Below are 256849 nucleotides of genomic sequence, written 5' to 3' on the forward strand. Positions count from 1 at the left end.
ACGATAGCTGCTCCTCTGACAGACATGACCAAGGGTAGAGGGGCGAATATGGTGAGGTGGACTGAAAGTGCTGAGGCCTCTTTCACAACCTTATAAGGGATGCTGTGTAGAGACCCTGTTCTAGTGGTCCCAGATTTCAGTAAGGAATTTATAGTACAAACAGATGCTTCCGAGGTTGGGCTAGGGGCTGTTTTGTCACAACAAGTAGATGGTGTTGAACACCCAGTTTTGTTTTTGAGCAGGAAGCTGGAAGACGGAGAAAAGAATTATGCAATTGTTGAGAAAGAGTGCCTTGCGATGAAGTGGGCACTCTAATCTTTGAAATATTATTTGTTGGGTGGGACTTTCACCCTGGTGAGTGATCATGCCCCACTCACCTGGATGCATCGTGTAAAAGAGAAAAATCCCCGGGTGATGCGATGGTTTATCAGCTTCCAACCTTTTCACTGGTAAGGATATCGGGAACACAGATGGACTTTCTCGGGTTCATGCGTTCTTTGCTTCCATCGCTCCTTCCCTGAGTCAGACCTGGGGGGGAGGATGTGTGATAAAGCAAAGGGTGTGGTTATAGAGGGTAAATACTCCAGGGCTGAGGTTTTGACAGCACTTTCTACCATCACAAAATAGCAGCGGGGAAAGGACTACATGTCACAAAATGGCCACCCACAGCACACTACAAATCCCACAAAGCAAGGTGCCTAGGTGTGGTAGCCACACCTGCACCAAGTTAGACATAATCATCCACCTATAAAAGGGCTGGGTCACAGCATGGAAGGAAGAGGAGTACAAGGTGTTTAAGAGAGAGAGAGAGAGAGAGAGAGAGAGAGAGAGAGAGAGAGAGAGAGAAAGAAAATAAGTGCTGGTAAGAGTTTGATTTAAACCTAAAAGGGAAAATAAAGAAGACAAAATTTCTGTGTATGACTTGGACTGTTTTGACCACCCTTCTGGCTGAATAACATGGATTGTATGAGAACCTGAACTGTGCTTGAACCCTATGTTAAGTATCACCTAAAGCTTTGGATTGTCTAATAAAAATCCAGGCACCGCCCTGTTAAATCAAACTGACAGCCTTGTGGTTACTGTGGATCTAGAAGAGGAGTGGAAACAGAGTAAACATATACTACAGCTGAGTGTATATATATATATATATATATATATATATATATATATATATATATATATATATATATATAAAGAAATTAGTAGATTCACACAAGAAATGTGTAAGGGAGGCAGCTCCTGTGTTGAAAACTGGAAGAAAATGGACGGCAAAGAAAGCTACAGAAGATGCTAAGGCTGACCTTCGAATCGAAGATATTATCGCGCAAGTTCAACATGGAAAAGGAGGTTTTGGTCTCAGTTCAGCTCCTCCTACCTGGCAAAAGGCAACCCCAGCTCAATGGAGGAAGCTGGTAGTCAATGAGGTGCAAAAGCAGGAAAAGAGGATCAGGTGTGTAAAGGTCATTTCCCAGGCCAAGCAGGGCCCCCCTCCTCCTACCCAAATATATAATATATATATATATATATATATATATATATATATCAAGAGTTTCAAAAAAAACCATTAAAAAAAATCATTTTATACACAGAAAATAAAATGCCATTGTGACTCTCAAAGTGCAAGTCTCTTTCAAATCCTGAAAACCACACACCAATACAGTTATATCAAATATTTCAGGATAACCCACAGGTAGGATATTGCTTCAAAAATCCATTCAGGTTCTACATTTCTAAAGCAAAAATAATAAAAAGTACAACCAGAAAAGAAACAAGATGTCTGAATATAAGAAAGCAAGAACATAAATAATGTAATACCATCACAGATTAATAGAAGAAAACAAAACACCATTCGACACAAAGGAGATCATGAAACAAAACTCCCACTCAGGTACAACATAAATGTCTTCAAACAAAAGTTTGACACCAACAAAAAACAGATCATGAAACCTAAAACCTTCCAAAAATCTAAATTCAATCACATGCAACTAATGTGGAAAAAATGAACAGAAGATCAGATAACAGGGAAATGGGTAAAGCTGAGAAACGGAGCAAATAATCAAAACATCCTGACAGGGTCTGTGTGTGCTGCTTTATTATACACCAGTACTGTAACTGCTGTCCATTTTCTCATCTTTCTTGTTGTTTTGAATGTGTTCCAAGACTTGCAGGCTCATTTTCCGGATACTTTTCCAGCTGTAAGGGTGAAATGTGAAACTATCAAACATATGCAATCACCCCATTAGCATTATATTAATTTGTTAAAAACCAAATATTTCTTTCTCTAAAAGAGTAGATTCCGGTCAAAGTTTAAATCTGTTTAAAATGACGACAAATGCAGAATAAAAGCAACTTGGGGCTACACCAGATGTGGGAATACATGAAGGGGTGAAAGAATTAATCAGGTAGCAGAGAAGAAAGGAAGGCCCTAAAACTGGGACATATTGCACAAAACTATTTGTGATGCAAAATAGAAGAACCCGCCAAAAACAACAACAGAAAGAAATGCCACAGGAAAAAGGGGAATAACAGACCAAAAGAAACAACACGCAACAAAAGAGAGGCCTGGAAACTCTGCAGAGACAAATGGGGTGACAACATTCATATTAAAGTATTCTAATGTCACATGCAAATAGAGGTTTACAAGAACATGGTCATTCAATTAACAATGCTGCTTGACACAGGGTAAACTAAGAGAGCTGAATGACCATTAAATGAGAATGAATCAAATACAGTAAATTTCAGCCTAGCAGTTGAAGAAATTTTGAGATAATTATTTGGAATGTCCACTAAAGAAAAGTTGCTTATTTTCTCATTTATGTTTTAAAGATTCATTTGTGTTCCATTTCACTTTTTTAAAATGCCTTTTTTGGATTATCTGGAAAAGTCTTCTTACCACAAACTCATATTAACGTACCCCGTAGCATGCGGCATGCTGCCATCTTTTTCAACACAAAAGTAGAGGAGCCTTTCTGTGTTCAATGACTTGTAATTTCCTGTCCCTCCATGAGGATGCAGTTTGGTATAAAGTCATCCAGATCCAAATGTTTATGTACAAGCAAGGATTTTATATGCCTGGTGCCTGCAGCGTTGGTGGTTGTTATGCCCCTTTTATCTTTGGTTGGACCAGGAGTGTGCACTTGGATTCCCCTAAGCCACAGCACAGCTAGAACGGATGTTGTTTAAAGTGTTTTATTGCAGCTCAGTAAATTTTGGATAAATCGAGCTTGGCATATGAATAAAGCCCCAAGACTGCAGAGTAAATGAAACATTTCCATGTTATTCCTTTACTTTCTTGCAACCTTGTTATACATTTTATAGCTTAAAATAATATGTTGTTCTTTCTAATAGAGGAACCCATAACATCAGAACAAGATACAGACCACTCATTTCCTGTTAAGGATGTGACTCTCCAAAGGGACTGTCCATAAAAATAAATGTACCCTCCTCCGACGCCCTCAGCAATCCTTTTGGACACAGATATATACTTTTTATACAGCAACGCTCTAAATAAGGTACCGGTAATCCACATATAGTTATATTTAGATTACGAAGTGAAACAGTGGGCATTTAACACCCCCTTCTTCTTTCCAGAAATATCATCAAGATCCCAAGTCAGTGTGTAATCCTCTCAGTGTGTAGTAACTGGTGGAGCAAAAATGCCTTTTACTAATTTTCTTATTAATAAAGACAATGAAAGCTAGTGCTACATCATTCACACCATTCTGCTGAATTTTATTTTTTTCTGTTTCGATTTTTTCTTCAGAACTGAGGCCTGTTATTAACAATACAAGATGCAGTTGCTCAATTCAAATATCAGCAGTGAGTTATCCCTTACCCTATTTAACAACTCATGATCACATGGATTTGGGTTATAAGACAATCTTACAATTTTATAGGAGAACTATGGTATACACTGATATGCTCTATCTATCGTCACTACTGTACATATCATATGCTGTAGTATCATACGGTTGTGAGGGACTCTGCAATTCGAATTGCAGATGTGCCATCTGTTGGTTGAGAGCGGAACTATGTCACATTAGTCATGCTGTACAGCTGGCTGTTTCTTTCTAGTTTTGTTCGTTCCTTTAAGGGAGGTAAGCTATTTTTTACTGTTAAATGTATTGCTGATCACCACCACCAACACATTAGTACTCTTTAATAACTAATACCATGTAGCTAATGATGTAAAGGAAAACAGTGGTCCCAAGCATGTTTCATATACATATAGGGGGACATGTATCAAGCATTTGCGATGGCATTAAGGCCATAGTGCCGGCTTTACGGCATATTGCCCCCTATGTATCATGACACTTTTGGCAAGTTAAGGCATCGCTAAAATGCGCTCCATTGTACAATGCACTCCGCCGATCATTAGCCATGCATTTTAAGGCATGTCAAGCCTTAATTAAATGCATGGGTAAATTGTAGGTGGGGGTCATTTGTAAATTAAGTCTGTGATAGTAAAATAAGATTTATGAAGGGGCAGAACAGCAGCGCCGGCCTTAAAAGGGTCCACAAATAAGACAGATTTCAAATTGGTCTTATTTGGGGGCAAAGAAAGCAGCTTATAGGAAAAAGCGTTATGGTATACAATATATAAACACTGTCACAAGTCAAAAGTGAGTGCTGTAGTGCTTGTGGTGCAAATACAATTCATTGTGAAACAAGTGCAGTGTTGTCTGGGTTTGTGCTGGCCTGTAGCGACAGTTCCGGATCTTGTTAACCTTCTAATAACAACAAACGAGCATATATTTAGACACAACAAAACAAGCAAAACACTCAAGATTTATAACAAGGTTCTCCTTCCAGGTTAGTGTTAACCATAACAAAGGAACATATCACCTCGCTACGTCCCCTTAAGTACCGTCAATCACGTCCCCTTGGTAAATGATTGCAACCACTCCTCCAATCTGCGGCTGCCACATCGCTTCCCTTCTGGGTCTATGACTTGGTGTACAGTTGCTCCACCCCCTTTCTAGATGGGCGACATCCACCTAACCCTGGGAATTAATTCTCTGGCCATCTAGTTAAGGGCACTCTGTTCCCTTTACACAGCGTCCTCACAGGTCGGGAGGGAGATTTATCACCCAAGAATCCTTCTGTCTCTGTCACAACATTATATTCTATTGATGTTAGTTGCCTAAAATGTGTTTTTATTGATAGTTTATCAAGAACATCACCCAAAAACCAAGGCTGAAACATTTACTACTTAGTAGACTACTAAGTAGACTACTACTTAGTCAACTCTTTAAAAATGTACATTGTAACTGGATTTGCTATTGAAAGAATATTTACAAATGTAACAAACCACTGCTGGAAACAAGTAGTTAAAAATGGTCTTTGTTGGCTGTAAAAAAAAAGTAACAAGCAGACAAAATAGATTTTTTACAACCTTGAATGACAAATTCAGCAACATTTTGTAAACCTTTAAAACTGTTGACATCAATTAAAATGGCTGTGTAATTTCCAGTCTGTTTTATCGTGTCTAATCCCAAACTGCAAACCTAAAATGAAGAAACTGGTGCTTTTGTGTTTTTCTTTATACACAGTGCACATTAATAGTATGTAGAAATGTAACCAAATGCATGGCATTGACGCCAGTCTATGTACAGCTACTGTAGAGCTGCTTATACTTGATAAAAGTATGAAATGAACAGTTGAGGTGAAGAGTACAATAATGTAAAACACTGTGAGGAAAATAAAATGCATATTTTTCACGTTAGACAAATACACAATTTGGTTCATTAAGTTATCCTTTTCATTATGTATATTTGGCTTACCCGTCATATAATAATAACATAATATAAAGTCAAGACACTTAAAAAACATGGGTAATTTCTTTCTCTCCAGATAAGCTACCTGGACTTTAGTGGGTTAGCCCACTTTTTACTGTCATTTCTGCCTCCCCAAATGACCTTCCTATTGTTCAATTGAGGTAGTCCTTTTGGGGGGGAGGCGCTATTTTTCAGATCCATCTGTTAATCTGTGCTACCGGTAGCCCATGCTGAGCACCGGCGCAGTGCATTTACCATTATCAAGCTTGGCACAATGTCGACAAGGGCTGTGTTGGGGACCCCTTTGATGATGATGGGGATGTGGCAAGTCCCCCACAATCACCACACCCCCGGCTGTGCTGCTGGGCCCCTCCTGATTTTGGCGGCTGGATGTGGTCAAGATTGCTGGGGATCTGCAATCGGGCCCCTGGTCCCCCATCTATGTGGGCCTGGAGCTGTTTGGGCATTGCACCACAAGAGTTGGGATCTTCTGCAGGCATTTGGAGGCTGCTTGCTGCTTGAAGCCACTTCCAGAGGGTGTCCCCTTCAGCTGCCAACCACCAGAGCAGTGGTGGCGTGTCAGTTCCAGCTGCCGAAAATAGGACCCATAGTGTAGTTGGAGAGTAAATTACTCAATGACCCAAAAACTTATCTGGAGCACTGGCTACCAGTGTAGGGTTATTTTGTGGTTCTTGTTAAAATGTGGTACACAGTGTACTTTGCTTGCCTGGGCATGCACTAATGGTTTTAGCTCAGAAAACAAGGAAAGTCCATCTGAAGGGGCTACGCTGTACTCAGTTCTTTTTAATATAATTTTATTCACAATTCAGCAAATTTATGTGACTTTAACTGATGAGTAACACACTGGGTTATCTAAAATGGCTGAACTAGTTTGTCTTGTTTGTGCAGTATTCAATCACAGCATTTATTATTATTATTATTATTATTATTATTATTATTATTATTATTATTATTATTATTATTATTATTATGTCAGAAATCTGGGCGAGTAGGGTCACCTATTTCAGATTCACTTACAGTATTTTGAAAATGTAATTATTTAGATTTGATATGTTTTATATCATTAACCTACAGTGCTGGATTTTAGTATACTAACCACTACCATAGGGATCAGAATTGCTGAAGCTACCCTTTGGTAGGAAACATTTTATATATTATGTATGTATGTGTTAAATTTGTTTATACATACTGTATATGCAGTCAAATATTTTTTTGAAAATAATGCATGGATAGTACAAAGCGCTCTCTTATGGAATGTTAGCATTTTTTCTTTTGGTATTTATGTAAAGGAATGTCTATTTTTTTGTTTTATTTCACTTGTTTATTTATAAAATCTTTTGAGGCAGGCTACACTTGCAGTTCTTCAGCAAAAACTAAACACTTCTTTTAAACCAAGTTTAAGAAAGCTGCACAATATCAGTAATCAAGAAAGGCCAAATTGGAGCTGACAGAAATATTAAATATACCCTCAACTTGAATGTAATTAGGAGTCCCGTTGAAACTTGAAGGAGAATTTCTGCTCTTAAAAGGGGATTTTTCTTTTGAACTACATTTTGTTTAGAAATCTTCCAGAAAGGTACTCCTGAAATATTGCTACAAAAAGGGGTGACTTATTTTACTTTTGCATGAAACAAAGCCAACGTCTTACTATCGTTTACCAGGATGATTCAAATGGTTTTTTTTTTTACCATCATTCTTTGAGATTAAGTCATGCTAAACAGTACGAAAGAGCTTAAACTGATATGCTTGACTCGAGCTAAAATTTTACCATGATATATATGGTTACCTTTGGAAACTTTGAAACTTTGTTTGTACAAAGGACTTCCCAAGGTTCAGAGTCATTAGTCTCAGTAATTACCGTAAGTCATATGGCATTCAGTAAACCAGTCTCTTCCTCAGAACTGAAGGACTTCAAACTACAATTTTGGTTGATGTTTAAGTACTAAAATAATAATTGCACCTTACCTCATTATTCCATGATGAGCTTAATGGATTAGTCACATTGAAACGAAGTCAGCATAAGCCGTCGAGCTACTTTTTTTTCTATTATACTGTTTTGTTTGTAAGTTTTTGCTTTGATCTCTCGCAGCTCCGTTAATGAAAAAAAAGCTTTGTAAACAAACAACAAAGAAAAAGACGAACTATTCAAATGAAAAAAGGCAAACTAAAACATGAAACATTAGACATAATTTTACAGTATTGTGGATGGGGTTGTTATTTTTATTTTTTTAAATAAACTTTTAATCACTACTTGTACTGTTTGTTGATTTTTTAACATAATAATGATACATAATTGTGTGATGAACATGATGTGCAAACAGATATTTATCTGCATAGAGACACTTGAAAACAAAAGGGGGGGGGGGGGGGGGGGGGGGGTATTTTCAAAAGTTGGTAGATGGGTTTAAGTCGATACAGTTAGATTTAAATGCTGGTACCTGTTTGGTTACCTGGCTGATTTAATAAGGTTTCATAATTGTTCTGCAGTAGATTACTTTTATAGTATAGCATAGGTTAATGATATAGAAGGAACATCATGGTTTTGTGAATCCAAGCTTCTCACACTTTAATGATTTGCCTTAGAAGGAGTTGTTTAGTGAGCATGACAAACCACCAGAGATGTAAATGAGTACCATCTGTGTTTGTGGTTTGGTAATGTGGACACCTGTCACCACCAGAACTCATTTTACTGTACGCCTTCCCCTGAGCAGTCTGAAGTGACTTTGCCTGTATCAGCATTTTCTAATAACTGACCTGAAACTTAACTGCTGACCTATAAGGACAGGACTGTATATACTGCATCACTGCCAATGGCAATCTACAAAGACGCACATTTATATAAAATGCCTTCCACCTATCATACTTCATGAGATAAAGAATGTACAGTAAATGCAACGTTGTTTAAAATCCTATTGCTCTGTGGTGATTGTTTTTGTTTCTACAACAGTCCTGCAGTCACTGTAAATATATTGATGAATTCATTAACACAGAACATTTTTTCATGACAAAGCACACGTTCTAGTGGGTATCAGACAGTTAGATGGTCAGGTTGACCCAACATTGCATTAGTTATGGCCTCTTATTGGTTTGCTAAGAAAGCTGTATCTTAAGCATGTTTTAAACATGTGAACAGAGTGTACAGGTAGTGTGCATCACAGATGCAAATAGGCAACAAATCCCACAACCTAGGTGCATGAGAACTAAAGGCTCTACCACCACAAGACTCCTGCCAGTATCCTGGGGCACCAAGTAAACCAATATCCACAAATCTCAATAGGCCACCAGGAATGAAACTGTAACATTGTAACAGAGATAGACTGTGCCATTACCATTGCATTCACTAATATAGATTAAGACAAAGAGTTAATATTGCCTTGAACAGCATGTACTCATCTTAGCTAGGCTTAATTTAATGCAGCCTAGGATATAAAAAGCTGTAATAAAGAACAAACCTAATAATACAAAGTTAATTAAAATTTATGGGGTCAGAGCTATATATTATCTGGACCACTTACTATAAACTGAAGGTTTGGGCATGTGGCTTTTCTAAATTGCCACACCGTACAATGACAATGCCTTTGGTCAGAATGTCTGTCCTTGAAAATTGAGGAACAAATGTAGCAGAGTAACTATTTAAAGGAAATCCTTGTACTGATGGTCTGACTGTCATAAAAGCTAAACAATTAAGCTGGGACCAGCTGAAATGTTGGAGTGGAGTCATTTTTTTTCTTAAATATTAATGCAGCTTTTGTTTTATGTATATGAACCTGTTTTTCCACGGTTCAATATATTAGTAGGCTTTGTGCCACAGCAGTCTGCTTGTCAGTGTCTCTTTCATATTTATAGGATGTCATAGAGTAAGGTTCTATAAACTTTTCTTCTAAGGTTAACTGACAACTGACAACATATCAAGTGACTTGGTAAACTAGCGAATCGATATTGCAATGTATAACTGTTTAACTAGCATAGAATTATATTATTGTTATTAGAGAAAAGTGCAAACAGGCTGATAAATAGTTGTTATGTTTGTATAAAGATGTTTTGCTAAGTGCGAGGATTTTTGGTCAAGTCATTTTGTCCAAATGCACAAGGAGTCCAGCAGAGGTACTTTGCACAACCAGGACGTAAATCTGTGACTCACCCTGCGCACCCTGCATGTGGCTATGCTCTACCAGCTGTATTCTTGGTCCACTCAGACCACTTGCCCCTTCTTTAAATATTTGTAGTTGTTTATTTATTTATTGATTGAGAAAACAATTATTTTACCCCTGTTTTGTTCTTCAATTTAGACTGTTCAATTATCTTACTCACTGCAACTCCCCATAAACAGCTCAGGAGAGCAGGTCAGAGGCTGTCTTCTTATCCCACCACCATGTTGACGAGCTGCTGGTCCTTGGAAAACAAAGGCCAGCCTTGCACGGTAAGGAGAGTCCCTGCTGTTTTTAGCTCCCCAACCTGTGGAGTGTCTGGGTCAATGCAACACTCCCCTTAGGATTCTTGCACACCATGAGGCCATGCCTTTAACAGATTATGGTTATAATGAGAAAGATGTCCCTCTTGTGCTATGGAACTCCAAGTGTTCTTCTATGCATAATGACTGGGTGGGATATTATAACTTAATTCTACCCACCCAAAAATTGGGTTCTTCAGTATGGACTGTAATGTTCAACCAGTTGCCTAGCCCTTTAAGAAGTAGAATGCATTGGGCATTAATAGATGTCGCACAGGAAATGGCAGAGCTAGAGAAAAGGATATGGGAAGTGGAGAGTAGAGAAAGAAAAGGGGTTATCAGCATAGACATGTGAGCTACATAAAAACATAGAAAGTTGAAGTTTGAGCGCCATCGCTGCGATTGTATTATTTTGTGTAAAAGAGAATATTACAGGGACTGCCACAAAATGCATCAATGTGATATCAGCAATCTTGTAGAATCATTATTGAACACAGCATATTAAAATAACAGATAAGATTGTGCAAGAAGTCGGAACCTGAACCATACCACTTTTGAGGGATTCAAGTTTTCACCAAAACGCTAAAATTTTCAGATTTCAGATTTCTCCTTTGGCTATGATGTTACAATTTATATCTATTTAATTGTTCTATGGGTCTCATGGGCTACCAGTTAATAAGATGTTACTTGATCAAAGACAAATCCTGCCATAACCTTGGAAGACGTTATATATTTTTAAATAAAAGCAACTTTTCAAGAAAAAAAATATAAAGACAAATTACAAAATGAAAAGCACAGAAACTCAAGACCTGTGGTGATGACTGAATTGCTCTTCAGGTCTTACTAACACAATCAATGCGTGTTCTATGCCAGATCTGATCAATAACATTTTTCTTTCAACTGGCCTAATCAACATTTCTTGTTGTCTTAGTTACTGAGAAATAACAGAAAAAAATAAAACCATCTAAAATAATGTATTTGTCACACATTGTGGGGTAGTGTTGAGTTGCACAGTCACAACTCTCTGGAATGGCACACCCACCCACATATGCTAACACCATGATGTTAGACTGACATCCATACTAGTGCAAGCATGTTTCTTGGATAATGCAGCGAAGCAACGGCAGTAGGCAAGTGTCACCCTGGCATATATAGTTGTTTAAACATCTTGAGACAGAAAACAAATGTACACACTGTTTTTTACTAATCAATTCAGTCTCTGAGACAGTTCTACCATTGGGGCAGATTTGATGAAAGCACACACTAAGGACATCTAACAGGGGCGTTCTGCCTCCGAGGCAGATCTCCCACTCCAAGGTTAAGTTTTCTTTGAAATCTATTATTTTATAAGTGGTCGGATTCTGTGCTTCATGAAAAGACTGCAACCACGGTACAGTGATAATGTAACTGCTGTAAACCTATAGTTCTGGATGCAAATCCTACCTCTTTTTTAATATATTTTTTTAAATATAATTTTAATACATATAATGTATGCATTTTCTATGCAATGAAAGTGTATTCTGAACCTTTTTTTTTTACATTGAAAGGCAATGCTCCCCCCCCCCCCCAAACAGCTATATAATGAAAAATAAATGGGTTTAATTACAAATCTGTATTTTCTTCTTTTCAAAATGTAGAGCTCCCAATTATTTTAGCCCTCATGATAGCAATTCCCTACAACAGTTCAGGAACCCTGAATATTAACTGGGCACCTTCCGATCCCACGGCCAAGCCAATAGCCTCTTTACATGTAGGAATCTGAGAGTAGAGGTCAACGAACTAGCAGCCTCTGGTGGACAAAAGCCAGACTTGCCAATTCTAATGTTGAATAATTATAAAAGCTATGTTTAAATTCATACATTTTTAATCATCATAAATACATTTTAATGTACATTAGAAAACATGCAAGCAGGAAAAAAAGCCAAACAAAACAAGAAGGTTCCGCCAATGTGTGCACTTAGCTTTATTGACGACACTTGTAGGAATTTACTTTATATGTCTGATCTTGTTTTATTTGTTTCCAAAGCAGGGTTACATATTCCCACATTTCAATAAAACAAATGTATGTGAATGGTTACATTTAAACACAGTACAGTACAGGGCAGATGGTTTATCCCAATGAGTATTGCAATACATGTTGGTTTGTAATTTGCAGCTACTGTACAGTATGTACTATGCAAATAGCATATGAAATCAAAATGATTGATAACCAACTCATTACCTGACACATGGTTTTAGCCCAAGAGTGGTGATATTTTAATTCATATGTCAAATTAGGTCTTGTCGATAGGTTACTCAAGTGAGGGCATACAGAATAATTAGTACAACAGTACTGTAAAATGAAAAAAAAAAGGTTCTGTTTTGTTGAGATATTATACATCTGGAAGGCACAGACTAAAAGGAATTTGATGCAATTGTTATAGACTACCTCGAGAGGTTTCTGTACATTACTAGCATTTTCAAGATCACATCTATAATCTAAACCAGGTCGCTTCAGGTAATTAATAACTTGCAGTCTTCTTCTGCAGCCATGTGTTTGGATTGAGTGAATTACTGCTAATATATACACACTCAACATATTCTTAACCTTGGCACCTGGACATCACACTTAAAGCAGCTATTGAATAGAAAAGTGAGTTTTTGGCAACACTTTATAGTATGGTTAGTGTCTCTTATGAATTGTGGTTTGGATTATGGTTGTGATTGGATCTCATAGGAGTCTGTGACAGAGAGTGAATGAATCCTAGTCAACAATCTCCCCCCGACCTGGGAGGACACGGTATAACAGGAACAGTGTGCCCCAGACTGGATGGTTTGACAGCTCATTCCAGGGTCAGTTGGAAGTTGTCCATCCAGAAAGGGGGCGGAGCCACAATACCAGAAGTCATGGCCTTAATGCGGTAGTGTCAGTCACGGATTGGAGGTTACGTGATTGGACTCGCCACCGAAGGAAGCGTAACTAAAGGGATTTCAGGGGATGTGGCCGAGCAATCTGTTCCTTTGTTATGGTTACGGATGGACCTGTAAAAGGAGTACAGAAAAGTATTTTGTTTGTGTCTATAACTGTTTTTTTGTAATTATTAGATGGCTAAACACCCAGGAGCTGTCGCTGTCAAGCCAGCATTAACCCCAGATTACAACTACTGCAGCAGTCACTAACCACTGTGTATTCACCACTAGCACGGGAGCACCATGAAAGCACGTGGAGCCGTTTCTGGACATTGCTTTTGTTTAGTGTTATTTCGGGACTGAAACCCAGTTTTATTTCACTGTGCAAACTACACATTGGTGTGCATTTGCCAGTTCTATTATTGAACGGTGTAAAACCGTGAAAAAGAAAAAGAAAATAACAGTTTGCACCGTCTGTCTGTGTGTTGTTGTTGTTGGAGAACTGCATCACCTCTACACCTGCGCATTACAATCCACTTTACCACAGTCATACAGCACTCAGGTACTGTTTGCATTGGAACAGTACATGTGCATAATTCATGTAGCCTAAACATTTATTATTCAACGTTTTGATGAAGCACATTGTTTTAACTGTTTTCTTGGTTTCTATATCATTCTCCAGTTCAGAAGCTTTACCATACCACATGTTTACTATGTAATGCCCTACTTATGGAACATTTTGTAATCACTCTAGTAATCACTCTAGTAATGTATAGCTTAACCAACATGGGTTAGTCTATTTCCGGTGACATATCCAGAAGGTTTTTGTAGTTGTATTTTTTTTTTTGCTCTTTTTCGTGTGCTCCTTTTACTGCTTTGAATTGCAATTCTTTTCTAGATGTCACCATAATCATGCTAACTATTTTCCACAGCACAATTTTATGTTTGTCATTATTTTATTTTCAGCCCAAAGTTCGGTATTACAGAATGTCACCAGAAAGATTACTGTATCTCTAAGAAGTACTTTATTGTTTTAACACATCCTTAATATAATCCCAGCCAACATTTCCCAGTGATGCATGTATGTGCCGTCAGATTCACAATGAGGGCTGTCTCTGTGTGAATGGGGTCAGATAATGGTAACGTGGTCAGGTGGTTATTGTATTGACATTCCTTTTTGCTCCTAGGAGGGACCAACGAAGAGCTTCCACCATGGGTTCATTGCAGTCTTGATTTGTATGCAATTACGTTTGGTGGGGGTGCACAACAAAAAATCAATAGCAGGAGAGAAATGCACCCGGAATAACTAACTGCAGACCTCACCAGTAAGATCATCCAGAGCTATCCCATGAAACACCTTTATGGTGCCAACATCCATTCTTGGGAGCTGTGGTAATTAGGGAAAGGGGTTGGATGTTCAAGAGGTGTGTGTGTGTGCGCATGTGTGCCTGCGTGTGTTTGTGCATGCATGCAGGGGGTGGCCTATAGCACATTTTAGTGCCTGTTGCAAAAGGCTGTAATTAGTATGGATGTGTTGTTGCTCAGAATCCAGTGACTGTACAGTCAGTGTTGATTAATAAATAAATGGACTAACCACATGAACAGAGTAGTTGGTATTTGTCCAGCTGTAAATAAGCTTTCATGTTGCATTTATTTTACTTATATGCTGACAAGATCGACTTTTGCAGCATGCAATTAATTTCCTGTTTATATTAATTAAAATGTATTGATTTCCATACCCTTGCATTATCAGCTATTTACCCACAACTCTTGAATTTGACTTGTGAATATATGCAAGGTATTCACAAGCAAGCAGAGTTGCATAAAAGTTGCATTCATTTGAATATATAACCCTAAATCCCTAATTCATATGTAAATATACTGGGTGTTCTGATTAGTTATTAACTCTGTTACTCAGAAAGGAAGATCCATGGTCATGCCCAAAAGCTACAACCTCTGATACCAAACCAAATTCAGAATTTCAGACTGCCTCTATTCTAAATGAATACAATTGGCTGCCTACTTGTGACAGGGCAGAAGCTGTGCACATGGATATTATGTGTATTGTATTTGAGATAAATTGTTGTAAATATAGATTTGGGTAAATAGATTCATTGAATTATTTAATTGTGATGACACTCTGTTTGGGATCGCTACCTGTCTGTATGGATCAGCAGTTGAAAGCAATCAGGTGTTCCAGCAGGCAGGTGGGCTTGTCTCAGCGGATCGTCAGTATAAAAACATAGTGATCACTGTGATCGGGGCTGCTGCAAGGCCTGCTACTATTAACTCTGTTGACAGAACTCAAATAGCTCAGCAACTTTTGTTGCCAGTTTTTAATTCTGGAGATTTATCATTGTGCAATATGATCTACTTTTAAATAGGTGCCAACTTATTTAAGTGTTTATTGTCATGATAGAGTTCTGTGACCAGGCTGGCTTATGTGGTGACGTCAGGCCAGGAAATAAATGAAAAATAGAGAAATAATTGGAAACAGAAAGGTTAACTTTCAGTTCTTCCATTTTCAACTCTCAAATAATGGAAAACAATCTGGTTACAAATTAAATAACAAATGCTGCTGACCAAGAAACCAACAGAGAGTGGGAGCAAAAAAAGCAGCTGTGTATACTATACATATTGTAAAAACCCAGGCGAGGGCATCATTGTATGCCCTGTTTGTTTGTCTTGTCTCCATTGTTGCATGTATTGGAAGGGAACGGATCATGCCGTTAGACTGAGGGAAGGGAGAGAGTGGGTGTATGTGTGTGTTTATAGGTGTGGGGGTTGTCGTCTGCTGCTGAAGGATTCATCAGTCAGGAGCCGGAGGGTTGCAGGAGATTGATCTGACCGGTTGATCCACCATCCCCTCACATTCCCCTACTCCTGAGGATAAATTAATATATAATATATATATAGATATATATATATATCTAACATTAATATATAAAATATATATATATATATATATATTATTGGTTGTTGTGTCATACAACAAGTTATACAGTATAAAGTGACCCTCTCTAGGCTCATTAAGATGTTGGTTGGAGAAAGAGAGAGACTCATAGAGACAGAGTGCCAAACAGACGATTGCTACTAAGTTTGTGAAGTGATTACAAAGGTACTCGTTCCTTTTGTATTTAATTTTTGTGAATCTTTTGTTTTGGCCTGCGTGCCCTTTTGTTTATGTTTTGTAAAAGTGTTTATTTATTTATTATTTAAATAACTTACCGCTGTGGCCGTTTCAGCCCCATGACCTTGGTTGTTTGTGTGCTGCTTCCTGGATGCTGATCTTACTATCCACGCCATTCAAAAGCCATCTTGATCACAATTACAAATATATGTCTCTTTTTTTTGTTAACTAGATGCCTACCTACTCGAAATCAGTTCCTCCAGTAAACAGCATTATTGCAGAGTCCTAAACAAAGGTCTGTATTATGTCTTAGCACCTCTCACAGCCGCTGGCACAGAATTTTTTTTTCCTCCTTATTCTAGAGTTGAAAACAAACATGAGTAGAAAAGACAATGAGCAGTTTTTTGTCATTCAAAAGTCAAAAAATGAACAACGATAAACAAACTGGTTAGTTGTTCTTTTTTCAATTTTCAGAAGCAAAAAAAGAAAAATGATTTGTCACGTTCATGCCTTAAGGGTAAGCAAAGGAGGGTTACAGCTCCTGATTGGTTATACATTCGTGCTCTGTGCTATATAATACATCTATTTTTCAAGCAGAGAATAGTGCTTCCCCTTGTCCTGAAGAGTAACTGATTCAGTGAGGTCAGGTCAAGTAGGTAAGAAAGTTTGACTCTAGTATTTATTTCTGCTGACAGCTGCCAACTCATCTTAATTGACGTCACTGTATCCGCTCATCCTATGTGGTTACAATGTGTTGAAAGCTGATATACCTGCATTCCTGAAATCATCCTAAAAATACATATAATGTGTTAAATAAAAATGCATAAATACGTTAGCTTGGTGTATATGACTAATATGTTTTTCAACGCCTTCACAAGAGTAATTATTTTTGCAACATGACACTTCTAAATGTTTCTAATTACTTTTTAATCCTATTTTAGTTAACCATCACGACTTGATCATTGCACCAGGACAGTTAGCAAAAACTATGTTATGTGGTAATTCTCAGAAAAACATCACCAGACCGCAACAGTAAGGTTGTTATGTTGTAAGTCCATAAAACCATTGTTTTAGCTAACAGAAAGTTCATTATGTTGTCATTTTTTAACAAAACATCATATTGGTTAGCGGAAGGTTTGTTATGGTGTAATTGTTGAGCAAAACCTTACCCGATCAGTTCACAAAAAGTTAAATATGTGGTAATTCTAAGAAAAAGCTGTTATTTGGAGGAAACGTAGGCCTCTCTTCGAGTCAAGCTGGACTACATCTTTTTCTGTCTGCTCCCTACATTTCATTCATTCTGTGATTTTGACTCCTGCCCATTCTGCCCAATTTTTGCACTGAAGACAAAATACCCTCATTTCATTTCTTTAACAAATTTCTTCAATAACAAATTTAGTGAAAGCCTACTTTGGAGATTTGCAATTTAGTTTTCCAACTTCAGAATTCAGCACTACATGGCGATACCTAGAGGTTGGAATAATGGCAGGATGCACCATTTCTCCACTGGCTTTTACCATGGCAATGAAAGTAATCATTAGGGCATCAAAATGGGTAGTAGGAGGAGAGAGCTTGGCTTCTGGAATGCGACTACCACCAATTCGAGCATACATGGATGACATGACAACCATGACTACAATAGTAGCCTGCACTAATCGGTTATTGGGCAAATTAACCAATAACATTGAATGGGCAGGAATGCAGTTCAAGCCCACTAAATCAAGGAGCATCTCTATAATTAAAGGCAAAGTAGTAGATAAAACATTCTTCATTAATGGTGAGGCAATACCAACAGTCTCTGAGAAGCCAGTGAAGAGTCTTGGGAGATGGTACGACGGGGATCTAAAGGACACAGTTCGTGTGGGAGAAGTTAGACAACAAGCAGTGGAAGGGTTGAAGAGCATAGACAGCTGCGCTCTACCAGGCAAACTAAAACTCTGGTGCTTTCAGTGTGGTCTACTGACAAGGTTGCTGTGGCCACTGACTGTGTACGAGGTTTCTTTGACAGCAGTAGAGAAGCTAGAAGCTTTAATCAGTTCATACATCAGGAAATGGTTGGGAGTTCCACGCTGCCTCAGCAGAGTGGGACTTTATGGTAAAGGAATACTGCAACTACCAGTCTCCGCTCTAACCGAGGAATTTAAGTGCGCCAAGGACAGACTGTAAATGACATTAGTAGCGTCACGTGACAAATGCGTATTAGAGGCAGCACCTGTGTTTAAAACTGGAAGAAAGTGGGCGGCAAAGAAATGTGGAAGATGCAAAGGCTGCCCTTCGAATTGGTGATATCATGGGGCAAGTTCAGCATGGAAGAGGGGGTCTTGGTCTCAGTTCAGCTCCTCCTACATGGCACAAGGCAGCCCCAGCTCAAAAGAGGAAGCTGGTAGTCAACGAAGTGCAAAAGCAGGAGGAAAGGATGAGGTGTATAAAGGCCATTTCCCAGGCCAAGCAGGGAGAATGGATGAGACGGGAAAGTGTGGAACATCGCAAGATTGGCTGGCAAGACCTATGGTCAATGGAACAGAGCAGGATCAGTTTCCTCATCAGATCAGCATATGATGTTCTCCAATCACCACAGAACCTAAACCTCTGGGTAGGAGAGGATCCCTCATGTCCTTTGTGTTCATCACCTGCAACATTAAGGCACATTTTGACAAGATGTAAGGTGGGTTTACTTGGCGCCATGACCAGGTGCTGCGATGTTTGTCCTTAGCAATGGAAGACAAGTGTAACCTGACCAATAAGTTGCCACCTGTTCCATCAAAACATTATACATAAAAGACAACATTCCTCCGCCCAGGAGAGCAACCACCAAGAAAAGGTGTTAAAACCAATCCTCGCCCAGGACAACTGGAAGATGCTAGAGACTGGAAAATGCTGGCAGATGTTGGTCAATGGCTTATTTTTCCACCTGAGATTGCCACCACTAACCTTTGACCAGATATTGTCTTGTTTTCTGGATCAGCATGCCTTGTTCACCTGGTAGAGTTAACAGTGCAATGGGAGGATGCTGTGGATGAGGCGTACGAGAGGAAGAAACTGCGATATGCTCAACTAGCCACTGAAGCGGAACAGCGAGGATGGAGAGTCCGGGTTTACCCAGTGGAGGTGGGTTGTCAAGGATTTGTGGCACATTCTACAACCGTGTTTCTCAGAGACGTCGGATTCAGTGGCCAATAGTTGCGTCACACAGTGAAGAACTTATCTGAAGCAGCAGAGAGGAGCAGCAACTGGCTGTGGTTGAGACGGAAAGATTCTGGCTGGGGATCTCAAGCACAATAGAAAGAAAGAAACGCTGATGTACAGGAAGTAAGCTGGGCTGAGTTGAGTGGGGGACGGAGGGGGGTGATGCTGGGATGCCAGAATCACCATCGAGCCCTCTTGAAGAGGATGGACGGTGCCCACTTGAAGACCCCAGAGATGTACCCTACTTAGCTCAATCCAGACGGTTGTCATGCTGATGCGCTGGGGAGGCCGCACTGTGGTTGATCCCCGGAGCCAGCATTGCAGCTGTTGTGTGTGCTGATGCGCCAGGGAGGCAAATAAGCTGATCCCTGGAGCCAGCATTACACTTCAGCTATTAACACCAGACAGAAGGATATCTACATCATTATATGGAAAGAAATGCAAATGGATGGAGACACATATGGATCACATTAGTTTACTGTAAAGCTACGTCTTAGTTGGTGCTTATCTTGGCGAGAGCAGAGTTCAAATCAGCATGAAGTTTTAACATCTACTCTCGTGTAATGGAAATCATTAGGAATATGGATCAATTTTCCTGAGCTAATTCTACGCATTGTGGCAGGATGGCTTCGTGGGTGACATCACAGACCAGGAAATACAGGCAAACACAAGAATTCAGGGGTGACTCACCAATGAGCTCTTAAATGAAATAAAGTTTCAATAATAAACAAAACGACTCGATGGCCAAACACACAAACAGTTTAAACAAACCTCACACTAAACAAAACAAGTATCGACTTGGTCTTAACCCAGCATGCGTAGTAAATGTTTTTAAAGCCTTTATCTCCTTCGCTTTGTCCTTCGTTCTCTATTCAACCCTCTCTCCCTTTTGTGAGCGGCTATGTGCTTCTATAAACATGGCCATCTCCAAATTACGAATTAATTCATTTGGAGATGGCCACATTACGCACGTGTTTATTAGGATTGGGAGTTTTAACCCCATCCATGCTGCAAAAAAACAGTAAACCATTCCTTTAAATAACCACAAAACAATCCATTTAAGTCATAATAATATACACATAACACAGGGGTGGGCATACCCCATCACAGGCATGTTCCCATTTAGGAAAACAGGCTTTACAATCTCCCTTAGAGTTTCCCCTTATTTTCTGACATCTGTCACAGTTACAATCGATCCTGCCTGAACACCTGTGCCTATTTTATATATTTTCCATCCGACCAGACCTAAGGACCTAGCTTCGTGACAATTTGAACAGTTAGCCTAGGGGTAAAAGGGGAAATGCCTTTCCCATTCCAGTGGCATTTGTTATTTAATTTGTAACCAGTTTGTTTTCTATTATTTAAAATGGGAAAAGTGAAAATTAACCATTCTGCTTACCATTATTCAAAACTTGAAAAATGAAAAAGGATTTTCGTTATTTAAAGCATTGGAAAAAGAAAACAAAAATGTTCATTTTACTTGGATCCAACTTCGGCCTCCCTTCTATGATAGTGTAAATCTGCGTCAGTGATAATATAATTATTTTCTGTACTGTACTGTTAGTTTCATATCATCATGCACAATGAGCACTGCCAGTAAAGGGATATATTAGGGCCTGAATTATGTTCTTGGCATAGGCCAGGGGTGGGGAATCCCCGGCCCGTTGCTTAATTTCACCTGTCCCACAGCACACATTTGTAAAAATATGACAATGTCACTTAAAAAAAAAATAATGCAAAGATAGTGCATGCAGTCTGTATTTTCACTGTTTCAGGGTTAGCGGTGGGGTTGTAGATAGGTTAGACATGTGGCAACAGATTTTGAATTTTAGAACATCATGCACATGACGTGGTTGCTAGGTAGTGTAATTTCCTGACACCGGCCGTGCTGCACGTTCCATATGCACGATACTGTTTTCTGTGCTCTTCCTACTACAGTCTACTTCTTTCGTTATTTCATTTTTATTTTTTTTTGTGGAAGTGAAATGCAACCCAGTGTGCCTGATTTGCAGTGACGCTGTTTCTGTCATGAAAAAAAATCAAACCTAGAATGGCACTACAACACAAAGCACATCAATTATGAAGAATGTCTTGCCGGCAAAATTAAATCATTTAAAAAGATTTTGAATGCGCAGCAAGCTGTTTTTACAAGACCAAGAAAAGAGCTGGACAGCGTTGTGCAAGCAAGCAATGCGGTGAGTGAACTTACTGCAAAAAAACTTAAGCCTCATACAGAAGGTGAGTTTGTAAAGGAGTGCATAGTTGCAACCGCTACTTTATTGGTGCCTGAGAAACTTAAATTATTTATTAAGTGTCAGATCGAATTCAAGATATCGCTCAGAATACTGAAATGTCTCTGAAAGACTATGCAACTGAATTTGAGTTCTATTCCACTGGCTATTGATGAGACAACAGACTCAACAAATATAGCCCATCTGTCTATTTTATTGTGTGGAATCACACAAGGTTTTGAGACTCAAGAGGATTTGTTCTCTGTATTGCCAATTCATGGCACAACCATAGGGGAAGATCTTTTTGAGAAGGTTACGTTGGCAGTGCACCGGCTTCAATTACCATTTGAAAAATTGAGTGGGCTTGCTAGTGATGGTGCCTCAGCTATCGTTGGATCACAAAGTGGGCTTGTTTTCCTGATCAAGAAAGAAATGAATCGCCTCAGCATTGATACAAGTAAGTTGATTGCGTGTCACTGTATCATTCCAAGAGAATCTGTGAGCACAGTCCATGCGACTGAACAATGTTATGTCTGCAGTAGTATTAAGTATTAACTTTATTAAAAGTAGAGGATTAAGTAGCCACCAATTTAAAGAGCTATTGAAAGACCTTGAATCAGAATCTGGTGATTTAGTTTATTATTGTGAAGTGTGATGGCTGAGCTGAGGGAGTATGCTAAATCGGTCTCATGAACTGAGGGAAGAAGTGAAGCTTTTCATGGCGATGAAGGGTAAACCTGTGGTCGAGTTGAGTTACCCTGAGTGACTGTGTGACCTGGCATTCATGGTTGACGTAACTCAATACCTTCAAGGCCCTAACCAGCTTCTTACCATCCTGCTTTTAAACATAAAATAATTTGAAGCAAAGCTAAAGATGTGGGAAATGCAATTGAAAAAAGGCAACACGTGCATTTTCCAACATTTCAGGGACAAAACCAACATCAGCAGTGGAGTATGTCAAATTTACTTAATTTAGTGAGCGATTTCAAGAACTAATATCGAAGGAACATGAATGAAATATTTTTGCTACTCCTTTCAATGTTGAAGCTGTCAATGTGCCTGAAGAGCAGCGGTATAAACTCCATGGTTAAACACAACAACCTGCCTCTGCTAGAACTCTACAAACTGTACATTTGTGGTAGTTTTGTTGTGAAACATGTGTTAATTTTAAAAATGCAAAAGGAATACTGGAGACTATTACTTATTGTTTTATTTTGTGGTTCCTGGTAGAGTTTTTACTGTATTTTGTTGCTATAGAGCATCATGCACATTGCGATTCCAAGCTGTGTATTTATTCAATTTCAGCACTTTTTTGCCCACATACAATTATCGATATTTTCTAAAACTGTCCCAAATTGCATCATGAATGAGAAAAAAAACAGGCAGTAATTGGGCCAGTTTACAATGAGATAGCACTTTGTCAAAATGCGCAATGCAAGTATTTTTAAAGAAAGGCACTATAACAAACTCAAAAATGTTGCTCCACTAGTGTCTCATTTTATGGTAATAGTGTAAGGTTACGGTCGTAGTTTTTATTGACACTGTTGTGTTTTAAAAACGGTTAGACGCTTAACCCTAACCAAGGCCGAAGCCAGGTGTGAGGCACCAGAGGCATGACCTTGGTTAAAATCATACAAATAATCATTTATTTACACTGTCTTACACGTAACACGTAGCTTAGCGGCAGTGCATGGGCAAGTGCCTCTGTGATTTTTCTTGGTTGGCTACTGCCCTGCTAACTTAACTGTTCTACTGCCAGCTTCCAATATCCCAGTTAAGTTACATTTTGAAAAAAATAAATCAGTTAAATACTGCAACTATTGCTGGATTAAACAAATAGCCATACAACTTGTTTTTATTTATTTATTTATCGTTTTAGAGTAGTGCTAGGGACATTAGACAATTCTTATGTCAGATTAATGAAACAAAATAGAAACAAATGTCATGTATTGCATGGGACTTACAAAAACAGCCAGGAGTAAGAGTGTAGTTTAACACAGCGTCCATCCGAATACATCTCACCAGATTTAAACCTCAAGTTAAGTGTGATACACGTCACAAGAACCCTTGTTTTCCACAAAGAATGATTACTTGATCAAATTTAAACCAATGAACATAAATTGCTAAATAAGCAGCACATTCCTGTAAATGTCAAAATATGCAGCAAAACTTTAAATGACATGTTTACACAGATATTCACGAATAAACTAAAACAAAAGGGGGTGGTATCTCGGCTTGATCTTGGCAAATTTGTCGGGTTGGCTCGCATTAACCAAAATATCGCTCAATCTCTCACACCAAGAAGTTGTATGCAGGTATGTTTTGATCCATTCATTTCATGTATAACAGTGCCTTATAATTTATTTCCAAATAAATGACAATTTAAGCAATATAACATTTAAAAACAGTAATTCTAAGTACATGTCAACCAGAACGTATCTAATAGTGTAGTGTATATCACCTTCAATATAATTTTCTGCTGATTCACTGTTAAAAAGAAAGCTTTGTTTTGGTGTTTAAATTATGTTCTGCAATGTAATACTATTAATGATTTAAATTATGCCTTATACACCCCGATCAAGCAAAGGACGAGCTGTAAACTTGTGCATAACCTGAACAATTTTTTATTTATTTATTTATTTATTTTTAAAAGAAAACCGGAATTTAAAGAATTTACAAGTATCTAAAATTGTAAATTTAAAGAATTTACAAGAATCTGAACAATTCATAGCACAGCCTTACACAAGAGCCGAAATCTCGTTTTCAAATCTGTTACCTTTTATTTAGAGCATTGTGACAGGGAGACCCTGTTGCTTGTTTTGGAGTGCATGTGTGCCTTTATGGAAGCAGCTGTGACACGCAACAGTAGATGCGTTGCTAAAGAATTCATTGAGCAGGTAGTCTTGCCAGCGTTGAGCTGATCAGGAGGTCTGGATTGGCAGGGGAGGCTGTTATCAACAACCTTGAACAGTTATAATTAGGGTATTTATATTAAACATTTGAACTACATTATAATCTCATATGAAGATTTACCTAGTAGTATTCTATTACATGTTATTATAATAAAGTGTTACTTCTTGTTAAAAATTGCCAAAACCTTTAATAGATTTACAGACTTTTATAAATGGATCATTACATGTGTAACCTATATTTGTTTTGTTCTTTATAGAAAAGTATAACTATATCTTCAGGATGTCATCTAAGCATGATTCTGTTTGTGTTTGATAAGCATTCCTACTGATTGTAACATATATATATATATATATATATATATATATATATATATATATATATATATATATATATATATATATATACACACACACACACACACACACAGTGCCTTGCAAAAGTATTCAGATCCCTGACCAATTCTCTTATACTACCAGTGATCACAGTTGGATCAATAATCAGGAAGTGGAAGCTGCATCACACCACCCAGGCACTGCCAAGAAAAGGCCGTCCCTCAAAACTCAGCGTTCAAACAAGAAGGAGACTTGTGAGAGAAGCCACAGAGAGGCCATCAATCACTTTGAAGGAGATATAGAGTTCAGTGGCTGGGAGTGGAGTAATGGTGCACCAGTCAGCCATATCATGAGCTCTGCATAACACTGGCCTGTATAGGAGGGTGGCAAGAATGAAGCCGTTACTCAAAAAGTACCATCTGAAAGCATGTCTGGAGTTTGCCAGAAAGCATGAGAGTGACCCAGCTGCGATGTGGGAAAAGGTTTTGTGGTCAGATGAGACCAAGATAGAGCTTTTTGGCCAAAACTCAAAGCGCTATGTGTGGCGCAAACCTAACACTGCCCATGCCTCAAGACACATCATCCCTACAGTGAAGTATGGTGGTGGCAGCAGCATGCTGTGAGGATACTTCTCATCAGCAGGGATTGGGTATCTTGTTACAATTGAAGGAAGAATGGATGGAGCAAAATACAGGAAAATACTGCAAGAGAATCTGCTTCAGTCCGCTAAAAAACTGAAGCTTGGGAGGAAATTCACCTTTCAGCAGGACAATGATCCCAAGCACAAGGCCAAAGCAACATTGGAGTGGCTCAAGAACAAAAAAGGTGAATGTCCTACAGTGGCCCAGTCAAAGTCCTGATCTCAATCCCATTGAGAATCTGTGGAACTATTTGAAAATTGCAGTCCACAAGCGTCGTCCAACCAATCTGAACAACATGGAGCAAATCTGCCAAGAAGAATGGGCCAAAATCACTCGGACACTGTGTGCAAAGCTGGTACATACTTACCCCAAAAGAATTAAAGCTGGTATTGCAGCGAAAGGTGGCTCTACCAAATATTAATGTGTGGGGGTTGAACACTTATGCAAGCAAGATATTTCAGTTTTTTATTTTTCTTAAAAATATTTCCCAACATAAAACCAATGTCACCTTACAATAATTGATTCTGAGTTTCAGTGTTTAAAAAGAAAATATCAAACAGAACAAAATTTCAGTGTACCATTTGTAATTCAGTAATATGAGAGAATTGGTCAGGGGTCGGAGTACTTTTGCAAGGCACTGTATATATATATATAATTTTTTATATCCGGATGGATGATCACGGATTTGGTGTTCAATATTTTAATTGTATTTTCATTCTCAATGTTTAAACATGTGGGACACTCTTTGTGTTAATCTTTTCCACTGCTGCAGTCTACCTTTTAGCATAAACAAATCTATGAACTTGAACCAAGGTTTGCGTGAGAAAGTGTATATGTGTGATGGTGCCATGTACTCACAACACACCATTCACCAGTAATAACATAAGGGCTCCTTTGAACTATTAGGCAATCTACACCCTCTGTCTTTTATGATTGGCAAGCAATACAGAAACCTGTTTTTAAACTGGCTAACCTCTTTGTGAAAATTGGGTAACAACAGAACCAGTGGCATACTACCATGCATTTTAACTGGTTTCTATATTTTAGCAAGTTTTATAACTCAGGATCATATTATATATATATATATATTTTAAAGGGATACACAGATAACAGAATATTAAAAACGTAAGGTATTGTACATTAACCCTTTAATGTATTACATCTTAATTTAATGGTGCATTTCGCTTATTAAAGTGTCACACACACACACACATAAACACACAATCATTTAGTTACAAAACCTACATCAGTTTGCTGTTTAGGTTATTCAGTAAATTGGATACCTTAACTGCTCTGTTTATCCTTTATAGGAAGATTAGCTGAGCTGTTTTTTTGTTTTACCAAATCTCCTCCAGGATTCATAAACTTGATTCATGCAGTTCTTTAACAGGACTGTGTTTAATGAAAAGCATAAACACCTTGTAAAACTAATAAACAAGCTAAAACCAGACCTGTTTACTTCAACTTCAATAAGATTCCAGGTTCGGCTTTTAGGACAGAAAAGGAAATGCTCCTGATTTAAAAGCACAACGTAAGTCCTGAGAATGTGCATATGTGAACATATGCTTATTACAGAGTGCAATTACCAGATTATTATGGTATGCCATTTTAAACAAACCTCAACACTGAAAACTGAGATATCCAGCAACTGAGTGTGTTGACCTCAATAATGACAAGAAGTTTCCAGCTGAATATTGTATATATTTTGACTTGCCCAAGAAAAGTGAAACCAAATGTCCAAGTAATGTGTTTTTGTAAACCCTTTTTCTGCAGTGCTTTTAGTATACTTGTTCTTGCATTTTAGAGTGTATAAAGGATCATAAACCTACCAGTTAATTAGTGATATCACACACACATCACAAAAAAAAAAAAATAATACTTTTGATAATTTTTTACAACCAGACAGAAAGTATGGGGGATTTTTTTTCAAAGCATTTTTTCTATACTGTACTGTAATCTATTTTTTGAAAGGAGAAAAGTCCTCCACAGCAAAACCTTATCTAATTTGTCAGCAACCAGCCTAAGAGTCCAAAACTAAATTACAGACTGCAGTCAATTCTTTTTTAAAATATGACCCATTGTTTTTGTGAGCAAAAAACAACCTTTTCTAGTGTTTGCAGGTCAGAGGTTGAAGGAACCAAAAGGGTTGCTTTGCTGTCCGCATGCTTATACCATAGTGTTTAACATTAGGGTAGTAACTACCATAGGGTAGTAACATATTCATTATTTCCTAATATTATATTATATTAGACCTCAAAAAGCATGTAGCCCTGTTTCAACTAACATACAGCTACTGCATCATCTAGAATTTTAGGATTTAAAAAACTTTATCAACATAATTTGTATATTTTATTAAACATCATGTAATCAAAGAAACTACACAATTATATTGCATAAATCTAGTAGTCAGGGCTGGATTAAAAGACATGGGGCCCTACGCTAACCCATATTTTTGGGGCCCTATGCATATTATGGTGAATGGTGTTACTGGCATTGGGAACAGAGAGTGTAGTATGAGGAGAGCGGGGAACGGAACAAGCCAATTGCATATGGAACATGGGGTGCAGAGCACATTTCCAACCCGCTCTTTCATGGGACTGAGCAGAACTGAACAGTTCTATTTGTCTTAAATACATGCAAAAAAACAGTATTTACAGTATTTTCCATCATGCCTGTGCATGGTAACCATTCATTTTCCAGTTTCAAACCAAAATTAGGCACTTATTTTTGCAGACTTGAGAACTGCATAAAAAAAAGCTTTTATATTCAATGTGATTGCGTTGCATTTTATAATTCATTATGGAGGGAACATTTTTTATATATATTTTATATATATATTTTTGCCATATAAAAATGTTAGAAATATCATTAGTGTGTCCATCTGTCTGCGGTTGTTATATAGCCTATATTGTTCTTATACAGTTCTACAGTTATGCCCCAATACAGCGCAGACTCTAGGAGTATTTTTCTCTTTAATTTCTAAGAAGCTTTGGGCAGGTGTCTCCAGCATCCTGTTCCATTTGAAAACACAGAGCTGGATACTGCCAGCTAGGGTGGTTAACCCCTGCCAGATCCAATGGGACCTATTTCCTCCTGTCAGCTGACTCTTCAGGCTGTCAAGTTCTTTCCCTTGTCACTGGATACATCCAGATCTTCATCATTTCCATTACATGAGATTAGGAGTTAAAACTTCATGCTGATATTGGACTCAGCTCTTGCCAAGATAAGCACCAACTAAGACATACCCTCTTTTACTGTACACTAATGTGATCCATCTGCATTTCCTTTCATCTGATGATGTAGATTTTTACTGTGCTTGAGGTCCCCAACCAGAGCCAGTTGCTGCTCCTCTATACATCGCAACTCTTGACTACTGAATCCGATGTCTCTTAGAAAACGGGTTGCGAAGTGTGCCACAAGTCCTTGACAACCCATCTCCACTGGGTAAACCTGGATTCTCCATCCTCACTGTACCGCTTCAGCAGCTAGTTGAGCATCCTCCCATGGCACTGTTAATTACCAGGGGAACAAAGTGTGCTGATCCAGACCACAAGACAATATCAGTCGAAGGTTAGTGGTGGCAATTTCAGGTGGGAAAATAAGCCGTTGTCCAACATCTGTCTGCATTTTCCAGTCTCTAGCTGCTGATAATAATAATAAACTATCTTATATAGAGCCTTTAAAAGCAATCATCTCAAAGCACTTTACAAGACAAACACAAATCTTAGCAACAAAGAAATACAGAAGATAAAAAAATCACAAAAATGCTTTTCTAAAAAAGTCTTTAAGCTAGATTTAAAAGCACGCAAAAGTGTCTGAATCCTTGATTTCTTTAGGAATGTTGTTACAGAGTTTTGGGGCATAGCAACAAAAGGCCCTGTCACCCATGGAGTGTAGACAAGCAGGAGGAACACATAACAGTCCAGAATCAGTTGAAAGTTGCATGAGGGAGTGTAAACAGATAAAAGTACTGTGGTGCCAAACCATGCAGAGCCTTAAAAGGTAAGAAGAAGAATTTTAAAATCAACTTGAAACCTGACAAATGACACCACAGATCCTCTCCTACCCATAGATTAAGGTTCTGTAGTAATGGGAGATCATCATATATGTTGACCTGATGATGAAACTGATCCTTCTCTGTTCCACTGTCCATAGATCTCGGCAGCTGATTTTGTGTTGTTCCACACTCTCCCATCTCACCATTCTCCCTGCTTGGCTTAGGAAACTGCCTTTACGCACCTCATTGACTACTCTTCCAGGCTGTCCTTGCTTATGATATCACTGATATGAAGAGAAGCCATTGCATCTTTGTCACAAAGATGGCCGGAGTGGGTGGAGTCAGACCAGAGCCAGGAAATAAGCAACAGAGAGGTCTGGTTTGGTGGAGCTGAGCGAATGTTTTTGCTCAGCATTTAATACAGAACAGAAAATAAAAAGGTTGTACAAACAAACACAGGACATGGCACAGGTCGCCAAAACAAAAAGACAAACAAAACGGGCTAGACAGACAAACATGGTGAGCTTCTATTTAATGATTACTTTTGTTATTATTTCTACCTCCGTCTCCTATCCCGTTCTCCACTCACCGAACACCCAACCGCGAGTGGGTGAAAACATGTTACTTTTATGCAGCTGTACCAAGACTTGACTGCTAATCAATCATTCAATTGGAGTCTCGGTACAACTGCACATGAACTAATAAAGTGCAATTCCCCGTGCTCACATATTATTACTTTTTACTTGCACGTGAAGTGCTGTGCAATCCTCGTGCCTAAATACAAATATACATTTTAAACACTTGTGTTACACAGACCTGTTTATATCCCCTGTACCAATGACTATACACCAACATTAACACACAACACACAACATATAACAGAAAATATACACAGGGGCAGGCATTTTTTCACAATCTTCCACAGCTTCCTTTGCCACCCACTTTCCGCCAGTTTTCAACAGAGTTGCTGCTTCCATCGCACATTCGTCATGTGACTCTACATGTCAATTCCATTTGAACCTTGGCGCATATAAATTCCTTGGTTAGCGCCGAGACTGGCAGCTGCAGTATCCCTTTACCATACAGTCCCACTCTGCTGAGGCGGCATGGAACTCCTAACCATATCCTGATGTATGAACTGATTAACCCTTCCAGCTTCTCTACTGTTGTCAAGTAAACCTCATACACAGTGAGTGGCCACAGAAGTCTTAGCAGTACACCAAACTGAAAGAACCAGAGTTTAAGTTTGCCCGAAGCGCTGCTGTCTATGCTCTTCGACCCTTGCATTGCTTGTTAACTCACTTCTCCCACACAAACTGTGTCCTTTAGGTCCCCATCATACCATCTCCCAAGACTTTTCACAGGCTTCTCAGACACTGTTGGCATTACCTCACCGTTAATGTAGAACCTCTTATCCACTACTTTACCTTTGATTATAGAGATGCTACTTGACTAAGTGGGCTTGAATTGCACTTGTGCCCATTCAATGTTATTGATTAGGTTGCCCAATAACCGATCAGTGCAGGCTACTGTTGTAGTCATGATTGTCACATCATCCATGTATGCCCTAATTGGCGGCAGTCGCATTCCAGATGCCAAGCCCTCTCCTCCCACTACCCATTTTGACGCCCTAATAATTACTTCTATTGTCATGGTAAAAACCAGTGGATAAATGGTGCATCCTGCCATTATTCCAATTTCTAGACATTGCCATGTGGTGAATTCTGAAGTTGAAAAACAAAATTGCAAATCTCCGAAGTAGGCTTTCACTAAGTTTGTTATTGTCCTTGGTGCACTGAAAAAAATCAAATGCTGCCAAAAGCAGCTCATACACAGTGAGTAGCCATATGAATCATATGTAGTTTGAAATATGTGCGTGCACTGTACACATCGTAGGAACCTGTTAATTGCAAGATGATATTTCCTAGCTTTTACTTTATTTTCAATTTACGTTTTTTTTCAGTACCAATCAATAATAATGAGAAAGCGTCTTCGAATTGAATTAGATAACTTATCTGAGCACTTTATGCTGGCTTTTGTCTCTGCTGATCATAGCTTGGGCATGAGACTTGTTAAACTGCATTTATTGCCTTGTACCATACGACAGAAATCACATGCGAGTGATAATAATCAAATCTCACTGTTGTTAATGATCATTTTAATTAACATTCAAACATAGTGAGAAAATAACACAAAATGATGCAACACAGACATAAAAACAAACACTATGGACATAACTGTTCTTGTCAGCTGCACACATCCACATTTGAATTTCCTTCCCGCCTTTTTTTCTAAAATTCCAACCCCCAAATGAAAAAGGAAAGTTTCTAAAATTTAATAGAAGGCATACTGTGCACATTTTAGACAGGACAGGTTTTTAAATTTGCCCTAAAACTGAAATAAATGAATATATAAATTGAGCTTGACTCATAATTTTATCCTGCAGACTGATTCCTCTGATGTGGTAGGACTAGGGACAGATCTCTCGCAGGAGGTAGAGGGCCTGGGGCTTTGGTATTGTTTGTACATTACAGGAAGCTGCTTGCGTGAGAGACTCAGACACCAGGTATGCTGTAATCGAGAAAGAAAAGTCTGGCCATCTGTGGTAGTGCAGGTGAAGTGCAGGAGCAGTAATCCAATAACAAGCAGACAACAAAGTACGGGTGAAATGGTTTGTTTTATTTTGTAATCCAATGGTCTGTTGACCAAGCAGAAAATAACAAGGAGTTTGCAATACACAGCTATGTGTATTGCAATTGTAATGAAAAAAGGGTTACAGTCCTGTAAATAATAAGCACAGTACTAAACACACAAATAAACACAAACACACGATCACAAGTCCAAAGTGAGTGCTCTTAGTGCATGTGGTGAAGTACAAGACAGTACGTGCTATTTACTGGTGAACAAGTGTGAAACATTGCCTGGGTTTTAGTGCTGGCTGTGGGCAACAGCTCCGGATCGTGTTCGTCTACGTGAACAAATAACAATGAACAGCGACTCAGACAGACAGACAAAACAAACAAAACACTCATGGTTCTTTCTTATAAATACACAGGTCTTTTTCGGTTTCAGTGTAACCATAATAATGAACAGATTGCATAGCTACGTCCCCTCTTTATTCTGTCAACCTCTACCCCTTGATTAACTAGCACATCTGCTCCTCCAATCCGTGGATGCCATGCTGTTAATCTTCGGGGTCAATGGTTTAGTATACCGTAGCTTTGCCCCCTTTCTAGCTGGCCAACTTCGACCGAACCCTAGGAATAAATTGTCGGGCCAACTAGTCCAAGGAACTCTGTTCTCTTTACACAGCGCCCTCACAGGTTGGGGCGGATTTAAAAACTAAGAATCATTCGATCTCTGTCACACCGTCATAAAAGAACAAAATTTACTGAAAGCAAGCTTCTGTGTGCCTCTCTTCCTGTGTGTGTGCGGGCCCGTCCATTTGCATGAAGATGGTTCAATAACCCGGTCCTCATCCATTTGTCTAAGATGTTGAATCAGGGCCTTCTTTTGAGGTGATGCTCGATAAGCCCTACATCTCACTGGCATCTCATCTATTGTGTAAATGTTGTGGGTACACATTGTAGTCATCCCTAGTTGTGAGGTGCACACAGACGGCCACCCCTCCATGAGTTGCCGAAGATCCTGACGTAGCCCTATGACATTGGGATCCGCAACTGCTTCCTCATCCACCAGTGGCATAAAACCAGCAGTAGCCACCGTCTTCTTCTGGACAGCCATGTAGAACATAACAGATGGTGATTCAGACTTTTTCAATATTCCAGACTGCCCCCCACTCCACTTTAGGTAAAAATGGATAGAAACTATATCCCTTTGGTCCTTTAACTCCGTGTTTTCCTCTCATGTCAATTTTTGGGTATTTGTTTTACCTAAAAGGTCAAGGCCCAGTATCAAAGTGAAAGCCAGGTGTTCGTCAGCCATGATATAGGTGTCTATGACCCAAATCTCACCGTGAAAGTCATATGTGATCCAGGTCTTCCCCAGAGATGAGCGAGTCTGTCCATCAGCCAACACAAACGCTTGCTCGGCAAACAGCATCACAGAGTCACTGGGCTTTTGAATCTCTTTCCAGAGCTTGTTTCTAATCAGAGTAAAAGTGCAGCCAGTGTCTAGCAACGCAGGGATGTGCACATCTCTCACTTCAATCTTCACAACCAACAATGCAAGTACGGATTGACTAGGTGAGGTGGTTATAAACTGGCGGACATTTTGCACCACACTCACCTCTGCTGGTTTCCTTGAAGCCCCCTTCCTTTCTTTTCTGCGCTATCAGTGGAGGACTTGCTGTTTACCTTGGCCCAGTAATCCTTTTGCGTGTTCCAGTCTCTCTCTATCATGGTGCCAACCCGAACCAGTTCTGACACCGAAATCACTGTTCCCCGCAAACAGCTCGCTAGCTTTGGGTAGCAGCTATTCAGTATTCTTCGTACAATCGCTGTTTCAGAAATATCAGGCTTCCACCTGAGACACAGGGCGCGGCAAAATCTCTTATGCTCTCCCCTGGTGCTTGCACTCGGTCCAGTAATTTATCTTCCACCGTGGTTAGGAAATCCACTGGGAGAAAAGCCTTTAAGAAAGCACTTTTAAAATCCAGCCAAGTACAAATTCCTTGCCGCTCCGCCATCCACCAGCTTTTAGCAGAACCCTTTAAAACAGATGATAATGTGGCCATTATTTCATTATCAGCCAATGGTTGCAATGCTAAAAACTCACAGATCTACGTATCCCACAGCACCCATGTCTTCCTTCTCCCCTTCAAACTCTGGGAAGTTAATTTTTATAGGGAGTTTGGACTTAGAGTGAACACTTGATTTTTGAGGGACATCCACATTTTCCAGCACCAATCTAGAGGGCTCAGAGCTGTACCGTTGAGAACAAGGTGTTGTTAGAGTAACTTTGGAGGTGTTTATCATCTTCTCTAGTTTCTCCAGTGTATTGGCCCACTGTTTGTCTCGCCTATGAAGGCAGTCAACCACTTGCCTTGTCCAGCAGTGCCGCAGTGACTCCTCTCTATTAATGCTGCTATCTTGTGCTATTTTAAACTCTTCCCCCAAACTCCTAATCTGTTTTGTTATCTCCTCCACAGTGTTAGCCCATTCCTCAGACACTTGCCGATCAACAGCCAAAACTGGCTCTTCAATGTCAACGCCTTCAGGCTCCTCTGGCTCGCTAACATAAAGTTCACTCAATAAAGTAGTTAATTCCCCCACTGCTTCTCTTGGTTTTCGCCTAGTCACATGTTCAATAGATGATATGTCAAATAGTTCACCACCAGGCCCTAGCTCTCTAGCAGGAGTAGACAGGGTAACAGACATGTTTAAAACCTATGCCCATTAACAGCAGTGAATATGAATAAGACAAAAGTGACCTATACTTCAACAAACTCTTAGATAAACTCCTCTTTGAGGCTCCCAGTACGGGCCACCAATTCTGTAACAAAGTTGACTAATAATAGCAGTCAACTGCCACAGCGAAAATAATTATGGAAAGGGGGCCAAACAGAGGCTACCAGAAATACATTTATTGCTGCTGAGGAAATAGACGCAAGTTGTCTGAATAACATCTAATAGCACAGTTTTGGAAGGCAATAAATATCACCAGTAGTAAAAAATAAAGAAAGCACAGTTACAGTCCCAAACAAAAAAAAACAATAAAGGCAATATATAAAATCACCAAAAAAAAAAAAAAAACAATGTCCCAAAATCCTATGCAAACATCCCAAAAATAAATCACATGAATGGCCATTCAGAAAAAAAAACTGTAACCCAACAGAAAAGCAATTGCAAAAGATCTCACCCTGGCTGCTCTTGACCGGGACTGGTTCTGTGAATCTACAATGCAGTTGTTGTAAATCCTTTCAACAAAAAAAACTGGCAAAAACAAACAGAACCCCAAACAAAAAAAAGGTATGCAGGGAAAAACTGGTGGTCAAGAAAATGCAGCCTGCGCTGTTAGGACAGTTGACAAGAGAAAAACAAATACTATATTTTGCTAAATAATGGAAAAACAAAAAAAAAGTATAGTAACACAACAAAAAATCCTAACAAACAAAGGTGAGCAACAACCACACCCTAAAATCCTTCCTTCTCCTAACCCCCCTAAAAACAGGAAACAGGAACTCAAGGCCTTCCCTCCCATCAGGTGACTAGTGGAGGAAAAGAAGGAGCAAGAACAATTCATTACCGTAAAACCCCCAGTAAAAGGGTAATGAAAACAACACAGGTAAAACAAACCAATTGAATGGAAACATATAGATGCCCTGAGAAGCTCCAAAAATAAGAGACAGGAATAACTATGTAAGACAAACAAAAAAGGAGCTAATAATAAAAAAGAAAAGACATTGCCTGGCCAGGCTCTGCTATTCAGAATTATGAATAAACAAGTGATGCATTTCCTGCAACACTGTGAGTGGCTCCTGCCACAACTGGATATGTTCCTTTCAAACAGACCTGTATACTTGGTAGAAAATATTAAGTAGCTGTTATACACAGTATGTGTAAAAGCATGCAGAGAAAGGTCAGGCTGACTATCTCTTGGCAGACCCTTATAAGAGGTAGGCAACTCTTTGATTTAGGTGCCAGACCTTGGTAGCTAACTTTCTGGAAAAAGCTGCTGAGCTGAGTAAAAAAGGAAACACATACTGTGAAATATATGTATACATGTTCTGTTAGTGCAGAGGTTTAAAGTAGAAAAATAATAAAAATCTAGTAATGGAAAAACTAAAAAAACTTAGTGTAGAGGGTAACCGGTTAAAAGAGCAAACTTATAGTCAAGTCTTTTGTTTAAAGAAAGGAGTGATTTCAATTTAAAGACAGTCTCTGATTTAAAAGCAAGTATTCTAAAGTGATGAAAACAGAATAATTGAATCAACAATTTGAAGTCTTAGAACTGCTGCTATATTTCTGGGAGCTAAACACATGTATAGTTTAAATGACTAGGCAGTCATGTATCTTATTTGAAAGAAAAGTATGAAGACTTGATCTAAAAGGAGCCCTTGAGTTAAGTAAATCTTTTATTTAGATCACAGTAATGCAGCTATTAGAATGTCGCATTTAAAAGAAGCAAGACAATAAAATAAAAATAGTATAAAATGTAACTCTAACAGTAAACTTGCTAAAGGAACACAAACTAATATTGTAAGTTTGACCTGCTTATGGTACAGGCAGTGTTGAAAATGACTCATTGATTTTGGCTGATGAGTCTAGGTTTTTTGATGGTCACCGATTTAATAGCCAAGATCCTCTCTATAATGAGCGATCTCATTACTATTAACAAACGAAAATACCTTTTGGATAACAGAAGATAGGAGTTTATATTACAATAATCATTTTCTATATATAACAGAAATTAATTAGAACCTCGCATGAAGAGTTGGGAATGAAAAGCGTAGGCAGTGTTAATACGTTCAGTTAGATATTGGTTTGAAATAATGAGTACTGAAAAATGTTACGATAGTGTTTCATATTAATCAACCCTAAAATTAGCAAAAAGCAAAAGTTGTCTTAAAACCTGCTTTGACTGGATTTTTTTATGAACAGTGAAGAAGATCAGACATAGTTCAATCACTGTAGCACTATGGCATTCTGGTGTATTAATGCTACCCTGTATTTAGATATAAATAACTGGACCTTCCATTCAATGGAGTAAAATAATATTACCATTTCTAGGAGCAACTGTTATACTGAAGTAACTTAATTAGAATACATCTTATAATGCCTGTTGAAAGAATATAATAAACGTTTATTATAACAGAAGAATGGTGTTGACAATATTGTAAATATATTATTAAGACACGTTTGGAATAGTTTTAATTTAATTAAATCAATTTAAAAAATAGTTCAATTTCTCCAACTAAACAAAGTGTCTTTTAGACATTACAATATCAATTAAACCAAAGGATATACATGTTTAGTTTACATAAAGATTTTACTGCAGTAATAAAGAGGTACTTATTTGCAAAAAAAGCTGTAGAGTTTAAAAGTTAAATAAATCATTTTGGGGTCTCCAGTTTTTTGTAGATGATTGTCTCAGACACACAGTACAATTCTGGAAGGGCATTAGACCTTCAAAAGATAAAGCTTGGTCTTTGGCACCTCAAAGCAGGATTCGATGTTGGCTCATAAAAACGGGATTTGCCAGCCTTGAATGATAAGCAACGGAACTTTGAGAGTTTAGTTATAAAAATTATGATGTACGCTTTTTTGTATTATCTGAAAAGATACCAGTCCAGGTGTCTTTTGAATTGACCAAAAAGTTACTTCATGCGGTGAATTTAGAAAACTGCTTCCAGGGAGTTTCATGTTAATTAAAACACTAGCCTTGGCAAGTAAACAGGGTGTCTAAAACTTGCTTGTGCAGGTGAATTTTTAAAAACCGAGAGAGGTCAAGCTTTGTCCAAGTATGGTACAAGTTAATATAAGGCTATTATATTTAACATGTTTCATTATAGCTTAAATTTAAATGGAATAACTGAACTGACCACTGTATGCTTATTCAAAGGCTTGTGATAAACCCCTACAGTCTTTTCGTTCCATATTTTATTAACATATCTGTATATGAAGGTAAACTAAACTGAAAAGGTCATGAGCTATGTTACTCAGAAGGAATATAGTAGGCTCAGGTTACTATAATCAGACAGAAAGTTGATGTTAAATATATAAAACAACATATCTTTTTATACACATATAAACTTGTATCGTATTGCATTATATTGTAGCAGGGACCCTGTGAACTTTGTTTCACCTGACTTTTTGGAGAAAGGAGGGGTTAGGAAAAAGAGAGTGATGAAATCATATATCAGACAGGCTTGGCATGACCATGATCAATGACATTACATTGTGATTCATGAAGGGACACCTTCAGGAAGTTGCTGTATTTCACGTCAAGCAGTCTTTTCTCAAGAACAGACCTGTGCAAGAATAGGTGTTGGAACCTAAGCTAGTTTGTGCTTTTTGTTGGAGCAGGTTTGTGCTGTCAGTACAATTGACCCTTATTGTAAAGGCTGTCTGTTGAGATGCTGGTTAGCGTGACAACCGTACTAACATACTGCACTGTGCCTCTCTCTTTAAACTAACAACTGAACTCGGACCACCACTACACGACATTCGTTAGGTTTGTGTGGTAGCAGCATGGAGGCTGTGTTTTTGTTTGTGCTTTTAGAAGAAAGTCCAGTAAGTAATTGATTGAGAGCTTGTCAAGAGAAGTTATGCTCTTTTCTGCAAAGCCAGCGGAGATGCTGCTTTGCTTTTTCTGCACTGCTAAATACAGTGCTGATGATCTGCAGTACCATGACGGTAGAGCGAAACATTTGGGTGATCTTCCGACCATAAGGCTGGTGGGAATGACTTAAGTGGTCTCCAGATGACTGGATTAAAAATTGATGCATGTCTATATGCGTCTTTGTCAATGACTGAGACATTTCCTGGAGCGCCAAAACACACAGATGAGATGTTCGGTATTGGTGGAAAAATGAGTTGCGTCGCACTGTGGCGTTTGGGGACACAAATTGTTTCATGTTGTTTTATTTAAGTTGCAAAACTAAAACATTTTTTTTCGTATTTTTTTCTTTCAACAAAATGAATTACAACTGTACTTTGATTAAATAAAAAAGTATATTATATGTACGCACTATTTACTATTGTAATGAATTTACTAATCATCAATATTACAAAATCAACTTGGCTCACCAGGCAAATTATATATATATATATATATATATATATATATATATATATATATATATATATATATATATATATATATATATAGTGGTTTGCAAAAGTATTCAGACCCCTGACCAATTCTCTCATATTACTGAATTACAAATGGTACATTGAAATTTCGTTCTGTCTGATATTTTATTTTTAAACACTGAAACTCAGAATCAATTATTGTAAGGTGACATTGGTTTTATGTTGGGAAATATTTTTAAGAAAAATAAAAAAACTGAAATATCTTGCTTGCATAAGTATTCAACCCCTGTGCTGTGGAAGCTCCCAGTTTGCACCGATGAAAGAAATTGCCCTAACGAGGACACAATTACCTTACCATTTCACATTTTCTGGATAAAAACCCCACTGTTGAAGGACCATTGGTAAGGCTGTGAATCTGAAGGAAAATGAAGACCAAAGAGCATTCTACAGAAGTTAGAGGTAAAGTAATACAAATGCATAGATTAGGGAAAGGGTACAAAATAATATCCAAGTGTTTGGATATCCCAGTGAGCACAGTTGGATCAATAATCAGGAAGTGGAAGCTGCATCACACCACCCAGGCACTGCCAAGAAAAGGCTGTCCCTCAAAACTCAGCGCTCAAACAAGAAGGAGACTTGTGAGAGAAGCCACAGAGAGGCCAACAATCACTTTGAAGGAGCTACAGAGTTCAGTGGCTGGGAGTGGAGTAATGGTACACCAGTCAACCATATCAAGAGCTCTGCATAACACTGGCCTGTATGGGAGGGTGGCAAGAAAGAAGCCGTTACTCAAAAAGTACCATCTGAAAGCACGTCTGGAGTATGCCAGAAAGCATGAGAGTGACCCAGCTGCGATGTGGGAAAAGGTTTTGTGGTCAGATGAGACCAAGATAGAGCTTTTTGGTCAAAAGTCAAAGCGCTATGTGTGGCGCAAACCTAACACTGCCCATGCCTCAAGACACACCATCCCTACAGTGAAGTATGGTGGTGGCATCATCATGCTGTGGGGATGCTTCTCATCAGCAGGGACTGGGCATCTTGTTACAATTGAAGGAAGAATGGATGGAGCAAAATACAGGAAAATACTGCAAGGGAATCTGCTTCAGTCCGCTAAAAAACTGGATCTTGGGAGGAAATTTACCTTTCAGCAGGACAATGATCCCAAGCACAAGGCCAAAGCAACACTGGAGTGGCTCAAGAACAAAAAGGTGAATGTCCTACAGTGGCCCAGTCAAAGTCCTGATCTCAATCCCATTGAGAATCTGTGGCACTATTTAAAAATTGCGGCCCACAAGCGTCATCCAACCAACCTGAACAACCTGGAGCAAATCTGCCAAGAAGAATGGGCCAAAATCACTCGGACACTGTGTGCAAAGCTGGTACATACTTATCCCAAAAGACTTAAAGCTGTTATTGCAGCAAAAGGTGGCTCTTCCAAATATTAATGTGTGGGGGTTGAATACTTATGCAAGCAAGATATTTCAGTTTTTTATTTTTCTTAAAAATATTTCCCAACATAAAACCAATGTCACCTTACAATAATTGATTCTGAATTTCAGTGTTTAAAAATAAAATATCAAACAGAACGAAATTTCAGTGTACCATTTGTAATTCAGTATTATGAGAGAATTGATCAGGGGTCTGAATACTTTTGCAAGCCACTTTATATATAATGTTCTAGAATTTAGCAGTAGGCGTTTTTAGCTTTTTGCATTTTATAGCCTAAGAGCTAAATATTCATATTACTGTTTTGAAGTACTAATGCTGGTAAACCTGTAAAGCACTGGATCGCCAAGACTGCTTTTTACTTGGGATTTATGGTGGTCTACCCAACCAACCAATCCAAATAAAGCATTTAATAAACCAAAAAGAGCACTTGTACTGCTCTTGTTCGTTAAAACTTCAAATTAAATGAGTCTGTGTGTTTTTCTTGATTATTAAAAAAAGTCATCTGGATACCTTGGAAGCCCAGTGCACGAACACTACAGGAGTACGAAACATATTTATGTCCTCCTTGAACGTCTTCCATGAGTTTAAGAGTGTGCTATATATCAATAAAAAGAGTATGTGCGAAGTCTGACCCTACAAAGCATATGTAATTCAATATGTTAACGAAACATTATTCAACAGGTTTCATTCTGTTAGCAAAATGTTTTAATTCTATAGGGTGATGCAAAACCTTTGGCCATAGCTGAAGTTACAGCACACAGCACAGGGGTTAAAGGAGAAACACTGCAAAATATCACAAGCATGAGGATAATAAACACAATGATGTCACAGTGATGCACTCAATTCAGAGACTCCATATGTTTGGCTTTCTGGGGCTTGTGTGTGGGCCTGTGTGGATCATAAATAAGCATTACCTAAGGGGTTTCCTTTGGGTCAAAGTTGAATATCTGGGCATTGTAGAACATCTTATCTTGCTGTTATCTTGCTCTCCATACTTATTCAACATGACAGTTATTTGTACCGTTTCTGACAAACTGACAATAAGTTTGTTTTATACTAGTCCTGATGGAAATAAACAGGACTAATTTCACATTAGTATTAATTGAGATGATAAAAGACAACAGTGTACATAGTTCATTGTTACATTTACCATTTCTGCAATTATTACAAATTATATTATCTGTCTTTCTTTATACATGTGTGTGAGTGTGCGTGCGTGTGTGTGCGTCGGGTGAAATTCTTCCAATACCGGGACTTCTCTACTTTTCATCCAAAGCATGTGCATTCCATCCGCTCTTATACAGTCCACTAGCGTTCACTTAGACCGCAGTCTCATCACAGAAACTAAACAGTCATTACAACATTCTCGAAATGCATCAATGGATTAATATTGATCATAGTTCTTGTCAGCAAGATCACAAAGGAGAAGTTATTTGGCAGCTTTGGTGCCAATCATTATTAAACCAATCGGTCAGTTTCATCCGCCTATGGATTTATATGATTGGTCAATAACGTTATCAAAATCATGCATTTAATGGTTTTGATGTGCTCTGATGGGTAACATACCCTGATATCGACGACTCATTTTCTATTGAAGGCATGGAAATCAAAAGACAGTTGTTCATATAATAACAGCTGAAGTAAGTTTACTATTATGAAAAAACAATGACTATGATGGAATTTGTAAAATATAGCCATTTTCTGGTGCATGTGAAATAAAATCCATTTAAAAGTAAAGTATGTATGCCAATGTATTCTGAGAAAGGCTCTACAGAGAAAAATAATATATAATTATTTTCTTAATGTACACGATGAATTTAAAAACTAAGTTACTAATAAAAATTCTAGCATCCTTTGTCTATGCTAGCTACATAAAGTTTCCTTGTGTTAAACTAAATCCAATTGGTTAATTATTCACAGGAGTGCAAATTGTTTTGAAAATTGGTGCTAAACTGTTTTTTAAAGTTTAGCACCAAAGTGCTCTATTGTCAAACCCTGTCCTAATCAAGCCCCCCTCATAACTTTCCACACAACATAAACCTTGTCTCCTGTGTATGTGGATGAGTGTGGTTGGATCATGTGAATAGTCCAGACCCAATGAGAAACTATCTATGGTTGCTATGGAATACAAAAAAAATATTAAACCTGTCTTTTTAATGTTGCTGGCGCTGTATAAGAATCCATAGTGCCAAATGTGCATCCCTCATTCAGAAGTTAATTAATCCAGTCAGCGAGAGAAAAAATGTCAGTCATAGTCATTAATTATACAATAAATGTCTAGCTGGAATGTTTTCTTTGCAAGTGTGAAATATATTTACAATTACGAGAAGCTGAGCTGCTGTTACTACCGGTAATCACTACTGGTGCTCTCAATGTAAATTTTCTGAAAGCATTCGATTACGGTAAACCGTAATATTTTACTTCTCTAACTGAAAGCTGATGAATAAACATGTTGCATTTTTAAACAGTTTTATGCATTTCATAATGTAGTGGTAGAGTGGTACCATTTCTGCATTCATGCACTAGGGAAGGGAGACATGCTTACTTGTCTTTCAAAAGAAATGCTTTTGAAATACTCTTAGTCATAATTTGATGTAATACTACACTATCTATACATTTTCTATAGCTATATTAAAATAATGTTGTATTAGATTGGGAACATCTGCAAATAGCATTATATAAACCAGAGCTTTCAGTTTTATAACTATTTTAAATATTTTCTGTCCTGACTAGCAAACCTCCTGAAAAGACTATTCAAAACTGATTGCCAGAAAGTGTGTGCCATGATGAAAAATCAATTCAAGAAGGTGTACTGCATGGTTAACACTGACCTTAACAATGAAATGAAAAATGAAAGGTAGTTATTTAAACAGTTGTAGCAACACGTGGGAACATGTAACACTATATTTTTTGGAACCCTGCTACTTATTCTTTAAGTGTTATACATTGAAGTACATGACTGAGTGAGACATGCAAAGGGTTCAAAGTTTTCAGTATTTCAGCTTCTTTATTTATGGTGAATTGGTTATATTTTATCAGTTACTGTATATTTTAAGGCTTATTTCATATTTAAAAAAAAAAATAACATGTACCAAAATATATACATTGTATTTATTCATTGGCACTCAAATTGTCTACATTTTTTATATTTACATGTAGAAAAAAATGTTCACCAGTTTCTGGTCTGCTCAGCCCGGCTGCGCATATGAGTACCTGCACTTTTATTGTTGAAAATGTCACCCCTGGTGTGTGTAATAAATTGTAGTTTACCAGCTATTGAGGAAGAAGAAGGAATAGAACAGAAAGACGAAATGAGATGATTGAGGTCCAGAATGGCAATTATTTTATTTAGTAGACATGACTCTTGACAGCTGTACAATAAATCACACTGCTTACACACTGCTGCCGACTGCATACACACTGCTATCCGTTGCTTCCCATTGCCTCGAGGAACTCGCTGGCTACTCTTAAGTAGCCCTTAGGCCACCAATAAAACTTTAACAATGTAATACATTTACCCACTCATGGCCCCCGTCCCTTGTTTCAGTCCAGCTGCACCTCTCCATCCCCTGAATTCCTTGTATCCCGTGACAAGGGATCTATTGAGCCCAACTGTTGCAACCCCTGCAGACTCCAGCTCCAGTGAAAGCCACTAGGGAGCAATCCCAAGAAGTCGCCTTGCACCACCTCCCTGCACCTGCAGGGCTGATGTTACTGCTGGCAAGGTTGGACCACAACACGCAGCCCCAGCATCTTGGACTGCACCTTCCGTTACAATACTGTACTGGCCCATACTTTACATGTATGAGAGCATACTGGTGTTTAATTATTTATGCCTAGGCTTTGCCTATGTTAAATGCATTTCACTTATTGATTTTTCTGGTGTCTTCTTGAGCTACTTAAATTATAAAACATTTGACAATGGGGAATACCCCCCCCCCCCCTTTGTCTTTATCTATTTACAATATGGGATGATAATATGAGCCTTTAAGCTTCTTTGTTTCCATTTCCTTACTGTAGCATTTTGGATGTCTTCACTCATGAACAAAACCTCACAGATTTCGGAATTTCTTCATCTCTTTATTTTGAATTATTTATGGAGATTAAAAGTAAAAAACAAAAATGTTTCGATCTCAAATGTATGTCCTCAGGTGTTTAATATATTGCATAATCCAAGTGATATTTACACCCAAACAATACAAGTATTCAATTAAGTACAGCAATACAAAACAGCACATTTAATTAGTGATTAATTACAAACAAGTAGTTCTAATTAATATATTTCCTATCTAAACAATCATTAACAGGTTTTAAAACATTCCTTGATTTACCTCAAATGGACTACAAAAATTGTAGTTTATTACATTGGTGGGGGAAGAAGATGACAGCCTTCACGTTGGCTTCCCTGGTACATGGTAAAATACCACAAATGTCATTGTTTCAGCAACCGAACGTGTTAAAACAACCGCCCAGTCAGAAATGTAACGGTATCATGCAAACGGTCCTTTTCAGGGACAAACCAACCTTTCAACATGTCCTTTCACTGCTGAGCATGGATGGATTATCGAGCGCAAATATGTTTATCTCGCAAAGATCCTGAAGACGGAAAACATTGATGTTCTGGTGTTGCAAGAAACCCACTTGGTGAGTGAAGGCTCTTGCTTGAAGATCAACAGATACTGCCTTGTGACAGTAAGCCATCATCCGAAATACGGACTTGCCTCCTTCGTCAAACAGGATCTGAAGGACACCATCAAAGTGTTGTCCATTACCAATCCATTCACCATCGCCATCAATAATAGCGCTACCTACGATCAATGTAGGTGATTTCAATAGCCACCACACCTCGTGGGACTATGAAAAGAATGATGCAGCAGGAGAGTAGCTGACATTGTGGGCATCAGCCGAAGACAGAAAACTTCTCTATGACACCAAAGATCCCGGTACCTTCAGGTCAGCTCGATGGAGAAAGTGCTACACCCAGGACCTCTCCTTCGTATCACAGAGCACGGTCCCCCACTGCCATCATTCAGGTCAGTACAGTTTCCCTAACAGCCAGTCTCACCTCGTCATGGTCCACACTGGCCTGCAAGTACCGGTCATTTGATCGGTACCAAAACTGTGCTCGAATTTCTGGTCCGCTATTTGGTTGGGTTATTTGGCTACAGTTGAGAAAACCATTAGCCGAAACCCATCAATGGCCAATTTCAGACGGTTTGTGGGCCTTGTCAAGAAAACCATAATGGACAACATCGTTCAAGGCTTGCGTAGAGCGTTCACCCCTTGCTGGTTTTCAGACACCGAGGTGTTCTTTCGGCTTTACAAAGACAATAAAAACCCAGACGCCGGATTGGCACTTCTGGAGTCTTTGAACTCTGAAAGAAGGAAGAGGTGGTGCAAAACGGTTGAGGGGCTTGATTTTCGAAAGTCAAGTCGCAAAGTGTGGAGGCTCCTTCATCTCTTGGATGGTGCCGCATCGGCGGCTTACAAACCACCACAGGTAAGCCCAGACGCTGTTGCCACACAACTGGTCGGCAATTCCAAAGTGGTGACAGACAATAACATCAGGTGGAAAGTTCATAAAGAACTGTACCACACCCTATCAGAGAGCCAGCCCTCCCCCCTTTGTCGACGCCATTCTCCATGGATGAGGTAGGCAAGGGCTTCACCGACATAAGGTTGGGCAAAGCAGCAGGCCTGGATGGTGTTACCCAGTTCCTTAAGAACCTGGGCCAGAAGGAGCGTGGATGGCTGACTTTTCACAAACATCCATGCATTTGCCATTTTCCCTAAGGAGTAGAAGGCCACCAAGATCATCAGCATCCTGAACCTGGGAAAAGATGTCACCGAACCAAACAGCTGAACCCAATCCTTGAGGAAGTGATCCCTAGGTAGCAGGCTTGGTCCCAAGCCAGTCAAAACTGTTATATCCAGGTGCTGGTTTCTACCAGCAACAGTGATACTAGATACCAAAAGAAATTAAAAATACTGGTAGCATTCATCTACCTTTATTCCTCCTACAATATCGTGTGGTTGAAGGGTCTCCTGCTAAAGCTGACAAATGTCATCCGATACCACCCCACAATCCACCTTTCAGTGTGCACCTTGGTGACCAAAAGAGCCACATGCAGAGTTTGAATAATGGGCTCCGTCCTGGCTCTGGCCTTATTCAACATCTATACACACTTAAATGCACACTAAATAGTAAAACACAGTCTATTAAAACACGACATACAAAACAAGAAAAAACATTTTCATTGCTCAACTTAATATTTGAAAAGAAAATAGTGAATACATGATATATATATATATATATATATATATATATATATATATATATATATATATATATATACACTGAGTGTACAAAACATTAGGAACACCTGCTCTTTCCATGAAATAGACTGACGGTGTGAATCCAGGTTAAAGCTATGATCCCTTATTGATGTAACCTGTTAAATCCACTTCAATCAGTGTAGATGAAGGGGAGACAGGTTAAAGAGGAATTTTTAAGCCTTGACACAATTGAGACATGGATTGTGTATGTGTGCCATTCAGAGGGTAAATGTGCAAGACAAAAGATTTAAGTGCCTTTGAACGGGGTATGGTAGTAGGTGCCAGGCGCGCCGGTTTGAGTGTGTCAAGAACTGCAATGCTGCTGGGTTTTTCACTCTCAGTAGTTTCCTGTGTGTATCAAGGATGGTCCACCACCCAAAGGACATCCAGCCAATGGCAGGCCAGTGGTCGAAAATGGCTCATTGATGAAAAAGGCCAAAGGAGGCTGACACGAATTGTGCAGAGCAAATATATATATATATATATATATATATATATATATATATATATATATATATATATATATATATATATATATATGTGTGTGTGTGTGTGTGTGTGTTTAATTTTGCAATGAGTTGGGGTGGGGATAATGTTTGGTTTTGTACAATTCAGGGCCACCGTAATAAGGTTTGAGTAGCTTGAAATGAAAAGACAATAAACTCCCACACAGTTTTTTTTTTTTTTTTTTTTTTTTTTTTTGCTCAATATATTGCAAGAAAAAAATAATCATTAGTGTAACAGTAAATTAGTGTTACAGTACAAATAGCTGCTGGGATTGATTATTTTTCATTATACCAACTGCAATTATTATTGTCACAATATTTAATCTTCATTTGTGATGTTATCATTCTGACTCAGAAGAGTGCTATGTTTTGAGCCTGTAAACAGATACAAAAGCAATGTGCAGTGGTGTCAGATTCTCTCTGCAGTCCTGCAAGTCACCAGGGGAGTAACTAAATCTCACACTCTGTTCTTACCATACACTGTGATGGACTGCAGAAACAGCTGAGGTCTACTGGAGAAAAAGGGGGGGGGGTCTTTATTAAAGGAGAAGCACATCCTTTATGTGTTTCACTCTTAAAGTAAGATTAAATGGTAATGCAAAACTTATGTATTTATTCTTTAAAAAACAAATACCTATATTAAAGTAATCCATCAAATTATACGAAAGTAGCTACACACAAAATAATTTTCTAACTATGCAGATAACTTGCAAAAAAATGTCCCCAGATTCAATATGAATTAAGACGGAACACTGTAGCAACTGTTTCATTGGAATCCACATGAAATATCTGCCACGATATTAAAGTGTTACTGAACAAAGAACCTGAATGTAAAATAACCATCTGTACCTGCTTTGTGTCTTTAATCAACATAAATGATCATGACTTGTGTTTATACAAGCAGGGATTTTGCCTTCAGGTTAAGTCTGACCTAACCACTTTCAAGACCTTGCTTCTGTCAGGAGTGGTGTGACCAAGAAGACATGAAATATCATCATGATGGAAATTCCGTTTCTTAGGTCTTTTCTTAACTGTTACTGCGCTGGTGCCACACTGGTAAATGAACTCACTTAACTGTGCCCACTTCACTGCATGTTGTGTTTTTGGAATGACAGTGACAGGGCTGTCATCAAATACTTTAGAAGACTTGGTGGAGTACAAGACTTGGTGTTGTGCCAACTGAAAATCCCAGCAATTGCTGATATATAAAAAATCCTAGACGTTTAACAGCAAATAGATTACTTTTGGAAAGTAGACAGCAGACTTTTAGGCCTTACACTCAAAATCAGTTATTGTAAGGTGACATTGGTTTTATGTTGGGAAATATTTTTAAGAAAAATAAAAAACTGAAATATCTTGCTTGCATAAGTATTCAACCCCCACACATTAATATTTGGAAGAGCCACCTTTTGCTGCAATAACAGCTTTAAGTCTTTTGGGATAAGTATGTACCAGCTTTGCACACAGTGTCCGAGTGATTTTGGCCCATTCTTCTTGGCAGATTTGCTCCAGGTTGTTCAGGTTGGTTGGATGACGCTTGTGGGCCGCAATTTTTAAATAGTGCCACAGATTCTCAATGGGATTGAGATCAGGACTTTGACTGGGCCACTGTAGGACATTCACCTTTTTGTTCTTGAGCCACTCCAATGTTGCTTTGGCCTTGTGCTTGGGATCATTGTCCTGCTGAAAGGTAAATTTCCTCCCAAGATCCAGTTTTTTAGCGGACTGAAGCAGATTCCCTTGCAGTATTTTCCTGTATTTTGCTCCATCCATTCTTCCTTCAATTGTAACAAGATGCCCAGTCCCTGCTGATGAGAAGCATCCCCACAGCATGATGATGCCACCACCATACTTCACTGTAGGGATGGTGTGTCTTGAGGCATGGGCAGTGTTAGGTTTGCGCCACACATAGCGCTTTGAGTTTTGACCAAAAAGCTCTATATTGGTCTCATCTGACCACAAAACCTTTTTCCCACATAGAAGCTGGGTCACTCTCATGCTTTCTGGGAAACTCCAGACGTGCTTTCATATGGTACTTTTTGAGTAACGGCTTCTTTCTTGCCACCCTCCCATACAGGCCAGTTTTATGCAGAGCTCTTGATATGGTTGACTGGTGTACCATTACTCCACTCCCAGCCACTGAACTCTGTAGCTCCTTCAAAGTGATTGTTGGCCTCTCTGTGGCTTCTCTCACAAGTCTCCTTCTTGTTTGAGTGCTGAGTTTTGAGGGACAGCCTTTTCTTGGCAGTGCCTGGGTGGTGTGATGCAGCTTCCACTTCCTGATTATTGATCCAACTGTGCTCACTGGGATATCCAAACACTTGGATATTATTTTGTACCCTTTCCCTAATCTATTTGCATTTGTATTACTTTATCTCTAACTTCTGTAGAATGCTCTTTGGTCTTCATTATCCTTCAGATTCACAGCCTTACCAATGGTCCTTCAACAGTGGGGTTTTTATCCAGAAAATGTGAAATGGTAAGGTAATTGTGTCCTCGTTAGGGCAATTTCTTTCATCGGTGCAAACTGGGAGCTTCCACAGCACAGGGGTTGAATACTTATGCAAGCAAGATATTTCAGTTTTTTATTTTTCTTAAAAATATTTCCCAACATAAAACCAATGTCACCTTACAATAATTGATTCTGAGTTTCAGTGTTTAAAAATAAAATATCGAACAGAACGAAATTTCAATGTACCATTTGTAATTCAGTAATATGAGAGAATTGGTCAGGGGTCTAAATACTTTTGCAAACCACTATATATATATATATATATATATATATATATATTATATATATATATATATATATATATATATATTATAATTTGACCTGGTGAGCCAAGTTGATTTTGTAATATTGATGAATAGTAAATTCATAACAATAGTAAATAGTGCATACATATAATATACTTTTTTATTTAATCAAAGTACAGTTGTAATTCATTTTGTTGAAAGAAAAAAATACGAAAAAAAATGTTTTAGTTTTGCAACTTAAATAAAACAACATGAAACAATTTGTGTCCCCAAACGCCACAGTGCGACGCAACTCATTTTGCCAGCAATACCGAACATCTCATCTGTGTGTTTTGGCGCTCCAGGAAATGTCTCAGTCATTGACAAAGACGCATATAGACATGCATCAATTTTTAATCCAGTCATCTGGAGACCACTTAAGTCATTCCCACCAGCCTTATGGTCGGAAGATCACCCAAATGTTTCGCTCTACCGTCATGGTACTGCAGATCATCAGCACTGTATTTAGCAGTGCAGAAAAAGCAAAGCAGCATCTCCGCTGGCTTTGCAGAAAAGAGCATAACTTCTCTTGACAAGCTCTCAATCAATTACTTACTGGACTTTCTTCTAAAAGCACAAACAAAAACACAGCCTCCATGCTGCTACCACACAAACCTAACGAATGTCGTGTAGTGGTGGTCCGAGTTCAGTTGTTAGTTTAAAGAGAGAGGCACTCACTCAGTAATGAAAGGCGAGTGTGTACAACAAACAACTGCAGTGAGTGCAGTATGTTAGTACAGTTGTCACGCTAACCAGCATCGCAACAGACAGCCTTTACAATAAGGGTCAATTGTACTGACAGCACAAACCTGCTCCAACAAAAAGCACAAACTAGCTTAGGTTCCAACACCTATTCTTGCACAGGTCTGTTCTTGAGAAAAGACTGCTTGACGTGAAATACAGCAACTCCCTGAAGGTGTCCCTTCATGAATCACAATGTAATGTCATTGATCATGGTCATGCCAAGCCTGTCTGATATATGATTTCAACCAAAAACAATGATATTCTTCTAAATGAAGATCAAAGAAAATTGTTTGGCTCATCCTGGACTACAGTAGCCTACAGTGCTTACTGTAACGTCACCAGGGCACACATTAACTCTGACCATTATGTTCAATCACTAACTGCTGGGCAGGGATTTGGTCTTGTTTATTGATCTGCCAACTAGGATTAGCAACTAGATGTCCATAAGCAGCACTGTAAACAGTATAGGAGGTAGCCTCCTGACACACTGCAAAAATATTAGAAACTAGCTGAAATTCAAGATACAGTGCACTCTGTTTATAAGAATCACATCTGTCCTGGAATATTTGATTCTTATAAGCGGACGATATTATTACTGTGGTTAAGTGCTGCAGAATCAGTATGGTAGTTTGAGAATAAGAGCTTTGTTCCCTGCAGTGTAATAGGTTGACCACTAAATGTCATGAGTTTGCGCATGTATGCATGCCTCCAGAAAATATATAGTTGTTTCTTTAACGAATTATGGATAATGGTCAATTGGTTAACTGCTTGTTAAAGTTAATGTCACCTCAATAAAATGGCTTAGCTGATAGCTTTGTGATGGGGGTATAGAAGAGTAAGGCGCAGAAGTAAAAGAAAGAAAAAAGAAAGAAAAAAAGAGCAAGTAAGATATGTTTGTTCCAGTACTATACTGTCCAAATAATCCAAATAAATAAAGTAGTCACAGCATATGTGTAGAACTGTTTTGATTTGTATTTGTTTAGTTGGGTAAGCACCTTATCCATCCTGACGTCAGACAGGGACCACATGAAGTATTGTTTATTTAGTGCTCCATTAGGTTTATTTAGTTTGTTTTGTTTTATTAGTGGATGTTTCCCCACCGCACTGAAGAAAAATAAAAACAACACTGGTTTTAAACTGTAAATCTCCAGAAAAGACTCCAGCCTGTTCATTTACACTGCACTTGGCCACATCACATTACAATTAGCAAAAGTTTAAATACACTATACAAACGCCAATGTTGCTCAATCACTGAGGACAATACATAAAAACAAGTCTTTGTGTGTAAGCAACTTGTTATATGATCACAATTATGTTTACTCAAGGCTTCAGAATCCTATTTTACTACAATATATTTGAGAAGTGATCGTCTTGTGCGGGTGCATAGTTTAACTGCTGTGCGGTATAACTTGTATATGGGTTTTGAATTAAAATGACATTACAGAACAGTATTTTACTGTCAGGACTACCACTGCATTTAAGCATCTGTGGCTTATTTAATTTCTGTTGCGATGCAGTTTTTCACTAAGCGGAGATGGAATTCCCCACCCCGTTCCATGCCGCTCTGCAATCCCCCTCCCTCTACATGCATATCACACAATAACACTGCTGTGCTCAGTATGTTCAGTGAATGTGTATTCACTGTATTGAAACAATTTTCACTTACAGAGAACACAAAAAAACATACTTGCACAATGCAGTGGTGCACTCGCGGTCTGATTATAAACAATGCACGATTCACGCTGCATACTTGCCTAATCACGTGAGATGCGATCAAATCAAATTCAAAAACAGCTTTCACTGGCTGTACATATCATTGCACATGATACAGTATCATATTACATGTAGTCAGTTTGTCCTGAAATTATTCTTATAAGCGGATTGCTTGATTCTTACAAGCAGAGTATTTTAGCATGGCTAGTATAGGAATGATTTTGTCCCGGTGGTATTGACCACTATATGTGGTTGATTCTTATATCAGTGATTCTTATAAACGGACTGCACCAGCTAACATAATAATACTATTTATGGCTGATATGAGGTCTCTAATCACTGATGAAGGACCAAATGTTATCCTTCAAACTATGTTTATTGTTTTATAAATTTAGTACAAATTTAATTTAATTATCCAATCTTTGATCAACCGTATCATCTAATCAACCGAACGCTCCTGTAATCACGTGATGAATGTATGCTTAATGTGATAGAAGAAGTTACTAGCTTTATATTATCAGTATGTATTTATGTACAAAGTACTTGTGTAAGTTAACTGTATTCTATACATTATTAAAGGTACAGTAATTGTTATGAATGTTATTATCCATACAAATCGATTAAGCAAACTAGTATTGATCCCAGTTAGTTCGGACAACTACTGTACATAAATATTCATTTTTGTAATTTACCTTTTTTCTGCTTGATGAAAGACAATCTCCATTCTAGTACACACCCTCTTTATGTTTGTTGGCAGATATTAAATAAATTAATTCATTAATGTGGTGTTTTCAAAACAAGAAAAGCTAACCTTCCATCACCTTTACAATTAAGTACCAATCTGTATTACCTTGCTATACACACATTGCACTTCTATATTTTTGATAGCTCCAGATTAAAAACCCTTTAAATGTACTCACATTCATACAATTTACAGCTGGCCATTAACATCTGCTAAAAGGCAGATCCATTACAGATTATTGGTTGAACACAAGAGGAATCCTTATTCTTTTCAACAGGACTACTTTTTTGTGACACATTTCTTTCAGAATAAATCTATAACCTGAAATTGATAATACACAGTGTTCTATATATATAGAAATCCAATTGAGCAGCATCTTTAACAAATGCATTTCTTGTGAAGGTTTACTGGAAGACAATCCTTGGTAAATGTTGTTGAAACCTAAAACACACAGCTGCTGTACAAAGTAAGGGCTTGCTGGCTGGACGATCAATCAGACATGGATTGTGCTCTCATTTTTATATATAATTTGGTCTCTTCTGTCGATACCTTCTCCATTACAACAAACTTGCATGAAATCGTAGAAACTGCCGAATTCAACATCTTGATAACTTCATAGATGCAAATCCTTTCCTTATCTCACTTCATTATCGAACAAGCCTACATGTTGCTTTTACAGTTCATGTGCATTGGGAATCAACTGGCTTTACTTCATTGACAGCTTTCATTCCATTAAAATGTTCAGCCCTTTTGAAATTGCATATAAGTTGCTACCTAAGTAGTAAGGGTGTACAGTAATACTGATATACATATTTATAGTTTTCCAGCCAAATGTGACTTGATTTGAAAGCATCAATGTTGTCTTTGGTGGTTTGGTTATTTTCACCAAGCATATATATATATATTTTTTTTTATATTCCTTTCGATTATAAGGTCATCTCCAGCACAGAACTTCAATCACCAGGATACTCTGTATGGTATATCACGTCCTCCCCTCGTCTTTTTTCTGGAGCTCAGAATCCAATATAATTATGAATTGCTCAAACACTCAGTTATTTTCTTTATTCATCGCCAATTGAAGAACTGTGTCAGTGCAATTTTAAATGTATTATATTTATTTTTAAAGACTATCTGCTGACAATTCTGGACAATGTAATGTTACACTATATTTCCTGGACCTACCGCATTATGGCCTATATTCATCAAGCATTTTCTGCAAATTCCGTGTAAGCATTATCTTTACTGAAGGCTGCAAATGTCCACATAAGACTTAAAATGTATCAAGAATGATTTGCTCATACACAGCATCTATAAAATAAACCACATGAGCTGTGACTTACTGCATTTTAACTTTCATTTGTATTTTATTCCATTTAGAACCAGTGTCGGAAACAGCGGATTTGCAGAAAACGCTTGATGAATATAGGCCTTGATCTCAGCAGATAAAAAAACAGCGGTTCTGGTACTCTAAGTTGTGAGAAAAAAAAAACAAGCAAAGCAGATACATAAATACATAGTTTATAACATTACTTACCAGTATTTTTATTTTTATGCTTTTGTAATGTCACAGGGTAATCACACATATTTATTCAATTGTGTATTTTTGTGCTGCACGTTGTGATTTTATTATGTTCACATAATTGTTTTGTGTGTTATAATGGAGTGATTTGGAATGTGTAATAGAGAGAGATGCTGAAGATACATGGAGAAAAAAGAGAGAGTGGAGATCAGTGAGAAACGTGGGCTGACTGGAGAAAGAGACTACTATTGACTTTGAAAACTAAGGATCCCTTAAAGTAGAAACATATGTGCTTTATAGTTAAATACTGTTTTTTTATGGATTAAATACCTACTATAGGAGACTACAGAGTACATAATACTAGTATTCTGATTTGCAGGGATTGTAGTGAATTGTGGCTTGTTTGGTCGTTTAATCACACGTAGAGTAATAATAATAATAATAATAATAATAATAATAATAATAATAATAATAAGAATAAATAATAATAATAATAATAATAATAATAATAGTTTAGTTTTATTGTATTTATTTTTTTCGTTTTTGTTCCACAATTGTGTTTATGTTTGAAAGAAGACATTGTCCACTAATAACTATTTCCCCTCCTTATATTTGGTTAGCCTTTATACAGTAGAGAAGTAATAAACCCAGTGAACAGCCTGGTGAAAAATCTACAGTGTACCTGGATCCTCTTCAGTATTATTGCAAGCTCCAGCTCAAACAACAGTATCTTTTTGTGTTTTCTCCTTGCTGCAACTATCTTATATATTTTTTTTCTCCTAAACAGTCTTATGCTTTACCTGTCTGATTGCTGTAACATATTATTGTTGACCCCTTCTTAACTTTGTAACAGGACCAGGAGCCCTGTACACGAAAAGAGGACAGGGCAAAGCCCTGCTATAAAATGTTTTTGCATGTGGAGGATGAGTGAGGTGCCGTCGGCCACGTTAGTGTTTTGTTTTTATTTTGTATTAATTTAAGAACGAGGTACACCCCGCCCCTGTGCATATTTTGTATTTACTTTTGTATTATGATTTATTTATTGTATTTGTGACGGCGTAGCTGTGTGCTTGTTTTTTTGTACTGTGTTGCGGCGTGGATAGGAAGCCCCTTCCACGTTAATGGCCAAGGGGTAATAGAATAATTAGTAGCTAGTTAAACCCTTCCTCCACAATATATAAGGCTGCAGTTCTCCCTGCTCGAGGTGGGTTTACAGAGGAGAATACGGGAAAGTGAGATCCTCTTTCCCTTTTCCCTTTTCCCAAAACAAATGTAGCAGGATATCCTTGTCACTTTCCACTAACGGGTCGGCTGGAACATCAGTCAAAACACTAACACTCTGGGACAACAAACAATGGAAACACAAACCAATACACAGAGTCTACTAACTATGTAGAGAAAAAAACAAACTTAAAAAAACATGACCGGGCACTTCGTAACAAAAAATGATGGAAGTCTATAGCCGGTTTGCTCCGCCAAGAAAACCAGTAAATTAGTGTACATATCATCATCTCATTTAATACAAATAATAAAATAATAATATAATAATAATAATAATAATAATAATAATAATAAAATAATAATAATTTATATACAAATCTCAATCAAAATAACATAAATAAAAAAGCAAAAACACAAAGTGTCACCACAAGTACAAACTTTGTCCTCTAACAGGTGAATTATTGATAAAGAGGAGGACGATATAAACAAATCGGAAATATGTCATCTCATCAATCTTCATTCATATTGGTACTTGTTGGACCCATTTTTTCCATGTAACACGGAGAAACAAAACAATAACGAAATCCGGACTGCAGTGGTGACTCGATGGCACAACCTCACTCACAAGTTCACCCTTAGTGGTCGCCCGGTGGATCTGAGTATTTCAAGTTTCCTTGTCAGTTTATTTTTTACTTTTTTAGTTTTTTTTTTTTTTGTAAAACAAAAAAAAAACATGCTCGCAACGAAACTCCTATGTCCTTTTCATAATTAACTCTCTTCCACCTCCCTGCCGTTCCCGTACCTCTTACTCTTATGACTACGATATGATGCCGGTTTTTGACGTCGTAAAATTTTGTCTTACTGCTAAGAAAACTACGGTCTGGGGTGGGTGGTTGATCCCTCAGGGGTATAGAATCCTAGTACTTCTATGGTCATTCAGGTATGAATCACCTCACACTTCCATCCGGATCCCAAAAACTCTGAAGGGGAAACCCGATATAAGTAACACAAAAGGTCTCAAACCAAAATCGAGACACCTATAATAAAATATCTTGGCAGACCTAATGTACGATAACCCCCACTCGATGAACACTCCCAGGACGCGATTTTTCCGGGAACGAACACCCTCACATCTTGCGTCAGAGAGAACCTTTGGTTCCTCCCCCCAATCACTTGAGGAACGTTTACCACAAGCTCTTGTATACTGTTGTGGAACCTGAGAATAATCAGGACCGACCATCGGCTCCGTGGTCAATTACATACCGTAAGTTTTCGTCCCTACTCCTGTATGCTCCTACTCACAACGCGAAGTGGTTCTTGTAAAAACCGTTCCACGGCCTATAGGGTCAAACCCTCTGGTGTGGTTTGCGTTTTACCCTCCGCTCGGCCAGGCTACAAAGTTCGGGTTTTCTCCTTTGCTCTGGTTGCAATTTTCCATGACTCCCCTCAGAGAAATGATGTCGGCGTTCTCCGCCAATCTCCTAAAACAACTCCGTCAACGAATAAGTACGCCTTGTCTCAAATCGCACCCGTGTTTTCAACCCAAATAATTGGCCTTGAGAGCGAAACGACAACTGACGTCACTACAAGCCAACACTTTTGGAAGTCTTTATTGTATTTATTTTTTCGTTTTTGTTTCACAGTTGTGTTCATGTTTGAAACAAGACATTGTCCACTAATAACTATTTCTCCTCCTTATATTTGTTTAGCCTTCCCACAGTAGGATGTAATTTGAAGACCCCTGCTTCTGGGAGGCCTACTCAATGTGGAGGGTGTTCGGTGCAACTGGATGGTTTTGGCTGCTGGAGAGAATCTAATCACCGCCATATCACCTCCACTGTGGCCGAGTGGTCACTACGCCACCCACAAGCCGGAACTGGGTGCATCATTGCCCATAAGCTGTGGTATGATCCAGTATGCCCATTGGATGTCCCAGATAAAACTGTAATTCTAAGGAGTAGCGATAATGTACCACAACTGACACTGAAAAGGATGTGATGAACCATACAACCACAGCCCAAAAAACGGACTGGGATTATGGCCGTTAATGCAATCATTAAAAGAGGTATTACAATGCCACGTGTCCGTCCACGAAAATGTGCGTTGTCATGGAACAAACAAGAGACAAGCGCTTAGGCCGACAACAGTGGGAACGGTCGGACAAGTGTAAATCGTTTGATCCATCCGGGGGGTAAAGGCGTGAGGGGAGGCAGGAGTCAGTGCATCCACAGCCCAAAAGCGAGGAGATCCAGCGCCCACTGCCCAAAAGGGAGGAGTCGGTACATTCATAGCCTGAGAGGGAGGAGCCTGTAGTCCACAGCCCAAGAGGGGGGAGGCCGAATGTCCACAGCCCAAGAGGTAGGAGCCGGTGCGTCCACAGCCCAAGAGGGGCGAGGGGCGAGGGGCGAGGGGGGGGGGGGGGGGGGGGGGGGAGAGAGATTTTAAAGTAATTCATTTAAAGTAAGAATAAGGATCAGTAAAGGCAGTTGCTCAGCCTGACCTTAGCGTTTATTTTGTGTTTGTGACTTTTCCTTACACCTTTACTTTTGTTTTGTGAGCAGTGTTTTTTGTTGTTAAACATTATTTTATTTTTGTGTTTAAAATAAACGGTGCACAGCATGTCTTTTTGAACTGTAGTACCTTGTTTGTTTTCTGTTCCTGCATCTGGCCTGATGTCACCACTAGCCAGCCTTTCACATATAGCAAACTATGTAGTTTAAATTTTTGTAAATACATCTGGTACCATATTTGTTTGAAGAAAGCTTGTTTGTTGCACTTGCAATATCAAGGTCACATTGCCACAGCAATTTTTCAAAGCATGTCACTGACTGAGAGCAACAAAATACTAATTATATTATGACTATTTTTGAGAGACTATAATCACTTTTAATTTTTTTTTGGCTACTTGATGTCCAGAGTCATAAAGCTCATCAAAGAACAATACTTTTTATTCCATGAAGTGTATTCAGAATGCTAAATCAGCTCTGCGCCACACCAATAATGCTTTACAAAGCTATACCCTCAAGAGTTTTCAATAAACTTTTTTGATAGTGCTTCAACAATCTTGCTTTAAATAATCACCTTTATTATAATACAAAATTTTACAGATTTCCAAAAAACATTGAACCCAAACAATGGGTGAAGAAAAATAAAATAATAATAGTTGGAGCACCGTCTCCTGTGTTGGAGCATTCCGGTGCCACCTGCTAAAAAAAACAAACAATAAATCTATGCAACGTGTTCATCCCAGTGAACAAAAATATTAGGCAGAGGAGCATCGTATACTCCCCCCTCCTGATGAGGCTAGGAGTGAGCTGGTGGTGGCTGGGGAGGAGGTGGTAATTCAAAAGCACAGCAAGACTGAGTTTGCGAAATAGGTTTATATACGTATAGGTTAATTGGAACTTGCTGGTAATAGGCTTGTAGATTAACCAATGAATGGACCAGACACTTGTACTATAGATTTCCTGCCTGAAAACCTCACAAGCTTTATATTATCACCTTCAATAACCTTATCACCTAATCTGAAAATATTCTGACGACTTGTCTTACTGACATTAAGCAGTGGATGTCAAAAAAACGTTTTAACGTTAAACTCAGATAAAACAGAGATGATGATTTTGGTATCACAGACTCAACTAAATAATATAAATCAGTTTGTTTCACACGTGGTAGAGTTGAAGGCTGAAATGAGGAATGTGGGTATATTTTTTTTATGCAGATCTTTCATTCAAGCCACAAATTAAGAATACTACTAAAGTCTCTTTTTTCATTTAGAAATATTACCAAACTTTCTCTGCCAGATGCCCAAAGACTGCTGCATGCTTTTATAATATCTAGGATTAATTAGCAATGATCTTGTCTCTGGTGTTCAAGCCATGCAATATCTCGATTGCAGCTTGTGCAAAATGCTGCTGCTAGAGTATTAACAAGAACAAATAGACAAAGAGAAGCGATACCTTTTATTGGACTAACTAAATAATAATTATTCACAAGCTTTCAAGACCTCAAAGGTCTTTTCTTCAGGTGAAAGTAGGAAAGAGAGATTGAAAAACACAAGGGACAATGTATCATCCTATTTTATACTACAGTAATCCATCGTACATCAGACTCCGGTAGGACCAGAGTAAGGGCGGATAAGTAAAAAGTCAGTTGAATGAGTCCTTTTTTAAATACCATTATACACAGGTGTAAAATACCTATATTAACACAATTACTCTGTTGCGATTCAGCTTTTTGGGGAGCTCCCCTAAATCCCTTGTTTAGAAAGATGTGAGTATTAATACTTGTGACACAGTAGCCGTCTGCCATGTGGGTGTTTGCATTCACTGCTGCGTGACAGGGAGGAGAGCGAGACGGTGGTTGAAGTTGATATGCCCCGCAGATGAACAGGATTTATTTACATATCAACACACTGAACAGTCCATGGGACCCCTGCTTCTCCTACGCTTACCTCTCCACTCTAGCATGCAGCTGACGATTCTTCCTAAGCAGCATACAAAAAAATCTGCCAATTCCTCACCAACTACTCCAGGCCCTGGTGCTCTCCCGCCTAGACTACTGCAACTCTCTCCTGGCTGGCCTCCCTGCGTCTGCCACCTGTCCACTCCAGCTCATCCAGAACTCCACTGCTCGCTTGATGTTTTCTCTGCCTTGCTTCTCCCATGCTACTCCACTGCTCCACTCCACTCATCTCTCTCTACACCCCCACCCGAACTCTCTGCTCCGCCTGCACTAGAAGACTGTATGTACCTACTCTACACTCCCCTGCCTCCAGAGCTCGATCCTTTTGTTTGACGCACAAAAATTAGTTTTGGTTTATAAAACATCACCATTTTGACATATTTTTATTCTATTGTCACTGGGACGACATGTAAGAAGTTGGTTAAACTGTTTTCAAATAATAGCAGTTTGCTGTTATTAGTAGGTGGGTCAAAGTTTTCATTTGGTCCAGGCCCAGTTTGATTGAAATCACCAGCACTGTATGCAACAGACAGTGGAACAAATTCAGCCACTGTAAATAAAAGTATTTGCAGTTAAAAGATTTCCATACCTTGGAATTGTAATCAAACAGAATTAAATGATGTTAAAATCAGCTGTATGCAAAACACATTGCTGGCTTAATAGTTTGAAATTCACAAGCCAAGGGATAACAAGCCAGTATGATATTTCCCCAGAAGACTTTGAAAAACTAAATTGTACTGAGACAGGCATGATAATTTTCAAGTAAACAATTTTTAAACTGAACCAGTTTTAAATGGAAAAAGAAAGTGTAGGTGTGGAAGCCATCTTATTTTTTAAAACATCACCATTTTGACATATTTGTTTTCTATTGTCACCGGGGCAGTTCTTACCAAGTTTGGAGTCTGTTGTTTAAACTTTGTATTGTCAAGGACGCGTTTCAGTAAAATTTCTGCCAGCCATTTTGACATTCAACTTTATCGCAGCAACTTCTGCTTCGCAAACTGTGTGGTGACATGTAACGCTATATTTTTAGAAACTCTGCTACTTACTCTTTAAAAACATATTCTTATCATTTTAATATATTTAATTTATTGTCATGTTTACTATTTTTCAAAATGGTTTTGTATAGTATTAATTTTTGGGGTGTTTGTATCTGTAAAGCACTTTGAGGTGATTCATCATGAAAGACACTATATACAAATTAATTACTGATTGATTGATTGATTGAAAATTCAATATTAATTTAGTGAATAAAGCCAACACAAATATTGCAAGTGAAAAAGATTGCAAAACAAAAAATTCCAGACAAATAGGACAACTACAGTAGTATTTGTCTAATCGAGTAAACTGCCTCTTAACCCTGTAATTTCCAATTGTTGGGGTCCAAGCCTTTTGTTCGGTATATAAAGGGGTTCATTATAGCGAAAGGACAATCAAAATGACCGATAAACTGTTGGAGTAAGTTAATCAGATAAGATTGTGAATAAAAGCAGAATTACATGTACCTGTTTGTTTCATGTATAGAGTATTCTGCCTTTATCTAATTCATTAAGGAATTAAAATGCAGTACAAAAAGCAGTACCAAATCTTAATCAGAATCCCAAACTGAATTTAACTCCAAATCAACCGAATGTGAAGTTTGACATTAAAAGTTCATCAGATCCTCAAGTTTATTTTTTGTTGTTTTTTTTTTTTCTTTAATCAGTTTTGCTTTGCTGCATGGTTGCTGAACACGACAAAAAACAGAGTGCTTTTTGACAACCTATATTCATGACAGAGATATGCCTGTGTTACTCCTTTTTTCAAATGACCAATATAGTTTCCAGCTTTGTTGCAACATAATTTTTGGTTTTCGTTTCAGAGGCATAGTTACACAGCATGTGCTTTTTATTAAGACAAAAGAGCTGACTTCACTGTGGAGGTGGAATCCTGTGCGTACAGACTAGGATGTTAACAGTGTGTGTTTTTATTATCTTTTTTTAAATTTTTATTTGGGGTCCAGGGGCCGGGTTCATTTTTTTTTTCTACCAAAGCAATATTTACAACAGGCTCCATCAAATTCTGCAAAGACAAAATGTTTTTTTTTTCTTTTATTTATTTTTATTATCTCATGAGATGATTCTGAGCTGTCATAAAATGTCTGTGTGAAAGGAGTATTTGACTGTTATCCTTGTTAACTGACCACATGACCAAGATAATGAAGCTGTTGCTGAGTTTCAGTCTGTCGAAAACTTCGGTTAAATGGCACAGATGATCAGAAAAAGTCCTGCTAAAGATGATTACGTCATCAAAGTAGACAAGACACAATTTTCATGAAAACCCAAGCAGTACAGCTTTCAATACTATTAGAATGTTGCAGGGCTGTTTCCCAGTCCCATGGAAAGTCTTTTAAATTGAGACAATCCTAAGTGACAGCACCATGCTGTAAGGATGGAAGGTTGGGTCGATGGAGACTTGGTAGAATCCACTTTGTAGATTTTGAGAAGTATGCTGGATTGTCAGTACCAAGGCTTTCCAAAGCATCTTCTGTAGTGGGAAGAGGGTGGGAGTCCAACACAGTGCAAGTGTTGAGTTTTCTGTAGTCCACTGCAAAGTGATAACCATTCTTGTTTTTCTTCACAATTAGCAAACAAGGGGCACCCTAAGGGCTAGTAGATAACTCTGTAATGTCCTGGTCCAGCATGTCCAGCACAGACCAAAGCAAAAGTCTGTTTTTGCTTTGGTCTAACTTTGTAGGCACATTACCGAATTGGTTGTTGCTTAGGATCCACTTCAATTGTGTGATTAAAGATATTGCACTGTCTAAGTCTATCATCTTCAGCCACAAACACACCAGCATAGGAATCAATGAGCTTTGCAAGCTAGCTTTTCTCTGTAGAAGTAAAGTGTCTGCTGGATAAGTCCAATATCTGTAAAGGTGGAAGGATAACTGCACAAGGTTTGATGCTTACAGCAGGAAATGAGACTTCATTCACACTCTGTGAAAAAAATTCTGGGGGCATCAGACATGAAATGCAGTTGGTCCTTAGAAGACAGACACACAAACTTGTCAATATTCATGTCTTTTGCCACAACAATGGGGTCATCCAACATTTTGCCACATCTGTGATACATTTAACTTCAGCAAGTGTATTACATGGGAGCAAAGCAGTAGATATCAGGGCAGGTGAGTCAGTCAAAATTCCAACAACACCGTGAAGCAAGGAGGTCCCTTTGATTCTAGCAATAGTAACAACTTCCTAAATTGTAGCGACTTGAAGCAGAGTTACTCATTTATTTGTATTAATCGTGTGCAACACAGGCTTTTTAGTCATCCTCCTTTATCTATTTGTCTAGAGCTTAAACTTGCAATGTCCATATTAGAGAGCAACCATCACACTCCCTGCCTGCAAGGTTGTGTCATTCAAGTGATATTTCTACAAACTGTAATTATACAGTAAATAATTAGAATAGAATTAAAAAGTACATTTATATACTCCACAATACTATATAAATACTCTACTATATATACTACATATTTATAAAACAGCACATTTCCTGCATCATGATTAGCAGCTGACATTCCAGTCCCATATGTATAAAATAATACAACCAAAGTTCAATATCCAAAATGAGCCCCATTAGTAAGGTGACCATACGGCTTCGTGTTCAGCTGGACAGTTTTTTTTCTATTAAGTGTAGTCTTGCTTCTCTGAAGGAAAGAATGGTACCTGAGACAGGTAAAACATACCAGAATGCACTGGGTTGTGATCTGAAAAGCCTGAACAGTCCCAAACTGTCCAGCTGAACATGGAACCATACTGAAAGCGTGCGTTGTACTTATACAAACCATTTCTCTGGTGGCTGAAGGTGTGTTATTGCTTATGTGTAAAGCTGCTTCCCATAATGACTGACATGCTTTGCAGTCACAATTGTATGGCCCTGAAGTCAAAGCATTGACCTCGGAAGTGAAACAAAGGCAGACTACCTGAAAGACAAGAAAACTGATAACTTTCTTTGACCTCTGTGAACCAGAGATCCTATTTTATTAAATCAAAATACATATTTGTTATAACATGTGTTTCTTTCAAAACTGTATGTGAGATTGTGGCAAAGTGCCCACCACTGTGCTATTTACTTGTGTTTTATGTTGTATGTAGTGTGTTAATGTTGGTGTATAGTCATTGGTACACGGGATATAATATGGGTTACTAGCTTGAGTGTTTAAAATATATATTTTTATTTAGGCACGAGGATGGCACAGCACTTCACATGCAGGTAAAGTGTAATAATATGTGAGCACGGAAAATTGCATTTCATTAATTCACATGCAGTTGTACCAAGGCTACAATTGAATGATTGCTTAGCAATCGAGTTTTGGTACAGCTGCATAAAAGCAGCATGTTTTCACTCACTCGGGGTTGTGTGTTCGGTGAGAGGAGAGAGGGTGTGGAGAGAAGAGAATTAAAAACGAGAAAGCTAAACAAAGTAAATATATAACCATTGTTTTGACTCACCGTGTTTGTCTGTTAGTCCACTGTTTGTTTAAGTGTTAGTCCGTTTTGTTTGTCTATTTATTCTGACATCAAGTGCCATGTCCTTTTTTTTGTACAACTGTTTTATTGTCTAATAATAATAAACCACGCAGCAGCGCATTCATTCATCATTTCATCTCGCAGTACTGTGTGTTTCTTCTGGTCTGACGTCACCACACACACCATTCTGTTACAGAGATCCGTAAGGCAAATGGCAGTACACAGCAGATAAAGTATAGGAATTATTTAATTAGCTATAACTGCTTTAAAAAAGGTATGTCTCTAAAGGCATGTCTCTAAATTGCATGCTTACTTTACTGAATATGCCATGTTCCTCAGATCTATTTTCAGTATGTCCTTACTATCTGTATAGAAGCACATATACAGTACTGAACTTATAGTGTAGCACAAACATGTCTTATCTGTGTGTGTGTTTTTCATTTTACCTACCCTTTTGACACTTTACAACAAGGAGTCAAGCGTCCCTATTTAAAGTGACAAACCTTCACGCTACATCAGTTTCATGAATTCTTCCGTTTCCAAAACTTCTAACTCCTGCTGAAAAAAAACAAAACATCACTGTCTTTACTGTACTGCTTCACTTTGCTCCTTGCAATTTAAGACTGCATCAAGCCATGCATGAGGAAAAAAAAAAGAATCAATTCATCAATTAATGGCGTGATAGGTCTGTTTTGACATTTCGCATTAAGCAGTACCTAATGGCCCGATTCTAAATGCTTTTTAAAACATATCTGGGAAATCAATAATGCAGTAACTGCATTTTAAACAGGAGAATGAGCATAGCTATTCAGGAGGAAATGGGTAGCCATAACCCAGGTAGAGTGCACAGAGGCACAGTGTGTCTGACATTTACTTTATGTCCTTGTTTCACAGATTTATTTCTCAACAGCCCCTTTCCTTTTGATCTGGCTAAATCAATAGTTCAAGTGATAGATGTAAGAATCTGTTTCCCCTAGAACACAGTAAGTGTCTGTAGGTACTGAAACTATTGTATATATTTTATCTTAACAGCACCACTTGTTGGAAGCACAGGTCGTCATTCTAAACAGATACAGTAGAGTGGATGCTGTAGATACAGCATATTGGATTATTTTGGGGTATACCAGTGAACCTGCATGACAGATTGCACATTAACTTATTTTGTATGAAAAGCAGTAAAATGAGTGCAAATATGTGCCCCCACAGTCGTTCCGCAATCATAAACAACAACTCAATATTAACAAGAACTTAATAACAACAATGTAGGTTATTAGTTGCATCAGCAGTAGTATCATCAGTGGTAGTAGCACTAGCTGTAGTAGTAGTACTAGTAGGTGCCTCACTTAACAAAAAGCTTGAGGGGGGGGGGGGGTCATTCAGGGGCCCCCTCTCCATAATAATAAAACACTGCAACAAACTTAAAAAAAAAAAATCTCTGACATTGGATGAATAAACTGATTGAAGCAGTGGATGTTGTCTAGGCTTCATTTTTGCAAAGATATCAACCAGGAAATCCAAATCAAGTTTTTTACCAATGATTTTTCAATTACCATTAGAAGCAGACCACTCAGATGAGGATTGGTTATGAAACACAGACTACAATTCTTTTCCCTCTTTGACCATTTTGTTGCCTCTAATCACATTAACAGCTTAGTCTACATTTTTGCAAACCGAGTACAATTCAATACAGTATTAAATAACATTTCCGAAACGTACATTCGTTTTCTGAATGAAAAAGAAAAAATGAACATTCAAGCAGACCATGACTAGAAATGTCACGAAAAGCAGTCTAGCTTTAAAAGAGGTAATGTGTCAAAATAAAATCGTGTTCATTTAAACAGATAAATGCTACGCTTCATTTACATAAATGCTGTATATATGAAATTGCTGTACCCCTGAAAAGGGAATGATTGAAATAATCAAAACACTGCATTGTGTGCTTGCTGTAGGAGTGATTTAATCAACAATAAAATAAACGTTTAATCATTTCTTTTACACAGAAAACTACATTCTTACTCTTTACATCAGTAAAGAAACTGCAAGATGACTGACATAGGGCAAATGATGGGGTCATGGTTAGGGTTCACAAAGCTTGAAAATACTTTCACTTATAGGTATATAGGTGGAATCACCCACAACCATGTCCGATAGCTCTAAGACTAGCTAGCGGTCCCTTTCAGGGGCCAGACCCATAGCTGGAACCTACCCGGTTCTGGGTGCCAAAGTTAGCCTTTCGTCTGACTGAGGACATCCAAATGAAGTGGAATCTCCCAGGGCTGGCCCTGCAACAGCTGGCAGAGGGTCAAAAACCTTATTCTCCTTGGCCACTTGGGAGCCACTAGGAGAAGTGATGCTTTCTCTAACCAGTCTTTTTCTAGAAAAGCCGGGAGCAGCAATATAGGCGGGAAAGCGTACATAAACGCTTTGGGCCATTCGTGTTCTAGGACGTCTACGCCAAGTAGACTGCCCAAGCGGTAGAGGAAGTATCACAGGGGGCAATGTATCGTCTCTGCCAAATCGAAGGGAAGAGATCGACCTGCACCTTCCTGAATCGTTCCCAAATGCGCTCTGCCGTCTGAGGGTGGAGTCGCCACTCCGACAGATGCGGGTCGTTCCTGAAGAGGAGGTCCGCTGCCCAGTTCACTGCTCCGGGAATGTGCGTTGCCCATAGGGACAGCAGGTTCCTCTGAGCCCATTTCAATAGCTGGTGGTTGATATACACCACCACTGTTGTGCTGTGTCTCTGGATCAGCACATGTGTACCGCTCAGCACTGGAAGGAAATGGTGGAGAGCAAGGGATATCGCTAGCAACTCCAGCATGTTTATGTGCAGGGATGTCCAGCGGTCCGACCAGGATCCGTTTACTCCTCTGCATTCCTAGACTGCTCCCCAACCCAGGTTAGAAGCGTCTGTCATCACCACTTGACGGTTCAGTAATACTCCCATTTGCCTTAATGGCAGTACAGATTCCTTGAAAGGAAAAGCACAGATACTTTCTGTGCTCTGGACAAATGGAAACATGGAAGTATGCGTCCCAAAAGTCCACGGCGGTGACCCAGTTGCCCGGCCAGAAGGACTGGAGGATGTGACGGTGCATCAGCATTTTGGAACCCGTTTAGGAGCCATAGGTATAAGATGGGGCGAAGTACCTTGAAAGTACCAGAAAGTACCTTGAGTAGTACCCCTCTCCGTGGGAGATGAAGACTGCAGGACGAATGGCTCACTTGCACAACAAGGCAGCCACTTCTTTCTGAAGTACTGAGGCCTGGAGAGAGTCTGACATGAAAGTGTTTGTGACACCTCCAAAGGGAGGAGGTCCCAAATGAAACTGAGGCCGCTACGCAATGTGCATACCCTAACAGCGTGGTCATCACACACACACCTGGTCAGCATGTAGTGTGTACTAGGGAGGGATACAGGGCCTAAGCTGTGGTGGGCGAGTTTAAGCAGACAGTACATCACGGTAGAAATATAGTAAAGGGAGAGAGAATACACCATTTGTTTACAAGGCCCGTCTCACCAAGATGGGCGGGCCCGCGTGGCTGGAAGGGTCACTCGACAGCGGGGATATGGCAAAGCCTAGCCCCGAGAAGGACACGTGTACTCTCAGGAAGAATAGACAATGATTCGCAGATGACTGCTCAGGCAGTCGCTCACATAGGACAGACAGCTATAAAGAGCAGCCTACCATGCAAGCAGGGAGGCCACTGAAAAACAGAAAAGCAAAAAAGGGCTCTGTTTTTTTTTAAGTTGCTGATTCCAGGAAAGCGGCAAGCCGGCTTTCAGCACGAATGCAAGGGAAATACAACCGACTCGAATCTACTCGAGAAGCTCTTTTCTATCAACACGCTCAGCTCAACACAGAGGTCTTACCATACCATCTTGAGAGGGAAAAAGAGGAAGAGCTTCCTTTGGGTGACGGTTTTATTCCCTCGGTGGGCGGGACCGAGGGCGTCATCCCAAGAAGGGGCCTGTCGACAGCTCTGGTATAGCGAGCTCAGCAATACCTACCCAAAGGGCAGGAATATCCCATACCTAATGTAGTGGTGGTTGTCTTCGAATTGAAAGGGAACTACCGGTGGCGCAAGTTTAGCTTTTTGTTCCCCTCTTAGACTTATTTTGCTATATGAAATCAGCTTAATTGTTGTGATGTGATAGATCTTATAAGCTAATCACTTTTACTGACAAGTTCACAAAACACATCATAAACACTTGAACAGGATTATTAATAAAACAGACCTTTCTCTCTTACTTTTTGTAACACAAGGTATACAACAGCTGCTATAATTTCAACAAATGCAAATTATTGCAATAACTTGGGAGAGACTGTTGCTATGGCATTTTTTAGGCAGAACAATTTTAACCCTTTGCAGTTCATTTATTCAGTGCTTGTCAGGCGGGTCAGGTCCAATTTATTTTCACATACGCTGTTTAAAATATTTTTTTCAGAGTAAAACGGGTATAAAATGCATTGAATGGCAAAAGGACACTCAGTACTGTATCTCCAGCCAAGCCCCACCCCTTGTTCGCTGTATTTTTCACATAACTCTTTATAGATGTGCATACTGATAAATCCTCTACTGATCACTTGTTTTAGCAGCAAACTCCTCAATAATCTGCTCCAAGTCATTATTTTATTACTATCTCAAAAAGCTCTGTAAATGTCTGTGATATTCTTTGAGCGCTGCTATCTCCTTTGTTTATGTCCATGTTATCTCTGTAGTGCATGAGATATGCCCTTTTTTTCGGCTTCATTCGGCGCCTATCTGTCTCACTCAGCCATTGAAAGGATTTCTCTGCTTTTTCCAGAGAAATAATGACAATAAACCTGTGCTTTACGAATTTTTGATGATGTCGGACAGGGTCCAACATCGGACTGGAAAGGACTGCAAAGGGTTAAAACATAGTAGGATGGTAACATGGCAGAACACAAAGCTGGTATAGTATAGTATAATATTTGGCATCCCCTGTGTTCTCAAAGGTAAAATTAAAGTGACATGGGATGCCAAATATCATTTGGGAAACATACAAAATGTAAAGCAGAAAGAACTAAAGAAATGCTGAAATCATGTTTTGTTTTTCACAGTGCAGGGTAGCTGAAATATTTGCATCCCCCATAGTTTCTAAATGCAATTGGATTCCAGTATTAGATTACAAATGTTTAGAGGATACCACATTTAAGCATATGGCATAATGCATGTAGTCTACCAGAAAGCTTTTTGTAAGCAATACACAAGATAGCTTCACAATCTAACAAAATCTAAGTTAGCATATATAACAAGTAACTCATGGTTAATGTGCAGAAATCAAGCATACTAGTGTGGGTGAAACTTTAATATTGGGGTGAAAAAACAATTATACAAAATAAAAAAATAAAAAATTAGATGAAAACAAACAAAATAAAAAACTAGAACAATCAAAAGTAACAGCTAAGGTAATGGCTTATTGAGGGTTATGGTGAGCTGGAGTTTAACATGGCTGATATGGGGTGAAAAACAGGATTACACCCTGGACAGGATGCCAGTCCATCGCAGTGAACCACACATTATATCCTTATTAACAAAAACGTATCTAACATAGTGTGATACATCATTATAATGCTATTAATAAGTCTTCCTTGAATATTTAGTGGCAGTTTATTTTGAATAGCACATCATTACAGAAAGTTTGTAGGAAAAGCAAATACCCATTTCTCAATGGACTCTCTAGTCTCCATGCCCGAAGACCTGGTCCTTTCACCACAATAGCGGCACACATCATCTAAACTGTCTATGAAGTCAAGATAAGAAATTAAATGTCAGCATATTAGTCAAGGTCCAAATTTCAGGTTCAATAAAATAAAACACAAATCTCAAAAGTGGTAACCAGTGGTCACTGGCTCCTGAATTGAATATATGACAAGTAAGGGGAGGATTAAAAAAAACAAAAACAAACAGAACCCATAACATCCTGAAATCAGAACCCCTCCTTGTATAGAATATCAAACACCTTTTGCTAAGGTACCAAACAGAACAATTACAACAATAGAACTTGAACACAATGGAACTTGAACCTGTAGTTAAAGAAAATACATGTTTGAACTGAATGTTTTCACATAGAATTATAAAAATTGTATATACACATGAAAATTAAGCATCTAAATTAAATATAAATACAAACATGTACTTTCACTACTGTTCCTGTATATTTCGAAGTACCAGATTCATTTATTAATGTGTGAGCAATCTCTCATCGCAAATTTGCAATTGCAGCTCCGCTCTCTTGGAATGAGATTGTCTCCTCTTTCAAAATGCATTCTGCAAACTGAAGTGCGAGACATTTTGGATAAAATGTCCAAAACATTTAGAAAAAAAGGTTAATGGATGATCTACCAGGAAGACAATTTTTTAGTATAAAACCATTTGTGATTATTTCCAAGTGTATTCTAAAAGTAAAATTAAAGTTTAAAAGCAAAATAATACTTATGTTATTTATTTATTTATTTTAAATCCTGGCAGGAGGCAAGTGTTTGAAATATTACCTTGCAAAACAAATACTCCACAGGACAGACTGTCCTGCTGTTTTGGACGAGGAACAGTGGAGCATTCCCATTTGGATATTGTCCATCCTTTTTTCCTCAAAAAAGCCCTAAAAGTAGAATTAATCTTAACCATTTTCTTGAAAAGAAAAAAAAAATACAAAAGGCTTGCTTTAAATATCTAGAATCATAGATTTAAAAGATTATTTCATTACTTTGCATATTCTGCAATATAAAAAAGAAAACCTTGGGCAATTACCTGCATGCATTAAAATAAAGACAATTACATACCTGGTAACAGCTGTGCACTTTTCAATTTGCCATGCATTTTCTTCAAGTGGGTTTAGATACAGTACCTTTTTCTCTCTTGAATAAATAACCTAACAAACAGTAATGTGAAATTTATTTACACAACTCTCCATTAATTACACTAATCAGAGCATATGGGACACACACTCTGGGTGGAATACAACATACATTAAGTTGGTCAAAGGAAAATTAACCTAACAAGTTTGGTGAAAATATTTCTCCATTTATATTATTTCAGAAAGTATCCTAAGCTGTTTTAGGCTGCCAGCCCAGAAACTTGTATTATAAATATATAAAAAAAACATTTAAAATTATTTAAAATGATTATGTTTAGCATCAACCAGTACACACTACTTACCACCAATGTGCAGTGATGGCGAACACAAACTCCCCCAAGTAACACGATGTATTTATCCAAGTCAACCTGGAAAGAATAGAGAGTCTTTACTACTATTTATGAGTTAAAAAATAATAACAAAAAAATAAAAGACAAACAAAATAAACAAACCTGTCTCATCATAGGTGGTTTGCTCTGCCAATTTGTATCTGACGGTATCAATAAGGCATGACCGTTTCCTTAGTTATTTTTTTACGGAAGAGAAGAAAATTAAAAAAGTGGAGAGATCTTTCACCTGAAACAGGTAACTAAGACTAGTGTTAACCTTTCACTAATTGGAAAAGAGTAATTCAGTGCTCAGTGAGACTCAAAAAACAAGGTTCCGTCAGTGGTCCACCAGGAATGCCACTTTGCCATCCTACTATTAACACATACCCCAATAGTGGCCGTTAAAATTACCTCACTCTGCAGTTCCTGTCCTGGCTGTAGATTTTGTAACTCAATGTCAAAGATTTTATACTTAAATTTTTGAAATCACTATGCGTCCGGTTAATCCACACCATGCATCTGAAATATCTAATATAAGAAATTGTTAATCAACACTAGAAAATAAATAAATAAATAAAAATAGATAAATAAATAAAACTTTATGTATCTTACATTGTTCTGCAGTTGTAAAGGATTCCAGTGCAGATGTTTGTTCCACACTTGAAGCTTCTAGTGCAGGTGATGCCACATGTGATTCTTCCAGTGCAGGTGGTTCTTCCACATCTGATGCTTCTAATGCTCATGGTTACAAATCCGGGCCTTTTGTCATCAGTGGCTTTTCATGTGCTGAGTCCAGAGGCTTAGGCATGGTTACCTTATGTGGTTCTTGCTGCTCTCTTGCCACAAAGTGCTTTAGGTGGTTTATATGGACCCCATGCACAATGTTTCTACTTCCTTGATGAAGATCCACCACATTTCCCCTCACATGTTTTATAGTAAATGACCCTAAGCAGTCTGGTTCCAACTTTCCCTCTTTGTTGGCTGATATTTTGCTGAAGCACTTTCTCTCCAACACTGAAAACTGGTGGCACACCTGCTTTTTTGGATTAACCTTTTCAGATTCTCTTTTCACATTTGTTTTTACAATGTTACTTATGTGTTCATGCCTTTCTATGCTTTCAGCAATCTTTTCTTTTGCTAAGCATCCTTCCACATTAATTGAAGAAAGCTACACATTTGGAATATTTAATTAATCCTTCATGTTTTAAATTCTTTAAAACAGAATTCCACCAAAACTAATTTAAAATCTATAGATAACAGTTGAATAAATTATACATAAAATAGAATTAAGAATTACATAGCTGGGTACCATACCTCTAATTCCTCTGGTCCAAACATGAGGTAATAAGGACTGTATTTCGTGGGTAGATGTTTCTTTATTCTTAGCCCAAATATAACAGCATCTCAATACAAGTCCCATGTAGCAGGTTTGCTTCCAACTAGCTTGCTCAATGCTCTACAGAGTTTAAGATAAAATATTCAAATTAACATTTGAATGAAGTATTTAAGAAAACACCATTATTACTGTCTTGAGTTAAAGATTACTATAGGCAGACCAAAACTTGCCATTGTATTGTTCATTTTTTAACTTGTCCATTTGTTTGTGGATGGTAGAGTGCAGACAGATTTCTTTTTATGTTGAGAAGTCTGCATAATATGGAGTCCATTTACAATAAATATAAATAAAACATTATACAATTATCAGACTTTTAATGTTTAATATAGAGCCCCAAAATGATAAACTATTTTGATAATGCAGTCCGAGACCTCAGCAGATAGATTTTGTTTGGAGAGGAAATGCTTCAGCCCATTTTGTGAAGTAATCGACCACAGTACATATGCACTCATGGCCCCTTTCGGTTTTAGTAAGCTTGCCTATTAGGTCCATTCCAACCAGCTCCCATGGTTTATTTACCTGAAATAAACAGGCTCATAAAAATAACAAATATTTTATTTGATGTATTGATGGAATAAAAATCAAACAAAACATGCCTGTATTGGTGTATCAGTTTTTGAAGCCTTCACTGTCGGCCTCTTCCTCTTCCTCTGACACTCAGGCAATTGGGATACTTAAAATAAAATAAAAAGTTTCACGTTAAAAATATCAATATAATGTTATTTAGTGCTTTTCAAAGTGGGTCATATTCACAAAGCTCTTAACATAAAAAAGTATTTTCTAATTATGAGGCTTAAGTACTTACTGATGTTAACATCTATATATATTATATATATATATATATATATAATAATATATATATATAGAGGCTTACCTACCAATGTGATGGATGTGCCTGCTTTTTATCACAAATATCATTAAAACTACACCCTGATTAGTAAACAATGCAGCCCTTATACAAGGGTATGTTATTCTGTATTTTAAAATGTGCGAATAGGACTTCAAGTTACAAAAAAAACTTAAGTGAGTCATTAAAAAAATAAAATAAACAGGACTCGATTTGCTGGCCCAGAAGGCACAGGGAAGGAGGAGGGACTAGAGTTCAGCCAATTACTGCAGCTGTTTAGTTCATTTCCCAATCCAGGAGTTAGGAATTGATTACTATTATATATATAAATACATTTTTTTAAATCTACGATTCCACTTTTGTAATAATAATACCGTGCTTTTGCTTTTATTAGCCTAATAATTAGCGGAGTACATGCGTAGGCTAATGCAATTACTCGACAAAGGAGATCTTCAACAAATTAGTCAAAAAACACATAAGGTGAAGATAACACAGTCTTGTATGCTCCAGCTCCAGCGCAGTGATTTCACTGTCTATAAGGGTGGCACAACTGACTGCTAAACTCAATAATACTGTTATTTAAAAACATAAACTTAGATAAAACACACTGAACTGATAAAACTAAACTACAAACACTGAACATTTAAAGTCCAGAAAGCAAACGTACCTAGTAAATACTACACATTTTTAAAAGAAGCAGCATCATACAATGATTTTTTTTTCTTTTTAGCATACAGACTGCAGTCCACCACCATGCTATTTATATATGTAATTTAGCCACGTGTGCTCTCAACGGTCACTCACTGTCAGCAACCGATTGGGTGTTTATAGTTAACGTCACCCAACAGAAAGGAAACGTACACTAGTATGGTTGTGGTTTTATTTGAAAGGAGATTCAACATTGTTAATTTGATTGCTAAGTTGCAAAGTACTACAATGTGGTAAAAAAAATAAATAAATAAATAAAAATCCGTTGTCCGCCATTACAGGATTTTTCTCGCGCACCCCCTGAGGAGCTCTCGACTACCCCCAAGGTTACGGGTACCCCAGTTTGAAAACCGCTGTTATAGATCAATGTCCATTATGTGACCAAAGAGCACCATCTAGATTCATTTAAATTTTTGATATAGCATCTATGTGTTTTTATATTTGCATATATCTGCAATCTTTATGGAGTAATAAGCATTTTTTACAATTGAACTTTAGTAGAGGTCAAAGGTCATGGTCATTGAAATGTTTTGATAGAGCATAAATGTGTTCCCTTATGTGTTACATAGCATCAATGACCTTATCTGCATTCACTAAGGAGTTAGTATCCAATTTTACATTAAACCTGTAAGAGAGGTCAAAGGTCACGGTCAATTATATTTTTTATCGAGCATACATGTGTTCCTATGTTTGTTCCATAGCAACCATGTCCCTATCTGCATATTCTATGGAGTAATACTCATGTTTTACAAATTACCTTTAGTAAAGGTCATGCTCAATGACATTTTTCGATAGAGCATGTATGGGTTCCTATAAGTGTTACATAGTATCCATTCCAATATCTGTACTCTCTAGGGAGTTATTAGCTAGTTTAGCATTTGACCTTTAGGACCGGTAATAGCTGAAATTTGTTTTGCTTATGGTGGCCATGTTTTTTTATTGCAGCGACTTGCCTTGAACAAATTTAAAACAGGACCCAGCCATGAGTATGTGTGCCAATTTACGTGCCGATCGGCAGTAACGGTTTCGGAGAAGATCTTTAAATATTTTTGGCCAATCTAATATGGCCGTGTGATGAGTCAAAGGGGTTTCGGTCTGCAATTCAGCCTCCCAACAGTAGAAGGCATCAAACCAACTCGGGACTTCCCTTACCAAGGTCTTGTGACCATGACAAAAGTCATCTTTTTGAGGGTCGGCACCTTGGTGAACGGCGGAAGTACGAGTATGTAAATTCCAGCCACTGGAGTCAAGTGAAATTAAGGATACCTGTCAGTTTGGGATTGGTGATCCACTGACTACCGGGGCGGGGTTGGCATACTAAAGGGAACGTGCTACTGTGTTCAGGGTTGGTCCTAAGGAATAGAGGCAGGGGAAAAAAGGCTGGAGGGAAGTACGTGGGAGTTTGGACTGTGTCACGAACAGAGGCTTTACTAACTTGGCTCTTTTCTGTTTTTATTCCTTTTTGTTTTATTTTTGGATTTAAGCAGAACGCGAAGAGGACTAAGAGGCTTCTGTTCCCTTATTTTTGATTACTCCAGCACTCCCTCCCTCACATCCTTCTTTATTATTTTTCTTTTTTTCCATGTAATATTAAATAAAATTAATTTTTACACGTAAATCACTGTCTGGAAAATCCATTTTTACTCACACGCCTCACAGGCCGCCAAACCAGTTGACCAGTTGACCTCTCCTAAACAAATCTTATTGTAGGCCACTCTGTACAGCAAGTTTCAGATCTCTACCTTTAGCCATTTATGACAAGAAGACTTTTGAAAAATGTCAATTTGTGACAAAATCCAATATGGCTGCCTTACCATGTGACATATGGCCTTCGTCAAGCGGTTTTCATTTTGTGGCCATTTAGCAGATATGGCGGAATAATAATAATCAACACAAAAACAATAGGTTTCCTCAGCCTATGGCTTGGAAGGAACACAAAAACAATAGGTTTCCTCAGCCTATGGCTTGGAAGCCTAAGCATATGTTGTGTGAAATTTAATTACTTTAAATTTAAAAGGAAGTTGATGTGGAAGTAAATAAGACAATTACTTCACAGAGTAATTTTAAAAGGTCCTTTATTATTCACACACACACACACACACACACACACACACACACACACACACACGCAGTTACATACACAGATGCTATACTGCGAATAACGATATCCCTAACGGGACACAACCCAACAAGGTTACATACAAAGATTATATTAATCACAGATCAATACAATCCATGAGACGCAACTGAACTAATTCTTACCCTTCCAAGCGGATTGGGAGAGCCCTTCGACCCTGGTAAGAGAAAGCAGCTGTCTCCAAGAAATTACCGAGCAGGACTGCGCGCTAATCCTCACGGCTGACTCTCATCAGAGCAGAGAAGAACCCCGTCCTTTATAACTTACCAAGTTAGGCTTTTGCATGCGAGAGAGTAATTGGCCAGATCACTCCCTCGAGGCTCGGCCCTCTGAATAAACTATTCCTTTCCCTAGAACATTCTAACCAAAACAAGTTATATAAATGTGACAAAAACAAGTTATATAAGATATGGGGTTATTATAGGGCAAGGGCAAAGATGAACTCGAACGCATTTCTAGAACTTTCTAGAACACACTTTTTTTATTACAGCATAACAAACACATTTTTGGTTGTGGCCTGACCTATTAGAATGTCTTATCAAAGTATTTACCCATTTTACAATGTTAGGGGTCATGTTGGGCCAATAGTATCTCCCTGAAATGGCATATGTGGTCTTAAAAATATCACAATGGGCACCTATTGAACGCCCATGAAATTTTGCAATCCCTTGCTTCTTCTGCTGAGGCAACAACTTTAGCTGGCTTTCTGTCATCACCTTTATTCTTACGAAGATAGTGTAGTTTGCTATCTGAAAAGACAATTGCATTCAATCTCATACAGATTTCTGTCTAAATACAACAAATTAAACAATTGTATCATAACCTAGAAATAAGAGTTACTTTACCATAAATCTCAAATTGATGCCGAATGGTTAATTTTTCTTGTTTTGTTGTTCCAGATGGGTATTCATTTTGGTGAGGTAATCCATTATTTCAGAAACAACAGATTGGTCCATTTCCTAAAATAAATAAAATACAACTAAAATTGGTAATGTGAATAAACATATGAAAATATAAACATAAGTAATATGAATGGAATGAAAATGCCTGGGAAATGTACAATTATATAAAAAAAGTCAATTTGTCTATGATTTAAGAGTTAAATATTGCACTGTCCTACTCTTTGATCCATCTTGATCCAAGACAAAGCCATTCCATCACCCCCACCCGTCAAATAGATATAGAATAACATTACACTTCTGCTTTAGGTATTTACCTACTTACAACTGACACATTTTTTGATTTACAAGTATTTTTGCATTTCCAGGAAAAATCATATTACTTATGCTGCACAAAAGTTTGAGGACAGAGTAAAACGTTTAAAAGAGAAGGTTAAAATTGCAGACATGTCCCAGTTTAAGAGCTAAAAAATAATTTTAAAAACTCAGATTAGACATAATATTTCGTCACATATTTGCATTTGTATTTAGTTTGGTTGTAAATGTACTGCACTTGCATTTAGATTGAGTAAATACAGATTTTCAAATACACGTCATCATTTGCATTTAAATAGCCTATAAACGCATTTGACCCAATGCCTGTCTTCTGACAAAACCAAAAGTCGCCATTATCGGTACCAAAAGACGCCATCAATACAAGTTTGTAATTTGTGATTAGCAAGTAAGTCAAAGTTTTGCTTTCATCCAGGTCTTACATTTAAAACCATGAAAAAATAGGTAAATACATTAATTATTAAATATTTCTTTCCATATTATTACTGTACCTTAGCTCCTTTCTTCTCTGCTCCAATCAGGAATTGTAAGCTACTTGCTATCCTGTGCTCCTTAAACTTGCATGAAATGAGCGTTCACAATCACACACACACACGAGCAGACTTCCATTAAAGAAATATACGCATGCTACAAATCAAGCTAGAGAGATCTGCGAAATCTAGTTGATTGCTAGGGGATGCATGATATCAAGGGGGTGCAGGATTCATCATAACACCGGGTTGATGCTGGCTTGCACTACAGCTCCAGATCGTGTTACTGGTAGTGTATAGAGACAAACAACAGTCGACACTAACAAACACAAAACAATCACTCAGGGTTTTCAGTATTACACATTATTCCTTCAAGGTTAAATCCAACCATTTGCAAAGGAACAGATTATTTTACTACGCCCCTATTTTGTACCCTCCTTCATGACTCCTTTGTTAACGAGCGCACCCGCTTCTCCAATTCGCAGTTGCCACGCCGTTTCACATTCAGGTCATTGTGTTCAGGTACCGTAGCTCTGTCCCTTTTCTAGTCAGCCGACCTACCCACAGGAATAAAGTGTCATTCCTTTTAGTCGAAGGTACTTCCCTTTACCTAGTGCTCTCACAGATCGGAAGGGAGATCTAATACCAAGAATCATTCAATCTGTGTCACAAGGTCTTATGTATGGTTTGAAATTACAGTAAATTTAATTGAAAGGTGCAGGACAGAGTCATTAATCAAGGCCAGGTTGTAGAAGCAATAAGTATCTATTTAAGTTCTGATACTAAGCCTAACGATCTTCCTATGATTGAATTTCCAGACATTATTTAAAATACACAAAAAAATGTCACAGGTGGAGATTAGAATGATATCGTCCTATTTTTATAGAACACGCTTCGTCAGAAAAAGGAATGCAGTTGCTATGGTAAACCAAACTAAACATGATCATGTTACATGGAAAAAAAACTAAAGCCAAACTGCAGCCTGTTTATTTGTTGTACAGTAATAGATTAATATATATATATATATATATATATATATATATATATATATATATATATATATATATATAGAAAGAGAGAGAGAGAGAGAGAGAGAGAGAGAGAGAGAGAGAGAGAGAGAGAGAGAGAGAGTAACATGTCATTGTCAAAATCGAAAACAATGCCTTTGATAACCCAGCCTCAAACAGGCAATGGGAGGCAACTCAGTGTTTAATATGTACAACAAAACTGATTATCTTATCCAAACCGTTTTCAAGGAGATTATAGATTACATGCTACAGAATTAGGAAGAAAAAAAAAAGGTATTGTGTTGGATATACAGTACAGTAGTGATATATTTTTATATTAGTAGACAAGATGGTTTGAAACTTTATAACATTTGTCAACTTTACTATGGGCCTGTTTTGATCAAGTACTACCCTAGCAGGAAGAGACACTCAATTTACAGCAGTAGGGAATCCCCTGAATTGCATCAACCACCTATTGACAATATCTTTAGATAATTGTATCTTTTGTTCTTGACATTGCTGTTTGGAGTTTAATTTATTTTGGGCAGTCTTTTTATAGTCCTTAACAAGCCACAATAGAAGCAACTGTAATTCACCCAACTGAACCTACCACTGGTTTACTTCACAATTATTTTTCATATGGTAGCAATGGGATGATGATGATCCTTAATAATACTCCATTCAATACAATCATAAAACAGTTGTCACATTGAATAACTCCTTTTTTAAACTTTAACTCACACGGTATTGGCAACAAACAAAATTTCAAAACCTATTTTGGTTTTTACAGTTGCTGAATACAGATTTCCTGAAACAGGCACTGACAACTGGCCATGAAGTAAACATACTCTATATTAAGTATGTCAAGGAATTGAAGGAAACTTTCCACAATACTAAAACAGTCATAATGGTCCAACAGCAATAATGCCCACTCCGAAGAGGAAAACTGTTTTGATGCCAGTGTGCAGTACTTTAGATATGGGATGGCTCATATTCTGTTTAGTGCAGAGAAATAAATTATGATATGATACAGCATACAGATATGCCAAAAGTTTAACATCACCTAATTTTAGGATTAGATTTATATATATATATATAGCAACACGGCGGGTGGGGGGGTAAAATCCTCCCTGCCAAAAAGAAGTGAGTAGGCCCATACGTGTTAATTGTTTTATTGCTTATTTATTAGTTATCCCCTGCACCTGGTGTTTATTGTAAATTTGAGCCAGGTGCAGGATATTTAAAGAAAGCAGCCAGTGTGCTCAGGGCTGATGTCGTGTAAAGGAGCCCTGTTGATGGTGATTTCAACTGTAACAAAGGTAGTGTGAAAAAGACGTTTTGTGTGTTTGTATTACAGGTAAACAGCTTAACTGTCTTGTTATAGTTAGGTTCCTGTGCTGGTGTTTAGTTAGTGTTCCGAGGGAGCTAGGTGTTTATTTTGTGTTTGTTTATTTTGTTTGCTGTCTCCAGAGCGAGAGAGAGAAGACACGTTGTCTCCAGAGCGAGAGGGAGAAGCCCCGCTGTCTCCAGAGCTAGAGGGAGAAGCCCCGCTGTCTCCAGAGCCAGAGGGAGAAGCCCCACTGTCTCCAGGGTGAGAGGGAGAAGCCCCACTGTCTCCAGAGCGAGAGGGAGAAGCCCAGCTGTCTCCAGAGCTAGAGGGAGAAGCCCCGCTGTCTCCAGAGCCAGAGGGAGAAGCCCAGCTGTCTCCAGAGCTAGAGGGAGAAGCCCCGCTGTCTCCAGAGCAAGAGAAAGAAGCCCCGCTGTCTCCGGGGCGAGAAGGAGAAGCAGTAAGCAAGGTGGAGGAGGTGGAGAGCCCACAACCACCACAGCCCCGACCAGCACCCCTGCGATAAAATCCAGGTAATACTGTGAGTGGTACCTTGCCCTGTGCTCCTGGACACCCTGCCGGTCTGCCTAGACCTCTCTACGCTAGACCTGGAGCCCAGGAGTCTGCAATATCGGTTACAGCTCTGCCCATGGTTCCCTACTCCGCTCTCCCCGAGCACCCAGATGTTGCTAGGAGTCCGGTTGATGGTGATTTCAACAGTAACAAAGGTAGTGTGAAAAAGCCTTTTTGTGTGTTCTGTTTTGTGAGTTTGTATTACAGGTAAACAGCTTGGCTGTCCTGTTGTAGTTAGGTTCCTGTGCTGATGTCTAGTTAGTGCTTCGAGGGAGCTTTGTGTTTGTTTATTTTGTTTGTGTATTAAAAATAGTGCGTAAGAGCCTGAAAAACTCCCATTTGTGTCCTGGGTCCTACTTGAAAGGGGCAACGAACCATGAGTAGTGAAACCTCAGTTTCTTATATATATATATATATATATATATATATATATATATATATATATATATATACACAAAAGAGTCTAAATTGGTGAAGTGAAATGAAAAAAATAACTTGTTTAAAAAAATTATAAAAAATAAATAACGGAAAAGTGGTGCGTGCATATGTATTCCCCCCCTTTGCTATTAAGCCTCTAAATAAGATCTGGTGCAACCAATTACTTTCAGAAGTCACATAATTAGTTAAATAAAGTCCACCTGTGTCACATGATCTGTCACATGATCTCAGTATATATACACCACCAAGAAAGCTGAACCATGAAGACCAAGGAGCTCTCCAAACAGGTCAGGGACAAAGTTGTAGAGAAGTACAGATCAAGGTTGGGTTATAAAAAAAATATCCAAAACTTTGAACATCCCACAGAGCACCATTAAAGCCATTATTAAAAAATGGAAAGAATATGGCACCACAACAAACCTGGCAAAAGAGGGCCGCCCACCAAAACTCATGGACCAGGCAAGGAGGGCATTAATCAGAGAGGCAACAAAGAGACCAAAGATAACCCTGAAGGAGCAAAGCTCCACAGTGGAGATTGGAGTATCTGTCCATAGGACCACTTTAAGCCGTAAACTCCACAGAGCTGGGCTTTATGGAAGAGTGGCCAGAAGAAAGCCATTGCTTAAAGAAAAGAAATAAGCAAACACGTTTGGTGCTCGCCAAAAGGCATGTGGGAGACTCCCCAAACATATGGAAGAAGGTACTCTGGTCAGATGAGACTAAAATTGAGGTTTTTGGCCATCAAGGAAAACGCTATGTCTGGCGCAAACCCAACACTTCTCATCACCACGAGAACACCATCCCCACAGTGAAGCATGGTGGTGGCAGCATCATGCTGTGGGGATGTTTTTCATCGGCAGGGACTGGGAAACTGGTCAGAATTGAAGGAATGATGGATGGCGCTAAATACAGGGAAATTCTTGAGGGAAACCTGTTTCAGTCTTCCAGAGATTTGAGACTGGGACAGAGGTTCACCTTCCAGTAGGACAATGACCCTAAGCATACTGCTAAAGCAACACTCGAGTGGTTTAAGGGGAAACATTTAAATGTCTTGGAATGGCCTAGTCAAAGCCCAGACCTCAATTCAATTGAGAATCTGTGGTATGACTTAAAGACTGCTGTACACCAGAGGAACCCATCCAACTTGAAGGAGCTGGGGCAGTTTTGCCTTGAAGAATGGGCAAAAATCCCAGTGGCTAGATGTGCCAAGCTTACAGATACATACCCCAAGAGACTTGCATCTGTAATTGCTGCAAAAGGTGGTTATACAAAGTATTGACTTTGGGAGGGGTGAATAGTTATGCACGCTCAAGTTTTCTGTTTTTTTTGTCTTATTTCTTGTTTGTTTCACAATAAAAAATATTTTACATCTTCAAAGTGGTAGGCATGTTGTGTAAATCAAATGATACAAACCCCCAAAAAATCAATTTTAATTCCAGGTTGTAAGGCAACAAAATAGGAAAAATGCCAAGGGGGGGTCAATACTTTCGCAAGCCACTGTATATATATATATATATATATATATATATATATATATATATATATATATATATATATATGAGTGCTGAGAAAGTTTGTGAATCCCTTGGGATTTTCACGTATTTCAAACCTAAAATGTTAAATCTTAATCTAAGTCCTAATAATAGGTAAAGACAACCTGATTAAACAAATGACACAAAACATGATACTTTTTCGACATTTATTCATCCACAAATGATTCAACATTTCATATCCATGTGCGAAGAAGTATGTGAACCTTTACATTCAGTAACTGGTGACATCCCGTTGAGGAGGATTTACTTCAGCTAAGCATTTCCTGTAACTGTTGGTCAGTCCTTCACATCGGTTTTGAGGAATTTTGGCCCATTTCGCCTTACAGAACTGCTTCATCTCTGTGACATTTGAGGGCTTCCTTGCATGGACAGCTTGCTTCAGGTCCTGCCACAACATTTCTATAGGATTTAGGTCCGGACTTTGACTAGGCCATTCTAAAATGCGGAATTTCTTGTTCTGCAGCCATTCTTTTGTAGATCTGCTTGTATGTCTAGGATCACTGACTTGCTGCATGACCCACTTTCGGTTCAGCTTCAGCTCACAGATGGATGGCCTGACATTCTCCTCTAGAATCTTCTGATACAATGCAGAATTCATGGTTGTGTCAATGATGGCAAGCCATCTAGAAGTCTTGTGGAACATCTATGTGCTCTTTGGAGAATTTCAGACATGCAGCAATGTTCTTTTTAGAGAGCAGTGGTTTCCTCCTGACTATCCTTCCATGAACACCATTCTTGTTCAGTCCTTTTCTGATAGTTGAGTCATGAACGAGGCGAGAGTGACCTGCAGATCCTGTTACTCTAGGGTTCTTTGTGACTTTCTTGATGATTTTCCGGTTTGTTCTTGGAGAGATTTTGGTAGGACGACTGCTCCTGGGTAGAGCGACTATGGTCTTGAACTTTCTTCATATCTCTCTGGATTAGTGGAGCTCCAAATCCTTAGAAATGGTTTTGTAACCTTTCCTAGACTGATGAGCATCAGTAATTCTTTTTTCTGAGGTCCTCAGAGTTCTTTTGATTGTGGCATGACGTGTTTCCACACACCTCTATGATGAAGACCAAACTCACAAAGTTTCTTATCTTTATATAGGGTGGGGCCTCCCAAACTCACCCCTGAAGAGCTACCTAATTATTTAAACACCTGATTCTAATTATCCCCTTAATTGAGCTGATAAAACCAGGGGTTCACTTACTTTTTCACATACCCTGAATCTTAATTAATCATTGTTTGTCTAATGCATACATCATTTTTTTTCAAAAGACATGGAATTGGTTAATATAAACCCTATTGGATATTTAAGAAAAGGTTTTGATTCAAGAAGGCTATCATGGTAAAACTATGTAATTTCCAAAATTATCATTGGGGTTCACAAACTTTTTTTCGGCACTGTATATGTGTGTGTTTGTGTGTAAGCAATAAGGCACGACAGGGTGTGGGATATTCTCTAATACCCACACTCCTCGGGTGCGTTACAAGTCACGAGGCGCAGCCAAGTGGCTTTAACCCCCCCAGGGGCGTGTGGCTATTAGAGTACACCCCACACCCTGACGTGCCATATTGCACTTATAAAATGAATCAACCAACATTACAAAAAGTAAATAAATCTAAAAACACATTTTAATTAACAAAAAAGTTATTTTTATTAAATTTCCTTCCACCTCCACCTGACCTTAGAAAAAATAGTCCCTTAAAACATAAAAAAATGCATTAATTAAAAAATAATTTCAGATGTTGAACTGAACATTGCCATTGAAAGTGCAGTTTTGATTCGTTACACTTCTTGTAATTCTTGGTTTATTTTAAAGTTATTCTTGGTTTATTCATTTTAAAGTAAATATTACTGCCCATTTTATTCATGACACAGCAAAAAATGAGTCTGCCTTTAAATCACACAGCACAAATAAGTCTGACTTTAAATCAAGCAGACCCTTCCTCACAAGACCTGCAATAGTATCAGGTGAGAGCGCGTTTTTTTTTTTTTTTTTTTTTTTAATAATCCTTTGTTATCCAGGGTAGTAACAGGAGGTATCCATACCAGATTTGTGCTACAGCTTCACATTGGAATGAAAGACATTATTTGCATACCTGGTCACTTATCAAACTGACTTTGCAATTTACAGCTTGGTAACGTGGAGAACTACTGGGCCAGTGTTAAGAAACAATTTAAAACAATGCAGGGCACAGCAGAAAACATGATACCACCATACCTGGACACATTTAAAAAGTATGGCATGAACTGTCGAGATTAATTGATAAATGTTCAGCATCAGATCAGACAGCTGCGAAGGGGGTGGATCCAATGGCGGGCAGGCGGGCGGCAGGCAGACGAACGGACATCGGGAGCAAAGGCAACAAAACATATTTTAACCCCAAAGTCTCTTTTAAGAGGGACCCAAATCTTTTGTGAAAAGCTCAAAGTTTAAAAGGTATTTTTAAAACTATATTTTCAGAATGGGATAGGGAAAAGCCATAGTTCAGGGAGAAGGAACAGAGCGACCAGAATGGCAAGTTTTGAATTTATTTGAATACTTACTTTTGCTTTTTTTCACTATTTTAATTAATCATTGGTGTCCGATTCAGATTCATTCAATATCTCATGTACACTTTGGTTTCCCAAAAGTTCAACATTTACATAAATCTCGTCGGTCGTGTTTATTGCAATAAATTGCAATATGTCTGCAGTTTTGTTTTTAAATTGGAATTGGAAATGGAAATCTGCCAGTGATTTGCCCGTTTTTGAAAAAAAGTGCCAACCTATGGTGATCTGCAGTAATATCAACACCCCCATGTGACCTGTTTTGACTAAGTATATATATATATATATATATATATATATATATATATATATATATATATATATATATATATATATATAACTCTTAATCTTATATTTAACATCATGTAATCAAGCAATCAAATTATTCTGCAGGTTTCATTGACTTCTGAGGCAAAATTAGTTAATTCTATAGGGTGATCAAAACTTTTTGATCATAGCTGTACAGCGTTAAAATAACAAGTTACATTAGCATCTACTCAAGCCAGCCTGTAAATGTAAATGTAAATCAAAGCGAACCTAGTTAGTTATTCAAGCACTCTGGTTTTTGAATGAGGTTTTAAACACTTAATGAGGACCATGCTCTTTCATTCAGTAATTTTGTGGTCTGCTAGATCACTTTAATGTGACAGATGAGGCTGTGGTATAGGAAGACTGGGGATTTATTTTAATGGCAAACATTCAGGATCATCCAGACCACAAATATTCCAGATACACTAGCCCTTCACTATTAAAGATCCAATACTTCAATCATTTGATGCTTAAAAATATATATCTTAAAAAAAAATAGGAGGTTAAAATAAAGTAGGCTGAAGTTTACATTTTGATTAACCGTAATTAACCTTTTCCATTTGATATGGCTTAGAAAATAAATATTTGAATTGGACACAGTGTCTTAAACATTCAGTTAAACAGTTTGTAATTCAAATGCAAATCAGAATTCACATCAGGAAATAACTGTTTGGTTTGTGGTTAACCTTTTATGATCAAAATTACAACAGTTGTTAAATCTTAGGAAAAACCTCAAATACAGCAGAATATCTTTAAATAATTAAGGCCCAATTCAGTTAACTGTTAGACTGTGAAATTTTTGGTACAAATATAAATGTATGCAACTGAGGGGAAGAGTATTTGTCTTATTTGATTAACAGCACATCACTGATGTCTTTGTTAAATCCAAATTAAAATTGTTCCACATTCCCCCCAATGTTTTGAAAAAGATAATTGAATTGCAAATATGCACAGTATATACTTATATATTAAGTGAATGAATGCACTGTAACAGTTCTGGCTTGCTACCAAAACCTTTCACTGTTTTTTCTTACAAGGGGGCATGGTTTGATTTTATTAGACGTCAAAATCGTTGATTCTTTCATTTGATTTATATTGGGAAGAGCAGACTAGGCGTGGTTTATTACACCATTATCAATATACCAATATGTCTGCTCAGAAATATGGATTGGCAAATTAATTGACAATAACGGAAAACTAAATAATCATAAATGATAATGTTGTTTCCAGTTGTACAGTATGAGGATGTTGAGGTGTATGTAGAATCTGGTCTAGTACAAATTATTTATCAGAAGCTAAGTCATAGTGGCATGCTTATGTATGTGTATCTAGAATCCTGCATTGTAATTTGCTAAGACAATAATAAAAAAAATAAAAAAACACCTACTGTTAATAAGTCATGGCATTTTAAAATGTGAAATTAGCGATTTAACTTTTGACTACACATCTTTTTCTTAAATACTACATAAATAAATATATGAACTCCATGCTTTAAACATGTGTTACAAGTGATCAAATAACAACATTTAAATATGACAAGATCTGCTTCTTTGGTAAATTATATTTTGTAACTTAATAAAGCACATTGAAGAAATTGGCAGCAGTTGAAATGTAAATGGCAACACCTGGATTGAGTTAGGCTCCTTAACACAGGGAACCACAATGGTTTACAAGCCCTTGCAGGACCATTTAAAATGAAGGAGTCATGACTTTCTTGTTTAAACACACAAATGGTACCACTACTGAATCAAAATAATAAATAGTTCTCAAACTTCTTAAACATGACTGTTTAAAAAATGTCACATAACTGTAACATCATGTAACATCTGTTATACCCCAATTTATATGCAGCACAGACCCCTACTGTAATAGCTGTATAAACAAAGAAAACATATAACTCAATGTGTAGCCTTTTGTATTGTTTCATTGATTCCAGTAAAACACAACCAAGTTATTCAAACTTCCTAAACTGACAATACATACTGTAGGTCAGAGGTAAATATAATCTTTATATAGCTGTATCAACAAAGTTACAAAGGAATTTAAATTAATCTTTCATTATGGTTTGAGGAAGTTATTTTAGGAAGTACTCAACCCTATCCAGTATTTACCCTTTAAGTTTACCAGGGTGTTTGTTCACTCTACTTTTGCAGTTTTCCCATGCTTTTTACCTGGTTATACTATGTATTTACTACAGTTTACCCTGATTTGCCATGTTTTTAGTATGCTTTACCATACCTTTCTGGTCTTTACCATGCGTTCACTGCTTTATTACACTTTGCTATACTTATAGATTACACTTACTGTGCCCAGAGTATTTTATGTGTTCCTTTTTAAAACTATTCTTTTTTTTATTAATAAAATTCTGTTTGATAATAATGAAACTTTCACAGAGTGATGTCAAAGCAGAGAGTAACAGCTTTTATGTAGAAACTTTACATTCTTTAAATAACTGACAAGTTGTGATTTTTTTTAAAAGATCAACTGATAACTTCCTTGTGACTTACATCTGTCATTAGTTATTAAAACCTAATGTTAAAAGTGGATAACAGTGTCCACTCTCCAGACCCCTGTCCATTTTCTGGTCAGTTCCCAGGAAAGCTATTACCATGGTTATTAGTATAACTGCATAGACCCTTACAGTGCATTTCTTCAAGGTCTGAGCTGATGAATGAGTAGCAAATGGACTCATGCTCCCTCCCCTCTCCACTTTATGCAACTGAATAATGAATTCTATTGATATTCTATCAATATTTCTAAAGACATCTTAATAATTCAAAAATCCATAAAAGATCTCTTAGAACTCTTCTTTTTTGGAAACCCCAAGGTTCTTTAAAATAAGTCCTTCATTAAAAAAGCAGAATAATAGATTGACGCTTGCTCTCCTGTTGGTTAAAGATCATCCAAATTAGTGAAATAATGAACAGGACAGGGTTAATTGAAAACACAATTTCAATCACTGGTGTTGTTTGAGACATTTTCACAGGACATAAATGAAACCAGAACTGAGTAATCTGAACATTGTTTTTGGACGATCCCCAAACTGGGCATCGTGAGAATCATTAGTTGAAATTGAATATCATTGGATTTGTCTTTTGATTACAAACTCGAACTTTCATACTGTACTGTACGAAATACTATTCATACCCAATACAACCCTTCAGTGTAAAAACAAATTTGGTGTTTCTTACATCCATTAGGAGCAGAGTGTTGGAGGGGAACAGGTTAGTTATTGCACTCTGGTGTACCATAAGCACTTGGAGATCAAAGTGAATCTCAAAAGCAACAGGAATATTAGTTAAGATAACTATGGACTGATATTTCATAAATATATCAAGTTGCTCTTGAAACTCAGCAACATGAGAAGGTATTGGAAGCAAGGTAATTATTTTGCAGCTGCCTCTTATCTGAACATTGTATATCTAGGAATTATCTTTGGGTTGGAAATGGTGAAGCAATATCATATTTCATGGACACAGATGGTAGAGTATAAGTCATATAAATTATCATTTTGTTTGGTAATATTCTTTAGACATTTGAGAACTACATGGGTTTATTTTTCTAGTTAAGTTTAACTGTTTTGCATATCCCTGGTTTCGGGGGCTGTTCTAAGGCAGGATTTTACTAGTTTAGGCCCTGAAGGGAGATTAAGTGGAATTAAAAAATATATTTTTACATGATTTCCCACTTTACTGCGGGGTAAATGAAATATTTCACTGGGCGCCTACGAGGGCACGTGAGTGCTTGAGTGACGATGGTGTTAGAGATTGGATAGGCTGGACAGGTCAGGTAGCTTGAGATAAGTAAGAGCCGGGACAAGACATACAAACAAAGACACTCTGAACTCTCACCGTGGAGGATGAACATACAAAAGACGAAGCTCTCAAGTCCAGGCCAGGTCAGGCAGCATCCTCTGGCTGCTAGACGACAAGGGGAATGAGACATAGGGGACAAAAGGAAAGATTCCATTACTACACAGGCAGCATCGGCTGGCAGCTGGGTGGCTTGGAGAGTGAGGGAATAGTGTTGCAGGTTCGTATAGGAGAGATAAAGGAAGAGAACCCCCCTGTGCGGGTCCTAACTCGCTGGGTGGGGTAGTTGGACTGCCTCAGGGGACAAGAAATGTGCTCGCACCTGGAAAAGAAACTAGGGCTACCGATAGTAGGTTGTGTCCTCCATGAGGCTAGCGCATAACCTGTGAAAGTACAGATGTGGCCGGGGGTTCCCCTTTGACCGGTGAGGAACCACCGGGGACAGCAGGGACCTGGGCAGGAGGCCGACTCTGTCAGTCGGGGGAGTGAGACTCACTCCCCCCCCCAGAAGGATCCCTGTGTGGTCGGTGCAGTATTAGAAAGGAGCAGAGGAGGAGAGAGGAGAAGGACAAAAAACAAACACAAGACAAAGAGAGGAAGTAGTGCTAGGTTAATATAGGAAAGATGGATAGATTGACAGGCAGAGCTGCCAAAAGGAACTCCCGGCGCTGCCCTAGCCACAGCTCTTGACTGACGTGTCGAGTGCTGCGCAATGCTAATTAGAGATGACTAGAAATTAGCTGCCACGCCACCCCCCCCCCCCCCCCCCCCCCCCCCCCCCCCCCCCCCCCCCCCCCCCCACACACCCCGGATGTGATAGAGGCGGCTGATCACTTCCTCCACTCATTTCTCTATGGACGGCATAGAGAAATGAGGTAAACAGGGAAACGCAGTGAGAAGCGCTTTCTACGGCATCCCCTGAATTATGCCTAAAGGCTAACATAACAATAATGATAAATTATGTTACCTTTGCAGCAACCCCTATCTTTGACCATCACAATCACAATTTTAACAGATAAAGAGCAGAAACAATAAACAAGGTCCATCATCGTTGAACCTGCTGACCTGACATCTGAATAGCTACCTTCAGACTTTTTGTCTCTAATAGCCCTTGAATAGAAACCAGGTCGTGTTGCAAGCACAGCTGTGCACGGAGGGAAATAACGGCTCAATCAATAGAGTACATCAGAAAATGTTTTTTCCAGCTCAGTGCTCAAACCTGTAGGAGCAGTACCTGGAATGAAAGGGGAGGGGAGGGGTACAGCCTTAAAAGCTCCTATTAAATCTGATCAGAATGTACTTGACCAGATGTGTGGCTAATTGTGAGGGATGTTGGAATGAACAACCCATCAGTTTCTTAAAGTGCCCTGCAAAACTTTGCGAAAGGTACAGCAGCATTTACTAGGTCGCTGACACCTTGATGTTTCTGTCAGTAAAACGGGATAAAAGCTCTTGCAGTCCAAAATATTTTTTTATTTTTTATTTTTTCAAACTGAAAGTTTTGTGTATGACCGTTTACCGCTTAAAGAAATACTGCAATAAAAATTAATAGTTCACAGCTGTATAAACTGTAAGAGCATTCAGAACACTTAAACAAGTTTACCACATTATTTTTAAATTGTATTTTTGCAGTTTTCCCATGGTTATAGTAAATGTTTACCATAGTTTACCTTGGTTTGCCATTCTTATTAATATGCTTTACCATACCTCACTGGTCTTTACAATGCTTAACTATGCTATACCTTGCTTTCACAACAACTTATTACACTTTGCTATGCTTTTCTATGGGAAACTTTTATAAGGGAAGTTATCGGCAAAAAAACCCAATTAGGGCAGATTTCCGCTCACATCAAAAATATCTCATTATCCTCCATTCTGTACTAATCAAACATTGAGTCATTGACAACAGGATCTGGCTACAAGTAACAATATAGACCTTAGAGTGTGACCTTTTTTCAAAATTGCAGTCTTGTTTCAGATCTGGGCAGCAGAACAGGCCTGCTTTGTATTGATCTTGTTTTAGCCTTAAATTTCTGTACTTTCTTGACAGCCTTCAACCCTGTGGAGCTTCATGGAGTGCCTATAGGCCCGTGCTGGACTGTCTGATACTGTATTCCGAGTATGCTTAGTTCACCTAGCGGTACCAGTTTGTATCTTTGGTACCTTATTCTGAAGCTTGTGGTGTCCACCAGTGCTCCATTCTAGGACCCATTTTCTTCAGTCTGCATATTCTGCCACTAGTGTCTTTATTTAACAGGATGCACCATGTAGGCACAGATATATTTTTCAGTTGCTTTGATATCAGTGGTTGAAAACACAAAGACCGATAGAAGAGGTAGATCTTGTTTTTGTTCACAAAACAAGTTTTCTTGTTTGATATGACAGCCACTTTGATAAAGCTAAATGAAATAAAATATAAACCAAAAAAAAAAAAAAAAACAGTTTTCTTTGACATTCAGTTTCTTGGAAGCCAAATACCAATGAAAAGTGATTTGATTAAATGTAGTCCAAAAACATCCAGATGGAGGTAATTATGCATAATCCTAACAAGTGGATATTGTTGGAAATGACACAATCTTTGAATGCAATAGCTCCAAGCTTCAAATGCATGCTATGACATCACAAACCATGAATATCCATTGACCTTATTAACGAGCCACTTTGAGTGAATTCAAAGACAGCAGCTGGCATGTAGTGTTCTCCTCTGCTTAGTATGGTAACTGCGTATGGGGAGCTATTCACTTGAAGGGCTTTAGAAGTATGAAAGTCGTGTATTGCTCATGGATGTTGTTTTGAGAAAATTAAACTTCTATACATTTTCCATTTAGTGTTGTGGCTACAACAAGCCTTATGGACTGTTGTGCTTTTTAATATATTTCTTGACCTGAGCTTGGTGTACAAGCCAGCCTAACTTTTCTTGCATTTTGCCTACTGTTAAATTTCCATCTGTTATATCTTTGCCTTTTGTACTCTAGCAGGGATTCAATGTTGTCTAAGGGTACATCCTCATCTTTCTGGCTGTGCTAGAGCAGTCAGAATCAGTCTGTGGTGTGTTTTCTGTATCTCACACATGTAGGAGTTGTATTGTTGTGTCGGCAATTGTGCAGCTGTAACTGGTGTTCCATCTTGTTAAGGTTACATAAATGAGTCTTGGTAGCCTCCTATCTGTCAGGAGTCCAAACTTCACCCCTTATACACACCTTCACCTAGTCACATACACAATAGTGTTGTTTTCCACTTGTATCTGTTCAGTAAAGGCCATGTATTTAACGTTGCTCTGGAACAGATGTAAAAACATAAATATACCAAACGCTGGAACTACCAGGAATGTAGTACGCTTTTTATTTATACTGATTATTCTTTGAGAATAGTGCATGTTCTCAAATTTTATATACTATATAAAAGAAATCAACTAATAACCAATACGGATTTGTCACAATTGCAGTCCATTTTAAAATTGTACTGTATACATGACACCCTAACTGCAACCTCTATTAACTTGCACTTTTGCTTTTCTGACCTAAATGTCACTTAAAGCAACCTGTCTGTCTCTTGTTTACAACATAATTTGTACAAATCATGTTCCTGCTTCAACAGTTTGACACAAAAAATAAATAAATGTGTTAGTCAGTGCTAGTGAAAGGTCAAAAATAGAAAACAAAAATCCCCGGTCTCTGCCTACTGCCTACCTAATATGCTCCCTGCCACTTTTATTCAAAACAGCAAAACACAGACCTGCCTACTTGCTTTCTTGCTTTAGCTCCAACGTCAAGTGTGTCATGACAACAAATGAAAAATGTACCCAATATAGGCTTTTTAATGACTTTAAAGAGAGTTCTTGGTATTCTGTGATGCATATCAAGATATTTTAAGGAAATAGGCTTCTAAAATACACAAACAATGTATATGATTTAAAATAATATCTATCTACACAAACATATATTATATGAGCAACAGAACTAAAGGATTATTACTCTGTTAAAGACTCTATTAGTGTACAGGATCTGCCAATGGATATGTCTGGAACCTTTCCTCCAGATGTCTTTTTAAATTAGACTAAATGTGAAGTTGCTATTGGTGAAATATTTTGAAATATTCTGCATATGCAAATGATTGTTGTTTGTACTGTATTATACCATACTGTAGTCTGCAGCACTTTACCTATGTATGCAGCAAAATCACTGGAGCCACATTCACAAAGCATTTGCATATTTTTTTTGTAAAATAAAAAAAAAAAAAAAACTGCTAATGTTAAAAATCTATCAAGAAACAGCTAAGACGCACATATGAGCTTTTACAATTACTACCTCTTCATTTGAAGCATATACTTATACATTATATGTTTTATATTTTTTAGGCCTATTTTTTAATGTAGCTACAAATACATTTCCCCCCATTTCTCATCGGCAACTACACACTGTACTCGATGTTTCATTTCTTTCTTTTTGTCTATGAATAATCAGTAAAATAAAATTAGCTTAGACTTTTTTTTTAAAAGCAAGATTTCTTTGGCCTTTAGAAAATAATAGTCCACTGTTGCCATGGCAACGTGTGCAGGAAGTCAGCTCCGCACCTTCTACATAATTGTGAGAGATTTGTCGAAAACAGGTTTTATTGTATTTCGTGGTTGCAGATAGAAGACGCTCCCGAACAAAGACTATTATTAAATCCCATCTGCTGAAACTAATTGGCAGCTGTGGTTTGAGGTTTTTTTTTTTGTTGGAAAGCTGTGCGGCTATGATCAGAATCTTAATATTTATTTACCAACTGAAGTACGCTGTTGGAATGATAACCTTTACAAGCCAATAAGGTTTAACCATCACACAGACTTTGAAACTGAACATTGTCCTCTGTACTGTATCAGAATTTAAGGATGGTTTACTGATTGTTCCATTGTGCTGTCGAATTAAACAAAATACCCACTATTACTTTCTATGATCATTACCATTCTATAATGTGCAGGATATTAGATGTCAGTTATGTTTTAAGTTTGGAAATCAATAAGGAAAGATTTCTTCTATTGCCGATAAGCTGAAGCTTCTTTAGGATGTAAGGAAACCAGACAATTAATATTCAGTGCCTAGGAAATTGTGCTTTGCTTTTTTGAATGCTTTACACCAGCATGTACATAAAGCATTATTTTGGAGTAAGGATTAAATAATGCAGGGAAGTTTAAAGAGTGCTGCTGTCAGTGTGGTCTGATCTCATGACTGCATTAGTCACTGCTGCTGATACTGTAAGGTCTCTAAGGTGTATCAGGTAGCATATTGCAGGGATGAAATGTTCTGCCAGGTTTTCACAGTAGGTCATGGAAAGAATGTATCTTCTATTTTCATCTCTTGTAGAATTAAAAGTAAATATGCTTACTGGACAAGGCAGACAAGTACAGTACTAAACAGACCTGGAATGTATGCTGTGATGTTGTTTTTGATACTTTAGAAAGCCAATAACTTTTTATTCTGTGTTTGTATGTCTGCCATGTTTCATTCTACTTCAATGCTACTTTTATTTTTTCAAAATGCTTGTACATGCTATGACAAGCTGTCTGTATTAAGCAGTGAGATACACTGAATGTTTCAGTTGTAGTTTGGAGTAATGATAAAAAAAAAAAAAAATATGCAAATTGAAGGTTTTGGCCTTTCAAGTTAAATTTAATTACAACTGTATCTTGTTTAGAATTACAAGAAAAGAAAGATGTATCCTCTCACCATTTGTTTCAGGTTAAAGGTCATATTCTCCCTTTTGTCAGTATCTTCCTGTTGAGTCAGTAGAACAAAGGTGTATGTCATTGGAGTCCTACCCACAGTTACTAAACAGGATTGAAATGACCAAATGCTGATGGATTGGTGTGGTGGGTGACATCTTAAAAGCTTTCCATTTTATTTTAGGGTTATATAAATTGAGGAGAGAAAATGTTGTTTAAGACACTCCCTTTAGGCTGGTCAGGATGTATTGATCCCTGGTGGAGTTACAGAATCAGCATTATAGAAAGCTCAGCCAATCAGGAACTAAACTGCCTTCCCACTCTTTAGCTTCTTGCAGAGAATGCCTGGCTAATAGACTGGTTAATGTGTGCTAGTTTTGTGATGTGGATTATGGGCTGACCAGTTAAGTCCTACAGTTTTTGTACTGTGGGCTCACACACGTCTCAGCATTAACCCAGCCCACTCCTGAGCACAGTGGAAATTCCAAGAGTGTCTGGAGAGTGAAGAGAGTGCAGACAATACATGAAGCTTGACATTATTTATGTTCAAAAGAAGCTTTTGAAACCAGGAATCTACAGGTGACTTGCTAGTGCAGAGGGTTACAACCTGCCATCCTTTAGTAAATCCTGGGTGGTCTTTTCTTTACTACACCTATTTATTTTCACACACTCAAACTCTGCTACAGAAGATCTACACATGCAGTAACGCTGCATATGAATATCCTAGCTGCTATTTATCCATTTACACCAAATTCACCCATCACTGCAAGCTATTCATTTTGCTAATTTATTTTGTAGTGGAAATTCATTGCAGATTTTGGTCACGTTAAACACTGTACTTCAGAAACAGCTCCTTCATATTTGAGGCTAAAAGTCATTTTTTTGTGTTTGATTAAATAAATATTGATAGAAAAGCAGCACAGTGTGTACCTGTTACTAAGGGTACACATTATTTATCTCAATTGATTGTACTTGTAATTAAAAACACATTTAATATAAATTCCCAACTCTGTGAACAATGGGAATGCAGTTCCTTCCTTATCCAATACAAAGAGTAATAGTAATAATAATAATACTTTATGGGAGTCATTGATATAGGCTTGTCTTCTGAGATTCACATTTGATTTGCAGGTCCTCCCTGTCAGCAACAGCACTGGAGTTACAAAGGAAATAATTACCTTCTGGACTAGTGCAGGAAGCCCCTCATATGAACAAAGCATGAGGATTTAAGGTATAAGAGATTCAAACCCATGAGCCTTAGATCTAAAGGTGAGTGCCACAGTGGATCAGCCCCTCTACAAAGCAGACAGGGGTGCATTGTATGTTCACAGTTACAACTTGTCAGGCACCATTTTGTAACACGCTAACTTCCTCTGACAGAAAATTCAATTCTTAGGAAGGAAACTTATTTCGGTTACACTTTTGAAATGCCAGCAAATTCACATGAATTCCAATCCATTAGGTGTTCCATTTGAATTCATTAAGAATTGGTGGCCATTTTTTTAAAGTTCTCTTGAGAAATACTGTTGAACGTTAATTACAAAATAACTACAAAACATGAGTTATGTTACGTCTATGAATTTCATATGAATTTACAGTCATTATTTTAAAGAAGCGTTTCTTGTCTAAAAATGTATTTTTTTGAAAACAAATTCACTGAATGTAAACATTTTTAATTATTTCACTGTTTTTATATTCCGACTCTTGTTTGCTACGTATTGTATTGTTGCAAATTCTCTTTTAAACACCCTGTGGTTATTTTAATAGTTTAATTGACCTGCCATGGGTACTTAACAACAGGGGTGATTGTTCTTGAGGTCATTTCATTACCCTAGCACTGGAATTTCCTTCAATCAGAGAACATCTGCAGTTTTCTATTTTAATGTCATAATGTTCTGTGTTTCTGAAAAAAAAGCCCCTCTCTATCCACTGTTATTGAAATACAAAAATCAGCAGAGCTTTTAATAAGAGAAAAATCCAACAAAGAAACAGGCAATGTTGCACTGTGTGCAGTATAAGAATGGTGTAAAAGTTACAGTAGCTTGTGTAACAAATATGGAGTATTCATTATACAGCTATACTGCATCACCCTGTATAATTAACACATTTTACTTCATGAAGTTGAATGAAACCTGCTGAATAATGTTACGTTAACATATTGAATTACATGCTGCTTTGTAGTTTTCCATATACTTAACAAAAGACTGACACAAATAAAAAAATGTGACATTTCAAAATCTAACATGAAATACTGTACTACTATTATGGCTTCCGGTAGCCCTTTGTGATATAATTTAGTAGTTTCTTTGATTACATGATGTTAAGTAAATTATCTAAATTCTGTTCGTAAAGGTTTTTTTTTTTTTTTTTTTTTTTTTTTTTTTTAATTTATGTCAATTTTTTTCTTTGCAATGTTTCAAACTTATTCATGTATGAATAAGAACCATAATTTCTCCATATACTTTTTAATCTCCCTCACATCGGATGTCTGCACTCATCAATTATTATTAACATTAATATTTATAATTATTTGACCTTGCTTCTTTGAGTGTGGACATCCGATGTGAGGGAGATATAGTTTATTGTTGTGAAGTCAACGCATCGGCTTTTGGATTTTACGAAGAAACTTGCTGTGAATTGAGCACAAGGGGTAAAGAACAAACATCCATATACTTTTTAGAAATTGAATATGGTGATATTGAAATAGGGTGGAATGTGGCTCCCTCTGTTGGCTCTTTTCTCTGCCAACAGCATGTACAGTAATATCTGTCATTGTTTTAAAACAAACACCCTACTGATGACTCTGTTATTGGACTTTTCACCTGTGTCCACATCCTATCACAACAGCGTGGGAGCAGCTTGCTTCACACCAATGTAATAAATGAATCTATTAGTAAAACAAAAAAATGCTATTCGTTTCATGTTGATTTTGTGAACTAGTTAAATAACTGTCATAATCTAATGAATTATCAGTTATACGTTTAAGGGATAATTCTCCCTGGAATCACGGAATTCCCAAAAAGCTTCTGTGGAAGCAACCGAGGGAAAGACAGAGCTGTTAATAATCATTTGTAAATGACATTTGCCTATACCAGTTGTCGTAATGTGCTCAATGCTTTAAATAGCTTGATACGCTCTTTCAACCATATTTGAATTTTACACCACTGCCATCCTAAAATATCAGCACAAATATTGTCTGAGGACATAACAGTAAATCAACTTGAAGGTCAGGCTGAATAAAAATAAATTATTTAAATATGTACCATGCTTTATGTAAGGATGTTGACCTAAATAAGTCAAAGAACAAAACAGTTCAGCAGTGCACTGAATCTAATAAATAGCTCATCTTAATACAGAATACATTCTACTGATGATATCATCACTTAATTGCTTTTTTATTTTAAGGATTCATTGATTTTAAGCATTCAGTTAAATTATGAACTCTAATCACAAAATGTTAAGACCTGTTTTAGAATGTTTTCTTGAGGGCTGTTCTTTAAAAGGCCATTTTGATGAATTAAATCATATTTGCAGTTCATAATATCTTTTTTTTTTGGTTTTCAAAGAACTGCTTAACCTACTGTTTATACGTTGTTGATACATTCTTCAAAATTACATTCTTAAAGTTGTGTGACCGGGGCCCAACAGGTGCTGTTCACAAAGCTTTACAAGTTATTTTTAATTGAAAAGGTCCCCCCCAAGTCTGTTTTTATAAATAAATATTTATAAAACTGTTATTTACTGTTGTTACTGAAACCATCGATAGTCCAGGTCCAGTGTCAGGGATTTCAAACTTGATTTTATTCATAAAAACAGACTTTCTTTAAATAATTCTGAATCAAAACTTTGTGAACATAGCCTGATATTTCATGTTTAGCGTACTGCTGCAAATTTGCTCATGTGTAATGCAAGTGTGTGTGTGTGTGTGTAATGGGCTCATTTTATGCTTTGTTTGGAAATGTAAAAAAGAACAGGGTTCTGCCAGTTTCAAAAATAAATAATGTCCTTTTATTTGTAGGATTAAGTGCTATCTTCCTTGCACCTTTATGGTCAGGGCAATTCACATTTGCAGTTTAAGGAGCCTTTGCGTGTTCACATATATGACTGAAAAGCAGGCCTAAAATGTGGCAATTTTTAATTTTTTTTTTTTTTTATGGAATGATAGCATGTACTCAGGATGGAAGAGCTACCGGGATATACAGTAATCCTTGATTTACAGCGCAGTAGTAACTTTTATGCTATATATATATATATATATATATATATATATATATATATATATATATATATATATATATATATATAAAAAAAATAATAAAAAAAAAAAAATTGACTATTTTGACTTACTGTTATGGTGTGTAATGGGGTGATGGTCCAAGCTTACCCCTGCCCACAATCACATTATTCTCTCAAGAGCACAGAGGTATTTAGATTGCAGGAAATTTGCTAGTGTTCACAGGTATACATATTTATTTTCATAATGGATACTTCACTCAGATTGCAAATGACTAATAGGTTGTAAACAATGACTGACATTCACAAGACAAGCTCATGACTGACCGTAATACTACTGCTCCTTCCTAAGGAAAGACACGCCGATAAATAATAATTAATTAATTATGCAATAACCGTATACACCTGGAATCATTTTATACAAAAATAAACTGTATAATTTAACATTCATTCCATTTACAATAAACATTCATATATTTTTGTGGTCCTGATGCAAGTGGTGTGGTGTATAAAGTGTCCAGACAGTATTTCTCTGTGTTTATTAAACAGAAAAAAGAGCCACTCCTCTACTAGCAATGGTATCAGGGGTGGTACATAGCGAGCTTAAAAACCCAAACAAAAATATACACAGATAATGCCAAATCCATGTTCACAGTGTACGAAATAGTGTTCTTCAAATCCCGGGATCATGGTGAGTGTCTTTGCTGTGCAGTGAAAGAAGTGCTCAGGGGTGTGTGCTGGCTTTGTAGCGTCAACTCCTGGATCCTTCTCCTCTGTAAGAAACAAACACGTAACAAACCAAACAAACAAAACTCTGTCCGTAGGTTACATTGTTAGCGCAAGGGGCTGTACTCATGTAGCTGCTTCCCCTTTTTACTATCCAACTCATCCCTGTAATCAGCCCAGCGCCACTATGTTGATCGCATCATGGGAATCATTTTGCGTACTTGCAGCTACACGCTTCCTCCAAGATGGCCGACTTCCTGTTTCTGCCCACCGTCGAGTTGATCTGTCTATAGGGAAGTGTATCAGGGAGATTTACAGCTCTGATTCTTTCTCTCTTTATCACAATTTTGCATTACAAATGTTTCATTCTCATTTATACATATTTGTTTAACCTGCATAAATGCCATTTACAAACACGATTGTTAAACTGTTCTATTGTTTATTCATTATTATTATCATTGTCATAATTATTTTCTAGTCCTTAACCATTACCAGTAAAAACTGAACGTTAACATTACCCCTTCTCTTGGAAGATTAGCGAACATATAGCTATACAAAACCCTTGTTATAACAAAACCTTCATTAAGGAAAGTGCCTTAATGTAAATACAGCAGTACACCGTCAACAGAAGCAGTTTTATTAGACAGGTATGTTTACGTAAATTTAAAGCAAAGTTGCCTGTGTTATAGTTTCTATATGATACATGTATTGATTTGGTTATTATCAAACAAACAAAAAGCCTTGCATGCTTTTTCCCCTCCTCTACATTTTTCCATGTTACCATAGAAAATCAAATTGCTAATGAGATACAAAAAATGTGGCCTAGTTTGCTTTGCGTTCATATAATGCAAAGACCAGCCCTGGTCCCAGATTGCAGACCCCATTGAAATGGTGGCCTAAATCTAAGCCGACCCTGGGCTATCTTTTCTTTTTTGGAACGTTCACATGAGAAAAGGTGCACCTGAGGCGGCCCTAAGAGGGGTCCATTTCAATCAAACAGCTTGACCAACTCGTGTATCATTCTAGAAGCTTCTATGGAACACTTCCCCTTTGTCTCTCACTCTCACAGCTTTTATACAATAATCAATCCGTCCAACTAGTTACTCCCTAATGAGTAACTAGTGCTGCCTATGCACATTTGCGATTTAAGAAATTAAGTCTCCTGGACTTGTTAAGCCCAACAAGCTTGTAGAAAGACATATGGAAAAGTGACAGAAATAATCATTACACAGTTTTATACATACAAATAGCATTTATATGGAACAAGTTGGGGGACAAGGTCCTTTACCCTGTCACATTGTGTTTATGTGTTATGATGGGGGAGAGGACTGTGCCTCAGTCAAGTCTAAATGACAGTATTTTCCTGCTGAAAGTTTTCTGAAACAAGATACATTTTAAAAATTAATTCAAAACACAAGTACAGTATTCTGTGAATTTATCTTTACAAAAATGTGCTGGTCGGCTGCCACTGAACACTGGATTATTTTATGTCAAAACTATCCTGTGAGTTAAAAAAAAAAAAAAAACTTGAGCTATTAGCATTAATTATGTATTTCTTATCATTCTCTGCCTGGTACCTGGTAATGTAAACAACAATTTGTGTAAATATCACAAATACTTAATCAAAATACCACAAATGGTATGTGCCTGGAATTGTAATGCATATTTCAGTGTATTTTAGACATCATTTACTTACAAGTTGTCAGTTGTACATTAAGACTATGTTTGTCATTTTCTTGGATGAATTTCAGTTCCAGGAAACCACAGTCAGATCATTACAGTGAAGCAGCCTTATTGATAAAAAAAAAAAAAATAGAAATATGGTATGTTTTGGTTGAATTGAAGCAGCTGTAACTGAAGACTTACATGAACTGGATTCATCCCTGAAAATGTGGTAATACCACTTCACAAAGAAATTCAATTACAACCACTCATTGAACAAGGATATTGCAATTACCTACTCATATCAAAAAACATATGTCAGAGATATGGACTACCCAAGTTATTGTTTTAGTAACACAAATATACCTCTTGGGGAGGAGGTGTACAACAGTATGGCACAGACAACATGACCATAACAGGCACAATTTATTTTACCTGACTACCTGAGGTTACTGCACATTGGCTAATAGATGATTGACGGTTGACAGGTACCTGCCAGGCTCAATCTTTGCTTGTTTCCACTGATGGTTTTGTGGGAGTTTCCCGCCTGTTAGGTTTATTGATATTTATTGTCGGGTTCAGAGAGTTAGCCATCACATCATCCTTGTTATTGTCCTGTTAAAGTCTATCTGCCCTAACATTATGAATAGCCTTAAACCCAACAAATGACCTTTAAAGGAAGATTTGAAAGCACAACATAGTTCTGTAGAGAGACAATGAGCTTGCTGATGCAAACCATTATTTGCTTGTTTCACCTATTGCATAGGTCATGAAAAGGAAAAAGAAAAAAAAAGGATAATCCTGCCAACTGAGTATAAGGATGAGTTAATTAAAGACTGGAGTCAACGCTGTAGAAATAGAACTCTAGTACGTAGTAGGCACATGCTAGAGCAGTAAGCACTTACAAAAATAGTACACTTATAGTGCTTAATTAATACAACATGCACCACTCTATTGAAATATATATATATATATATATATATATATATATATATATATATATATATATATATATATATATATATATATATATATATACACAATGTGCCCGCCCTCCTTGAAAGATGTTAGTGGGAGGAACTTTCTACAACTTTCAGTCTGCTATAGTATTGAGAAAAATAAACCAGAATGTTCTTTGTAGTAACTATATATTTGGCCAATGCTGTAGTACTACCACTACTACTGTTATGAAGAAGAAGCAGACTGAAAGGTATGTAACAGTGGGTTTATTGTCCCCTCTACACATATAGGTATTTTTTTCACTATTTATTATTCACTGTAACAAATGCTGTCTATATTTAAAACATTACATTGATTATTCATTAAGACAGATTAATTTTGCAACCGATATCACCCCGTTTTGACTTGCCTGCAAACCTCTAATCAACAGGACAAGTCCTTTAGAGCATGACAGATAACAATCAGTGCATCGTTTCTATCACTTTGACATCATGATGGCTACAACATCACGGAAATATCTTCTGCTTTGGCATTTAGACAGTGATAAATGACCCTGTTCTTGTCTCCAGTCTGTAGGGAGCCAGGTATTAGTAAGTTATCATTAAGAGCAGTCTTAATATAAAAATGAGAGTCATTGTACCTTACCCTCATAGCTCAGTGTACCAATAGAGTGACATCAATTTTGTTTGTCATCAATTTCTCCAGTAAATAAGACTATATTTGCTCAGTCTTTGGTCATTTGATGCTGGCTGTGCCCACCTCAACAGCTGAACATTTCCCTCAGACCTTATAGACGAAACCCTGTTTAAAAATGTACTTGCCACTTACTGGGCTCTAGCAGGTATACCGTGTACAATCCTAGACAAGGGTTACAGTAGATTCATTTAGGAGAGTAGACAGCAAACAGTGGATTGGCAGACTTTACAGTAGATGGATTTTAATTGACCTATTTTCCCTATTTAACCAGCTCCTCAACCAAAACCATGTCTCCTGAAAAAGCACAAGCAGTAGAAAACCAACAAACCACCAACTCTGACCTGCAACACTGGAACGTAGTTTACATTTCCATCCAGGGACTCCTTATTAGTCCTATGCAGTTCATACTGAAACACCAGTGGAGGGTAAAACATCATAGAAAGAATACAGGGGAATGATAAATACAATAGGGACAGTGTTTAGTGGCCATCTCCTAATCCTCAGTAAGTATGTGGCCTTTGTGATTATTTTTAGGTTAAGGATGTAATCATTTTGAGAAAAACGAGGACACTCCCTCCTTCCCATCTAATCATATAAATCCTTTTGAGAATAGTTCCTTACATATTATTGTTGTGACATGCAGAAGACAAGCTGGTCTGTCACACAAAGAACTCATGGTGTCACCAACAAAAGACGTCCCTGCCCAAGTACACAAACACTACAGCAACGTGACTGACTGCTGAGAAAAGACAACAAAGATGTCTGCCCAAATACAGAGGCAGCAACGTTACTTACTGCTAAGAAAAGATGAACCAAAACATTACTGCCCCCTTTCGAATCATACAGGCTGCCATTTTCAAAGAAGAGTCATTGGCTTCCTGCAGAATTCAAAGATAATTTTTTACAATTTCAGTGTTTCGAACATACTTTACCAGCTTGGACAGATCGGAAATGCTGATCAGACCCCCATATTTTTTGACATGGCAAGCAATGCCATAATTCACAAATTGGGAGAAAAACAGGAGTGAGTAATCTCTATATGTATATGTTATGTTCTGTTAGTTGGTATTGTTGAGTTTGCAATGCGATCAATGCTGTTGTGGTTGCTGGGTTACATATTGCCTGATGTTGTGTCATGCTTGCTGTTGCTGGGATTCGTGATGCCGTAAGTGAGTGAGGCGTGTGTGTGTACGACAGAGATGCCATCTTAAATACTATACGTACACATCACAATAAATTAGCTCCATGGTTAATCTACAACAACACTGTTTTGTGTCAGTTTTGTATGATACAACAGTGTATTGTAGGCTATAAATAAATACGTTTCAAGTGCCATTTGTGTTTAGTAACTAACAACTACATACATGTATATCATTTATGTAACACTTCATTATATATTTATTAAGCTTTTAAAATTACGATAGAACTCCCTAACACAATACACACTTTGTTTATAATTGTTTGGTGAATTCTTCTAATCATGTTGAATGCATTTGCTCCGGCTCTCTTTGCTCGCCTCCACGATAAATAAAGTCAACATGATTAGAAGTAGCCACCGAACATTTGAAGTATTATAAGAACATTTGATATGCTTACAAACGTGAAGATGAAAATGTGTATTGTACATACAGTAAGTGTGTGACCACAACATGTAGATTTACAAAGAAGTTTAGGCTAAATACATGTCAATGATCTGTTGCTTGACTGCCCTGGCGGCTTATCCAGGAGGAATATTCTAAGGTGGCTCCAGTGGTTCAAGATGAGGCTCCTCTTTGAGCGTTGAGCATTTCTTGGTCCCCCATCAATCTTTGACATAAAGCTATGCTGTGCAGGATATAACATGCCACGAAGATCCTAGCCACAGTTTGGAGGTCGTATTGAAGCCCACCCTAGTGGAACTTGTGTGCCCTATCGTATTTCTATTCTTCGTTCGTGTGTGGAATAGATACAGGTGTTAAAAGCCAAGGACTCATTGCAAATCTGTAATCACTTTAAAAACTTCATTCATAACCACAAGTACAGAAAAGGCTAAAATATTTTCACAGCTACAAATATTGAATTATCTAGGCAGTCATACAATACTGACCATATTCCATCTTGTGTATTGGGTGTCTGAAATGATTTAACACAGCGGATTGTGTCAAAATGTAAGTCATGACTGGAGCCAGTGAAATGTGCACATACTTTCCAGATGTTACAGGATGCATCACAAATCAACTCCACATTTAGTGAATGGAACCCCTTCCTGTTCACATATGCATATTAATGGTGCTGCCCTTTTAATATTTTGTAGCTGCTCCTGATTAAGTGGGATACTGATATAATCGTTAACCGTCTTTCTAAAGTCACCCATGACCCTTTGAAATAACCCACAGACATAGAAGGACAATGCTGTCTACACCTTCATATGCGGGGGTACAGCAATTCAAGGTCCTCCTGCAGTCTGACAGAGGTTGACAATAACTGCCCTAGCCAGATGTAACTGAGTTTTTAGATCGTCATCTGGTAAATCTAAAAAATGAACCCTTGTCCTGTACACCCGATTATTTAATAATGAAATAAGCACAATGCCAAAAATCAATGTTATTACCGATTTGTTCATTAACACTAGTTATCATTTACAAACTTTGGGGGCCACTATAATCCAAGAAGCACTCATTTCTAATGAGCCGTAACTGGAAAAAGAGAACATTGTACTTATCGGAACAGCGTGCTTTTCAAAAAAGTTTGTATCACGGGGCATATTGTATAGTGCATGGTAGAACATGGTTAAATGTTTTATTGATTATTTGACTTTCCTGCATGATAATCATGTAAAATGTTTTTCAATTCTAAAAATAATATAGACTACAAAGGAAGGACAGGGCATTCATATTAAGCCACTGCTACTAAAGCAATTGTAGAGGTTAGAAGAACAAATATTACGTGTATAGGAACAGTTAGAAGAATGCAGTTATAAGTGGTTGTAAGAACTTTTTAAAGAAGTGTTGTCATTATCATGTAAGTACAGTGGCTCTTGAGGACATGGGGAAAAAAAAAAAGTGTTACGTCAAGATAAATTGTCATGTGATCTCGACATAACATTTCTACTCCCCCCAACTGTCCATAATGTATATTACTAAGCCACCCTTTGTAACAGACAGGCCAAAATATTACTATAATGTTGGTTAGCTTTATTGCCTTTCATGATTAAAGTAGATTTACTGTTTTACACTGTACATAGACCTTGTAGAGCACTATGGTCCAGCTGCTGAGGGAGGCATGCAAGAACGTGCCACCTTGTTTTGAACACGACCCTCCTGCTAGCCAACAGATCTCTCGCACTTTTATGGTCATGACAGTTCTGTTTCCATGTTTACGTGAGAGTTTATTTTAGAGAGAGAATTTACTCGTCCAAATTCAAACAATCTCATTAATAATAAAATAATGGGAGGGTTTATTTAAATATCACCAAACGTGCTGAAAAGAGATGCTGCACAATAAAGGATATCGTTCAAATAATGCACAGGGGTTACATGAGGTTTTATGCACTAGGCAGAAATAAAGAGACGGTTACCCCTCCATCTGTCTAGAATGCAAAGGGCTTGCAGTTAAAGAAGAAAATAATAATAGTTATTACTACTGCTGTTTAGAATTAGTTGTTCTAGAAATGGTAGAAGTATCATGTGTACAAAAACCGACAGCACTCACCAATTCCCATTACTGCTTTTCTTAGGCTACTAATGTCCTTTCACACACCCATATATATTAGTCTTAGCCAACTGTGTAACTGTTAACGTTCTAAAAGGATTATGCATTCAGTAATCACAAATATGTGTTAATGTATCAATTAAGCAGTGGAACAAATATATTAAAAACAACTCATGATGTGTTGCTTTCAAACAATATTTGTTGAAATATTAAAATTAATTACGCAGACAATGTGGAAACTTAAACAAATGCTGTTAGTATAATAAATACATAATTTGTGTGTATTTGCTAATTAGTTATAAGGGTACCGTATATAAAATCATAGGCTTACTTACAATGTAGTTGCGACAAAAATGGATGGATGGAGAAGATGCAGACAAACACTGGCTAGATTAAGTCTTGTATGGGAAGAACTCCTTCAGTCCCATGCAGGAAAGGAATCGTGCATCTATTGCTTTCTTATCTAGAACTTTCTTTCCAGCAGACACCCTCATCCACTTCGTCCCTAAGTACAGAACTCTATTTGCGCATCAGCAGAAAAGACGAATGCGGGCACATCATCATCCCTGTTTGGTGGGAGGAGGTTGTGCTTCACGAGTCTTTCTTTGACGAACAATGGATTGAAACATTTCGGGTCATCCGAGCTATGTTTGACCAACTGGTGGAACTTGAGTGGACATGGAGCCGTCACCAATGCATGTCTGTACACCTGTGCCGCTGCAGAAGTGAGTTGGTATTGCTCTGTACAAACTCACGTCGGCCGTAGAGTACAGAGTTGTCGGGAATGTATTTGGAGTCCACAAATCCACTGTCCATGGGTGTCCTGTTGATATGCAGTGCCTTTAATCTGTTTTACTCTGAATAAAATTACGCGTGTGAAAATAAACTGGACCTGGATGAGCCTGACAGGCACTGAATAAATAGACCACAAAGGGTTTAAGGACTTTGGATTGGTTTGAGTTGCTTTTGATCCAATTGTTCTTAAGCATGTGACTTTTCCCTTATAGTTTGGTCTTGGCTCTCCTGGCCTTCTCCACTCACTACTGTGATCTTTCCCGACAAATGAATGATCCAATTGCCCATCATTTTTGTTTTTTACATTTAGCACATAATGAAGGACTATATTTCTGCATTTCACCCATTAACATTATAGAAACAATGTTAACATTTGAGCTTTCTGTACTAATAGAAGAACACATAAAAATAAGTTGTAGGTAGTTTAATTTGTGTTACATAATTTTAGAGCAGGTTTCATATGATTTTCGGCACAATTACATAAAGATACTTAATGTTTCATGAAATACATATAGTACATCACTGAATTGGACACAACAGAAAAAAGCTGTACAACTCTGCACTCTTCACAAAAATACATGCACAACAGCACAATGAGCTAGCCCAGAGGCTTTCCTTGACAAACACATGGCAAAAAAATATAAAACTCATACAAGATAAATTAAGATAGCCATGCAGCAATACTAAGTTAAACAAATTCAATCAAAACGCAATTCTAAAAATGTAAAACCTACAGGTATATATAAATAAATCCAAATTCCTTAAGCACTAACATTTGCTTTCATGTTGCTGTCCTCTTAAATAGGGATCTCTCATTGAATATAATGCTCAGTGTAGGTAGTCTCTGGTTGCCTCAGAGTCAGAGAGTGTGTCTTCCTGGGTACAAGGATCATTGTCAGCAGCATTATCGTTCACATCAGCATCCTCGTTGCTCTCAGCACTGTAATCAACCTCCTCCAGAAACGGGGGCTCATCTTCATCAAGCACATAGGTGGTGGGGCTGTGGAGCACAATGAAAAGGACCTCATTAGTGCACTGATTACACAAAACAACAAGCTGCAGTTACCAGAGATGATGCACAGCTGCAGTAAAAGAAAAGTGGAGCTTATGTATCTACTGTAATCCATAATTATTTGAGATTTTTAAATTATGCAACTTTTTTGGCAACCACAATAGGGAGGCATGAACTTCAGTGGTTTTGAACGTTACTGCATGTATAATAATACATCATATTTTCACTGTGTGCGCATGCACTGTGGAAGTGTGTGGTCTGTGTTAGCAGTGTTGAAGGATACATCCATGGTTTCATGAGCTATTCCTCTGGGGATTTATTTACTACAAAAAATACTCTGTCAATCAGAGCATTGTCCTTTTATTTAAAAAAAAAAAAAAAAAAGGTTTCGATGGTCACCATGGACACGCAAACAGGTGATGGATAAAAAATATAGTAAAGGTTTTAACGTTGTAAAACACAGTCTTCCACCGACTAACTGAACAGAAACTTGATTAAATTCCAGTACTGGTTTGTTTATTTGTTTCAGTTCATCTCAGTTCAACAAGTTGGCTAATAAATGTTGGTTGAGATTTATATAATCATGAACAGTCAGGTGTAGTGTATTCACATTTTGTGAAAATATGACCTTGTCTATGCTATTATAAACATTTCTACATAAAATAAACATTTTCTTGTGCTAGTGGTAGTGTCATCTAATATGGAAATATATGTGGATTCTAAAAAAAAAAAAATTAATTCTAGCATAAGATGCTTTTCTCAGTTTCCACTTTTCAAAACCTGTCTATATACTTGTTTTATATGTTACATTGGTACTTACACCATTTTCCAAGGTATAACACTGGCACAGTAAGGTAAAGGCATTTTGCAATGCAATGGTTCTCTGTTAAACATTTCTTTCATTTCTTTTTTTACATTAGCTCTCAAACCTGTGGGGGTTCATTTTAACATTGATTCGTCATCGTCATCATGATATCAAATATCAGTACTCCTATTGTCTGATAATTTGTTATTAATTACAAAATGGTTAGATGTGAACACTGTACTGTATAACATTACAACAAAAACTGAAGTAAGATTGTAATTGATAATCATTATTATTACTAGTGATGGGCACCAATACTGATGATGATATCAATTTCCATATCGCTATATCGTGGGATTAAAAATAAATAATAAATCACGTACGCTCGCAGAGACATACATTTTATTCCTAATACTGCTAAAAATACAAACGCAGTACAACAAGTTTATTTTATATTAAGATACAATAAACCCTATGCATACCAACCATTGTCAGTCCCGTAGGCAAACACCACTGTGGCAATGCTGCCCCACTCCTGGGTGTATTTCTGTGTTGTATGTTACATGTAGTGTGTTAATGTTGGTGTATAGTCATTGGTACACGGGATATAAATGGGTCTGTGTAACACGAGTGTTTAAAATGTATATTTGTATTTAGGAACGATGATTGCACAACACTTCACGTGCAGGTAAAATGTAATAATATGCGAGCACGGAATTGCACTTTATTAATTCACATGCAGTTGTACCGAGAATCCAATTGAATGATTGATTAGCAATAGAGTCTCGGAACAGCTGCATAAAAGCAGCATGTTTTCACTCACTCGGGTTGTGTGTTCGGTGAGTGGAGAACGGGTGTGGAGAAGGAGAAAGTAAAAACTAAAGTAAATAATTGATTTAAACTCACCGTGTCTGTCTGTTTAGTGTTAGTACGTTTTGTTTGTCTCTTTATTTTGGCTAAAGTGCCGTGTCCTGTGTTTTGTTCATCTTTCAACCTTTTATTTTCTGTTTGTTCATTTATTAAATGCTGAGCGAATCCAAGCACCACCTCTCTGTTTATTTTGTGCTGGTTCACTTTTGACTCATCTGTCCATAGAACATTGTTCGAGAACTCTTGAGGATCATCCAGGTGCTTTTTGGCAAACTTGAGATGAGCATTCATGTTCTTTTTAGTGAGCAGTGGTTGCCACCTTGCTACTCTGCCATTAATCCCATTTTTGCCCAGTGTCTTTCTGACGGTGGAGTCATGAACACTGAACTTAGGCGAGGCGAGAGAGGCCTGCAGATCCCTGGATGTTGTTCTAGGGTTCTTTGTGACTTCCTGGATGATTTTCGCCTTGCTCTTGGAGAGATTTTGGCAGGATGGCAACTCCTGTGAAGATTCACTACTGTTCCAAACTTTCTCCATTTGGACAATATGGCTCTGACTGTGGTTTGGTGGAGCCCCAGAGCCTTGGGGAAAATATGGCTCGTTTGTTTGTACAGGTGAACCCTCTTTATATCATGATTGCCATGCAGGCATAATTTGTGATATAAAGCAGGTCGTGAGCATGTTATGAAATTTGAAAAAATAAAAATAAAATGGTTTATTAAAGAGCAATGTTTTAATACTGTATGTTTAGCCATTCTTTACATTTAAACAGATGCATATAGTTTACTACAGGACAAATAAGTTTCGTATCATTAACTGCAACAAACAATTTGTGTCATTATCTAAAAAAAGGCATGAACTGTCAACTGATAAGAGCTATCAATACTTGGAGGTTTTTTCCTGTGCATTTGAATATAATGGGGTTTCCACGTGAGTTTTTTTTTTTTTAAACTCAAGACATCTACACGAGAAAAATGTCTTGTGTAAAATGCTTTTTTGGGTTTCCATTCGCTCAGTTTATTTTACTCGAGTAAACCAGGCTTTTCACCCGACGTCATGCAAATGATGGGAAAGGTGGGGGTTGATATGTAAATTAGCTATGTGTAAAAGTACTCGTGCTGTTTTGTAGATTACTAGTGAACTTTTGAGAAAATGTGGTTTCCATGCGCAAAGAACTGACACACGAGTGAATCTAAGCTGCTGTAATAAAGCAAAATACCTTGTGTCTGGCTGGTTAATAATGTGTTTTACTATTCTTGCCCAAATTGTTTTTCAAATTAGTAGCAAATACTGTTTCAACTAATGTATCTTACGACTCATTAATTAAAATTAAACTCAGAGATATAAAATGAAACTGACCAACAGGTATTGCAGATCACCATGGCTGAAAACTGGCAGAGACATTATATATATATATATATATATATATATATATATATATATATATATATATATATATATATATATAAAACAAGGTAGGGAAAAACTCTGCCAAAAACATGTGCAAATGCACGTTTTGTTTATTTAATTTGTTTAATTATCACCACCACCTAGGGATTATTGTAATTTAGGACCGGGTGCAGGGTATGAATATTCAGTAGCCAGTCTACTCGGTGTTGCTGAGTAGAAGGGAGCAGAAGGTGCGCTCTGTTCCTGAGCAGTCAGAACATAAGTGCTGTATTTAACCTGTGTGGTTATTTTGTTTATTTGTTTTTATGCCAGGTAGACGGCGTAGCCGTCCTGAGTGTTAGTCAGGGACGTGGTCAAACTGTAGTTAGTGCTCGAAACAGACACTTCTCGATTTATGCGGTGGATGTGTTCTTAAAAATGGGCGCGTAATTCAAAAACGTGTAAATCAAACTTAATTTCCCCATAAGAAATAAAGGAAATGGTAGGGGGTTAAGAACATAAGAAAGTTTACAAACGAGTGGAGGACATTTGGCCCATCTTGCTCGTTTGGTTGTTAGTAGCTTATTGATCCCAGAATCTCATCAAGCAGCTTCTTGAAGGATCCCAGGGTGTCAGCTTCAACAACATTACTGGGGAGTTGATTCCAGACCCTCATGATTCTCTGTAAAAAAAGTGCCTCCTATTTTCTGTTATGAATGCCCCTTTGTCTAATCTCCATTTGTGACCCCTGGTCGAAAAAGTCCCTTGGGTCGACATTGTGAATACCTTTTAGAATTTTGAATGCTTGAATTAGGTTGCGGCGTAGTCTTTGTTCAAGACTGAATTGATTCAATTCTTTTAGCCTGTCTGCATATAACATGCCTTTTAAACCCGGAACAATTCTGGTCGCTCTTCTTTGCACTCTTTCTAGAGCAGCAATATCCTTTTTGTAGCGAGGTGACCAGAACTGAACACAGTATTCAAGATGAGGTCTTACTAATCCATTGTAGTTTTAACATTACTTCCCTTGATTTAAATTCAACACTTTTCACAATGTATCCGAGCATCGTTTGGCCTTTTTTTATAGCTTCCTCACATTGTCTAAATGAAGACATTTCTGAGTCAACAAAAACTCCTAGGTCTTTTTCATAGATTCCTTCTCCAATTTCAGTATCTCCCATATGATATTTATAATGCACATTTTTATTTCCTGCGTGCAGTACCTTACACTTTTCTCTATTAAATGTCATTTGCCATGTGTCTGCCCAGTTCTGAATCTTGTGTAGATCATTTTGAATGACCTTTGCTGCTGCCACTCCTCCTATTTTTGTGTCGTCTGCAAATTTAACAAGTTTGCTTACTATACCAGAATCTAAATCATTAATGTTGATTAGGAATAGCAGAGGACCTAATACTGATCCCTGTGGTACTCCACTGGTTACCACACTCCATTCTGAGGTTTCTCCTCTAAGGTTAGGGGAAATGCTGCCTCAAAACACATTCGTACGTCTATTACCTTCACTTTGTTTTATTTTAAACTGTGCTTATTTGTTACTGACAATAATAAAAGACATTAAAAAGCCTATCTAAAATAAGAAAATCATTTTGAAATGAAAAGTTTTGCTACTGTACTTATGTTGAACACTGGCTGGGATGGCTTGCTGGGGCTGGTGGTATTGGAGAGGTCGGGGTTACTGGGTTACAGGCTCCATGGCACACAAAACCGCAATAATTCCCAATGGTCCAAACGTCCTGGCATATATAAGGTTATTGTATAAATATTTAATTAGTACTATATATATATTATAATATTTACTGCGCTATAAAGAAGTTATATATATATATATATAGACACACACACACATATACTGGCAGCTGCTAAGGAAGCATCCAACACGTAAATACATGTAGTGGACACTTGAAAGGGTGGTGCCAGATACTGATGAAACAGACTGAAGTGCAGCATTAGTTCCTTCCCAGAATTGGCACTGCCTGCTGTGAGACAGATGGGGAAAGTTACCAGTGTTGCTAACTCTCACGAGAAAAAAAAAAAAAAATTGACACTGCTTTTCAAAACAAGCAAACTAAAGTTAGAGTATGGGTGTACACAAGTTCCAACTAGCGACTCTCAAAAACAAGCCCAATTCTGCTTATTATAAGCGGACTTGGCAACTGTGAAGGTTACCTCAGCCGCCAGTTTCAGGACGGGAGCGATCTGAGGAGGCTCGTGCTGTCAGAGGTTCTCTCCTTTCTTTTAAGTTGTGTTGGATTTACTGTTATGCCAAATATTAATGATGCAAACAAATAAAACACAGTCAGTATGTTCATTTGCAATTTTATTTGGTCAACTCTGAGAGGGCATCAGCAGCTTGTTAGATGTTGTTGCGCTGTTTTGGGCTATCGAGCTGGCTCATGACACCCAGTTCACCAACTATATTTACTAACATGGAGGGCAGACACGTGTTGTCTTTGGACCTAGCTGGAATATAAAAAAAAAATGCACAGGAATTAATTCAGTTAGACATTTAAGCAGCAGGAGTATTCTCAAACTGCTGCTTTAATACTATAACAAGGGCATAACGCTGTTCATCGTAAGTGGTTTTATACAGAACTGTAAACCCACAACATGACAGACCATACACAGCAAAACACAATAATAAAAGAAAAGAAGCCCACACCATCATTAAGGTGAACTACACCACTGCTAACCCAAAAATCACCAATCAGCCACTACTTTCTGCCACCTTGGAATCCACAGTAACTGACGTGCTCCCTTGCAATGTTTATAGTTAAGAATAAAAATGCTCATTAACATTTACACGTGAAATGTGGCTTTCCATGCGAAACTGGGCATGGATTTCCCATGTTTCGTCATTCACACGAGTAAATGAGATTTAACCTATCCCTCTCTTTGGCCGTTTTTTTCAGCCACAAACCTGATTTACCTGAGTAATTCTCCCAAATGTGTACGTGCATCGCCATTTCACATGTAAATTGACCCACATGGAAACCCCATGTATGTTAATTTGGTGATGTTGATGTTTTGTAACTGAACTGTATACCGTTAAGATCACACACACAGCTTTTGACAGGCTACACAAAATGTAAGTTTATCAGACAAGATGTTTATTGGTTGACAGGCTGCACAAAATGGGACAATAAGTGCATTTGTAAGATGATATTAAGGGGGGCAATTTCTCAAAGAACCTATGGTGCTTTGCATGACGACTGGTTTTGTATGATATTAAGTGAGGTGACATGAAACGGGTTAATCTATATTTTGTATTAGTACGCTAATTCTTTGTTCTATTTCAAGTGGTACAAACTTTGAACTGGAGCAAATGTTTTGGTTCTGAATGCATATGAATGAATGATATATATATATATATATATATATATATAATAGAGGGCATGGCAGTATTTAGTGTCATAAGCATTTAATCACAAAGATTGGTAAATTGTGTTTTCTACCCCCTGCCACTAATGGTAATGACGGTGATTACTCTTTAATACTTATGTTTCTGGGTGAGGTCTGTTTGTCAAAATGTTTTAATTGAGTTGTTTTATTAATGTCTCTCTGTAATGTGTATGTGTATAAAACTAAATAAAATGAAATTTGTGAAAAATAAAACAAAAAATTACAAAAAAATAACAATACAATTTCATGGGGCTCTAAAAATTGGTAATGTAATTTATGTAATAAAATTACCAGTGATTCACACAATGAGTCTCATATTAAAGCCACAGCAAATTCAGAAATATAATGTTTGCAATTGAGTCAAGGGCACACAAGTAATGACTGTAGCTCCGAGAAGGAGACCCCGACTTCTTTTAGTGAACAAATTCAATTTAGTTCTGAGGCATCAGGTAATTTTTGGCTCTTACAATGACCATGAGTTTCATCTAATTGGCTTCTTGGGTAGTGTTAAAACACTTATTTGAAAGGACTAAAGTGGTTGTTGGCCATTAGAGGGGGAAAAAGCAAAATGCTGAACAGGAGGAGCCACTTAAAGACTGGCAGCGGTGGGGGGTTCGTAAGCAGCACATGATCAGTTTCATTACTCTCTCCAGGGGATGGATAAAGATATTTGTTCAGAAGCTCTAAGTGCTTCTTAATATTTCATTAGATAAGTACTTCAAAATTCAGATGAGGTCCTCTATTAAGGTCTGCAACCTCTATTTTTCTTTCTTTTTTTTGTTTTATCAAATCATCCAGTTACCCATTTATTTAGTAAAATGCTTTCTGGAGGGAATGGAAGCAACTCCATATGGCAACACAGCTGAGGGATATAGATTGGTGTGGACCATGAAAAGGAAAACAAAACTGCCTTAAAAATAAAACTGTATAAAAACAAACAGGGTACATACTGTAAAATGCTCTCATATTAACGGGCTGCCTAGTTACAAATAAAATAAAATAACTTGACTAAGTGTGGATTATTAGATAGTAAATGTATCCTAATCCATGATCCATAATGGATCTCTTAAGTGGATCCAAACATGACCTTGTTTATTGACAGGGAAAGCACGTGGTTACATTACATACTGCAGGGTTAGAAACTTCCACTCACCGGGCACCCAGTCCTGGGTTTCAGAACTTCCCTGGTTTAGGTATATTATTGAAATCCACAGCCCTCGTCCCTGCTAAATCTGCTCTAACTGATTACATGAACAAGCCTCACCTGTATCTGTAGGTTGACTATTAGGAGCTGTTCATGCAGCTGTAAGGGTTGCTCAAACTCCTGGCTACTGAATAATTTAAATGATATACTTAAATGATGGTAGTTTGGAAACCAAGAACTGGGTGCTGGACTAGTGTGAGTTTTTAACACTGCATATTGTTAATTATACCGACATAAGTCAGAAATGTTTGCAATGTTACGTAAAAGCTGCTACACAAACTATAAGAACACAATAACCACCATTACCACATATATGAGAGGTGTCCTTTTCTGCTCCGGATAGCCTAATACTGTCCTTGTCTAGTGTATTAATATTAGGCACATCTTGACGCACAGTAATGCTATGAATGGAACAGATTTCTAAACTGACTTTTGTCTTCCAAACATTGGCTTTATCTCCCACAAACATATATGGGCTGGTTATACAAGCACTGGTGTGGTTATTTTTAAGGCTTAGTTTTAATGTTGCAGTTGTAACTTATACTGTTGCCTCCAACAGGTCAATCTTACAAAAAAGATGACGCTGAATAAATAACTGATTGCTCACCCACAAACAAGCATACCATCCATTTATCTATACAGAGAACAACGGACAAAGTAATGTTAGACTTGAGGCCTAAAGAAAAATAACTGAACCAATATATAGTATTAATAGTACTGTATATGTATTTATTTCTTCTATTAATTCATGGTCTTGTTCATACTGGTGGAAACATGTCACTCACCCTTAAATCATGCATTGAACTTTGCTGGTATACAAGGTACTCCTTGTCAATCTGAAATTATTTTGACGAGGGGAACTGAGAAGATTAGGGCTCTGCCTGTCATTTCTGGGTTGTACTTTTCAATTAAGTCATTGTCAGAATATCACGTTCACTCCGGCAGCCGATATTCTAAACAAACAGGCTGTGCTAATCTAGTACCTGGCATCTAAGACTAAAAATAGAGAAACTACAGTATCAAGGAAGTCACAGCTCTGAAAAGCCCAAAGGCAAGTATAGCATGGAAATTCTTACCTTTTAACGAACAATGGTGTTATCTTTTTGGATCTTTGACATTCTGTAAAAGGTTACTGTTGTAAATGATTTGAATTATCTACCTAGTGCACATCTTTACCCATTAAGACCCTAGAACACCCACATGTGTTTTTTATACCTTTTCTTTTGTCGTCATTTTGAAAGCGTCAATAGGCATAGCATTGCTATCATAAGTATCACACTGGCGCTGGGCATTCTGGAAGAGTGACAACCAGGCGTTATAGGATCTTCAATCAGCATTTACATGCCAGGTTTCAACAGGAGGTTGATGGTGCCTGTCCGATCCTAAACAGCAGCTCTGTGATTAAGCATGTATCCAACATGGCTCTATTTCAAATGTTTAAATATCTGAATGGCCAACAACAACAAATCCCCACAAGCACCACTGAGAAAATAGAGTTGTGTTTTGTCATCGGTACTGCAGACTTGTGGTTTTGTGCAGTGGTCAGTAAGATGCACATGAACCGTGCTGGAATGAATAAAAGGACGATTAGCTGTTAAGTTCATTCTTAGCAGTACATTTTTATAACATGAACTCTTGTCGTGCTTCTTGCAAGGACACAGGTGAAGGGCCAACAGGGATTGTTACACAGGGAGTATAAAGTGAGGATTGGGTTTCAAGTCTATTGAATTGGGGTCCAAGATGGATGCAAAAAGCAGCTTGAAGTTCAAAATAAAATAGAGGAGGTGCTAATTGCTGAACCACAAACGGATTATTATGACACTAACGGTTCAACAATCATTTGTTCCTTTTAAAAACAAATCAAGTCTTACAACTTGCAGCTGGATCATAAGAAAAAAAAAAAGCTTAGTTCATAATATTAACTATATTAATAGTTCTGGCAAGAATTACAAAATTAAATCTACAAAAAAAGAGATAAAACCATTTTCACCTATGTATCATGTATTTTTTTGCCTCTGAAAAAAGTTATAGATGCAAAATTCAGAGAACAAGAAACAGGCCAAGATAAATACTATATTAGTGCTGAGAACACAATTAAATGTCTCCAAGAGAATACAACTGTTTTCAGATTTGTATCAGAAAGAATTTAAGTTCCATCATCCAGAAATCTGACCTATGACTGTTATGTTACATCAACAGAAAAATCTCCTCCTGAGGCATTTATATAACCCTTAAAATACGAAGTGTGCAACTCATACAACATTTATTAAGGTGGCAGTGAAGGTGCAGGAGCAGCAAGTTAACGAACAGCAGATTGGACAAAACCATTGAAACACCTGCCATGGCACTGTCAACACAGCATTCTGTTACAGAAGAATACACAGAGAGACATTTGTCAAAGAAACTAGTCAACAAATCCACAGTAATCACTTATTTTCCTTTCTAAAAGTCAAATACATTTTTTTTATGTTAAGATGGTTTACTTTGTAAGAAGTCATAGACAATATTCTTTGAATTAGGAAAACAGTGGATTATTCCACACGTTCACCATTTATAATTGTTGTATCTTACCACATGAAACAAAAAAAGGCAGAAAAACCTTGTCAAACCGGCTTTGGAGATTTAATAATACTGTAGATATTCTAACTACTGTAACAATGCCAACACCTGGATAACGATGTCAGTTTGGGTTCACTCTTTCCTAAAAACACATTTGTTATAATTATGCAGTTATACAATTATACTAATTCCAAAGTGCCTCAGAGGTGGAAATTAACTTGACTGTAGCAGCCACATACTTAATTTATGTTGGAACTAAATTTAATCTTCACTTTAAACTTTAAACTGTTACAGAATACATATATTTTTGACCTTATAGAATGTCTCAGACATATCTACCATTTTTACTTAAAGGGCACACACTGGTGTCATCGTGGGATAACAGCGCCTCCAAGTGTCAGACCGGGAATATTACAGGGTTTTTTTTTTTTGTATAAAGGAGTGTTTGTTATTTTTGGAGTTTGGAAAAAAAAAATGGATAAAGTGGAGCAGTACATGGAGAGGTGGCATGCGCATCAGAGGGAGTTAAATGAAGGAGGGGCTACATTGTGCGCCTCACCTACCTGGAGTATGGGCACCTCCCTGACGTGTGCCCATATGAAGACCCACTTTTTGCGCAGGCCTTTGATCGGGGTGAGGTGGAGACCGCGGAGGAGTGGATCTGCCTGAAGGCTGTACCATCACCGCTGGTGGATCAGGAAACCTGCCTCACCTGCTTCAAAGGGGAGGAGTGGTGCTTTGCTGTCAGCAAAGGTCAGGCACAAATCACCTGACCTGCTGGTTCTGAAGATGGGAAGGAGTGGCGGTGCCGAAAAGGCGAAGAAGCAGGTGCCAGCTCCAGTAACCAAGAAGGTAGAGCCAGAGTGTCAAGAGCCCAAGAAAGAGAAGCCCAAGAGTGGTCGCTGGGATGGCTACTTTCATCTGGTCGAGGCCTCGAGTTGGTGTCCTTCCTGCGGGAAGGGGGGGCCACTCCGTCGTCAACTGCCTCCGCCCCGGAGAGGAGGAGGAGGGGTGACTGAATGGCAGCTGGGAAGCCTACATCAGTGATCTGGAGGTCGTGAACTGATGCACTGCCTGCGGGAAGTGGGGTCACTTCGTGATCAGCTGCCCCATCCTCCAGGAAGAGAAGGAGAAGCACCTATTCGCAGAGGGAGAGGAGCTGTCTCCAGAGCTAGAGGGAGAGGAGCCACTGCTGCCATCTCCAGCGCCAGGAGGAGACTGCTTGACGCTCCCACCTGCACCAGCAGAGGGTGAATACCTGCTAGTCCCACCTCCACTGCCATTGGAGGGACTGCTACTGCCCTGCCTCGCTCCGCCCAAAGATGCCTTCTGCTCCGTATTGCCCGTGGAGCCACCCGTTACAGGGTACGAGGGAGAAGGGGAGCTCCCGCTGCCACCTTCATGGCCGGGGTCTCCCCTCCCGAGTTCACCTCCAGAGGGTCAGGAGACCACTCCCACAGGCAGCTGGGTGCAAGGTCAGCCTTGCCACTGCCAGCAGGAGTGCTGACTGCCTTGCCAGCCACAGGCCCATTGAAGCCTCCATTCCTGGCCCAAGACTTTGACCTAGACTGCTGGGTTTTTAAGGGGGGAGGTGGCCTTTAAGGTCAAGTGTGCTGCGCACAAGGTGGGTCATGTGTGGCTTTTATTTAAGTTTTTGTATTATGATTTATACGTTAATATGACGGCGAAAGCCAGTATTATTTGTATTATTATACTATATATATATGTTTGTGTGCAGACGGACTAAAGCTGTCCGATATTATTATTTGTTGTATATTATTTTAATATAGTCTAATGAATGGGGTTAAAATCCCCATTCATAAAAACCTTGTGCAGAAGGTGACCATCTCCCGAGTTAATTTATTGGTTTAATTGTTGCTAATCGGGAGATGGTCACCTGTATAAAGGCCTGCAGCTGTTTGCGCTCAGGGTGGAGTGTGTCTAGAAGTAGAGAACAGGAGCGAGGAGGTAAATTAAATAACTAAGAATAATAACAATTGCTAAGCTTGCTGGCTTAAACACCAGCACGATACTTGTTTGTTATTTGTGTATTTGTTTGGCCAACACGCTTTTTGTTGTGTAGTTTTGTTGTGTTTAAATATTTTATTTTCTATTTATTAATAAAATACTGAGTGCAGTAACACAAAATAAAAAGGTCCTTATGTACCCTTTAAGAGTACAGCACAAAGCATCTCCAGTCTCCACTCAAAGTATATCCATGTTGCTTCAAGGATATATTTTCTAGACTCAGGTACTGTACTAATGTGTGTACTTGTTTCCTTGGAATTACTGTATGAAATGTTGGGAAATTTTTATTAATCTGTATAAATAACCCAGCTGGAAAAGAACATTCTGGCATTTGGCATACCCTAACTACACAATTTATCCACCAAAAGACAGGGATATTGGCCGGTACATATCCAGGGGACTTCTAGTGTAATACAATCGCCACACTTCGGTTCCTGAATGTACTAAAGCCATATCAGACATGGATTTGGCATAAATAGATATGCTGTCTTGACTGATTCTGCCTGGGCTGAAAACTAGCACAATGCTGGTCCTTCATGACAATACAGCTGTTGCATATACAGTCTGCAAAAGGATCAATTTACTGCTCACACTGCATACGCAGACCTCTGATGTGGTCTCCTCAAGGGCTTTGTATTTACAGTTCCTCCACCCCCTCTATTTAAAGCACATGATTAATGACTCTTCCAAGCTGAGAGTGCTAGGAATATGGCAAGGCAGAAATCTGTATTTCAGTAAATCAGAACATACCCCCACAACACAGAAGCAACTGAATGATATTTAATTGATGATTATGTGGTGTACATAAATGACAATAGCCACTTGGCCTGCTGGACAAGGCAGTAGACTCCCCATAACAGATAGCATCAAGGGACAGCTACGAGGGTGGAATTTGGGGAGGTGGATGGATACAAATTAATCTTATAAGGAACACAGCAATGACCCTCTCCAGTCTCAACTCAAAGTATATCCATAAAGCATTCTTTAAGTTCCCATTGGTTTGTTTTTCCCCATTCTACTTCAGTCATATTAACATTCACACAAACAAAATGTATATATGATTATACAATACACAAATAGGCATTTGAACCCATGTTCCAGAAATATTAAACTGTGCATTTATTTTTTTAATACTTAATTTTATCAGATCAAATCTATTTAACTACAACAGTGGCTGTGAAAAAAATGGGTTTCTTCTAGGGCTGCTCTGGTTAATAGATTAATCAGACTGATCAATCAACTAAAGAGTTGATCACAAGTTATTTTATTTTTTACAATTTTATCATGCAGAATTCTACTTTTGTATATAAAATAAAATAAACCAATAGATCTGCATTTTCTCCATGGCAGTCCAATCATAAGTGAGCAGAGGTGGGAAAGTCAAATGAAACTCAAAAGTTATTTGGCGATTCTGTGTATGAGGGTTCTATACCATAGCCAGGCATGAATGAAATTGCTGGATTTTGCGCGATATTGCTTATTATAGAGACCGTTATTGAGAATTATACTGAGAACTTTGAAGTAATATTTTTTTAATTGCTTTTTACAAATGAAAAATAAATGTATATGTCATAAGACAACAGACACATTGTAATCGATTTGGCTACAGATCAATTTTCAACAAGAACTTTCTCAGAGAAAAATGGAGGCATACACCACAAATACCCGAACTGGCACAGGAAGGGAAGGGATATACTCGCCACTTCCCAAACTGAAAAATGAAATGTATCTGTGGCTTAAAAAAAAGTACACTGCTGGAACTCTTTTATTCAATAAAGAAAAGGCGATATGGAGCTGCACTGGCTATAGCAATCTAGGATGTCAAAAAAGTCGGCACAAAAACATAAACGTTCCCAAAGTCACTTGTGAGCCACTGTTACACTTTTAATAACCTATGGCTGCTGCTGTATTTTACACTGTTACACTCAAAACTTTTGGACAAACCCACATTTATGTTAAATTGGATGAGCAGAAGCGTAGGAATACAATACACCACAATGAGCAAGTAAGAAAAAAAAAACATTGTGAGGTTCTTAAACACTTAATTGATTCAGTTGTTAACCTTGGCAAGCAAGAACTGGCATTCAGAGGGCACAATGAAGGCACCAATTACTCAAATACAGGTAATTGTGTGGAATTACTTTCTGTGCTTTCTGACTACGACATCATGTTAAGCAATCACTTGTCAACAGCCACAGTATTCTTGGGTACCTGTAACAAGATTCCGAACGGCTTATAATGGCTTAATAACGGCCTCAGTGTAACAGGGCGGTAGGAAAGACCTGCTTACATGTATTGTTTGTTTATTTGTAGAACAGGGTATTCCCCTCCGCCCCTGTGTTATTTTGTATTTGTTTGTGTTATGATTTATTGTATTTATTTAGATAGACAGCAAACCGCCATGTCTTATATTTGTATATATGACGGCGAAGCGCCATGTGTTTTGTTATTGTTTTGCAGCGTGGATGGGAAGCCCCATCCATATTAAAAATCCATGCAGAAAGTGTCCATCTCCCAAATTAATTAAGTGATAAATTTGTTGGTAATCCAGAGATGGTCACCTGCATAAATACCTGAAGCTCTCTGCACTCCGTGTGGGTGTTCGGAGGAGGAACTGGAGAGCGAGAGGAGAGAGAGAATTTTAAAACAGCAGATAAAGGATCCGTGAAGGCTACTGCCCACCCGGACCTTAACTTATTATTTGTTCGTGATTATTTTTGTTTAATTATTTATTTTCTGTGCTCTGTGAGCAAATGTTTATTTTTGTTTAAATACTTTATTTAATTTTGTTGTATTTAAACTAAAAACGGCGCATGCCGCGTCTTTTTTTAAAACTACAGATACCTTTGTTGTTGTTCGTCCTCTTTCTGGTCTGACGTCACTGGTCAGCCATTTCCTGCCACACTCAGGTTCTGCTAGATGCAGAGTACAGGAAGGAAGCCAACTGATGTTGGAAACACAGCTTAGCTGTCTTGTGTTTTCAGGTATGTGACTGACAGTGGCCTGAAAGAACGGTTGTTCTGTGAAAATGTGTTATATTTACTAAAAGAAAAATAATAATAGAATGCTTTAAAAAAAAAAAAAAAAAAAAAAAATCCCATTGGCTTACTATTATTTTTTTTATTATTCTACTGATTTTTAAGTATTACTATGTAGCACAGCCGCTATAATAGTTAACTTTATTACAAATGTGTACAGATTAATTTACCGAATAATGACCATAAAGAACCGATTAAAAACCTGAATCGACTGACAGCCCTAGTTTCTTCTTGTTCTGTTCTAATAATAATAATAATAATAATAATAATAATAATCTTTATTGTCCACATACAGTAAGCTTTGTATAAGCAATGATTGCTAACGGCTTACTGACAGTTACAAAGTAGTAGAGAAAAATTGCTATTTTTCTAAAAATGTACTTTGGACAGGCAGCCAGTCAGACAAACCCACAGTATTAATTTCAGACTAAGAGCTAATGAACCCTAGTCAGGGTTTATAACCCAGGCAATACAAAGTGTTACCAAACGATCCTACTAATAACAGGGTAATTTTAAACATTTAAAATAATTATGTTTTTACTGCACATAAAAACAACAAAAATTTTAAAACAAAAGAAAAGTGAGTTCAGACAAACAAAGGTTGTTTTGGAACTCACAAGCTGTTGCGACTATTAGGCAGGGGCGCCGGAGCCAGAGGGTCAGGGGGGTCATGACCTCCCTACTTTTAAAAGTGGTATGAGCCATGCCCCCTCACTTTTTGACAAAAGGGCCCCACATATTGCTTCCCTTCGTCTTGAATTTGAATGCTCGTTCGCACCGCAACCCTGTGAAAGTTGTGTATGTACAGTACTGTGCAAAAGTTTTATTGCAGGTGTGAAAAAATGCTGTAAAGTAAGAATGCTTTCAAAAATAGACATGTTAATAGTTTATATTTATCAATTAACAAAATGCAAAGTGAGTGAACAGAAGAAAAATCTAAATCAAATCCATATTTGGTGTGACCACCCTTTGCCTTCAAAACAGCATCAATTCTTCTAGGTATACTTGCACAAAGTCAGGGATTTTGTAGGCATATAATCAGGTGTATGATTAAACAATTATACCAAACAGGTGCTAATGATCATCAATTCAATATGTAGGTTGAAACACAATCATTAACTGAAACAGAAACAGCTGTGTAGGAGGAATAAAACTGGGTGAGGAACAGCCAAACTCTGCTAACAAGGTGAGGTTGCTGAAGACAGTTTACTGTCAAAAGTCATTCACCATGGCAAGACTGAGCGCAGCAACAAGACACAAGGTAGTTATACTGCATCAGCAAGGTCTCTCCCAGGCAGAAATTTCAGGGGTTTCCAGATGTGCTGTCCAAGCTCTTTTGAAGAAGCACAAAGAAACGGACAAGGTTGAGGACCGTAGAAGCAGTGGTCGGCCAAAGAAACTTACTGCAGCAGATGAAAGACACATCATGCTAACTTCCTTTCGCAATCGGAAGATGTCCAGCAATGCCATCAGCTCAGAATTGGCAGAAAACAGTGGCACCCTGGTATACCCATCTACTGTCTGGAGAAGTCTGGTCAGAAGTGGCCTTCATGGAAGACTTGCGGCCAAAAAGCCATACCTCCGACATGGAAACAAGGCCAAGCGACTCAACTATGCACGAGAACACTGGGGTGTAGAAAAATGGCAGCAGGTGCTCTGGACTGATGAGTCAAAATTTGAAATATTTGGCTGTAGCAGAAGGCAGTTTGTTCGCCGAAGGGCTGGAGAGCGGTACACGAATGAGTGTCTGCAGGCAACAATGAAGCATGATGGAGGTTCCTTGCAAGTTTGGGGCTCCATTTCTGCAAATGGAGTTGGGGATTTGGTCAGAATTAATGATCTCCTCAATGCTGAGAAGTACAGACAGATACTTATCCATCATGCAATACCATCAGGGAGGCATCTGATTGGCCCCAAATTTATTGTGCAGCATGACAACGACCCCAAACATACAGCGAGTCATTAAAAACTATCTTCAGCGTAAAGAAGAACAAGGAGTCCTGGAAGTGATGGTATGGCCCCCACAGAGACCTGATCTCAACATCATCGAGTCTGTCTGGGATTACATGAAGAGAGAGAAGCAACGGAGGCTGCCTAAATCCACAGAAGAACTGTGGTTAGTTCTCCAAGACGTTTGGGCCAACCTACCTGCCGAGTTACTTCAAAAACTGTGTGCAACTGTACCTAGAAGAATTGATGCTGTTTTGAAGGCAAAGGCTGGTCACACCAAATATTGATTTGATGTCAATTTTCTTCGGTTCACTCACTTTGCATTTTGTTAATTGATAAATATAATCTATTAACATGTCTATTTTTGAAAGCATTCTTACTTTACAGCATTTTTTCACACCTGCCTAAAACTTTTGCACAGTACTGTACACTATGCTACTGTCGCCTTAAGGAATTATCCTCTGGGTCCCACCACACACATAGGCAAACATTTCTTATTCGGCATCATTGTTGCATGGTTCATGAGCAGAGCAGACAGCCCCTTAGCAAAGAACCCAGACTTTACGTTTTGGGAGACTGCACCTCTGTACCCATTGCTTGTATTTCTAAAATATACTTGTGTGTTATAATTAGAGCTTCTTTTTGCCTTTTTTTTACTAATTAATTTTTCAGTGCTTATTTTTTTTTAGCTATTTTTGAGTTTTATATAAATCAGTTTTTTTTTTTTCGGGGATTTTGCTTTTTATATACTGTATGTTGTTTTCGGTTACTTTCCAAACTTTCAGAGAAAGAAGCGTGACAGAGCAACCAACAGCGACCATGGCTTAACAGTCTGAAAAGAGTGATGGAATTTCTGGCTCCATACACAAAGTAGAAGGCAATTTAGTAGCTCATTGCTAGCTTCATAGCTTTTAGATATATTTATTACAGGACGCAGTTGTGTAACATTATATATGTGTGTGTGTGTGTATATATATATATATATATATATATATATATGTATTGCGTAACAACATTATTATAGCTCTAGTAGAAACAAAATAATTACCAAACATTTTAACTTCCATCTTTAGTGTATTAAACAAAGTGGTTTATGATCAGCGTTTGCTACATTTACTACATTTAAAAAAAAAAAAAATTGTGTTCAAAGTTATGTAAGAATTAAGAGAATTGTATTTATTTTTTATTAAAATACTGAAACTGGGTATATTTACTACAAGGCCTCAACTGCACATCTACGCTCTCAAGTACGATATTAACGCCTCTACTGTGCAATGGATTGATTCACTGATTTTTTCGGATGACTGATGATAAATGATGCAACGGACCCAGTGTGCAATGGCCTTAACTCAATAGTACTTACACACTTCAAATTGTACCTTCTTTCCTTTGCTGTCTTCCACAGCGAAATCCTTATGGTCACGCAGTGGCGGACGTAGCAGTTGGCAACAGTAGGCATTGTCTACCAAATTATTTTAGTTGCCTACCAAATTCCCTGGGTATTAAAAATGTTTTGAACAGAGCGCACACACAACACATTTAAGAGAGCGCTGCTAAGCTGCTGCTCTCCCTTCTGTTGTATTGACACACAGGCACATCTTAGAATTATCTGCACCTACTTGAGTCATATGATATAATGGTAATGATTGGGCATGGCTACATCATTCTCAGGTTTGAGCTGGACATTACAAAACACGGTAGTCTGATAGGAGAAAGAACCTTACAATGCACAGAGTGTCTGTTAGATTCTGAAATGACCAATCACCACGTAGTTTTTGTGGCTTACGTGATAGAAATGCCCTGCATTTCCCTGTGCTCAACACAGTCGTGTGTCAGTGGATTGAGCAAGAGGTATTGCTGAGCTGTGTGTCTCTCAATTAAACACATATAATTTGCAGTGCTATATTGGTAAAGGATGATTAAAGTGCTGGACATCGACAAAATATTGAACAACTGGTTGCAGAAATATTAATGAAACAGAAAGGAAGACAAATAAATACATTTAGGCGCTCACGATCACAAAGGATCTGTCACGTGACCTGCCCTCTCTTACTACTGGCTTGTCTCATAACTCTCATTTTTATCTTGTCTTTATTCCATTTTATTTTGAACTCAAAATTTATTTATTCCTCAAAACTGTGCATGTGTGAGTGCTTTCTCCCAATAATTGAATTTGGTAAAACAACTATTCTGGTTGTTCTCTAAATAATAAGTTACAGAAATATACAACATTTCAGAAAGAAAAGAAAAAAAAAAATCTTTGTCAGTCCTAAGCTGTTTTAAATCCAATTCAGACAACTGTTTAAACAACCTAACCTTTTAGTAACCTAAGCGTTCCTAATTTTCGAAAGAATTTGAAAAAACATAAGCTTTTCTCCTGAAACCCGTTTGAGTCTTCTCAGAGACAGATCTGTCACCACCATGTCAAGCACAGGTTAAACCTGGTGATAATATAAAAGTTACAGCGGTTCCCTTATAGTCCAGTCAGCGTTAGTAACACAAACCAGCTATTGATTGCAATATTTGCTCTATTGTTTTATAAATGGTACTACAAGCACTGGATCTGCAAATAATTATGTTTCTAATTCATTAAAACCCTCTATGGGTATGTCATGGACAAAGGCCTTCATCACAACCCACAAAACTGTAAATATTGTATTGGTCTTCAACCTAGAAGAGCTGCTAATTTTGTATACAAGCAGCAAGCAAACATCATTCAGGAAAACTGGCTTGGATTGTCATATAACCATTATGACCCAATACATACAATAGTCGAATAATTAGGGCTTGAAGTTTTCAGTTTTAACAGAACTGAAAAAACACCCATGAAGACCTATGTAGAACATTTGTTTTTAATCTTATGGAAATGGAATACACTTGTTAGAGTGACTTGTGACTGGGGTGGACAGAAAAAAACAAAACTCCAGAGTGTTGTAAGACTTTTTGTTATTGTTTAGGACAAATAAATTCAGGACCAGTAATTATTTCAAAGTTAGGTTAACATTTAAATTTACAAAATTAATAATTAATGTAAAATATTCCAAACAAATAAAACAACATCAAGTATCACAATGAATCAAATTATAATAAATAAAAAATACTGTTAAAAGGCTAGTAAGTCAATTGGTTAAACTCTTCAGTTAGCATTAAGCTTGCTTGTTTACCTTCTGATTGCTTGTATAAGTTAATGAAGGTTCTTGTATTCAATAAGCTTTAGTGATAAACCGGGAAGTGACTTGAGTTGAAAGCAATGTGTAGAATATGTGAGCTGCAGTAATACAACTGGAACACTGGAATCTGTCAGCATCCAGCTGGATTATTCAAATAAGAGTTATTTCTTCAGCACATCCGAACCCCAACATTACAGTGTGATAGATAAGTCGGCGGTAATAGGGAGTAAAACTAAATCTGTTACATCTCACAATTCTCAGATTCAAAATGCATGCAGAGTTCTACATTGCCTATAAATTAACCTTTGTATATGTATTACTGAAACGTACATGTAATTTATTATAGAAATTGAAAATTTATGAGTGTAAGTGTTGTTTACTTTTTCTAACCGAAAATAACCGATTTTGCCAAATATACAAAAACAGGGAAAAACCCCCCCACAACAAAAAAATCAAGCCCTATTAATACCCCCACGAGTTATAAATTCATTTTCAACTTAAGGACATTGTTGATTACACAGTATGCTATATTTTTCCCTATTTTGAACACAGATGTATAGCCGATTACTTTATGAAGCTGTTGGTGAATGATGTTTGACCACATTCAAGCTCATCTGTTTGATGCAAGACCCTTGGAGCTGTATCAATGTCAACCTCTGCTAACTTAAACTGTGGCTCAATTAAAGCACCTTCTTCTGAGGAGAATGATACACATACGGAAAATGGGCATAAACTGGTGTAAGTGAAACCACAGTTGCTTTAAAGCTGAACTCTGTGTTTTGACAAGAGCTGCACCACAGTATACACTATATTCCAATTACATATATGAACGACATTAAGAGGCAACTGAAAATCGTGGCTTGAACTATTAACATGGAGTTATTAAAATGTCTCTTACAACAAGAGGCTACTTAGGTTGCCAGAAAACAGTGCCAGAATGTTTCCTGGTGTTTCATGGGAAAGACAACGTAGATTTCACAAAAAGTAAACTGCCTAATCGTTTGTTATAATGAATCTTACCTCTTTAAAACAGAAATATACAATTTGACAGTTTTTTTTTTTTTTTTTTTTTTTTTTTTTTTTACACGAATGAGGCAAACAACCTGTCCCTTACAAAGTTAAAATGCATAGCTCACTCCCTCATAATTATATTACAGATTGCATAATTTGAAGAACTCCAGAAACGTACAAAATACACACAATGACATACTGTGTGTTTATGTTGGTGGACAATATAGACCATTTTTCTAAAAAATGTCAACACATGCTGTGCATTAAAAACACTTTAAAAGCATTCTTCACCTTAATTATAATGCTGGAGATATATGTTGTATATATATATATATTTGGTCAAGTAGAGATATGCATCATCTTTGTAGTGACAGTATAAACTAGTGAGCCACAAATATTTCTTATCGTTATCTAAAACATTATTGTCTCCAAACTAATCAAGGTACCAAAGAGTATAAAGCAGATATTTTAATAAACAAACAAACATGTTTTAAATAGCTCTACCCTTCCATAATAACTCAGAAACCTGAACTGATCTCATTCACCAGAAGAACATTCATGTTACAGTGAATCAAAACTCTTTTGACATTTACATGTTTATATTTTTACAACTGTTTGTTGTGCATGAGACAACACTTAATATGGCAAATAAAACACATCATAATCAGCCTACTTCATAAAAACTTTTAAAATAAGTTTACAGGTTATATAAAATTTATGAATAAATTTGATTGCCCTACAAAGTAGAAAAAAATTTGGTTATTATCATAAATCTGGTTCCCTGAAATAGAAATGTAACCATTACCAAATGGGTATTTATCTCCTAAAAGACACAGAAATAATAAGACATACCAAAGCTGCTCACGGAGCCTGTGATGCAGTCATGGCCCACCCCCGTCTGCATCATTTTTCCTTCAAGCCTGCTGCAATCATCAACGCAGCGACCTTGAAAGTTAATGGTTAGTATACCCAAGCTATCGTCGAATGACTGGAATGCTACAAGGCTATATCCGTAACGAGAACATGTGGACAGTGCTGTGGCATTCTGCAGTGTATCAATGACCCTATTAGAAAGCCCCAAGTTTCAAATGCAGAAATCAGGGGCCAGACCAGGACATAAGGTCCCCCGTGCCTGACTGAGCAGATCACGGTGCTTGGGCAGTCTCCACAGATGGCCACTCAGGAGCAGCATCAGGGTTGTCTGGGCCAATAAGGGGCTACTAGGGGCTACTCCAAACACAGAGGGAATAAGGCGAGCAGTGGGTAAAGCATATAACAGCTGCCTCAGCCACTGGTGTACCAAGACATCTATCGCCAGTGGGTCCCCGCCTCCTATTATGGAGAACCAGAGGGGACAGTAGGTTGATTCCTGGGAGGCAAAGAGATCTGTCTCCCGAACCTCTCCCAAATGAGTTTCACCATCTCGGGGCGAAGCCTCCACTCTGAGGCGCTGGGAACTCCCTTGAGAGGAGGTTCTCTTGTGCCCAGAGCAAAAGCTCGCAGGCCACACAATGGATACTGGGCGACCTGAAGCCACCCTGGTGGTTGATTTAAGCCACCACTATTGTGTTGCCTGTACGGACAAGTACAGGTCTTCTCCCTCGAACCGCCTGCCAAAAATTCTGCAAGGCCTGGTAAACTGCCTGCAACTCCAAAACATTGATGTGGAGACCCTGCCAAGGGGGGATCCCCACTCCTTACGCCCCTCTGCCATTCCACACAGTGCCCCAACCCTGGCTGGATGCGTCTGTGGTGACGACCTCCTTTCTGGTGAAACTGCCCAGCGCTATGCGTAGGCATAGATGGGCAGGCTGTTTCCACCAAGAGAATGACTTTAGACAGTGACAGAACACTGTCAACAGGCAGTTGCAGTTCAGCGCGGGCTGAATACCCCTGCTGTTGAACCAGGCCTGCAGGAGGGCAGGCACATGGGCAGGAGACCCAATGGAAGGGTCTGTGAAGCTGCTGTCATCAAGTCCAGAAGTCTACAGAACATCACTACTGTGAGAACTCTGTTGAGCTGAAAGAGCTCTAAACGGGCAGTTATTCTCTGCACTCTTCCGCTCGATAGAGTGGACAGACCTGGAGATGACAAGTTCCATGTGGGCCTCTGCCTGTGCTGGAGAGTGGGCACAAATGAATGAGTCTTCCCAGTAATTGAGCACTCTGATTCCTTTGAGTCTCAGTGGGGCCAGGATAGCTTCCATGCACTTCCAGAAGTCACTGGGAGCCAGAGAGAGGCCAAATAGCAAGACGCAGAACTAGTACGTTATTCACTGAACGGCAAACCACAGGTACTTCTTGTGCACTGGTTTTATGGGGATGTGGAAATAGACATCTTTGATGTGCACCGTGGTGATCAGCTGGCCTGATGCACTGCAACAGCTGATGCATCATCAATATTTTGAACCTCCTTCGGCGCAGAGACAGGTTGATCTGTATAAGGTCGACGATTGGTCTGAGGCCACCATCCTGCTTGGGCACTAGGAAGTGCCTGGAGTAGAACCCTTCCTACAACTGGAGGGGTTCTATCATGTGAATAGCCCATTTTTGCAGCAAAGCTGCTACCTCCTGGGAGACCAATGCAGAGTCTTGCGGGTCGGAGTCATACCCCGAAAGGGAGGGGGACAGAGAGTAGCCGATCTGAACGGTAGTAAGCACCCAGATGTCTCTGGCGCACTGATGCCATACCTCCAGATGGCTCCCTGAAAAGACTGTGGATTCTGTCTCTGCGCCGGGCGGTGAAACCTAATAAAGCCTCCACAAAAGTAGCCGCGGGCCGGTTCCGAACACCGCCTCTGGCAGCAGGCTGTGTCGTCTTTGAGGCTGCTGGGGCTGGGGTCTTGGGCGCCATTTTGCTGCTGGTTTGCTGGTTTAGTCCCCCCGTCAGGCACGCGTGCCTGGGAAAACCAAAGTTGCCTAAGTGCAGCTATCAGTTCAGCCAGGTTCCTAGCTACAGCCTGCCCGTTCAGTTTTGATACACTGAGCAGGTTCTTGTTAACCAAGCGGAGGTCATCCAGCTGTTCTGGTGATGACCTGTGACTGTCAGAGAGGGACCTCAGCAAATAGGACTGGTAAGCTACCAGAATACTACTATAGGTCACTTGGAACGGTGACTCTTTTTCTTATTCCTTTGGAAAGAAGGCGAGGCAGAGGAAGATGAGGAAGACGGCTTTCTGTGTGGGCTACTTTCTACCAAGTGCGTCATCCGCTCTCCCTTGGCACAGAGCCACCTGGTAGAGAGGCTGCAGCCACCTCTCTACCAGAAGGCGATGGGGAAGAGCGACAGGTCAGAACAAGAATGGCACCGGCAGGGTAACCTCAGTCCCGGTTCAGTATGGTATAGTACTAGGTCAGTGACCTCGGTACCGATACGGTAAGTTTCCACCAGTTCGCAGTTACTGCGGGTTGTAATGTACAGGAATGTCCACTGGCAAAACCACTGAGTCAGTACCAACGAAATGGTGTCACCAAAACAGCAGCAAGATACTGTGGATGAGACTGCAAGCAATCTCAACCGAAGCACGTATCTTGGTCCAGCGCAGCTCTGCTGAGCCCACCAGCTCTGCCAGTATTTCTGTAAAAAAACACACACAGACAATACTACAGAAGAAAATTATTTCTCCACAGAAAACAGTAATAACACAAGTACAGTACACACAAAAAAGTCACGTAATTAAAAATAAGAATTCAATTTAACTCCTTTGAAATTTAATGGTGCCTGCGGAGAGAGCACAAAGTCAAGTTGTTTCTATCATTAGTAAAACAGAAAGATACCTACAAAACATACAGTACTCATTTAGCTGTATTTTCTTTTAAGATAATATACTAAATCATGCATTACCTAGAGTTCAGTAATTCATGATTTGACGGCTGGTTTCATAGCAGCTGGGAATAAAACAAAAAATTATTTGTTCAGTATATTGTATTAAAATGTGCTAACCAGCAATTAGAAAATGATATATTACAAGTCCCATGCTCCATGACCTTTCTGTTGACCTCTAAACCTAAAATGCTTTTTAGCTGTGTTCATCCATCTTCATAATTGTTTAATTATGCAATACAGTTTCCTTTTACCCCAATACCTTATCATGCTTCTACATGTAGCCTTGTTAAACTGCAGAATTGAGTTTCTCTGTTTGTACCTTCAAATTATGCCATTCATTATATGATAGCTTGTTCACCAAGTACAGTTTTTGATCCTACTGTAACAGACATTCTCCAGACAGCTTCAGAAGCAAGAAATGTCTTAGCCTCCACTGAATGGAACTGGCACTGACCAGTACTTTAAAAGGTCCTCTCAACTATTCTGATGAAATAAAAATCACATTGTTTTTCCATGCTGGAAATAGTTACTTTGTCTTTCTTTTTAATACTACATCAAACCAGCAAAATGGTTTTATTGTGTTACAGGTATTTTCAAGACATTTGTTAGCTAATTGCCATATATTTAGGGCTGGTTGTAACAGGTATAAGGTACAACTGTAACAGTAAAAAAGAATCTTTAAATCAGACAAGAAGCATTGTCAAAAAAAAACCAAACAAAAAAAAAAAACAACAAAGTTCCCTGAAATAGAAATGTAACCGTTACTCAAAGGGTATTTACCCGCTAAAGGTCCGAATCCTGAATATTGTATACCAAAGCTGCCTTTTCCGAGCCTATGACACAGTCATTGACCGCCCCAGAGGGCACAAAAGAACCGTGCTCACAGATCTGTGTGTCATTTTTCCTTCAAGCCTGCTGCAATCATGGACGCAGTGAAGGTTAATGGTTATACTTCTATTTCAGGGAAACAGGGTTATGATAATAAGCTATCGTTCCCTTTCAAGTACAAAAATGTAACCATTATCGAATGGGTGTGAACCTTAGTGGATTCCCACAAACAGAGAGGGCGCTGCAGAATCTCGTCCACCGTGGGACCAAACGTATGCCCTGGAGTGATTGGGGCATCAACAGCAGTGCTTTGTCACCATCAGGCACGCATGCCTGGGAAAGCCAAAGCTGTCTACAGGAAACTACCAGCTCAGCCAGGTTTCTACCTACAGACTGTCCACTGATCTTGGACACACTGAGCAGGTTTTTGTTAACCAGGCGCAGCTCATCCAGCTTGTGGCGAGGGCCTGTGGTTCTCCGAGATAGACTGCAGCAAATGCAACTGGTAGGCTACCAGGATGTGTAGTTCCCTAGCCGTGCGGTGAACGCACTGGTTAAATAGGCTCTCTTGAGGATCACCTCAGAGACCTGACATGCTTGTCAGAGCAGGCAGCTAAAAAGTAAAAATGAAAAATAAAATAAGCTCCAGCCGGAGCTAAGCAGCCTGGGGGGAGCACAGAGTGAGCAGACTTATTTCACTGGATCCCTGGGAAGGAGCGACTCGAGCCGCTGGCTTCACGCAGGGGGCGTAAAAAGCAACAAGCTGTAATACACGCTATACATGTAATTAGTAAAAACTATTACAGAAATTAGTTTAAATATCACATAGAATTTGTGTAAAAACAGAATAAATGCAAAACATATACAGATAGAAGCAACAATATACTTATCTGAACTAGGTTCTCTGATCAGGTCAGTCTTGAAAGGAAAAATTGCACTAAGATCTGTGAGCGCAGTCCTTTTGTGCCCTCGGGGGCAGGCCATGACTCCATCAGAGGCTCAAACAGCAGCTTTGGTATACAATATTCAGGATTTGGTAATGGTTACATTTCGTATTTGAAAAGGAACTTATTATCCAGTATCTAGTATTGATTGCTACAATGTATAGTTACAGAGACATCTAGAGTTAAATCTGCGCCATGTGAGACTGCTCAAAACGGAAATACACATTTCTAGCCTTGTTGGTTACAGCAGCATTTTATTAATGCAATGAACAGGTAAAAACAAGCAACAACATGCTGTAATATGAAAGAAGATGGTTGTTAAAAATGCATTTGTGGTATATGGCAAGGGACTTCTGCCGACATGACCTGTATCCTGTCTTCCAATTAATTTATTCAATTTTAGCTCTTAAGGATAAGTGACTGTCCAGATCAGCAGCGGAAGCTCTGACCTCCAGCTATCTGGTATTCAGAAAATACCAAGTTGTACTGCATTAAATGCTTAAGTGATATCTATGTGCTTAGTTATGTATATCTAGACTCTTTAAACAGCATGCACTTAATTTATTTCCATTCACTACTGTGACCCTTAAATTTTACACTGCCAAAATGCATTAAAAACAAGGCAAATGTTTTTAACACATTATAAAATGATTATCATAAGCAGAAGCAAAACAACTTGATTTATGATGATGTGCAATTTCTACAGAACTAGTCAAAATAGAGTTCCCAACCAGCGTTTACAAAATAAAATCATAATAATAATACAAAATGGTTCGATGATGCCAGGAATTAGTATTATGTATTTTCATTAATCTGAAATGAAACTTTTTCATTAGGCTCAGCTTGCTATGGGTTAATCAGCTTTGCAACACGTTTGATATGAAATGTGAGGGCTCTAGAGGCTAATACAAGGCATTTCGTATTTTTTTTATTAGGATTATTATTTATATACGAGTATGCAAAAAATGTCCATTCAGTATTTTTTAATTTTTGTAATACAGCTTGTTTCTTAAAAGGAAAGCTTAGGAAATAGAAATTGGCCTACCTTGTGACTTTACAGCTGGACTCAATCAAATCATTCTCCAAGTCCAGGAAGTGGGATGGATGCTTGTACTCCATCGGAGAGGTCAATCTTTTTAAACGCAGCAACCCAACACAGAACTTGGCTCCCATCTCCTCCAGTTCCTTTGTCCCTATTTGAAGACCCTGTTAAAATAACAGATAGTATCAGAAGGGGCTGGCAGTCATGTAACCTCAATTGTATTGCACAATGAACAAAAAACAATTACAGTACATGCATTAGAAATATACCCACCATCATTAATGTCATTAAAAACAAAACTGAGCTAACAGTATCATCAAAAACTATCAACATGACCTACATCCACAGTGTATACTGTGTCCCATCACATATGTAGTGGAGCTGGGAAAGTGTCATTAGCGAACAATAGTACATTTTAAAGAAATGCATGCTATGAGTCCTAAATAAAGAACATATAAGCAAAACAATAACAAAAAACTGAAGTGTGTGCACATTCTCAACTGCTTAAAGTTTTTTAGTTTCATAACTGATCTAGTAAGTTTAGACATAATTTTTAAATAGGAAGTTAAAATGGGAACTATAGGGTCTTGGGACCCTAACTGCAATAAAAAACTATAAAAACAGTCTATGTTGAATACAAAAACAATTTAATTCACATCTGTACAAATATTATTCAGGCCATCTACTAAATCCATTCTATGGGATCCTGGAGATCAGCATGTGGGCAATTAAAGAAAGGGGTGAAACATATGACTAACAATAATTTCCTAGAAAGTACGGAGCCAAAAATATGTTTATTTTGGCAAGGGGTAACTTTTTCACTGTTTTTATTTGCTGTTTCACCAGAGAATAACTGCCTCGTTTTCAAAATACTTCCTATATTTATGAAAATAGGAAGACGACAAGATTGTTGTTCCTCCTTTGTTCTGAAAATGTAGGCTTCTTTGTTCTGCATAGACAATGTATGAATCTTCCTGCATGTGCAACCAACATTTTGATAGTAAAACAGACGAGTTCTGAAATCAGGTTTAGGGTAGCTCCTGGATGTGTTGCATACAAAATTATTTAATAACATGCCTTTTGAACTATAACAAGTAGTTAATCACTCTTATTTAAATCAGTATCATATTAGAGAAAATTACACTGCTTTTATATTATTATTTAGTCATTTAGCAGACACTTATCCAAAGCATCTTACAGGGACTTGGGGGTAAACTATGCATCACAACTGTTGCTAGAGTCACTTACAATAGGACCTTGGTTTTACGACTCATCTGAAGGAGGTTAAGTGACTTGCTCAAGGTCATACACAGTGAGGCAGTGGCTGGGATTTAACCTGGAGCCTCCTGGTAACAAGCCCCTCGCTTTAACCACTGCACCACTAAGACCAAACTCTGATCATATCATTTTGTTGCAAGTTCATGTACTAAATAATGTACAAAAGAGGTAATTCGACCAACAAACTTCAGACCATAGCTTCCCCATGTGCAGTGCACTTAGCAGTGACAGAATCATTTTTCTTTGTAAGTTGCATAGATGAACCATAAAAGAACCGAGCTCTGGTTAACTTAAAAAAAAAAAAAAAAAAATGAGTAGTGCTTCAATGAGGAGAAGAGCATCATCCCAAAATCCTTTTCTTAGTGAAGATCCATATATATTACTCCCTAGTCACCGTTTGGTAAAGAGAACACTTGTAGGGATCTAAGGCCTGGGTGGTTCCAAACATCTGCCAGGGTATTATCTTTCTCTGCTAAGAACATTTGATGAAGCAAAACATCTCACAAGTGCCATCGTACCCCAACTGGTATCCGTTCACTACCACATGCAGAAAGATTAGGTGGGTGTTCAACTTGCCCCCCAAAATTGGTTTCTACAATGATCACTATGGTATATACCTGAAACACATATCAGTACTACACAGACTGCAGCCACTTGCAGAACACTTTAAAATGGAAAGAAAATTCAAGCTACTTTCAAAAAACTGAATTTAAAATATAAAACAAACATACAAAATGCCTACTTATTAGCATACAAAGACACATTCATCAATGGTTTATATTATACCTGTATTCTTTAGCATCAGAGATCTAAGCAATATGCTTGCATCTGTACTTACCTTATATTTCCCTTGATCGCAACCACACAAAGTACTTTCCATGGTGTAGCTCTTCTGCACTCCAATCTCACGCCATACCACCACACGTGCAGTGGACTCCTTGGATTTTTCAACTACAAAACTGCAGCTACTCATGCAGAATGCTGGGGCTATCTGACTTAAAATCTTGGGAAGAGTCTAGCGAAATAAAGAGAAAGGGCACTGTTTATCTAATGTTTTGTATTTGAATGCAGGTTTACCACAAAGTCACATCTTACATATACTGTTCAGAAGAGCCCTGCTCATACAAGGAGATACAGTGCTACTTTCTGCCTGTTTTGAGTTTATAAATTGGGTCCCTACTAATTCAGGATTAACTAGAAACCTTGACATTCTATTAAGCTTCCAGGCTGATCTAAACAGCAGATAACAGTTTTCATCCTGCCATGGTGCGAGAGAGTAGAGGGCTGGGTCATTTTGCTGTTTTACTGTGCATTTACCAGTTTACCCTGGTTTGCCATGTATATTAATATGCTTTACCATACCTTGTTTATTTTTTACACTGCTTACCTACCCTTTCACTATGCTTTATTACACTTTGCTATGCTTTTACTCTGATAAATATTTACAAGGGCACATACTGACCTATTGCGCAAATAGCATAACTTTATGCCCAGTCTTGACCTATCACTTGGGGTTATCTCCCCCAAAACTATAGGTGTCTACACCCTGAAGCTCTACATTCCATCAACTTGATCATTGTGCGCCAAACAAAATGTTAGACTGGAAATAGGGGAAGGAAAAGGTGGACAGAAAAAAAAATAGAATGTCTGCCGTCTTGTCAGGGTTAAAATAATTACATTAGTGATAAAGTGTTCAGATAAGCTGAATGTGCTGAAAGACAAGGAACTGACAGTCAGCTGTGAACTTAACACATTAACAACTGGCAGAGTATCATTCTAAACAATTTCTTAAAATAAGTTAGTGGACCCAAATGTTTCTCTCATATATGCTAACAATATCTTGTGGATTTGTCTGCCATGTTAATAACAATGGTCTAAAATCCTACTACTACATTTACAGCATCTCTGAACCATGGTGCTGACACAGAGGTAGGTCTATACTTGAGGAAAGTCAACCAATCATTTCTGCAGTGATTTATGACTTATTTTTACCATTGACCATGTACAAATAAACCTGCTTATAACAACCACTGAAAATGCTACAGTACCTAGGTCTTTGTGGACAGATATTTATATCCTGGTGATTTAACACAATAAGTGCAACATATGAATCAGAATAGTAACTAGACTTTAAAACTTGTTTGACGGTACATAAATCAGCAGATCAAAATAACAAAAAATATGGCCATAAATACAGATGTATCCTTTTTTTTTTTTTTTTTTTAAAACCAAAAACTATCACAGGTTTACTTCTAAAGAAACGACTTGCCTCCACGTGGAGATGCAGGTGTGGGGGATTACACAGACTCTACTGACCAGTACTTTATAGAGCCCCTGTCTACAGCCATATATCTGGCCACAAAGGACAATCAGCAATCCAATCTCTAAAGAAAGCCAGGGTAAATAAATAGCCCACACCTCATGGCACCTCTCACTGTAATCTCTAACCTCTTTCAGTCACCAGCATACCAACAAGCATTGTTATTTAATTTTGCAAAGTTTCTTTCACAGAATAGCGTTTCTGGAATACTGATGCAATGGGACATCTTGGTATTAGTAATACATACATAAAAAGGGTTTTACTTACCCTGTATCCCAGGTCTTCTTGAAGTTCACATGAGGCGGCACTCACATTAGTCTGCCATACAGTTTCTTTGATACTGCAGCCATACATAAATACATTCTTTTTGCGAGAATGACCATGATAATCACAATATACCTAGAAAATGGGCAAATAGAAAACAAAATTCAGCAGGGTGGTTTTCAGTTGTTCAGAACTATTACTTTCATTATTCTTTAAAAACTACAAGATTCCTCTGGAATAACAACACAATTATGATTAGGACACTTTTTTTTTCATGGTAAGAAATGGCATTTCACGGTCTAAAAATAGGTATTTCAAGATTAAACATAATATTGATTAAAACAAAAAAAAAATAATAGAATCGTCACATTCAAAATTGATCATTTTCTCTAGAATTATCATGCAACAAATGTTCCTAAATATTTAAATGCTTTCCTGAAAAAAAAGTAAATGCTACATTGTAGAAAATTTCATTTTTTATGTCAAACTTTTAAAGATAGTCTACCTCACTATCATGGATTTATGAAACAAAATAATAAAAAAAAAAAAACACACACATAAATAAATGTTAAAAGAACAACAGACATGTGAAACGTCCCTTCTTGTACTTGACAAAGTGATCTTTAGTAGAAATAATTCCGATCTTTGATGCAGCTGGTGTCTTTTTCAGTCTATATAGTGTGTTTAATCATTTACTAGAAGCAAACTAAGCCGGCTGCCAGGATTGCTAAATGAAGTGTAACAGGTAATGCGTCAATAAGTCAAACGATTGCTTATTTTTAAGTGATACTAAATGTGTATATTTACACTATTCTTTCAGAAAAAGAAATTTGCCCAGGGAACTACATATTGTTTGGCAATGGGTACATTTCACAGAAATCGTAAAATCTGTAATAACCATGAAAAAAATGCAGCTTTAATTATGATGTGTAATAAAAAGAGAAACAAGAGCCAGGATAAAGATGTCAAAGAAATAAATGAAAGTGTAAATGTGAACTGAATTGATTATCATCTCCTGAACTGTATGTGGATACCTGATTTGTATGGCATTCTACCATAATCTTTTTAAATACACTTGCAAAATCAAAAACACCTTTGCAGGAAATGAGAAGGTAATGATGAATATGAGAAGACTCAACACAATGGATGATATAAGAGCAACAACAATGCTATGACGCATCATAAATCACAATTGGTATTAAACATCTCTGTACAAAGGATTGCTGTCTGATCGATAATGGCATTTCAATTGAAACCAGATATGTAGCGCAAGCTTGTACTTGAACTCACCGTCTAGTTATTCACAGTCACTGTAATCAAGTCGCCCAGTCACTAAAAATCGTACATGCATATATATAATATATATATTATATATATATATATATGATATATATATATATATATATACTTCTTCATACTTTGTATTCTGTCTTTGATGTCTTAACGATCTAGGTCATAGTTTAACGTTAGTCTATTGTTCTACAAGGGGGTTTAACTTTAGCATTTGCAGCAATATTGTTTAAAAGCTAGTTGATTTGTGTAATTTTTTTTTCAACCATGGTCTGAGGATATCAAGATCATGATGAACATTCTTTCTTGAGCAAAATTAGCTAAACTAAGGTCTGGTTCATCAGCTGAAGATTAATTATTGACCTTCAGTAGCAATAGTAGTTGTGAATACAAATAACACAATTATCCAGTTGTTTTGTCCTTACTAGTGGGGTCCGCTGTATTGCAGCTAGGTACTGCAACAAGCTTTTGGTGTGATAGATGGTGGGATGAAGATCAGGGTTTGGGCTCTGCCACTGCCTGTTGAGATCTTCACCACTTAAGGAGCACCGGTGGCTTTGGAAAACAAAAACACATCCAAGATTATATATATATATATATATATATATATATATATATATATATATATATATATATATATATATATATATATATATATATATATATATATGCACACACACACCACTTATATTTGGATAAAATTCACTAGATGTGATCGAAAAATTACAAACTCTGTTTTAGAGCAGGTGCAGTGACTTTTTATTGTGCCGATTGACAAGCGACATCACGAAGATGCTGCAAAATTATCTGTCGATCTTGGGCAGGTGTTGTGACTCTTGGTCTCCCAGTTCGTGGCCTGTCATTGACAGTGTGATTGGTTATCCTGGCTCGCCAGGGTTGAAATTGCAGGTTGTGAGCACCCAAGACAGCGAGCCACAGTATACTGCCCTAGCACAGTCTCCAACATGCCAATTGCACCAAGGCGCTACTCTCTTGACAGAAGTGACATATTGTTTTTTTATTTATTGCTTTTATTCAAGCTTGCAATTCAACAGTTGAAATCACTCCATAACCAGTGTGTAATCAACTGATTCGCTAATTAGGTGATTAAGTGCATATGCTTCAGTCATAGTCATTCAAGTGTATCATGGTCAAGGATGAATGATCAAGTGTCCTTGTAATGGTTTCCTAAGAGTGGCTTTTTCCTTGGCATGCAATCATTGAGACCCTCACCATGCAATACTCGTCCTATGGTCAGAGATGAAAGTGAGGAGAAGTGTAAAAAAAAAGCTGAAAAGTGTCAGGAATCTGGGATCCACTGTTGTGTTGGATTTTTTGCTCAAGAACCCAAATTGAATGAAGTTAAGATTCAGATTAAACCTGAAATTAGAATGTATACCAAATAATAAGTGAACTTTAACTGCTGGTTTCGCAAACCCAGGGATGCCAATACAATACAAAACAGCACCTGCCAAAAACAGATAAATGTTTGGGTTTTTTTAGGACATTAAAATAGGGTTGTGAAACTTGATGTAGGTATCCAGTCAAATAAAGCTGAGGTTGAGGTAAAAAATATATTTAGTTTCAAGTTAAATCTATTTTTTCTTACCTGTGTACAAGGGCTGAAATATGTTGTGTAGCATGTCTTTTCTTTTAATGTTCTTGTTCCTTTGGATCTCAAATGCAACTTGTTTAAATCAGAGTCAATCCCTTTTAATTGTTAACAGTAAAAAAAAGAACTATGTACACTTTCAATTGTTCTTGTTAATTTCTGTTTTTGTGGCAGCTTCCTTTCCCTGTGTTGTTTGAGTTTTAACAATAACTAATAATAATAATAATAATAATAATAATAATAATAATAATAATAATAATAATCCTAAACACTGAACCTACAAAAGAAGCCACACACAATAATTTCAGTGCGGGCACACACAAGGCAAGAGCTCTTGAACTTGAGCTAATCATCCACTAGTTTGGGCTTATTTGCAACACTAAGCATCTAATGTTGTAAATGTTTATTTTTGGCAACTTTGCAAGATCTACAGATTTTTATGGCCAAGACTGGTCAAAGTGTGCATGTGACAACAATATCCCAAGCACTCCACAAATCTAGCCTGTATTTTACTCAAGAAAGCCCACCTTGAATTCCATTTGAAGTATGCAAAAAACCACTCACACAGCGTATTTACAGTATAATCGTAAATCTCGACTACTCACTCACAAACTACTCACTTCTAAATCTTTTGTAGTCATTTTTGTATTACTTTAGTATAAATATATGTTAGTTTGGATTCATATGTTGTTTTTTTCTGACTTTATGTGAACGAAAAGACACACATTTGCCCGTTTTCCCATTGGAAAGAGTGATATTTTGAAATATCACTGTCCTGGTCACAAAAGCAAAGTTTGTGGGGAATAATAGCCATTTTCTATACTTTTGAGGCATAAGCAATTAGGAAATAACACTTACTACCCAGGAACAAAAATTGTGTTACATAGTGTTATTAATTTGAGGATTTAAAGAAAATGTAGAAAACAGGACAATGCAGTTGTAAGACCGGGTCTCTGGCTGGCGTAATAAAGACAATGTTAATAAAACAAGCTTTGTATTAATAATTAATTATTTAGGCTCTTTTACACTTTGTTTAGTTCTTTCGCAGGAAAATAAAATGCATTTCAACCCTTGTGTGCATACATTAAGTCCCAAGTCCTGCTGATATCTATAGTCTCTGCTGTACGGAGAGAAATCACCGTCAAAAATATTTGTATGCGTAAAGCGAATTTGTACTTCTAATTACAGGTACAAATCAAAAATACAAGTATAAATCAAAAATACGAGTACGACTCAAGAAAAGCTAATGGTACAAATCACAAAGTTACGAGTACGACTCAAAAAGACACGAGTACAACTCGCAAAATTACGAGTTGGATAGAGAGTGAAATCACTGTCAAAAATACGTCAGAGGTCACAGGACAGGCTGTTGATTGGGGGGACAATCGATGAGTATTTAACAGCGCATGCGTCAGCACCTTGCATTGCTGATAGAAGGGAAGGAGTGGCTGCATGGCACAAAGTCGCCCAACAGAATGAGAGTCTCAGCCTCAGCAAAGATCTTCGATATATACAAGATAGTCAACTCCCCCTTTTTTTCCATCTCCACCGATGTGGTGCATCATGGGAATCCAAAGAGTTCTGGTGGTGACTTTTATCTCTATAATGTAAAGTCTGCTTCATTTCCTATTTAAAGTTTTCTTTTTCGAAAATGATTGCATATTTTAGGAAGTTGGATTTGTTTAGATACACCCCTCCTTAATACATGTGTTATTATTTCTACGATTGATGTATTCACTTGGCCTGACAAGAGCTCCTTATTGCCAAAGTGCTGTCCAAAATTGCCTGCTCTCATGACCTGAGCACTGGTCGGCAGCGGACCACCGTGTAGGACCGGGTCGGTACCAGTTCGGTGACCGTAGCACCGGGACGGTGTCGAGTAGGAATCCGGACGTACCGGTTCGGTGACTTTATCCGTGGGTCGATACTTTACTGTGTACTATAGGTATCGGGTCTCAACCAGGTCGGTACCAGGTTGGTTAGGTGACTTTAGCACTGGGTCGGTACTGTACGGTACCAGGTCGGTACCGGTTCATTGCCTTTAGCACCGGGTAGGTACGGGTACCGTCAGGGACAGTACCGCGTCTGAACCAGGTTGATTCGGTGACTTTAGCACCAGGTCGGTACAATACCGGTTCGGTGACTTTAGCACTGGGTCGGTAAGGGTACGGTCCTGGACAGTTTCGGGACTGGTGCGGTAACCCTGGTTCCAGTTTCAGTACCGGGTCTGGAGCGGAGCAGGTCATGATCTGGGTACGGATACTGTACGGGTCCACTGGTTCGCAGTCACCACTTGTGGCAACGTACAGGGATGCCCACCTGTACAAGCCACTGGCAAAACCACTCATTCAGTATCACACACAAGACTGAGGGAAGTCTGCTTGTTAGAATGGCACTAACAACCTTCATAATGGTGATGTTAAAGCTATCACCAAAACGGCAACAAGATACCGTGGAAGAGATTGTAAGCAGTTCCGATGAAAGCAAATATTTTGATCCTGCACAGCGCTGCTGTTCCCAGCAGCTGCTCTTTGCTGCATGTGTGCTATAGCATCAAATTGCAGGCAGGCCTGCACTAGTCTCTGTAAAAAAGAAACAGAAAACACACAAGAGAAAAAAAAAACTCACTTTCCATTGATGACTCCATCTGGATTTAGCATGGGAACGATTTTGAAAATGTACGATTCTCGTAGGCTCTGAGCCATGGGGCTGCTGCTCATCAAGAACTCCAGAGTTCCTTTCATTACCCAGCTTGCATTAGTCTCCCCAGGATGTACACGAGCACTGAGAAAAATGTAAGGCCGATTTCCTGGAAAGTGAAGGAAACAAGTTTAATTAACTGAAATGCAGCCTACCTCTAGTCTCTTCTCTAAGTTTTTTTTTTGTTGTTGTTTTTGTCTGAAACAGAAATTTAAACATTACCAAATGGGAATTTTCCTTCTAAAGCTCAGCTGAGCTTGTGATGCAGTCATGCCTGCCCCCGAGGGTATAAAGGACTGTGCTCACAGATCTCAGTATCATTTTTCTTTCAAGCCTGCTGCAATCATGGATGCAACGACCTTGAAGGTTAATGGTTGCATTTCTATTGTTAATAACCCAGTGTTTCCTTTCAAGTATGAAATGTAACCATTACCAAATGGGTCAGTATACCCAAGCTGTTGCTGCACGACCGGAATGCTACAAGGCTAAGCTGCCTTGTTCGTTACCATTCAGAACCCCAGTAACAAGTACAATGGCTAAAAACTCACCTCTATGGCTGCGTTGTAAGGGTCAACTGAAAACCAGGGTTCTGAGGATGTACTAGTAAAGGTATGGACAGTAGCCCACACTACTGCATTGTAAATGTCCTTGACAGATGCACCCTGAAATAAAGCCCACAAAGTTGCCATACCCCTATTGGAATGGGCAGTGAGCTTTTCTGGAGGAAGCAAGTTGGCTCGCTCATAGGCATTTCAAATTGTCTGCTATCCACATGGACAGCCTCTGCAATATCCTTCATAGACAGTCGAAGCTGCTGAGCTCCTTTCAAAAATTGCCCCTCCAGGAAGAGGGCTCCTGGGGAGATCGAGTCAATTTTGACAAGACAAGCTGAAATAGCTGTCATCTATTCTTGCTCTATCCCTGACATCTATCCCTGCTTTCCCAAATCTCTCCCAAATGAGGCTCACCACCTCAGAGTGAAGCCTCCATTCTGAACTTCCTCTGATAGGCGGTCCGCCGCTAAGTTTGTCATCCCGGGCAGGTGTACTGTGCACAAATGAGCCAGTCGGATGAATAATTGAGTACTCTGATGTCACTGAGTCTCAATGGGGCCAGGACAGCTTCCATGCACTTCCAAAAGGCACAGGAAACTAGGGAGAGGCCAAATGGCAGGATACGGAGCTTGTACGCTGTTCCCTGAAAGGTGAACCACAGGTACGTCCTGTGCACTGGTTTTATGGGGATGTAGAAATAGTTGCCTGACCTGACTGAATGCAACAGCTGTTGCATTGTCAACATTTTTAACCTCCTTCGGCTCAGATACAGGTTGACCTGTGAGGTAGAGGATCGGTCTGAGGCCACCATCTCACTTGGCACTAGGAAGTGCATAAATGCACATAATTAGTAAAACTAATACAGCAATTATTTTTAATAATCACATATAATTTGCGTGAAAACACAAAAAATGCAAAAATCTATAGCAGAAAAAGTAACAAATACTTATCTGAACAGACTCTCTTGTATGTGCAGTCATTTATACCTTCGGGGGCAGACATGACTGCGTTATAGGTTCGGCTGAGCAGCTTTGTTTTACCTTATTCGGGTTTCAGGTCTTTAGGAGGTAAATACCCACTTGTTAATGGTTACATTTCAAACTTGAAAGGGAACTAGGCATTAGAGGCATTTATCTGTCAGTACGGTTTTAATGTGAAAACTGTTGAGTGCCAATGAGTGCAATTAGTGCTTGGCTGTTTGAAAAATAAAATGTATTAATTAAAGCAACACAGATTTTGTACTTACTGAAGTGACAGATCTGTTCATAACACTTAGTCTCTGGCATCGCTGTTATAGTCAAGACAGGACAGCTGTTTCCACCTAGGGTCTCACAGAGCACATCTTGTCGGTAGTAAATCTGAGGGCTGTGCATAGACCCCAGTTTCTGAAGATGCATCTTTGCAGAAAAATAAATACAAGTATACAGTCAACACTCGGATATCCATTACCCAGATAGATGTCAGTGAGTTATACCGCCCTTGTATTAAGAATAAAATCAATCCCCATTTTTTTAATATATATATATATATATATATATATATATATATATATATATATATATATATATATATATATCTATATATATATATATATATATATATATATATATATATATGTGTGTGTGTGTGTGTGTGTGTGTGTGTGTGTAACAAATGAATGCACTTACCCATCACACGTGATTTCTGACTTTGATACAAAGCCCATCTCTTCAGTGTTACAATTTATCTAAATATTCGTCACAGTCCGCGTTTAAAAGAAATAAAAAAAACTTTCTAATGCCAAATCAGTCTGTCTTATATTGTGCAGTTACGCAGCGCTTCCTCCAGTTTCACATGACGAAAATGCAGCCAAAACAATTTTTACGGGTAATCTTTAGTTGTTTTTGTGCATCTTCATTTGCAAGTGAACTGTGACATTAGGGGCTTATCGAGCATTATATTCTGCAATTTTGAATACTGACTTTGGATACTATTTTAGTTATGGAAACTACGTTTTTTTTGTTCGTTTGTTTTTACCTTTTGGTTTTGCTAAATTGCATTGTCTTTTATATTTTATGCAGTTCTGTGCATTGATAACATTTAAATTTCATGTTAATGGGAAATTTTACATACTGCTACAATAAGTATCGGATTTAAAAGTATGTACTGTATTACAGTTAACGTGCCGTGTCTAGTTTTGGCAAGGGATATTTTCAGAATTAGGGATGGGTGTGTATACTGGTTTTTCGGTTTACCGCGGTTTAGGTACACTACTGTCTACAGCGCATCTCCGAGATTCGGTGCAGCATGGTGCAGAACTGCAGAAATCTGCACTATAAGAACACGACCAATGTCTCAAATAAAACAAACCCGCGAGTGCAGCAGGACAGCCTACTTATTATCAGCATTGTTTTGTTTAAACTAGTTGTAACAGTATTCCATTTTTCTTAGGTAAGTGAAGAAATCTTTCTTTTTTTTTTTTTTTTTTTTTTTTTACAAACTCCACATGTGTAATAATCATTGGAAGTTTACTTGTGCAATGTCATAAATGTAAATCCAATAACACGTTTTAGTTTTTTTTTTTTTTTTTGCTATACATATGTTATTTATCCAGTTGAAAAAATAAATGACTCATCTCTGTTCTTAAATAATAACCTGTATGGGTACATGTTTGTGTTTTAAGCAAAAGACTGATCATTTCCCAATTCTATTTGCCATCAGCTAAACAAAGTATTTATTTAATTTTATACGTTAAAATGTTTTAACAAACTACAGCACCACGTCATTTTGAGCAAATAGATCTTAATACTGTTGTTGTATAACATTGAGAGTGTAAACCTTAGGGTTTTTTTATTATTATTCTGATTGTCTTTATAAAAAAAGAAACGTACCAAGTTATTTAGCATAGTAAAATACTAAATACCAAATGTTTAAATCATTCCATGAAAGCAAGTGTCATTTGTTGATTTTATTTTTGTGAATTACGGTACTTTAAGTGATTTACATTAGTCTTTCTTTTGAGCTTTTATTTGATAACTTGCATGATGTACTGTATACATGTGATATATGTGATATTAAGGTTACCACAGTATTTTTTTTAACGGTTATCATACCGTGCAAATTTCATAATGTCCCATCCCTTTCAGAATCATATAGTTCTAAATTAAAATACTTATTTGTTAAAAATATAGTACTGCACCAACAAAACCAATACATCTAAATGGAAGCCTCCTTTTTTTGTGTATGTTCCCTGAAAAACAGACATGGGTCGGAACGGGCCTAAATGAAATAATGCGATTTTGCGTCACTGAAGTCAAAATGTTACAGGGTGTGATATGCGAGTGCTGACTGTATATTTAAAATAGTTGGTGAACTGCTCTAACACGCTACAATTCCTTGTGTGAATTAAAATAAACAAATAAAACAGATAATGAATTTAGGCATACATAGAAGTAGTTGTGATATTAGCTAATATTAGCTTTTTTTTTGCAATAAATCTCTTCTTGAAGTAGAATCTTGTAGCGTTTTTTGCGCACATAGCTTGCTGCTTTGTCGAATAATAAAAGTTGTAGTCCACTTAGCCCTGCTTAATGATACCCAGAAACTACTTCTGAAAAATGGCTGTACTATGTGCATGGGACTAATTGAACACTCAGATAGATGTTAACAAAGTTGCTTTGATTTTCTTTCTTTTTTTTTTTTTTTTTTTTTTTTACCTTTAAAGTAGAATAGGTATATGGGTAGTGGTAAGCAAAGTAACAGACATCATCCTTATGCTGGAAGGTCACTGTAAATGTGATTGTATAGTAAGACTTTCCTTTCTGACCCCCAGCAGCAATGGAACTCCTCGAAAAGTGGTTTCTTGATGATGAAACATAATGAAAACAAAAAGCACATTTAGTAGAGAACACCACACTTACCGCATGACAACATGCAACAAATAAAGGCACAATTGCAAGTACTTGATAAGCCCAACTTATGTGAAACAGAGAAGTTTTTGAAGATCCTGACATTATTATTCAAAAAGGGGTCATAATAGAGGTAGTTGAACATTCTACATCACACTTCACACTTTCTGCATATATATGGAGAACTGCTTATCCACTGTTCATGAAACTTGGTATTAACTGTAATAAATTATTGAGAATATCAGATACTTAGGATATATGGGGATGTCTCTCTAACCACACATATGTCCATCTTTTTCCTATACTTACATTTTTGCATTAATCTGGAGAACTGCTTATAAAATTGTGATTAAACATTTTACTGTTAACTCTTATTCTGTATGTAAGCAATAACACACAACAGGATGCAATACCACACTCCATGTGCAGTAGTTATAAAATGACTGCATGACGTGGGTGCGTTGTAAGACTTTCTTAGAAATCAAGATAACTGGAAATAATATGTACTTGCATGGATGCCTTCAATTGTCAATAAAAAATAGCAATATGAGGGTTTAGTGGCATGGCACCAGTCTACAGAAAAGTACAGTCAGAATTAGACTAAATTAAGTTTAAGGGAGAAGGATTGCATCCTATACACATTGTAATCTAATTTGCACCAATCAGAGAATATAAAGTAACTCGCTCCTTTCATCTGATTCATCGCATCCCTCCGCCAACCCCATCTCCACCCTTATAAGTACCCCTTGATCTATCTATCAGTGTATCACATGTATGTGAATCAAGTGGCGTTGAGGTAATTAATGTTCAAACTGTCATGTGTGTCCTGAACTACAGGAATACCTACTAGCTGTTGTACAAGAAGGTGTTTACTTTAAAGATCAACATGGCTAACCAATAGCTGTTGAATCGCACTTCTTTTGAACAGCAGTATAGTTTTAATTATTTATGGGCTAGTAGTCTTTATTATGTGTGACTAATCCGATCAACAGGATAAACCAGTAGAAAACATTACAAATATATGATGAAGGAACTGTGTTCCTGTACAAGATTTTAATCTCACAAGCTTGCATTACATCTGGATACATTCCAGCTCCTCTGAGTCCAGTTTTCGCAATCAGTCAAGCAGTGAAAGAACACTGCTTTATCACTCACTATTCCATTTGGGTTTAACATTGTTAAATGAGAATATTAATCTAACGGTAATTGTTTTAATTTTACTAAGTCTGTACAACTTCAGGTCTACATTCTCCAGGTCAACTGTCACACTAAATTAGGTGCAGCAAGCTATGTATGAAGCAGATGAACATTTAAAGCATTTGTACTATAAAACTAGAACTCTTCAAGATGTTTAGTTTGCACAGGCAAATATTTAATTGTATATAATTTAACTCTAAGTACAATTAAAAGTATTCTTGTTTATCTTAACCACTTCAACACCATGCCGTACATGCGTATGTCAAGTTTCCCATTCTATTCTACGAGCGGTTTCTCAGTCTAGCGTTTCAGGTTTCATTCCCTAAGGCAGTGCTAGTACTGTGGAATGTGCCATGAAAGTCGGGAGAGGGTCAGGTGACATTTGTATCCAATTGCGTGTTATGTAGCGGTTCCAATCTACCTGTGGGAGTTTAGAAGACAGACACATTGCGGGAAGCCTTTCAACTTTTATATAGTTTTTAATTATTATTTTCTGTTTTATTATTAGTTTTACTTGTTTAGTGTTTGTTGTGTCAGTGCATTTAAATGAGGATTTTTCCCACTTATCTACACGCCATAGTCCACAATGTTAAGGGAAAAAAGGTTTTTATTGAGAACAAAAATTATATATTAAAAAATACAAAACTGAATGATCATAATTGGATAAGTCTCCACTCCCTCCCCTCCCTGAGTTAATACTTGGTGGAAGCACCTTTGGCAGCAATTACCAACTTTGCACACCTAGATTTGGCAATATTTGACCATTCTTCATTACAAAACTGTTCAAGCTCTGTCATGTTCCTTGGAGAGCGTTGATGGACAGCAATCTTCAAGTCATGCTACAAATTTTCGATTGGATTTAGGTCAGGGCTCTGACTGTGCCACTCAAGGACATTTACCTTTTTATTCCTTAGCCACTCCAGTGTAGCTTTGGCTGTGTGCTTTGGGTCATTGTCATGCTGAAAGGTGAACTTCCGTCCCAGTTTCAGCTTTCTTGCAGAGGGCAGCAGTTCTCAAGGACTTCTCTGTACTTTGCTCCATTCATTTTCCCTTCTGTCCTGTCAAGTGCCCCAGTCCCTGCCGATGAGAAACATCCCCATTACATGATGCTGCCTCCACCATGCTTCACAGTGGGGATGGCGTTCTTCGGGTGATGCGCTGTGTTGGGTTTACATCAAACAAAACGCTTTGCATTTAGGCCAAAAAGTTACATTTTTGTTTCGTCAGACCACAAAACTTTTTGCCACATAGCTACAGAATCTCCTCAGTATTTTTTTTGCAAACTGTACTTCAAACAGGATTCAAGGTGGGCTTTCTTGAGTAATGACTTCCTTCTTGCCACCCTACCATACAGGCCAGATTTGTGGAGTGCTTGGGATATTGTTGTCACATGCACACTTTGACCAGTCTTGGCCATAAAAGCCTGTAGCTCTTGCAAAGTTGCCACTGTCCTCTTTGTAGCCTCCTTCTTGCTCGGTCATCCAGTTTGGATGGACGGCCTGATCTAGGCAAGGTCTTGATGATGCCATGCACCTTCCACTTCTTAATAATCGTCTTGACCGTGCTCCAAGGGATATTCAAGGCCTTTGATATTTGTTTATACCCATCCCTTGATCTGTGCCTTTCAACAACTTTGTCCTGGAGTTCTTTTAAAAGCTCCTTGGTGTTTATGGTTGAGTCTTTGCTTTGAAATGCACTACCCAGCAGAGGGAACCTACAGGAACTGCTGAATTGATCCTGAAATAATGTGAATCACTATCATTTAACACAGGTGGAGGCCACTTAACTTGGTGTGTGATTTTGAAGGCGACTGGTTACACCTCAGCTAATTTAGGATTGCTATTACAAGCGGGTGGACACTTATCTAACCAACCTATTTCAGTTTTTATTTGTAATTAATTTTTCACTTGGAAGTAGTGGGGTAGGGTGTATAGGTAAATGAAAAAAATGCATTTTAATTCCAGGCTATAAGGCAACAAAAGGTGAACATTTTTAAAGGGGATGTAGACTTTCTATTGGCACTGTACTTGGAAAGCGACAACTGGGGGTGAAGTTAGAAGAGGATTTCGATACCAGCAACAGCGATGCTGACTTATCACTCTGTGGTGATGATGAAGAGGATGTGGAGCCAAGAACAGTACAAACTGTACAAACAAAAGAACATGCAGCTACTTTACCAGTAAGCCAGCTTCAAACGTGAAGCTGTTTGGTTTGAAATGGGAGTGCTGTGACAAAATACTATCAAAACACAGCACCGGCTACAAGGCAATAAAGCAGGCGTCTGCGGGAGCCAGATCCATCACAGTGACTGCGCAAAGTAGCTGTGTATATGCATTTGTGACTATTCCTCCAACATAAGGGAAGCAGAGACCGCAACAAAGGTGCAGAGTCTGCTACGAAACTGAAAACAAAAGACACAAGAAAAATGTGCAGCGGTTGCGAAGGCAACCCCGGATTCTGTTATATTGAACATTTCAATAAATGGCACACAGCAAGTCGATAATGGCACATGTTTTGATTCTGTTTGATTTTTATTTGATAATTACTGTTTACTGATTAGTATTGTAATTAGCAGCGTTTTTGTTTTCATTGTTCAAAAAAAAAAAAATCTCTATATTGAACATGGGTATGTTGTACACAGGAGCACAAAGGGTTGATTAAAAACACAATTTAGGTCATTTATTTGTGTTTTATTCATCATATGTTAACATTTTATAGTAATTACTGGTTTGAAAACATTATATTATTATATATTATTATTTTCAAAATCTGGTACCTGGGAAGGGGTTTCATTTTTACATCAGGAGTTGAAGTGGTTAATGGCTTTTAAATTTAGTAATACACCCAGAGCACACTGCAAACACCTACTGTTCCAATCCTAATGGAACTGACATTTGTCATGTGTTCTGTTTGTTATATGAACTCAACATCTATATCATCCTTACTGGCCCATAATCTGAGCTATCGACCACTCTGAGTATATGTGATCATTACATCTCAAGACTTCTTGTTGCATTTGATTAATCAGATTTTGAAACAGTCTGCACAGGGGGAGCACCAACTAAAGATCTGCTAGAAGATTACTATGGTCCATTATGGTACAGGGGCTTTTGAATAAGTATACATACTTGTAGTAACAGATATCTGTTCCTGTGCGAATCCACCGTGGTCTACCGCTTAATGCTTCCTGGACTGAATACATTAAAGCTTGCATTCCTTAGGGAAAGGAAGGAATAAGATTATACCATATACTTTAACTCTATTCTTGCATTGTCTGTGGGTATTGAACCCTCATGATATTGCTGAACACGCTACTATAGAGTTTATATCAAACTTCTGTTCAACGTGTCAAACTACAGGTTCAATCTTGCCATAACGTGAGGTTATTATCATAACCCTGGTTCCCTGAAATAGAAATGTAACCCTTACCGAATGGGTATTGACTTCCTAAAGAAGCTAATCCTCAATATTGTATACCAAAGCTGCTCACTGAGCCTGTGACACTAGGGTGAAAAAATTGAGGGAGAACTCAACTCTATGCCTATACTGTAAGGGTCAATTAGTAAGCCACTCTAGTTGCAAAACCAGGGTTTTAAGGATCCATGACATTAAGTCTATAGAAGGTATGGAGAGAAGCCCACACCGCTGCATTACATATGCATCCCGAAATAAAGCCGAAAAAGTTGCCATGCCACTAGTGGAATGGGCAGTGAGCTTTTCTGGGGGGGGGGGGGCAAGTTGGCCAGCTCATAGGCAGTCCTGACCTTCTGCTATTCACTTGGGCAACCACTGCTTAGATGGGGCTTGAACATGGGACTTCGCCCCATAGCAGACAAAAAATTGTTCGGACTGCCTCCAACTTTTTGTCCTGTCAACATAGTATGCTAGGGCCCACACTGGGCAGAGTGTACGGAGCTGTCACTCTCTGTCAGACTGGAAAGGAGGTGGGTGGAAAGCCTCCAATTCTACAGACTGGTTTACATGAAAAACTGAGTCTTCTGCTAAAGGGCTGGATTGGTACAGAGTGTGACTTTTGTCCTAGCCTCTAAAAATTAAGCAGGCTTTCTCTGTAAAGAATGCTTGCATCTCACTCACCCAGCTGAATGCAGCTGAATGCAGGGGCTCAAATGGAGGCTTCATGAGTGCATTAAGCACCATATTTAAGCTCCAGCTAGGAACACTCCTTTATAGGCAGCCGAAGCAGCCAAGCCCCTTTCAAAAATTGCCCTGCTAGGAAGTGAGCTCTTGAGGAGACTGAATCAATTTTAACATGGAAAGCTGAAATAGCTGCCACATAGACCTTTACTGTGGAGGGAGATTTCCGCTCATCAAACAGGTCCTGCAAAAATTGCAATATTACTGCCATCAGACAAGTAGTAGGGTCAAACCCACGAGGCAGACACCACTTCTGAAAGACTCCCCACTTGTACCTGTACTGGGAACATGTGGATGTTGCTCAGGCATATTGTAGTGTGTCAATAACCTTGATTGGCAGACCCAGACGTTCAGGGGCAGAACCCAGAATTGCAGGCTTGATGGGTCGGAATGCCATAAGGTCCCCCATGCCAGACTGAGCAGGTCGCGTCTGCAGTCTCCACAGCTGGCCTCTCAGGAGCTGCATCAGGGTTGAAAACCTCCTGGGCCAATATGAGGCTACTAGTATCACCTTGGCCCAGTACTGCCTGATTTTCTCCAGATACAGCGGGAGCAGGGAGAGCAGTGGGAAGGCATATAACAGATGCCATGGCCACTGGTGTTCCAAGGCATCTACTCTCAGAGATTCTCTGCCTCCCATTATGGAGAAACGAGGGGACAGGGGGTTGATTCCTGGGAGGCAAAGAGGTCTGTGATCTGTGCTCTCCCGAACCTCTCCCAGATGAGGCTCACCAGCTGAAAGTGAAGCCTCCACTCTGAGCTGCTGGGGACCCCTTGAGAGGACGTCCGCTGCCCACTTTGTCACCCCAGGCAGATGCTGTACCCACAGTGAGAGGAGGTTCTCAAGTGGCCACAGCAAACTGTAATGGACCACACAATGAAAACCTGAGGCCAGAGGCCATCCTGGTGGTTGATGTACGCCACACTGTTGTGTTGTCTATACTGACAAGCACATATTTGCCTTGACCCTCCTGCAAAACATTCTACATTGTCAGGTAAACTGCCTGCAGCTTTAAAACATTGATCTGGAGATCCTGCCATGGAGGGTTCCACACACCATGAACACCCCGGCCATTTCACACAGTGTCCCATCCCAGGCTGGACGTGACTGTGTAGATGACCTCCTTTCTGGCAACACTGCTCAGCACTACGCTCAGGGTTGATGGGATGGCTGTTACCACCAAGAGAGTGTCTTTAGACAGTGGTGGGACACTGTCAATAGGTGGTCGCGGTTTAGAGTGGGCTGCTGTTGAACCAGGCCTGCAGAGGGCCCAGGCGCAGGAGACCCAATGGAAAGGTCTGGCAAGCTGCGGCCTTCAAGACCAGAAGTTTCTAGAACATTACTACAGTGAGCGCTCTGTTGAGCTGAAAGAGCTCCATCTGACAGAGTGGCCGGCATGAACGAGTCCAAGCACACTCCGATAGGAGACTATCTGGGAAGGCGTGAGCTGGCCCTTCGCATGATCCACCATAAGGCCCAATCGTTGAAGGTGGCATCGAGAAAGCAAGGGGAGCTAGAGAGAGTCCAATTGGCAAGACACTGAACTCTTATGCTGTTCCCTGAAAGGCGAACTGCAGGTGGCGAGGGCCTATGGTTCTCAGGGAGGGACCGCAGCTAATGTGACTGGCAGGATACCAGGATGCTATTCCATAGCCGTAGTTCCGTAGCCGTGGGGCGAACTCCTAGCTGAATAGGCTCTCAGACACCCGCCACTGCTTGTTAGGGCAGGCAGCGTCCTTGGATTGGATTGCCTTGATGCCCCTGCTTTAGGCCAGGGCACTTGCAAGGTTGCAGTGGCCTTCTTGATTAGCGGTATGAGCTCTGCCAACAGGGAGAGCTTCACCGCCGGGGATGTGACGTCCAACTCCACGTCTTCAGGACAGGAACGCCAGCTACTGTTCGCCCACCTCCTCAGAGACAGCAATGGACAGTAGGTCCTCCTGTGGCCAATCTGCGCTTGGCAGGGCAGTTGGCGTCAAACTTTCCCACAGTAATTCAGCAAGAACAGTTCCTTGGTGGGAAACAGTTGCCCAGATCGTTTCCATCTGCTCCAAGTCTGCCGGTCGAACGGAAGACAAAACCACTCAGTCAGTACCAACACGAGCCGGAGGGAAGCCTGCTTGTTAGAATGGACTAACAGCCTTCGCAGTGGTAATGCTTAAAGCTGTCACCAAAACAGCATCAAGATACTGAGGTTGAAATTGCAAAGAACAACTACTGAACTGTTTTTCAGTCCTGTGCAGTGCTGTTAAGCCCAGCACAGTATCTGTAAAAACAGAAAAAAACATGAGAAAAGACTCAACAAAATACACTAATTTAACAATTACATAAATAATATAAAATATCTCGTATAGTGCTAAACAGCAAAAATGAGAGAGAAAATAAGCTCCAGTCTGAACTATGCAGTCTGGGGGAAGAGCACAAAAATCAGCCGACTTATGTTGCTGGACACCTGGGAAGGAGTGATTTAAGACTTGGCTTATCGCAGGGCACAAGGCTGTAGCGGGACATAACTAGCAACAGGCTGTGGTGCACACAAAAACGTGTAATAGAAAATTAATTTCAATTAAATATTAAATTCAAATTCAATTCATTTAAATATCACACATACAGTGACCTCCATAAGCTTTTTGGAGAGTGAAGTCAAAATTGCTATTTTTGCTGTACACTCAAGAAATATGAAAATACGAGTAAAAGAGGATTATGAGGCAAAAGTACAGAATGTCACCTTTTATTTCTGGTGTTTTCAATACATACATGTTTTACCAACTAAGAATAACAGCACTTTTAGAGTTCCATCCCTCCATTTTATGTGAGCATAAGTACTGGGACAATTCAAGTTAAAGCAAATATAACAAGTATGAAAGTTAGTATTTAGTCACAAATCCTTTGCATGCAATAACAGCAGCGAGTCTGCGACCCACTGACATTACCAAACTCTTGGTGTCGTCCTTTGAGAAGCTTTGCCAAGCCTTTACTTCAGCCAATTTCAGCTGTTGCTTGTTTTGGTGAGTTTCGGACTTCAGTCTTCTCTTCAGCAAATGAAATGCATGTTCAATTGGATTTAAAATCAGGAGATTGACTTGTCCAGTCTAAAACTTCCAACTTTTTTCCCCTGATGAACGCCTTGGTTGCTTTGGCAGTGTGTTTTGGGTCATTGTCCTGTTGCACTCTGAAGCGCCGCCCAGTGAGTCTGGTGGCATTTCCTTGTACATTGGTAGCCAAGATGCTTCTGTACACTTCCGAAGTCCTTCTGCTGCTGCCATCACTGGTTACATCATCAATAAACAGCGTAAGAGAGAATAAAGTGAGCCTGTTCCAGAAGAAGCCATGCATACCCATGCCATGACACTACCTCCACCATGCTTCACAGAAGAGGTGGTATTCTTTGGATCATCTGCAGTTCCTGTTTTTTCTCCACACTTTTGCCTTCCCATCACTTTGATAAAGGTTAATCTTCGTCTCATCTGTCCATAAAACTGTTCCAAAACTGTACAGGCTCATCGCTACTTTTTAACAAATTCTAATCTGGCCTTTCTGTTTTTGGTGTTGATCAGAGGTTTGCATCTTGTAGTGTAGCCTTTGTAATTCTGCTGCCGAAGTCTTCTGCGAACAGTAGATTGACACTTTCACCCCAGCGTTCTGGAGGTTGTTGGTGATTTCACTGACACTTGTTTGAGGGTTTATTTCACAGCTTTGGTCATTGTTCTGTCATCAACTGCTGTTGTTTTCCTTGGCTGACCTGGTTGTTGCAGATTGCTGAAGACACCAGTGGTTTCTTTCTTCTTCAGGACATTCCAAACTGTTGATTTCTCTATGCCCAACTTTTGTGCTATTGTTCTAACTGAGTTCCTCTTTTCTTTTAGCATCCAAATCGCTTGCTTTTCTTTCATAGACAGCTCCCAGTCTTCATGCTGGATTATGCCTACTGACATCAAACACAGACTCCAAAGGCAAAAGCAAAGAATAGAACTGAGACTACACATTCACAGCTCTTTTATGTATGAACAATCAATGCAACAGGAAACATCTGATCAATTAGAAACACCTGTGTGACAAATGCCCCAATACTAATCATCACATGAAACGGGGGATGGAACTCTGAAAGTGCTGTTATTCTTAGTTGGTAAAACATATGTGTGCTGAAACAGACAGAAATGAAATTCTGACATTCTGTACTTTTGCCTCATATTTCTTTTTTTAATCATATTGTCATATTGCTTGAGTGTACAGCAAAAATAGCAATTTTGACTTCACTGTCCCAATACTTATGGAGGCACAAAATAGGCAAAATATATACAAATATAAGCAACAAAGTACTTATCTTAACAAGGTCAGATCAGGTCAGTCTTGAATGGAAAAATGACGCTGTCAGCGTAATCCTTTTGATACCTTGGGGACTGAATCATGACTGCGTAACAGGCTCAGTGAGCAATTGTGGTATACAATATTCAGGATTCTGGACTTTAGGAGGTAAATACCCATTCGGTAGTGGTTACATTTTGCACTTGAAAGGTAAATTCACTGTATGTATCATAGTACTTCACCATATGCTACTTAAAACCAACAAACATGGCTAGCGCATTATTCAGAGAATCAATCCTCTAATTTTCTTTGCACATCACATTGTTCAGAATACCTGGTATGAATATTGGGATGTACTGTATACTTAAAACAGTTGTGATTGGACCACTTCAAGGATACACCTAGTATTACACTTGTGTAAAAGAATTAAACAAGCAGTTTCCTTTTAAAATATGTGTACATCAAAATACATTACTGAGTGCTTTTTCAGATCTCCAAAAACAGTCATGAAAGCTATCAGTCTGTGTAATACTATAACTGTTGGTGTCAAGTGTCTGACAGTAGGGAATGACATTAACCTTTTTCACCTTGAGAAGCATCCATCTCAGTGAATAAGCCCTTACACTATCATAAGAGCCTAATAATTCTTGAAGATGCCATGGATAGAAGCTGTCAGTAACAGCTAAAAGCATATCTATTCTTTTGTGGCCTGTCAAGAAACTACACAAATTTCACTTATTTAATTTACAAAAGGCATTTCCAGCTAGATGTAATTACTGGTCTCCAAAGACAGCAATTCCATGTTCTTTAGGGTAACTCGATTAATATTTCTTAGTCCACAGTATTAGACCGAAATGCCAGATTGTTTAAACAATCAGAAGGTAAAAGTTGTAACCACATGAAAACTGAGGCAGTTGTATTAACCTATTTTCTATACAAACAACTGAAATGAATGGAAGAGTACTGATGAACTAGCTTTCCTCATGTATCTGGGCATGTAATGAACCATTATTTTACTGTAATTGGCAACAAAATATTTCATTGTAACAATAAAAAGACTAAATGTAACAATAATCATGGTCTCCCCAAACAAAAAATATATATACAAGCCTTGGCACAATATACTGATTATCCTTTAACACATTTTTGCAGCATTGTTACCACAAATTACAACTGTAATAAAATACAACATACAAGATTGAACACAAAAAGACTTTTATAAGACTGCATAAAATGAGCCCAATTTTTCCAACCATACATTTCTTCTAAATTTGTTTATTTTTATTTTATTTTTTTGGTAAGACATGTATCTGCTTGTAAGTCCTATTGGCTTGGCTTCATGTGATCATTTGATTTGTTTTTACTTATGACAGAGAGCTATGCCTACCGTAGTTAAACTGGCTGTTGGACTTCTCACAGTTGATGATGTTGAAACGGTAGGGAACACCACTCCGCATTCCGCTTACCTCAAAGTAAAACCACTGGTGGTAATGGTTGCTGTTAATATCAGAGTTCAGTATCAGATCATACTCAAACCTGAAAAAAGAAGGAAATTATGTATAAAATAAAAACATGTAAAATGTAATTTAAACCAACAAAACAAATATTCTTAAACCAACAGCAGGGGGCTCAATTTCATTGTTCTTATTCAAAGACTTTTTTTTTTTTTTAAAGGAAAAACTAAAGTAAAAAAGCAGCATATCTTACTTTCTAACTTGAATTGCTTTACGTACATTCCCAGATTCAAACTGTGAATTAAATTTCAAGGACTCTCCATCATCAATAATAGGGCAGCTAAGAAAAAACAAAACAAGAAGACAAGCTGGCTTCAGGTGATGTACTGAAGAATAGAATATTAAACATCTAATGCATTACAGTAAGTGAATGCTATGCAACCACAGTAATTACTGTAACAAATTTCACAAAATGAAGAAACATCTCGGTCCTAAAATCATATTTGTAATATAAAAATGCTCATATGAAAAAAAAAAAAAGTTGCTTGTCAGATCCAATGTTCTTATTCAGTTTAATAGATCAATCGGCTCTGACATAAGCTAGCTGTTTACCAACTCTACTCGAGGCCTGATTTCTGTAGTTAGGAGTATGTATAGTACTGCTTTAACCTGTCCTGGTGGCATTTCATTTTTTTGGAAAACTGTTTCTATACATTTTTAGTTGGGGTTTGAATAGTATTTCTTTCTGTTAAGAGTGCATATATATATATATATATATATATATATATATATATATATATATATACACACACACACACACACACACACACACACATACATACCACATGTATACATACATACCTAATTTCTAGGCTATATTTTGCATCCTGACTCGGTAAGAATATTTGCATCCTGAGCCATTCATTTTCAATCACTCGACAACACCCACAATTCGTGGTTTTTAGGCACTTTTAAAAAGATTTACAATCATCCTACACCAACGGGAGCACCAAACAAGCGAGCGAGACAAATAATCTTATAATCTGACAGTGACTGATAATAATTAAAAAAAGCATACCCATTTGAAACACCTTTTCCTTAAAAATACATTCTTTTTTGCAGTTCATTATCTACCCATCTTAATTCACCATTCCAGAATTACGTTATTATTGTTCATTAAATGCAGTTGCAATTTGAACCTTAACACCAGTTTGTTGTCTTTTTTATTACAAATACTATTATAAAAAATAATAGATGGGCTTCAGTGTGTTAAAGGAAAATAATTCCATCCAGTTTTAGACTCGCCGTCAGCAGAAATGCTAAAACTTCTACTGTTAAAATATGTATTTAGTCCAGCTCCACATTATAAAACTGGTTGAAAAGATGAAATTCTGGCACTGGTATAAAATTCCCTTAATGTTGTTGAGATTTGGGCTCCTGAGTGGCGCATCCAGTAAAGGCGCTCCGCGCGGAGTGCAGGATGTGCCCTATATTGAGTTGCACCCCCTTTTGCCCTCAGAACAGCCTCACTTCGTCGAGCATGGACTCTACAAGGTGTCAAAAGCGTTCCACAGGGATGCTAGCCCATGCTGACTCCGACAGTTGTGTCAAGTTGGTTGGTAGTGGATCTCCACTCCAAATAGCTCGTTCCATCTCATCCCACAGATGCTCAATTGGATTGAGATCTGGTGACTGCGCAGGCCACTGCAGTAAGCTGAATTCACTGTCATGCTCATGCAACCATTCCTGGACAATCCTAGCCTTGTGGCATAGAGCATTATCCTGCTGAAAAAATCCATCTGCCGCTTCATAAGTCTCATTTTAATATCAGACTTCATTTACAATTGAGCCTCACCTACAATTTGCACATGCATAGTGTAGTGTGCATGGGTACAACAGTATCGGCACTATGCTTTAGTGCGAGAGGTCCCGGATTCGCTCCTGCCCTCCGCCTGTGTGTGGACTGCCTCGCCCTGTTTGATGTGCCTGCTTGCATTAACCAAGATTGCTACAACATAATTAAGGCTTGACATACCTTAAAATGCATGGCTAATGAGCAGCAGAGTGCATTGCACGGTTGAGAGCATTTTGGCAGTGTTAACACGGCCTTAACTTGCCAAAAGTGTTATGATATATACGGGGCAATTTTAAGGCTGGTGTAAATTCGGCACTATGGCCTTAATGCCATCGCAAATACTTGATGCATGTCCCGCTATGTGTCCTGTATCGTATCTGTCGTCACATGAAAAGCCATTATGCTAAACACCTTGCAGACCTACATAAAACGTTCCCATTTCAAGTAACATATGTTGATGATGATGATGAACTGAACCTTCTGTTACAGGAACTAGCTTTAGTACGGGGGTGGGGGGGGGGGGGGGGGGGGGGGGGGGGGGTTACATTTCAGATGAAAACATATTTTCAAGAGAATTTCATTTCCAATTTTTGCAATCTTGAGACTTCCTGTAACTTCAGGGGCTGCAAGTTCTGCCTGTACTATATGTATATTTAAAACCTAGTCTGAACAAAAATGTGATGGCTCAAGAGGAACGAACATTTACTTTTTACAAATAATATGTGAACACAAAGGTCAGGAATCTTTTCCTGTAGCTTGTTAATGTTGATTTAAAATGCCTTTATATGAACACAAATATGAATTCTTACCTAGATAAGTCAAGATCATACACAACTTTATCAAGGATGTCATTGGAATGGATTAGTCTCTCAATATCCTGGAAGATTTTGGTTCTGCAACATAAATGACAGTATGAGAGAGAGGAGCACATTGTTTCCCTAGTATTTTCTCAAGCTACAATATAAAATACAATATCCAATATCAAACCTAGATAAGAAATGATTAAACAATCCGAGATCAATTCAGCTCTGCATGAAGTCATGAACAGTATTTTTTTTTTTTTTTTTTTTAATTATTTTTTTTATTTATTTATTTTTTTACTGCACTTCAACTTTTTGACTGATCAATAAAGCATTGAACTTACCAGTAGTATCAAGGTGCAACATAAAACCCCCACCCCTCCACACTTTAATATGTTGTTCCCTGTCCAATTTTCTCAAGCAAAAGGCTACAAATTAGGACCCTTTTTGAGGGATGCACCACAACAACACTGGTAGACGCTCATACACGGTTAAACCAATTCAAAATTAGATGAAACATTTTAAAGCAACAAATGTTATACATTACATTGGACTTAATGTTGATAAAAATTGATTAAGGCACTTACTCCTTAATTACCTTTACTTGGAGCAAATTCTTTAATGTTGCAACATTTAATATCAACATTACCTCTGTACTCCATACAGTCGTTCTAAGGTATGCTCTTTAAAAGTTGGAGCAATATGACCAAAATAATCAGGGTAGGCTACTTCAGTGTATTCAGGAACTGATTTGGTGTGTTTAACAGTTTCAATGTAGAGCTCCGGGTCATGTAAAGGCAGGACAGCTGCTGTGTCTGGTACTTCCAGCATGCCTTGCTCTCCTGAGGAATGAGAGGAACTAGAGTCATCGTCAAGATCAGCCTCCACCCCGGGGCAGAACAGCGGAGAGGACCCGTACTCTGGTAAAGGCCCACTACTTCCAGTGAACTGCTGGCAACCTTTACTGCTGGCACTGCACTGGTGTCCACCTTTGTTTTTCTGTCCATTCACGTATGCATAATTACAGTTTTTAAGATGTTTTGAGACACTTTCCCCTTCTAGATTCAATCTGTCCATCTCCCTGTGTAGCTCATGCTTTAGGCACTGAGAAGGGAGCAGTTTATTTCCTTGCACGTCAGCATCATTCTTTGTGATATTTAAGCTGTTAATGTCCAAGGGTGCCGGTTGGTTTTCAAAGTCCCCTGCCCGGGAAGCGGTCTGTTTTGTCTGCTCTTCGTTTTTCAATAGTTTTTCTTTCTTTGTGCTACAGTTGTCTGCAGACTGTCCTTCCCCTGCTGTGGGTACAACTACGGGGACTGGATCTTTTGGTTTCATTACCGGCATGCTTTTACTGGACAACTCTCCACTGAAGTCACATCCCTACAAAATGAAAAACAAAACAAAAAAAAGAAAAACACATGGTTAAGCTAAGTTTGAACAATAAATTGCTATAACAAAATGGAAATGGAAACCATTAATTGCTTAAATAAAAGTTGACACTTTATAATTATTTCATTTAGGCTATGTAGTATGATATGTGAATATATAATTAGTGAACAACAAATCTGTAATATACCCAGTTTCAGTGATAATAATTCCAGAACTAAACTAGGTACATACCTTACAGAACTATACAGAACACAAACATTGAACAAAATCAGAAAGCAAAAAATACAGCTCTACCTGGAAGTTTTCAGTAAGTTCTGGGAAAAAACGCTCATATATTTTTAATTCTTCAAATGGTCGGCTAAGGTCCTGCTTTGGTCGCAGGTTGCTGATATCAGTTTCAATATCATCATTCTGGAAGGAAAAATAAAAAGTGAACTGCTTCAAAAACAATATCCAAAATTGTGTGTAAACTTACATAGGTGGTGGCTAGTCCACTATTTTCACACTTTAAAGTAATTTAATTAATCAATTGATATTTACATTATATATTAAATTTAACATGAAATAATGACAGTTGATAAATTACATTTATCAGGTTTTTAAGACTTGCCCCAAAGATTTAAATGAGTTTCAAACAAACAGCATGATGCACATTACAACAATCAGGTATATTAAATCTGATTTTTTAGGGGGGAAAGAAAAGTTAATTAAACCTACAAATAATGTAAATGCAGAAATCACACTCAAGTTCATGAAAGGGTCCACTGGACTCGCAGAAACTTTGTTTTTTATATATAACAATTTTCAATTTGAAAATCATTACTTTTGCATAATTTCCTGGATAAATAGTTTAATTCCCACAAAAAAGTAACCATGCAGGACTTCTAAGAAATGAATTAAGAATAACCATAATGATTGTATCACATAATAAATGGTTTAAATGATGGTTTTGGGTGTGATCTGAATAAGAAACAACTTTGCTGCCGCTACGTCACAGAATAATGTGTGACAAACAAGATGTTTTTCAAAAATGCAGAGACTTACATGTAATTTACCACACACATCATATTGACAGTTTTATTTCCTTCTTTTGGGATGTACAGTTAACGCAAAATAGAATCACTGGTTAATTTAATCAATCAATGTAAAAAGCAATCTCATATGATTATTGTACAATGGTTCTAAATTCTCAACAATATGTAATGCAAATACATATACTGTAGATATGTGTGTGTGTGTGTGTGTGTATATATATATATATATATATATATATATATATATATATATATATATATATATATAAACAGTGCCTTGCAAAAGTATTTCAGACCCCTGACCAATTCTCTCATATTACCGAATTACAAATGGTACATTGAAATTTCGTTCTGTTTGATATTTTATTTTTAAACACTGAAACTCAGAATCAATTATTGTAAGGTGACATTGGTTTTATGTTGAGAAATATTTTTTAAGAAAAATAAAAAACTGAAATATCTTGCTTGCATAAGTATTCAACCCCCACACATTAATATTTGGTAGAGCCACCTTTCGCTGCAATAACAGCTTTAAGTCTTTTGGGGTAAGTATGTACCAGCTTTGCACACAGTGTCGGAGTGATTTTGGCCCATTCTTCTTGGCAGATTTGCTCCAGGTTATTCAGGTTGGTTGGACGACGCTTGTGGACTGCAATTTTCAAATAGTGCCACAGATTCTCAATGGGATTGAGATCAGGACTTTGACTGGGCCACTGTAGGACATTCACCTTTTTGTTCTTGAGCCACTCCAGTGTTGCTTTGGCCTTGTGCTTGGGATCATTGTCCTGCTGAAAGGTGAATTTCCTCCCAAGCTTCAGTTTTTTAGCGGACTGAAGCAGATTCTCTTGCAGTATTTTCCTGTATTTTGCTCCATCCATTCTTCCTTCAATTGTAACAAGATGCCCAGTCCCTGCTGATGAGAAGCATCCCTACAGCATAATGCTGCCACCACCATAATTCACTCTAGGGATGGCGTGTCTTGAGGCATGGGCAGTGTTAGGTTTGTGCCAGACACAGCGCTTTGAGTTTTGGCCAAAAAGCTCTATCTCATCTGACCACAAAACCTTTTCCCACATCGCAGCTGGGTCACTCTCATGCTTTCTGGCAAACTCCAGACGTGCTTTCAGATGGTACTTTTTGAGTAACGGCTTCTTTCTTGCCACCCTCCCATACAGGCCAGTGTTATGCAGAGCTCTTGCTATGGTTGACTGGTGCACCATTACTCCACTCCCAGCCACTGAACTCTGTAGCTCCTTCAAAGTGATTGTTGGCCTCTCTGTGGCTTCTCTCACAAGTCTCCTTCTCGTTTCAGCACTGAGTTTTGAGGGACGGCCTTTTCTTGGCAGTGCCTGGGTGGTGTGATGCAGCTTCCACTTCCTGATTATTGATCCAACTGTGCTCACTGGGATATCCAAATACTTGGATATTATTTTGTACCCTTTCCCTAATCTATGCATTTGTATTACTTTATCTCTAACTTCTGTAGAATGCTCTTTGGTCTTCATTTTCTTTCAGATTCACAGCCTTACCAAAGATCCTTCAACAGTGGGGTTTTTATCCAGAAAACGTGACAGCAACTTTAATGGTTTAAGTTTGTTATTTTTCTTAAAAATATTTCCCAGCATAAAAACAATGTCACCTTACAATACTTGATTCTGAGTTTCAGTCTTTAAAAATAAAATATCAAACAGAACAAAATTTCAATGTACCATTTGTAATTCAGTAATATGAGAGAATTGGTCAGGGGTCTGAACACTTTTGCAAGGCACTGTATATATATATATATATATATATATATATATATATATATATATATATATATATATGATCTATATATATTATATATATATATATATATACTTTACAGCTGTATTACTGTATAGTACTTTGTGCCGACTGCATAAATGAAATGCTTTTTTGTGGCAGTGAATAGCAAAACTGTGAAGCAAGATTCAAGGCAAAGTGACTAAATACGGTGCAGAAAGAGAAAGTGGAAAACAATGGGAAACAGTGAGCGATTTTCAAAATTTAACATGGCTAGATCAGCAGACAGCGTTAATGTGCATGTAGTGAAGTCTGGAATTTATCAGAATTAATAAAAAATGTGTTAATTAGTGCATGCAATATTCCTGGTCACTGATAATAGTGGATACAATGTGGTTTTTACTTTGAACCTTTGGAATTTTTCCTATCACTTGTGCACAGAAATGTGTTGTGTACAGTATCTTAAATTCCCCTTTGAATAGTGTGTTTGAACTGTTTGCCAAAATAATTTCCCCAAAAAACATGTTCTAAAATAAAATACTAACTTGGGTTCTTGCGACAGGGTACGACCGCTCCTACGTTTATGTTTATTACTATTGTTATTATTTAAATGTATTTTGTATTACTGTTAGTGTGGTTTTGGGTTGGCAGGGAAGCAGACAATTATCTTCCCTGCCAAAAATAACATGTGGGAATGTGGCTGGAACAGACAATTTAATAAGTGATTAAATGATTAATTAGGCTCTTGTATAAAATAGGTGTGCACGGGTGGTGACTGAGAATGAGAGGAGACAATTAATTTTGGTACTAGTTGGTGAAGGTATGTGTTTTGAGGTGCTGTGTACATATATGTATATAGATAATTATCCTTGGGGTGTAGGGGAGTTTATGTAGCCGTGTTTATAGTTTTGTTTCAACTGTTTGTTTTGGCCATTGTGCCTATTTGTTTTATTTTGTGGACAAAAGTGCGTTTAAACCTGCAGCTTTCTTGCGTCTGAGTCTCCTTCCAGGTCGAAACAGCCTGGCTATGACGCTGTCCTGTCACAGGCCTATTTTTTCATTATCTAAGGCGCACAGAGTGGTGTAAATTTGTTTTGAGAATGGATCACGAGGTCGTACTGTCTGAAACGATAAAGTCTACTAAAAGACTTCATAGGAATTGAGAAATATGGGACTAAACTGTAGTGCCAGTGCTTAACTTGTAGAGAAAGTGGTGCTGGGGCACAAGCAATCATGGGATTTCCATGGGGTCAATTTACACTTGAAATGGAGAAATACTCTGGTAAATCAGGTTTGTGGTCGAAAAAAACGGCAAAGAGAGGGATAGCGTAAATCTCATTTACTCATTTATATGATGAAACACATGAGCATGTTTATTCTTAATTATAAACATTGCAAGGGAGCAGGTCAGTTGTTACTGTGGATTCCCAGATGGCAGAAAGCAGTGGCTGATGGGTGATTTTATGGTTAGTGGTGGTGTAGTTCACCTTAATGATAATGCAGGCGGCTTTTTTTATTATTGTGTTTTGCTGTGTCTGGTCTGTCATGCAGTATATCTCTTGTGGGTTTACAGTTCTGTATAAAACCACTTACCATGAAGTGAGTTATGCCCGTGTTATATTATTAATGCAGCTGTTTGAAAATACCCTTGATGCTTAAATGTCTAACTGAAACAATTCACGTTGGTAAATATAGTTGGTGAACTGGATGTCATGAGCCAGCTCGATTGTCCAAAACAGCGCAACAACATCCAACAACAACTCCGGGGGAACCGCCCACTGCACGCACACACACTCACGCAGACACACACTAACGGCGTGCCCCGTACCCTCACAATACACTGAACATTAACAGGACGTAACAAACAAGACAAACACAACGTCCAGGATGCTACCATCGCCAGGGTCGTTACACAGCACCCCCCCTTAGTCCCTCGTCCCCGAGGGAAGAACAAAGTCTCGGAAACGACCCGGGAGGTGATGATGTCTTTGCGGGCAGGAGCCCTGTGTGGAGGATGGCCTCCCGTCAGCCACAGGAGACAGGGAAACTGAACCGTCGGGGGAGGAACCCTCAGCCCTGGGGGTGGGAGGACTTTTAGGGCAGGATGGATCAGGAGGGGGCAGGAGAGGACTGTCAGGAGCTGATGTCAGGAGCTGACAGGAGCTGAATTGGACAGCCAATGGCTGTCCAATTTGAGGCAATGGCCCCGCTGTCTCTTGGGGCTGAAGACCCACACGAGCTCCCCGGCGGTGAAGTGGCACCCCCGTACTCGGAGGTCATAGTTCCGCTTCTGCCGTACCCCAGCAGCCTGCAACTGGTCCCTGGCGAAGCTGTGGGCTGATTCCAGTCAGTCCTGTAGTCTCCTGGCATACTCAGGGCCCGGGGGTACACTGGGGGCATCTGGGGGACGACCAAAAGCTAGCTCCGCAGGAGTGCGCAGCTCATACCCCAGCATCAGCAAGGGAGGGGTGCATGCGGTGGAATCCTGGACAGCAGAGCGGCAGGCCAACAGCATGACAGGCAGGTGGGTGTCCCAGTCCCGCTGGTGGGTGGCGATGTTGACAGCCAGCTGCACGGCCAGCGTGCGGTTGAACCTCTCCACCAGTCCGTCACTCTGAGGGCGCAGAGGGGTGGTCCACGTCTTCTTGATGCCCAGGCGCCGGCACATCCCGGCAAAGACCCGGGACTCAAAGTTGCGTCCTTGGTCGGAGTGCAACTCTTGAGGGACCCCGAACCGGCTGAAGAACCCCTCCAACAGTGCTTCAGCGACCGTCTCTGCCTCCTGGTCTGGCAAAGCGTATGCCTCTGGCCACTTAGTGAAGTAATCAAGGGCCACCAGAACGAACCGGTTCCCCCTCTCTGAGCGTGGAAAGGGGCCTAGTACGTCTACGGCAACCCTCTCCATAGGCCCCCCGACCTAGTACTGCTGGAGTGGGGCGTGCGACTGGCCCTGGGGTCCTTTCCGGGCAGTGCAGATGTCACAGCGCCGGCAGTGGTCCTCCACGTCTCGCCTGTACCTCCCCCAGTAGAACGACTGGCGGAGCTCCAAAACTTTGTCACTCCAAAATGACCAGTGCCTGGGGTCCCATGATGGGCCTCTAGCACCTCCTGGCACATCGACCCGGGGACAACCACCTGCCACCTCACCTCCCCCATGGCGGGCACCTTCCACTGCTGCTGAAGGACGCTGTCATGCAAGGCCAACCCGCTCCACTGAGCCCACAGCCCCCGAGTGGCTGTGGAAAAAGGGGCCACCTCCTCCCAAGGGGGCCTTCGCTGCTCCTCCAGCCATTGTAGTATGGTCCGGGTCTCTGTCCTGATGGGCTCTCCAATCCACCCTCTCAGCCGATACTGCCACCCGGCATTGCTCTTCCCCCCGGTGGGACAGCTCTGCTTCCCTCTCCTCCTTTCTGCTGCAATGGGCGCATCCCTCCCGGGCACAGGGACGACGGAGACAGTGCGTCCGCATTGGCGTGCTTCTCACCAGCCCGGTGTTGGTTCCGGTACTGAAACGCCTGGAGCTGCTCGATCCAACAGGCGACCTGTCCCTTGCTGAGTGACCGGCTAAAATACGCCACCACATGCTCCCCTTCCGGACCCGGCTGGGATAAGACAGCCCTGATCCCCTCGTTGCTCGCATCCATGTCCAGCAGGAAAGGTGAACGGACATCCAGGGGAGCCAGCACCGGGGACTGCGGTTGCTGTGTCAGGCGTGGTGGTGCAGCAGCTGCTGCTGGGCAGTGGCGCCGTAAGTGGCCAGGCTGTCCACAGCCCCAGCACAACTGTGGGGGGGTCTCGGGAGTCCGAGCCGGCTGGGTGATCGCCGCCCTGATGAGGGTGGTAAGCTCCGGGGGGGCCAGGTGGGGTCAATGGTGCGGTACGGGGCCTCCTCTTCTTCTGCTTGGGCCATGCGAGCTCGAGGTGGTGTGTGGTCAGGCCGCCTCTTCTGCTGACCACTCTTGCTCCCAGGGGCATGGTCCCGCTCCCCCTCCTCGAGCACCGCCTCGACTTGTACGGCGTGAGCCACTGCGAGCTCTAGGGAGGTTGCGGCAGCAAACCGGACCTGCTGACGTAGAGCAGTCGGGGTCAGTCCGCGAACAAAGGCCTCGACAGCCAGGTCCTCCTGGGTGGCTGGCGGGAACGTTGGGTACCCCCTCCAGGCCAGGTACTGGACATCAGCAGCCAGTACGCCTAGTTTCTCTCCGGAAGCTCTAGTGCGGTTGGCCAGCTGCAGGCGCAACCCAACTGCGGGCTCCACTCTCCCAAAACAGCGCTCGAGAGCTGCGGTTAGCACCTCGTATTGGGCCACCTCGTCTGGGCCCAAGTCCAGCAGAACCTGCAGCGCTTCTCCCGCCAACTGTCCTGCTTTCTCCGTCAGCCCCCAGCCATTAGTAAGCGCTGCCATCCTGAATTTGACGTGGTACGCCTCCCACGGCGATCTACCGTCATAGCGGCCTGCATTCACTGACTGCCGGCTCGCCCCCTGCAACATGTTCCCCCCACACCGCATATTCTCTCTCCCGTGATCGGCACGGGGCCCATGTCGGGGCTTAACGTCATACTCCCTTGTTAGACACACTCTCAGTTCAGCAACCAATGTCCCACAGCTACTACAGCCATTCAGATTGATGGTGGTTAAACAATGTAAAGCCTCTTCTTCTAAACAAGCAATTAAATTACTGGCTTTCTCTCTGTCTGTCCAGTTGTTTATCGTTGCCATCATTTCAAACTGCTTTACAAAGTCTCACCAATCGGCCTTACCGTTGCACCACAGACGGCTGTAATAAACCCCCTTGTTGACATTCTGCTGCAGGGCGGGCGTGTCCGATGGTGACGCTGCCTCCTCCTTGACGCGCACTCGCGCTCCTCCTATCTCCGTGGCCAATGACGTCCTTGCAGCGGCCAAAGAACCTCCTTCTTCCTCGATGACAATGGCGCAGTGCCCCTCAGCCTGCGGGGCAGTCTGTTTGTCTCCTAGCTCCGTCATCTTGATCCCTCTTTCCTCTTTCGCACAAGGGTTCTTTGCTCCTCCCTCGCTCCATGTTCTCTTCTCCCCATGCAGCGCCCATGCTCGGGTTGCTCCTGACCCTCAGCTCAGCGACCAGCTCCTCCAGTCTGGCTCGCAGCTCGTCTACTCTCATCTCTCTCGCGTCTGCCATCTTCTCCCTCTTGCTTCTGTTTCACCCCTCGTGGCAGGCACTGTACAAATCCCACTCCTGAAAAACCAATGCAGCATTTTGTGCTATGGGGGTGAGACAGACTCGGGGCAGACCAGATGAGGTTCCACGTACTTTTATTTTTTTAATAACACAATGGAACCATTTGGGCCGGGGTTCACGCCACAATAATAAACAGCTGTAGCTCTCTCTTTTACACCGCACTCTGCTTCACTGATAAGCACTCAGTCAGTTCTCCGTCTCTCGCATTGTCTCTCCCCTCAGACATTCACCTGCGTTCTCCCGCTCGCAGCTCCCCCCCCCCCACTTATAGCCTCCAGGGGAACCGCCCACTGCACGCACACACACACACACTCACACACACACACACTCACGTAGACACACACTAACGGCGTGCCCCGTACCCTCGCAATACACTGAACATTAACAGGACGTAATAAACAAGACAAACACAACGTCCAGGATGCTGCCATCGCCAGGGTCGTTACAATATAGCAGGCTAATAATCCTACTGAAGTAGGCTACAATATATACATTGTTTTTCATTACCAAGTTGTCGTTGTTCCTTGTTGAAATAAATGTTCAACTTTCAAATTCTCTTGTGTACTGCTCACTTAATCAAACCAAATAGTTTAAGAAGTTGCTTGTATTGTTCATGACATGTTTCAAATCATGTAAGCTTATTTGTGTATAAAAAAACGACAACAGAGTTGCAGCCAGTGTCATCTTACAAAGGCACTCAAGCTGAAATCTTAAAGTAATTTAAAGTAGGCTACAAACGTGGCAGTGGACTGCCTAATAATAACTTTAAAACGTTACTGATAGTATTAGTATAAAATGTCAGTAAATACTTCAGAAAAAAAAAAAAAAGTAGGCATATTAAAAACAAAATCTAAACGTAAAATATTTAAAGATATTTTTTGTTACAACTTGTTTTTATACATACAATGTCAATATACTTTAAAAATAAATAAATAAATAAATAAAAAATGACCATATCGGTCGTTGAAGGTCTGTCACCAAGAACTGTGGCCATTAAATCATAATATTGACTTTTTTTGCTGTCTGACCCGCTTTATTGTTATGATCTTTAGTTTTTTTGTAATCATGTTTATGTTTTCACAACACTGTTTCGTGCTGTGGTTTAGTCCCGTATTTCTCAATTCCAGTGAAATCTTTTGGTAGACTTTATTGTTTCGGACAGTACGAGTTAACCCCGCCCCCAGCCTTGCTCAGTACCGAGCCAGTACCAGATATCTTGCAAGGCCAGAGTTTCACGGTTAAGGCTCAGCTCAACAAAATGACAAGTGTGAAACTAGCCGTACTGTGAGGGCTCTGCTCGGCTCCAGTGTGCAAATGTGAAAAGGCTATTAAAGTGCCCCCTTGGTCCCTTTGGATAAGTATGAGAAGTTATGTGAATGTGTGGTATGGGTGATTGTACATCAGACTCAAAAAAAGTCAAGAGTCCAACTTAAAAACATTATCTGTCATGCTTACAAACTCACAACTACCACTGGACAATATGCCAAAAGTATAGCTTGCCCAATTTAACAATAAACAGTTTTATTGTTATTACTGTTGAGAAGAGCTCTCTGTTTTTCGCAAATATGAAACAAAATGCAAAATGCAACATATAAAGCAAAATAAAACTAAATGCAAATATTAAAAGAAATAAAATGAAAAATTATAAAGCAAACATAAAATTAGGTTTATACAAAAAGTACTTTAAATAAATACTTGCAATCGTAGTTGTCAAGGCTCAGCCGTTACCATGGACACGGTCTGAAGGGAAACGGAAGCTCTGACTAGCACTTGTGCAAATGTATAATTTGAGCGAGTCGTTTGGGAATTAAAATTGGTATGGAAGAAGAGATGTTTGTTTCTAAAATGTCTAAACCACGCATAGCAATTAAACAACGCTGCAAAGAATTTGAGCATGAGGGGATGTATGCAGCTGATGGAGTCAAAATAGTGATATACTGTCTGACTGTTACAATTTGGTGACGTTGGCGTTTTGTAACTGAACTGTATCCCGTTTAGACCGCCCACGCAGCCTTTGATAGGCTGCACAAAACGTGACAATAAGCAGGTTTGTGAGACGATATCAAGAGAGGTAATTTCTCAAAGAACCTATGGTACATGGCGAGTGGTTCATCTGTGTTTTGTATTAGTATGCCAATTCTTTGTTTTATTTCAAGTGGTGCAAACTTTGCACTGGAGCAAATGCTGTTTTGGTTTTTGAATGGATTTGAATGAATGAATCTGCTTTGCTTAGTTTTTAAATACTGAGACACCCCAAGCTTGTTGTATACTGCTTCAGTGCAATAGGATTGAAATATAAAGCCTTTTGTTTTTTTTGTTTTTTTTTAAATGGGTAAATTGCTGTATGTGCAATTAAAAAGAGTGGGGAGGCTGTATGTTACCATTACTGCTGCTAATGAGAAATTATAGTAACTAAATAATTTTTTCTGTGCGAGGTCTGTTCATGTCAATGTTTTTTTTTTAAAAAGCGGTTAATGTTTAATAAAAAATATGTATGTAGTAAAAACATGATGTATACTATTATTGATACACATCTATTTGAGTTGCTTTGTTGTGTGTAGCCGAAATAAAACGAGGATTTGTGAAAGACATAAAACTAAATAAAACTAAATATATGAAAAATAAAACAAAAAAATTATAAAAAAATATATAAATATATTTCACGGGGCTCTACTGCTGAGTAAAAGCTGAGATAAATAGTTTTTGTTTTTTGGTCCTGCCACGGAACACACTCACAGCACCTTTAACTTTTGGTCCTTCTCATCATCTTCATTCTCAGTTTCATTCTCAGTTTCAGCGTCAGTGTCATCATTATCATCGCTTTCATCCACTACATCATCCACTATTAATAAAACACACCAACATTGTAATCTGCACTCGGTGGCAATCAAGGGGTTTCACTTAAAAGGAGGGAATAATGTAGCCTTGACAGCATTTTTACCAGTATTTACAGAAAAGATATTTTCTAACATAGGTTTTACAAAAATTGCATTAGGGTAGATCATTTAGTGTGCAAGAATAGACCAAAGGGTTAAATTGATAAATGTAAGTATCTTGGAATAAGTCTCCTCTAGATTGTATTAGTACACTTTATCTCATAAATTGCTTGTTAAAATCAATTTATGGGTTATCTAGGTAGGGGATAGGTTGATCAAATCAACCTGTTTGTCAAACTAAAGCAAATCAAACAGATTTAGAGCAATACTTAAGCATACATTTTTCTCAGAAACTTATTTTGACAACTTGCTTAGCATGGTACAAAAAATAACAAAACAGCTAAGATTCACTAGTCACATTTTTAAATATTGTTAAAACCCATGCTCATTTTTAATATAGCTCTATTATTATATAGGCCATTGTTAAGTTTAATTGCTCATCAGCTGCCTGTGAAGGCTTTTGAAGGAGCTGACAAAAAGAAAGCAGTGGCATACAAGACTTCTAAAAGGTAGAAATAGGGACTGCAAAGGGATAGTTCAGTTATTTTGAATGTGAATTCATACCCTCTGGAGGTAAACTGTAGATCTGTGCCACAGGGCCGTTGGCTGGAACAACAGGTAGTTGGAAATGGAAAACACTTTTTATTGTAGGAACCGGAAGGCGATTCTTGGGGAAACATTTTCTCATGATGAGAGTAGAAGTGTTAATCAGTGGATCCAAAGCCCTTACTGGCAGGCAGTCCTAATGAATACAAAATTATTTAAAATAAAAATCTTAAAAAAGCAAGTGCTGTAAACTGTTCAAAAAACATTTCTGTGCTTTTCTAATTTTAAATAAAAAATCTAAATCACATGTAATATCATTTAGGTTATTTGAAACATTATAAAAAAAAAGAAAACATACACTGTACTTTCTTTACAGTGATTTAAGGTGGGATGGCACATTTTAGGTTTAGCTAAATCTATTTGTTATAAAATGTTTACATTACACAGGTCTTAAAGTTGCCTATATTGTGGTACCATATCCACCCTGTTAGCAGAAGAAAACTTGGTGTGGGTGGGCTTTAATATCACTGTTGTTTTCTTAACAACAATGTGATGGATGAAATATAAAATAAACAAAGTGATTCTAAACATGAATAAAACATAAGCCTACTATGGGAGAGGTTTATCAAGGAAATTCAAACTGTTAGCAATCCATAACTAACACCCTAAGTGTTTAAACTACACTGAATTGTATGTTATTGGTTTTGTAAAATTAATTCAATTTTTATTTTCTCAAAAATGGTGCAAATTGCATTTTTGTGTAAGACCTTAATAGACACAAACATGTTTTGTAACCACAGCTACACTTCTGAAGAAAAGAAAAAAAGAGATTGACAGTCTATAAGACAGCACATTCGTAACAGTCATGGTTTGGTATAATGCAAAGGTATGAAACTTCTTGCTTGGTTTCATGAAAATGGTTTGACGTTTTGGTAATTCACAGCAATGCCAAAACACGCAGATTTGCTTTTTTATTCTCTTCAAAACTTCAGCATCCAAATTAACTTACTTGAGAGATGTTATACAATGTTCTCATGCCATCTGAATCTATGAATGCTTTTCTGCCCAGTTTGATGTTTGTAATATTTTTGATGCAACCTAGAATTCCTTTCCGAATGAGCATGTGCCTATGACGGGTGTCAGCCCGATGCCAGTCCTGGTAAATCGCTAGCAGTGTAGGGACACAGCCTCTGTCTACTGCCCGTCGAGCATTGGTTTCTGCAATAAAACAAAAACAAAAAAATGGAATATCGGAAATGGTACTACTGATGAGAATATTTGTTAGCCGTTAAAAAGTAAAGTAAAAGCATCCCTGTGGGCACACCCTAAGGGTCGACTGTAGAGTAGTGTGTGGGGAGAAAAGACTGCTCTGAAATCCATACCCTATAAATATTCATAGAGTATTATCTTTATAGAAATATACAGTTACAAAACACAGTAACAAACAGATAAATGTTAAAGCAACTACACTAATTCTGGGAATGAAAATTAGATAAAGACAATCAATCCAACCCAATATCCCAATGTCTCTATGGAACAAGACTGTCAACCAAAAAAAAAAAAAAAAAAATGCAATGATTGTTAGTGTAAGCAGAAAGAACTGTATTACAAAACCAGTTGCATAAGAAAAAATATTGAAAAGAAAAATCAATGTTTACATGCGGTAGAATGTGGTTTTCTTTTGTGTAATTTGTTTTCAGTACAGTTGAAAGTCACGTTATGATACCCAAAAGGTGCAAACAGTAACATACCCAATACACTAACCAGTTCCTGTATTAATATAGCAAACAGGTTAATCTATTCTACAAAATGTAACTGTGGTGTTAATTAATCTGCCTTTTTACCACAACCTATTCTACAAAATGTAACTGTGGTGTTAATTAATCTGCCTTTTTACCACACTCAAAATCAAATATAACCTAGAATTACTTACTTGACTTCAATAAAGCTGCCAGTGTGTCCAGAGTAACCCTGTAAAACATTCATTTTCAATGAAATGTTGAACACATTCATTTGGAATCCCTAATCTGAATTTCTAATCTATTCTCACATGGGTAAGAAGAACATTTCATAAATACATACATTAATCTGTTTATTGTCCCACTGTATGTGTTTGTAATCATCCCTTATAGTATTATTGTTTCTGCCCACATGGATATGGATATTTTACTTTTGAGGCAGGGTTCAAAAATGACTACGAAGGGTGGATATCAAATATCAACTATATTAACTATCCAAGAGTCCAGAAAAACAATAATAAATGCGGAATTATGGGATAGCAAACAATATTATCCAAATTCGGATGGCAAAGTATTCATTTTATAGGTCTTCCTTCATTCTAGAAAGTAATTTGGAGCAAAAGTCATATTGAGCACTTTAACTTGTGAGATAGTGTATTAAAAAGGGTTTTTTTTAGGATTTGATTGATAAGTTTAATATTCCTGAAACTGTTTACTAAAATTCTATAAAAAAAAATATTGGATATGTAATTTTACTTAATCCACTTTCAACACATTAGTTAAATAGACTTAACCCTTAACACTAAGCTACTCCTTAATAATGTTTTTAAATCAAAACACCTGTAATTGAATCTATTTTTTTTATTTATTTATTTATTTTAACTGCACTTACTTTAGAAGGCTGGTATTCTTTTTGTTGAAAGGACCTATTATTTTAAACATGAGCTCCACAACACCATTTTTGCCCAAGGACACAGCATTTACAGCTGAAGAAAAAAACATGAGGAGAGGGGTGGGGTGAGGGGTTATGTCCAATTTTATGAAATCTCAATATTAAGATACATATTTGTTCTATTTACATCCCCAATAAATCACACTGAATTGAATATACTTACAGTTGCTGGAGTACACTCGTAAAACTTGAAGACAAGGTAAAATAAGCTTATAGTTCTGCAAGTTCTGTTTCACCAAATTAAGAGTAATATTTAAGGCTCCATTAAGTCTGGCTCTGATACCAAATTTTTTGTCTGTGGAAAGAAAGTAGAAAAAAAAACATGAACATGACAGGCTTATTTAAAATTATATATAATAATAAGGAATAATATTAAGTTATATATAATATTAATAATAAATCATTCAACGTTCCTGATACAGCGTACCTAACAAAATTGTTTTTGTTTTTTGCAGGACGTCCTGTGGCCGGTACAGTCTATTTAATTAACAGGCAAGTATTTGTAAAAAAAAAAAAAAAAAAAAAAAAAAAAAAAAAAAAAAAAAAAAAAAAGGTATTTATTTATTTATTTATTTTTAAATTTACCTTTTGGACCAACTTTTGCTAGAATGCAATGCAGCTGCACCATAAGCTCCTCACTGGGTGGGGACTCCTTAAAGGCACTCATTAGCAGCTGCAGGAGGATCTGGGTCCCTCCCTTTGACACCAGAACGCAGATTCTCCGTCCGCCGCCTACCAAAAATAATGGATTTTAGTCTGCTAATAAAGCTAGTGTCATGTTAATTAAGACAAGGCTAAACACAGACATTAACTACACCGTAAAGCTAGGGCCAAATGCATCCAGGTATTTATGCCAATAAAAACAATTTTCACAATGTTGCAAGTAATATAAAACGTTTATCTTACAAACTACACAACTTGTAGGGCAAAGTAAATGTGTACCTATGTTGTCTGTTGAAGACAGCCAACTGAATATTATAGAATGTATACTGTTATGACTTACTGTAATTTGAATAATACATTGCAGATTTTTTAAATAGGTAATTTTTTAAATAGGTAAGTTAAAAAACAGGTTCCTTACGCCTTTACACCACAATGCAATTTTAAGACATCAATGTTACATACAAAAAAAAAAAAAAATCATGTTCACAGAGAGGAGTTGAAGAAAAGCATGAATACACTGTGGGGTTTGCTGGGTAACAGAACTCAAGATTCAAATCAGACTACGTCTTATTATATTTTGCACTCGGAGGGTTTTCTGGGCCACACACATTAAACTCACACATTCAAGAAAACACACCGAAATAACATTCTGAAAATGTAGCTAGGCTTGCTAGTAATTTGGAATAGTAGCTGCCATCAGTGATCCTTGTCCTACACAGCAACCACCCACATAATTGGTTTCAAAAGCAGCATATGAATATACTTTTAGTACACTGCGTATATTGAGAGTTCCTTTATGCAGTATATGAATGTATTTACTTCCGTGTCTACTCAAGCAGTAGGATCATGATTCATAGGAATTGTTGTATGGTAGCAGTGATGATACACCAGCCACTGCAAAAGGTGAAGGGTTAAATTGGGTTATGAAGGTTCACAATAACAAGCCACTGGTCTGGATAAAACTGGTCTTATCAAGATTGTGTATGTGACAAAGTGAACAAAACAACGATTGTGTACATGGCAGAGTGAACAGAACAAACATTGAAGTACATGGGGTGATACAGACGATTAGACATAATACCTGTGCAGCAAGGTGAAAGCATTTCATTTATATAGTGTGTGTGTGTGTGTGTGTGTGTGTGTGTGTGTGAGAATGTAAAGTTGGCAGGGATGGGGTTAAATCTATCCCTGCCAGCAATCATGTGTTGCCATTCCCCAACTAAGTAATTGGTGCCAATTGGGGAGTGGCCACATTGTATAAAATAAACCCAAAATCCTTTGTTTGGGGGAGGAGTTTGTGCTGTGATGTTTGTATTGTTTTATATCTGTAGTTAAGGCTAATACCCAGCCCACAAGTGATTTATTCTTTTGTTTGAACATTTTATTTTAGTCTTTATGTCATGCTTATTTTGTTCCTGTTTTTTGTGTTGTTTGTTTTGTTATAAAGGTGCGCACCTGTGCTTAAACTGCAGCTTTCTGTCTGAGTTTTTTCTGCCAGTGACACTACCCTGCCACATGTGGTGTCAGAACTGCGATCGTGCCTTTTGTACCCAGAGCAGGACTTCACTTAAAAAAAACAATAAATCACTTGAAGGCTGGGCATTAGCCTTCACTACAGATACTAAACAATACATATTTACTGTATTTGGATACATTTTGGGCTATTCGGGAGACTCACAATGACATCATTTACTCCTGTTCCTGATAGAATGGCCTGCAGTTCAGGTAGTTTGAGTAGCTATTTTTTGTAACTGTATTTAACCCTTTGCGGACTGTTTATTCAGCGCTTGGCAGGCGCTTCAGGTCCAACTTCTTTTCACACGCACTGTTTATTTTCACACATGCGGTTTCAAATTTTTTCAGAATAAAACTGGTTCAAAAAGGTCTGAATCCACATCGGACTGGAAAGGGAAATTGTAATGTCAGACCGCAAAGGGTTAAACTAAGTGACCATTGCATCTAGGCCTGCTACTTTTCGATTTTAAATTGGTAAAGCTCATTTAATGTCGAATTCCCCCAAAAATTTTTGTTTGACAAATATGTATATAGGATAAACATCGGTAAACCCACTTGCTATTTTTTTTTTTTCACCAAAAATAATAATTTAGAAATCATCTCTAGTCTGTGTAGTTTTTATACTTGTTGTCTGTCCCATCTCCGTTCCGCTCTGAATGGCTAGGGGTCACTGTCAGTCAAGTCAGTGGTCCCTTAATAGGCTAGTGCAGTTTCACCGCCAGTCATTTTATTCTGTTCTGACAGATCTGGTTGGCTGAAGAAGCGTTAGAATGCTCTCATTCGTTTAAACGACTGTGCACTTTCATTTGCCGGCTATAGCGCCTGTCACTCAAAGCGGCTACTTTGAAATTAATGGGTTAAGGTGTAGGTAAGCTTTTGCTATTACAGGTATATACATTGACTGTTACTAGTTAGCTCTCGCAGGGTAGCACTGAGTGCGCAACTCGTAATAGACGTCATCATTATATGTTTCAGCCCGATCACATAAGGGTGATGAATTTAGGTACTAAAACTAAGTTTATTTAACAACAATAACCTAACCTTAAAACCAAGGTTTGTGAAGTATTGGACTACGTTCAGTGTTCTCCCCCTCCCACACCCTGTTTATGGTCACATGGTAGAGGTGTTGAGGGTGAATGAAGCACAACGTAAATTACGAGTTGCGCACGCAGCACTACCCTGTGTGAGCTATACTGTGCAAGCCTTCGTTCTGCAGTTGCATACTCTTGAGTTGTGCTGAAGCAGAAGGGACGGAGCTGAAAATAATAAGTGCAAGTTAGTTCTGTTCAACTATCTAATGTTTTGTTCTGTGCGTATTATTTTTACTTGTAAATGTATGCTATAAAAGTATGTGTAACACAGTTTATATGTTGGATTGCCTTTGGTTTATTTAAGACAATTTTTTTATTCATGTAGGAACTTTACAAGGTATAGCTTTGCTGTGACCAAACGTTATTTCAATTAGAATATTGGTAACCATGGTTTTGTTGCATCTAATATGATAGAGGTTTCTCTAAATGAGACGTTTTTCAATGGCATAAAAAGTCCTTTTTTATTTTCTTTTTAAGCAAAGATCAAATCCACTCATGCTCTGCTTGAAAAATAAAGACCGAAAACAACCAGTAAATTCTTTAAAAAATAAATGTCGATATTAATCTTCGATTTGGCAAAAAAATAAAAAACGAATAGTAGCAAGCCTAATTATATCTCAACTAGACGTATAATTGCAATAACTGTGTATTTCTCTATTTCTAATAATCTTTGAAGAATGTATGCTTTAATAAATATATTTCATTTTACTCACTGTTGCCAAGTATTATTAATAACATGGATTAATTAAAAGTAAAATGATTATAGTTGCTTCCACAATCCTTACACAATGGCACCCCAGATGGGACAGTAATGTGTTAGGAAGAAAAAATCTAATTTAAAAATTGAAATGTTATGATATTGTGTTAATTGATAACAGTGACAAAGTCTTGTACGACTTGCATATATTAAAATACAACAAATGACTGCGGAGGACGACCAAAATAGTTCTGTATGTAAGAACACAAATACATAAATTAGGGAAGGACTGTATGAGAGTCCTGTATGTGTTTAGTATATACAATTTTTTGTATTGTAAAATAGTGTTCATCTTATGTGGTAATATAGTAATACATGGTTGCCACTAGAAGAGTTCAAGTAGTGTAACTATATTTTAAATGGCATACCAAGGCTCAGTTAAAAGAACACACAAGTTAAGGCAAAAACTGAGGAATTATTTATACATACCGAGGTACTAAAAATATTTGCCGGAAATGAATTTACAGTAAATGTTCAGAGACTTCGTCAAAACGTCTTGAACAAACAAAGAAAAATTGCAAAGATTTAAAATCACGCAATTCTGTGCTGAAATAACAAATTAAAGATCTTGGTGACCAACAATTAAATAGTACTAAGCAAAATATGTAAGTTAAAATAAGCCTATGCGTACAAAACGTCATTGAATAGCCGCTAACACACAACCTTGTAGGAACATTGTAACTCAATTTAAACATTCCAGCAACTTTGTTAAAAGGTTGTGTGTCAGTGGGAACTAAGTAACAGATTAACAAAATGACATTGTATTGTACACCCTCAAGTATAAAACAAAAGTATACAGTCCTTTTAACAAGGTTAAACAAGGACACGGTATGCAAAATGTTGGAAAATTAACAAGCAGAAGTACGGATTTGTATTTAAAAACAGAATTAGACCTACCATTGTTAATAATAATAATAATAATAATAATAATAATAATAATAATAATAATAAATAAAAATACAAACTTCTAAAATGTTTTTTTAATGAACAATAAAAGCAATAAGTATCATTATCAAAAAAAATAATGTATTGTTTAAATCTCAAACTTGTACACTGTTAATACAACAAAACATTTTAAAACACACCAAGAGGTTTGCACGCTTATAAACTTTTAATAACGTAATAACTGCATTAAACAAATCTGCATTACATGTAGGCCTACTGTAAATTACGTTTTCTATTATTATTATTATTATTATTATTATTATTTTTATTATTAATCCTGAAGTCACTTTCATCGCTGTCACTTCATTATGTTCAAGTTCCTCCTCAGCTTCAATGGCAATGACAGAGACCCGGAGTTTATTTACAATAATTGCCATCAGACCCGGCATGTATTGGAAACAGACGATTATTTGAGACCGGGCAATTCTTTTAAGTTTCATGGTAGGCAATATCTGTAAATTTAAACAGAGGTAAGCAGCAAGGCTAGGAAGTGGACAGCCTGCTTCTTGACTAGTCTGGGCAATATATTCTTAGTATACAGAGCGGAACCTGCTTCACCTAATAAATAGACTGACACTGATGTTGCCCTTGTACAAAAATAATAAATAAAAACAACAATTAAAATGCCACAAAATGGAAATTAATTTAAAATCCCATAAATAGAAAGTGAACCTATTATATCAAACACATGTTGCTTATAATAATAAACAAGAACCTTTCCATTGAATAGTGCTGGACCTTAAGCAATTACATTTTTTTTTTTTTTTTTTTTTTTTAATGAATATATTATAAAGCCAACAAATGAATGTTCTTATTTTGATTGCACTGGCATTTGTATCAAAATTCCGCTGTAATTCCCTTCAGAACCCATTATTTAAAGCACAAGCAAATGAATAGAAGCTCACGTCAGTTTAGTTCTGCTTATCCGTCACTTTGGAAATGGCTCAATTGCTAAGAAGTTATTTGAATTTAAAAGTCCTTTAAACAATTTTTGAGTCTCATAAGTGTCTTGGTTAGTGTGCCAATAGGGGATTAAAAGGAATGTAGAACAATAACCTAGTTTTTGTTCAACATTACGTTTCTGTGCATATTTTACAACAGTATGTACTTTAATATTGAGAAGGCGTTTTCATGACGAAGATTTATTCATTAGATTAATTCAGTTTAAATTCAGAATTCTCCTTCTGTCTTAACTGTTTTAAATGCCCATACTTACCAACTGAGACCAGTTCATTTAGAATGTATAGTGTATTCAGAGTAGTCTGAAGGTCTCGAGTACTCTATTAAAAGACAAAAGAAACATGTCTGTGTATTAGATTTCTTTTGTATTTTATACAGGTATATATCACTTGTAAAGATTATGCAGCACATAACTAAACCATGGCGTTTGACTACAGCTGTGGGGAAACATGCAGAGAAAGCACAATTCTTTACACAGTATATAAAATACTGACATCATCGAAATCAGTTTGTTTAACTAATAATAATAATAATAATAATAATAATAATAATAATAATAATAATAATAATAATTACATTTTACAACATCTAAATTCACAAAAATCACACACACCAAATCATACTTATAATGTGTAATGAATACTAAACTACAGATTTTCTAATTATCATAAGTAGGTTAATCATACTAGCACAAAGACGCTATTAACACTACAGATTGCAAGTTTAATGTACTGTACGTTTTTCACAGGTATCCTTATAATCCATTGCTTACCATTTCCTCTGCTCTTTTCTGAAAGTAGATTATGCAGCAGCTCCACCTAGTGGCTTCTTATTAGTATTTTTTTGCAGCAACATATGTATGGAGACATTCATTTATTAAGTGTTCTCATGCAAGTACAATAAATGGGTATTTAGGAACTAAACCTAAAACATTATATTTTGCAGATCTAAAAATAAGTATATGCATTTGCAGTTGTGTTATATTTTGCAAATACAGATATGTATCTCCTGTTTCCTTTTCATTGTACATAATGGATCATAGTCTTTTCCTGTTTTGTTTCTTATTTGTATTTCCTTATCCACAGATGAGACCATTTTCTTTATTGCACTTATGCCCCAATTCTTGATCCATACACGGTTTAACAGTTGAGCAATATATTTTTGCAGTAGTGAAATCTGTTTTTAATTTCTGCAGGCACAAAGCACAAAGCTCTTTACCTCCAAAGTGAACAGGATGGTTTCCATCCCAGTCGAGCCCTTGGCTGTCATTTCTTTCTTTGTTTTCTCTGGAAGGTAAAGTTGCAAAGAAAAAAAAAAAAACTATTTAAATGCTTAGTAATAACCTGACACGCACATACACAGAACACATTGTACTAGTACCTTTTGAACCTTGCTAGTCCTGACCTAGTCGTGAAGTTCCTTTTGTGAAGTCAGAATCAATAACAGCTGTTGGGGTCCCTAAAATATTAGGCTTAAATTTTACTTTCCTAAAAAAATTTAGATTTTTTTTTATTTTTATTGTATTTAAAAAAACAAACAAACAAACAAAACAGATAATAACCATTAATGCTCATTCCCAGATACATTAATTAATTGGGTTTCAGCATCTGCCTTCCCCACATTCCGAACAAGTCTTTGTGGATGACACCATTGACAGTATTCTTCACTTAGCACATCACTGCTTCATCAATGGAACTATCTCAAGAACCCTCCGGAAAGACTGACAAATACTTACCAGTTGCCATTCTGGTTAACTGGGCTGGACGCTGGGTCCTTGCAATAGCATGTATTCACTCCTGTGCCTGATTATAATTTCTATAGGTTTTCCCCACATTTAATCCTTTTGCCTCATCCTGGTCACAACCATTCAGAATCAGTATGCATGCTTTGTAAGGGTGTGCTCTGTTCTAAAGAGCACATATAGCTTTAGAATCACATTATGGTGTGTTGTAACTGTTATGCTTTTGATGTGCCTTTTTTGGCAGTCTGCCTTCATCAGTTTCACACAGTATAATGATTACTTGATTTTTCATGTGTATTAAAATCGACTGTCTTCAAGGTAGACAACTCAGTCACAAATGTGCCACTCTGGCTTTTGTCATAGTGGACACAAACCTTGCAGTACAACTTGTTTTCTGAAAGTGCAGACTTACTGCAGACAGTCACACTGTGAAAGCCGAAAAGTGAGCTACCTCTTTCCTCTGTCATAGTCCTTGTGTTTGCAAAATCATATATATATATATATTTTTTTGCTTAATCATCGCTGTGGTTTAAATGTAAACGATCTGTATTATAAACTAAATCTACTTTTTAGACATCAAAACAGTGACCCAGAAGGGAAACAATGTGGCAGCTGCAGACTGGAGAGGCTGTTGCACTCGTTTGCCAAGGGGTTTATGTGTGACAATATCAAAGGGGATGTAGAATCGCAATCTGTTCCTTTGCATTGGTTATGAGAAAATAACCTGGAAGAACACGCGCAGTATTTTGATAAAGTATTGCGAGTGTTTGTTTTGTCTTGTCTATAATTGTTGCTTGTTGTATATTAATAGACGGCCCACACATTCCGGAGCTGTCGCCAAGGGCCAGCACAAAACCCAAAACAGCACTGCACTTATTGTCACGCAATAAACTATCACCCACCACAAGCACTACAGCACGCGTGTTTGTACATTGTGGGAGGGATACCTGTGTTTATTATTTGGGACTGCAAACCCTTTATTTGTGCTGTGTATTGCTGGGGATCATTATTTGGTCACCAAACCAGGATTATAATAAATAAAATCCATTTTCCAGCTGAATTACAAATCTCTGTTCATTATGCACTGCATCACTTCTACACCTGTATACAATCAACCACTTTGCCATAAGCACTCACATATCTCAAAATAATGTGAAATTCAGCATGACAAGGGGAGATGAAGGGAGGTTTCAGTTGAGTGACTGTTTTGTAAGCATTATGAATGTTTGTTCACCACTTCTGCATCCCATTAGAAAATTGACTTGTCCTGCCTTTTTTTTTCTTTTTTAAAATGTGAGTATACCTGTAATTTTTTTTAACCACTTGCCCAGAGGACAGCTGAGACACAGACATCAACTAGTCCTCGTCAGTTTTAATTCGCCCCGGGCGAACGTAAGTTTCTAGCCCTGCATCAGCTCTTCTTATGAATACATCCAGCTCTGCAATATTTCGCCTGTTGCTTAGTAACACACTACAATTACAATATCGGCAATGCAGAAGGTCAAGACCATCCATCAAATGAGGTTTCTGTGCTTTGTTTATAGAATAGGCTATCACATTGCCAACACCTCTTCTTTGCGTATACAGTTGCAACCGTTTAGTACGGGTGTGTTTGTTTTAATGTGATTCACCCGCAGTAAGCAATGGATGCTATAAACACCCACACAATAACCTGACATTCAAAATGTCCTCCAATCACCAGTACAGTAAGCGTGTATGCGGTTAAAAATCTTTATTAAATCATTATACGAATAAAAAAGATGTATTGAAACCTATGAATGTAATAAAAAGTAAGTGCAAAAAAGGAATGCAAGTGCAGAAATGTACAGTATGGGTAGGCTATGTTATTGCAAATTGTTTCCAGCGAAGAACTCTCTGATACACATCTGGACAATCTTTTTTTGCCAGTATGGGCAGCAAACTTTCAGTGTTTTCCACAAAATCCTAATTTAGCTCTATATCCAGATGCTGCTTCATAGCACGCCACAGTGTTACAAGCACAGCACGCACGCTTACATCATCAGTGTCTGTTTCAGGCAGAGCGACCTGGTCGCGGAGGTGACAGAGCTGAGAATTCTTGATCTGACATCTCCCCTGGTGTTGTCAGAGTTTCAGTTTCGGTTGCATTTGTCAGCACTCTCCTCCTCAACTACAGAAACCCCAGCTTGTTTTTAAACAACTGTGCATTGTTTGCTGACTCACAGAGGTCCAAGCATGCTTTAGCAAGCGCACAGTATTAAGAAACATTGCATTTACACTGAATTTTTGTTCTGATTTTTGTTCACTTTTCTATTTCCTTGCTTGCTTTTGCAGTCAGAGCTGTTTTTTCAAACTGTAAACCGGACACTGCATACAGGGATTAAACAGCCAAGGTACAGTACAGGGGTAATCAGTAAACAGCAGGTTCAAACAGCTGATTGATCGATCTGTCAAGCTTTTACAATAAAGTGCTGCCTTTTGTATTGAAATATATGTGAATGGCAAGGTAACCAGGTGAAAACAGCTGATTGGTGGATTATTAAGAACGATTCCTACAGTATAAAGCAGTGTGTTTGTTATTTAAATCTATGTGAATGGTATATAACAATGCCTTTGTACTGAGATCAATGGGAATGGAAAACAGCAAACACTATTTGTCCAATATAAACGGCTGCCCCAAACAACCAAATAAAACTACAGTGTTTTATATTTGTAAGGCAAGCTAAAATTTTATATATGTAAACACATTGGGCACAATTTGCCCTGGTGTTAATGAGAATTTTGTCATTAGTGCACAACTTTGCCCAACTTTATTATTCACTAATGTTATTAGCACATTTGTTAATGATATCAGCAATCATTTGCCTGTTTTTTACATTTGTGGGAGTTCTCTTCTAATTGCACAAAAATCAGTATTCACTAAACACATTTTTCATACGGATGACCTATTAGCTCACTTTTTATTAAGACATGAAAAAAGGTAGTTTTAATGCTTCCTTACTCATCTTTTGTTTGATTTGAACTACAATTGTATTTATGAATTCCACCCTGTCCACGGTTATGATTGGACAGTAATTAATTGGTGTTGCTGAAAGGTGTTGGTATGCTTCAAACACATGAATTCATATTATTGGCAATAAAATACTGATTAGCAATTGCTTTTGTGGTTTTCAAACATGGCTCTTGTTCACTACCTCTAGGAGAATCCCATCTCCTTGGGTTTTTAATCCTTGTAAAGATTATTTGGGATTTTCTGACCAATGTCTAATACAGAGATTCAGAATGGATAGGCAAGCAATCCTAGAACTTGATAAGAACGATAAGCGATTTGATAAGAATATGTAGAATGTACGACTTCAAGAAGCCATGCATTGCCTTTGGAGACAAGTTATTTCTGCAGTGAAGTTCTATGCATCTGGAAGTTTTCAGATCACCGTGGGAGAAATGTCGGGTATCAGTCAATCACCGACGTCTAGGATTATAGCTCAAGTCACTGCTGCTTTGGCTAATAAAGCTAACCACTGCATAACTTTTCCCACTGAGGACCAACTGCAGCACCTTAAGCAGCAGTTTTATAACATTGCTGGTTTCCCAATGTCTTAGGAGCAATTGACTGTACACACGTTCAGTTGTATGTGATGCTGACTTAAACATTAGACATGTTTTGGTGAATTTCCTGGGGTCATGCCATGATTCATTTATTTTAAGCCAGTCATCACCACGACTCTTTCTGAGTCGGCTCACACTCCTAAAGGTTGGCTCTTGGGTGAGCACACTTACATAGAAAAAAAAAAAAAAAAAAAAGGCAATATAACTGTTAAATTATTTCATTACTTTTTTGCAATATTTCAAGTGTCTAATGTCTTTTCCTATTAAAGGTGACAGTGGTTATATACTGAAACCATGGCTAAGTACCCCAATTGCAAACCCTTCAACACCACCACAAAGAAAGTACAGGAAACTACACTGCTCTATTCGCTCAACTATTGAAAGGACCTTTGGCATTTTAAAAGCTTGATTTAGGTGCCCTGACCTTACAGGTGGTACACAACAATATAGCCCACAAGGAGTGTGTCAGCTTATAAAAGTGTGCTGTATGCTACATAATACTGCAATTGATAGACGTTTGCCAGTTTATAATGATGAAGGTAACGTTATTGAAACAAATTCTGAACCTAACGATAATCACTGTGGTGTGAAGACGAACAACTGTTGGATCAAAATCTTCCCAGCGGTCGTGACATCAGGGACAATTGAATTCTAAATGTCTTTGCCTAAACAAGGTAATTTTCTTAAATACCAAAATAAAGAGAATAACATTATTGTTGTGCATGTTTATTAGAGGTAATTCTAGCTATCAAACATACACATGTAGTGCATTTGTAATTGTATTTATTTCTTTTTCAATATGTGCAATTTGTAAACTCAAGCACACCTTTTATAGTTTACAAGTAATGGCAAAACATTACTTTACACTAATGAAAGTAAATGAAAATTAAAGTTCTGGCCGATAGATAAGAGATAAAAGGTTGTTTACCACCTTTTAATAATGAGCATTAAAAAAAAAAAAGCCATGCTTTTTAAATCACAAACATTTAATCTTCAGAAAACAGGCTACAATTATATTATATATTTTATGTTATTACTTTCTTTGTTCTCACAGTTTTACAAATTTTAAAGCACTCCTCAGCCACATTACTGGGGCTTGAAGTGCCTCTCAATCTCACCCGCCTTTAGGTCACTTACTGCTTTGTCCGACATATTGTGATAAATATGCACTGGTCAACTTAGCAATATTAGATGAATATCAGATTATTTCTGATTCCTCTGACATCATCATTTAAATTGTGCATTACATTAATCAGTTGTTTTACGTTTGTCTCCAGAATTGTTACAAGTTCTGACATTGCTAAAAATAGAACGAGAAAAATAATACAAACTGCAAATAAAATCCAGACTTCATTTTCATCTTCTGTTTTACAGAGTATTGATGAAATGTGTTTACATGAGACTGTGCTGACTATTTGAGGCAACTCCAAATCTGATGGCATTGACGGTGAATCGTTCCATACTTTTACATCATTAGAAATGATTAATGTGTCCATATATTCATTACTTAGATTTTTGTTGATAGTCTTGACTGTGTTCTTTAATGCTGCTTTGTTCTGCATTGTTGTCATCACTGTCATCTGAGTTCCTAGTTTCTGCTAGTTTTTATTTTATTTTATTTAATAAGGACACAGGCTGCAAGAAGTAATTTGCTCTGCAAATGTACTGTCACTGTTTATAATGTAAATAGTCTATTAGCATACAGGTACATTTATTATTATTATTATTATTATTATTATTATTATTATTATTATTATTATTATTATTATTATTTAGAATACTGCAGCAAAGTAACAGAGACATGTGGACACAGAATCGCTATCCAAATGTTTATTTCAACCAAATGATGACAATAAAAATAAATAAATGCCGATCCACAAAAATACATTAACATTAGTGTGGCAGAGCAAAGCTCTGCCCTTTTTAAATTGGCAGGGATGGGGTTAATTTCCCCTACCTGCCTGGGTTTATTATGTTCAAGTGGCTGGGGTTGATTAGTTGATTACGTTAATTAACGATCAATCAGCGCTCAGCCACCTGACATAAAAGGTGGCCTCTGCTTCTCATTTGGGAGGAGGGAGCTGAGGAAGCAGGTTTGTGGTTGTGTTGTGTTGTGTTGTGTTGTGTTGTGTTGTGTTGTGTTGTGTTGTGTTGTGTTATTTTTAAATTTTGATAAATCCAGTGAAGGCATTGCCCAGCCTGGAAACTTTATTTTTGTGAGGGTTTTGTTTTTGCTTTATTTGTGTTTGAGTATCTGTTATTTTGCCCTTGTGCACTTTATTTTTGTTTATTTATAATAAAATTGTTACTTTTTTGAACTGCAGACTGTCTCTGGGCCTCTATCCACTCACCAGCCTGCCACAACTAGACTATCAGATGTACACATATACCTAGAACTATTGGAGCAGTCTTTTCAACCAACAGCTATATTAAAATACATATAAAACTACTGTTGCATCGTATGCTTCGAAACTGTTCTGTTCTTGTTTGTTTTTCTTCAGGATTATGTTTCTGACGCTGTTTTTGCAGCCTGCTTGGTTCACGTGAGGGACACCTGTTACAGCACGTGACTTGGGGATGATGTTAAAGGAGTTATGATTGGTTGCATTGTTTAAAATGTTGCAAATACAAATGCTGGGCTATACAATGCTGGTTTCGCAGCTCAGAGCCAACTTTTGGGATGCAGCAGGAGCTTATGACACTCTATGGAGCAGTAGAAAATTATAGTGCCGGAGATTTGTTTGTTTGACTGTTATTTTATGCAAGTGTTTTCTATTTATCTGTATTTTATTTTGTGCCCGAGTTCGACTCTGTTGGCTATTCAACAGTAATTTCCGTCTCCTGTCTTGCAATAGCTGGTTTGATACAATACTACTCCTTAACTATTTTAGTTTTTCAATATAATCATGCACAACAGGACTAAATTTAAAAAAAAAGTGGTTTATTAACAATAGCTCAAAGCCCTGCGGGGTGTGGGGGCATGTCATCATCAAAGTCATCACCTTATTGCAGTAGGTGATCGCGGATTGGAGGAAAAGCAATTGCACTCGCTACCGAAGAGGGCGTGACTAAGAGTATATCAGGGGATGTGGTGAAGCAATCTGTTCCGTTGTTACGGTTGTGAAAAGACCTGTAAAGGACGTGTGAGTGAAACGTGATTTGTGTAATCTCTGTCTGTCTATTAATTGTCACATTTGTAATTTACAGACAACAAAATCGCGATCAGCTAGCACCAACCCCAGACTACACTGCACTACTGTTTCACTAACTGCTGTGCAATTCACCACTTGCACTAGGAGCACTCACTGTTGGATATTGTGATTGTGTCTGTATAGTGTGTGGTATTATTTCGGGACTGAACCTCATAGTTTTAACTGTGTCATACACATCGTTGTGTAGGGCCAGTTATTTATTATTTTGCTTTCAAGCAACCAGCCAAATAAGAGCTGTTTTTCACCATGAACTGTCTTGTGTCTGTTATTCCCGAGCACTGCATCATCTTTACACCTGTGCACTGCAAACCGCTTTGCCACACTAACATACATTTTTTTAATTAAGAATTGAATCAGGACATTTCTGAAAAACTGACATTTGAATCCTGAATGCACAACATCTCTAAATAAAAAAAAATTACAATGCTCAATTTTTTGCAACAGTAAAAATTATGTTTTGCAAACAGCTATAGAAAATGAGGACACTGTACCTTGAGTTTGTATCAGATGAAGGATCTTTGACGTGATATGTCTGGCACTGTCTGCATCCAGTACTGCAGACTCTGCATTAATCTTCTCAAGCTGGGACAGGAGAGTAAGGACCCGGGAATTACTGGGGACTCTGGGGGACAAAAAAAAAAAAAAAGCTGATTTACATCATGAAATTGCAACTACAAGCAAAGAACAATGACAAGAGGGAACAATGGCAAGAGGAACATAAAATTGAATAGAGGCAACAATTAATCAATGCATCGTTTATTGACCAGCTGATCTAAAATTTCAAGAGTTTTGATTACATATTGGTGAATAAATGCATCAAATTACAGCCTAGGCTCCCATTGCCAGTTTGCAGTAAAACATTCATTATGTAGTTATTTGCTTATATTGGTGCTAGTACGGTAGATAGTAAGTGCGTTGCTAGGATGCAACCTTTGCGTTCTCTGGATTCACATTGGTCAAGTCACATCAGTTTAAAATGTATTTACATTTTCCTATGTAATCTACGCAATTATTGCATTTTAAAAAGGTAAAATCTGACATGAAGATTGATAATTAAAAGAAAAAAGAGGAAGGGAGGATGGAATAGCGCTGCTTGGCAGTTTATTGGACTTTGTGTAGATGGTAAATGCTTTTGACATAAAATGTTAACAATAATGTTAATAAGCACATTTCAGATCAAAATGACTTTTGTTAAAATAGTACTGCTTTATTATTATTGTTATTAAAGTCTTAAATTGACATATGGTGTGAACACATACATGTTCTTTTCAGTTGTTAATTTAACTCATTTAGATTTGTATTTGTACTTTTTTTTAAATCAAGTGTTTTTATTTGAATGCAAGTTGTGCTTTGCTGTTTTAACTATCATGTACTACAGTGCTTTCAGTTATTGATCTTCTGATAAAAATCCTTTAAATTTGTATGTGATTTTGAAAAATAAAATAATGTTAATGCATCACTTGCCCATAAATACATATATGATAATCAATTAGGAAATTAGGTTTCACCACTAGCACATAATAATCTTAACATTATTTAGGAAATAAAGAAGCAAATGAGATACAAATCAGAACCCCTGATGCTACTGAAAGTAGTACACACTATTTTGTATAATACTGCATACATCTGCACATACTACAGAATATGCTGACAAAATAACTTCATACTGCACAAACAAGTCTTTCTCTTGACCAGTTTGTCAGTAGTGTCAAGTATACTAGTAGACTATAGAATTTAGACCACAAATAAAAATAGTAATCCATTCAGATATCAGTCAGAATTTGGTTCAATTCATGAAGGTGTCACTGAGAAATTTTAAGAACACCATGAAGTTATTTTGATATAGTCAAAAATGAGAAATAGACAGTAAAAAGATAGTTGGACAGCAATTTTCTGGATTCTAAAATTCAACAATTTTGAATCATAACAGAAGATCAGAATCAATATCTGTGTTTATACATTTAGTTCTTAAATGGCAAACAGATTAAAAATAAATAACATAACCAGAAAGAAACCAGTGAAGTCTGGCATGAAAATGTACACTGTATAAACTTTTATTTTATGAAGCCTTTTAAAATATATAGCCTAATATATGTTAGAGACTTACAGAAAACTATACCTTCTTGGGTTGTTAATTGCTAAATTCAGCTTTCATAACCCAAGATCAGTTTAGGTTTTTCATCTCTACAAGTGCTCATGGAAATTGTTGTAACACATGTAGCCTGCATAAATTTTTCTGTGTCAAGAAATCATCTCTGGTCGTCTCCACATATCACTCAAGTAAAAAGGCTACTTTAGCTCAGAACTTTACAGTTTTAAATCACTGCAGATGATTCATAAATAAAAATGGAACAACCTGTCACATCTTTTAACAGCTACTTGCCACAAGTTACAGACTATCATCCATGCCTCGCCACAATCATTAATGGGTGTCAAATTCCTTCCTTTCAAGCCATTCCAGACATAAAAATGTCAAACACCAAGTTGCATGTACAAATATTGAGTCAATGTACAGGTAGCCCTAGCCCTCTTCCAAACCATCTGTTGAGGCCACAGGTGACAGTCAGTTTTAACACAGCCCTTGAACATGTGACCAAGGTCTTTCATGAATAGTGATCTGACTCACAGTCACACACAACATCTCCTTCCAGGTGACAAACACTCTTGTGTTAAATTGGCCCTTACCAATGCAAATGTTATTTTCAATATTCTTTTATTTGTAAACATTTCAGAAAATCACAAAACCACAGTATGCAGTGCCAACATTTTAAACTTACAATTCCAGATTTTTGTTTTAAACTATGTTCATAGAATTTTAGTGTGGAGCAATGTGGCAGCAGTCAGTGGTCCACAAGAGAACAAGCCATCCCATCTGGAAAGTCACAAGCCAATCAGAGTGCTCCCTCCAACCAGGCAGTTGCATAACTAATCTTGATGTTTTCTTTTAAGTGAGCAGAGCAGAAATGCATTAAAACACATAGGCCACACAGTATCCTATTCCATATAATATGGAACTGGAGTACTGTAATTGTATACTCATCTAAACGCTCAGTAAAACAGGAGCTTTTGCATCATTCTAAAATACCAGGACAAAATACCTTGTAATACCGTTATTTATTTGTGTTTTTATTGTTATTGTAATAAATAAATCAATTAATTACAGTCTGAGTTAACCACTTGCATTTTTTATTATAACCTCATTTTATACAATTAATCAATCAATCTCTAACTGAAACTCCTCCTTGAAATGTAGTCATAAGTATCAAAACTTAAAAAGTATACCAAAAAGCTACTATCATAAACAACAACCACCTTAATCCTATGTGAAAAAAGCCCCACTGTCACAGCAATAAACATCTTATACCATACTCCTCTTTGTTTGGTAACGTACTTTGATGTGGAAGAGAGTATGATTTCACCCCTGGGTTATTTCTTGACTGCAATATAGAGCTTAAAAACAAAAGAATAATCAAATAATTACTATCATTTTTACAGACTATTAACTAATGCAAACAAAAAGTTGGTTTGTTATTTCTGGCAAGTGGGTATCTATCTAAGTGATTTAAAAGGATGGAACAACAACATTTCCTTAAAGCTTCAAAATCTGGGCAACCCAGCATGAAGAAAACTTAGGCGCTAGGGGGCACTATTACCATTTGAAATAAAAGATCAGCTTCTAAACACATAAGTAATCTTTCGCACTCACCTCTTCCCCTCTGAATGCAATTTAGGCAACACAATCCTGTTTGACTTTATATTCAGTATTTGGCGAATCACAGAGTCATACACAGGACAGCTTTGCTGCATTCATACTCAGAATTTAATGTGTTACTAAACAGGCAGCAGGGTTTAAAACCCAACATGTTACTTCCCCTAACTTTCTGCATAATCGTGATTGTTTTGATATTTTTAGTAACATACCCCTGGTATTAAATCACTTTTTGTATTCTAGAAATTAATCTTCCTGTCCATGATTTACGCACCTGTGGGACTGAAGTACAAGAACAGACTTACCCAAGGGCCTGTTGTGAGAAGATTTTAGACCTCAGAATGGCTTTACTGGTTATTATGTTGTATTTATTAAATTTATTTATTTATTTTTAGATATTGCATACTGTCTATTGCTGTTCCAGTCAACAGATATTCAATAATATCCATTGAGTGGAACATTACACATTTCATACCACATGAGTCAGTGATATAACAGAGATAAGAAGTACTTGTGATTTGACAAATAAGATGTAAACACTGTACTACTTACAATGAAGCAGCAGGTGAACATCAACATGTATAATACTAATAATCTGCTCAATTGATAACCAGAAAACAACTTTCAGATTAGCATTTGAGTCCTTGTTTGCAGTATTCTGAAATGTGGGGTAGTATACAACATTGTACTCTGGATACTAACTTCTATCCAGGATACTCAATCGAATTCCACTTTGCCTATGAGTTCCCACACAAACTCACAATCTTCATTTTTAAATGGAGTAGCAATGAGTAAAATGGTTGGGAATGGGATCTTCTCCTCTCATTTAAGTTTTAACAGATCGGTTTTTATGCCTAATTTAATTCTAAATTAAAACATAACAACCTTCTTAATTACAAAGCGTATTTTCACTCCAGAATTAAGTGATCTGTGGAATGCCAAATGGGACCTTTTTTTTTTTTTATATATCAGAAAATAAAAGAATAAGTAACTGTTTTTTCTCATACTTATAGTGGAGCACAAAGACTTGAGCCTGACATGCAACAAAAAGTACACTAGTCTGGTATCAGACAGACTCTGCACAAGAAAGCCCTGAGCATTTTCCAAGTAAGCATTTATTTTATTAGTCTTGAAAGTTTACAACATCATAGTTAACCCATAAGAATTCCTATCGTCAGTTCTTGTTTCTTGCTGTTATTTGAGGATTTGAAGCATATGTACCAATGAAACAGCATCAACAAATTACTATGACGACCGAGCATGCTGAAAAGAGGTACATACCGGCCCATATTATTTATCTTAGTATGCGTTTTGTAATCTATTAATATATTATATATTGGTACACATTTTACTGCAAATGCTTCTTGCCACTGAAGGGCCAGAAGAACAGACTGGGTCAATTGCAGCATACCAGTGATTTAATCCACAGCAAGAGGACTAAAATGCAGACTAGAAAATCCTGTAAATCTGTACTAACTCAATCCTGATGGCAGCATAGCAAACAGATAATTGAACAGAAATTAGAAGATGTGAAAAGAAGTGGAACAAGTTAGACCTATAATGGAGACTAACCTACAGCTAAAAGTTTTGTATCCCTATAGAATTAACACATTTTGCTTCATAAAGTCGGATGAAACCTGCTAAATAATGTTACATTAATATATTATATTTAAAGGCCTGTGTAAATCGCAATTTCATGGGCTGCGCAGAAATCGTGAAATTAGCCCAATACCACAATTTTTACAATACTTAAGCAATAAAAATACATTTTCATAATTATTTGTATTTGAAACAAAACAACAACAACAAAACTGTACAGCTCTGCTGTGTGCCTGCATGTACTATTCGCCATGCACACAGTGCTGTGCAGTGATTGTCATGTGACTATATGCAATCTAGCTAGGAAATTAAAAGACTACACACTGTAAACAAGAAAATGGATGTCTCTAAAAAGGCTAAAAATGTGCCTGCAGCAGATCACGTAAAGCAGTATCCAGCAGGAGTTTTACACAGTGATGTAGGTAAGCTCTTCTGTACGTCCTGCAACGTTACTGTGGATCAACGCATGCAGGTCCAGGAGAGTGGAAGCGAGTTAGACCTAGTTCCTCTACTACTAAATCATTATTGCACAATGGCACAGCACTTTGCCCATGGGCACATTTTTGATGACCACTGTTCAAGGATGACGTCTACCCCCACTTTTTTTTTCATTTTATTGCACTGTACTTTTTTTATGGCATGCTCTTGGTTTTGACCTGCAATACTCTGTAAACTGATTGCCAGCTGTACATTTTCTTGAGCAGTCACAACAAACAGCTTCAAATTCTACAGAAACTGGAATACAGGGAAACCTCAGACTAAAATGCAATCTAGACTGTATTAAGTGGATCTTTTTTAAAAACAACTCTTGTCAAGTAATGGGCACTGCACATGATATAAACAGTATGGCATTTTAATTTTTATTGCCTCTTACGAATGAAGCAGAGATCATTCCTAAGTGGTGGGGGAACTTATAGTTAATATTACTGTTTTATTTTCCAACATGACAGCTTCTTATCAAGCAAGTGTATTAAAGAGCAACTTGGTAAGGGTATGAAATAGGGTTGCAGCGATAGACTGGTTATACTGTTATATCATGATACAGAAAATGTTAGCATCTGTAAAAATTAAGTCCTGTGATATTGCAGGGTAATGGTGCAGATAATGGCAAAGCCCAGCCCTTTTCCATGGTGCTCCTGAAGCACATATAATATTTCTGACATCCACCAAGTGCAGAATATTGCAGGGGGAAAGGTGGATGGCTACACATGGTTATGTACTTACTTTATAAATGATTCTTAGAGCACTGTTCAGGTTCCATGGTTGCTACACTTCTGACTTAAGAATAGGTAAGGCACATCACAGGGCGTAACAGAATGTAGAGGCAGCAACTGCAGATGGAACACCAGTCTCCAGGTTTAGAGATCTGGCTCACACATCCTTTTGCAGAGCAGAGACACAACTCGAATTACTCAACTCCATCAGCTACTGGAGACAGTCAATTAAATACTCCCTACAGAATTTTAATAAAGCTTGTTTTGAATGCAACCATAAACTACCTACATCAAGGGTGGCCAACTGTGGCCCTTCTGGACCAGGTATTTGCGGAAACAATGTTATTAATATAATGGTTTCATTGGTGTGGCATCCCGATCAAGGTTGGTCTGTACTCTTGAATTTGTACAGACACGAAAGACTGCAGTTTAGCGCTTTTTTGTGCGTTTACTTAACACAAATAAATAAAACACAAGGTTTAAACCAATATTTCAAAATAAACAGCAGCCAAGCTTTGGCTATGTCGGTTCATAGACAGAGAGCACAACCTGCTGCTCTCTCAACTCAACTGCACGCTCTCTACATCAGACTCAAACTGTACTTTGTTCTAGTATAGGCCTATAATAATATTAGGAACAGTTTTAAGAGAAACGTGTGAATCTGTCCTGGATGAATGTTGTAATATTGCTCCCCTGAAAGACCCAGAACAACACTACTGCTGGACAAAACTGGAGTGTCTTAGGACTTCAAAATTATGATTTAAAAAAGTAATTTAACAATAATAATAACAAAATATAGAATCAGAGTGTAACCTGTTTAATATTTTATTACTAAAATAAAAACCATGTCCAGCCGGTGAACATTATATTTGGAATTTTTCCTAAAAGACGATGAGCAAGCTCTTGCAGTAAACAAACAGCCATTTCCTCAGGAACAAATTCCTCAACTCAAAGGATATGGAAAGTCCTATACAGTACTTACCCTTTCTCTGTTGTAATTTTTGCCTTATTCATGTTGAATATTCACTTGACCATTTCAAAGAATCTAAAGTAAAAAACAAACAAAATGTTACTCTTAAGCCCTGGGAACAGGAAGCCACCTTGTGGCTTGGAACTTGGTTTTAGGAGACTAGACTACATGGCACACCAGGGGAGGCTTGTGGTGTAATTTTAGGCAACCAAAAGCTTGCTTTAAAAAAATATAGATTTTTTTTTTACCAAGTCACATTTAAAAAATGACAGTAAGAAAACTCAAAGACAACCTAAAATAGTATTACAGTAACTACATTTTTTCAGAATTCTTTAAAAAAAGTGCTTTTTTATATAATCTAATCATTATAACATATATATACACACACAAACACACACACACACACACACACACACACAGTACCAGTCAAAATTTTGAGTACACCTGCTTGAAACCAGGTTTTTCATGATTTTCTATGCCTTTAACTGTATAAACTTGTCTATAAACACTTACTATTTCATTATATGAATTGTGTACTTATATAAGCTGATAATCATAAATGAATTGTATTCAAATTTTTTTTTTTTTTTTTTTAAATGAAAATGTAAATCTTGTCAATTTCAATGAATTGGTCACCCAAAGCAAGTTGATTTCAGTCTGAAGCCCAAGTCAGTTAAAAGTCTGAAATGTCTATAACACGGTGTTAGAACACTGGCCTAAGTATAAAAGTGTCTTTGTTAGATGTTCTCTGAGTTAACTAGCATGTTTCCTGATTAACCTTTTGTCACCAATTATTGTTAACAGGTGAGGGTCCATGATTACTATAAATATAGGTAACATCGGCACACGTTTGTCATTCCTGAACGTAAAGGAGCAGAAAATGGCAAAATACGCTCAGTTAAGCAAAGAAAAAAGACAGTCTGTAATTACTTTAAGAAATGAAGGTTACTCTTTAAGACAAATCACAAGAACTTTGCAAGTGTCTGTAATTGCTGTGGTCAAGACCGTCAGACGATTTGAAGAAACTGGCACTCATGAGGACCGAACAAGGTCAGGCAGATAATGACCCGAAACACACCTCAAAGTTGTGCAAGAACTATCTTGCGAAGAAGGAAAGTGAAGGACAACTCAATCTAATGACCTGGCCTACCCAGTCTCCAGACCTCAATCCAATAGAACTTGTATGGGACGAACTGGACAGAAGAGTCAAAGCAAAGCTACCCACAAGTGCCCTGCATCTCTGGGAATTGCTGCAGAAGAGCTGGGAAGACATGTCCGGTGATTTCTTGCTGAAACTTGTTAACCGAATGCCTCGTGTTTGTGAGGCTGTTATAAAGGCAAAGGGTGGCTATATTGAGGAATCCAAGATTTAGAGACAATTTTCAATTTTCTTGAACATTGCTTTGATACTCCTTATGTTTTGTTTTGTATATTGTAACATGTGTTTTCATTTTCAAGTATTTACAGAAACGTATATGATGTAAAACATTGTCAATTTTGAAAAAAACCTAGTTTCCAACAAGTGTTCTCAAACTTTTGACTGGTACTGTGTGTGTGTGTGTAATGTATATATATATATATATATATATATATATATATATATATATATATATATATATATATATATATATATATATATAATCGTCTTCTGGAGGTTTATTATTACAGTAACAATACAAATGTATTGGCCTTAAGTTTAAAGAAAGGGAAATGTACATATTGATAATTTGTTGGAATTGTACAACACAAAATACAACAGAGACGTAATAAAATGCATATTAAATAAAGACATTAGGTTTTAATTCATTAAAAACACACGTATACATACATACTTTAAACCGATTGACAGACAAAGATTGACCTGCTACGTTGCACCTATTAAAAACAAAAATATGAATGCTTCCTTTAGAAAAAATCTGGGGGGAAAAAATACCAGAAAATAAGAGTAAAAATCTCATATGGTAATTATGGAAATGGTGGTTGGCATTTCGTGTCAAACGAAACTGTATTGTCTCAATCTTAAACACTAACTGCAAACACGTTTTCACTGTAGTCTGTAGAAACAGTAATTAAACTGTCTTGTTGATAAGTCTGTAGCTGATGTTGTAATTCCTCTTCATATCCAAGCTATTTTAAACACCACACTTGCAAACCGCAAGCCGCGGAAGTGTCATGGCAACATGGAACACATTCTGAGTGCAAAACATCACACTAAATATGTGTGAACAAAAACAAAAAAAGTCCACAAATTGAATGCAAAATTACAGCGCTTCATAATCAACCGCAATACGACAACTAATTGTAAAAGCTGGATATCATCGGTGCATTACAGTGCATATTAAAGTAAATTGCATTTCTTGTTAATAGCCAGGACTGTAACCAATTCGTTTATGTTATTTTGTTCTGCGGAGTAATACATAATACAGTAAATGCTACATGCCACCACAGTCCGATAACCAAGATACTGAAACAGACCCACCCCCACCAAAACCCGGTTACAATCCCGAGCATGACTGTATAGTAAGGATTTACAACACACGGGCCTTGACACCAATTGCTGTCAGCTTTCTCCGTATTAGTAACACACATCCCGTTACACCTGCTCAAAAACTCTACTATGCAATTAAAATATTGAATCTAATGTCAATATAAAAGTGTATACACACCGGTAACTGACGGACGATCTGTCATGCGTGGAAAGTGAATGTTTCAGGACGAGCCCTCACAAGTGAGACGCCTCGGTGCTCAGAACCAGAGCTGTCAGTAATTTGGCAACTCGGTGCATCTCGCGCGAGTAGTCAAACAGGTTACCATGTTTAGGATTATAGGATTTGTAGTTCAAATATGCTTTGGTTGTAGTTTACGCTATCAGTAACTTCAGTTTCAATGAACGTTTGAAAACGTCCCGTATGCGAAGCTGGCACTACATTTCCCAGGATTCAAAGCGGTTTTTTCAGGCAGCGTTAGAAGTGTACATGGCCTTTCATTTAAAACCACACCGGCGACGTTTTAAATCAACATTTAAATAGGTATGTTCGAACTCGAATGAATGGATTTATACATGTTGCCTTATTATATGTTGTGTATAGTTTAAAGGTGAAGCTGCATTGTGTTGCTAGCTTTTTCACTCACGATTAGCATGATGGTTCCAGGCCTCTTGCTTGGTCAGGCAGCTGGTAGTATATGAATACATTGTCGACAGAGACAGAGAAGAGAAAAGAAAAGAAAAAAAAACAAAAAAAACGTAGCTTTGTCTATTGCCCTTTCTAGAGAAAGTGGCATCTGTGGTGGTTGATTATGAAATGGCACATTTAACAACCAACATATGTATTATAATTCGGTGAATTGGAAATAGCGCTGTCAAAAATATCTATGTAACTGATCATTTAGTTTGTAAGTACTGAATGATGGCAAAAAAAAAAAAAAAAAAAAAAAAAAAAACGGAATGAATTGCAAGAGATGAGATTTAGATTCTAGAATTATTCACTAGACAAAAACTAGAAAAATTATTATGAAGCTGCCGGTCGTATACCAATGGATACATGTAGACTTAAAGCTGCAGTGTCAAAACTACTTTCAATATTATACTAATATAATTGCTAATGTAAGTACTCAGATAATGTTTCTGTTTCTTGTCATTTCAAACGCACATCTTCCTAGCATTAAATGAATTACGTAAAAAGGAAGCATGCCAGCTCTCATATACAGCTCTGGAAAAAATTGAGACCACTGCAAAATTATCAGTTTCTCTGGTTTTACTATTTATAGGTATGTGTTTGGGTAAAATGAACATTTTTGTTTTATTCTATAAACTACTGACAACATTTCTCCCAAATTCCAAATAAAAATATTGTCATTTAGAGCATTTATTTGCAGAAAATGACAACTGGTCAAAATTACAAAAAAGGTGCAGTGTTGTCAGACCTCGAATAATGCAAAGAAAATAAGTTAATATTCATTTTTAAACAACACAATACTAATGTTTTAACTTAGGAAGGGTTCAGAAATCAATATTTGGTGGAATAACCCTGATTTTCAAGCACAGCTTTCACGCGTCTTGGCATGCTCTCCACCGGTCTTTCACATTGATGTTGGGTGACTTTATGCCACTCCTGGTGCAAAAATTCAAGCAGCTCGGCTTTGTTTGATGGCTTGTGACCATCCAATTTCCTCTTTATCACATTCCAGAGGTTTTCAGTGGGGTTCAGGTCTATAGATTGGGCTGGCCATGACAGGGTCTTGATCTGGTGGTCCTCCATCCACACGTTGATTGACCTGGCTGCGTGGCATGGAGCATTGTCATGCTGGAAAAATCAGTCCTTAGAGTTGGGGAACATTGTCAGAGCAGATGGAAGACAACCTTGTACTTGGCTTGATTCATGCGCCCTTCACAAAGACAAATCTGCCCGATTCCAGCCTTGCTGAAGCACCCCCAGATGAGTCCAATTTTCAGCTTTGCCCAACACCTGGTCGTCTAATAGTTAGACAGAGACCTGGAGAGGCCTACAAGCCACAGTGTCTCGCACCCACTGTGAAATGTGGTGGAGGATCGGCGATGATCTGGGGGTGCTTCAGCAAGGCTGGAATCGGGCAGCTTTGGCATGAATCAAGCCAAGTACAAGGTTGTCCTGGAAGAAAACTTGCTTCCTTCTGCTCTGACAATGTTCCCCAACTCTGAGGATTGGTTTTTCCAGCAGGACAATGCTCCATGCCACACAGCCAGGTCAATCAAGGTGTGGATGGAGGACCACCAGATCAAGACCCTGTCATGGCCAGCCCAATCTCCAGACCTGAACCCCATTGAAAACCTCTGGAATGTGAGCAAGAGGAAGACGGATGGTCACAAGCTATCAAACAAACCCGAGCTGCTTGAATTTTTGCGCCAGGAGTGGCATAAAGTCACCCAACATCAATGTGAAAGACTGGTGGAGAGCATGCCAAGACGCATGAAAGCTGTGCTTGAAAATCAGGGTTATTCCACCAAATATTGATTTCTGAACTCTTCCTAAGTTAAAACATTAGTATTGTGTTGTTTAAAAATGAATATGAACTTATTTTGTTTGCATCTTTTTTGTTATTTTGACCAGTTGTCATTTTCTGCATAAATTCTCTAAATGACAATATTTTTATTTGGAATTTGGGAGAAATGTTGTCAGTAGTTTATAGAATAAAACAAAAATGTGTGAAAAACAAAAAAATAAACCCAAACACATACCTATAAATAGTAAAACCAGAGAAACTGATAATTTTGCAGTGGTCTCATAATTTTTTTCCAGAGCTGTGTGTATGTATATGTATATGTATGTATGTGTGTGTGTGTGTGTGTGTATATATATATATAGTGACACACACATACAGGTGTACATATCTCCAGCTAGTAAAAATTCAGGACCAGGTTCTGATATTCTTTTGTACCTACTGTACCTCTTAATTGTATGTGTTTTAGACATCTTCATGGCTTGTGGATTGGCTTCCCCCAGTAGCATATGACCTAACTTGCAGAGTGCACCAGCAGACACGTGACCCATATCGAAATGGTTTCTTAGATTATTCTTAAACGTCGCAGAAATGGATTTGTTTATGAAGGACGTGAAAGAAAAACGAATTACATGAACAAAAGCTCAGAGAAAAATGCACATTTGCAGTGTGGGATATGTTGTTATTGTAGACAAAGAAGGAAAACAAATTTTGCGAAACACACATTTTACATCTAAATTCCATTTGCTCTTGTGTTAAGTTTGTAATAAAGTAACGAATTTACAGATAATGTATTTTCAGATATTGTATTTATCTTTTACCTAAATGTTATATATTTCATTGTAGTTCTATGTGTAGGTTCATGATGGAATAAACACTGCCTGTAGTTCAGCCAGATTTCCAGGCTGAATGGGGGATGGGGGACGGGGGACAAAACACTGCTTTAATACTGTATCTAGCAAGTGCATATACTAAGCTGGGGATAGGAAACGCGTTCCACTGTTTTTTTTTTGGGGCCGGGTCTAATAACAATAATTTTATATGGGGTTGGGTCACAAGTAATTGTCGGGTTGGGTTGATTCATTTGGACCGTGAAGACCTCTAATGTGTTTGCTCTTTTTTTAACAGCTGTCATGGTGATGAAGTCATCAGTAGAAGAGGATGATGCTGGCTGGGGACTAGGAATCCCAGACAAGATGAAAAATAATGCAAACTGGGTGGATGTGACACAGGACTTCAAGGGGGCCTGTAGAGGTAAAAGAACACAACAATATGAATGGGCGACTGACCGCATTGTTTGGCTAGTAGGTCTTAAAATTCTAGATTACCAAACTGGAATCTGTGCTTTAATATTAGGTGGTTCCTGGAAAATTCCCCACGTTAATTTTTGTCCTAATACTTTTTAATTACCTATTTAAAATCCTTTCATGTGTGTTCTGCATATTTATTTACCTGTTGTTGTTTTGGTTATGCATTGTGTACCATATGTAGAATATTAGATTAATAATGACCAACAATAGAGATTTATACAGAACACACTAGTATGACATTTAATAGAAAATGTAATCAAATATTAAGATACAATAACATGTTAAGATTGTGTTTTACTGTTGCACGTGAAAAATAAACATGAATTCTGTTTCGACCGTCAAGTGGTAATTTACATTTTATATTTGTTTCAGAGCTGAAGCTTGGAGAGCTGCTTCATGACAAGCTGTGAGTATGAACTCTGCTAGATACCAATACTTGCTGAACTGTAACTGCTTGTTGGATTTAAAGTGGCATAAAGTTGTGTGCAGGGATGAATGGAGAGAAGAGAAGAGCTGGCAGAAGAGCCCAAGAAGAGCTTTTATCCTATAATCGACAGTCTTGTTTGCTAACGCTACCTGATTGAATAGCAATTTTAAGCTCTTAGGCTGAAGCAGGTTAAGGCTGATGCTGTTGAGCTTTAGAGCTAGGAGATGGGCCACTTGGATAGACTGGACTTAATAACAGTGTGTTTGCTATGTACATGTGTACAGGCTTTCATCAGGTCAAAGCAGATTGAAAGTGTTAGTAGAGCTTTTCTGGTAAATGCACCATCTCCCTTGTATGTACATTACTGAATGCACAAGTTTACAGATTGTACAGTATATCCAGATTTTGTTAAAAACGATTTGCACCACACAATATTATATAAAATCATATGCATAAAAAACTACAGTATAATGATTTTTCATCTCCAGCTTTGGCCTGTTTGAAGCCATGTCTGCTATTGAAATGATGGACCCAAAGATGGATGCTGGAATGATTGGGAACCAGGTCAACAGGAAGGTGCTCAACTTTGAACAGGCAGTGAAGGTTGCACTTTTAAATATCTTTTAATATTGGATTGATTGATTGATTGATTTATTAATATGAAGTTAACCTTAAAATAAGCATAATTGATAGAGTAAAAAAAAAAAAAACGGTTTCAATAATGTACTAAATATGCAGATAGACTGGATAACCAAATTGAGCATTTGGGATTCGGCGAACAAGTTTTTGTTTATGGGTTTATGGGCTACCGCAGTTCCTGTTGTCAAGCCGATCACCACGTTTTACCCACTGAACCTATGCAACAAATGTTGCCAGGCTGCTTAACCCTGAAGATAAGTTCAAGCCTGGCTAGTCTTCTCCTGGACATGTTGGGCACCTGAGGGGTTACTGAAGCAGGAAATTCTCCTGTCATGCTTTTGCTAGGTGAGCCACTGGGCATCCTTAATGTACTGTTTGTATTAGTACAGCTAGATTATACTGAAGCACAGTAAGAAAAGTCCAGTTCAGCTACCTATAAATACCAATACTTAAGTTTATTAACATCTGAACCACATTTAAAGCCCCATTTGTTTAGGAGAAAATTGAGTAAACCAGTAATACAGGAATTCTCTATCAGTTATGAGTGACCTCATCCAAAGCTCTGGCAGCACACTAGAGGCATCTATTCAAATAATAATGACAATTATTCAAATAAACAGGGTTGCAGTAGAAGATTTAACATGTTTGAAGTATGCTAACATATTAAAAAGTTATAGATAGATAGATAGATAGATAGATATCAATGCTGAATTTCAAAACAATTCTCAGTTGAATTCTGGTAGTTGCCTTTATTGTCTTGCTGTGACGTGTTTAGCAGTGACTGATACTGTAGTGTGTTATAGAAGAAAAGGTTACTTGCTCAGTGCTAAAAAGTGCTCGAGATGTAAACTGTATAAAACCACTTGTCTCTGTGAGGAAATAATTTGTAGTATTTTCACTTGCAAAGTTTGTAATTGTCTGTTTTAATGTTTTTGTTGTATTCTCTCTCTTAAGAGTGGAGCCATCAAAATCAAGGACTTGAACTTGCCAGAGCTGATTGGGATAATGGACACTTGCTTTTGTTGCTTGGTAAGCATAATAATAACCCAGCCTAGTTCCACCGACATACAGAATCGACAAATAGCAAACACGCCGGTGACTTTCATCCTCTGCCACTGCTGTAAAGTCTAAATTCAAGCTTTCAGTTGCACAAAAAAGTAGATCTCTGTGGAGTTTGGGGAGTTAGTCCAGTGAATTATTTGCTTGAACTTAAGGGTTGTGCGCTTATGACATGACAAAGGCTGCTTGATCAAATGGAGTTAATCTTTTTTTATTTCATAAGATATAATTCATAGTTTAGGCACTCCTTATTGTAATCTGTGTCAACATGAGCTGCACTCATGCAGTGCAGATATATTGTTCTTTTTCCATATACGTAACACACAACATTTGTAGTCCACACTTGAATGTATTTTATCCAATCAAAGCATTTGATTTTTGCCACTTGTTATACTGCCATACTCCCTTGCTTCAAACTTCTACCTAATGCAAAGAACAAAGGAGAAATAGTTTCAGAAAACCGCCTTTCTTTTTTTGAAAGACCAAATCAAACCCCGCTCTTGCAAGAGTGTTTATGCGATAATAACACTAGTTTCCATATTTTCTTTATTCCTACAAAAGATTACATACAAAAACTAAACACCATTATAAAATCATTGCCAGACAACATTCAATCTACCTTCCAAAATGTCATACCTGAAACAACTAGGGCAGATATTTCTTTTTACTTGCTTCCCAAAATCTGCAAACCCGGTAATCCTGGGCGAACCATTGTGTCTGGCATAGGAACGCTCACAGAAGGAATCTCTGAATATATAGAATCCTTACTTAAGCCATTGGTGACAAAAACAGATAGTTTCATCCAGGACACTATACACTTCCTAAAAAAAACTTAAGGAATATGACCAACCACCCCAAAATTCTATACTAGTCACTATGGATGTAAAGGTACTTTATACCAACATCCCTCATCGTGATGGTATATCAGCCTGTCTAAAATTCTTAGAAAAAGAGACCAATGATCTTAAAGTTCCCCTTCACATCACTGGCAAACTAATTGAATTTATTCTTACGCACAACTATTTCTCCTTTAACAATAAGTATTATCAACAGATCATGGGAACAGCTATGGGGACCAAAATGGCACCACAATATGCTAAACTTTTCGTGGCCAATCTGGAAAACGAATTTCTAGAACAATATCCTTACAAACCACAATTTTACTTAAGATACATAGATGACATCTTTATTATCTGGACAGAAAGTGAAGCCTCATTACACCAATTCCACCATGCTCTCAATAATTACCATTGCACCATTGAACTGACAATGAATTATTCAAAGGAAATGATACAATTCTTAGACACAACAATAACCATCAAAAAAGGTAATATTAATTCATCCATCTACAGAAAACCTTCCGACAGCCAAAAATACCTCCACATCTCTAGTTTTCATCCACATCACACACATAAATCTGTCATTTACAGTCAAGCTATTCGTTACCACCGAAACTGCTCTGAAACAGGTGACAGAAACAAACATCTTTGCAGTGTTCGTGATGCTTTCGTCCGACAAGGATGTGCTCCAAAACAGATTGACAGAGAAATGGAACGTGCCATCAGAATACCAAGAGAAAAATTGTTGGAATACAAAGTAAAACCTGAGTCTAATAGAGTACCCTTAATTGTTACATACAATCCAACCCTACCACCCCTCTGCAAAATCATCCGAGAATTACACCCAATTTTAGCTGAAGATTTCACCCTCTGCAATATTTTCTTGGAAACACCTCTCCTATCCTACAGACAACCACCTAACCTGTCCCAGCTTATCATCCGGAGCAAACAACCAACTGACCTAAACAATGCACACAATGGAACTAAACCCTGTAATACCAACTGATGCAAAACCTGTTCCCATGCAGAATACCATCCTCACAGCACAAGGGAAACGAGATAAAAGGATCATTCACCTGCAGATCCAAAAATGTAATCTACATGATTAAATGTAGCAAATGCTGTGATGGTACTTACGTAGGAGAAACCAAACAACATCTTCGGACAGGAATGAATCTACACAGATACACCATCACCATCAAAATTACCAGCACTCCTATTGGTAACCATTCTGCAATTATATATATATATATATATATATATATATATATATATATATATATATATATATATATTAGAATTGTAGTGATTCAAAATGGGTTATTTTTGTTAAAGTTCTGATGCAACCTTTGAATGTAAACATCAACTTTCACCTGAAAGAGAGACCTTTGAGGTCTTGAAAGCTTATGAATAATTATTATTTAGTTAGTCCAGTAAAAGGTATCACATCTCCTTCTCTTTGTTGATCATCTCTGGTCTAATACGGCTACCATTTCATCTATGTATGGCTTCATGTAATGAAATTAATCATTTGAACAGAAGTAGGTGACATCACAGATGACAGGCAAGTATGTCCATGGACATAAAAAAAAAATACTGTAGTCTTAGCTTACTACAAAGATAAAAAAAATAAACATAAAAAATAAATAATTAAAAAAAAAAGTCAACTGTGTTTCGTTTTTGGGTGCAACAAATGCATCATATATTATAATAGGAATAATACATATAATAATATTTGATACTGTAAATTAATTTTAAATTGTGTGCAAGTGTTTGATATATGCGGTCAGTGGAGCATCTTGCGGCATGTACTGTTTTTTTTTTCGCAAATATGAGGATGTTTAGTGTGTGTTGTTTACTATTTGCTTGACTGTAACAGCAACTACTCTTAGACACCACTTAAGTACCGTAGTGTCTTGCTCATTAAAAATGCATTTTTTAAACATCATTTTGCTGTATTTGACTGTACTTACCTCTACCTACAGTAATATTACAGATTGTCCCTGCGGTTATTAAATGGGATTCTTCAAACGATATATAGTGTAGAGCTCATTACAGTATGTGGCTCAAGAGCCATCCGTTGGACAGCCCTGTTCTAGACCTCATTTTGTTACCATCAAACTTTGTTTTACACATAAAGTATAGCAATCATTTTAAATAACCTATGTTTTAATTATTTAAAACATGTTTGATATTAATGAGTAAACTAAATATAGTAAGAAGCAAATTGATAGAAACATTTTCTGTTTCTTTTTTTGAAATGTAATATGTAAATATTCTTACAGATAACCTGGCTTGAAGGCCATTCTTTAGCCCAGACGGTTTTCACCTGCCTGTACGTTCATAACCCTGACTTGATTGAGGACCCTGCCATGAAGGCGTTTGCGTTGGGCATTCTGAAAATCTGTGATATTGCTAGAGAGAAAGTCAATAAAGCTGGTGTCTTTGAGGAGGTAAGCCCTTACTTGGGATTTGGTTGAAGCTGTGTTTCCTTCTCTAGATTTCCTTCTAAGGTTAACCCATGTATTTGTTTTAATTTCCCTGGCATTTGCGAAACATGAGCCAACCATTTATGAGAAGGTGGTGTTTGTTTTTGCTTGTGCAAGAACAAGCCTGCTTAGACTCAGTGGAAACTTTTAACATAGAGCTGTGGTGTAAACTACTTCACTTGGAGAAAGAAAAAGCATCCCCATCAGTAACATGCACACATTTTCCACTAACCATTCCTAACCCTAACCCAAACATCATTTAATGTGATGTGAATCTGACTATATCTGGCTTTTCCCCCTCCAAGTTAAATGGAAAACAGTGTAGCTATCAGCTTTTCCCAGGGGAGTTTATTTCACAAAGGAATAGCTGTTATATTAATCGGAAGAGTACAAAGAATGCTGTTGCATTTCTGGAGGCAGATGTAGGAGCTTTTTTTTTTTTTTTTTTTTTTTTTTTTTTTTTTTTTTTTAAACTTCCAGTTTCATTTTGGAAATTGAATACTAAATGAAGAGGACTTGCTCATCAAAAGTTAAAACTGACAAGGGCATGCAACTGTTAAGGCTTTGACTAGTTGAGTATTTTCTTTGTCAATCTGGTTACCCCAGTGAGCATTTTTACTTAATGAAAACTGTTACTGTTCCACACAGCTACTTTATAGTTCCTGAACTACTGCTGTTTTAAAATTCCAAACATGCATTCTGATGGTTGTTTTACTAGCATGCTCTATAGATTAATCAGATGAAGAAAACCATGCAAAAAACAAGCAGTCCAGTTGAACTGTGCCAACCAACCTGTGAACAGTCATTTAGTTAATGTATCCCATCAAAGGCCATTGGCATTATATCATTGTCAGAAATCACACATTCTGATTTCAATAAAGACTAGAGAATTAAGAAATATGCTGAGCAAACTAAAAAGACTATTGGGCCATTTCATTAGCTCCATAAATGTTTGGATGATACCAGTGAGCTCTCATTGTACCATTTAATGGAACCGGCCAACTAAAATAGTTGAGTCTGAAGCTGCAGAACAAGTATGTTTTTCTGACTGAGCAAAATGTATTTTTGTTTTAGGAGGATTTCCAGGCAATGACATATGGTTTCAAAATGGCAAACAATGTGACAGATTTGAGAGTTACAGGTATGATTTTTAAAATGGAGGTGGGATACCCAAAATATATATTTTATAATAAATTTAGATCTCAGGACTACCAATCACATAGGGCATGCAAGTGTTTGGTGTCTTTCGCTCTGGTCACATGACATGCTGAGCCTAGGCAATGAGCATAAGAACCTGAACAGCTAGTTTCAGAGACCTAGTTCTGATCTTGGACAACCTAATGTTACCTTAGGTAAGGTAGTCCAAGATTAGAGCTAATTCGGGTTGTGATATTATCCATAATATTTTTTGTCTTCATTATTTATTGTACTGAAAAGTGATTAGTGATGATAACGTTAGGTTACGGATGTAAAGAGAAGATGACCACAAACAATTATTTTGGGATGTGCCTGCTACAGGTCAAGTATTCAATGAGCATTTTACATCAGAGCAGCTGATAGGCCCCTCCGGGGAGTGACGTCCTCAGTCCTGTCTTCCGAGGGAACAAATACTCCACAGAGCTCACTTCCTCTTTTAAATCAAACTCACGAAGGTGACCGATGCGACCTCGCAGGTTGGTGGTCGTCTTCGCTTTCAGGGAGCCAGGGTTACATCCACAACCTAACATTCCCTTTCAATTCGAAGACGACCCATAATTGGAGTCTGCCCAGTTCTGGATGCCAGAGAGTACCTCTCGTCTGAGGAGATCCAGGCATAGCGGGATCTCCCAGGTCTAGCCTTTCAGTAGCTGGCAGAGGGTTGAAAACCAGGTTCTCCTGGGCCATCGGGGGGCTACCACAACAATGTTGTCCATCCGGAGCACTGGGAGAAAATGCTGGAAAGCAAGGTGAACTGCTTGCAGAACCAGCATATTTATATGCAGGGCTGTCCAGGCCAGGACCTGCGGACTCCTCTGCCAGCCCAGACTGCTCCCCAACCTAAATTGGATGCGTTTGTCATCACCACCTGACGGCTGTGGATCACCGTCAGCCTTGCACCTTTGTGCAGGTGAAAGGCTTGCTTCTACCAGCGCAGTGCTTGCTAGCATGTGCGAGACACGGTCAGCCGGCGCCTGAAGCGGGCGCATATGGAGTAATCCCAGCTGCAGGGCTGATGAAGCTGCAGACATCAGACCCAACAACTTTTGACACAACACCAGAGGTACTATCGACCGTTGTTGAAACCGGGGCAGACAATTCTGTATGGTGGCCACTCAGTCGTCTGACAGATAGGCTCGCATTGCAAGGGAGTCCAGCCATGTCCCAAGTAAACCGTACTTTCCGCTGGTATTAATTGGTTCTTGGCATTGTTGAGCGCGAGGCCCAGCCTCGACAGATGCTCAGTCATGATCGCAGTGTAGGCCACTGCTCCTTCCTGCGACTGAGAACCGATCAACCAGTCATCCAGGTAGTTCAACACCCTGATCCCTTGCAGCCGCAAGGGGGCCAGGATGGCATCCATGCACTTTGAGAACATGCGGGGAGCTAAGGAGAGGCCGAATGGCAGCACTGAAAACACAAAGACACTTCCCTGAAAGGCGAAGTGGAGTGTGGCAAGGCGATTGCCATGCACAATTGGTAATTAGTGTTGGTGTGATTTATGTGTGGGAATGGGTTTATTGTGTGTCTTTTTGGAGTTGATTTATGTAATTGAATTATTGTTTACAGACAGGCACTCGATTGAGACTTGCTGCCTGCTAGGCATGGTTGAGGGGAAGTGATTGGCTGTGCTGGTCCTCAGTTAGCAGGTGGGTGGGTCTTGAACGAGTGTCCGTCAGTTCAAAAACATCCGCGGGAGATAGCTCAGGGCTGCTGCAAGGCCATGAGACTCAGCGCTACGGAGGTCTGGAATCCCACTGGAAAGAACTGGAGACTGCTAACTACTGCATGGGTTAACCAAGGTTAGGGTTCCAGCATTCACGCAAGAAGAAACTGCAGCCATTTGGCGGTCATGTGTATACCTGGGCAGGGTAGGAACGGAGCTTAGTTTCAGGCAACAGCAGCCTACAGTATAGAGAGAATTGGATTGCAGCGGGACCTCCTGTTTAGGGGAGCAGTGCTAGGCATTTCTACGGCATCTTTTAGTTGTAGTTTTTTGTACTGTTTTATTTTGCATTTGTGTGCACATTGCTGTATGAGTCCTCTGTGCGTTACCATCGCTGGTAACATCACATGACCACCTTTACCTTCTTTCTGTTTTGTTGTGAATACATCCTGTGCGCCTTTGCCGGAGTTTCAACTCCACCCCCAGTTGTCTCTGTATGTTTAATCCAGTCACATGGAGATACTTCCTGTGCGCTGGCCGAATAGGAATGTGGAAATACACATCCTTTAAGTCCACTGTAGTAAACCAGTCACCCGGCTGGACAGACTGTAGAATGTGACAGTGTATGACCATCTGGAACGTTCTCTCCCTCAAGAACCCGTTGAGGTGTCTCAGGTCCAGGATGGGGTGAAGGTCACCATCCTTTTTCTGCACCAGAAAATACCTAGAGTAGAACCCCTCCTCCGCTGCCGGGAGCGCTGTTGCGTTTGAGCCTCGCGTACAACGTTCCCCCATCCTTGTGGGTGGGCCCGGCTGTTAGCTGCCGCGGAAGCCTGAAGGCGATGCATCATGTCGCCATGTGGGGCACTGGGGGATCAGGACCGTCTGAGTCACTGTGCGTGTCACAGATGGACGCCAGTGTCTCGCTCTGTCTCGCACCGGAGCCTGGGAGAGGCGCATCAAAGACTACCTGCCGAGATGCCTCACGCTCTCATTGGGAACATTGGAATATCTCCTCCGCGGCTGGCCCGAAGGAGAGATTGGTGCATCTAGCAAGCCCGATTTGTTTGCATCAGGGACCCTCACATGGGACAGTCAAAGCTGGCTGCGAGCCACAACAAGGCTTGCCAGGCTCTAGCCCAGGGCCTGGCCTTGAAAGCTGGAAATCTGGAGCAGCGTGCCTGAAACTAGGCGCAGCTCTAAAGCTACCGGTTCAGGGAGGGGTGTCCACTGCAGTATGCCATCCAGGTAAGCCGTAAGGAGGACTGCCGTGTTAGCCAGGTGTGTGACTTGCGCTACCGCCGCATATGCCTCTTTTAAATGGGCCCCTGTTACCCTGCATTAACCGCTGGAGCAGGCCAGGTCCTTAGGTAAACCCCCTACTGGAGGGGCTCACACCAGGGCCTCTGGTCGAGTACACTGGTGGGAATGCCGCCAATCCCAGCGTCCCTGTGCCTTCTATAGAAGCCAGCGTGGTTGCTCATTTCACCACACTCAGTGCCGAGGTTGTATGGTACCTCTTCCAGGAAATCAGGGAATGCCAGGAAGGGCTGAAGGCGGAGCAATGGAGCGCATGTCCTGAAGGCCAATTGGTGCGATTTCGGGCACTGCTTCCCAAGGTACCTGGAGGAACTTCGAGGCTCACTGCATGAGCACCAGGATCAAGCTTAGAAGAGGGGAAAGCCTAGCATCCAAGGTTGACTCTGAGCTGGGACCCTTCTCGAAGGTTATCTCTTGGATGTCTCCTCCCTCCTCGTCCTGAGGGAAGAAGCTACCGTCCCAGGTGGCCGCGATTGACATCGCATCCTGGTCTTCAGCCACAGCCTTGTTTGGTTCTGAAATGTCCTGGGTGACCACTGGTAAAGGCGAGGTCCGTTCCGGGGCAGGTGCTAGCGGTGGAGCCGGAGCAGAGGGTTGGGCCTGCTGCCTGGCAAATACTCCAGGACTTGACCCATTTAGTCCTTCAAGTCAGAGATGATGCAGGCATGAAACTTTGGCTTGCTTGCCATCAGGGTCACACCGTGGCACGAGTAGCGAAAGTATCGTTTGCCCAAGCACTGAGGGTGTCCAGAGGTCCTGAGGGTGTCGAAGCACCAAGGGCACCTAACCAGAGCAATGAGAGCGTTGAAGCACCAAGGGTACCAAAGGAGTCTGAGGGCTTGAGGCCCGAGGGTGCAAAGCACCGGTGGGCGTTAATCACTGAAGCTGCGAGGGCACCGAGGCACCAAGGGCTTCTAAACACAGGAGCACTCAGGCACAGAGGGCAGCAAGACTCTGAAGCACCAAGGCGCCAAAGCGCTGAAGGGCACGAGGGCACCTAGTGGACCTAGCCTCTGACGCTCTGAAAGGTGCTGAAGCACTAAAGAGTGTCAAAATGCTCGCATGCACAGAGGGTCTGAGTTCCCGAGGGCGCCGAAACACGAGGGGCGATGAGATAAGAGGCGTGAAGCACCAAGCTCACTGTGTGCACTGAGGAGCCTAAGCACCAATGGGACTGAGGCCCCGAGGGCATCTGACTCTGGAGTGCAGAGGTACCAAGGGCATTGTGTGCACCAAGGCTCTGAGGCCCTGAGGACTAGGAAGCACAGAAGGGCGATGAGCTCAAGGGATCAAGGTCCCACGGGCGTCAAAGCAATGGGGGGCACCTAACGCTTTAGTACATGTAATGCCGAAGCACCAAGGACACCAAGCACCAAGGATGGAAGCACCAAGAGCACTGGGGACAGGCGTCTAGCCTTAAACATGTGCAATTAAGCAAAAGAGGAAGTGAGCTCTGTGGAGTGACTATTTGTTCCTACAGAAGGCGGGACCGAGGACATCACTCCCCGGAGGGGGCTATCAGTGATATATTTCTGATAAAAATTGCTCAATGAATACCTGACATGTGGCAGGCATATCCCAAAAATATTCTTGGTGGTCATCTTTGAATTGAAAGGGAACCATGTTTTTGTTATCCTGTAGACCACTGGTTTGTTCAAAAAGAGTTGCTGGGGGAGGGAGGCGGGTGTTAAAGGGAGAGAAAAGTGGTATGGTGTTATTTAAAATCAATAAATGAAATCAGGAAAAAAGCAGCGTGTATGAGCTAGAAGTTTTACTATCCCAGCGTATATGGGATGGTAAATTTAAAGTTTGTTAAATCATGATTTTTAGCCAATAATCTAGAACTGAACATGTATTTTGTCCTCCAACCCTAGTGCTAGTTGGGGTCTTTGAAACTGTAAAATATTAAAAAATAATGTTAATGTGCTTTCTCTGTGCTTCCAACTTCAAGGCATGCTGAAAGATGTTGAAGATGACTTACAAAGAAGAGTAAAGGTATTGTTTTTCACTACCAATATTCACTTAAATATACACAAAAAAAACAGTGGATTGTGATCCAGAACAGCCTACAAGAAAAGCAATATCCTTTATCCCGTGATGTCTATATCGCAGCAATATATTTAAGTAATCATGATTGTTTTGATGCTATGTGTTTTAAAAATATTTAATTGCAATACTGAAGACACGATACAGCAAATGTAAAGTAATGCATTTCTTGTAAATATCGCAGGGTGTTCTGTAACACTTAGTGCTTGTAAATGCCTAGTATGTCAGCTCATAATGTGGATTTCATGTTCAGAAATTAGTATAGAAAATGATATTTTGTGATGTCATATGCAAGTAAAACAATATATCTTCAGCACTTTGACACCTTCCTCTATTCACCAACCTCCAGTTTATAATTTAGAAAATAATTTGTAGATATGCTCTCCAGTATTTTACCATTTATACACCACAGTGCTACGCTGACTGAATCGAGACTTTGATTCTGCATGCACTTACAGTTTCACTGACACATAGATCTGGTAGCTTCAGAATGGAGTGGGTTGACACACCAAGGCTGTACTGTTTATAAAGGGAAAGACAAATCCTGTTTTTTACACCTAAACTTTTTATTAAACATATCATGTTGTTGTTGCTTGTATGTGTTGTGTGTGTGTGTGTGTGTTTGATTTTAAAATAAATGTCATATATTTTTATTATTATTATTATTATTATTATTATATTATTATTATTATTATTATTATTATTATTTGGTTGTTTTCTGGCAGAGCACAAGAAGTCGCCAAGGAGAAGAAAGGAACCCAGATGTTGAACTTGAAGTAAGAGTAGACCCTTTTCACCCGTCTAATGACTATTTCTGTTTAAAAGCTAAGGGAAACTACTAACTTCAGCCTTGAAGATGTTTTGGAATGCGTTGAAATAAAAGGCTTGCTAAATTTGTTCGTAGGCTGTTGCTAAAACTAGGTATCCGCAAGGAACAAGTTACAGAACTCTTGCCAATTGTGCTCTCCAATGGAGCGTGACATCCTACAAGTTACAGTAATACAACAGTGATAGATGTAAAAGCTTCTCTGGATTTTTTAAATGTAAATGTCTATATAACTTTGTATATCGACTGAGAGACTGAGTCAAACTAGCTTTAGAATTCTCATACTGCTGTTTTGGTGTCTCGGTTCTCAGAGGGCTTTGGCCAGAACACAATTCCGTCTTCGTGCTTGAGTCCAGGGGATTTGTGCATCTCTAAATTGCAGAATAAGGGCAGTTTGATCAGTTCCCGTGCAGCAGTGGAACTGGGGTGAAATGCATTTTTCAAACCTGAGGTCTTTAGTTCTGTTGCCTGTTTCCCAACAGTTATTTTTTTTTGGCAGTACAAGTTATGCATTGTATCTAGTTATTGTTTGGAATGTTTATTTCTTATTTCATTTGGAAATCTGGTGAGGGCAGCATGAAACCGATTCATTCAGATTTGAGAGCATTGTAATTTTACAACAGTTTAAGCTAACCAAGAATGTTTTTTTTTTTTTTTTTTTTTTTTTTTTTATGTTTTTATAGCATCAACAGTGCTCTGCGCTTTTTAGCAGAATTAAGTTCACACGCTTACTGCTGACAGCTTTATTAGCATTTACGAAAAAAGAGGTGAGACTCCTTTCTGTACATTAACATAAATATGTAATTTAGCTACATAGCTAAGCTTGTTATAAAAAGGTAGTAGTTCTGTCTGATGATAGTTCAATTGAAAGACTGGGCTCATTCCAGTGCAAGTGGAAACATTGTTTTCCTCCTTTTGTATTTGATGATAAATTAATCAAATGTGAGGGAAAAAAAGGATGTGCCTGCAAAAGAGGAGCTGTTTAACTCATGAAAATGTCTGGTTACTTTTTTTCTTTTATTACTTTTGACCTAATGCAGGGGTGACCTAGACAAATAATATTCAAAAGGGGTCAAACAATCCCCCCCCCCTTGGGCTGGAATGACACCATGGGAAATATTTTAAAAACGTAACCTGCGTTAACCATTTTATTTATTTACTTTTTTTTTTTTTATCCATTTTAGTGTAAAACAAATAACTTCTGCTTAAGAGACCTTGAATTATATTTCTTAGTTTGTTGTGAGGTAAACTATAATTGTGTCTGCTCGTTTCCTTTTCCCAGACTAGCTCAGTTGCTGAAGCTCAAAAGTTGATGATACAAGCAGCAGACATACTTTCAGCTCTCCACACTTCTATCCATCATGGCATCCAGGCACAAAATGATACTACGAAAGGGGGTAAAGAGCAATTTCTAACATTACTTTTAATTACCACTAATGTAGATACATAGCTATGAAATGCTCAGCTATTAGCTGTATGTATATAAAATACAATACATGATGAAAAACAAGGTCTTGTTATATTGTTTTAGTATTCCATCATCAGCCACCTCAAAAACGAAATATTGTATTTCTATACTTTACTGTGCACAGAAATTCTAGCCAATCTGGAATTGAATCTTCAGCTACTGCGATTGTAAATGCTGACACTTCTAAAAGTATTAAGTATGGTGTAATGTCGCAGTTTGCATTATTTTGATATGTGTTTTTATGTTTTAAATGAGTACATCTCATTTATAGTACTGAAAGTTCACATTTTAAAAATACATTAATAATAGCTTAAGTAATCACACAGACAAAATGCACTGAACCGCTGACGCATGTTTTATCTCAAAATAAAACAAAACGGATAGCCAATGGTGCTTAATGCAGCGTGCAAATAGCATATGATATTATCACTAATTCTTCAATTAGATTTTTTCTTTTCTTCAGACCAGATTTTTTCTGGTCAAGGACCCTTTCTCACTTTAGGTTAACCTTTGCAAGGTCACAGGTCGAAAGGGAAATTTTTAAAATGTAATGGTTGTCATTTCTGAACTCAGCATGTCTGAAAACCCCCAGGTGAATTTTTCTAGGAGACGGACTGGCAACGGCACTGGTTATGTTGGGATGAAATGACCCTTGATTATACTGTGTTTGTATTTTTAGTAATAAAATGTATGTTTCTGCAAGCGCACGTGATCACTACCTATTTTCATTATCATTTATGTTTTCATATCCATTTGCCTCTTATTTAGATCATCCAATAATGATGGGATTTGAACCTCTGGTTAATCAGAGGTTGTTACCTCCAACCTTTCCTCGCTATGCCAAAATCATTAAAAGGGAAGAAATGGTCAACTACTTCACCAAACTAATAGAGAGAATAAAAACTGTCTGTGAGGTTGTTAACACTACAAATCTTCACTCCATACTGGTAAGAAGTGTTTACTCGCTGTATGATTATACAATCTGAATAAAGTGTTTGTTACTTTACGTCAGCAGTTTTCAAACTGGGGTACTTGAGCGCTGCTCGGGGTACATGAGGAAAATCTTGTAATGGCGGACAACAGATATATATAGTGCCTTGGAAAAGTATTCAGACCCCTGACCAATTCTCTCATATTACCGAATTACAAATGGTACATTGAAATTTCGTTCTGTTTGATATTTTATTTTTAAACACTGAAACTCAGAATCAATTATTGTAAGGTGATATTGGTTTTATGTTGGGAAATATTTTTAAGAAAAATAAAAAACTGAAATATCTTGCTTGCATAAGTATTCAACCCCTGTGCTTTGGAAGCTCCCAGTTTGCACCGATGAAAGAAATTGCCCTAACGAGGACACAATTACCTTACCATTGGCCTCCACCTGTGAACCATTAAAGTTGCTGTCACATTTTCTGGATAAAAACCCCACTGTTGAAGGATCATTGGTAAGGCTGTGAATCTGAAGGAAAATGAAGACCAAAGAGCATTCTACAGAAGTTAGAGATAAAGTAATACAAATGCATAGATTAGGGAAAGGGTACAAAATAATATCCAAGTGTTTGGATATCCCAGTGAGCACAGTTGGATCAATAATCAGGAAGTGGAAGCTGCATCACACCACCCAGGCACTGCCAAGAAAAGGCCTTCCCTCAAAACTCAGCGCTCAAACAAGAAGGAGACTTGTGAGAGAAGCCACAGAGAGGCCAACAATCACTTTGAAGATGCTACAGAGTCAGTGGCTGGGTTTGGAGTAATGGTGCACCAGTCAACCATATCAAGAGCTCTGCATACAATAAAATAAAATATCGAACAAAACGAAATTTCAATCTACCATTTGTAATTCATTAATATGAGAGAATTGTTCAGGGGTCTGAATACTTTTGCAAGGCACTGTGTATATAATCAAGGCTTGTTTATTTTTTTAATTATCCACTCACATCTTTTTGTAACTTGAAGACCTATTTGTTCATTTTAAAATACTGAATAACATACCTTTGTGTATGGGCTACATCGTTTACGAATCGGTATGGTTTTTCTGAAATCTGTGCTAAAAAGCAGGCACATCCACATTGGTAGGTAAGATTTTTTTTTTTTAATATTCTTAGTTAACATCGATAAGTGTTTAAGCCTGGTAATTAGAAAATACCATTTTTTTCTGTTTTCATCAGTATATTATAACCCAATCTCAGATGGGGGTACGTGGTAGACTGGATTATCTGGAAAGGGGTACGGGGCCTAAAGTTTGAAAACTACTGCATTAGATAGGTTAAGGAGTCCCACAATAACGTTCAGTTTTACACAGACGTATAATTTCTAAGTGTTGGTTTACTGCTGTACATTATTTAGTTATTTGGCCGTCTGTTGACTTAATGCAGTGGTGGCCAAACTGCAGCTTGCTAGCCGCATGCAGCTCATTTTTGCAGTTGAAGCGCGGCTCCTGGTGAAATGCTGGGTGACGCACAGTTTGCGGCTTGAATGAACTGAAGAAAGAATAATGAAACGAGAGAAAGTAAAATAAAAACAATAAGTTTATTATTTGTGCTCTCTGTATTCATTCATGTTAACTATTCTTTCTTCTCTGTCGTTCTCTCTCCTGTTTCTTTGAGCCTGCATGTTCACTGCAAGGATTTGTCACTTGTTGACTTTCGACACCGCTCGCTAGTGCATGCGTATTTCGAAACCGGATGTGCAGCTGAAAGTAAATTTCATAATTTTGAATTAAGTGCTTGTTCGGTTCGTGGTCTATGACATTGAGCAAGCCCTCTACGAGTAATAAACAAAAGTATGAGGGTTTAAACCAGAGTGGGAGGAAGAGTTTGCTTTCACTGAAAACAGTGAAACCTGTGTCTCATCTGTGAAACAAATCACTCACACACTGTAATCTGTACTACAAGGTGAGCAACCTCAAACGTCATTCTGAAACAAATCACATTTTCATCTGAATATCCTCCTGGATCAGACTGGAGGCAGAAGCTGCTTTCGGTATCCAGTAAAGAAGCAGATGTAACGACTCAAGTGCGTTTTCTATTTCAAGCATGGAATATCGCTTGTGGCAAACTGCCTTATTTGGAGGAATGAAACTTGACTAAAAACTGCATGTTTAAATGTTATATTGCAGGTCTAAAATTGTTATGTTTATAACTTGGATCTCATCATGAGCAGGCACTGTAATCCCTTTCAAAATAAATACAGTGCGCTTGTCATCCATAAAGTTCAACAGTTTAATACACGCAGCATTCAGATCTTCAAGGGAAGAGCTTGTCAAAAAGAATCCTTACAAAAATGTGTGTTTTTATGTGGTTTTTGGTGAAATCAGGTCAGTTGTTATATTTTGCTTCATAATAACTAAATATATTTTATTTAAAGTGCGTAATACATACAGTATAAACAGAAATAATGGAAAAACACCATAGTGTTATATTTAAAGTGTAATACACTGTAGATCTACAGTATAATACAAATTACACAGAAACTGTGTAGGTAATGTTCTAACACTTGTTCTTGTGTATTTTGCTGCCATCAAAAGATAGCCTAACTACTGTACTGCACAACAATGCTAGTGTTTAAAATATCTTGCTCTTGCAAACATTTCATGTTTTTTAGTATGTGTCTTGTGGCTCTCGACCATATGGAAATTTTAGTATGCGGCTGGTAGAGTCAGGAAGTTTGGCCACCCCTGACTTAATCTGAAAGCAGACCTTGCTGTTAACTTGTTAGTTGGGTGTTTTGAGTTGTATAGAACCAAAGAACCTTAATCTATTTTAAAATAATTTCCACATTTATTTAGCAATATCTTTAAGATATGCAAAGCCGAATGACTATTTAAATGCTGTAGTGTTCTACAGTATATTCTTTGCCAAGATTCTACAAACCTCCTTCATACTCAGTGTCATTGAGCTCTGCTGTTTCTGTCTATTGGCTTAATTTTGTGGATCTTTGATTTGAAATTCATCTTTTCAGGAATTTTTCTGCGAGTTCAGTGAACAGTCCCCTTGTGTGCTCTCTAGGTCTTTGTTACAAGTAAGAGCTTTTATTCTATTTTATTTTTGTACTTATTGCTGGATAATTCTAAAAATGTTGTGCCCATAATAGTTAATAACACAGACTGGTTTTAAGGGATTTTAAAGTACTGTGTGTATTCTTTTTAACTTTTCGTCTGTACTATGAAGCAATACCTCCCACATTTAGTATGTTTTTAGTGGGGTTGGGGGGGGGGGGGTTTGTCATTTATTTTCAAATCCATATACTGTAGGGGACACATTTGTTAGGCACTGTGAGTCACGAGTTAAATCTGCCTCAAGTGATCTTTACTGTGTGTTTGTTTCTGTATTAAAACAAAGCCTTTGACTTACTGTAAGCGCTTTCTTGCAGACAACTTTCTTGATCGATAACAAAAAAGTCTTTGGGACGCATCTAATGCAAGACATGATAAAGGAGGCTTTAAGGTACTTTGTGAGCCCTCCTGTTCTTTCAGCAAAGTAAGTAACAAATATTTGCTATGTAATCTCCATACACTTTCCCTTGGTATAAAATGACCCAAAATTGTTTTGTTTTTTTTAGGTGCTGCTTATATAACAACCATCAGGCCAAGGATTACATTGACTCATTTGTTACACACTGTGCACGGGTAAGCTATGGACAACAGTTAAATGAAAGTGTATTACTTTGACTGGGCATTGTGGCACTATGTAGCAGCAGAGAAACAGCATAGAATCCCTGATTTGACAGCCCCACTCAGTTATTAATTTAGTCCCAGATTTTGCTAATCCAGTAATAGTAATTGGACTCTTCTGCTTTTGAAGCCATTCTGCAGTCTGATCCAGATCCATGGCCACAACAGGGCTCGACAGAGAGACAAGCTGGGGCACATTCTGGAAGAGTTTGCCACCCTACAGGATGAGGTAAGGTTTCTGTGACAAACAGAAAGGGTTTGTATTGCCAATGTCATTTTCTCATGCAATGCAAAGTAAAATTCAGATACAGGATTCTCTCCAAAATAATGTTGTTTTTCATAAGACAAAGAGATCAGTAGTCATAGTAATATGCTGTACCATGCAGGGAGATTCTAAGTATATATCATTTATAACACCAGTATTTCCTGATTAAATCGGAGTTTTTTTTTTTTTTCTGCATAAGTTGACTAAATCTTTTACTTTTATTGAGATGACAAGTGTGACCCCACCTCCCCAATATAAAAGTATTCCTTGTCTACCAATATGAACTGCATACAAAATCTTAAAGCCTAATGGACTTACAGACCTCAAGACAAAATATTTCAAAGGATATAAAAGTATTGTTCACAGCAAGGGTACTTCAGCCTTGTCCAAACAATAATTCCCATATCCATATTTGCTTACTAATTTCAAATCAGATGTTGACCTTCATCACATTGGAGCCTTTCTGTGTTTCTATACAGGCAGAGAAAGTGGATGCAGCTCTCCACAGTATGCTCATGAAACAGGAACCCCAGAGGCAGCATCTGGCATGTTTGGGAACCTGGGTCCTTTACCATAGCCTGAGGGTCATGATCCAGTACCTCCTGAGTGGTTTTGAACTGGAACTCTACAGCATGCATGAATATTACTACATTTACTGGTATGCTCTTACCCTGTTTAAAAATACATAGATTTGTTACATTTGAAATTAAAATGATAGCTTACGTTGCTGTCGACTGTCTACTGTACCTCAAGATGATTATGATGTGCATGTATTAGTCCTGTTTAATGAGACGATGCACGTCACATGGCTGTACTGATTCAGACGTCTCTATAATAAATGATTCATCCGTGGTGCTAAAGCCTTTTTTTAATACAGACTGATTGTTTAATGCACCCTTGTGTTCAGGTACCTATCTGAGTTTCTCTATGCATGGCTGATGTCAACACTGAGTCGAGCTGACAGCTCCCAAATGGCTGAGGAGAGGATTACGGAGGAGCAACAGAAGGGCCGCAGCAACAAGAAGTCGAAGAAAAAGAAAAAGGGTAAAGAGGACCTACCGCAAAGGAAATGTGATAGCTGTTTGAACTGTCTTGCAGCCTAGTTCATTTTTAACATGAGTGCATTTCAGTTGTTTAACTTGTCATGGGGAAAGACTTAATAATGGCAATATCATTTCTCCACAGCCAGGCCCCTGAGCAGAGAAATCACAATGAGTCAGGCCTACCAGAATATGTGTGCTGGAATGTACAAGGTGAAGGTTACAATGCTTTTTTCTAATTGTAACAATACAGTGGTACAATTAGGATAGTGGTGTAATGAAGGTGTTTGAACAGGGCTATACACTATAGACTACTTGTGATTTAGAAACTGAATATGTCTTGCACTATTTACTGGTCTAGTAATGCAGTTCAAAGGCATTTAGGTAAAATCACAGGACAGAACAGCCACGCCTGTGTTTCACTGAGAGAATGATAGATTCTGTACCACCAGCATCGTGCCTGCTAGGTGGCAGCATATACAAGAATTAGACAAAAGTGAATAAGGTTATTTCATGTTTTGTTCTGTTTTCTCAGATACTAGAGAGCACTAAATGTGATTAATGCCTTCACCTCACAGCTGTCTTGTGTATTGTTTGCCTAGTTTTAGGGACACCAATATGGTTCGCAATAAAATGTTTACCAAAAGTAACCAAAGTAAGACAGAGAGACATCCTTCTTTCAAAAGCAGCTTTGGTTAATGCTCCCTTTTATGATATGCATATGTAAATAAATGGTAGTAAACAGGATTGACATTATAAGAAAAGCTTAACTTCCTTTCGGAGATTTATCAGTTGAGAGTTTGAAGAGATTGTCCACTTAGTAATGAGAGCAAATATTTTTCTTTCAGACCATGATTGCTTTTGAAATGGATGGAAAAGTGAGGAAACCAAAATTTGAGCTGGATAGTGAGCAAGTGCGATACGAGCACCGCTTTGCCCCATTTAACAGTGTTGTAACACCCCCACCTGTGCATTACATACAGTTTAAGGTAAGTAGAAAGGAATAGAGAGGATTCACAAAAACTCGGGCGGCTAACCTTTGTCTTTTATCTACTTTAATACACAAAAATGAAGAACGTACCTTTTTTGTTTGTAAGTAGATCAAGTATTCTATAAATTTAATCTTAACATAGATTTGTTATTCTCAATTTTAGCTTTATTTTAAAACTGATGACATCTTCATTAATTAATGCATACTCCACTAATCAGACACAATTTTGTTGTCCAGGAAATGTCTGACCTCAATAAGTACAGCCCTCCTCCTCAATCCTCGGACCTCTACATGGCAGCCAGTAAACACTTCCAGCAGGCCAAGATGATCTTGGAAAACGTCCCCAATCCAGATCCAGAGGTGAGATCTTGATACTAAATGTCAGCAGCCTGGTTTTCAAAGAGTCTCAGTGGACACACAGTTCCACCCTATTTTATTCTGAATGGGGGAGAAAAAACAGTGTGTGATGTGTGGGGATATCCACGATCTCAAGCAGGAGTTAACCAGTAAAGTTTTCTTTTTTTTTTTTTTGCTCATTTACACCGCATGATTTGTTTGTATAGGTGAATCGAATACTGAAAGTGGCAAAACCCAACATTGTGGTGATGAAGTTGCTTGCAGGAGGGCACAAAAAGGAGACAAGGGTGAGTTTAAATCTACATTTAATATGATTACATTGGTATTGATAGTGCTAATCAAAGTATCAGTTCCCTATTAGTTTCATATAAAATTAAAGTATAAGCTGAACTTTCTTTGCTTTTAACTTGCATTCATAAAGCTAGTGCATAAAATTGTCTGTTTTTGATAATATGGCATTTGGTTTGAGTTGTGCTCAGTTTGTGCAATCCATTGTATAAGTATTTCATAAGCTTGATTATTTGTGTGTGGGGTGCATCCAATTGGTTAGGATGGAAATGCTTTAAGTTTCAAGCCTGTTTTATTCGTCTGTGTAAACTGACGTAACCACTTGCATGATTACTTCTTAAGCCTGTGCATAGCCTAGATAAGAGAGGCTTTAGATGCTGTTTTTTAAAAAAATGTTATAATTTAAACACACAATGCCAGAATGAAGCTGCTACAAAGAAACAGCCATTTATTTTGTTACGAGTTTTGTTTTATAAAAAGATTAAATTGAACTAAATATATTGATTCTGTTTATCAACACACATACTACTGCTTAGCAGTGTCATGAAAACGGTAGTGAAATCAACCCCTTGTACTGTAGCTTTAGCTTTGTCTTGCTTTCGTTCTGTAGGGGAAAAAAATAATCTGATTCAGTCATCCTTTGTGTTTCCAGGTTCTGCCAGAATTTGATTTTTCAGCACATAAATACTTTCCAGTGGTCAAAATAATCTAAGAGGATTGATGAAATTTTCCTTTAAGTAACAGCCAACAGAACTGGAATGGAACTTTTGTCAATGTTTATCCTGCTGCAGTGTCTTCACAATACCAAATAAGATAAAAGATGCAGATTTGCAGTTAATGTGATGTTTAGTTTTTTCAAAAGCAGTTAAAATGTTTGATATTTGATTTATTTTACCTCTGTTTGTCACCAATTTTTAATAGCATAATTAAAGTAGACTTTTGGATTATAAAAGGAAATACAGCGTGGTTTTATTAAGATCATTCTTACTGTCACACGTCCAACCAATGGTGGTCTGTAAGCAGCAGTATACAGGATTTGCATTCTCTGGCCTGTTCTCTTTGCTTGTCTAAAGACAGAAATGAATGGAAACAGATGAGTATTGGCATTTGTTGTATTTAACATTGTAATTTAAGCTTGTATTATACAAGGAAATAAACACCCACTATATGTGATTTTTTTAACATGTGAAATTTGTGAAATTTGTGGGTTGATCAGTGTGTAGAAGTATTGTTCTATACATTTTTTACAATAAAATGTAAAAATTCCAAAACAGACTTTTGTGATTTTTTTTAATAAGATTCAATTGAATGCAGTGCTGTCTCCAGCAATTAAAAAATAATAATAATTGACAATAAATACAGGTGCACTGCACTTATAAAGGACTTCAAGGCACAATGGAAATCAGTACTTTATAAATGAAGTAAGTAGTAAACACAATTCAAAATGCTGTATGTAACTGCGAACATTAGTACCTTAAATATTTACTCTCTGTAGACATGTCATAAACTTTAAAAAATGTTCATTGTCCCTGTCAAATAAATACCAGTAGATATCAACAATACAAAAAAGCTTAACTGCCAAAGAACATGTTTATTTATTTATTTTACAAAACATGCCTCTGTGGGCCGTTCAGTGTAATAAGTAGTACCATTTTTACAAATTTATATTTTCGTTAAATGTAATTAAAATTGTATATGTTGTACATTTTAAACTGTACAATGACTGTGCCAACAAAAACATAGAATAAAAGTAAACAACTACTGTTGTCCTGCCGGACGTCATAAATACCACTGTGACTTATTTACTGTCGCTGATGTACATTATTTGCGCAAAATTTCTGCTGTTCTCATGAGTGTGGGAAAAAAAAAAAAAAAAAACCAGCATGTGTAATAAATATTCAAGTAGACTTTTTTTCATATTCTCATCTCACCAAGTTTGTACTGTATCTATATAGAAAAAAAATGTGGCAAACAAACTTACCAGTGCCTCAATATATCATTAGATTCAGATGCATTCAATAATTTGTGCTCAGAAAGAGACTAGGCTTTACTTTCTATTGTAACACACACATATTCCCTCATGTACTCCTTTACCAAACTGTAGCTCAGAATCTCAGACACCATGCAAAGGGGAAAAGATTGATAGCAATACAGCTTTTGAGTATTATTTTGGTGTACATTTAGTTGTCATAGAAGGACTACTGTCTCACACTGTGCCAGCTGGTGTAATGAGAGCTTCACCTCACAGCTCTGAGCACAACCCAGTCCTGGTGTGAACACCCCCTGCTATTCAGTCCTGCAGCACTCAAGCTAAGACTGCAAGTGCCCAATTATATGGTGGCAGGCAAGAGAGGGTAGTGAATTAACCTAGTGAGCCACCTTGCCACAGGCATTTTGTTTGTAACTGTTCAGTACCTTTCTTCTGTTGTAAACACCCACCTAATCTGGAATGTTATTACTTGGAGAGTTTAATTTTATATTTAACCATTTGAATTGGTTGTATATGATATTAAGCCAAATACAACCCACTTATACACAGAATTCCAATTTCGACATCAATGTACACATCATTATATATATATATATATATATATATATATATATATATATATATATATATATATATATATATTTTAAATGGCAGATTTTATTTGTAAGACAAATGAAACAATCAACCTTTTCAACACTGATTTAACTATAGATAGAAAAAAGAAAAAAAAAACCTTCTTACACAGAAGTCACAAGTAGAAGGCTTGATGCATTCACATTAGTGACGCATTCCAAACTAAGTACATAATTTAAAACTTTGTGTACATTCCTAACGTATACAGAACATCTCTTTTAAATGTTTTTTTTTTTTTTTTTTTTAAATAATGTGGACTATACATTCTGTGATATTGAATTAGGCATTTGTAACAAACCAACTGGAAAACGTTACTTGATCCGATTTCACAACTGTATGCCTTCCCTTGGGACAACAGTTCATGGCAATATTACTTTTGCAGCATTGCTTGCATACCAAAATGTATATACATATTGCTGTGTACAAAGTGCAAAACAAATAAACAAAATCTCCAGTTTGCTTCATAACCAATTTACATTGTGTTCCAGAAAATCCACCATGTTTTCCTGATATGTGTTGCATAGTTTAGAAAAGTACTGGGGTTGGCCATTTTTATTATTTAAATATTCCTGCATTTTTTAAATCTATATTTTAAGACATTTGTGATATCACATTCTGGTTGAATAATTCTACAATTCCACTGACAATCTAATTATTAAAGAAGACAAATGCACTGTAGCCAACTCAATTCAACATGTAAGTTTGAGAAGCTCTGCAATTGCAAAGTTATAATCTTTTTTTTTTTTTTTTTTTTTTTTTTTTTTTTTTTTTTTTTTATTGTATTACGTATTTCACTTCAAATACAGAGAAATATTTTAGAAGTGTTGAAATTGATGCTAAAATAAGCTGATCCCTTGTTTTCTATTGTTTAATGCATTCCCCAGTGATGAGGGACAAATACACAGGATCACTGAAAGGATTTAAAAAAAAAAAAACAGGATGTGCACGATTGTGAATAATGGCATGCCTTGGTCGATCTCTTATAATAGCGTCTTGTGCTTAAACAAGTTCCTGAACTAATAAAAATTAATCTAAAAGTTAAACAGGATACATTTATAGTAAATGCATTCTGGGTAAGTGATACAAAAAAGGCATTGTTTAAATTTTTCTTATATACAATTACCTGTGGTCTCTGCAAGTTCCCCCTGTTTGTCTGCCTCAAATTCCCCCACGCTGTCATCATCTCCATGGTAATCGGCTCCTTCACTGTACTTCTCCGGCTCAAGTCTAAGGTTACCTTCATTGTTTTTGTTACCTAGAACAGATTCTGAGGACATTGATAACGATAAATTGGTAAAGTGCTCTAAAGGAGAAAACAAATTAGACAAAAGTGCTTTTGCAATGCTTATTTTGGGAATGTGGAACCACCTGCAAATTGCCCTACAGGTAATGGCTAATGTTTTCTTTTTCCCAGATTTTTACATTGGAAAAGAAACTATGCAGTAATCTAATCCATGCTTCGATAATCTATGTGGTTTAATACAGTACATTATCAAAATCTTAGTGCTGAAATCATCTGATCTAATCAGAAGCAGGTATTCGCACGCTTTAGTAGTGCAGAAGCTGACTGTCATAATTGAACTTAATTCCATTAAATTGAGTACAATACAGTGCAAGCCAACAAACATTACTGTAATATAGTCACTGAAACCAATGATAAGTGAGTAGAAAGCAGATTTATGACTAATTAGCCTGGCAAAGAGCTGTTATGACAATTAAAGACATTGCAAGATCAGTGACTTTTTTAACCAGCTCTCTGCCTCTGAACAATGCTGATTATGTACATTACGTTTTGGCCGATTTTGGGACATTATATTGTATTTCTATTATTGCATTTTCTGAGTTTTTAATTAATAGCGTATGGATTTCCCAAACAGTAAATTCAATTTTGGCTAATCCATGTTTTTTTCCACTAATTTGGGTTCAAATTGGTCCCAGTCTGCACGGGTTAACGGGGAACTACTGTATTGGTCTATGTTACAGAAAGTAAATCACCAAAGAAGGTTTTGTTCTAAAGGTGTTATATTGCAAGACTTCCACCAGACTTCAAGACTTGAAAATTGACAGTCTCCTATTGTCTTTTCACACTAGTGTCACAGATGGGTCCTAAAAGAAAATACATATTGTTTGGTTTTACCAGTTCAGACTCTAGGTAGGAAATACACCCTGCCCCCCACATTTCCTTGCGCCCAAAATTAACATTGCAAATAGGACTTCAACCTAAATTAGCAATTCTCCTTGAAATATACGATTCTGGGCAGAAGCCGAGTCTGTGCCTCTCCTTATTCAATTAATCATGCAGAAGCTCCTTGGCAACCAGCTACTCTAACAAACTCAAATATCCAAACACATTTTTATACATTTTTTACATCTATTTAAAGGCAAATAATTAATGTCCGTGTCCACCAGACATTACACTGCCATATGATACAGATCAGGTATGTACCTCTAACATTGATCTGTAGTGATCAATGTTGTTTTTTTTTTATTTTATGTTGTGTATTTTTTGTTATGTGTAATGTAATAAGAGAAATAATACTGAGTAAATATTGTTGTATTTCTTCGTACAACACCCCATTTTCCACATTTATATTATTTGTAGTTGTTTTTCCAAGTTATAAAGTAACGTTATGAAAATGTATCTGTGGCTACTTTGTTTATTGCAAAGACACGACAATGGCAGGCATTGTATTGTCTACTGTTTTTGCCTGAAGATTTTTTTTTTTTTTTTTTATTTAACTGTAAACTACTGTATGGCATCCTGTTTTTGTAGGATTCAATTTTGCAAAAGAACGATTATTTGAATACTTGCCTGAATTTTGAACTGATATCCGAACATGAGAATTCCATGTTCATTCCAGCACTAATATTTTTGATAACTGAATCGCCTTCTTTCTTAAACGCAATAAAAGAGAAATGGTCTTGTATTCTGTGAGGTCAGAGGTTTCTCACAATCCTGTATGTGTCCTGGTGATCTGACCTCGCGTGCCTTCCAACTATCTGAACAAAAGATGTTACAGAATGGTGTAATAGTGTTGACAGACAATTTTATGGGAATCATTTTGTAACTGGAGTGAATTTTACAAATAAATAAATAAGGTATATATTTATTTTTTAACCCCATATTAACAAATTATGTTTTCAGACAAAATAATACTTTTACATGTAAATATTTTCTTAATGGAACAATCCCCAAACCCTATATATGAGTGTTCCACATCTTCACCTTGCCAGGGGAGCCAGGAAACAACTTCTATAGCCTGTTACAGTAAAGTTACATACAAATAAACACCAAAATAGAATGAAGCTTCAAAGCAACATTTGACAAAAAAATAAAAATTATTATTACCTGTAATACTGTATTCTGAAGAAACTAAAACACACATTTGTACACACTGATGCATGTAAACCAACACACACAAAAGGACAAAAAGACTTTCATTAACTGACCATCGTGGTGGTCTCAGTTCGGTGAGTCATCAAAGATCTCCAATCCATTGTGAATAAGTTCTTCCTCTTCCTCTTCTGTGACATTGACCTCAACTCCCTTCTCTGGGTCTTGGGCCTCATTCTTGATCACGCTGTTTGTCAGCACCTCAAACTCCAGCTCACCTCCATTCTTTTCTTCTTCAGCCTCCCACAGCACCACATCCTTCACTGCTGGAGTCTCAGAGCCTTTCAGCTTTGACTGGTCTTCCTCAAGTTGAGCTTTTTCACACATCACCTTTGGCTGAGCTTCACCTTACACAGTTAAACCAGGAAATGTATTCAGTTAATAGTGTACTCTCTGCAACAGTGGTTTAAGATGAAAGGGAAGGACTTGTTGGGGGTTAAATACTGACAGTACTAAAAATATTAATTACTGGCTGACTGCTTGAGAAGCAGTCCGCTATCTAGCAGTTAATGCCTGCTGTTGGGTATCATTGCTTATTTGTACAAGTACCATCATACTGTTCTATTGTCCGCAATACAATATTAACTAATAATGTTATTCAGGCAACACCTCTAGGGGCAATGATATCTTAGGGTGCCTTCACACTGGGTCCATTTAGAGGGTTTGGTCTGCACTCTGTATGGTTCGGTACCTTTGGTGTGAAGTGTGGACAACAAAGTCTGCTTAGGAAACGAACCATCACACGTCCCCCGAGACATGTTCGCTTGCAAAACATCAATGTGAACAACTTGTGGACTCGGTTCTTTTGTGTATATGAAACAAACTATACAAGGTAACCTGACCCGGAAGTAAACATTTTGCGTGTAGTTTAGCATATTCTGAGGAAACAAGTAGAGCAAAAAAACAAGAATGTCTTTGGGAACTACATTAGAGTTATCAGACATCTTGTGAAAATTGGGATTGTCAGTTTCAGCCTTAATTTGTTATCCCTGTCAGAAACAGTAACATTGTTGATTGTCCCAGTTTTGCTATTGTATTTTTTTTATTTTATTGAAGTGTAAAACTTAATCAGTATGCTTTACAAGTTAATAGCAGAGTAATGCATTAAGTTGTGTTGGCACCATTCAAAAATAAAATAAAACAATTATATGCATTGTTTGTTCAGATCATTCTGATTATGTGTATACCATATATTTAAACGGTAACAGCTGATCTATTTTTTAAATCTGGCTTTTTGTACATTTAACGTGTTGACAATATAAAGAAAACGAGTTATGATCTGCAATAAAATGTTTAATTTTTTTTTTCTTCTGGTAGTACAGAAGCACGCTAAGGATTCAAAGGGTTTCCTTAGCAACACTATTTAATAAAATATAAGTCCAATTATAAATTATACTTAAGAAATTAATTTTACAAGAGAACTTAATTGAGCAATTTTAACTGCAAATAGTTGGCAATTAAATTAAAAGCTGCCTGAAATGAAATCATAGATGACATTAATATGTATACATATTCTGCTGATCTTACTAAAAAGGTTTCAAATAAATTAAACAAGATACAGATTTGCATATATCTGCCTATGTGCAGGCGAGTGTGTGTTGCAGAGATAAAGGTTACATGAACAGCACCACATTATGGGAGAATAAACTCCAATTCAGTCTTTATAAATTGTGAAGGGTAAAATGTAGGGCTTTGAAAAAAACACTGGTAATGAAGGTCACAAAAAAAAAAAAAAGTCATTATTCACTACATGCACCACACTTACGGGAAACGTCTGTACACCACTGATGCTACTGAAACGTCTGCATATTTCCATAGGATATGCATTAGCTGTTATGTCCTTGATAAAGTTTCACTGAAATTGCCCACCATCCTCCCCTGTCTTAATTCACTGGTTTCATTACCATTGTAGTTTTTGTTTTACAGTCTGCAGTATCTGCCTGTTGCTGTATCCCTTCTGAGAGTGCCAAAAGATTTTCTTCATATTGTTCCTTCAGTTATGTAATCTGAGCATTGCACTGGGTCCTAAAAACAAACAGTAAACTATATAGGCAGGTGTGCAAAACCCACTGAATTACAAACTTTATTAACACGTGACGCAGCGACTGGGTCTGAGTCACATGTTAATGTGTCTCCCTAGTGACCAGGAAATCAGAGAAAATCATGGGACAAGCTAAAAAATAAATGCTAAAACATATTATTCTCATAATAAACAATAGTGTGAGAAGAAGTGTAGTGAATACAGCATTCAATGTAAAGTTTACTAAATTACTTTGTGCTAAAAACTAATGCTACTTTGCATGCAGCTTTTTGCATCCCAGCAAGATAACTTTATGGAAGATGGATTTCCAGGCCAAGGAAAGAAAGAATAATTTAATATACATATGTCCAAGACATGCACCTATTAATTGTTACATACACAATGTTACAAAAGTAGGCAATACTGTAGGTCACATCTTTCTCTGTGAACTACAGTGGTGTGTTCATATTGCTGTGCAGTAATCCCAGCTGTGAATGAACCCACAAATTGCAGTTTTACAAGTCCATAGTGCTGCTGGCACATACATGAACGACAGAGGGTTCACAGAAAAAATGTTTTCATCACACACATTAACACAGTGTGCACAAAAAGCAGTGTTAAATAGTTTACTACTAAATAAGTAGACAACTACACACTACTGTGATTCGCCTTAAATGTGGATTATGATCTACTCTGCTTTTGAGCAATACTAACTGCATCAGCTGTAGAAACTTACATATCGTATGTCAACATTTTCTGAAGGCTGCTCTGGTTTCTTTGACATTCCTGAAGCTCCTTCTGTAACTTCCCGTTGTCCTTCAGCATATTACTATGTTCATCTGTTGAGAGCAGAAAATGTTTCTTATACTCTCACAAAGCAGCCTTTCTATAAATACCTGTATTCCTCTTACACCACAGACGTGCCTTAGGTAAGTATACAAAACATTAGGAGATGAGGTTACAGACTTGTATTAAATGCCTTACACTACAGCCAACTGCCCTAAATGTGTGTTCCAGACAGACACACTTTGCCAGGACAGTCATAGCTGACCATACAGTGTACAGACACCAGCTGTCTGTATGTGTCAGTGCTGTCCAGTCCTCTTAACGCTTTGTTTTTATCCAATCAGGTCCTAAATGCTCCTTTAGTGTTTTACAGCAATATTCACAAGCCCAAAGCCTTGAGTGTTTTTAATTTTACCCTGCACATATTAAACTAATAATGATAATAATAATAATAATAATAATAATAATAATAATAATAATAAATCTTAGGTTATGGTTAGTCATTCAGTTTAATTTGTCTGCTTTCCAATATGTAATGTGACACTACTTTTTTCAAATTTACTGTGCACAGTTTCAAAGTTTAATTTCTGATCTTTCATTTTTTGAAGAGAAGCTGTACTTAAAGAGATGTTGAGTTGCAGTAATGCCTAAATTAAAATGATTATACATTACATTAAAAATTAAAAAACACAGGCATACTTTTATTCTTCATTCCAACCATTTTGTAAGCGATTAAAAATCAGTATTATTTAATCTTAAAAGCCAAGGATCCTGGTTTTGTCACCATTTTGGATAGATAACTTCTGTCATTACGATGCAGTACTACAGTAGAACCTCCTTTACAAACACCTTGGAAAAGGTGGTTCTTCATAAGTCTGAAATGTTCGTAACTCTGAAAACTGAGTTCTCAATGGTTTTATTAAATGTGGACACCTGCTACCTACACCCTCAATCTGGCAAATACAAGGATACAGCATAGTAATGCAATACTCATATTGCTATGGTTCTAAAGTCTTTAAAACAGTACTATACAGGGAAAAAAAGGCTACATTTAAATTACCATTGAAATCATAACTGTAGCAAAAACACAGATTTAAACGTTCATGAAAACCTGGGTTACCGTTGTGCTTTTTTTAAACAAAATGCATTCGTGCAGCTTGCCTCCTTTGGCTTGGAAAAAAAATAAAATAAAACTGTGCTTTGTTTAAAACTAAAATGTTCCTCGTAACAGTGGCTGTACAGTACTTGCTTTGAAATCTGCCTCACCTTTCTGGATACATTTGTTGGTTCAGTAATTTTGGCTTCTCTGTGACAAGCATGCCGCTTATAGGAACGCCTATGTGTTTGCATTGCACTCATGGTTGAGTGATTGCATACTTCCGGTTCAAGTATGTGTTCTGTAGACCGGTCAGTTCGTAACTCTGGGGTTCTACTGTGTTAGCTTTTCCTGATTCCAGGAATTGCTGATGGGTAAGCCATATGCCCGCATTTTTACTACCCTTCAGACAATAATAACTATAAAAAGGATTGTTCGGAGAGTCAGGAAATGAAAAAAAAAAGAGCCTCCTTATTACCTTCTAGGGATGCATATCAGCAGAGAAGGGGACATAGTGAAGGTGATTCATACAATAAGTACAAGAAAACTCAAAAATCTGATCTAACAAAACTAGCAAAGGTTCACAGAAACAGAATCTCTTGTGTTAAACCACTATGTAACCCACAATCAAAAAGGGAGTGCAGTTTACCTATCCTAGGTGTTGATCTATCATAAAAGATTCAAGAATTCTACTTTTGCTGAGCTGTTCTGTAATTTACCCACTCAAAATGGTCAGATGTTCCAGCCAGTTTGGCATTGCAACACACACAATTAAAGAGAGCTGGCAATAAACTTAAAGTAGAGGACATCGCTTTGTGTTTATTTCCCACTGCAGCTGCTACTGCAGTTTGAATGATTTCATTTAGGAAAAGATCAAATCAATTAAAGCATATTCTTCACAAACTATGTCTAGCATTTTTACTGCCACCACCACCTTTACAAAAATGAACAGGTGGTCTTGTGCCATACTGGGTATACAATTAGCACCTGCCAACCTACCAAATGTGGGTAAATTTCATCCGTGGCGGGTACACCTCTTAATCTTACCAACCACACTGGCAGGTAGTGGCTAGTGTTGTTTTGGGTTTTTTTTTCACTGTGGAGATTTAGCGTCCCCTGTTGTTAATCGAACGTTCAAAACTAAGCACAAAACGTTTTATCCAACGGTGCTCCTCTGAGCCATTGATGCACCACTGCTGAACGTCAGGGCCAATGTCATTGGCTAGCGGCACACTGGTGTAGCCTCTGAGGAAAATAAACACCTTGCGGCAAAACAGAAGTGCACTACAAAACTTCTACTAGTTTTTGAACGAAACAATAAAAAATGTGGAGACATTTTGCAGGGGTTAGCAAGCCTGCTGAAAAGAGGAAACAGGTAGATGAGGAGCAGCAAACAGGAAAAAAAGAAAATTGCCTGAAAGTTTAATGAGAAGTGGAAAGTGGATGACAGTGGGCAATGTTGGAATTGGCAAGTTTTTGACAGCGCAGATCAAAGCATGTTCTGCTCAGAATGTGATTGTATGCCCTGGAGAAAAAACAAAAACTATTTTGTAATCGGGACGAAAAGACTTAAAATTAGAATCAATCAAAAGACCCTGAAGTGTCAAAGTGCTACCAGCACTGCTTGGGAATCTCTACAGCAAATGCAGCCCCCTCCTCAGAATCTACAGCAGTGAGAGCTCTAACCTCACTGAAAGCCACCAACATTGAAAATTTTAAATAATGTTCAGGAATGTACATGCCATCGGAAAGCAGGGGAGACCTTTCTCAGACTTTGTCTGGATGTACGAGTAAGTAGGCTTTTGAATGTTCTAACATACTGCGTAAAAAAAATAAAAAAATCTTATACCTTTAGCTACTCAGTGACATTTATTTATTTATTACCCAAAGCTGTACGGCAGTCTGTAATGAGACATTTCAGTAGCACCCCTCTACATATGTGCAACAGTATTCTAAAGTAATCAATAACTTTTAGTCAACATTTTTTCCAAACAATAATTTGGATTTTCTAAAGACAAGTTCTTCATGTTTGTATGGTACTTTGTGTTTAATTTGTCTTCGTAACCGTCACATTTTCAAAACATGTTTACTGCAGTTAAACTGGTTATTTGGTAAACTACTGCTCAATTAATGTAGCCCTGTGTCAGTGAAGGCTGAGTGGTGACATCAGACCAGGAAATGAAACAGAAACACAAAATGGTACTGGGCAAAACGTCACAGCTGTGCTCTTATTAATTAAAAATAAAAGATTCAAACAAAACCAAAACACTGACACCAAAGCAAAGGGCACACTGGCCAAAGTAAAACAACACACACAATAATAATAATTATTATCAAATTGAGTACCGTGGTTTGCTTACTTGGTAACATTTGCTCTCGCTCTTACTCTTCTAAAACACTCCTCCACTCTGAGCCCACAGCGGGTCTTTTATACTGTGGCTGGAGCCTTAATTACCTATTAAACAATTACCTTATTAAGGCTACCGCCACATTCCCACAGGCTTTACCGGGATGGGGATTTAACCCCATCGGCTTCTTGCCGGTCTCAAATAATATATAATAATGTCAGACGGCTTTCGTCCGTCCGCACACAAACACATATAAAACAATAATGACAATAATACAGTACAAATGAAATACATACATAAATTAATATGCACAACGAGTGGACACCCCAACCAGGCTACCCCAGGCGACGGCGAGCAATCACCCCCAGGCAATGGCGGTCCCATACCCCCAACCTGTGGCAGCTCCGGATCCTCCAACAGCAATAGCTCCAGTCCCTAGGGCGGTAAACTCAGGAGGGAGCCCCCGGCCACGAAGGCGGCAGAGGGAGCGTCACTTCGGGTGGTGTTATGGAGGCATCCCAGGGCCATGGTGAACTGGGATTCGGCAGCCCTAGGGCTTGCAGGCTCGGCAGCTCTAGGCAGTGCAGACTCGGCAGCCCTAGGTATTGCAGGCTCGGCAGCCCTAGGCATTGCAGGCTTGGCAGCCCTAGGTGGTGCAGGCTCGGCAGCCTTGGTTGTTCAGGCTTGGTAGAGGTGCAGGACAGGCAACCCCCGGCGGTGCAGGACAGGCAACCCCAGGCAGTGTGGGACAGGGCAGGAGCGGTCCCTCCATAGGTAATGGCAGCAGCGGACCCTCGGGAAGCAACGGTGGCAGGGGAACCCCCCCAGCCAAGCAAGCTGCAGCGGGAGCTCCACTTCTCCCCCTGGTGATGGAGACAGGAGCAACAGGCAGTCCTCTCATGGGGGTGAAGACAGGAGCGGCAGGCACTCCTCCTCCAGCCATAGGAAGGTGCAGTTGGTCATAGCTCCTCCCACCCGGAAGTGGTGCTCTTTCTCATCCTCCTTCTTGAGGATGGGGCAGATGGCTGCAAAGTGGCACCATTCCCCGAAGGCAGCTCATAGATTATCCGCCTTGATAGCTTCCCAGCCACCCTCCGGTCATCCTCTTCCCCTCCGGGCCAGGGGCAGTTGAGGATGGAATGGCCCCTCTCCTCACAGACAGGGCACCAACTTACAGCTTCCACCAGGTGGAAGTACACTGCCAGGGCTGGTTGAATCAGGAGGTGGCAGGAGGGGACTGACAGGAGCTGCAGGTTCTTACAGTGCCGGGGGCCGGCCCAGGTAGGGAGCCAGTCAATCCCGGATGCAGCTGCACCCGGTAGGCCACGTCCCTGATCCGTTCTAGGACCTGGCAGGGTCCGAGACAGTGGCTGTCCAGTTTGGGGCAACGGCCCCGCTGTCTCTTGGGGCTGAAGACCCACATGAGCTCGCCATGAGTGAAGTGGCACCCCCGTACTCTGAGGTCATAGTTCCGCTTCTACCATACACCAGCGGCTTGCAGCTGGTCCCTGGTGAAGAGGTGGTTTGATTCCAGTCGGTCATGCAGCCTCCTGGCATACTCAGGGCAACTGAAGACTAACTCTGTGGACATGAGTAGCTCCTGCCCCAGCATGAGCAGAGCAGCGGTGCAGGCGGTGGAGTCCTGTACAGCGGAGCAGCAGCCCAACAGCATGAGGTGCAGGTAGGTGCCCCAGTCCCGCTCGTGTGCGGCAGTGGTGATGGCCAGCTGCATGGCCATTGTGCTGTTGAACCTCTCCACCGGTCCATTGCTCTGTGGGTGCAGAGAGGTGGTCCAAGGCTTGATTCATAGGCACCAGCACATCTCTGCGAAGACCCTAGACTCAAAGTTGCACCACTGGTCTGAATGCAGCTCTTAAGGGATCCCAAACTGGCTGAAGAACCCAGCCAGCAATGCTTCAGAGACAGATGAACTGGTTTCCCATCTCGGAGCTGGGAATGGGCTTAGTATGTCCACAGCAACACTCTCCATGGACTCACCTACCTTGTACTGCTGGAGAGGGGCGTACAACCGGCCCTGGGGTCCCTTTCAGGCAATGCATGTGTTGAAGAGTCGGCATTGATCCTCCATGTCTCCTCATTGACCCCAGTAGAAGGACTGGCGGAGCAACCTCAGGGTCTTCGTCCACCTGCCACCTGCAACCTCACCTCCCCCATTACAGGTTCCTTCCACTGCCACTGGAGGACCCTGTCTTGGTGTCCCCTCCATTCCACCCTCTCAGACGGTACTCCCACCCAGCATTGTTCTTACCCCGGCTGGCCAGCTCTGCTTCCATCTCTTCCTTCCAATTGCAGTGGCTGCACCTCTCCCAAGTACAGGGTTGGCAGGACAGGGCGTCTGCATTGCCATGTTTCTCTCCTGCTCGGTGTTGGATTCGGTACTGGAATGCCTGGAACTGCTCGATCCAGCTGCCAACTGTCCCTTCGGCTCCCAGAACGTCATTAGCCACTGCAGGGTGGCAGGGTCTGTCCGGATGGTCAAAGGGAGTCCACAGAGGTAGTGGCGGAAGTGGCTGACCCCCTCAACCACCGCAAGCAGACCCCATTGGATGCCACAGTACCGGCTCTCTGTCTTGCTGAGCGACTGGCTGAAGTATGTCACCACCTGCTCCCCTTCAGGTCCCGGCTGGGACAAGACCGCCCCGATCCCCTCATTGCTCATGTCCATGTCGTCCATTTTGATTTAGTTGGCTTAGCATGCACACAGGTACACAGCTGCAGACAGAGAGATAAAACTGGCTGTACTGATGGAAAACTTTATACAGAGAGAAACATTTTCTATAGAAAATTTCTATAGATCTATAGAAATCTTCAACAAACTAAGATATGTACCTGGGGATATTCTTTTAAAAATATTTTCGTGAATAGATGTTGTGTTTGTTGTTGTGTGTGAGTTGTATGTTCTTAAGACACGGGTGAATTTAAAAGTCACCTATAAATCACTGTGAAAAAGTGGCTGCTGATTATTAACAGGTGCAGAGGTGATGCAGTGCAAAAATGAAACAGAGATTTGTAATGCGGTATGGAAAAGGGTATTTTATTTTGTAATCCAGGTCTTGTGACCAAATAATAAAACTCCGGTTGTACGCAACGATATGTAAAACACGGAGGACAGGAACAGGGGTTTGCAGCTCTAAACAATAAACATGGGTATCTCTCCCACAATATACAAGCACGGTCATGTTTGTATGTTGAAATAAGTTTTCAACATACTGGAATTCATAAATGTGCTAGGAATTAATCCATGCTAAGCATAGTTTGTGAAGACATATGCTTTAATTGATTTGATCTTTTCCTAAATGAAATCATTCAAACTGCAGAAGCAGCTGGAGTGGGAAATAAACACAAAGCAATGTCCTCTACTTTAAGTTTATTGCCAGCTCTCTTTAATTGTGTGTGTTGCAATGCCAAACTGCCTGGAACATTGACCTTTTTGAGTGGGTAAATTATAGAACAGATCAGCGAAAGTAAAATGCTTGATCTTTTATGATACATCAATGCCTAGAATAGGTAAACTGCACTCCCTTTTTGATTGTGGGTTACATAGTGGTTTAACACAAGGGATTCTGTTTCTGTGAACCTTTACTAGTTTTGTTAGATCAGATTTTTAAGTTTTCTTGTACTTATTGTATGAATTGCCTCCACTATGTCCCCTTCTTTGCTGATATGCATCCGTAGAAGTTAATAAGGAGGCTTTTTTTTTCATTGGCTGACTCTCCGAACAATCCTTTTTATAGTTATTATTGTCTGAAGTGTAGTAACAATGCGGGGCATATGGCTTACCCATCAGCAATTCCTGGAATCAGGAAAAGCTAACACAGTAGAACCCCAGAGTTACGAACCCCAGAGTTACAAACTGACCCATCTACTGAACACCCCACTTTGAACCGGAAGTATGCAATCACTTAACCATGAGTGCAATGCAACCACATAGGAGTTCCTATAAGCGGCATGCCTGTCACAGAAAAGCCAAAATGATTGAACCAACAAATGTACCCGGAAAGGTGAGGCAGATTTCAAAGCAAGTACTGTACAGCCACTGTTACGAGGAACATTTTAGTTTTAAACAAAGCACAGTTTTGTTTTGTTTTTCAAGCCAAAGGAGGCAAGCCGCATGAATGCATTTTGTTTAAAACAAGCACAACGATAACCCAGGTTTTCATGAATGTTTAAATCTGTGTTTTTGCTACGATTTCAATGGTAATTTTAAATGTAGCCTTTTTTCCCTTTATAGAACTTTTTAAAAGACTTTAGAACCATAACAACATGAGTATTGCATTACTGTGCTGTATCCTTGTATTTGCCAGATTGAGGGTGTAGGTAGCAGGTGTCCACATTTAATAAAACCATTGAAAATGTTGTTTTCAGAGTTACAAACATTTCAGATTTATGAACAACCTCCATTTCCAAGAATTCACAGAAGGCAAGGAAGAACCAATGTTCTGAATAATGGCTAAAATCATCTTCTGAGGAAGGGCCCTGCCATCTGTCCTACGAGAGATTGGATCAGTAAATGGAATACTGCATTAATCAGAAAACGGGAAACAAGAATCACTGTCGAGCCCTCTTAAGGTGTCGTGGGCTAGTCGACGAAACACTTAGGATAGAAGGTGCCCACTTGAATACCCCAGAGCTCAGTCCAGATGGTTGTCATGCTGATTCGCTAGGGAGGCCTCACTGTGGTTGATCCCTGGAGCTAGCATTGCAGCTGTTGTGCGTGCTTATGTGCCAGGGAGGCAAAATAGGCTGATCCCTGGAGCAGGCAGAATGATGTCCTCAGCATCAGATATGGTGCTTCTCTTGGCAAGAGCTGATATCAGCATGAACTTATAACACCTGCTCTCATGTAATGGAAATCATGTGCCCAATGTATTACACAGAATATTCTGTAATATGTTGCACTTTCACATTGTTGTTATTTTCAAAGGTTTTGTTGTAGGCAAAATTACCTCAAATACAGAATAAATGTTTTAATAAATATAGCACTTTCCACTTGGGAAATGTAACTCTTTGGTTGTTGAGATGGCAAAACTACCTACAACCATTAATAAATAATTGTTTTAATTCATCTCAATAATATTTTGGATTCCAAAAGGCCCAGCATAGAATCAAATAATCATTGCAGCAGACACAGTCTAAAAAGTCACAAAAGCAAGGAAGCTCTTTAGAGACCTGTAGAGAAAATGGTAACTGCATCCCAATAGTAGTGACATAACTCAGGAAACTACAAATAAATTAAAATAAATTAATAAATTAAAAAAAACATTTTAAAAATGAGATTTTGTCAAGATACTTAACAATGAGGTGGTTTCCACATGTATTCTAATTTTACTTGAGACATTGTGTTCAATCAAATGAAAAATGACCCTATAAATTTCAGGTTTCGATTGTTTTTTACTCGAGAAGACGCTTTTTTTACCTGATATGCAAATGAAGAGGAAAGGAGGAGGTTGCAAATTAGGCATGCATTGAGTTCTCGTGCTGTTTTCGCAGACAGTTCGGGAAAATGTAGTTCTCTTTTATGTACGAAAAGTAACCATTACCTCGTGGGTATTAATCCTTAGATACCAACTAACCTGAATCGATATTCCGATTTGTGTCATGTGTTCACTTGTGTCATATCGCTTATTGCGATTATTTTATGTGTTTTAGTTAAAATTTACTTCACCTACTGTGCACTTAGCCATAGTTGTTTGTTAGTCCCTCAGCGGCCTTGTGCTCCGTGTGAAGCTGGCAGCCCTGCTGCGCCCTCCCCAGGATCAAACGCCTTAATACGGCTACTGGTGCTCTCTCATAAGCTGCTAGCTTCAGTTGAAGTGTAAAATAAAAATTGTGTTTTTTTTATTATAAAATATATTAAAATAACAGTAACTGTTTGTTTATTGCTTTGTGTGAGAACTCTTTTGTATTTTCAACTTTTTTTTCACAGAAATACTAACGTGGAGGTTTGAGTGACTGCAGTCTCTTTTATGCCCTAGGGGGCGGGCACAACTGCATCACGGGCAGTACGTGTAGCTTTGGAATATCAATTCAGGTTAGACGGTATCAGAGGATTAATACTCATGAGGTAATGGTTACATTTCGATTTAAAGGAAACCAGGGTTGTGATAATAACCGTTTCCATGCACAGAGAACAGTTACATGAGAGAATCTCACATGGAAATCCATGGTTGTCAGGTGACATCTTGTTTGAGTGAAACAGTTAAAGCAGTGTTAAGCTCATGTAATAAAGCTGTGATTTGTAAATGCCTCGTGTCTGGTTGTTTAATATTGTGTTTTACTGCTCTTGCCCAAATTGTTTTTCAAATGTCCGTTGGCATATCTTTAGTAGTGAATAATATTTAAACTAATTTAACACACAACTTATTAATTAACGAATAAAATAAAATAAATAACCCTGAGCTATATAATGAAACTGTCCAACCCAGCTATTGCAGATCACCATGACTGAAAACTGGCGGAAATGTAGGATTATAGAGATATGTGCCAGACACCTTCCACATATACTCCCAAGGCTATCTGGAATTAGGGTGACCAAGTGTCCCGATAAAATCAGGATTGTCCCGATATTAGGGGCTTTGTCCCGCGTCCAGATCGAGGTACTGTTGGGATGGTATTTCTCCCGATTTTTAGAGTAAACTAAACCCCAGGCATAAAATATGAAATTTAGATTTTCTCATTAGGAAATTTTGTATACGTGGCTGCTGTACTGTCTCGAGGTGCAACAGCCAACTCTGCTAGTTTAGGGTGTGTTGTTGAGTGACTTGTTTGTATCTATGCAGCTACCCAATCACATTAACCTGCAGTCATATGATGTGGGATGTGTCAGGTGTTTTTGGTCCATGTGTCTGTGTGTCCGGGGCCTGGGCTTGCATGTATGTATGCTCCTGCACGGATTTACTGGCGAAGTCTTATGATGGCTGGTGTTGTTGACGATCCTGTCACTAAAAAGCAGAAAATACCTAACAGAGTGGGACAAAGATTACAGCTGGATTCAATTATATGACTGTGTTACAAAGGCATTTTGTAAATTGTGTAAAAAAGAATGTGGCATCACACAGCGGTGAGTCGGATGGATGTGAAAGAACCACACCGTAGTGGATACAGGGTTATTATTATTATATATATATTTTTTTATTTATCAGTACAGACCCTTAGCCAGGGAAACTTACAATTGTTACAAAATATCACAATACAAAGTATCACATTGCAAAATATCACATTACAAATATCACAGTCAAAATACACATACATATAATAAACATATAACAGATAATAAATAACATCTTATATTTTGAATATAGCGCCTTTCATAGTGGACCACCATCACAAAGCGCTTTACAGAGGTAGGCTGTGAACTGTGCATTATATGCAGAGTCACTTACAATTGGACTTGATTGATCATGTACAACACCAACTTTCTGCGTGAAGACAGCAGTCCATCTGAAATAAATAAAGAAATTAATAAATTAAATAGGTGCACCAGCAAGAGTAAACACATAACAGTAGTTGAGGAACAGCTAAATGAAATAGAAGAAAACAGACTGAAAAAAACATAAAACTACATACATAAATACAGCATGGGCTGCTTGATGTACTTAAAGAAAAAAATATGGATATTCATTTTATGGAAATGTCCAAAAAATCTCAACAACTTTAAGGGAATTTTATGCCAGTGCAAGATGTTCCACTGAGGACCACTATTCAGTCTCCAGTTTTATAACGCTGTGCTGGACTAAATACATACAAGTTTTAACATCTCTGTTGACAGCAAGTTAAAACAAGCAATAATGTATTTCTGTCAGTCAGGAAAACTCTTTGAAAAGCAGGTAAAGTCAAGGCCAGACACCACCCCCCGAATTACAGTCCTGGATTTGAAGTGTCTGTGGGAAACTGAGTCACTGTCTCCTGACACCGTGACCGGATTGGTGCGCAAGTCTGGTTCGATCCAATTTAATCTGGCACTACTTGGACATCAGGGTGTCTGACAACTAACCAAAACATATTTTGAGATCCAAAAGGATGAAAACTTACTAGAATATGTGTGCCTCGCATATAACGAGTTAACAAACTCACTTCAAGATCTGGCTTCAGTCTCCACCGCAGCTGCTCCCCTTACTTCCTTAGTGTCATTTGAAACACCGCCCATCATCACAGCTTGTGCTCAGTTCTCTAGTTTCTAGTGAGATGGCACTTTCAATGCAGAAATTCACAATAAATGTGTCATTAAATTAAATTAAATTTGGGACTATATTACACTGTGGATGCATACACTATACAAGTTTCTGGTTTTGTCTTACTTTAAATGTATTTTAATTATTTTAATTATTTTTCTTCCCACAAATGACAGTTAGCCGTGTTAAGTGATATAAACCACTTCAGGCTGTGCGGTTCCGATGATATATACCATTCCTGCGGTAGTTAAAGAGCAGTTTTGTCATGGTCCGGAAGGATTTTAATATATTTTTAAAAAATATGAAAATTAATATGTACACTATAGTGATGGAGTAATCACATTGTATAGTTTATTTTGTGTGTGTGTGTGATATATATATATATATATATATATATATATTTATATATATATATATCTATATATATATATATATAATATGCATTGTTTAGTGCCAAATCTTATTTTTCTCAACCTTTTGAGCTTTTTGTGATTACCCCCTTCCAAATAATTTGCCTTCATTTTATAAGACACTGTCAGCTATTATTACAATCTCCTTTTTAGCAAAGTTATCTTTTCTGTGCATTCAAGCACTTTGAGCCATTGTCTCGCCTCATACAAAATGCACTATACCAGTTGGTTGCAATCCGAGTTTCCTGTTTAGATTAATTTAAATGTATTAATTTCTGCAGCTTTAGCAAGATATTCACAGTGCAAGCAGAGTTGCATAAAAGTTCTTCAATTCGCAAAATCTTTGAATATCTGGCCCTTCATTTTACTCACTTAGCAATAACATTAGTGAGTTTAAATATTTAAATCAATGGCATCTGCAGTATGTGCATTAGTACAAATATGCCTGTTCATTATGCGCTAGTTTTTTTGTACAAATTATTCTTTTTTAAACATTTCTGGTTAGAGTCGCATTAGTATAATTAGTCTGAACTACACTGTATTCAAAGCGCATTTGCCATCAACATTTAAATGTACACACACTTAATTAAATATTCATAATCCTTAGAGAGACAGAATTGACGTGGCAAAAAAAAAAAAAATAATGTTAGCACAACAGTAAGGTTTTTTTTTTGTATTTAGCTTACTAGAAACCAGTGCCCTTTTTCAAGCTGCCATGATTAAGAGCTGCAACAACCCTACAGAAAAATAATGGTCGAGTGAGGTGTATAGTTCATCGTAATAGTTCATCATGACAAAAAATGATATAATTTGGGGCTTGACATGGGTGAATTTATGAACTAAACTAGATTAAACAAATTGTTGTGGTCATCGTTCAAGTGCCCACAAAGCTTTTAGAAAGGAAAGATAAATGTTGTTGACTTTTATATGGAGCTATCCAGCATTCCCTGCAACATTATTTTGTGTGTAATGTGGGAGCTGAATAGTACAACATGCCAGGTTCCTGGAGTCCAGCAGAAAAGTGTAATTGAATAGCAGCGCCCATGTTGAAATTGCTAAGGGCCAGCACTGTCCTCTCTGTCTCTCTGAGGGTGGTTTTGCTGTGGAGTAGTGGATCCTAATGCTGCCACCAAATGTAAAGGGGTACATCCTCGGATACAATCACAATTCCTAGCACAGTATCTTTTCATTCAATAAAGAATAGCTATTTTCACAAGAAAAAAGAACAAAACAAAATACTGTGAAAAAGCCTTAACTTTCACAGGCATAATATGTGCCATCCACCTACGTGGCTACGCTATACATTGGGTTGCCTTGACAACTCGATAAACTATTTTATTCTTAGCAGTGTAAAAGTGAGAATTCAGAAATAAAAAGAAATGTAGCATCCTAACGCTGATCGTCCATCTCAAATCCGGCAGAGAGTACCTGAAGATTAATCAAACTGGCGCCACTTCTATCTTTCAACAATAAACTTTACGCCTAAAATAAGGGCCACGATGCAGTACCTGTCACAGTTGTACATTTATAATTGTTCTAAAGCAGCCGCAATAAGACCCTTTTAAACAAATAAGTATACCTGACCACAGGAGTCTGCCTATCTCTTCTTGTTTGTCACCACCTTTGTTGATAGGAGACAATTTAATTTGGATTAAGCAATACTGTCTTTATGTAAACTCACTTGTTATACTGCCAATGTTGTATGTGTGTGTATTATTTTGTATTTGTTGTATATTATTTAAAACATATTGTTTTATTTGTATAAAACATGTTTTGTTATTGTTGTTTTTGCAGCATGGATGGGTTTAAACTTCTCCATCCATGCTAAACCCATGCAGAAGTGACCGTCTCCAGATTGATTAATTTATTACTAATTTAGTGACATGTATAGAAACCCGCAGCTTTGGCTGATGGCGGAGTGTGTTCAGAGGCAGAATGAGACGTGAGTGAAAGAGAAACTAAAAGAAATTATTACAATTGCTATTCGTGCTGGGTTTATAGCAGCACGATACTTGTGTGTTCTGTATCTGTTTGTCTGTCTGTTTTGGTCAACGTGCCTTTTTTGTTTTGTATAAGTGTTTTGTATTGTTTTGTTTAAACTTTTTATTTATTAATAAAACATATCCCAGTGCTGTCTGTGTGTGCTACTCCTTCCTGGCTTGACATCACCACACAAGCCAGCCTGTTCACAGGTGGAAATACACCAATGGAAAGACAAGACAGTAATTTTGTGTTCCTGAAGAAATGGATGACACACAAATTCTTATCTCAAATCAGACAATGCCATTGAACACAGTGAACTAAAAAAAAAAAAAGAAATAGGAACATTGATTTGTTTGAGTTCTGAGAAAGCTTTTCTTTGAACACTGCATTGTAAACATTTATTTTTCTGCCTCTAAGGTGAAATCATTTTAATGAACCAGTTGTAATTTGCTGATTTAATTGTACTACAGATTACATTTTATATTTGTTTACTTTTTCCCTGCTTGGGTCAGTTATTGATGGCACAAATTAACAGTTACATCAGCCATTATATGTGTGTACCTTTATCCAACATCACTCTCAGCATTTCAACTTGCAATTTTAGCTGCAGTAGATCTCCAATAAGTACTGTACTCTTAGGCTGGAGTTACTTTATTCATTTGAAACCTGATTATTTTTCATGTAACAGACATAGCAAATTTATCTCCATGATGTTTGGGAGTGTTGTCTCTGTACTGTACTTAATAATGAGGAAATACTTAGCAGTTCACTAAATACACTGCACAGGAAACAAAAACAGCATTATTGTATTTCTTTGAAAGTAAAGCAAAACGAAAAACACACTCAGCCACAAATGTTTTATTAAAATATCTCAGTACCACAAAAGCAATAATCATTATCTTATTAAGTATTATTTTTATAAGGCACACCAAGTCTGTTTTCCACATCTATTCATAGAAATATTAACAAAATATGCAGTTTATATCCTGTAATCAGTAATACAGCAGGGGATTTGTATGAAAACATCACAACATAACTTATTCAGATTATTTAAAACACTTTTACAAAAACTCCATGTATAGTTACTCCTAATATACACATCCAAGCTATAGAAAGAAATTGTGAAAGCAGAAACTATGTATTTCCATAAGGCAGCTTGTGCCTGCCAGTCTTTTATTTGACTACAGAGATGAACAGCTTTGCTAGCACCCTGTCAGTGACTTCATCGATTGTTTCAGGTGGAGGTGTTTTATGCTAGCGACAGAGATGGTTCACTCTGTATACCCTCTAGTTTCCTAGTTTGAGGGATATACCAGAACATTTTAAAAGGTTAGTAACAAGTTGGTTTAAGAAACTTTTAAAATATGTAATTCTCTATTCATTAAAAACCGGTGGCTACAGAGGTCTGTGTCGTTGCATGATAAAACACAATTCCTGGTATTGTTTGCTTAAAACATACATACAGAAAAAAAGCACAAGAAGACACTTTGTTCTTACTAAAGTATAGTCTAAGATGTACCTTAAATTCAAGCCCTCTTAATTTGCAATTAATTGTATTACAGAGATATTTTCACATCTCTTCACTGGGGGTGGACACAGCACCAATTAATTAAGAACAATGTTGTGCTTCTTTTGTTACATATAATTGGAATTGTATCACGGCTATAGATACATAATCATTACCACTATATAACAATCTAAAAACACAAAGAATGATTAATCAACAGCAACTAGCATCTTTTAAAACCTCACATCCTGACTTATTCTACTCCTGAAAAAACTAATACTGTAAATGCACATACATGTACTTTATACTAAAATGAACATTGAGCATATATAAATATACTGTATAAATAGTTATTAACAATCCCAATATATAAGCAGTAGATATCACCAGACCAGTAGACCATTGACTCTGTGTGAAACTACTGTACTGTATAAATAAAGTATGTGCCACATTGGTACAGTACTTCAAAATCATGCAATTCGTTTCATATATCACACAGTTGACCTGCTACAGGTAAGTCATCTTAAACAGCACTTCACTTATGGTATCAACTGGAAACAAATCCATATGCTGTGCTCACAAACAGCTATTTAGATCAATGTGGGCTTGCATTTAAAATCTATGAAGAGAGAACACAGATCCATGGTTTAGGTCTTCTATAGATTTATTCTATTCTCAGTTTTATTGGTTATTAAAGTATCTGATTGTTTTTATATAGCTCATTAACTGACAAGATTGCATTACCCTCATTGCTATAATTGTGTATTGCTGTTTAACAGTAATTAATTTCAAACAGCACTTGTCAAATCCTAATCACATTAATAAAGCAGGATTATGTTATTGTGTAACTGTGTTTGTTATCTTTTCTAATGCTTTAATTTACAATATTCACAAGTCTGTTTATTTTACTATTATAAATACTGGTTCTAGTGTTATTAGCTTCCAGTTACTTGTTTGATCATATTCAGGATTTTGAAATTAAATTTCTGTT

At 38.2% G+C, this 256849-nt stretch overlaps 2 protein-coding genes across 6 annotated transcripts; one reads left to right on the plus strand and one right to left on the minus strand.

Moving 5' to 3' along the window:
• Window positions 1-109720: 109720 nt before the first annotated feature.
• agtpbp1 (ATP/GTP binding carboxypeptidase 1) lies at window positions 109721-206390 on the minus strand. 5 transcript variants are annotated; one of them, XM_041227125.1, is made up of 27 exons: window positions 206287-206390; window positions 205453-205495; window positions 203633-203695; window positions 196620-196750; window positions 188806-188873; window positions 187844-187907; window positions 182242-182388; window positions 181820-181951; window positions 181597-181690; window positions 180899-180936; window positions 179975-180183; window positions 178984-179161; window positions 178225-178325; window positions 167761-167877; window positions 166727-167457; window positions 166087-166170; window positions 163676-163762; window positions 163356-163504; window positions 156636-156723; window positions 152119-152263; window positions 149670-149820; window positions 147798-147978; window positions 143983-144112; window positions 142271-142402; window positions 140522-140698; window positions 138409-138569; window positions 109721-110311 (listed from the first exon to the last, which is right to left on the minus strand). In XM_041227125.1, exons 3-27 carry the CDS (start codon window positions 203662-203664, stop codon window positions 110140-110142), a joined length of 3699 nt encoding a protein of 1232 aa, XP_041083059.1. In that variant the 5' UTR covers window positions 203665-203695; window positions 205453-205495; window positions 206287-206390; the 3' UTR covers window positions 109721-110139. The 5 variants fall into 5 exon arrangements, with proteins under 5 accessions (XP_041083059.1, XP_041083051.1, XP_041083068.1 ...); XM_041227134.1 differs by lacking the exon at window positions 205453-205495 and adding an exon at window positions 135610-135653 and having other exon boundaries at window positions 110230-110311; XM_041227144.1 differs by lacking the exons at window positions 109721-110311; window positions 205453-205495 and adding exons at window positions 115665-115866; window positions 135610-135653.
• Window positions 206391-206542: 152 nt separating this feature from the next.
• naa35 (N-alpha-acetyltransferase 35, NatC auxiliary subunit) lies at window positions 206543-232765 on the plus strand. Its single transcript, XM_041227165.1, has 23 exons — window positions 206543-206649; window positions 209726-209851; window positions 210280-210313; window positions 210823-210937; window positions 211928-212002; window positions 215157-215324; window positions 216435-216501; window positions 221495-221538; window positions 222315-222365; window positions 223099-223182; window positions 223698-223812; window positions 224652-224830; window positions 227847-227906; window positions 228258-228364; window positions 228447-228513; window positions 228689-228787; window positions 229303-229481; window positions 229731-229867; window positions 230009-230076; window positions 230712-230852; window positions 231092-231214; window positions 231418-231498; window positions 232152-232765. The coding sequence occupies exons 2-23, from the start codon at window positions 209731-209733 to the stop codon at window positions 232209-232211; spliced, it is 2175 nt and encodes a 724-aa protein (XP_041083099.1). The 5' UTR covers window positions 206543-206649; window positions 209726-209730; the 3' UTR covers window positions 232212-232765.
• The last annotated feature ends 24084 nt before the right edge of the window (window positions 232766-256849 follow it).

This window comes from Polyodon spathula, chromosome 2 (genome assembly GCF_017654505.1).
Source record: "Polyodon spathula isolate WHYD16114869_AA chromosome 2, ASM1765450v1, whole genome shotgun sequence".
In the NCBI taxonomy this organism is placed as follows: domain Eukaryota; kingdom Metazoa; phylum Chordata; class Actinopteri; order Acipenseriformes; family Polyodontidae; genus Polyodon; species Polyodon spathula.

What these genes read in the sequence shown, in the direction of transcription:
- naa35 (XM_041227165.1), top strand. Translation starts at nt 209,731, where the DNA reads ATGGTGATGAAGTCATCAGTAGAAGAGGATGATGCTGGCTGGGGACTA. An exon ending in TAGCATTTACGAAAAAAGAG is followed by an intron (nt 223,183 to 223,697) that starts GTGAGACTCCTT and finishes TCCTTTTCCCAG; the next exon opens with ACTAGCTCAGTTGCTGAAGC. An exon ending in TCCCCAATCCAGATCCAGAG is followed by an intron (nt 231,215 to 231,417) that starts GTGAGATCTTGA and finishes TTGTTTGTATAG; the next exon opens with GTGAATCGAATACTGAAAGT.
- agtpbp1 (XM_041227117.1), bottom strand. Translation starts at nt 203,664, where the DNA reads ATGAATAAGGCAAAAATTACAACAGAGAAAGG. An exon ending in CCATCCTGTTCACTTTGGAG is followed by an intron (nt 187,908 to 188,805) that starts GTAAAGAGCTTT and finishes GTCTTTTAATAG; the next exon opens with AGTACTCGAGACCTTCAGAC. An exon ending in TCCAGCTGTAAAGTCACAAG is followed by an intron (nt 110,312 to 138,408) that starts GTAGGCCAATTT and finishes TGTGCTCCACAG; the next exon opens with CCCCACCACCTATGTGCTTG.